Source organism: Haliotis asinina, chromosome 16 (genome assembly GCF_037392515.1).
Source record: "Haliotis asinina isolate JCU_RB_2024 chromosome 16, JCU_Hal_asi_v2, whole genome shotgun sequence".
NCBI lineage: Eukaryota > Metazoa > Mollusca > Gastropoda > Lepetellida > Haliotidae > Haliotis > Haliotis asinina.
Window position 1 is genome coordinate 44,839,353 of NC_090295.1, and position 288,358 is coordinate 45,127,710.

Here is a 288,358-nt window from a genome sequence, read left to right on the forward strand (position 1 = left end):
AGAGCTGAGGCACCTCGACACTAGTCCCACCTGCGTGCATATCAAGGTTCATACTCTAGTAACGAAACCCAACAAACATGGGGGATGTCACCGTGTTTGGCAATAAAAGCAACACAACCCTTTCCATGTTAAAAATGAATTGTGAGGTTCGATTGTTACTGAGGTCTTTTGAAGCTATCCGTTGTTTCTAAAATAATATCTTGAAATACTGGCTTAGTATCTTGAATCTTGAAAAAAATAACCTAAAGAAGTAGCCCATATATGCTTGTCGTAAAGGGCAACTAACGGTGGTCAGGCTCGCTGACGTCATTCGCACAGATCACCGTTTCCCACATTGCATAGATTGTTGCTTGTGTAGTTGATCACTGGATTGCCATGTACAGACTTGATCCTTCACTGACCTCCACTATATAGCTGGAATAGCATGAATAACTCACTCACCTACATAGCAAACGTATATGGCGGATCAGTCTTGACGACTTTGTTGATGCACGTAATATAGCAGGATTACTGCAACGCCTAACTCATACACCGCTGACGACATTGTCGACACAACCGCATGGCCATGCGTACATCATAGACGTACAACTAACAGTGCATTAAATTTGGTTTGATTCTGATGCAAATTCAGTTGTTTAGCTGATATCCATGATGTGTTTGGTAAAATTAACATTATATGTGAAGCTTTAATTTATGATTGGTTGCTTGTCCAAGTGAAGCTGAGTAAATATTTTTGTATGACATATTAGAAGTGATACACATACAAAACTGAAATTATGGATATCAGTGCATGTTATACCATAAACACATTTCTGAGTATATCTTATTCCTTCACCTGGTTTCGACTTAATTATGATTCCGTGTTAAAAGGAGAAGTTTAGACTTGCCTTTGCATGTGTTTTTGACGTATGCCAGTGGTGGGACGTACGCGCGATACACCAACCTGTTCCTCACTATTTGACATTTAGTAATAAATACATGCTAGAGATATAATCAGAATATTACAATGAATTCTGCTTACATTGAAGAATGGATATGTGTCTTTGGTGGGCGGGTCGGAATTATCCTTTTCAGTTCCAGGTTGATTTGCTATATTATGTTTGAATGTCTTATTTGGTTCAACATTATTATGGCAATCTAATTTTCAGTGTTTGTTTCATCACTCACACCGTATTTTCTATCTTGTTGATCTGCGTCAGCAAGATGTGGTTATATTTTATTGTTTTTTCTATCGAAAAAATCTCCAAAATTCTTCAACGTGTCACCACGCAAGATCACGCCTCCACAAGAGACACCCGACACCTCTTTCAGTTGTCCGCGACCCAGTAAAAAACTGTTGGTCTCATAGCTTTGTAATCCCAACAGGTTTTGTTGTCAAATACGGACGTTTCCTCCCAACGAGAGTCATCCGTGCATGGCATCGACCGCAAAGCATTGCTGTTGGGCGGATACTATTTCACAGGGAACATATGTATCGGCCACAATAGTTGTGTGTATCGCTGAGCACAAATAACAGTGGAATATCAACAGTACAGCTATGCCGCGGACAGGATACCTGTATGTCATGTGTACTCGCGATTTCTAATGGATTATATCATCCTTTGAAAGCATCTTGTAGGATTGTCAGTCATTAGGTAAGTGTCGGTGTTTGAAGTCAGTGTATTTGACAGGTGCGAGGGTTTATTGGGCTCATCATGGATGTAGAGAAGAGTGAGCGTTTGTACAAGCAGTGTACTGAAGGCACCACAGCTGAAGGGTAAATCGATGGATAGATTCCGGCATACCTGACTGTCTACGCAAAGACAGTTTGAAAACAGTTGTATCCACTCAAATTTGATATTTGATATTAGTGCATAGGTAGTTGGTAAACTGGCAGAAGGCCAGACTTTAGATATGAATGATGGTGGATCTATCTTCGGTCTAACATTTCGGTAACAGCACGCGAGAAATTCATTCAAACGACCTGCTGCAGGATTCATTAATACGCACCTGCCAGATAGCCACTGTCACACAAAACGCAGATGCATCAACTGGGAGCTGGGTCTGAAGGGAAACTCTCAAAGTCATAGAGGTGATGATCTCAATGGCTATTTGTTGGGCTCGGGAGCGATCAGAATTCCAGGATAAACTCTGTTGGCTATTCAGGGTCACACTTACTGGTAAATCTACTTGTCATTAATACAACAGTAGTGATCAACAGCCACAATATCCAGAAGACCATCAGAAAATTCAGATTCCTTGTACTTGGAAGGGGTTGCAATGCCTATTGAATCTTTTTAAGATAAACACACCTGACATATATCAACGTTCAAGTGCTTATATCATTGATGCAATTATGGGATGTAAATCTATGTGAAAATATCATCTGTAACCATTTTGGGAAAAAAAAAGATTTATTCTATTTTAAAATCTAATTTCTTTTTAAAGGGAAATATATGGATTGTTAGATGGGAGAACCAATTTGTGGTGATTCACCACTATGAATGTTTGTGACACATCGCATCAAATGACAGGAAGTGATGGCAGGTGTACGCGTGAAACACATTTTATCAGTTTCTGTTAATAACATCAGAAGAGTGTATAGATGATTGTAACTTCAATTTATTAGATTCTATCATAAATGATGTAATATTCAGATGATATATTGAATTTACATGTGTAATACTGCCAGAAAAAACCTCTATATCTGTAGGTAAACAAAACTGTGTCGTTACATGGAAATGAGTATGGCATGGTGTATTGCTGTAGAATGGGCTGATATGATCGCCAGTTGTATCTGTATTGCCGTGTTTCTCCATTACATTCATGAATAATAGGGCTACACATGAGAAATAGGCAGCCGGTCATATTATTTCAGGTATTTATAGACCCACTCTGTGGCTGATGTACAGGCTCAAATCTGCTGGAAAATTTTCTCATTTTGAACAAAAATTCCTGCTTCATGGTAATATAGTTGTAATAAATGTTGCAGTGTTTCTGAGGTGACTTTTTTCACTGATATCAAGGCCAGAAAAGAGAGTTTAGTTTTACACCGCTTTTAGTAATATTCCAGCTGTGTCACAACAGGGAACACAGAAATGGGCTTCACATGTTCTTCCCATGTGAGAATAGAACCTTGAAGAGCAAACTCCAATTACTAAACTATCCTACTGCTTTGGGGTAATGAAGAAAGACTCACTGTAATGCTTTGTTTTACATATATATAAACAATTATTGATCAGTGTCTAAATACAGTGAAAGATTCATTGGATTTATGAAAATAAAACACTTCTGGTGAAATTGCAATTTTGAAAAAGAGTTATTTTGTACAATTTGCCTGCAAAGAGCATTTATAGTTTAGAATCATAGTTGTTCTTTGTCATTGACAGAACTGGTTCTGAGTTAGTGGACTGAGTTCTCTCCCATACAATAAGTCGAGTATAATGTCCAAGTACCTCTCCATTCTTTAAAAATAATTGAGCTGAGACCCCAAGGCACTTTAATTTTCAGGAATGGAGAGTTATGCGGATATATTCAAAGTATTAGGAATATTTCTGTTTTCACAATTAACTGACAAAATGAATTCTTTAATTTGAAACTGGTACACATTGTTCCATTACTTTTCGGGAATGGAGCGATGTGTACCAGCAGACAATGGAATGATGTCACAAATGTAATTTAATCATATGTAACATCAAGCCAATCATGAATGAAATTGTGTTTAAATAGATTTAGTACATAAATGTTGTATTATGGAAGGCAGATAATTTCAATATAGGGTAGAATGTGGGCTGACATTGTGTTTAAATAGATTTAGTACATAAATGTTGTATTATGGAAGACAGATAATTTCAATATAGGGTGGAATGTGGGCTGAGTGGAAAGTGTGTGTTTTTTGAGTTTGCACCTTGACTTGTTATCAGCTGTCAGTTTGGTGATGGAACTGTTTCAGTTGATCAGACTTTTATTTCTTTTTAAACCTTTTTGTTAAGGTTGTTGAACACCTTTTCATTTTGAAAAGATGTTTCTGTAAACCCTTTGCTACTTTTAGACAGTAATTTGTTAATATTGGATTTCAGTAGGAAGGATGCTGTTCGTGTGTACAGGATTTCATGACCAACACCATATTCCGCACTAATGATTTAGAGTTGTGCGGAAGATTAACTCAAGGTCGCATGCTTATAAAGGTGCATCTCTCACAAGATCAACCACGACAGCAGGAAATGTTAAACATAGGTCCAGATAACTATAATTTAGTTAATGACAGGGGGCACTTGGTTGAAACAAATCGACCTGATGATTATCTGATTCTGACTGTAGCTCCACCACAGTGGATAATTTCATCACTTCTTGTCGTGACCCTGCATTTATTAGACTCTAAGAGCCTTGGCATTGATTGAAGGAAGTCAGTATCCTGCTTGGTGAAAACATGAAACCATTGTCATATGGGAAAATACAGACTTTGTCATACATATTTAATGAAACTGTTGTAATACAAACCCAGCAAAACTATTTTAACATAATCACTGGATTCTTTTAGTATATAGAATCTGTAAAATCATGGGCATTCAAAGCCTGAAACAGTGAAACCCTAAATGAAACAGTCATATTGATTAAATTAAACCATTGTCATACTGATTCACTGAAAAAATATTGTCATATATATAATCAGTAAAACCATTGTCATACAGATTCTGAAACAGTGAAACCATTGTCATTCCGATTCTTAAACATTCTCACCATTTAGTTTCAGAGAAGCCATTGACATACAGCTTCTGATCACTATGTCATTGACCCAGTAAGTTGATCATTTCATAGGTGACGGCTTGAGTTCTGATGAGCTCCATCAGGCCTTGCATAAATGGATATATCTTTCAATACTGTTAGTCAAGTATTGATAATTGTAATATACTGTGACAGTTTTATTGAAGTCCTTCCAGATGTGACCTAAAGTCACACCCTCCACCATCAATACTATTGATAATGCGATGGCAGTATGATACAAGTAATGAAGTGTTAATCAAGAATACATGATCCATCGTACTAACTAGTGTCACTACGAACAAGTATACGACTTAAATATATTGTAACATTCTTAATGAAAGAATAACAGGGATAAATGAGAGCTTTTAAATGCCATCATCGCATTGCTGACTATCTGTTTTGGATCAGAAAGCTAGGTAATAATTACGTCCCATCATTACAGTTGCTAAAGCCTACTACTTACTATCTTGGTTAATGGTTTGATATCTGTGTCAACCCGTGAAGGTCCCGGGGTAGAATAGGCCTTCAGCAACCCATGCTTCCCATAAAAGGCGACTGTGCTTGTCATAAGAGGCGACTAATGGGATCAGGCGGTCAGGCTTGCTGATTGATTGACAGATGTCATTGGTTCCCAATTGTACAGATCGATGCTCATGCTGTTGATCACTGGATAGTCTGGTACAGACTTGATTATTTATAGGCCGCTGCCATATAGCAGGAATATTGCTGGCGTGTTGCTTAAACTCACTCACTCACTCTCACTCACTCACTCACTCACTCACTCACTCACTCACTCACAATCAGGACACCTGGGTTACCGTTCCTAATGTTCCTTAGATAACTTTGGTGATGTGGTAGCCCAGTGGTTAGTCTGTTGGTTTGTCACGATGTGTAAGGTTCACTTCTTGTGTTTCACATCTTCATATTGCTGGACTATTGCTAAAAGAGGTGCCAAACCAAATTCACTCCATCCTTGATGATGATGATGATGATGATGATGATGCCGATGACGCGATGATGATGATGATTGTGATGATGATGATGATGATGATGATGATGATGATGATGATGATGGCCGCAAACTACATGAAGATGATACATAATACCACTGGAGTATTGCCAATATTGGTATTAAAACCCGTCACTTACTCATCCCTAGGGATCTGTGTGTTTTTAAGTTCATATTTGCTTTGACTAGTGTGAGTGTTTAATACCATCTGATGTGTCACTGTCAACATCCCTCACAATCTCATACATCTTATCTGTCAACCTGCAAGTAGTTAGCGAGATAACTGATAAAAATCACCAATATTGATTTCTGACATGTTGGCAGGGCTGTGTTGGCATGCGTATTCTATTTAATACAGAACAGTCTTTCAACCCTTAGTTATGATGTGTCAAGAACAAGGGTTCCCTTTCAGATAATTTTGTTTCTCAGAATAAATTGTGATGATATATGTTCGAGAAAACCAGCCTTCTTAATGTTTGTAGTTTAGTGTAGATTTATTAATATTCCTGGTGTTTGAGAAGAGTCTGTAAATTAATGAGTCTAGAGCAGATGAACTAGTGATTGATCTAAAGAATATGACAAGCTAATATGACTAGAACTGCGTGGTATTACCAATATACAAGCACATTTCACATTTGAAAATATGTTTATTGCAACGAATGCTCGATTTAAACCTTAGAAAACAGAGAAATGTAGAAGTGATTTTCCTCCGTGGTAACAATGGGGTGGCCTTGTTTTTAAAACGTTCACTAATCACTCTGAAGACCCAGGTTTGATTCCCACATGGGTACAATATGTGAAGCCCACTTTTGGTGTCCCCCAGTGGAATGTCGATAAAAGCTGCATAAAACAAAACTCACTCACCTGTGATAACCAAATGAAGGTGACTGACCTCATTCACTTCAATAAATAGGAAATACGTGTAGGCTCTCTATGTACTATCACCACTAATCTTACAGCTTCTCAAGGAGCATCATTCATTATACTGTGTGTACACTTATTGGCAATACATTTAGAAATGAGGCAAATAATAAATGGTCTTTCACAGAAATACAATAGACAAACTCGAATAGCCTCGATGCACAATGTACCCGCACGGATAATACCCACAAACCATTACCTTGGCCTGGGAATTCACATATGAATTATTATGTTAAGTGAGTTGGTGAGTGAGTATGATTTTACGCCACTTTTAACAATATTTCAACAATATCATGGTTGGGGACACCAGAAATAGGCTTCACACATTGTATCCATGTGGGGAATCAAACCTGGTCTTCAGTGTCACATAAACAGATTAGTCACCACACTCAACAACTCAACACCTATAGTGTCAATTGTTATTTGACCTCAAGATAGATTAGTGGCTGTCATAAAGAGCATTTACTGTCTTCCTTTTCACGTAGGTAGTATGATTATGAATACCATTCACTCACTCACTCACTCACTCACTCACTCACTCACTCACTCACTCACTCACTCACTCACTCACTCACTCACTCACTCACTCAATCACTCAATCACTCACTCAATCACTCACTCAATCACTGAGACTGAAGCGGAATCAATGGTGTATTTTTGTTGACAAACTGAACTTCCAAAGGAAACTTTAAATATCACAGTTTGATGCTCCTTATAAGACACACCTCCATTTTTATACCTGCAGTTAATTAGGGGAAATGTTTGCAATGAAGGTTATTGATGAAAACGGAACATCATTGTTCATGTGGCTTCTGCCAGGATTCAGTGCTGACATTCAGTGTGTGAGCTCATAAAATTCGAGAGCACTTTCCCTGTCAGCATCAGGTTATCACACATCCAGTGTGCTGCAGCCGGAATAGCTGTCATTAGGACTCATCAAGGATGTATGTAATAGCTGGTCTTTTCATTGATGCTGTTAATTGTGTTATTAATAACACATACAATAATGATGATAATACCTACAGAATATACCATAGACTGGAATGAATAAGTTATAGGTGTTGGAGAGAGATGACTGTGTCAGTGTTCTATACTTGCATATTCTGGTGTTCTGTTGGTATGGGAAGATTGTTTTGATGTGTAACATAGGTGTGTGCTGTAATGCAGGTGTGTGTGACAGGTGTGGGGTGTGTAACACAGATGTGTGTGTGTGTAACAGTGTGTGATATGTGCAATGCAGGTGTGTAGTGTGTAACACAAGTGTGTGGTTTGTGTAGCATAGGTGTGGTGTGTGTAACTGTTTAACACAGGTGTGGTGTATGTAACATAGGTGTATGGTGTGTGTAGCACAGGTGTATGGTCTGTGTAACATAGGTGTGTTGTGTGTGTAGCAGAGATGTGTGGTGTGTGTAGCATACGGGTCAGTGAAATAGATGGGCCAACAGTCTGTGTAACATAGGTGTCAGTGGTGTGTTTAGTATAGGAACTTGGTGGTGTGTTTAGCATAGTGGTCAGGGAACTGTGTAAGGACCAGTTACCTGTCATTTATATCAGATATGTTACAGTATTCTGATAAAAGCAAGTTGGGCAGGACAAACCAGAGGTTGACAGCATGAGCACCAACTCACATCGACATGAGTTCACACATATCCACCCAATACTTATCTTCATCAACATAAGACTGGTGGTGTGGGGACCTTTACTTGATCCAACCTGGAGTTTACTTAGCCTGTAAGCCAAAGTTAGTGTGTTAAAAGGCTAAAATCTGTTTGGATAGGAGTCCGTATGTTGTCAGTGTTTGTTCTGGCAATGTTTCCGGTTTTGTTTTGGCTCAGAGGGTTAGCCAAGTGGTTAAAGCGTTTACTTATCACACTGAAGACATGGGTTTAACTCCCCATAAGGGTAGTACGATGTGTGAAGTCCATTTCTGGTGTCCCCTGCCATGATATTATGGGAATACTGCTAACAGCAGCGAGTGAAACTGAACTTATTCACTCTGGTTTTTGTTTTCCTCTGTTTGATCTGGTTCAGAATCTTCGTAATGAACTATCACATATTATATACTTGTATTTGTCCATATGGCTAGAAAATAGGTCCTCTGTTGACAAAATTGCTTGACCTTGGTGACAGCAGCTTTTGTGCGTTGTGATATGTGCCATATATACTCCCACATTGATGCTATACAGATTGGTAATGAATTCAGCCATAACAGTACGCTTGGAACTGACAATTATGAGGTTGAAATGTGATATTGGAACACTTCACCTGTTCATGCTCATCAGAGCGAGGACACATTGTTCTGTCATTATAGAAAGATGTAGCATGTACTAGAGATCTTATTATTTAACAACATGTGAAAGAAGGATCAGCAAGCGAGTGAGTGAGTGAGTATGGTTTTACACCGCTTTTTCCGATATCCCAGCAATGTCACGGCTGTGGACACTAGAAACAGGCTCCAGACATTGTACACATATGAGAAATCGAATCCAGGTCTTTGGCATGAAGAACAGACACCTTAACGCTTAACCCAGGATTAGAAATTAATGCTTTAAGGAAACAAATTTCCTATTCTGAATCCTTTTTTGCTACCTCAAAAAACCCACAGTAGCAACAACTTACATGCTGGTGTTTTTAAGTGAAACCACTTACTTTCGTCAGTTAGCTGTCATTTTCAACGGAAAGATCTCCACTTGTGCAGTTTCCCTAGTAGCCTTACCAATACTGGTATTTTAATTTCCGAAAAAACGCTCATTGTAACCTTTCATGGTCACTTTCACATCACAGTACTGGCATAATTGTGACAGAGAAACAGTCCGCTTAGTGCGTATGTGAAGAACTACAACATTACTGCTTTACATTTTTGATAATGAACATTTATCATGTTCTGAAGTGTAAGGGCAATAACACATCGTCTGCTTATACAAGTAAAGGAATTACTTTTGCATAACTTGGGAAATACTTAAGATGCTATGAACTGATCATATGATACACAATATGAAAAATGCTGCTACCAGGTAAGAGACTGCTACCTATTTTAAGCCAGGTACCAACTACTCACTACTTTATTGCTGTCCCCCGTGGGGAGATGCAGTATAAACCATTCCTGGTATTCTGAAGACAATGATTCCATTTCCCAAAGGTTTTGTAAATCTGTAAATCCATGAATTAAATGTGAAACATCTTACAATATTGAGAGCTTTCCTTACAAAAGATTAGGAACAGGTTGTTTGGAACACACATTTTGCAATTATTAGCTTGAGAACTGCTAGGTTCAACTCAAGATATGTGTCAAGATAAATGATTGATGTGGTCACACACAAATTGGAACAATTTCTGCATTAATATTTTAGTTCATTGAATTTCCATAGCTTGTGCCATGCTTGAAAGTCTATATTGATCGGCTGTATCGACACTATTGCTCATTCAACTCACCGCTTGTCCCTATAGCAGGAGTACAGCAGTATAGCGTATAGCATGAAACGTATGGCTTGTATATTTGCCACAACTCACCCTTGCATCTCAGAGGAAGCTTACCAGTCTGTCACAATTGAAACTTAACTTTTACTTCCCAGAGACAGCTTGCCATTTTGTCACAGCCGAAAGTCCCCTTTACATCTCAGAGCTGACTCACCATTCTGTCATAGCTGAAAGTCCCCTTCACATCTCAGAGCTGACTCACCATTCTGTCGCAGCTGAAAGTTCACATCTCAGAGCTGACTCACCATTCTGTCGCAGCTGAAAGTCCCCTTCACATTTCAGAGCTGTCTCACCATTCTGTCACAGCTGAAAGTCCCCTTCACATCTCAGAGCTGACTCACCATTCTATCACAGCTGAACTCACTTTTACATCCCAAGGTAGACTCACCAGTCTATCACAGCTGAAACTCACCCATATATCCAAGAGTAATCTCATCATTCGATCACAGCTGAAACTCACCCTTATGTCCTTGACCCTTGACACCATTTCTATCACAGCAGAAACTCACTCGTACATCCCAGAGTCACAGAAGAAATTTAACTGTACATCATACGCTTGGATGCAAGAAGAAGTCACTCTCTCATGGAAGAAGTGTTTTCATTAACAGTGAATCCACAAATTGAGTTTGTGAATCAAAAAGTCAGTCTATTTTCTTAGATTACAGAGGTATTGCATACAGAGTTTCGCTGACTTGTCTTTCATCCCCAGATTGCTTTAAAAGAGTCACAGAAGGGACATCCTTTTAAATGTGTTTCTCTGAGTTCAAAAAATTGAAACTTACTTTTTTGTACAAAATCAGAGATGTTGGCAACTAAATAGGAAAGAAAAAGTTCTTCAACTAGTTTTGGCGTTGCTTTTATTAATGTTTTACTAAAATTAAACATGATTGCAAGAAACGTGCCAGAACCATATAACTAAGACTCTTTTTAAAACCGCATACAGTAATGTTTTCCATTAAGGTGAAAAAATCCCGGAGAGCACTGTCATTGATTAAAATGGATCTCCCTGTAGACTTTACTTCGTATCAATGTCAGTTTCTCAAAAGACTTTGGCTATTTACTAGTGGTGTGTACATTGACTATATACAACCTGACTGATCGTCATAGAGCCATGATTTGTTTAGGTCAGACATGTTTAATTCATTTGCTGAAAAAGATAAAAGCGGTAGCGCATCTTATTTAGTTTTTTCTTTTTTCTGTTGTTAAAGAATCATGGCATTTTAATGTTTGTTATTGGTTTTCATCCTTATGGTGCGTTGACATAGGTTGGTCTTGCCATAGTCCATTGTTTTTACTGGTATACATCAGTGCTCAGTATATCGACCTCTGGTTTACATTTCCCAGTTCCCATCCACCTCAAGAAGTTAGTGTAAACTGTTTGACACACTAGGTCTGTTCTCAATATACAGCAATGCTCTCGTCATCAACCACTGGTTTAGACATCTATGCTGTCCTCCACCTCAAGAGATTGTTGTATCCTGTGCACGTCATTATTGGTCTTTAGGTATGCTTGCATTATCAACCACTGGTTTAGATCTTAGCTCTCCTCTACTTCATTACATTATTGCAACCTGTACATTTGTTTTCTTGATATACAACTATGTCCATGATTTCGCAGTGTCAGGACTGTTGACCTGGACTCCTTTCACAAAGCAACCTTTGTTAAGGTTAACTTCAACTCATAGACCCACATAACATGCGTATTCAGGTGAAATATGCATTGAAAATGTCAATTACCTATTGTAAAAAATTGTTGTGTAGCAATTACACATTTAATATGTTTGCCATACAAATTCTGAAACATATGCATACGGAATATATTAATAAAAATCACTTGCATGATGGAAAAGAGGTCAATTGCTTTTATAGTTTTAAGCTGCACTGAGAGTATTGGATTGGTTCAGGATGAGCCATTTTTTTATGAAATAATTTCCATTATGTTTAAGTCGGTTTTGTGATAAGCTATGACATAGGACAGTACATACCTGCTTAGTAAACTTACATAGGCGAGTAAAATCACTAAAATGCCCACATATTTGAAAGTACTGGATACAGTACCCACATGAGCTAAAAGTTATCTGGAGCTCTGAGTTCTTAAGTCCTATGCTTTAACATAACACCTTAGTGACTTATGATCGACTTAGTGCTGTTCAACTACCAGCTTCTGAATGCCAATCAAAGATCAGATACCTGGTTTTGCTTTGCAAGTGTGATGACTAGATACTTGTTCTGTCATTTCATGTGTGGGAACTAGATGCTTGTTTCACCCAAGGATCTTAACAAAATTGAGATGTAATGAATTATATGTTATCGTAATTTTGTAATTTAATGGTTGTATTGCTTGAATCACAAGAAACCTCACTGAATTCTCATTTGCTGGAATGTATTACTTTGCCCTGCCTTACTCAAAGGTTCATTCCTGTTTGGTATTTGTACATTGCCACACATTCTAGAGAGATACTTGACTGTACCATGATGTATTGTGTAAATAGATGATACTAATATTACTATTCTTGCTTCCACATAATACCATTTTTGTTAAACAAGTTAATGATTTGGTATCAAATAAGCAAAAGCAAGTTTGATAATTAATCTTTCATGAGTTAATAAGTAATCTATTACATGGAATCAAGTGAAGTATTCTGTTTATTACTCTCCAGCATACAGGGTGATGACTTTCCGAGATTCAAGCAAGGTCTGATACCATTGTGACAGGAGTATTGACATTGTGATGACATAACTAAACCATTATGACATCATATGTTTAGAAGTATTACTGGAATGTAATATTGCTGTAACAATATTTTGCTGCAGTATTTTCCAATAATGAATAATAATTAGCAGTAAACACCATGGTTGATTAAAAAACTGCATAGTAAGGCTTAGTGATTAGGTTGATACGTCTTCTTATCCCCACTGCATAGGTTGATACCCATGAAGATCTGAGGTTGAATAGGTCTTCAGGAACCCATGCTTGTTTGAAGAGACGACTAACATGATTTTGTGGTCTGGTTGACGTGGTTCACATGTCATGTCTTCCCAGTTGCACAGACTGATGCTCATGCTGTTGCTCACTGGACTTTTTGGTCCAGACTCAATTATATAAAGACCGTCGCCATATAGATGGATTATTGATCAGTGCTGTGTAAAACTAAGCTCACTCACTCATGCATAGATTGATGATCATGATGTTGTCTCCTGGTTTTTCTCGTCCAGATTATTTACCAGTTGCCTTCAGATAGGTTGAATGATGTTGGGTGCAATAGAATGAGTGAGTGAGTGAGTTGGGTTTTACACCGCTTAAGCAATACTCCAACAATATCATCGTAATGGACACCTGGAATGGGCTTCACACATTGTACCCATGTTGTACATTGAATCTGGGCTTTCTTATACTACTAGGCTACCCTACTTCCCAAAAGTGCATTATACAATGTGAGCAATATTTTATAGATTTTCACATGTACAGCTGGGAACAGTAAAATAGTACTTACTGAATATTTCATTATACAATGATAAAAGATTATTTTTTTATCATATTTCATATTAATTATTGTTCACAATAGCATGTTTTGTAACCATTGCTCATAGTTTGTGTTTGCTCATAATTTCAATTCAGTTGTGTGTTTCCATTTTTTACATTTGTGTGAGTATATAGAAAGACTTTTTAAAATGTGTAATTACCAATTCAGGTATAGTCATGCCATTGGCACCGATGCGTGCGTGCGTGCGTGCGTGCGTGCGTGCGTGCGTGCGTGCGTGCGTGCGTGCGTGCGTGCGTGCGTGCGTGCGTGCGTGCGTGCGTGCGTGCGTGCGTGCGTGCGTGCGTGCGTGCGTGCGTGCGTGCGTGCGTGCGTGCGTGCGTGCGTGCGTGCGTGCGTGCGTGCGTGCGTGCGTGCGTGCGTGCGTGCGTGCGTGCGTGCGTGCGTGCGTGCGTGCGTGCGTGCGTGCGTGTGCGAGGGAGTGAGATTTTGAACCACTTGTAGCAATTTGAGATTCCAGCAATATCACGGCATGGACAACATAAATAGGCTTCACACATGGTACCCATGCCATGCCTCTGGGATGATGAACCGATGCCTTAACCCTTTGCCTACCCAAAAGTTCCTAGATGTATATTATTGGTTTTAATTACCTGCTTTTCCATGAACCCATGGCATGGTGACAGGCAGATATATAGATTGTTGCTGTGTGGGCAAGGACATGCTTGGTCATCATCTGTTGCTGGATATGAATAACCAACAGAGCAGAAAGCTTCAATGATCCGTGAGATATGGTATGTGTTCAATGTCAGTGATATGCCAGGTAGACTTCATGCACTGAATGGTAGTTGTTTAGTGCCGCTGGTAGTAAAGCTGTCACCATTCCCTGATGTAATCAGTGAAGCACAACATATCTCTTCATGAATTCAGTTCCTCTGGGGCAGACGGGAAAGTTTTGAAGGGATGATGTGTCCTGTGTCATGTGATCAGCAACAGACCAGCAAGAGATCAATGCACGTACAATACTGTTAAATAGATGCAGGGGAACCTGAATTTTCAATTTTGACAAGAAGTATAAGTGTTAACAAACTTTTCAGACATCTTTAAACCACCCTTTCTCTTTATCACCACCACTAAACACAATGCATGGGATGCACATGCACAATAGGGCGTCCTTCTTGGTTTTTAGGGTTTTGAAGAAAGTCGATAAATCATTGTAGAGCATTAATTTTGACAGTCATCTTACTGCTCACGGTTGTCAGTGTTTTTATTTATCCAGGTTTTTTCTTTTGAAAATAAAAATCGTACACATGCAAGTATAACATCATACACTAATCATCTTTCAAGAGTGATTACAGTATAAACAATTTATGGTCTTAAAGAAGTGCAAGCAGTGATGCACTCTCAAAACATTCAATATTTCCATATCAACATTGATTGACTCTGTTACGTCTGTATCGCCTTCTATTTTCAATTGATGATTGCGAAGGAAGTTCCCCTATATATTTTTTAGAGTATATTTTATGAACTGTTGATTTCAGATACTGGCACTTACTAATTAAAACATTGATGTGTTTGTACTCCAGACAAATACAATTTGTTCAAAATTTCTGCTTTCTTCTGAAACTCAGTGTTTGATGGGTATGTTGAAACCTTCATATGGACTTTTTTCTTGCATCTTTTCTCAAAATTATGTTTGCATAATTTTAGAAAATAAGTTTTAATTCCATTTTTTTAATTTGTTACCATACTTGATTCCAACTTTGGACTAATTATCATCTTCTGAGCAGGGTCCAGTTGATGTGATCTTAGTGCTAAGCTTATCTTAACTCTGGCTGTGTAATTTAGACTTATTATGATCACAGGACTAAGGTCCTTGTGCCAAGTCTAGACGAATCTCTAAGATGTCAGTGGGAACCAGTGTTGGGAGTTAGTCACAATTAACGATTTGTTCATTACAACCAATCAGTCATTAAAAAATCAGTCATTTATCAAATATTCCTCTTGCGTTTGTTAATGCACAAAATAATACGAAGAAAGTGTAGGGTTTATTTGCCAGTAAAGGAAGACTAGTATATTAGGAACATAAATTTCCTGGAGTCTTTAAGATAAATTCAGTCATGATTTGGAACAAGCTTGTATTGCTTATGTAGATTTTGTGACAGATACAAAACCGACTTTGTGAAAAATGTTGCTATTTTAAACAAGTGTTCCCAAATTGTTTGTGTTCAATTATGAAAACACATGGTGAATTGTGTGGTTGTTTAGTCACTGCAACCAATCTTTGATTATTCAACCAATTGCACCATAACTAGTATTAACTCCCTCTGAATTTGGTTGATCAACTACTGTGGAACATTAGTGTGAAAGAGAAGAAATGTTGCTGATGTTTGTTTAGGAAGATTGATTGTGGACTAGCTGGTCCTACCCTTGTTAGTCGTGTTTGATTGCATGAATATTGTGCCATCATGCATTAAGACCTTATGGCATAGAGTATACAGATCTCAGCCAGTCAGAGTACCCCTCTCCTACACATTCAGAGAGACATTACAATGTGGCAGCAGTCTGATGGTTGCATGGAAGCGCACAAGTGAAGTGTTTGTCCCACCACTAAACCCACTTAGCGTCTTCATCAGAGCATTTGATGTTTGCTGATTGCCTTTCATAAGAACCATGATGATATTCTGGGACGATGACATTTATTCTGGAACATGATAGAACTCTTTTGATCTTAATTGTTTTTTCTTTGGCATTTTTTAAAAAAAAATCTTACTGAAGGGTATGAACAGATTCTAGAAAGTTCAGATCATATCTTGATCTAAAGTAGTCGGTTGGTTAAATTCTTTGAACTAATTTAACACATCAAGCTTCAGAGTTGAGAACTGTAGAGCAGTTCTCCATTTCCTGTGTGAGTTATTCAATTCTATTAACTGCCTGCTTCCAACATGTCAAATGAGACTCAAAAAAAGAGTGTTTGGTGTTGTGGCAAATTTTCTGTTTTCCTCAAAGCCAATTGGTATGTTATATGTGCTGTGTATTGTTACAGTGTTCAACTTCCACAATGCTGTTGGTGGGTTGTCAATCTCATACAATCATGGTATTATTGGGGAGATGAGCCAAGTCATAATCATAACATCTTGGGATGGGCAGGCTCATACAATCATGATATCATTGGGAAACAATCACTTACAAATATGTATCTTGATGTACGCAATCCCGTACAATCACGACAGTCTCACTCAATCATGACATGAGGTGCACAATTTCTGACAATCATGACATAAAGTGCACAATCTCACATACATCAGGTTCACAATATAACACAATACAATCAAATCTCATTAATCTGACCTCCATTCATCCAACAATCGGCATAGTCTGACGCTTTTGTTTGTACCAAACTGAATAAATGTAACTTAGTCTCATCTATCTAGTCCAACATCCTCGTTAATCCAAAATTTGTGGTGCAACAGATGATGTCGGAGTAACGAGACTTGACTGTAAAATTAATTATATTAATTGTAACATTTGGAATACAAACCCTCGCAGTCATGACTGGCATTGTCGGCTTATGATTAAACGTGGACAGTGACACACAAATACTGAAGCTAACCATTAAATTTTCACCTGAATTAGAGATTGGTGTGCAAGTTGAACGTATTGAATTCTAGAGTTATTAACAGTTCATTATACAATACCACTCACCATGGTATGCCACTTTAATCATCTGCCCCTAAGTTAATTTGGACCATTGCATTTCGTGAATTAATTTGTAATTCAGCTGTTCGTTCGTTTGGAACATATTTTATTCATGAGAAGAGGATAGGGTACAAGTTAAACAATTTAGTATTTACATCATATTGTTCACATTCATTTCACAACATGGACAGACAAGAACAGACAGATGGAAAAGGGGAACAATTGCAATAAGCAAGGAAATCATTTGATTGACAAATATATGTGAATTTAGTTGACTAGGAGTCTTCAGTATTCTGAGGAAAAGGTGAGTTTTGATGGAGTGATTTCTCTTTCAGATGTAGGATAAAGGAAATACTTTAATGTGAAATACAGGAAACAGATAAATCTGTATACTTACTGAAGATGTTGTGATCAGTCTAACGACTGATGTGTTGTAACTGTCAGCAGTTGAGACGACACTACAGTGATAATGAATTTCAAGATCAATATCAGTGTCAAGTGGTGAAACTGAGCTTGGTTAATCTTTGCTAGTTTCAATAAATGTACATGAAAAAGTTATCGCATCTAGTGGATCTGTGTTGTTTGATAGGGATGATACAAAAGCATCTATTGCAATATGTATTGCAATATATTGCAAGAGTTTGTTTTTTTTAAGCAGACAACTTCTTAAATCAAGTTTATGCTTAATTTAAATAGCAAAATGCAAGAAAGTCACTATGATTGATTAAGCTTAAATGAAAACTTTTAATCATGACTCTTATCCATAGTTCCATTTATTGTAAACTTTTCAACCCCAAATGCTGACATACAGAAGCCTTTGCCCAAGTATTTGGCACTGCAGTAAATTGTTTGTTATTGGGGGACACCATTTTACAATATTCACATGACTTTTGGTGTGAAAAAAACACGAAAATATCTGACAACTTTTGGTGTGAAAAAAACCCGAAAATATCCGACAATTTCTGAATGTTATGAAATTTTCCAAATGAATGTCAAAATACTGTTTTTTGATGAGTGTATCGCAATGCACATCGTTTTCATATCTGAACCGGTAAATATCGGTAAACTGGTTATATTGCACAGCCCTATTGTTTGGCTTCCAGACTGTGTTGGTTTTCAGTGTATACTGGTACCATGTTGAAACATATTGTCGACTGTTGACTCAGGGTACCCATCTGCACAGAGGGTTTATTGGAATGTAAGATATATATCTTGCAGCAGTATTTGTCATTTACTATTGGAAAACAAAAGAAAATTGTTTTTAGATTCTTGAGAAGCATATAGAAGTTAGTATTCAAGTATATGACAAAATATGAATTAGGTCACCTAATGAAGGGGCAAGGATTAGCCCAGAAACATGGTGCATGCAATAAAGGAGAAGTTGACATCCATAATATTTTGTCTTATATGAAAATTGTTTTGTTTGTTGTTTACGTCTGCAGTAATACAGCTATGCCATGGCAGTCTCGAAACAAATCTGGACCAGACAATACAGTGATTGATATCATGAGGATTGGTGTAGCGATCCTGTTAGTTTTGTTAGGTAGTATTGTTTTGACCAAAATCTTCAAGGGTAAGTGGGAAACACAAGTAGAAAGGAGATTTAGGTTTGAAGTGTAGCCATATTGCATGGCAAGTTTTAGAGACAGTGTCTTTAGAATTGTGTTCATCTGAAGTGATCTGGAGTGAGTGAGTGAGTGACTGAGTGAGAGTATGCTATTATGCCACATTTAGCTGTATTCCATCAGTATCACAACCGGGACACCAGAAATGAACTGCACACGTGGGGAATCAAACCCGAGTCTTCGGTGTGATGGGTGGATGCTTTAACCAGTCAGCTACCCTAACACTATACTGAAATCAATGTGAGGAACATAACTTGAAGACCATGATACAAATTACCATGATTACAGAGTTTCCAGAAAGTGGCAAATGTCTGTTACCATGACAATAGGACACACGTTTTGCTTGTGAATGTTAGATTGTCAACAAAACATGTTCAGTTAAAAAGCAGTGCATTCATGTCAAACCGAAATCACCTGTTGTAATATTGATAAATGTATCAAGTTGTACATTTTGATCAGATGAATTTAATTATTTACAATCGATCGTTTTTGTGACAGCACCATTTGCTTATCAATTTTTGAAACTTGATCCAGCATGTGCCTGCATCATTAAATGAAAACCAGTTGACGATGGAAATGAATTAATGTAGTTGATAGCAGCTATTTCAGGGTTTACTGTTCACACATTTCAACATCTGCTTTTAGCTGACACGCCCGTAATGACTGCCCCGGGCGGTTTCCGATGTTCAGGCATAAACAACCTCCGGGGGCATGACTTACGACGCTCTTTTGCAGTGATGATCCTTTCCTTAAAAAATATTCTATAGCTCCGACAACACCTCATACCTAAATGCATTCAACACGGATGGTCAAAGATGGATAATTATAAAAATGAAAACAGTAGAAACTAAATACAATACTCACCAAGACGGTGGCTCCTTCCAGTGACGCCATGTTTTGATGTGGTGTGAGTTTCAGGACGCGACTGACAAATCATGGAATGGAGCCGAGAAATCTCCGTAGATGGTCGAGTGTGTTTCAAGTATTATTGTTTCCGAAAGGGTGTTGTGTTTATGTTATTATCGCTACACTACCGATATCACTGCAAAAGCGGGCTGCATTTGTTTACATTTGAGATGCGGTTCCTTCAAATTTGCCGTAAATCCTTCAATTACTTAGGGGGGCCTGCACTAGGCCTGTGTCGATTCGATTGTACATGTGAGTGGGTGTGTGTTGGTGTGTGGGGTACATGTTTATGTGCTGGAGTGTATTGGCATGAGTGTTACATAGTGTAACACATGGTGTAGGTGTGATCTGGATATGGGAGGGGTGTATGCCTATGGGTGCTGCCTTGATCTTTGACGTTTTGTGGGACATGGTGCTCCATTATAGGTGTGGCCTAGATGTGACATGGGATGGGTTGGTGTTGCCTTGAATGTGGTGTGGGATAGAGCTGTGATGATACATTGTAATATTGATAATCGTGATGCTTTATTGGATGATAAATATGTATTGATACTTTTTTCCGTATTGTGATACATATCATTGATGTTAAAATTGTTAATTTTCAATAGTAGCTGATAGTTATGTAAAAATTTACACTGGTACTTGATACCAAAATATATGTTTTTAAAGAAAATAACAAAAGATAGCATATTGTGATGTATTGTATCGTTCCAAGATATCATGATACATATCATATCAGGAATTTTCGGTATCGTCACACCTCTGTTGTGGGACATGGCTGTGGGGTGGGTAGCTGCATGATGGTGGACGTGACCTGGATATCGGGTATGGATGTATGTCACCAATATGGTGAATGAACAATATTACAATTTGAACATTACCATTTAGTGAAGCAGAAGAACCAAAAATAAGAATCAGAATCAAAATGGGATTCAAACTACAACTTTTCAATCCATGACAGGTTTGGTGTTGGTACAAGAGTTGGCTATGCTGTTAAGTAACAACAGGATGGAATACAAATTATCTGTGTTATTAGCTTCATTAACATAAACAACAAGTAAGTGTTGTGGTAACGCTTGCTTGCTCAGTTGGGCTATATACATTATACACTTAGGGTTATTTACATGTCAAGAATGCATATCGAGTGGGGAGTTACGAATATTATGACTCGCAATTGTTGATGTTTTAGATATGTAATATATTTTACTGTTGTGATCAGGGCTTGTTTTACTCACTACAAATGTTTGCATCTAGGATAATTATGAAAAAAATAGTCTGAATAATTTTTAATGACTTTCAGTTTTCCTGCATCATCTAAAGAGTTATTTTTACAAGATAAAGCACGACCTTTGCCTTACAGATACTTGACATTGCAGGCTAATGTCATCAGAACAATTTCAGTAAAAATATTTTCATGACAAGACTGAAAAAGAAGCTTGAGATACCTTGCTGGAATAAAAGATATTGATGAAAATATAAAATACATGTAAGCCGTATCAGTTTAGGCATTGGGGTTTTGATAGTGAAGTTTGAAAGCATTTTCTGTCAGCACATCCTGTTTATTATAGTAATCCCTGAAGGAGCAGCAAAGTCAATGAAGGGTAATTTCTTCTTTCAGTTTTGAAAATTGACTTTCCGTTCAAGAAGTGCTTGCCTTTCAGGGTGATATAATAGTTTTCCAATGTCGTAAACACATTCCAACATTGTTGACATTCTCACCAGTTGTGCTGGATCTGCTCAATACTTGGTGCAGCTGTATTGTTCTGTGATGTTGTGTATTGTAACACATTCCGCCTGATATTGATATTTGTGGAATACGGCTGTTACAAACCCAAGCCATCTTTTGTAGTAACCCAGTGAGCCGAGGGAGCATTTAGCTTAGTGCAGCAGTCTTTCATGTTGTTATAGTTCACTAGTTTCTTTTGTTTATTGGGGAGGGAATAAAATATGGCTTATATGCTTATTTGTTTCATTGAAATAGGCGTTGTTCAGTATTACAGCATAGTATTTTGTTCAAATTATTGTTGCTCAGGAATGATAAGTGTGGTAAACAAGCGTTTGTATAAGCTGATATACATACAGTAGTGAAGCCTATTTCTGGTCTCCCCTGTCATGATATTGCTGAAATACTGTAGTGTAAAACCCAACTCACTCGTCCATTTTGTTGCACCCAGCAATATGTAACTTCTTTGATGGCAAACGGTTAATAATCAAATCTGTAGGAGATAAACCAGTGATAGACATCATGAGCACCAATCTATGCAATAGGAATAAGGAAACATGAATGAACCAAGTCAGCAAGCGTTACCATGCTTTTTTTAATCACCATAGTGTTGATTGACATTTATTACTCACTCACTCACTCACTCACTCACTCACTCACTCACTCACTCACTCACAGAAACTACAATTTTAGTAGTTAATATATAGCAGATACTTGTCCTTATGGCACTATAGGACAGGCAGAGACAATATCACTATATCCTTTTGCTGTGTGGAAGAACAGACTTGAGAAATGCAGAATCAGCAGAAATTCTGCAAGCACTGGTCTGTTGTGTGTCTTGTGTTCGAGTCAGATGTTATTCAACTCGCCTGTTATGTCCAAGATAGTTTCCAGGCGATATTAAGCAAGTGTGGATATACTTTTTATGGTTTGTATAATGTGGTTTGTTTCTTGTTCAGTCTTGTTAACTACCAGACTTCTATGACAGTCTGACAACTGCTGATTGTGGTGTTAAGCAAAACTCACACTCATGTTCACAGCTTCTGTGCTTTATCATCATGTGGTTCCAAATCAAAAACAGCATTAATTCCCATGGTTTGGTGAGAATGGTTGTGCCAGTGGTTTTAATTAAGAACTGGCTTTCATTTATGTGAGTTCATTGGAGTGTGAACTTTCATTGAGTTAGGGCCCCAAAGTATTCACGTCAGAGCTTGCGTTAAATGTCAAATAGCAGACATATAAACATAATAGGAGAGATTTTGGAAGTTGTTTGTGAAACTCTGGTGTAGTCATGTGTCAGCCATCATTGATAAATCCTGAAGTCTTTGAAAAGTAATTCCACAGATGTGTCTGATAAATGAATATTATATGTACAATTTTGTAGACTCTTACTTTCTGTCTAGACCTGGATTAGGTCCAGTACAGATGTGGATTTCATTGTTTTGTTATGATGGGTTCTAGCGATATGAATCTTTGACAGGTCTTTAAGTCTAATGCTAAATGTCCTTATAAACTAAGGCACACATAAGTGTTTAAATGATCAAGAACAACAGTTGAGAACTGATTGCTATTCAGGGTTTCCCGGGAATGTTGAAGTAGATTCTGGCATTGCTATCATGGCATGTCGTTTACAAAAAAACGATGTGAAAAAACTTGTAAATATTTAATTGTGTTGATCATATAAATGTCAGTTTGACTGATGTAACCAATTCTTGCCCAGTGGTAAAACTGTATATCATGTTTTGTGAGTATGAAAAAAGTCTGGGTACTTAATACCCATGATTTTGCTCTAATTCCATAAGGACGATCCGGGTTACTCATCCAGTGACCCATGTTTGTTGCAAGAGTGACTAATGGGATTGGTTGTTGTTGCAAGAGTGACTAATGGGATTGGTTGTTGTTGCAAGAGTGACTAATGGGATTGGTTGATTGCTGATTTGATGACACATGTCATCACATCCCACTTGCGGAGATTGATGCTTATGATACTGATGACTGGATTTTCTGGTCCAGACTTGGTTATTTACTGAATTGGCCATATAGCTTAAATACTGCAGAGTCCTGTGTTGAATAAAAAGCCAACAAACCAATCAATCCTTTCTTACTTGAGCAACCCAAGGAAAGAAACCTTTCAAAATTTCTCACAAAGCCACAAAAGTGAAAATAAGACACCCTTTTGGCATTCTTCCATAGTGAAATACTGGTCTAAATGGCAGAAAATCAACTCACTCATTTTCATACTGGTTGAATCTTCAAAGCCCAAGAACTTTTGACAATTTATTCCCTTCTTCTGTCTAATGTGACAAATTGCACTTTCATGCCCTACTGCTAAATCAGTTTCCAGACCACATACTGGAGCAATTTTGTTACGAATATTGAAACATGTGAATAAACACTATGTTGTTACTTTATACTTTAACACATTTAGAAGTTGAAATAAAATCAGTATAAATTTGATGAGTTTTGAGCCATGTGACACCCTGCAGGTTATTCTGGAAACTTGCTGGTGCTTATTTCAGTGTAATTGTCCAGAAAGGATTGCAATGTAAAACTTGGTCTAAATTTGGTTGTTGACCAGACAGTTTCATTAGGTCCATATGAGACTCAGTTTGAGATTGGCAATATACGACAGCCAGACATCATTTGCTCCAGGTTCTTTGCAAGAAGCAATTTCAGACACTTTCCTTGGTCTTGTCTAACTTTGTTCACAGCACTGATACTGCCAGAGGCTTATGTTATCAGGACCCTGCCATGATTGGTGCAACTTTAGTCTGGATGTTTGCTGGGTGTCACAATTGGAAAGAATCTTAAAGATATTTTGGATGACAACCTGTAAATTTCTAAAGTTAATGAACTGATCACAATTCTTGAACATGGGTTCCGGTGCTGTACATCAAATGTTTTGGTGGTTTCATTTAGGGAAGTTGTTTTAGTATCTCAACTGAATATTCTGCTTTAGGACCTGAATTTAGTTATTTATATTACTGAAAGCAAGTAAATGAAGCTGTAAGATCAGCAACATTGTAACAATTGATGGCCATGTTCCTTAATACTCCTGAACAGAACTGTCACCAACCCCAGATGGGGATTCTGGGTATACTGGGTAGCCAGAGCTCTGCGACTTTGTTGTTCAGCATGGATGTCTGTATACATTTTACCTTTTTTCAGGTCTATTTGCAGCTAGACACTATGTAGAAATTATCAAACTTCTGTGTTAGCCATGAAACATTCACAGACCTTATCAAGTCGGTCCAAGTATTAAAAATATCTGTTTCCAGTATAAATATCTACATATAACAACATTTAATCATTTTAGTACCATATACAAACATAGGGAACTTGGAAGCAGACTCTCAAGTATCTGTCATTAGCATTATCAAACTTATGTCGAGTAATTAGATGTTTAGAGTGAACCCTTGTTGAAGTTACCATTATTATATACATGATACAAGTCAAGTTATACCAGGTTCGGCCCCACTAGAAAGTACACGAATAGGAGGGAAACCAAGACACCAGCTTTTGCCATGAGATAACCATAAGTTTGATGCATGACAGCTCATCACAGCAGTATTTATCAATAAGTATTGTCGTTGGTGTGTGTCTGGTACTGTCATGACAGTCTAAAAACAACCATTGCTATGGTTTTGATATTTCTGATATCAAAGTTTTTCTTGTCATGTTTCCAGTATTTATCCCGATGTTCTGTACCATGTGTTGTATATCTGAGTCTGTACCTGTGTCACGTCTTTTATTCAGTTTATCTACAGGAAGTTCAGTCATCATGGTCACGTTTTCAACAAATATGGTAGATGTACTGTGTGCACAATGCTAGGTTTACAAAGTTACTTCAAGAAATTTATTGAGAATTTCAAATTAAGTTCTCTGAGCAGTTTTTAGAAGTCAAGGTGATGAAGAATGATGATGCTTTTTATGGACATACAACTTTTTTATTCTAGGAAGAGATCATCAGTCTTCATTCTTTACCTAGCAGACTTGGGAAAAAATGTGATAGGAATCCTTTTTAGTTTTGACCAAATCTATTGTTTTTTAGCTCATTTTCATAAGTTTTTTAAGAAGTCTTAACTTTACATTCATTACAACATTGAGGCCTCTCTTGCTTTTTTGGTCGAAGTCATGTCTGTTGAGCCATAATACCTTAGTCTATTACCTATAACTTTGACAAAATAGATTTCAGGAATCTTAACTTGACATTTCCCTGTTGACATGGGGTTCAATTTCAACCTGAGTTGATTCAAGAATGCTCTTTGATTCAGGGTATTTTTCTATGTCATAATTGTCATCAGCCCATGACATGGCTTCACGGCAAAGGTCCAAACCTCCAATGAGTGATAGACATTGCTAACAGGAGGACAGAAAACCTGAACTTAATCAGCTAACTCAGGAATGTAATTATCTCCAGTGTCAGAAGCCTTCCCATCAAACTCCAGCGAGCATGTGATGGTGAAGGTTGATGAAAAACCAAGTGCTGCTCGACTTGAGTCAAAAATAGCTCTCACAGCGCTGGTGCTACCCTTTCCTTCTACTATTATTCACCTAGTATAATCTCCTAATTCCGCTGCCGAGCACTCTCGGATAACGTGGTATCGACACTTTGTGTGCTGCTTTTACCCTTCAATCATGGAAGGTGTGCATTATCAAATTTGAACAGGACTTAGAGCAAACAAAGGTTCAATACTGACATTGATTCAATTTGGTTCCCAATTGTGAAAGAGGTTAGTCAAGCGACCGCATCTGTAGGCAGAGACATTCCTGCAGTTTGTGTGCAAATGTTGGCCATTTCTTGCCAACTTAGAGTAGGATTTGATAGAACATGGAGAAGATGCTTCTTACTGTTTTTATCAATGGTCTCTGTGGCTGTAGTTTACCTGCTGGTAATGGACTAACTGTACAAGGAGATGGTAATCTCACTAGCATTCTATATATGGTTTCTTTCAATGTAAACTGAAAGAAGAAAATACTGAAATGAAAAGTGCTGGCAATGCGCTAACTGCACATAGATGGTCAAAAGCAGAATTATTCAGATGAAGAATTTTTATTTGCGAATGGTTTAATGAAACACATTTGTACAACTGGCTAGTTTATAAAATGGCAGACACTGACTATGAACTTGTGCCAAATAAAAAGGTGAAGGTCAATATATGGCAGAATTTTAGACTAAAAAGGAGATCTAATGGAAAAAATAGATGGTCATTAGTTCGTCATGATGTCCCGTGGTAAATACTGTGGTACTTGAACAAAAACCTTGGTTTACTGTGATACCCAACCCTTAGGGTATCTGGAAGCTTATTTTATTCATGCCACTTAAAAAATAGGGCCGACACCAGAATTCATATCGGAACCACATGATTTTATTTTTTTTTAGGCCTAACCAGTTCTCGTTTGTGGTCTCTCTTGTGTGTCTAAATGTGTGTTCGTGAAGACCAGCTTTTGGTGAAGACCAGCTTTTAGCTGGGTCCTCACAGGAACACGTATAATATTACATTGGTGAATGTGCTCTCACAAACATGGAGGAAAATAAACATGTGGACATATTAACACACAACATGATTTTGCAAACAAAATTAGGGATTCGATTGAAATGGTATTATGAAACTCCCAATGCACAGTGCCAAACTTTATAAATAGCTCTGGTTCCTGAGGGCAGCTGAAGATGGTATTTGCACACTTTATGTTTCAAATGCCACTGTGACACAGGGAGGGAAATTGACTCTGAAACCAAACAAGATCACAGAGGTAATCAGATATTTTTTAATACTAGCTGTGCAAATTATTACCAGGCCATAAAAAATAGTAACACGTTCAAATTTCAGTGTTTCATGTGCCATAAACCATATTCAATTAGAAAGATGTCAGAATGGGTGACTGTACTGTATTTGTGATATTTTTTTCTTGACAACATGTGCAATTGTAACTATATTAATCCAAGGTGATTTTATCTGCTTACTGGCAATAATTTCGTAAACATTTCATTTGTGCTGCAGGGTTACAGATAAGGGGTGTACAGACATAGTGTTCGCTGAAAAATCAAGAAAGTACGACAAAATATAAGATCAAGCTTATCATGTAGACACATAAATACCCGTTTACGTCTAACATTTATGGAGCTTAATAGCTGAAATGTTTGTTTAGCATCAGTAACAAACATTAAAATGGGGATGTGGGGTAGCCTAGTGGTTAAAGCATTGCTAATCATGTGTTAAATTCCCTTCATGGAATCTAATGTGTGAAGCCCATTTCTGGTGTCCCCATCATGATATTGTTTGAATAATGTTGAGACTGTGTGAAACTAACTCACTCTTTGAAAATGGAAAGTCAGCAGGGCTTATAGTCAATCATGGGTTGTTTTAAATGTGAAGAAATCAAAATCAAGTAAGCGTGGCTGAGACGTGTCTTAATTTGGAATAGAGGTAGTGGTTTAGTGGCAGAAATCATGAAATGTTTAGGATATCTTTGGCTGTGGATAAAATATACCGATCTGATCACAGGCTATGTTTACTGCTGGGCAGATGAAGGCCAAGGCGGTCTGTGAGTTATGAATGAGCAGGGTGCAGACCTGATTGAGATGAATATGTCAAGGCAGAGATTACTATCAGGTAAAATCTCTGATCCTTCTAGTACAGACTGTAAACGGAGTCTCAATCAGTAGAAGACCCGTGAAGGTCGCGGGTAGAAAAGGCCTTCAGCAACCCATGAATGCCATAAAATGCGACTATGTTGTAGTAAGAGGCAACTAATGGGATCGAGTGGTCGGGCTCGATGACTTGGTTGACACATATCATTGGTTACCAATTGTGCAGATCGCTGCTCATGCTGTTGATCACTGGATTGTCTGGTCCAGACTTGATTATGTACAGACCGCTGCCATATACCTGGAATATTGCTGGTCGTGGCGTAAAACTAAACTCACTCACTCACTCACTCAACCAGTAGAAATTGCAGTTTGATCCTCTGCTTGCAGAATGTCTGATCCAACTAGTAGAGATTGCAGGTGGAGATTCTACCAGCACTTGTTCCAGTTCAACTGGTAGAAACTCCAATTGATCTGTGGGCAAGCAAGAAAGACACTTTAGAGGCTTTACAATGATACGCATTTTGTTGAGGTATAACCCTAGACTGTTTAGCAGATACATTTGGAACTAGAATACAAGTACATGCATGCAATTTCATTCTGGTAGTTTGGGTTTGGGGTCAGGGGAAGAAAGGTAATGAGAGGTGTCATCAATTCACTGTTTTGTGTACATGATACCATAGAACAAAAACTTAGGTAAATTTGGGATTCATGCTTGAAATCATCATGGTCCTTATACACTTCCTTCCACTAGTTCCAAAAGCTTTGATTGTTTGTCATCACTGTCCTTCTTTGTAGCAGTGTCCTTTGACTTAAAATGTTATAAAGTTGTAAGGAGGGTTTTACAATCAGCATTTGTTGAATTCATCCTGTACCAAGCTTGGTATTGACCTCGTTACATCCCTTTCCTTTTGCATAGTGACAATATGTATCTTGATACTGCTTTTGGTTATTTAAAGTCCTTGTCCATCAAATTAACCCTTGGAAATGTATCAATACCAACAGGCTGTGTCTGACATAAATTTGGAAAAAGACCAGGAAGTTTGGCATGTCTTCCTGTTACAAGAGTTTTGGAACGGTGATGGATGAATGTTTGAGTTTTGAGCATGTTTGTAGGTGGACCAGTGGACAGGGATGACAATTCCCATGACCTCCAACTTATTTGCGCTACAGTTTGCCTGTGGTCCAGTGGACAGGGATGACAATTCCCATGACCTCCAACTTATTTGCGCTACAGTTTGCCTGTGGTCCAGTGGACAGGGATGACAATTCCCAAGACCTCCAACTTATTTGCGCTACAGTTTGCCTGTGGTCCAGTGGACAGGGATGACAATTCCCATGACCTCCAACTTATTTGCGCTACAGTTTGCCTGTGGTCCAGTGGACAGGGATGACAATTCCCATGACCTCCAACTTATTTGCGCTACAGTTTGCCTGTGGTCCAGTGGACAGGGATGACAATTCCCATGACCTCCAACTTATTTGCGCTACAGTTTGCCTGTGGTCCAGTGGACAGGGATGACAATTCCCATGACCTCCAACTTATTTGCGCTACAGTTTGCCTGTGGTCCAGTGGACAGGGATGACAATTCCCATGACCTCCAACTTATTTGCGCTACAGTTTGCCTGTGGTCCAGTGGACAGGGATGACAATTCCCATGACCTCCAACTTATTTGCGCTACAGTTTGCCTGTGGTCCAGTGGACAGGGATGACAATTCCCATGACCTCCAACTTATTTGCGCTACAGTTTGCTTGTGGTCCAGTGGACAGGGATGACAATTCCCAAGACCTCCAACTTATTTGCGCTACAGTTTGCCTGTGGTCCAGTGGACAGGGATGACAATTCCCAAGACCTCCAACTTATTTGCGCTACAGTTTGCCTGTGGTCCAGTGGACAGGGATGACAATTCCCATGACCTCCAACTTATTTGCGCTACAGTTTGCCTGTGGTCCAGTGGACAGGGATGACAATTCCCAAGACCTCCAACTTATTTGCGCTACAGTTTGCCTGTGGTCCAGTGGACAGGGATGACAATTCCCATGACCTCCAACTTATTTGCGCTACAGTTTGCCTGTGGTCCAGTGGACAGGGATGACAATTCCCAAGACCTCCAACTTATTTGCGCTACAGTTTGCCTGTGGTCCAGTGGACAGGGATGACAATTCCCATGACCTCCAACTTATTTGCGCTACAGTTTGCCTGTGGTCCAGTGGACAGGGATGACAATTCCCATGACCTCCAACTTATTTGCGCTACAGTTTGCCTGTGGTCCAGTGGACAGGGATGACAATTCCCATGACCTCCAACTTATTTGCGCTACAGTTTGCCTGTGGTCCAGTGGACAGGGATGACAATTCCCATGACCTCCAACTTATTTGCGCTACAGTTTGCCTGTGGTCCAGTGGACAGGGATGACAATTCCCATGACCTCCAACTTATTTGCGCTACAGTTTGCCTGTGGTCCAGTGGACAGGGATGACAATTCCCATGACCTCCAACTTATTTGCGCTACAGTTTGCTTGTGGTCCAGTGGACAGGGATGACAATTCCCATGACCTCCAACTTATTTGCGCTACAGTTTGCCTGTGGTCCAGTGGACAGGGATGACAATTCCCATGACCTCCAACTTATTTGCGCTACAGTTTGCCTGTGGTCCAGTGGACAGGGATGACAATTCCCATGACCTCCAACTTATTTGCGCTACAGTTTGCCTGTGGTCCAGTGGACAGGGATGACAATTCCCATGACCTCCAACTTATTTGCGCTACAGTTTGCCTGTGGTCCAGTGGACAGGGATGACAATTCCCATGACCTCCAACTTATTTGCGCTACAGTTTGCCTGTGGTCCAGTGGACAGGGATGACAATTCCCATGACCTCCAACTTATTTGCGCTACAGTTTGCCTGTGGTCCAGTGGACAGGGATGACAATTCCCATGACCTCCAACTTATTTGCGCTACAGTTTGCCTGTGGTCCAGTGGACAGGGATGACAATTCCCATGACCTCCAACTTATTTGCGCTACAGTTTGCCTGTGGTCCAGTGGACAGGGATGACAATTCCCATGACCTCCAACTTATTTGCGCTACAGTTTGCGTGTGGTCCAGTGGACAGGGATGACAATTCCCATGACCTCCAACTTATTTGCGCTACAGTTTGCCTGTGGTCCAGTGGACAGGGATGACAATTCCCATGACCTCCAACTTATTTGCGCTACAGTTTGCCTGTGGTCCAGTGGACAGGGATGACAATTCCCATGACCTCCAACTTATTTGCGCTACAGTTTGCCTGTGGTCCAGTGGACAGGGATGACAATTCCCATGACCTCCAACTTATTTGCGCTACAGTTTGCCTGTGGTCCAGTGGACAGGGATGACAATTCCCATGACCTCCAACTTATTTGCGCTACAGTTTGCCTGTGGTCCAGTGGACAGGGATGACAATTCCCATGACCTCCAACTTATTTGCGCTACAGTTTGCCTGTGGTCCAGTGGACAGGGATGACAATTCCCAAGACCTCCAACTTATTTGCGCTACAGTTTGCCTGTGGTCCAGTGGACAGGGATGACAATTCCCATGACCTCCAACTTATTTGCGCTACAGTTTGCCTGTGGTCCAGTGGACAGGGATGACAATTCCCATGACCTCCAACTTATTTGCGCTACAGTTTGCCTGTGGTCCAGTGGACAGGGATGACAATTCCCATGACCTCCAACTTATTTGCGCTACAGTTTGCTTGTGGTCCAGTGGACAGGGATGACAATTCCCAAGACCTCCAACTTATTTGCGCTACAGTTTGCCTGTGGTCCAGTGGACAGGGATGACAATTCCCATGACCTCCAACTTATTTGCGCTACAGTTTGCCTGTGGTCCAGTGGACAGGGATGACAATTCCCATGACCTCCAACTTATTTGCGCTACAGTTTGCTTGTGGTCCAGTGGACAGGGATGACAATTCCCAAGACCTCCAACTTATTTGCGCTACAGTTTGCCTGTGGTCCAGTGGACAGGGATGACAATTCCCATGACCTCCAACTTATTTGCGCTACAGTTTGCCTGTGGTCCAGTGGACAGGGATGACAATTCCCAAGACCTCCAACTTATTTGCGCTACAGTTTGCCTGTGGTCCAGTGGACAGGGATGACAATTCCCATGACCTCCAACTTATTTGCGCTACAGTTTGCTTGTGGTCCAGTGGACAGGGATGACAATTCCCAAGACCTCCAACTTATTTGCGCTACAGTTTGCCTGTGGTCCAGTGGACAGGGATGACAATTCCCATGACCTCCAACTTATTTGCGCTACAGTTTGCCTGTGGTCCAGTGGACAGGGATGACAATTCCCATGACCTCCAACTTATTTGCGCTACAGTTTGCTTGTGGTCCAGTGGACAGGGATGACAATTCCCAAGACCTCCAACTTATTTGCGCTACAGTTTGCTTGTGGTCCAGTGGACAGGGATGACAATTCCCAAGACCTCCAACTTATTTGCGCTACAGTTTGCTTGTGGTCCAGTGGACAGGGATGACAATTCTCCAAACCCGACTCAAATTTTCTTCTTTTTTCACTCATACCCATTCTCATCCTTGTGTGGATCGGGGTGATGATGGCTTAGCCTAGTGGTTACAGCATTCGCCCATCTTGTCAAAGCCCCAGGTTTAATTCTCCCATATGGGTACAGTATATGAAGCCCATTTGTAAAGTCCCCCATCATGATATTGCTGGAATATTGCTAAAGGCAGCATAAAACCCAACTCACTCACCCTGAGTGGATAGAGTGCTGCCAGAAAGTTTGGGTTCAGTTCCTGAAATCAATATTCCAAAAGTATCTAAGATATGGTACTTGTTGTTACCTTGCCTTGCACTAATTGTTAAGGTGGATGTAACGAAGACTGGATAGCTCAGAATCTGTATACTGTGTCTTTTTGGGAATTCATGTCAAAACTGCATGGTACTTTCGATGGCTAGCACTAGAAATATGACGTCATTACATTACATGGGGTGTTAAAGCGGGCCTATTTTTCCTCACGTCATATCTTTAGCTTGGGCTGTCATGTGCTTAATATCGTAATGTTTCCCATCAATATTTGACATGTTTCCTTTCAAGCTTGACTTGCATTGATCCAAATTTACGGTTTAAGAAGTAGAAAATCTCAGCTATAAAATTCCAGTGAATGGTTTTGCTCCGAGTTTGATTAGGTCAGTAGTGATTGATTTCGCAGGCAGATGAATGTGATGAAGGATATCACTGAGGCCGATGGATGGGATTGTGTTTCATACAGAGATATGAGAGGTGTCACCCAAGAAAGTATTTTTTAGCAACGGTATGAAATAAGGTTAACAGATTCATGAGCAGAATGACAAATTCTGACACTCGTCAATTTTCAAGATACTTCTGTTTTTTTTTTATTCACTGCCCACCTCAATTTAATACATTATACTAAGGACTGGAATCACTATTTTAAACCAAAGAATCCAGGGTCTGGTTTCAGCAGGGGGATACTTGTAAGTACTCATACCATGAGCTATCAGATTACTTCAGACTGACGGTAATGCTTTTCGCTTAACAACATGTGCAGCATAGACATCAGGCTGGCTGTTAAAAACTTGTCAAGCGCTGGTCGAGTGTCTATGATTCTAAACATGGATGAGGTTGATTTGAACCCTGCGAGGGATGATTTGAACTGTAAGAGTTGTAAACAGATTTATTTTGTAATACCATAGTCTTATGTAAACATTGACAATGCCAGCTAATGGTAGTGTTTCTCTCTGTCAAAACATTGATTGATTGAGTGAGTGAGTGAGTTTAGTTTTATGGCCCTTTTAGCAATATTTCAGCTATATCGCAAGGGGAGGCAGTAGAAATGGAGGGAATGAACCCATGTCTTTGACATGATGAGGGAACACGTTCACCAAAGACTCCTGTTGTCAGCCTCATCTTGATTATTTGTTAAATCCATTTGTCAGTGTTGTAATGTCTTAAGTCGAGGGTTACCTGATTCAGGTCCAAACCAAAAAGTATATAACCCCCATCACTCATGCTGGACCAATGATAGTTTTACTCGGTTGAATGCATCAGATTACCAGGATATGGCAGAATAGGCGCCAGTTTTCCAAGACGGTAAATGGAGGAACTACAGTTCTTCATGTTGGTACATTCATGGACGTCTGGGTGAGAATATATGCATTGATTGGGAAGTAGAAATTTGACAGTGGGCCATTTTCTGAATCTAGGATGCACCATTGCCCTTGTATTAATAGTAAGCTTCCAAATTTTAATGGGCCGTTCTTCAATCTTATGTGTATAATGGCCCTTGGCCCCTGCCTTTCCCAGTCCCTTTCTAAAACTTGTAAGAAGCTACTTTAAGTATCGAATGGTCAGACTTAGTGACATGCACTGGTGCTGTCATTGGATTGTCTGGTGCATGGTTTATTGTTTACATACTGTGGACATTGCTATAGATAAACAAATAAAACTGAAAAACATTTCCCAGATTTGAGGAAGAGACGATGAGGTTTTAATAATTCAGGCAGTTTGTGTTTGCTCATGCTGAAATAGCTGTTCCTGCCGTTGACTGGGAGAGTCTCCTTGTGTCTTGACATCCTGAATAGAGAGCAGTGGTATCACTCATGGTTGTTGACAGACTGGAAATGGGAACTAGATGAGAGTACTTATTGAAGCATCAGAAACACTGAGTGAGTGAATTTAGTTTTACGCCACACTCAGCAATATTCCAGCGATTTGGCGGCGGTCTGCAAATAATCAAGTCTGGACCAGACAATCCAGTGATCAACAGCAAGATCATTGATCTGCGCAACTGGGAAATGATGACGTGTCAAGCAAGTCAGCAATCCTGACCACCCGATCCCGTTAGTCGCCTCTTACGACAAGCAAAGTCACCTTTTATGGCAAGCATGGGTTGCTGAAGGCCTATTCTAACCCGGGTCCTTCACGGGTCATCAGAAACACTGACTAAAGTTGATAGGCAAAAACTCTGTTTCTTTAAGTCATCATGATCATTCTGATGTTTTTCAGTCACAACTGTGTGGGTAAAGCTCTGGATTTCCATGCACGCACAGTCCATGATGCGTATTGCGTAGTGTGTAATGCGTATAGAACACCTTATGCTAAAATAGTGATTGCGATTTCCATGCACACGTAGTGTATAGCGTGATACGTGGTGAATATACAGATGCTCTAATAGTGTCCAAATACTCATCACGCAGCTATGCAGTGGGCAGAAGCTAAGGGATTCCCAGTGTTTTTTTCTCAACATCACGTGGTGTTCATTGCATGCACAGGAAAAAGATGCATGATAGTGTTTATGCATGTACACATAATACACACTATGTATCACAGAATTGTGCATACAGTATGTTCACTTGTAATTTGAGGCTACGTACATGTAATATGCGCTACATATCATGCAATTACGCATACAATACATATACATGGAACTGGACACTGCACACACGTAAAATACGCACTTATAACGTATCATGCAATATATTACGCATACAATACATACACACTGACACCTGGCTTTACAGCAATAAAAGAGTGGTTGTGTCATAACGTGAGATATGAGGTAGTGCCATTTAGGAAATGTCAGTTTCTAAAATGGACATGCTGTCTCGTTATATTTGATGTTTCTGTGAAATATCTCTGAGCTATAGAGTGGTACTTGGGTTTTAGATTGTGGTATGACGGGGTTGGTTTCCAGCCATAGTCTCAATAGCCTAAGGTTATTCTGATGGAAAATGTGCAATCCACCGAACATCTTGTACTGACCATGGTCTCAATTTTTCAGGAAACCCCATGTCTTTTTTTAACGATGGTAGACCATGGATTTATTTTACTATGGTAAACTGGTGCCATTTACTGCCAGCATGATCTTTTGTTACCATGGTAGATCATGGTTTACCATGGTCTATTTTTGCCATGTTAAACAGTGATGCCATAAACTGTGATGCCATTGTTACTGTGGTACACCATGGTTTTATTTTATCATGGTTTACCATGGTACACCATGGTCTCTTTTAACCATGGTAGACCATGGCCTTATTTTACCTTGGTAAACTGTGGCTCCATTTACCAGATGTGTAAAAACCCAGGTTTGATTCCCCACATGGCATCCCCCACAGTGATATTGCTTGAATATGAATATTGCTTAAAGGAATTAAACCGAAACTAACTCACTTACTTATATTCAATAGCTCTCCACAGCTCTCTTCCAACACACAAACTCTCCACCCTTCTGAACCATTCAGTTTACAGCAGTACCTAATTAAGTGCAATGGAGGACAATTAACATCAACCAGGGTCAATTGTTTTATTGATCATTATTTCAAATTGGTCACTTATCTCCACAAGATGGAATCTGTGGAATGTAGTGTAAGGAGCTTATTGCAATAGCTCTGTATGCAAACTGACAAAATGATTAATGGTTATTGCACAATGTGTTAACTGGTTGTCAACAGAAAACTCATTTTCATGATTAATTCATGACTGTTGACAAGTTGAATTAATTCTAATCCAATCCCACTCATTCCGATAAATTGAAAATAATATAAGGTACTTGCAGCTTCAGTCAGCAAAATCAGAAGTTTGTTTTGGTTAATATTTCATGTTACATTCAGTAATCCATAATCCAGCTATATGATGACTAATTGCTCAGGCAAACTAGTGACAGATATTATGAACACTTTTCAAATCATAAGGGTATGTTGACATGCAGACACCAAGACCTCTCGATTCACTCTTATATAATGGGGCTGTGGGGCAGCCTAATGCAACGTTTGCTTATCACGCTGAAGACCCGGGTTTGATTCCCCACATGGGCACAATGTGTAAATTTCCCATTTCCATGATATTTAATGAATAGTACTAAAACCCACACTCACTCTCCATTTGTTGGGGACACTTTGTTAGATGGAACATTACTTGGAACATCCTTGGGTATATTTCTGTGTCATGGGAGTGAGCCCTTGATGTACTTTACGAAGAAATGGTATGATGGTAACATGGATATCAGAAGATGCTGTGGGGTTCTGAGAGATGAAATCCTTACCATGTTACAAAGGAATGTTGCTAAAAACAGCTTAAAACTTCACTGGAGTGAAACAATTCCTGGATGATGTTACTCACTCACTCACCCACTCACTCACTCACTCACTCACTCACTCACTCACTCACTCACTCACTCACCCACCCACCCACCCACCCCAGTGAAAGTGTTACTGGGAAATGGGTGTCCAGTGCTTCTGATTGTGATGACTCCATCCATTATTTCCCAAGGCATTCTTCTGTGACCTTATCCTCTCTGTCCTCCTGAAACCCAGAAAAATCGTCAAAACACACAAAAAATAACAACCCGCACAGACTCAGTAATAGGCCAGTCCCTCAGGCAGTCGGATGAGTCTTGTCACATCAGCATTTTTTCTGCTTACAGTTACATTGCGCTGCAGTTCGCTGAAGACACACACAAGACATATGGTGCAGACATTCTTCAGCCATGCTCAACAGTCTGCAGTAACCCATCAGCTGGAATGTTTTCCCAATTAGACAAGAAGCAAAACCTCAGAATATTCAATGTGTTTAAACTAACCCGATGTTTTTCATGCTCCCAAAAGGACCCTACTTTAATGGCTGTCAAGCCATTTTTATATTTTGGGTTTTGGTTGGTTTTTCCTGATATTTTTGCTGAGAAATTTCGAGAACCAGTGCTACTAGCACATGCTATTTGAGACCAACACTATTGAATATAAATATTTATCGTTGAAAATTCTACAAAAAAGCTCAGTCTATATTGTCTATACTGACTATATATGTTAGGTGTGTGTTACCTGGAACAAAATTGGACAAAGTTGGACATAAGGGGCAGTGCGTCTGGTTTCATACGTCATCAAATTCCAAATATTTCAAAATGCTGCGTAGAACTAATTTCAGTTACTCATTCACTCCAGTGGGGCAGTGTGTGTTGAAGCATCAAGGGGAAGATCCCTGTTTGATTCCCAAAGTGGTACAACTAGTGAATTAATGGTGTGCAGCCAGTGGATGAAATAAGGGCCTTCCGCAGTGGGCTAGATTTCTGGCAGATGGTCCATTTCAATTTACAGCTTGTCAGCCCGATGTTCTGGTAAATCGTTTTAGATGTTCTATACATCTGAGTATATTCACCATATCTTGGTGTCTGCTCTGGGACCAATAAATCCATTTTGGGCTCAGAACATTTTGAAGTTACCAGCCCTGATGTCTGGCTGGATTTTGGGCTTATTTCATTCACTGGTTCAGCCATTGTTTCTGTGCCAGGAATATTTCTAACTGTGATGTAAAGTCCACGGGGATTGCCTCAGTTTTCTATTAGAAGTCACATGAATCCATTTAACCACTCACACTGTTGGCAAAATGAAGAAAAATTCCAAATATTGCTACATCTGCAATATTTTAACTCAGTACATAGCAGTCAGCAGGTCTTGGCTGCAGAGACCTGAATCTCGATTACAGTCGAGTGATAGCAGGTTGATGTCATCGTGAGAAAGTAAAGAAAGCTTGTAAATGTCATTTGACAGATGAGATTGCCAGACATTCTCATTTATATTTTAGTAGTCATCTGAAGCAATGATCCTCTAATTTCTACACAATCAGCATTACCAGATGAAAATAGTCCAATCATTTGATTGGAAATGTATCTTGATGTTTTTTGAGTGTTTGAGATGATAACTAAGTTGTACGGTTTTGCATTGAATTGATCATATTTCTTAAAGGTAACTAAATTAAAATTATATATTTCTACATTTCTCTTTCAAAGATTGGAAAAAACCCAATAAACTGTGAGTCATCCTTGAGAACATGTTTTGTTGGTACGTTGGTGAGGTAGCCCAGTGATTGATGTGTTTGCTTGTCAAGTTGTAATGGTCCAGGTTCAAATCCCCACATGGGTACAATGTGTAAGGCCCATGCCCTCACTGATATTGCTGCAATATTGCTAAGAGAGATGTAGAACCCCACTCCCTCACTCACTCCAGAGTGGAATGATAGGGTAGCCTAGTGGTTGTTCGCTTGAAGACATGGGTTTGATTCCACTCATAGTTAAATGTGTGAAGTCCATTTCTGGTGTCCCCTGCCGTGATATTGCTGGAATACTGCTAAAAGGGGCATAAAACCCAACTCACTCACTCACTCATCGTGTCAACTCTCAGCAGGGCCATATCATTATCAGCTGTTGGAGGCACCATCCTGACAACTTTCAATAGTGACTTTTTACTTCTTCAAGAATAGGAAGAATAGGCCTTCAGCAACCCGTGCTTGCCATAAAAGGTGACTATGCTTGTCATAAGAAGTGGCTAACAGGATCTGGTGGTCAGCTGCAGGCTTGCTGACTTGGTTTGACACGTCCCAATTCCCAATTGTGCAGATTGATGCTCATGCTGTTAGTCACTGGATTGTTTTGTACAGACTTGATTATTTATAGACCATCACCAAATAGCTGGAATATTGTTGAGTGCGGCATGAAACTAAACTCACTCTCTCAACACTTTTTCATCTTGCAAGCTGACCCTGACTTTTAACTGAAACCCCTTTTCTTCACTAAACAGATCTCGTGGAACAGATCCTTCTGTCCAGCTTCCACTTACTGTTTACAAGCGTTCACAAGTGTTCACAACTGTTTACAAGTGTTCACAGTGGTTCTGTCTTGTGTCTTCAAATGTATACTAGTATCTCTTGATGAAGCGTAAGCTACACCTTGTTTGCATTCCATGCTGTTAATGCACACAAAGTCAATATGATCAAGTATCACGCTGCCACGTTAATTTTGACATAAATGTAACCGATTCCGTCAATGTTCATCATTAATTATGTGACCATTAATTATGTGACCAGGTCAGGCCCCTTGTGCTCTGAGTAAAACCACCAGTTAGCAGTGTGAGGTTCTTTGATCATCTTCCCAATATTTACAGTTACTTTGATTGTCCATGTAAAGAGACAATCACTAGTTATCCTTATGATGTTGCTAGAAAGGTCAGATGATACATGGTACGGGATATGAACATTAGGAAAGCTTGGCATTTGTCACACAATGCCCCTTCAGAGGGAATGATCCATAAATTTATGTCAATTAAACCTTCCTGTAATACTTATTTGGACTGATAGGTAGTGTTTTGTTCAGTGTCACACTAAGCAGTGTTCCAGCTTTTTTCATAACAGCCAGTGTGGGGATACGAAGACATGCAATCCATTCACCCTGACCACTTGTTCTGTTGAGCCACCTTGTTCTATAAGTACATGATGCTCTGATAGAATCTAAGCTGGGATTTCAATGAGGGTTGGAAACAGGTACAACAGTGAATTCTAAAATATTGTCTTTTGAACTTAATGTTCTCAAGTTGGTTATTTCACAGATTACTGACTTGGTTGTCATCAGTTTCCATTCGCGCAGATCGATGTTCATGCTGTTGATCACTTTATTGTCTGGTCCAGGCTCGATTATTTACAGACCGCCGTCACATAGCTGGAATATTGCTGAGTGCGGCATAAAACTAAACTAAACTCACTCATTCACTATGGTTACTTAGAACAACCCGGTCCCATTAAGGATAGTGTGCACTAAGTCAAGAAACGCATGACAAGGCCATACCTAGAATATTGCAGAGTGATGCATAATACTAAACTCACTTACTTACTGTATATGACTTTGCAATGAGAGAATTGTTGTGTCGCATGAAAGTTTACAATTTCTTTGGTTTTGGATGTATTTTTCAGGCAAAATAAGCATTAGCATGTGCTGACATGCAGATTGGCCGGTTCTACTATTCCCATAGTTTATAGTGGCACCCTGCTACTGCAGTGTTGTTTGTTTGTAATGCCAGTTATATCATGATTTATTTGTTTTGGGTTTAATGCCATATCTAGGCAATATTCCAACTATTTAGTGGCCCTCTGTACATAATAGGAGTCTTGACCAGTGAGTGCATCTACCCAGTTGGGATACGATGACTTGTATATCAAACAACTCTGTGATCCTGACCACCTGATCTTGTTTGTTACCTCTTACAACAAGCATGCTGAAGACCAACTCAAACCCGTACCTTCACATGTTCATTAAAGAAGAACCCAGGGCAACAAACCTAAGCTGTACTCTTTTTCTGTAGGTGCTAGGGGACCAAGTGATGTGAACTGGAATGTTATATAGTGATTTTTATTTTTTTTATTATTATTTACTATCTTTATTTCCACAATTTTACATAGTACATGTACAGTACATTCTTCGGAATGAGTGTAAATGTGTACATTTTATAGTGATCTAGGTTTCACGGAATCTACTAATGAATTCTCAGTGGTTTAATTGAGTTTCTGACTTTAATATTTTATCGAATTAATCATCAATTAATCCCTTTAAAATTGTTCGCTGATTTTCGTACTAATTTCATTTAAAAATTACTTAATCTAATTATTCCTCCTGCTAGTTATAGTGTAGTGTATACAGAATAAGACATGCCTACTTCAGAGATTCAATTCTCTCCCTCTTTCACACTCTGGACAAATGGCTGCGGTGTCTTTGCAAAGTTTAATTAGATGCTTGAGTGGTCACAATCTTGATTAGCGTGATAACAAGACCAATTTGTGTGAATGTCTAGATGCCTTGGTTAATGGAATGTCTGGCTATAGTCAATAACAGGAGAGACAGATCGCTGAGTTGGCGGTTCTTACACGAATAATTGCCTTCGTAATGAGGGCGTGTTGGCGAGGCTTACAGTGATCAGACTAATATTGATGGTTGCCAGAGTGAGAAATGCCTGGCTGATTATGATGATGGAAAGTGTATAAAGTGGTAAATTATGTAACTAAATATCACCTACCACTTTATGATACTGTAAATCTTTCAGATCATTTTTTTTCTCAACATATGCTTGATTTCATCAATGTGGACAGTAAAAACAGATTTTGTTAATATTTATCAATCTGTTGATATGTTTGTTCTAATATTTACAAACTAAATTTAAAACAGACTGTTGAGAAAAGTCTTTAGTTCTAATGAAACATCAAGCTGGGTGAGTCTGTCATTGATATCTGTATTCCCTCTTTACGACAGTCTGTTATTAGGTTGGTCACCCCAAAAGGTGGTTGATATCAGGAGCAATGATAATAACTCTTAATTATTTAGTGACAACTTTGGAGCTACCAAGTTTAAGCTTAACATGCTAGAAAATTGAAAACACAGGCTTATGTCCAGGAGCTAACTTTCTTATGTTTTTTTGACTTACTCTCAAACTTTGAATTCCTTTTCTTTGCTCCTACTCATAAGGCCTTATAGAGTGTTAGGAGTCATTTTGAGGTCAAATGTTTTCATGTGTTTAGCATGTTGAGGAACTCTATTTCTGACTAAACAAAAGCTGGGGTGGTGAGGTAGCCAAGTGGTTAAAGTGTTTTCCCATCATGTTGAAGACCTGGGTTTGATTCCCTTCATGGGTATAATGTGTGGAGCCTGTTTCTAGTCTCCCCATTGCTGGAATATTGCTAATAGCGACATAACACCATACTCACACATAACACAAGCTAGTGCTGGATAAACTGTTTTTGTAAAAACCAGCCATTTTGGAACAGTTAATATAGTCAGCAAGAAGAGAGTATGTCATTCTTGTTATCTACAATACATACTTGTTTATACAGTAATATATTACCCTTCATGCAATATATACATAAGTATATAGGTAAATATACCTTTGCAAATGCCCTCTAACTAATTTATCCATAAGCCTGTTTGTGGCCCAGCTCTCTGGATAAAGACCAAAGTTTAATCTATGTGATGGAGATATTAGTGATCATCAATCTCACCCCAGACAGTGAACCTCCTACTGTCCACCAATGCTGAGTTTACAGATGATATTATGCAGGATTAGTAACAGCTGAAAAATGGTGACTTGGTGTTTGCTTGAGGAAAGTTTTGAAGTTGACATGTATGTGGATTTGTGATCTCGGCTGAGCAGGGTTGATACTGAAGCCTACAGCAGTCATAGGACAATGATAATTATAACTCAAGCTATCAGACTGTGTGAGTAGAGTCATTCTTAGCATAAATGGTGCGCTGCTCATCGCACAGGATTCAAAATATGGTAGGCGGTGTGTGTATATTTCATTGATGGATTTTATTTCTGGTCTGATGTGAACCTCATTATGATGCTACAGATGTTCTGCTAAGTCATTTGAAATTTAATAAATATTGTTTAATATGTGTATTTACATCAAGCTGAATGCCAATATCAAGAACATTCAAATGATTAAAGACAGCTGTCAGTGCTTAAAATAAAAGAGTAGTGGAAGATTTATATTAGACTTTGTAGTATTTTATTAAACAGTATGTGTTTTAATCAGTGCTAGACTATCCATGCTAGACCATTCAGAATCAGGTTTAGGGAAGTGGTCAAGATTCCTGGCTAGAACAGGTCAAGATGATGATTTAGGTCAAGATTCTTGGCTGGAACAGGTCAAGATTAGGATTCAGGTCAAGATTCCAGGCTAGAACAGGTCAAGATTCCAGGCTAGAACAGGTCAAGATTAAGATTTAGGTCAAGGTTCTAGGCAAGAACAGATCAAGATTCCAGGCTAAAACAGGTCTGGATTAAATTCAGGTCAAGATTCAGACTAGAATGGGTCCAGATTTCATGCTTGAACAGGTCAGATTCCAAACCAGAACAGGTCCAGTTCCATATTAGAAAACTGAACTTGTTACCCCATGCAGAATTCAGGTTACAATTGTTCCTTGGAATATTGCTTCCCAGTCTGGGCTCTGGGTTGGAAAAAGTCCCGGAAAACATGTCTTTGTCTCCCATTTAGAATGTTTTGTGGATTCAATGTCTTGACTCAGTCTCTAACTTTGTTTCATGTTATTGTACCCACATGACACAGATACCTGTGCAGAACATCAATGACAATATCAACATTCATGCTCCAAAGACACATTTTACCAGCTGCTGTCATGCATCCTGAATATTGCTACAGCATTAAAGAAGAAACCAACTGTAACTGAGTGTGTCCTCTTTTGCAGGATACATGAGTGAGCTATGGAGAAGAACAGGATCAACGGCGCCAATCTGCAGCTGGAAGACTATGGCGCCACGTCCAAACGTCAGTCAGAGGACAAGGTGAAGATTGTTGAAGAAGATGTCCTGGTAAGTTTACAGTAACCATGGTAACTGTTGTCGCAGCCTTAGAGGTTCTGGTTCCTTGGGGATATCTGTTGTCAGAGTTCGTCTTGGAACCCCTCAGAACAGGACCCATCTTTCAGATTGATCATTTTGGTAATGTACCCTTGCAGGTTCATGTTTCAGAATATAAGTTTTAGAAACATTTTTGAAAGGATGAAGATTTTATGGATATCAACTTCTTTATATGAGAACACAACGTTTCGGAGTTAATGCTTACTCCTTCATCAGGAGTAAGCATTAACTCCGAAACGTTGTGTTCTCATATAAAGAAGTTGATATCCATAAAATCTTCATTCTTATGCATTTCACTTCTAAATGCCCTTCAAAGACTTGATTTTTGAAAGGCTTTGAATCAGATTTTCCTTTTGACTGACGTTCAGTGTTGGGACGATAACATTGATCAAGCATGTTACATGAAAGAGAGGATAAAATGGCATTAATTTCTGTTGAAAGACTACACAGTAATAGGTCTACAAAGAAAATTGGATACGTTAAATTCATTCTGTATCAAATGGGGTCTAGAGGTTAACTTGGATAAATCCAGCATTATTGTTTTCAGGAATGGTGGTTACCTCCGTAATAACGAAAAATGGTTTTATGACGGTACAAGCATGAATGTTTTACCTCATTATAAATATCTTGGCATTGTCTTGACATCGAAACTGTACTGGTCTAAAGCATGTGAAACATTTGCTTTACAAGCTAGGAAGGCTTCATTTCCTATCTTTTCTCTATTCAAGACATATCAAAGTATATCTTTGTCTGTGGCATCCACTATATTCGATAGCAAAATTGCACCAATTTTACTTTATGGTGCAGAAATATGGGGTTTTACTCATCGTGCAAAAATTGAAAAAATGCACAGCTATTATTTCGAAAGATACCTTCGTGTTAGCAAAAATGTATCGTCAAATATTGTACTCAGTGAAACGGGTAGAAGCAACCTTTGTGGGCAGTATTTCACCCGTTGTGTAAAATACTGGTGTAGACTCCAGAATATGGAAAGTTATCACATGCCAAAGGCATGCTATGAACTGCTAAAAAGATATGACGACAGTGGTGGTCACAATTGGGTATCCCATGTACGTTTACTTTTACTTCATTCTGGATTTTCTTTTGTGTGGCTATCGCAAGATTGTGGCGAGGTAACAAGTTTTATAAATGTTTTTAAACAGAGATGTAAAGAACTAAAGGTATAGATTTCCAGAATTGGTATGCAAAAATCACTTCTTCGTCATTCTTAAATCATTACTCATCATATAAATCTGTACTTGAACCTGAAAAATATATATCAGAGTTTTGTTACGAAAAAGATCTTTTACGTGTTTTATTTAAATTCAGATGCATGAGTCATAAACTTATAATTCAACACCGTCGCTATAATAGGATAAACTCCGATTCCGTTAAATGTGATAAATGTAATTGTAATTTAATACAACATGAGTATCATTTCTTGCTCGTATGTCCATTTTACTCACAGCAACATTCTATGTACATTCCTGATTTTTATATTATATCCCCTACCAGATCCAAGTTTACTCAGTTCCTTGCAACAAAGAACGTAAAACTACTAAAAAATATTGCAATTTACCTGAAACTATGTCTACCCGTATAAACTTGTTCACCTGCCCATGTGCTATATTATGCTCATTTAATTGTACTCTTGGTCATGTGGCCATAAATACCGAATAAAGCTCTTCCTTTTAGCTGTGGCATGTTTGTAGATCTACCATGTCTGTACATTTGTGATTGCCATTTGCACATGTGAACCCATACAAACATTTCCTGCAACATTATTTCACAGAGTGTGTTTTGGTTCTGATTGTCATGAGTGAATTTTTAACATAGGAATAATCACTTAGTAGCTAATCAGACAGGGTTTGAAGTGGCTCTATATCGAAAAAATCATCATGTTTATCAATGAAAAATGACTTCACCAGTTCATCAATTAAACCATGAGGAATTTTTACTAACATGACTAATTTAGAAGTTAGTTTTTTGTCTATGTGTCAGATAATGGTCAAACTACAGGATATTCTGGGTGGGGCCTGGTATCTTGCAGGAAAATTAGATGCTTCTTTGCTTACATCTGCAAAATCAGACATGGCTTTTGAATAGAAACTGTGAGCCTTACATGTTTTGGGTATTTTTAAATCATTTTGCTGCAGTGTATTTTTTTCACCATTAAGTGTTTGCTTATTCAACAGTCTGAAACAGAGCTATGATCGTCTTGGTCATGTGTCTCTTAGTTAGACTCTGATTACAGCCCCTGGAGCTGCATTTGAGTGAACTGGGTGGATGTTCCTGTGAACACTGCCATTACTGTGTGATGGCTGTTACCAATGTTTGATTGATCTACTTAACCACACAGGACCTGTGTAACTTCTGAGATATCTGCCGTGATTGCAGTACGGAATCACTGACATGGACAGTTGTGCAGAAAATGTGGTGATTATGTCCTGTTTTTATTTTAGGGAGAGACAGAACATTATGTTCTCTGATGTCAGCAGTAATCGATCTGCATGGAGTATCCGGAGTGATACACACCTTGTGTGACCTTCTCTCACAAAATGTAACAGTCTGTTAACCTTTTCACAACAGATTTTAACATCAGTTAACCTTGTCTTACAAAATGCAACAGTCCATTAACATAGACATAACAGATTTTAACATCAGTTAAACTTGTCTCACAAAATGTAAGTCTGTTAACCTTGACACAAGATACAAATAGCCATTAACATTGTCAAACAATATGCAATAGTCAGTAAACATTGTCACGAAAAATAAAACAGCCTGTGAACAGTGTAGACTTATTGTCATAAAATATAGAACAGGCAATGAATATTGTCAACCAGGGAACAGTAGACATTATCACAGTTACACAATAAGCATGCCAGTACATTACCGTTATCACACATAATGAAAAGAAAGCATAATGATGTCATGTTTTTTTCACAAAACATTACATTGTATGTTGTTTATACAGTACCGGAAATCAATTTTATCAGCGTATTTAGGTGAGGTTTGCCACTGTTGTAAGGATTCTAGGAACCTCCATGTAACTATGACAGTTCTCAAGAGGGTCCCTTGTCTTTCATCACTTGTTTTCAACACAGATGTATCACCATGGGTGAAACAATGAACTATCCAATATTGTATTAATTTTCATTCGAGTAGAGTGCTTATATTCAGCCATGTTGTGACAGATAATCCATGGGGATGTTTTTTAGCTTTTGCATTTTCAACTGATGGGTTTGGAAGTATCAGGCTGCATGGCACTGCTCTGTCAGAGAAGACTGGCATAAAACTGACATGTTTTTATTGATTTCTTTCAATGATGGCACACAAGGCTTGGTAGCCTGATGGTGAAGCCACCTGCTTGCATGTGTATATTTGCTTGTATGTGGAATTTTGTCTTTGTAAGCAATGGTAGACTGAATTTTGTCTTTGTAAGCAATGGTAGACTGAATTTTGTCTTTGTAAGCAATGGTAGACTGAATTTTGTCTTTGTAAGCAATGGTAGACTGAATTTTGTCTGGCATGGTTTTTGTAAACCGAAATGTCTCAAACAGTTACATGAAGTGGTCAAGGTAAGAGTTCCAGCAAGTTAGAATGTCAATTAGGGGTCTATTGGTTCAATGTTGTCTGTGTCCCAGCACATTGGTGACATAAGCTGTGGAGACATTCACTACCAGTGATACACTATTGTTGCCTCTAACAGATGAAAAGATAGATTTTTGCTATTTTAGTAGAAAATACAAGCTATTTGGAAAGAGATGTATTATTCAAAACAAGCATGGATGTTACAAGCAGTGTAAAGATGTGAATACATTACTACTTTGACAATATCTATTGAATGTGAAATATATTCTCCGAATCGAAACTGAACCTTGGATGTGATGAGCAAATGCTTTAACCACTAATCTACGCCATCGCATCTATTCCTGAAGTAAACAATTGGCAATTAAGCAGGGACCTTGTCACAACTCTAGTAATGTCATGGATTAAAACATATGTTTATCTGAAAAGCCTGAAACCTGGATAGGTGAACAAGCCTTGTATAATAACTCATAACAGTGTTGGTAGTGCTTTATGCATCAAGAGAAGAAATCCAGAGACCTCATGACCTTATACAGGTATATATGACCTCAAAGTCACAACCAGCTTTGTTTGCAGGCTAATAAATCTAGCATTCAATGATTGCCCGGATGCCATAATGGTAGGATCTCAGTTTCTTGGATAAGTTGGCAGGAAGAACAAAATGTGTCCTAAGTCTGGATATTGGCACATGAGAGTGGGGGACCATCCATCTTCAACCCAATAATTTGACTGAAACTTCACTGTGGTGACATTCTGTGATTTATAGTAGGCACCCACTGTGCCAACTACACGAAAGTTGTATGCTACTTGGGTCTGATAATGATGGCTTCCTTACAGAGAATACTCCTTGATTGTGTTGTATGTGGTGGACGTCTAGACTACATCCCGTAGATGTTCTGACTGAATTGGAAAACTGTCATTCATTCGCAAGGCAGCTGATTGCTGCCAATTTGAACAGTGTCATCAAACTACGTCTGTAGACATGAAACAATCTGTATAGGCACCAAAGTCAAGTGGAGTGAACGAGATACCATTTTTGGGTCTGTTTCATGGACACTGATTACTGAATGGTGGTTGTAGACATTCTCCCCTTGGGTTTACTGAGACCACATAGTTTGGTGTGATGAAACAAAGCTTCCATACACATGCTACCTTATGAAGGTCGTGAAGGTCCGGGGTAGAATATAGGCTTCAGCAACCCATGTTTGCCAGAAAAAGGCGACTTATTTTGCTTGTCGTAAGAGGTGACTAACGGGGATCGGGCGGTCAGACTTGCTGACTTGGTTGACCCATGTCATCGGTTCCCAGTTGCGCAGATTGATTCTCATGTTGTTAATCACTGGATTGTGTGGTCCAGACTCAATGTGCTGTCTAGCACAGAATACACACTCAGAAAAGGTACATTGACTTCAAGTCAAGTTAGGGCGATGGAGTAGCCTAGTGGTTAAAGCACTCTCTCATGGCATTGAAGACCAAGGTTTGATTCCTATCATGGGTATAATGTGTGAAGACTATCTCTTGTGTCCCACACTGTGATATTGCTGGAATACTGCTAATAGCAGCATAAAACAAAACTCACTCACTCATCCCATTAGTCATGTGGTCTTATAATTTCATCACCTACTGTGGCTACATGTCAAGCATCAGGGAGGGTGACAACAGCTTTCAGCATCTCTTGGTAGACCAAAGCCAAGGAATCAGGATAGTACAGCCATATTTTACATGTGCAGACTTCACATCAGTGATCAGTCCCTGGAAGATGCCCAAAGCCACTAAAAATTATTTAGCCAAGCAAGCTTCTCCAACATTAATGGATATTTAAGCTATGAAATCAGCAACAATTCTGGCCTTTGCACCACCAGTTGTTGTTGGAGACCTTTAGACTTTAGGATTTAATAAGAGCCATGTGTAAATTTTGACTTTCCCTTCACAATTTTATATCAATTTCTTCCAGTAGCTGTAGACAAGATGATGTTGATCTAATTAAATGTGCAAACTGTAAATTGGGTTTTACTGAAGATGAATTTCATGTTTGATTAGTTTGTGATAAATATAGAGATATGAGAGAGAAATATCTTCCACATATTAAACATGTCCATAAAAACAATATGTTAATGCTAAATTTATTAACTCATTGCAACATTGTTAAAACATTTTTATTGCCAGACAACTATTTCAGTTTGTGCTCATGTGACATTATGAGTACACTGGACAAAATGATATAGGGATATTTGTATTTTTATGATTGATATCTTATCAGATTGACAAAGAATAAATAGATCATTATTCATAATTTAAAAATTTACGCATATCCCTAACTACTTTTGTCCAGTGACTATATTACATATTAACAGTAAATGGGCCATAGGGTGGTATATTACAGAATACTGTCTGTCTGTATATTAGACGTGGGATTTAGGTGTGAGATGCCAACATGGTTAGAGATATTAGGTATGTGGTTTAGGTGAGACATACCAACACTGCACCTACTTGGCCACCTGCCATCAGGCAATGGGCAGATGGTTCACAGTGGTTCCATGTGTACTAATTAGCTTTTGCTTGTGTCAAATGAGATCTAAATTCTGGATCAAATGTTTATTTCAAAGGATCATGTACAGTACAAATTTGAGATCAAATAATTTATCAAGCATGTGAAAACAGGTTCCTGGAAAACAGAAGCGTTTCTAAAGCCAGCATCTGTTGCCCAAATGTTAAAAAAGTACAGCATTTCCGATGATATAGCTTTATTTTTTACGTCCAACACATCTTTTTTTATGCCAGTTATTCTTACATTGATTTTAAAACATGTATGTGGTTATTGTTATTATCCATGAATATTTAAATGAGATTGTTTTTATTCAAATTGATACACATATTATAGATACTAACAGTGCATGTGAAAGATTCTCAGTACTAGTTCCCCCCAATGTCAACAATGTGTTTATATGATGGAATGACCTTGTTGGTCTGTAAATGAATAATTCTGACACCAGCCTTACGGACAAACATCAGATCAGGAGGAGGCCTGTGTTAATGCCTGGGATTCTGTGTTAATTTGGTTGATGTTATTGATGTATATAATAATGGTCACAGCTCTTGTTATAACAGAATCTCTTGATGCTGATTTTTCTTTTGGTGTGGTTTGGTTGTTAACAGTATTGTTTAACAACATTGTAGCTATATGGCGGCAGTCTGTAAATAATCGAGTCTGGATACAGTGATCAACAACTTGAGCATTGATCTGTGCAGTTGGGATATGCTGACATGTGTCAACCAAGTCAGTGCACCTCACCACCCGATCCTGTTAACCATCTTTGTGAGAAGCATGAGTTACTCAAGGCTGGTCTAGTCTCTATATTCATGGGTGTGACGATCATTCCCATTTGATACTGATTCCTGAACAAACTCATGCTTGTCAGAACTTGACAATCACCACGTCTCCTTTTAGTAGATATTTATCATGAACATGGAAAAAGTTTTCTTTAGCTTTCTTCTTTTTAAAACCATTAATTGTGCTCTCATTTATTAATACACAATCATGCTTTCTTGTGATGTGTTTTTGTGTTCAGGTTTTGGAGTCACATCACAAGAGAGAAACAAAACAGTTTGTATATTGTAAATGAATATATTTATATGTAATTGTAGAACAAAGGAATAACTGATCATTTTAAAATATATCAATACATCATCTTGGTTTTCTCCACAAGTGATTACATTTGTGGTTGTATCAATAATTGTAATCAGTAATTACGAAGAGAACCTTCATGTCCTAATGGATTCTGCATACTCTGTTAGAGTGACGTAAAACTGTGGCATGTATGACACGGACAGGTTAGTCTTGTGATATTTTGCATTTTGAAAAAACAATATTCTTGGGTACATTTCATCTGTCATTCATACCCTGAAACAGTTATTTCCTTTCGTCATGTTCGATTCACAACACGGATATTTAAATGAAAGACAAAAGAAATATCTTAGATGTAGACAAAATTGTTGCTAAGAACGTGTGACATTCCCAGTCCTGTTTTTGCATTGATTATGTCTACCTATAGTCTCAATATGAGTACCGTTGTAATTGAGTTTTATAGCTTTTGTATGTTATCCCCTGATCAGTATTGAAAAATCATGTATTCTTATGACAGACAAGTCACTTGCATCTCTGTGTTTTTGATATAGATGAACTTTGTGGTAAGACATGGTATGACGTCACAATATCCTCAACAATCTTGACTAATGTGACCAATATATGACATGACCATGGAAACTCAGCCTGACCAAAAACTTGTATCCCTACTGTATGATAATATATAATGATATGCCTTTCTCCATGACTGCAGCTGAAATATTTGCAAGACGAGGGAAGCTTTTAGGTATCGTATATCATGTTTAAATTCTAAAGAGTTTTATTGATTGAACCAACTTGCTGATCTACAAATGAAAACTTCTATCTCATCTTATGAGACACATAATAACAATAGGATGTTATCAGCAAGATTTGTGTTGCTGGTGCCGTTGATGTAAGAGATAATGGTGATCTTTACTGATAGAACTGCTGCTGGTGCTGGTGCTGCTGCTCAGCTGCTGACTGATGGAGAAAAACATTTGATGATCTTTGAGTTTATGGAGCTCTAAGATAAGACATTAAAGGTTTAGTCAAGAAAGATTTCATATGAAAGGCCCCTGCAACCTCGGCCTTGTCCTCTGATAAGGAGGTCGTCTCCAAATTTCATGCTTCAGTGGGGAAAATGTCCAAAGCAATTCCTTATTTTTACTGGAATCATACCTTCCCATGGTCTTGTCGGCTGGTGAAGGAGCTTTTGCACGTGCTTATGGCGGATGATGAAGATGATGACGATGATGATGATGATGATGATGATGATGATGATGATGATGTCAGTTGCTTTATTGTGAATAACATAATGTTGCAGAGTGTATGCTCACTCCTTGTTCAGGTGATGTATCAATCACAATAAAGAATCTGGCATCCATAAATTTTGCTGTTCTTATATTTTCCACTTCTAAATGGCTTTATAAGACTTGAGCAACAAGGTAATTAACTTGTGTGAGTGTTATAATTGGTCCTAATCACATTGCCAGTAATAAATGTTCAGGATGCAAATGATTCACAGACTATGTTGTTCTTCCTTCCTACTGATCTGCTGAACAACCAGGTGGCATGAAATCTATTAAGAAGCAAGGCTAAGTGGACGTATGTGAAATGGAGTTTGTAGCAAAAACATTGATTCTTCTGATGTCTCAGGAGACAAGGCTATGGTTTATTAACACTGTCTTCTTGTCCTTGATTACCAAGGACGTGCATCAGCATGGTCAGCACATAATGGCCACAGTATGTTCTATGTCAGATATCGGAGCAACGCATGAGATGATATTATCTGCATCAAGTCGAGGCCCGGCATATATGAGGACATAAGTAGACAGTATGAAAGGCGATCAATAAAAAGGTTCACCCGGTCACTACATGGAGACTTTCATTGTCTTTTCATTATTAATTACTTCTGGTGGTTTTGTCTGAGTGGACAAACAAGCCGTCTGCTGTGATGGGGAAGAACGGATTCAGCAGTGTTTGGAACGGGCTTGTGCTGGCTTCTCAGGGCTAATGTGACTCTGGCGCTTGAAGATCAAATGGGCTTGTGTGGCTAACAGAGTCTTTACTTTTCTGGTATCTGTACCCAGTTGACTTATAGTGACAATTCCCAGATGCCTGTTGGGACAATGTAGTACGTTTCATTGTTAAAGAGGCTTCACAATATGAAGGTGGAAGGTCGGTCCACTACATACTGCATTTAAAGGGAAGCAGGTTTTAGCTGAGATTGTCAATATAATGAGTCAAGTCTTGCTTGCCTGAGTTTTAGTCTAAAGGTAGAATGGGGTGGTTATGTAGCCTAGTCATTAAAGGGTTTGCTTGTCAAGCCAAAGACATGTGTTCAATTCCCTACATGGGTACAAAGAGTGAATTTAAGCCCATTTCCGATGTGTTCGGTCATGATGTTGCTGGAATGTTGCTAAAATCGGCATCAAACTAAACTCACTCACTGAAGTTAGAACACTTTCTATTTCATTTTCAACCTTTCTTAATGCAGGTATTTTAGGCTAGTTTGTGTTTTTAATGTGTATGGTAAATATTTACATTTCTCCACATGGACACTGTGTGTGAAGCCCTGGTGGTGTCCCCAGCCGTGATATTGCTATAAAGCTAAACTCACATTTCTACCATTTATGTTTGAAAGCATGGAGTGTTTCAGCATTAAACCAGATGCTTAGATTGTCATAAAATATGTTTCTGTGAAAACTGAGCACCCTTATCATGCACCACAATTGTGTTTTTTGTAAGACTAATGTAGGTTACTGCAAGTTTAGCAGAGCAATGTCTTTGTTTATTTTGTACCAGGAGGGGAAGAGACAGTGAAAGTTCATTTGATTCTTTCTTCTGGCAATAAATGTACATCATTGTTCAAGAGTTCACTAAATTATTGGTGCAACCTGAAGATCTTGAAGCCCATTTCTGGTGGTATTGCTGGAATATTGCTAAGAGTGGCATTAAACCACATTCACTCACTCACTCACTCACTCACCCATAAAGATTTGTGGTAGAATAGGTCTTTACCAACCCATGCTTGCCATAAAAGGCCACTAAGCTTGTTGTAAGAGGCAACTAACGGGTTCAGGAGGTACCATCCTGTTTTAAGAAAATCTGTGTCTCTGTTTGATGTGGCATCTTCCCTTAAAGTCATCTTTTTCCTAAATGATTAAGTAATTAGACGCTATATTATTATGTAGTCAGAAGATAAGAAGTAAACTATAAAAAATAATAGGCAATCTATATGTAACGCATATGTCCATGTCAGTAACACGCTCAAAACGCCCAAACAAAGGAGTTCCGGAGTTACCTATATACACATAAGTCAAAAGAAATGAGATTATTGGGAGTCACAAGTGAAAAGCTAATTTTCACTGGAAGCCTTGTGTTGGCTCCTGAATGCTGAGCGATCAGTAAGCAGAGATGTACAGGAAGATTGTTCCATTACACAGCAGCAGAGTGGGAAAAAGTTTGACGTCCATGTACGTTTGATCATACTTTGGGGACATTGAAGAGGTTTTTACCCTGCGACAACAGAGATCGTGACGGCAAATATGGAATGAGGATACTGGAGACTCACATGGAAGACAATGCATAAAAATTGAAGAAAATATTCTGTTCAACTAGTTGCCAATGGAGTATTTGAAGAAAGGACTCATGTGTTGGTACTTCCCAGTTCGTGTGACAATGCACCCAGTGGTGTTGTGAACTCACTGCAAATGCTATAGCAGAGATTTTGTGGCACCAATCTATAGACAGTCTGTATTGATAGACTCTTCTACTTTGATGTTCTGTCATCCAAACTAATGACATATAGAGACAGCTAAAGCTGTTACTGTCTCAGTAAAGGCAGAAATGCTGTTAAAGAATCTTTTTAGTTCTTGAAATGTGTTCTTCAGAAAGCTCACATTTTTTTCCTGAAGAAAGATGTCTTTGAAAGGTTTGAAAAAATGTGCATTTTCTTCATTTATTCAACAATGACTTTATAATGGAATCAAAGATGGATTTTACCATTCAAAATACTTTCAAAAACTCATAGGAAATGCATTAAAAATTGTAGACTTGGAAAGATGCGTGTTAGTAAAATGGTTTATTCAGTGGTAGATCTTTAATCAGCAGGCATTAGCTGCTTGTTACTTTCTTCAGTATGAAACTGGAGATCACAGAATGCCTCAAGAATGAGCACATATCACAGACAGAGCAATGTGAATACACTGCCATCACAGCTGAGAGCACTGGGAAGGATGCCAAGCTACTGCAGCTTTGAAGTCTTCAGACATTACTATTTGATGCCATAGATTGTGTAAAGGAACAAGCCTTGCTGCATAGAACTCTACCACGTGTAGGTCAGGACTTGCCTTAATAACTCTTATTTGACACTTCTTCGTAGATAATTATTAAGCTTTCCTGTTGATTGAATGATTGATGAAAATGGTTGATGCATGATTATCATATGAGCTTCAAGGAAATGGAATTTACAGTCCAGGATCCCGATCCACGTAGCATTTGTTGTCCTACAAAATTCAGAACAGTGAGGTAGTCAAGTAGTAAAAGCGTTCACTTTCACCTTTGATTCCCAACATGGGTACAGTGTGTGAAGCCCCATTGTCATTCCCGTTGTGATATTGATGGAATATTCCTAAAAGTGGCGAAAAACTGAACTCCCTTGCTACAAAATTTGTAAGCCAATGTCATGTAATTTTACAAACTTGTTGTGGATTGGGACCAAGCTATGTTAATGGCACAATGGGTCTGTATGTATGTGACTACTTGTACTAACCTGAATAAACTTGTTTTTTAGTGTTTGTAGGGATCCACTTGACCTTTTGATTACTAATTTCTAGCGTCCTTACAGAAAATAGGAATGTCCTTAAAGCTAGTTAATGGTGTTACCTTCTGTTTTGTAAATTTTGATGATGGTTGGAATGTTTTCAGACACTTTACATTTCGTATCAAGAAGTTGGTACAGACACACAATAATGATTCTGAACCGACGAATCCTTACAGAGGTGAAGACCAGGCACTGAAACAAAAAATTGCATCTTTTTACGTCTCCTGGTATGGCGAGAAAAGTGATCAATCCAACAAGCGATTCCTACAGCAGGTGCTCTATCCATGTAAGCAGATGGAGGGTATATGTGCAGATTAATCTCCATTGCAGCTATGTAGGGAGCAGTTAAAAATTTTTACGTAGGATTAAAATCTACTTGGAAAGAAACTTAAGGCTCAAAAAATGTTTTTTTAAGTCTTTCAGTACCCACTGAATTTACAGAGAATTAGATTTGATTATTTACCAGCAATTGTTTTTTAGCCATAATTACAAAAAGGCTTGTCACTAATTGTTTGTGTTTAGATTGTGAAAATTGATATCAGACAACAGAGCATAATCACCCTGGAAGGTTTGAGACATGCCCCAACGCAGTCCTGAAAACTTAATTGTGAAAATATTGACGCCTTAGAGAGATTGTTTCTTAGTCATTCTGTGAATTCAGAACCTTAAGATGGAGTGCATCTTTCAAGTACATCAAAATGATTGCTTTTTCATGCGGCATGTTTTTTGAAGGACAATGAACATTTTTCATTTTGTGAATAAAATGGAAAAAACCCAGACAGCTGTTGTTTATTGAATTTACCGTGAATTCTTGTTAACCTTCACCCATATGCGTAATGAAATAAGATTTTTGTCCAACATATCAGTACTTTATCATGAATATTGGGAGCGGTTATTCCATTAAAACCAACATTTACTTACTCCCTCTTTTTACCATCTTTGACCCTCAAGTGATTAACAATGTGTAAAGCCCATGTCTGTTGTCCCCATGTTGTATCTTGGGATTTCATCGAAGATTTGATAACAAACTTTACCACTATATGGCCAACTACTTTTTGTTTAAAATCCTTAAACAGCATCTCGAGTAGATACCCATAAATGGTGAAAATTTATTTCTTATGAGGAACAAGATTACTGGGTAGATTCTTACTGCTTCATCAGGCCATTGAACAACTGTGAGTGAGTGAGTGAGTGAGTTTAGTTTTACTCTGCTCTTAGCAATATATGGGGACGGTCTGTAAATAAACGAGTCTGGACCAGACAATCCAGTGAACAACAATATGAGCATCAATCTGCACAATTGGGGGCCGATGACGTGTGTCAAGCAAGTCAGCAAACCTGACCACCCAATCCCGTTAGTTGCCTCTTACGACAAGCATAGTCGCCTTGTGAACAACTATGAACTGGCTATAAAAGTATGTGTGACACAACAACCATGATGGGGTGGCAATGGTGGACAGTTGATAAGCCAGTGGTTATATGAAATGGAATGCTAATGACAGTGAACGAACAGAAGTCAAAAGTTAACCCAAGGATGTAAATAGCCCTGTTACATTGTTAAGCCCAGATAGATAATGGACAAGGTGGCATAATAGCCGTGAATGGTGACAATGAAGACTTGGATGACAGCATAGATTAAATTATTGATTACACATTAATTAATTAACTTAATAAGTCCCAAGTGATAGGCAGATATGTTCCCTGGTCACAGCTGATTGCTGGTTGGGATCTCCTGGTTACTATGATTCCTGGCTGAAGCTTCTGTTGATACTGGTAGTTGTTTGTGCCGGACATTAGGCCATGGAGCATAATGGCCTAATCTTGCTGATGTGTTTGGAAATGGCAGCCTTTGGGTTGAGTTTGTTAAGTGCTCTTTGAGGTCCTGAGGGGTTCATCAATGTATGTGTTGCTACACTTTCAGGGAATCTGGTAAACACATCCTCCAGGGTTTGGTCTTGAGCTGCTAGTGCTCTGCCTGGGGTGGGAAATGTATAACAGGGCATAGATAGGCGATAGTGATGATGATGAGTGATGGGGTGGGAAATGTATAACAGGGCCTAGATAGGCAGTAGTGATGATGATGAGTGATGGGGTGGGATATGTATAACAGGGCCTAGATAGGCAGTAGTGATGATGATGAGTGATGGGGTGGGAAATGTATAACAGGGCCTAGATAGGCGATAGTGATGATGATGAGTGATGGGGTGGGAAATGTATAACAGGGCCTAGATAGGCAGTAGTGATGATGATGAGTGATGGGGTGGGAAATGTATAACAGGGCCTAGATAGGCAGTAGTGATGATGATGAGTGATGGGGTGGGAAATGTATAACAGGGCCTAGATAGGCAATAGTGATGATGATGAGCGATGGGGTGGGATATGTATAACAGGGCCTAGATAGGCGATAGTGATGATGATGAGTGATGGGGTGGGATATGTATAACAGGGCCTAGATAGGCAGTAGTGATGATGATGAGTGATGGGGTGGAAAATGTATAACAGGGCCTAGATAGGCGATAGTGATGATGATGAGTGATGGGGTGGGAAATGTATAACAGGGCCTAGATAGGCAGTAGTGATGATGATGAGTGATGGGGTGGGAAATGTATAACAGGGCCTAGATAGGCAGTAGTGATGATGATGAGTGATGGGGTGGGAAATGTATAACAGGGCCTAGATAGGCAATAGTGATGATGATGAGCGATGGGGTGGGAAATGTATAACAGGGCCTAGATAGGCGATAGTGATGATGATGAGTGATGGGGTGGGAAATGTATAACAGAGCCTAGATAGGCGATAGTGATGATGATGAGTGATGGGGTGGGAAATGTATAACAGGGCCTAGATTAGGCAGTAGTGATGATGATGAGTGATGGGGTGGGTTTGGAAGTCTTGGTTCAGGCAGTTTTAACGGTTTAGATTATAAGTTTTTATGTTGGCAGAGTATAGGTCTAATGAAGGTGTCCATGTAATGGTTCAGTTCAGGGGACAACAGGATGGCAAACTGCTTTGGCATGTTGGGTGAGGGTGGTGATGATAGCTAATTTTATCTGGTGTTGGTGGCAGGGGTTGGAATGGATGTTCAAGTCTGTGTGTGCTCTTATTCTATTGTTAGTGGTTTGGAGGGAAGGCATTGTACACACTTCTTGTTTTTAGAGGGAAAACTATGTTTTCTTGATAGTCAAGTTTTGATTTCAATTAAGAAGTTGACCATCCATAAGACTTAATTTTCTGTACAACTCCTAGACTACTCAACTTCTTAACAACTTGCTTATAGCATACACCTCCTGATGCAGATTCTTACACTGATATGAAGCTAAAAGAGGCCTCAGCCATTTGATGAGAGGTATATGTAAGTATGCTGTGATAAGATTAACATTAACTTGTATTTGACAACAAGTAGCACATAATTGGATTAGGCCAGATCAGGAGAGTAAGAATAACAAATACAACAAACCATGAAGCTAACATACAGGATGGCTTATAAACTGATAGGATGGCTGGTACAATGGCTGATCAACACGGATCAAAGGTATTACATACCATCAGTCTACAATAAGTTCATTAAAAGACAGACTCGATTGTCCATTGTGCGAGCACCGGATGTTGGAACCTTCATCATTGACTCACCAGCTTCATAATGCCTATCAAACAATTATCACAGAGCTAATTACTTATTTGCCTGGGGCAGAAATACTCACGCATATTGGCACATGTGTGGCACATTAGGAAGCAAATTGAGCTTAGACCAGCTTAGGCTTACTTGTTTGTTGTTAAATGCTGCACTCACCAGTATATCTGTTGTACAATGGCAGCCCATGAGTAATCAAGTCTGGATCTGATAATTGAGTGATTGACATCATGACCATCCAAACTCATTAATCCACCTCTTATAACAAGCAGGATTGATGGGTTGGCCATATTAGGCAAGCAAAACATACTTGTCAGACTACCATCCAGATTATTAAGAAATGTGAGGCTGGCGATTTTATTGTTCGACATATTGTTTTTAAATTTTGTTAAAGGCATTTTGCACATTCAGTGGCAGTGTATGTGGCAATATGTGTGGCAGTGTGTGTGGCAGTGTGTCGCTGTATGTGTGGCCATGTGTGTGGCAGTATGCATGGCAGTGTGTGTGGCAATGTGTGTTACAATGTGTGTGGCAATGTGTGTAAGAATGTGTGTGGCAATGTGTGTGGCCTGCAGCATGAATATGTGGCAGGAATTTGTCAGTGGTGAAAGATTTTCTTTACGTGTCGTGTGAGCATGAACCCACTTTTTGATATCCACAATACCCTCACAAGAGCACAACCAGAAAGGTCTTTAAATTTCAGTCTTTATATTCTATTACATTGTCTTTTATGTTTGAAATATACACAGAATATATTCATTTATTTATTCAGGGTGTGGAGAAGAGTTTAGGTAGGTTAATGGGTGCGGTGCTTGCTCGTCACCCTGGTTCGAGTCCCCACGTGGGTACACTGTGTGAAACCCATTTCTAGAGTACCCTGCCATGATATGGTATGGACTATAGTGGCATAAACCTATAAACCTAAACATACTCACATTTATGAATTCCTAAATATTGATTTAGTCAGGTGATTCTGTGAAAATTTCCCAGCCTGATATTTTGTGAAAGTGCCTGGCACCATGTGTGTTTAAATATGTACTGTATACATATTGAGAGCCAGGTTGGCGCCAGCTGGAATTGTCCGAGCCACGGCAATATGTTTGCAATTCAGCATGTAAACCCATTTATCATGGGCTGTATTTTCAAATGACAGGGTTAGCTACATGACGGATCTGATTTATTACCATGACATCCAGTTTATGACACAATGTGTTCACACCAGGAAGATACAGCATCACACATGGTGGCTGGGTTCCTGATAAATGGTTAATGGTATTAAGTGTGAGGTAACGGTCTTCAAACCAGCAGGATTCAGTGGGAACTCAGAATGTGATGAGTGAAGAAAGGAGGTGATTATTTAACAATTACAAGTCAGACCCATATGATGGACAAGACATGACTGTCGAACATGTGGTTGTTTCTTGGCTATACCATCAGCTTGATTCTGTCTTCATGCAAAAAGGACAAGGCAAAATTAACTTTGAACTGAGGTCCATTTCTTTAATCTGTTGTCAGTATTTTCTAAAACATACTCAGCTGCTGTTTACAGTGATGAGATTTTCAGTTTGATGAAACAAATGTGACTATTCATTTGACATGTTTTTTAACCAATAAAGAAGACATGTTAAGGAAGCGTGAATGAGTTTAGTTTTGCATGGCTTTTAGCAATATTCCAGCAATACAAAGGTGGGAACACCACAAATGGGCTTCACACATTGTACCCATGTGGGCAATCAAACCTGAGTCAAATGATGAATGAATACTTTAACCATGTTATCCTGTACCCAGTTTAAGCCTTCCACCAAAAATGTGACAAGAACTGAAATGTTCAAAATGGCATCCAATCTAAGTCAGTCATAAATGAACTGGGTGATTACAAACATAATGTCCAAAAATGACAAATTGCTGATAAAGCATAAAGTAGTATTATTTTTCTATATGTCAGAATACCACATTCGAAATATGATACCTTCACATTTGTTGGAATATATCATGAAGCTTTGCATAAAACGTTTATGAAGGATATGAATATGCCTCATCTGTCTCTCTATTTTGTTTCCAAAGCATAACTCAGAAACTGTTCAATATTTTTATGCCCAAATTAGTAGATATAATAAACTGAACCTATGGTTATGTCATTTGCTATTTCAGTTTTTTGGCATTTTTTTATTTTTTTTATTTTATTTCCATGGAAACGTTTTGGTCTTACTCTAATGGGAGGGTAACAAGGGCTTTGTTTCTGGAACATAACTCAAAATGTGCTCAATATTTTTCTGCAAAACATGGTAGATATACTTCAAGCAGAACCTAAAGTGGTGTCTTGCTATTTACAGGTTTTCGTGATAAAGGGACTGATGGACTTATATCTTTCAGCAAAACTTGGCAGATATGTGAGGCAGGTTCCAAAGTGGTGTCTCTAGCTACTTACAGATTTTTGTGGTTTATCATTTTCTGAGCTTCCATGGAAGTGAATTGGACTTGTCTGAAAATATAGAAATGGACATTTGATGTCTTTCAACAGGGTTGGCACATATATGAAACGGAACTTGAAGTGGTGCCTTTTACTGTTTACAGATATATAACATTTATATTTTTCATGATTTCCATGAAAGCGATTCAAACTTAGTCTAAAAAAAACATCAAGTAACCCCCCAATGACTCCTTTCAAATATGTGGAGACCGCCCTGGGGAAATATGTCATCTTCTTGTTGGATATAATCCCAGGCCTCAGTATGTACTGTTGTACATTCCACAAACAACTCTAAACAATTTCACATGGAACAATTTCAAGGATAACAATATATGGATGAAAAACTACTTTATTGTCCTTTGCAGCATGTTTGCTTAAAATACGTGGAAGTACTCTTTTCCGGAGCAGAATTCTGCTCTGCTCATTCACTATTTCTTCACCAGACTTGGCATATAGATTGGTCTAGTGATGTACTGGTGCCTTCTCACAGTTTTTGAATTCTGATTGAAAAACTTTTTTGCGTTTCCTTGGCAACAAGGTTGACTTTGTCTGAAATTGGTTATAGTGCTCTTTTCCAGAGCCAAACTCTAAAACTGTTCACTGTTTCTTCACCAAACTTGCCACATAGATTGGTCTGGTGGTATACTGGTGCCTTTTGGTAGTTTGTTCATTCTGAATAAAATATTTTTTTGTGTTTCCATGGCAACAGACTTGACTTTGACTGAAATTGGTGATGGCACTCTTTTCCAGTAAGTGGTACAGAACTTCAAAAAATTATAATGCTCTCCTTCCACTTGCCAACTACAACATAAACATTTGACATTATTGTAACTATTAGACATATTCATGAAGAGTATTTTGCCATTGAAGGGGATATTGATGACTTTGTCTCCTTGTTACAGTTAGAACAAGGGGTGTTCTAGCCTAGTCATGGTTCAAGCAGTTGTTTGTCATTCTTAAGACATGGCTTCAATGTGTGAAGCCCATTTTTTGGCTTGCCCTGCTGTGATATTGCTGGAATATTGCTAAAAGCGATGTAAAACTAAACTCACTCACTCACTACAGTTAGAACAACTTTTCAGTGTAGGTTGAAACATCAGCTTCACTGTAACAGTGAGTGAGTTTAATTTTACGTTGCACTCAGCTATATTTAGCTATTCTAGCTAAAGGCAGTTCTAAAGGCAGTGGTCTGTAAACAGTTGAAGCTCGACCAGACAATCCAATGATCAACAGCATGAGCATCAATATACGCAACTGGGATACGATGACATGTGTCAACCAAATCAGTGAGTCTGACCACCTAGTTTCATAAGTCACCTCTTACGACAAGCATGGGTTGCTGAAGATCAGTTCTAACCGGGATCTTATAGCAGGTGCTCACTGTAATAAGGAAGTTGGATATATTTTTATCCTCCCCTTAGCTGCTTCAACTTCTAAATACCTGTTAAAGCAGCAATAGTATTTAATTCATAGATGAATTCAAACCTTTCTCTGTTTTAATGTTGTGGCAATGTCCAGGTCATAAAGAAATACTCTGAAATGAATGTCCATGTATGTGTAGAGTATCTCAGTTAGCTACTTAATGGCCTGAATTATTGCCCGGAATCACTCTGAATCATTTAAGATAGTGCCAACTGAGATGGAGGAACAGTGTAATTCCATCCCAAGGGTCAGTTTCTTTGGGAGGAATCTGTAAGTGATGTCCATGACGTGAGACCTAGCTGCTCCCCGCCACCCTTCACACAACTAAGTTGTTGTGTGTGTCAGGACTGGGACCACTTATTTTGGCCTGCCTGCAGATGAATCAATAACTGACACTTTAATAAAGACTATTTTAGTTCGTTTCTTGGGAAAAAAATAGCCGGTATTGCTGGTGTTTTTTAAACAAGTGGATGTAGGATGTTATTACTGTTCTATGCAGTGTTCTGGGATTGTTTTGTACAACTGAAGAAGAAATACAACAATTATTAAAATACATATAAGACATAAAATTGATAATAAAACATTTATCATTCATGATGTCAATTTTTCGAAGGAGATTTCGAAGTCTGAAATTTTCATGTATTGATTGATGAATATACTGCTTGGGTTCTTATGGGAAAACATCAATTTAGGAAGTCATTTAACGCAGTGTTTTATGATTGTGTTTCCCTTGTGATAATTTCAAATTTGTGTTATGAAGATTCATGTTTGCCTGGATTAGTCCTTCATAACATGTCACTCATTTATTGTGTCCCCTGCTGTGATATTGCTGGAGTAATTCTAAAAGCATAAAACATTCTCATTCATATTATTCCGAGCATATTGAATAATGCATTGTGGTAGATCATACAATATCATGAAGCAGTGATGTCATGGAAGTATGTAATACACTGAAAGGTTTTCAGTTTTGGGCAAATTGTTTTAGTTCCCTCCCAGAAAATGAGCTGATGTAACTACATCGATACCATTATTCCAAGTGGCTGGTTAATGTTTCACCATTAGCAAACGAATATGAAGTAAATCATACTTTTGATTGAGCGTGATCACCTGATCATGGTAATGTTAATGAAATATATTGACAGTGCTGAGGAGGTGTGAGTGTAGTGGATGAATATGCAGGCAGTTGCTACAGACAATTTCGGACCAGGTGCTTTACAGTGTGTAAGTGATGGATACTATGGAGCAGGTACTAGTGTGTAAGTGATGTAGACTGTAGCAGGTGCTTGTGTATAAGTGATGTAGACTGTAGCAGGTGCTTGTGTTTAAGTGATGTAGAATGTGGAGCAGATGCTTTTGTGTAAGTGATGTAGACTGTGGAGCAGAGGCTTGTGTGTAAAGGATATAGACTATAACAGGTGCTTGTGTGTAAAGGATATGGACTATAGCAGGTGCTTGTGTGGAAGTGATGTAGGCTGTAGCAGGTGCTTGTGTGTAAAGAATATAGACTATAGCAGGTGCGTGTGTGTAAAAAATATAGACTATAGAAGGTGCTTGTGTGGAAGTGATGTAGACTATAGCAGGTGTTTGTGTGGACGTGATGTGGACTATAGCAGGTGCTTGTGTGGAAGTGATGTGGACTATAGCAGGTGCATGTGTGGAAATGATGTAGACTATAGCAGGTGTTTGTGTGGAATGTAGGAGATCCTACATTATGTCCAGTTCAGTTCATGCTGAATCAGCAGAATTTTCCTATCACTTTATAAGGTCATTACATAAAATGTCGCATGCCCTTGTCTAAGACTGTATTAATCATATTGAGGATGAGATTATGTCAAAACTTTTGATTTGAAGCTTGTGGTGGGGGTTGTGTCACACATGCAGACAACAGGATTTTGAGTAGGGCTTGGTCGCGTCACCCAGATACCTGAGACGGGTGGGTAATGAGTTGGACCCAGGGACCCTTCTCCATACCCCAGACCTGTTATGTTCTTGTGACGAATTGATTAAACAATGTGGTGTGTTAATGCTCTTTCATAATTAGGATGTTATATTGCCTTTGGAGAGTTAGACATAACTCACTTTTTTAATACAATATATGGTTAAGATCTTGAAAAACTCGAAATTTAAAGTCTGTGCTGAAGAATATATTGCTGTTTCTGGTAAATTTGATGTCAGTACTTAACATAATGGGCATCCAAGTAGGGTGGGGAGTGGGGTACCAGGGTAGAAAATTTCGATTAATTCTGAGTCAAAGTTTCCCCAGAATATTCTAGACTGGAAGATGTCAGTTTGAAACTAGGTTTTGAAAGATCCAGCTGATAGCCCATTGTGTGTGTCTTGTATATCAATTTCTATGAATAGACATAGCAGAAACCAGATCTGATTGTGAAAAGACTGGACTTGCATGTAGGTTGTTTATCATTGCTTTTAACATGACACTTCACACGATAAATGAAGGTCAAGGTTAATTGCTAAGATCTTTTGAATCTGTTTTATTTTTATTGGATTTTTTTCATATGTAAGAGTTAGTGTGTGTACAAGCTGATCTTTAACTAATTATACGGAAGATAATCCTTTAATCAAGGGTGTCAATGTTAGTGCAGATTGTTGGTGCAGATTGTTATATAAGGCCTTCAACAATCACACGTTTTATCTAACTTGGAAATACATGTACATAAGCTACAATATACTTGAATATACATGTGAGCATAATAATATTGTGCTGTATTGACCATTATACTCACGTGTATATTCAAGTATATCGTAGCTTATGTACATGTATTTCCAAGTTAGATAAAACGTGTCAAATCATTTTGAGTTGTTAATGATGGAAGGACATTTTTGTAATTTCCTATCAGATAGCGAACCATAGTTTGTGACAAATTGTCATGTTTAGTGTCATTGATAAGGTTTTGTGTGAAAAAGATCACTTCTTGATTGGAACTTGAATTACACTTGGATATTCCTTGACTTTTCGTCTAACCAAAATGTCAGATGACATCAAGATGGTACCAAGAAACATTTTCGTAGCTGTTAACGTGTCCCTGAAGATTTCCCAGGGCTGTATCGGCACCTCCCTGACTGACTCCTCTCAAACACGGAGCTGTGTAGCCAGGAGGGATTTCATTAATGATACCAGAAAAGTAATTGTCAATCTTGGCAGGTTATTAAATATTGCTGGAAGAACACAGATCAGCGTGTTGTGCAATGTGGTCATGAAGGTGAGCACTGTGATTATGAATTAACACACTTTGATAGTAAGGGTCACCAGAAAAGGGGAACTTTGTTGTGATGCAATACCCACTTGAAAGTAAGGACTAGATAATGTATGTTTTGGATCCATGTGAACCATAATACATTATACAGTCACTCTGTTTCCTGGAAGGTGTGGACCTGGTGTGGACCTTTCCTTTATTACACAGTAAATCTGTGATATGACCACGCCATATCAACTAATGGTTTTTTTTTCCTATATCATGCCTGGACCAGCCAGTATCAACTAGTCAGTAACATATCCAATCATAAGGGGACCACGCCATATCACCCAATCAATCTGCCCTATGTCATGAGTGGACCACGCCATATCACCCAATCAATCTGCCCTCTGTCATGAGCGGACCATGGCATATCACCCAATCAATCTGCCCCATGTCATGAGTGGACCACACTATATCACCCAATCAGTGTGCCTTATGTCATGAGTGAACCACACCATACCACACGGCCAGTCCTCATCATATCATGTGTGCACAGGGACGTTGGGGTAGCCTAGTGGTTATAGTGTTTACTTGTCAAGCCAAAGACCCAGGTTCGATCCCCACATGGATACAATGTGTGAAGCCCATTTCTGGTGTCCCTGACTGTGATATTGCTGGAATATTGCTAAAAGCAATGTAAAACCAAACACGCTCCACCACCCCCATATTACATTATCAGTCAGTGTCCTATCAGATGTGGTTCAAACATGTGTCACACATTCAGTTTGTTACCTTTGTGATAATGTAATGGTTTCAGATAATACAAGATCCCATTGTATAAACCATATTCCCCCGACAAAGACAGCAGTGCCCTAGAGACATCATGTTGATGGCACTTTCATGTATTCCATTGTTTCACATCCTGTGGGGGCTGAGTTATTTCCCGATGAAAATGAAGAACAGCCATTAAATTCAAACAACACTAAGATCAAAGACTGTCAGTGAAATTATTTTTGAATCTTTCTCCATGCATGCTTCCAAATTTCGATTTCAGTTTAGACATTTATTTCTTTAATGGTTTAGTCTTTCTTATTTTTTTCCAGTTCCCAAATGGGCATTTTTCAGGACATTTTTCATCCTCAAAACAGCAAAGAAAATGTTTGATGGGGACTATAGTAGCCCAACATTCTTAGCATCCCAGCACATTTTGTGTAAAACTGACGTATTTTCTGGAGTAGTAAAACTTAAAACATCATTATTTACACTTCGAGTACTCTGGGGTCCATCCATTTTGAATAGTGGCACTGAGTATTGGTCCCAGTCTATAATTTCCATTTGAATTGCCAGCATTGGTTTTCAAGTGAGATAATGGCTGGCTTGAAAGGATTCATGTGAAAATTGTTTTAAGCAAATCTCTGCACATGGATAAGCAAGTATAGAGGACACGTGTTTGCCAAGCAGTCAGATGGCACTTCTAATATTGAAAACAAGGTGATTGTTGAGTGAGTGTAACAGCAATCTGTATCTTGTCATTGGCAATGTTGTTGTAAACCTACTGTTTTAGGAAGAGTACATCTGATGGAATGTAAACATGTCAACAGATATGTGAAATTTTGTTTATGGATGGTGCACCTCTGGTAAACTCTTGGTCTTGACAGTTTGATTATGGAGATGTAGACATGTTCCATCTTTCAAATTTCCTTTAGAGATGTGGCCAAAGAGTGGTGACATTGAGGTTGTGTGTATTACATTGATGATGTACCAACATGATGCTTTTACTGCAACTAACGCCAGTTTTATACATTGACATGGACACCTCGCCTAGTATGCTGACTCCCAACCTCCAAGTCTCCACTCACTTTGTTTTACAAATTGTTGGTGGGGGAGTCTAGTGGTTAAAGTGTTCGCTCGTCATGCTGAAGCCGTCACCCAGGTTCATTTCCCCACATGTGTACAATGTGTGAAGCCCATTTCAGGTGTTCCTCCACCATGATATTGCTGGAATATTGCGAAAAGTGAAGAAATATCACTCTCACTCACTCACTCACTCACTCACTCACTCACTCACTCACTCACTCACTCACTCACTCACTCACTCACTCACTCACTCACTCTTTGCTCCTATTCTTCAAAGGATTTAAAGAGTGTTCGGGTCACTTTGAAATCACATTTTTTGAAGGGCTAGATCACTCACTCACTCACTCACTCACTCACACACATGTGGAGCATCATTTACTATCTGTGGTTTAAGGCCGATAGAAAGTTAACCTTTCTTCCGGCACGTATTTTTAACTACAACACACTGAGTGCTTCAGCACTATCTGAAGAGGTATTTTTAGCTGGTTTAGCACTTAGACATGTCTGATACCTGGATATACAGTATTTGCTGATGTCAAGCTTCTCACATGTGAAGCACATTAGGTTGGAGCACCAATGTTCTGGCCGATTCATTACATGTCGGACATGAGCTGAGGAAAGCTCACATTACTTTTAAATGTGATGTGATTAAATCATTGTTACTTGTGATAACATGTACTGAAAGAATTTACAGAATTGACACGAAGAGAATGTTCTCAAACAATGCTGTATTCCAGCTATGTGAAGACAACCTGTATAATGGTGGGGAATCAAACCATTTTGTATAATGAGCAAACACCGTAACCACAAGGCTAGCCCAATTCCACATGAAACTGATGAAACACAAGAGCTGGATTACCTGAAACAAGAAGCATTATCTTGCCTCACACGTGAATGTCGATGTTTTGCGATTAAAAATCGATTTAAGGGAGATAACTCAAAATCTGTTTACCTTGTGTCATCTGTATTCAGATTACCTGATACAAGAAGCAATTATTACGCTTAAGAATTTGCCGTGACAAACGATGTAAGAAATTCCCCGTGAACCAGCAAAACAGAACAAATACAAGTCATAAATGTTCAAATTCTGTATTATTTAGGCAAAGACAGCAAGTTATACAAGGTCACAAGTCAATTTCACAATACCGATTTCAGTACAATACAAATGAGACAAAATCTAAGGCAATGGGTCACAAGATATAATATAAAACAAACTCACCAAAGTCTGAGTACAAGGGAGAAACAGTTATATAGAATGTAACTCAGATGGCAAGTATGAAGATTCAGGTGTTGACAGATGCAGAAAGATATTACTCCAGTTAAACTCTGTGTCCCCCCTCAACACGGCAACTAGCCTATATATATATACTCAGTCGTTTCCCAAAAGTTCGGGCACATACAATCATTGCCAACACTGTAGAAATCTCTAGCAGTCACCCGGGAGTAGCAAATAGAAAACCAAGAGCAGATAATATCCTGAAAACCAGACTCCTAAAATTGTTGACCATCTATTCAATGAAATGTGACCCATCATAACTATTATTCAAAATACTAAACGTTGTGACCCAATAATAATTATTACTTAATTAACAACAAAATATACAGAAAATACACACTTGTAACACAATGGAGCTTTCCCTGACACTGAGGGAGGAACAGTCTTTCAGACAACAGTTATTAGCAGTCTTTTTACCCGGAAAACTTATATATCTGTTTGCTAATTAGGTTGTTTTTTATATTGTTAATTTCTTAATGAACATAATGAAGGAGTAAAAATTCCTCATAATGAAGAAATTGACATCTATAGATTCTCACCCTTTTGTATGTTTTGTGGACATCAGGTTGCTCAGCTATTACTTTAAACCATTTTCAGAACCAAAAGCAAAGCTGTGTCGTAACAATGTGTCTGGAGGACATTAGAGTAGGACAATCTGTAGGATCACTTGATATTTGAAACAAAATAAACACTTGTCCTTACCCCTTCCCTTTATGTCCAGTTGTCTTTGCCACATTTGACAGTTCATGTGATTATTAAACCAGTATAAGTCTCCAAATTTTGACAGAAACAAATCATTCCATTTAAATGGAAAAGGAGCCCTGATGGAATGAGCAATTCAGAGAATAATAAGGAATTGCTTTATTTCAGGCTTTTTCAGAGATGGTTGTGTGACAGGGAATATAATGTGGTTCTGGGATTGTGAGACAGACTAAACCAAGACTCACACTTCCCAGGCTGTTTGTCTTTCTCTGGTAATGTAGGTCAGATTCTCTGCTTCTGGGTTCATGAATGTGTGTCATGATCCACAAGGATTAATCTAAACCTGACAACATATCATCGTAAAATTCTTCGCCTTCAGATCTTGATTCACTCCCAAATTGCCCACCTAATTCCTGGCACATATATGTAAGTGGTAAATAATTGAATAGGTTGTATTTATGTTCAGTTTAACCATCAGAGACATTGAATATTGGCTTTATGGTGGATGGGATTGGTAAGAATGAAGTGAGTCTTCAGAAGAACTATAAACATCTCGTAAAATTCTGTGTGAATGGATAGCCAGTGCTATACTGCAGGAGCAAATTACTCAGGAACTTGAAGCTCTAAAACAGTGCAAGGCAGGCACAGCGGATGGTTGTTCTTGAAGACAGCCATGAAACCATTCCTGTCTGTTCTGTCTTCTGGGAAGAAGGAATTACGGGATTAATGTTGAGTTTTCATGCCAGGACAACAGCCATGGTCCGTCTCATTGCGTACAATTGATTCAGCTCAATCAGTCTTACGACGGAAGATGAATGCTAGTGAATCTCATGTATATCAACACAACTCGTTTACAACACGATTATTTTGGGTTGAACTATTACTCCAGTGTAATAGAAACTTTCTTTATGAAAATAAATTCTTTCAAAGAGATAATGAATTTTTGATGGTAGTTTTTACTCATCAGTACATGAGATATTTTCAACGACATTACAACAATTTCAGTGTCCTCTTGGGGTTATCAGAGTTGAATTTGCCAAAGAAAACATCGAATTTGATTAGGTTTAACTCAAGATTTGTTCAATACATGGATGTATTTTCATACAATTAGGGAGAAAGTTGCTTTACCTGCATTGTCAACAGAATAGACAAATAACTTCTTGTTAAGAGAATATTTAAGATATCTTTTTGGTTACGCAAAGATGATTGATAGAATTTCATGATTCCAGATTCCTAATGCATTGAATTTTGAAGGTATAGCAAAAATACAGTAATGACATTGTCTGTATGTGATCCTCTTGCATGCACAAAGTAACATGGTGTCTAACAACAATACTTTGTGACAGTTCAGTATTTTGCTTGTGCTTTAACCCACCTGAAATGAGCATGTAAAAGACCATGGTTTACCATGGTATATCATGGTTCACAGACCATGGTTTACCATGGTATATCATGGTTCATAGACCATGGTTGCCATGGTGTGGCATGGATTACCACATCCGGTAAATGGCACCATAGTTTACCATGATAAAATGAGACCATGGTTAAAAGAGACCATGGTGTACCATGGTCAACCATGGCAAAATTAGACCATGGTAAACCATGATCTACTATGGTAACAAAAGACCATGGTGGCGGTAAATGGCACCTCAGTTTACCATGGTAAAATAAAACCATGGTCTAATAGAACTATGGTCTACCATGATAAAAAGTAACTATGGTCTGTTCTAGTAAACCATGGTAGAAGAAAGACCCTGGTCTACCATGGTAAACCAAGGTAAAATGAGACCATAATGCTGTACATGCTGGTCAGTTAGTTACAGGTTTGAACATTCATCATCACACAGTGGTTCTCACTTGTCAAATGTTTTATTCATCTGATATGAGTTGTTACATCAATGAATGGTTGTACATACTGAGAGATCCTAATGGCGGTTGTCCAGAGCTTCCTGTCTGATGAGACCAGGGGTTTAGCAAATATCCCCATGCTCCATTGATTGTTGGCAAAACAAGATGTGTTGACAGACTGTTGATACTGTGGGGGCATCTGGGTAGTGTGCTGGCAGATGAATGGAGCTGGATGGAATTGTCATTGCTGGCTCCACAATCAGACAATTCCACAAGCAGCGAGTCACTGCCAGATGATGAAGTTGAATATTAATGACATTGTATTCAGGACCGTTTCCTCTGTTTTGTTCTGTCTGATTTCAAGTTGTCTCAGCAAAGGAAGTAACAAAGTATACAGAACAATGCAGTGTGATTATTGACATTATCATGGTTAATAACACAAGGTGGTACTTGTTGGTTGCTTAAAGTGTCTCTAATAAATGCCAGCTGTATGAACATGGTCTGTAAATAATCAAGCCAAGACCTGATAATCCAGTGGTTGCCATCATAAACTGATCTATGCAAATGGGATATGTTATGGCATGCATCTACCATGTCAGCAAATGTGACCTCACGGTCACCTCAGACAACAAACATTGGTTGGAGAAGCCCTATCAAGTTGAATTATTGCACTTGAAATATCCTTTTTTGGAGGACAGTGATTTGGTTTTTAGGATGATAGTTTAAGACATCACACCTCAAAGCTGCATGAGAAACATAAGTATAACTTGGATGGAGTTAATTTTTGTCTGGCTTGTAACATTGTTTATGGAAGAATTTATTTAAGGGCCGATGCTGAAGATGGACTGAGAGATGTAATATGTCATGGATAGCATGGTGGACAAATGGATTGATGGACAGATGGATTGTACGATGCACAGACAGATGGATTGGTGGACAGGTAGACTGACAATAGATGGTGGATAGATGGTTCGGAAAATACACAGGTGGATTGACAGATGGAATGGTAGATGGATTCACAGTGGACAGATGGACTGAAATATGCACAGACAGATAGATTCAGTGAAAATGACATCAGTGAGTGGTGGAATTAAAGAGAAATAAATAGGCAAGAAAACAAGGAAAGGATGGAATGAAGGAATGAATGAAAGAATGGATGAAGTAAGAGGAATTAAAGTGGAGAGAAGGGATACATTGCTTGCAGTCCTATGTTTAATATCACGAAGCTCTGTTTCTAAATGGTTTTGGAACTCACCTAGCTCAGACTAAATATATTCAGAAATTGTCCTGGTAGTAGGCGTGACCTGGAATTTCATGCCAGTAATCTGGGTCATGTCTCACTTAGTAGGTCCATCCTTGATCCCAGGGCAATTAGTAGGGTCATATATACATTGACATTTACTTAGGATAATGGTTAACTGCCAAGCAGGGAGTATCAATTATATGTGGTATTTATTAAATAAAACCAATTCCGTTTTTGTATCTGTTTTGACTTTAATTTACTTCCTCGGTCATGAACTCACTCACCTTCACATCAGTTAACTGAATGTCAGGTTAGTTTCATCGTCAGGTGATAATATGGTACTGGATGTGTATGACATCGCGCTAGCACTGCAATATAACCAGAGGATAACAGAGACTTTGTAATAGGTGCTCTTCAGTGTTTTCATTCTCACAATACCTTGTAGTCCATCAAACTCCCTCTTTCACACTTTCATTTTCACACTCTATTACAATCCCTATCTCACTGTCTCACATTTATATTTGTCACAAACACTAAAACAATCCCGTAATTCTCTCACTCTAATAATTAAATATTAACTCTCATTCTCATACTATAGCTGTGCTATCAAATTTTGATGCATCTAAAAACTGAAATACAAAGGTACTGATAAATGAAAACGAGGCTAGTACCAGCAATGTGTAGGCAGAAGGACCTGAGAGTCCAGACCTGTTTTGCTGAGAGTTCCTATGTAAAATGCTTGATTGACATTTTAGAGGATGTTGTGTGATGAACATCAAGATTTTCCTGGGTTACATCTTCTTATTTTATTCTGCCAATATAACATGAAGATGTAACCCAGAAACATCTCTATGTGCTTTCTATGCATAGTATATGCTATGCCCTGTGGCCATGCAGTGATTAAATTTCCTCACTGAGAAATTGTAACCATTTCAGTCATCAGAGAGCAGAGTCCAGTGTAAAGTAGGTCAATATCTCCAGATATAATTATGTCCATTAGTGTACAGGTAGAGTTATGAGGTCATACTCACCATCATAACAACATAATTATTATTGATTGTTTTCAAAACTAAATAAATGACTCAATTTCAAGGTTGCCTGTTCAATGATTATTAATATATGTAGAATACAACCGTACTCCATGACACTACCACCCCTATACCCAGTGATGAGAATATTTTATGGATTTGATGATGCTTGAGTCATTGGATCTGGCATTGGGACCTACATCCCAAAATATCCTCAACCCATTTTCCACTTTATTCATTCATACCAAATGTCATCCATGCTTGTTGCTGTATGGCAAAAACCCAGACTTTACAGAAAATCGTCAGTACATGAGGATGAAGGGGCAGTGTTCGAAATTACTGGGATCCTCAAGGTTTTCTGTTTTTGAATTTTAGCACTCTCAAAATTATTCTGATGTGACCAATGACAAAAGACCTTGACCTTTGAACTTAATTTCTGCCACTGTTTCTGTTTTAGAGTGATGTAACCTAATGTATTTGCTCTTTCGGCACCTTGCTTTGATTAACACCCTTGACTAACATATTGACCATATGAAAGTTTTGTCTTCATAAGTGCCTCTACAAAGACCAAAATGTGCATGACAGTGTCTATTTCAAATGTATGGATTACTGATTTTTACCGTTTTTGCAAGAACATGGTACCATCACTCATCAGTATTCCATCAATATGATATTTACTGCTCAGTTGATCTTATTTTCACAGCTGTTAGACCTTTTCTCTGAATGGAATCGATTTTTTAAAAAACAGTCAAAACGGGGGTTTTTTTTGCACTGACTTTACATTTACAAAGTCTAAATTAGACCCATGAAGATCTGGAAATGATTTCCAGTAACACAAACTTGTCGTACAAAGCAGCTAATTGGATGAGGTGGTCAGACTTACTGACTGTCATTGTTTTCCAGTTGCATATGTTGATGTTCATGCTGTTGATCCCAGGATTGTCTGGTCCAGATAAGATAATTTATGACCGCTGCCATATAGCTGGAATAATGTGTGTGTGTGGCGTAAAAGTAAACCCACTCAGAGTCTCAATAAAACTGCCAAGTAGGCATTTTCATAACAGTTCTGGTTTCATTCATACTCAACTCTGATCAATCTCTGATAACAATTTAGTTTTGTTTCAAAGCAACCAAGCCCCAAATTCCCCTTTACTCTGTGGAATAAAAGTGATCAGTCTCAATGTGCCCCATGTGGCCCAAGACACATTACCTCTGTGTGTTTCAGGTAGTCATAAACTGCTGAATCAATCTTCATTATAGGCAGACAAAGAAAGTCAGGTTTTCGCTTTTCACAACTTAAATCAAATTTGCTAGAACTGCCAACTGACTAGAGCTAAGTTCTCCCTTAAGCCAATACATCTCAATTGCTTTGGTGTTAGAGTGCTGAAAGCTCAGGTCACACAAAAATTCCGTCCTCATCATTCAAATTTTGAATTTCTTTATGGGAGTTGACTTAACAGAGGACCGATTCCTGCTTTGTCTTTGACAAGATAATCCTTCAGGCGAGTCCACAGAGACTATGTGAAGATTGCCCTCTGTTGACCATCATGAAGTACTGTAGACATTGATGGGAAACACTGCTCGGGGGAATAGCATTTACTTGTTTCTGTTCTTGCAAATGACCAGTTGACTGCAGAGATAATATGAGTATATCGTGTTGGTGCCTGAATCATGTTTTCAGTCAGTTCCAGTCGTTATCCTGATGTGGTGTGTCTCAGGTGTATAGTTTCCTGTCTATGTTACGTCCATTGGTAGGGATGCCAGGCCAAGAGAGATCCCTGTCCCTCAGAGTAAATAGACTACTGTACACCACCAGTCTGCTGGGCATTTCAGTATAAACCCTAGTATGCCATGCTTGTTTCATGAAGATGACAGAATACACCCCCAGAAGTCACCATGTTTGTAGCCCCTAAGGAAGTAAGAATACATTCCCAGTACATCATGCTTGTCACCTGGGATTTCAGGACACCCTAGTACACCATGCATGTAGCCCCTAAGGAAGCAAGAGTACATCCCCAATACACTATGCTTGTGACCTGGGGATTTCAGGACACCCTAGTACACCATGCATGTAGCCCCTAAGGAAGCAAGAGTACATCCCCAATACACTATGCTTGTGACCTGGGGATTTCAGGACACCCTAGTACACCATGCATGTAGCCCCTAAGGAAGCAAGAGTACATCCCCAATACACTATGCTTGTGACCTGGGGATTTCAGGACACCCTAGTACACCATGCATGTAGCCCCTAAGGAAGCAAGAGTACATCCCCAATGCACTATGCTTGTGACCTGGGATTTCAGGACACCCTAGTACACCATGCGTGTAGCCCCTAAGGAAGCAAGAATGCATCCCCAATATACTTTGCTTGTGACCTGGGGATTTCAGAACAAACCCCAGTACACCATTGCTATATCCCCTAAAGGAGCAAGAATACATCGCCAGTACACCATGCTTGTCACCTTGGGATTTCAAAACAGACCCTAGTACACCATGGAAGCAACAATACATCCCTAGTACATCTGATGCTAATTGTCTCTTGGGAATTTCAGAACAACCCTAGTACACCATGCTTGTAGCCCCTGAGAAAGCAAGAATACATCCCCAGAGCAACCCTAGTACACCATGTTTATCCATTGGGACACCATGCTAGTTAGCCCATTGTGGGATCTGTGGCAGGATGTATCCCAGCATTACTTACAGCCAAATATGGAGTATCAGATGGTAATATGATGCGTCACCCTAATGGTGGGGATTATTGTTTGTGCTGTCAGCCATTGCTTGACTGTATTCAGTGTTGATTTACATTCCAGCATACGTGTATCAGTCTTGTTGATTTAATTGTCTTGTCTTTTTCAGGCCTCCTTATCAGATACTCAAATCGAGCCCAAGTATCTTGGGAACCTGGGCTGCTACTTCAAAGATGAAAGGAGGAAAATAGGTGTGTAACAATCTAATTGCAATCAGTAAAAATAGGTGTGTAACAATCTAAATGCAGTCAGTGATATATTGGTGATGTAATAACATGATAATAACATGATGGATCGACGTGAAGAGTGAGTCCTGATTTACGCCTGTTTTAGTAATATTCCAAAAATATCATGGTGAGGGACACAAGAAATGGACTTCACACAGGTGTTGTTTATCCATGTGTTGAGTCGAACCCGGGTCTTTGGCATGATGAGTGAACGTTTTACCCACAAAGCTATCCTACAGCCCCTTTAAGCCATGATGAAGTCCTTACATGATGTGTTAATCATACAATGATAAAACATCTGTGGGTATGTTGTATGATGCAGTCAGGGATTCACTCCCAAATCTTCTTTGGTCAGGAACTCTATCCACATACTTGTCATAAAAGGCAACTATCAAAGATTGGGGGTCAGGCTTTCTGATTTGATTGAGAGATGTCCTTGTGTCCCAGTTGCAAATACTAGACAATAAAGGCAGGCTTTGTTCTGGAAGTGAAAAACCATCTCATCCTTTCTTATTATTTGTTTTAGAGATCCGGTACATTATAAATCAAGCAACTTGTTGATTTATTCATCACCAACATTTTATGTTATGATCATTTCAGATTTTGTGATAGTGTACGAGGACTCCCTTGACAAGAAACTTGGTGTGAAGCCTGCTGAGGAAAAACATGTACAATGGCGAGCGAAGTTCATGCGTAACATACGGAAAACTGGACTTGAAACAGAAGAGGTTAGTTCCACCTGACTAGTCTGATGTTGTGGCATTTGGTGCCTGCAATGAAGGTCTTCTCATATGCAGTAACACTTAATGTCTTGCCCAGCAGAAATCCATCACTCCCGGCCTCCAGTGTGATATTGCATTGAAACAGTTTTAGAGCTTCCTTCCATTTCATTTTTCTATACAGATGAACTTAACAGAACCCTGTATAGTCGACTCTTGCATTCTCCACCTCTGCACATACTGAACTTAACAAGACCACAACAAAGAATGCGTGTCAGTAAAGGAACGCCTTGTTTTCCTGAACGTTCCAGCTTAACACTTGTAGAATGTATGTTGACACAGTTGAATTAAAGTGAAGACACTGAGGTAGAGGGAAGGAACCCTGGGGGGCAGGGGGGATAACCCTGGGGGAGGCAGGGGGGATAACCCCAGGGAAGCAAGAGGGTAAAAACCCTGGGGAGGCAAGGAGAAGTGACCTCCAAGTGGAAGGGCTGAACTGTGAAGACCTTGTGTCTACAGCAGTGTAGGCGGAGATGACCCGCGGCTATTAGGAATGGTGCTGCAGAATGTCACTGCAGTTTGACATTTGCAAATGTGAGCAGGGAATGACTTGATTAGAAAAATGTCATGGCTCTATTAAGTCGTTGCTGCCTTGAGAACATTGCCGAGCTGCTGCATTGATGAGGCAGTATGTAGAAATACTGAGATTGAGTCCACTGTTGATTAGCGGTATTATTCAATTACACAAATGGCAAGTGTTTTAGCTATTGTCAGTTGTCAAGAAATCCTGGTGTACTGTTGAGACATCCATGCTGTCACTGGACTAGTATATGTAAGTCCAGTAATTGACCTTAAATTATGCAGTTATGTAGTGAAAGAATATGTCAAGACATGAATTAATATAAAAAAGTTGACAATGATTTACACCTTCCCAGCAGCCATGTTACCTACATTGAAATATGTAAATGGATGACAGTTAGTGGCTGACTATTAGGCTAATTGAAAAGGGTGAAATGTTTAGCGGGCATCGGCATAAGAATTTTTATTGCCAATTCAAAAAAAGAATTGAATTGGCTGCGTCCTGATTATGCATTTGCCCACTATAAGAATGAATGTCTGTAAGAATGAGTGTGACTGAATCTCCGACTCATTAACACATGCTAAACTTCCCAAGCTATTTTTCTGAGAGGAAATAATAAAATATGTTCCTCCCTCATCACTGTTTTTGTTATTAAATATAAAAAAGTCCTACCGTTATCACTTTGGAAAAAAATGTGCTTGAGAAACATATATTTTTTATAAAGAAGCCTTATGTTCTGTATGAATTGGTATGGAGATGGGTGCTAGCTGTTCTCACTGCTACTGTCAGGCAGGCAGAAACATACATACAACAATTAAGTAATGGCCATAAAAAGTAGCTAGTCAGTGTCCAGTTTACATCACGCAATCAATAACTTTGTTTCAAGGAAGAACAGTCTGATTTACGAAAGAAAGGTAAGGAGTGCAAGGGGCAAAGGAGACAGAGAAAAAAGGAGAAAGGGAGTTGAGGAAACATGAGAGAGACAGTGAAAGAAAATGGGAGTAAGAGGGAATCGAGGAAAGGAAGAGAGACAGAGATGAGGGGAGAGAGAGGGGATCGAGGGAAGGGAGAGAGAAGGTGGGAGAAAAAGGGGATTGAGGAAGGGGAGAGAGACAGAGAGAGAGAAGGTGGGAGATATGGGAACAAGGAAGGGGAGGGAGACAGAGAGGGTGGGAGAAAGAGGGGATCGAGGAAACGGAGAGAGACAGAGAGAAGGTGGGAGAAAGGGTATTGAGGAAGGGGAGAGAGACAGTGAGGGTGGGACAAAGAGCGGATGGAGGAAGGGGGAGAGAGACAGAGAAGGTGGGAGAAAGAGGGGATTGAGGAAGGGGGAAAGAGACAGAGGGTGGGTGAAAGAGGGGATTGAGGAAGGGGGAAAGAGACAGAGAGGGTGGGAGAAAGAGGGGATTGAGGAAGGGGGAGAGAGACAGAGAGGATGGGAGAAAGAGGGGATCGAGGAAAGGGAGAGAGACAGACAGAGAAGGTGGGAGAAAGAGGGGATTGAGGAAGGAGGAGGAGAGACAGTGGGTGGGAAAAAGAAGGGAATAGAGACAGAGAGCAGAGGGGAAGAGAGAGGGAAGGAACGGGAAAAGGGACAGTGGGTGGAAGGGAGAGGGGAAGAAGTGAGACAATGAATAAGAGAAGGAAGAAGAGAGAAAGAGAATTGGAGAGTCAAAGGAGGAGAAAGAGAGGGAGACTAAAAGAAAGAGAAAGGGTGGGAATTCTGAGGTGAGAGAGAGAGGAAAGAAGAATAGTGAAAGAGGAGGGAGAGTGAGAGAAAATGGGAGAGAAAGGGAGAGAAGACGTGAGAGAGACAGGCAGGGAGAACATATAATATCCATGCAATTCAAAAGAACCTCACTTCACCTCTGCCAATCCTCTGCAGGATATAGACCAAGAATCAAGGGAATACGTCTCTGTATCACTGGTTACAGACACCACACAATCTAGGATCAGTTAGATGTGGTAGTTATGTGACTGATTTCTGTCCTGTTTTTGACAAGCTCTTCACTGATTCAGTTCTGCAAGTCTCCATGGTGATTGTGTTACTGATCCACTTTGACAGACCAAAAGAGATCTTGCGTAGGTGAAATGTGGAACTGTTAGCAGAATATTGGTTAATCTGGTTTCACTGCTTACTGTCGTTTGACACAAAGGAATGCTAACATCTCTTGCTGTGGAGGTTTTTGTGTGAGAGTGGGTGTTCAAGGCAAGTAGTAACCTTACGTAACATAATATTGCACCACAAAATAAGAGGTTGCATTTTGTATCTCGATATACAATTATATATAGTGCTGGAGTTTTGATATTGACGACTGTTAACATTATAAGAAAATTATTTGGAGTCTGAAAAAATCATTTTATCATACTTAGTGAAACAAACACAACCACAGTCATTCAGTCACTGTCTGAGTGGGACATCAGAGTCATTTATCCTAAGCGAGTTCCTCATCATATTATATTTCCAGCTGTAGTGTACTTTAAACAGCAAAATACTGATATGAACTGGGTCATATAGTTATTAAGAGAAGATTACTTTTTGCAGTTTCAACCAGTTCTAGCTGTCAAGGGCTGAATAATCTTCATGAGTGCTGTTTGCAGGGATAATATATATCTGTATTCCTGTTCATTACATTTTGGAATTCATATGCCATTCTTAAATGAAATGCATATACAAGATGTAATTTTGGTTGATAAATTCTCTTTAGAAACTGTGAGTGAATACGATGTTTGAGTGAACAATGCCAGATGTGGCATATTGCCAAATGGGTTCTTGCCACGTTTATCTACAGAATAAGCCACAAATTGAAAAGCCCACTCTGAGAATGTTCTTCAGAAGTTACTCAATATTGAACAAGCAGACAATAATAATTTATGGAGATTGAATGTTGTGAACTCATTTGCATATTTATCTTATGGTGATACAAAGTTTATCAGGTTTGTTTCTTGCATCAGGACAACTATGTTTTGTGTTCTAAAAAGTATGTTTGTCTTGCTGAAGGCCATGTTTCTCCACATTATTACAATAGTGAACTCATTTGCATATTTATCTGATTGTGATACAAAGAATATTGGAGTTGTTTAATGCATCAATTATGCTCTTTTATATGCTAGAGGATGTGTTTGTCTTGTGGAAGGCTGGTTTTAATTTCTTCATCAGTACAATGTGTGAAGCCATTATCTGGTTTCCTCACACCACATCTGCAATATGTCTAACTTTTTGTGACTAGATAGTAATCTCGTTCAGTCTCAACTATTTACAAACCTACAGTCCACCAACATATAGCTGGAATATAGTGTGGCACGAAGCATAAACAATAAACAAAAAAGTATAAAAAATAGTATGTAATAGTGCACAAAATCATGACAGTGTTGGTCAGTTATACAACCAAATTGTGTCTATTCAGAACTAGTTTTGGAGCATAAACAATTACTAGATACTCTGAAATAGAAGGATCACCATGAGCCATATCTGGGATCATACCAGGATCACCATGAGCCATATCTGGGATCATACCAGGATCACCATTTGCCATTCCTGGGATCGTACCAGGATCACCATGAGCCATATCTGGGATCGTACCAGGATCACCATTAGCCATATCTGGGATCATACCAGGATCACCATTAGCCATATTTGGGATCATACCAGGATCACCATTAGCCATATCTGGGATCGTGCCAGGATCACCATTGGCCATATCTGGGATCATACCAGGATCACCATTGGCCATATCTGGGATCATACCAGGATCACCATGAGCCATATCTGGGATCATACCAGGATCACCATTGGCCATTCCTGGGATCGTACCAGGATCACCATGAGCCATGTCTGGGATCGTACCAGGATCACCATTAGCCATATCTGGGATCATACCAGGATCACCATTAGCCATATTTGGGATCATACCAGGATCACCATTAGCCATATCTGGGATCATGCCAGGATCACCATTGGCCATATCTGGGATCGTACCAGGATGACCATGAGTCATATCTGGGATCGTACTAGGATCACCATGAGCCATTAGCCATATCTGGGGTCATACCAGGATCATCATGAGCCATATCTGGGATCATACCAGGATCACCATTGGCCATATCTGGGATCATACCAGGGACCATAGGGTCTAAGAGATCTCTTTAACCTGTATTGTAATCCCGAGTGCTACCTGCATAGTACCACTAACCTGCATGGTACATCTGTGTACATCACCTGAGTGATACATCTGGTCCTAATGCAGGGTACCACTTTCCACCTGCATGGTATACCCCTTACCTTCATGGTCCCTCTGTTACCTGTAGGAAAAAGTAATATAAATGAGTCATAAGTAATTGCATTCACTGCCCCAAGCCCCACCATCTGCCATTAAGCTGATTCATCTTAATATGCAGGGCATGAAAATTCTCAGGGAAGCATTAAACAAATTCACATCCAAATCTGTCATGTTTTGCAGTATTTTAGTCACATTTCACTTTTAGTCTGCTGCATTGCTTTCCATGTAAAAAGGAACCAGTTTTGACTTATTATTCTTTTGTTTCAGGAGAGCCTAGAGAGCGACAGGAAAATTATCAACTTTGTGAAAATACATGCACCATGGGATGTCTGCTGCTGTTATGCAGAAGATCTCAGCATGAGGGCGCCACTGCAGGTATGTTGGGGAAGAGATACTGCTTGTGTTAAAACTATTTGTAAACTTATCCTAATGTATGTTTTGATTTTTTTCTTTCACTTTCAATTTACGCATAATTTTTTTATATTTACATTAAATGCTTGTATTATCTAAAAAGAGTTTTGTTGTATATTTCAATTTGTCATGTGAGGCCAAATTTATCTCTGTCTTGCTCTGCGCAACTGTAATGACTTGCTTGTATTGATGTATAAAAGATGAAGATGATTTTATTCACTCTTCTGTGTCAAGAATTAATTTGTCTTAATATTTTGTGTATTATTGATTGATTGAGTTTAGTTCTACGCCGGTTTTAGCAATATTTCAGCAATATCATGGCAGGGAACTCCAGAAATGGGCTTCACACATTGTGTCCATGAATTGGGAATCAAACCCACCCCTTCAGCACGATGAAGGAACGCTTTAACCGCTAGTCTACCCTACCCCACCTCCCCACTTCCTGCATTAACCCTTGAGGCTTATGCCAATAGCACAGTGATGTGAGCATCTGCAAATTGAAGATGATCTGATGACCCGTGAAGGTCTGGGTTAGAATATTGATCTTCAGTAACCCATGCTTGGTGGAGGAGGTGATTAAAGGGATGAGGTGGTCAGACTCACAGACCTGGTTGACACGTCATCAATTCCCAGTTGCAAAGATCAATGACAATGCTGTTGATCAATGGATTGTCTGGTCCAGACTCAGTTATTTACAGACCACCGCCATACAGCTGGAATATGGCTGAGCGTGGCGTAAAATTAAACTCACTCACTCACTCACCAAGATTTGGTGGTCAGGAGTTCAAATCCCAGATTCATCTCAGAGCTCCAGATAAGCTTTTAGCCATGCTTTTGGTATGATAACCATACTTGTGAAACAAAGCTGGTATTTCCATTTTCAAGTGGGTATCTATACTTTTTCTACCAACCATATTTTTAAAATTCGGGGATTTATTTTAAAAAACAAGTTTAAGAGGTGAAACATGTTTTTATTCAATACCTGAGAGATAACACAAGGTTCTCCAGGTTAAGAATGGATAACAAACAATGCTAAGTTATAACTAACAGCTAATACAGCTTTATCCACTCGTGCTGGAAGAAATAAAATGTGCCTTAAACTACATCTGTTTCGGCGTCACAAACAGCTAATGTTATATAAGTTCATAAGATATCACCTTGAATTGAATTTGATGGTGAAAGTCAGCACTAGCCTATTAAATTCATCTAGAAGTCCTCTAATTAAATAGTTTTCTGTAGCATAAAAATGGATATTTTATTTCGAGTGTGCTTTCGACCACGCTCTCTTGACATTATCAATTGTTTACATTACATGTAGAAAGACAACAGTTGTTTCATTGGTTGTTATTTATAGATGAACCAAACAGTGAAGGCTTACTAAACCATGAGTGGTTTTCTGTCTGTGTTACGCATCTTAAATACTTTAACAGGTATTTAGATTCCTTTTAATCATGAAAATTTTGAGATGGAAAGAATTGAGGTTTGTTTGATTGGTTTGAATTATACGATACGCAACATTTTGATGTATTGGGTAAATACATATTGTTATTTTGACATTACATAAACCTAAATATATAGGGCTTTTTCGTACGCCAGCATTTTTTTTTCTTAAGTGTTTCAACTTTTCTACAGTGTATTATCCGAATATATGCAGCTTATCTGGAGCTCTGTTCATTTGGATGCTGATTATTGGTTTGTCAGTATCTGCAGAGTAAGACACAGCACCCTTTAAATATGATGTCAGTATTAGCAGTAATTTTAACTCTCCTGAAATAATGTATGTATAAGTGTGAAATATCTTCAAATACAATCATAATATGTTTAAATTATGTAAACTTCCCTCATACTTTTGAATTATTTTCATTGCTTTCAATTAATTATTGCTTATGTTTTTCTTTAGACAGTTCAACCATTTGTGTTTGGGGTTGAGTATTATACAACTCTTCATGGAGTCTGTTTGTCCCCATGTGGTTGCATGCTGTGTATCATTAGTCATCCAGCAAATAGTATATATTGTTTCTGCTGTTCAAGGTAGAAGTCAGGAGTAGTTGTGTCACTTAGTGAATCAATATTTGGCTGGATTTTGATAAATTAACAAAATTGTGAAAAACATGTGAATTCATACTTGATTTAGTTTTTATTGTGAGTGTGAAGTGATTGTTTGTCTGTAGACATGTGCTACTTTCCTTCCAACTCGCAGTTGTAGACATCATTTTCATGTTTGTAAATTTATGTCATATGGGCCATAAGTTTTAGGTCTGAAAATTTTGAAAGAAAGTATTGTAAATTAAATGCAGTTTGAGAAATGAAAACATAGTTCACAGATGTATTTGAAGCATGCTGTCTTCTCAAAAAGAAAAGTTATCAGACGATGTAAGATTTGTCATATCCATACCTCATTTGGGGCATCTCTGTCTTGCACAGTTTGTCAATTTTTTGCAGAATCATTGAAAACTTGTTAATTGTTGAGATTTTCTAAAATAGTTGCCGGTCTTGGAAAATATCTTCTTCCTGTGCCCTAGCCCGGGTAACCATCTGATCTGTTACTGTGACTTGATACCTCTCTGTGTGATGATCCCTCCATTGAAAGTCATTGCTTGTAAATTGTGTTGACTAACCACAACAACATGAAAACAGTGGCTATATTACTGACGTTTTGAAAACGGTCAGTTAAGTTCTATTTTTGAAATACAGTGTGCAGATATGTTTCCTGAATCTGCTCGAAACTTAAACCTTAGTTAAACACAAATTCAGGTTAAGTTCAGTTCAACCTGATGATGGGGCTAGAACAAGCCCTGAAATGTCATGAGAAATAAATTCAAGAAGTTGTTATCTATAAGATTTGTCCAGTATTACTTAATTGAACAAACCAAACAATATATGTTTTAAATTCCACTGGCTCATTGGAAATATCATTTAACCTTCAAAAGTATCTTTCATCATACAATCACACAGGGAATTATTGTATCAGAGTAACAGGTCTGATTTCACTGTTATTATTCCCCAAAGAACCTCCAGCATGCGAACCACAAGAATCTTAAGCATGGCTTTAATGTCACATCTTCTCTATTTTACAAGGCACTGAGTTCAGGAGTAAGTAAAAACAGAGACAGTATACCCCACCTGACAGCTGATGTCAATACTGTGCTCATCTCTGCTTGGACTGCATGTCTGCATGATCTGAATGAGATTGTACAATATAGGCAGTGGTGATGTGGATAAAACTACAGCCCTGTTGGCCTCCATTTCACAGAGTGATCGTAGTGCTAAGACGATCGTCTCTTTGACTTACACTATAGTCTTAGCGTTAAGATGACTTGGTGGAATGCAGTTTCCATAACACTTGTGGTGATGTGAAGCCTTTCATGTCAGTTACTGGACGTATTGCACATGGTGATCTTAGTGCAACAACAGTTGTCGCTTCTGCTTGTACCAGCCAAAGCTCTAAGATCGCTCTGTGCAATATGGTTTCAGTATTATTAGTGGTTATATATGAAGCTTCAGATTTCAGGACAATGCCCTGTATCTGAAAGTGATCTTTGTGCTAAAATAAACGAGAATCAATCCTTCAGACAAGCTGAGTCTTCACTGTGGAATTGTAAACATTGTGAAATTGGGATTTCAGGAGTAGCAGTGAAATGAAAGTGACTCCTCCCTTCTCTTAATAATTCCCTTTCACCTTTATGTTTGATTCTGTTGACTGACCTCTACTTTCGACTCCTCCCTTTAACTTCCCTTTAATCTGAGTTTGACCCCTCTTTGGCCCAACATATGACATATGACATATGACTCCTGTCTGACTTTATCTCCGACTCCTCCCTCAGCTCAAATGCCCCCAATCAATCGCTTCAACCTTTAACCTCCCTCTGACCCCCTGTTTGACCTTCACCTTTGAAGATGCCGTGTGATGTCATATATATATATACCTCCCACAACAATATAACCATTCTTCCATTGTGTAAATCTTCAACAAAACATGCCGTAGTAATCGGTTGGTAGTATACATGTTAGTATGTATGGTTGTATATATGCTATGCATGCTGTGGTTTGTGGACAGATTAGCTGGATACAGGCTGACATAGACAATAGCAAGACCAACTCATATCTTTGTCAAAAATACTGGCCGGCTTGACTGGAAGTGGTCATTATTCTGTTAAAAAGCCTCTAATGGCAGGATGCAATTTTGAAAAAAGTGCTTCATTTTGTTTCTTCTCACCTTTATCCGTGTCAGAATTATACTACTTTTTGAATTAAAAAAACAGTGAAACCTTGAGTTAAATTATTATTTTGTTGGACAAAAGACTGACTTAAATAATGTGCTATATATGTTCATTGTTACTAAACTCTTCTTGTTGTTTTGTCTGTCTGCGTTTTACCCATATTAAGAGAAACATTAAGAAAATTATTTAGCGTGTGCTTGTTAAATCTCCTGTTGCTTTACAGGTCAGGTTAGTAAGAGGTAGAGAGCATTACGCACACTGTATAAGAGGCATGAAATCTTGGGTTGGATAATGATGTAAAAGTACATATGTTGAACATGTTTTCACTGTTTCTTGTTCATGTGTTAATGAGAGAGTAGGGTAGTCTTAGTGGTTGTATTGTTTGTTCATCACACAGAGTCCAGGGTCCTTATTCTCAAAATGTTCATATTCGTAAGACTTCTTAACTTTGATCGCAGTCAAGGTGTGAGAATAGCTAGTATGGATTTTATTCCCGACATGGTGACTATATATGCAGGTCATTTTCAATGTACCTGTTGGCATTTGGCTGGAATATTGGGGAACCCGGGTCTTCGGCGTGATGAGTGAACACTGTAACCATTAGGCTACCCCTCAACCCCTCTTGTTGTAATAGACAGCTAAGTGAATCAGGTGGTCAGGTTAGCTGGCTTGGTGGATTGCATGTCACCTTACCCTATAGGTGTTCATAATATCAACCTCAGGTTAAGGCTAGATTATTTACAGACTGTATCATATGTTGCTGTGTTACGATTAACTTGCCATAGCATAGCCAAATTACTTCTTTGAAACATTGATGTTATGTGTGCAGACAGAAACATAATATATTCCAATGGAAATCTTATATCTACAAATTGAAATCTTATATATGCCTATATACATGTTATATCTACAAATTAAAATCTTCCATATGCCCATTGAAATGTTATATATACTATGGAAATCTTATATTAATATTAATAATGATGGAAATTGTATACCTTAAAAATTTTAAATATACTCCTGATGGAAATTTTATGCATATGCCAATGGAAATTATATATACGCCAATGGAAATTATATATATGCCAAGGGAAATCTTACCTATGCCAAAGGAAGTCTTCGCTACCATGGAAATCTTATATATGCCAATAGAAATATTATATAAGCCTAGGGAAATCTTTGAAATCTTATATATGCCAATAGAAATATTATATAAGCCTAGGGAAATCTTTGAAATCTTATATATGCCAATGGAAATATTATATAAGCCTAGGGAAATCTTTGAAATCTTATATATGCCAATGGAACCCTTGTCTATAGTATGGAAATCTTATATATGGGTCATTTTCAAAATTCGTGTGAATTTCTGTCCCACATGTTGTACCTGACATTATCATTTAGTTTAAAGAAAAAGTTTTGATGTCATAGTTTTTCCTGAAGGGTCATGTATACTATTTTCAAACAATAACATCAAAATTGATAAACAAATTGAACAAATAAACAAGTCGTGTTGGATATGTCTAAAAATGTCTGTCACTGGCTGAAAATGGTAACTTGACGATGATTGTAACAATAATAAAAAACTGTATTTCTTAAAATCCTACATTATAATTATTAATCTACACATTTTTGTCTTTCTCCTCAACAAACATGCAAAATTATCATTCCATGCTTTTCTTGAAAAAAAGTGAAGAAAACGTGTATCACAAGGTTTGATTCCATAATTTTTACCATTAACCACTGTAAAATAATAACTTCTAATTGATTTGAAAGTGAGGTTAGTACCATGTGCAGGGCACTTCCTGTTCTTGAAAATAGTAGACACGAGCTGTAGCTTAACTGTATTTATGATTTAACGTTTCAGTCTATATTGTGCAGACTGTGAGGTTATAAGTACTTTTTAAGCTTTGTCTCCTGTTACTGGTCCTAAAATGACTTTGGGTGCCAGTGAAAAAAAAGTTTTGGTAACAGGTGTGAAAATTTACCATATATGCTTTAACAAGTACTTATCAAAACAGTATTTAGAGCAACACAGGTGATGAAAACCTCACTACTATTTTCTTACATATTATTTGATTTATATTAAAATTTAAAAAATCTGTCAATTCTTCTGCCCTCATCTTTCTGTGAAAATTGATATCAAGATAGAAACCAGTGTGGTAACAAGACAGAATCTCATTCAGATATCATTTAATTACTACTTATCACACAAATATATATGGTGACACAGATGATAGTGAATATAGGTATTTTCAAATATACATCTGTTTGTTTTTGTGCTGTCGTCTTTCTACAGAAATGGGAAACAGGAAAGAAATTTTGGTGTCAGGGCAGAAACTTATTCAGATATCATAAAATTATTGCTTATCACACAAATATATATATAAGGTAACATAGATGATAGTGAATCTTCCTTAACTCAGCTCTTGCATTTTATTTAAAGTATTTTCAAATAAACCTCTATGGACTTGATGGTGCAGTGAAGTGTGAGGTTGTTGGTGCAGAGAAGGATGGGCTTGATTGTGCAGAGAAGTGTGAGGCTATTGGTGCAGAGAAGTGTGAGGTTGTTGGTGGAGAGAAGTGTGAGGTGAGAAGGTCGGGGTTGGGGAGAGGTGTGAGAAAGGTGAGTTTGATCTCGACAACAAAAGAAGTAATCTAGATGGTTTGGTCAAGACACTGAGGACTCACAAAAACAAGGATGATCTACTGGACCAATATGTTGTGGTCATATATTAAGGGATGCCATGTACAGGCGTTGTTATCATAACTGAAGTGAATGCATGCACCAAGTTGGGTGAAAAAGCAATAGTTATTGATGCCAGAGGCTGCATTGATCCATACTGTTACCTTGTTTATTGTTTACCATTTTTCACAGTGTTTAAGTGTTTTTCATAGAATTTTTTTTCCTTTTGATGGGTGCCACATTTTATATAATGTGCAGTTTACGACTGAACAAAAGAAAAGGGCCATCTGTGAGTTATAGTATCTTCAAAGAAATTCCGTCCCGTTACTGCTATGGTATTTTCCATACTGTTACCAATGTTCCATACAGTTACCTTGTCTGTTGTTAAACATTTTTAAAAAGCATTTTAAGTGTTTTCCATAGCAACCTTTTCTTCATTTAACGGGAGCCTTATTCCATGTTAGGTGCAGTTCATTATCATGGAAAAAGTAAGGATCATCATTGAGTTATAGTCTCTTCAAAGATATTCCTTCCTGGTCTTTCCATCCTGTTACCAAGATTCCATACTGTTACTATCAGAACTGTGCATCACAAAATCTATTTTATATTTGAATATAAACAGAGCAATTTATTTCCTCATTTGTTAGTAAGTCACCTGTTCATATTACTTGCAGTTAATTACCACGAACAAGATTGTGAGTTACAATCTGTTAGGTTTACATAAATGTTTTTCTTTCTTGTTACCGTTTTGTTACCGTATATCCTGTTACCAACATTTCCATCCTGTTGCCATGGAATAAATGATTCAAAAGAAATAATATTTTTTCACTAAACTGAGTTATTGATTCATGATGACAATTGGTAATGTGTAAACTGTCTCTGCAGTGTGTTTAGGGTTTATTCTTGTCAAATTCTCTCTAAGTTGACAGTTTGTTCATTTGCCTTACATGCAATTTTCAAATTTTCTACAGCTGTGATATTTTATATCAAAGCTAGTAGACATTGTTAATTACAAACACAATGCAGAGACTTACTGAGAAAAGATATTATCTTGGGTTATTTCCCCTTAGTTTAATCTTCTTCCAGTAAATACAGTTTTTCACATGGTACCAGGATGAAAAATTTTCTTTGGACCTCAATTTTTAAATACTCATATTTGGCAAAAAATGACAAGTTAAGGTTGCATTTTATTGTAATGGTGTCTTTTGATTATCAGTGATATGAATAAGTTACTAAAATTTGTATTTCATTTATGACGTTTTTGTAATTTTTGTACCTCTGAAATTCAGATGAATTTTAAAAATGACCCATATACCTTGGAAATCTTATATATACCATGGAAATCATATATACACACCATTGAAAATCTTATATATGCCAATGTAAATCTTTTCTTTAACAGGGAAATCTTATATATGCCATTGAAAATCTTATATTTGCCAATGTTAATCTTATCTATGCTAGGGAAATCTTATATATGCCATTGAAAATCTTATATATGCCAATGTAAATCTTAAATATACCAGGGAATCTTATATATGCCATTTACTGGAACAATTGCTAATGGAAATCTTTATGTATGAGATGGAATTTCAAAATATTTTAATGGAAATGTTAAATTTCATTATGTAAATTTTAAATATTTTCATGGAAACCATATATTTTGATGGAAGTGATCACATTGAAATTACTTTTTAGCTGTTTTTTTTTACCTCACTTATTTATTTACATATAAGTTTATATATGTATATATACCTGGTATTACATATACAGTATGATGTGTTCAATCAGAAAGGAACAACTTTAGACAAGTAGACTGCCTAAGTTTATATATGTATATATACCTGGTATTACATATACAGTATGATGTGTTCAATCAGAAAAGAAACAACTTTAGTCAAGTAGACTGCCTAAAAGAGTTGAAAATGCTTTTTCAGTGAAGGACACAAGTTTCAACATGTCTCTCTGTCCATGTTTCAGGCCCATCCGAATCCCAGCGACAACTGGTCGGAGAAGATACTGCGTGCTCTCCACATCCCGAATATGATGAGCCAGGATGTCCCCAACAGGCCCCTTGACTACTACACATGTCAGTTCAAGCGATCCAAGCTCGACAAGTACGCAGCAGATGACATCTTTAAAATATCTAATTGACAAAGATATTATGTGTTCCTTGGGGCATTCATGAAGGTGTTTTAAAGGTGCCCTTTGGAACTTAAAGTGTGCCTACAAGATCAAACTAAAAATGCTTCTTTATTACACAAGGTCACAACGTTTCGAGACAGTCCCTAGTCTCTTCTTCAGGTGAAGTGACGGTAAAATTAAAGGGATCACTTCACCTGAAGAAGAGACTAGGAACTGTCTCGAAACGTTGTGACCTTGTATAATAAAGAAGTTGAACCACAAAGCATTTTTAGTTTGATTCCACCAACTTCTAAATGCCTTTGAAACAACTTATGTGCCTACAAGATGAATGCATTTTAATCGTTTAATGTCCTTTTAATTTAACGCATTTGGATAAAGGGCAGTTATTCAAATATTTGACCCATTCCCTTTATTGAGACTGATAACAAAATATGCATGTCTGTGTGTTTTGTGAATCACACTGTCTGTTCATGTGTTACTAGCACTGCTTTCAGGTGTCTCGTCACTTAGCTTGTGCAATAAATCCTGTGTCTGTGGATTCATAACCCCAATACTTTGTTTGAAACAATTATTATTTCTGTATTTAACTGTAAAAGACTGGTAGGGTAGGTGGCTTGATGTGACAACAGGTCTATAAACATGTGCCTCAGACAGTCATAGATCTGCATTGTCAAGGATCTTAAAAAAAGGTTGAAAAGGTAAGGGGTTTGGTATGAAGGAGTTTTGGGGAGGGGACTAAAGGGTGCACATACACAATCAGCCCTCTCAGTGGAAAAGTGGAATATATGACGGTATATAATTCTGATCAACCAATCTGTTAAATCTGTATAGAGCTTGAAAAGTATTTATAACTTTGTGGAAACAATGTGAAACCTGTTGTTTATCATATTATAAAAAAATAATATCGATCAAACATACATCTGAGAAATTGGACAATCCATAGAAGTCTATTTGAACAAATGTTCCCAGTTTCTGGATGAGGTCAATATTACATGATTATAGCAGAAGGAACAGATGGCACTTATTGCTTGCAGTGCCCTGCTCCTAGAGTGAAATATGACCATTTATACCCAGGTATACAATACATGTCTATTGCATGTCTAATTGCCACGTCTATTTCAGACATGACTGGCAGCATTATTGACTACAGGTGTCACCAAGAATGGCCCAAACAGCCATCAATACAAGTACAATACAAGTCATTTGGAGCTTTCAAATTACTCTCGGTTGTGTTTGACATTGCAGCACAGGAGATAAAAAAACAAAATTCTGTGTGGGAGACATAATGAATATGTATCAAGAATGTAATTGGATTTATATTGTTTAATGAGAGGCAAAAGTTATTTAGTGCATCAATATATATGAATGTGTGAGAGGCTTGTTTTGTAGTTCATACCCTAATGTATGGAGCTGAGAAATATGCTGTTTTTTCCTGAAACAGGCATTTTTCATATCATTCATCTTTATGCAGTATGCATGTAATGAATCTTGGTAGTGATGATAAAATTTGATTGTAATTCTGAGCAGTTTCTATATGTTTTGTTTTTGAATTATTTAACTCTAATTGGTGCTTGTAGCAAATTTGATTTCATTTTGTCTTTAAGCATGGGCAATATCACATTCCAGCTTCAAAACAGATACATGCTGGATGATAAAATTCCCACAAATTTAACTATTTTGCATCAGAGCAGGGACTGTAAAATATTTCTTTATGACGTCAAATCAGACGCTGCCAGAAAGTTGAGTAATTCAACCCTCTCATTCACCCACTCACTTACCCACCCACCTATCAACCCTCTCATTCACCCACTCACTTACCCACCCACCTATCAACCCTCTCATTCACCCACTCACTTACCCACCCACCTATCAACCCTCTCATTCACCCACTCACTTACCCACCCCACCTATCAACCATCTCATTCACCCACTCACTTACCCACCCACCTATCAACCCTCTCATTCACCCACTCACTTACCCACCCCACCTATCAACCCTCTCATTCACCCACTCACTTACCCACCCCACCTATCAACCCTCTCATTCACCAACTCACTTACCCACCCCACCTATCAACCCTCTCATTCACCAACTTACTTACCCACCCACATATCAACCCTCTCAAAAACCCACTCACTTACCCACCCCACCTATCAACCCTCTCATTCACCAACTTACTTACCCACCCACATATCAACCCTCTCAAAAACCCACTCACTTACCCACCCCACCTATCAACCCTCTCTTTCACCAACTCATTTACCCACCCACATATCAACCCTCTCAAAAACCCACTCACTTACCCACCCCACCTATCAACCCTCTCTTTCACCAACTCACCTACCCACCCACATCTCAATCCTCTCATTCACCCACTCACCCAAGTTGTCTCTCTCATCTCAGCTTGTGAATGCAAGGATTACACATGACTGCCTGAAACAAGGAGGATGTTTCGTTTTGTGATGCTAGAGCATTACAGTAAGGGGTGGCAGGGGAAGGTGGCTGAGTGGGTTAGATCGCTCACTTTATGTACTGGTGATAAGGTGCCTGAACCCTGAATGTAGATTCAAATCCCAGATGGGACTCAAGTCAGCTCATAAAGTTCTAGGATGGGTACTTTACTGAGAAAATATAATCCCAAACGTAACATGTTATATTTTACCACTTTCTAAGTGGCATTGTGTGTATTCATGTCCATTGTTCAATGTTTAACTCACACTACACTTATTTATTAAATCACCTGTTACGGAATGACAGACTGACTTTGTTCTTGCAGGTTCCTTGGCCATGAGGATAAGGACACTTTCTTTTCATCCACCCAGCGGAGTCAGATTGTGTGGGAAATTCTGTCCACTGCCACGTATGGAAAGAAGAAGAAGGCCGAGATAGGGGTGGAGAGAATGATTGAGGAGGAAACATTTGTGGCAGCATTTCCCCTACATGATGTGAGTGACCATCACAAATAACATTTGATGTTTGGAAAGGGATTTTTGCCTCATTCTTCCAACTTATCAGTCACAAAAGTGGATGATTACAGCATACATATCAATGTTCCTTCTCAAAATCGTCTTTAAATGTAAATTGCTAAGTCAGCATTTTTCAGGATGTTCCATACTTTCATCCCTGATTGCCTAGTTGTCAATCATTAAATATGTAGGGGAAGCTTCATATTTAGACAATATTTCAGCCAACACTCATAAAATACAAGTTTTTTTCTTTGACAAGAAGAGCCACATTAAATATGGGGAGAGGGCGAGTCAAAGTACATTGATTTCAGTGCATCCTCTTTGCCTTTTGAAGGTATTCTTTTAGGAGACAAAAAGACAATGATCATTAACAAGTTAACAGGAACAAATTTGTTACTTGCAGTCATATACCAGTCATGACTGTGTGTAAATTACCTGATATATTCTGAAAAGAATATGTCAGGATCCCACATGTCTATAATGTTATGTCCATATTCTCCATTTCTATTTTCCCAACAAGTATATTTCCAGTGCCTATTTTCACCATGCCTATATTCCCCACACCTATATTACCCACGTCTATATACCCTACACCTATATTCCCCACACCTATATTCTTACACGTATATTCCCTGCGTCTGTACTCCCCATGCCTACATTCCCACACCGGTATTCCCTACACCTATAGTCCCCATGCCTATGTTCCTACACCTTATATTCTCCATGCCTATATTCTCTACACCTATATTCCCCACACCTTTATTCCCCATGTCTATATATTACCACACCTACATTGCCTACACCTATATTCCCCACACCTATATTCCCTACACTTATATTCCCCATGCCTATGTATTATCACACCGATATTCCCTACACCCATATTCCCCATGCCTATATCCCTACACCAGGTATATTCCCCACACCTCTATTTCCTCGATGTATGTATCCCTGCAGGGTCCATGGGAGATGCCGAAGGACTATGTTGCCCCCGAGGAGTTGAACCAGAGACAGGTGCTGTCCCGGTACTGGGCACGGTGGGGTGTATGGTACAAGTACCAGCCACTTGACCACATCCGAGAATACTTTGGGGAGAAGATCGGTATATACTTTGCCTGGCTGGGTAGGTTATATTTTAAGTAATCCACTAGTACAAAGTAGCAGCACCATGAAATTGGACAGCTCAATGGCTTTTCTCAGATTTTGACTACAACTGATGACTTTTTGTATGTGTAGTTTGCAAGGTCTTTGACTTCAAATTAAATTCTTTGGGCACGTGTCATGAGAAGCTAAAATGTCAAGGACAATAGATAAAAAGTTTGTGGTTTTACTTCCTCTGAAAGATACTTCTTGGCTTGAGTAAAACTACTCGGTGATGTTTGAAGATGAGAACCTTAGTTTGCTCTTAGTCAATGGTGGAAAGTAATTATGATTTGTCAGATACTAAAACTTACTTACAGGCTTGAAACAAGCAAACAGAAGACTTTACCCTTTGCAGGTGTCAGACAGTTAAAATGTTGCTTAAAAATGACACTAGCCAATCAAGAGACAAAGCTCCTAACCCTGCTAACTGCAGTATCTTTTCCTTGTGACATGACATGAGAATATTATGAAGAATTTACACACAGCATCATAATGTTTCACACTGATCATTGATATATAAATTATGCTAAAAATAGAACAGAAACATTTCAAACATTATGAAAAATTGCACGTTAAGGAAGATAAGATTCTTTGGATAGCTTTGAATCAATGTTGACAAAGATGCCAGGCTGTAGAAGGAGTGTTTGGTCTCATGTCCTTGTAAAGTGTTTGTGTGTTTGTTACAGGTTTCTATACAGCATGGCTACTCCCGGCCTCAATTGTTGGAGTGATAGTCTTCCTCTATGGCTGCATAACCATGAACACAAACATACCAGCGTAAGTTTGAAGAAGTGTTCGGAAAGATATCTGAAGATTGAAAAGAGCATGAAACTGTTATGACCTATTAGCATATACCTGGAACATGATTTCTCAAATGAACTTGATGTTCCATCAGATGGTGCATTGTGTAGGTAGATGCCCTGTGTAAGCCTCCTGCATAGAATCCCTTCTGTAAGCCTCCTACGTAGAAACCCTTAAGAAAGCCTCCTGTGTAAGCTCCGTGTAGCTGTGTAGGACCCTGTGTAGGTGCCCTTTCCAGATGCCCTCTGTAGTGTCCTGTGTAGTGTCCTGTGTGGATGCCCTGTGCAGTGTCCTATGTAGTACCCTGTAAAGTGCTCTTTCTAGTTCTGTGTGTAGTGCCCTTTGTTGATGCCCTTTGTAGATACTTTCTGTAAGCCTACTGTGCAGACACCCTGTGTCGTGCCCTGTGTGGATGCCGTTTGTAGATACTCTCCGTAAGCCTCCTGTGTAGACACCTTTTATGGATGCTCTGTGTAAGCACCCAATGCCTTCTGTAAGCATCCTGTGTAATCTCCCTGTTGAGACTATGTATTTGTCACTTTGTGAGTTCCCAGAGCAGACTGTGGAGGAAACCAACTTTCGAGACATGTTACATGTATTTTCCTTTCCTGGCACATACTGATGCCCCTGCTATTGCCACCACCACCCATCCCCCTCCCCATGCCATGCTAATGTTGCCATCCCTGCCCCATTTTAATGATCACCTCCCTGGCCCTCTCGGTCCTATGCTAATGGTCCCTGTGAGTTCTCTTGTTCCCTTTGTTGTGCTAATGTTCCTTTCACTATTGCTAATGTGGCCCGGCCTAAAGCTAGTGTCTCCATTCACCAGTAGTGATATTCCTTTGTCTAGTGCTAATGTTCCCATATTTAGACCTAATGTTTCATTGTCCATTGGTAATGTTCTACTGTCCAGTGCTAATGTTCTCTTGCCAAGTCCTACATGTTCCTCCAAAGTGCCAGTATATCCTGATCACCAACTAGGTGCTAATGTTGTGTTGCTGTTCCAATGCGGGACAGTGAGGTAGACTAGTGGTTAAGGCACTTGCACGTCCTGAGGAAGACCCAGGTTTGATTTTCCACATGGGTACAATGTGTGAAGCCCTTCTCTGATGTCCCCCACTGTGAAATTGCTGTAATATTGCTAAAGGTTGTGTAAAACTAACCTCAGTCATGTGTTCACCATCCCCATATTACATTATCAGTCTGTGACCTTCTATGTGTGAAGCTGTTAATGCTGGAATATTGCGAAAAGCAGCATAAAACCCAACTTACTCATTGTTCTAGTGTGGAGGTATGTACAAGTGGGGAGAAGTACAAGATGTGTCCCCTGTGTGATGAGGACATTGGTTGTGAGTACTGGTACCTGTCTGATGTCTGCCTGTTTGTGAAGCTATCCTACCTATTTGATCATCCGGGGACCGTCTTCTATGCCGTCTTCGTCTCCTTCTGGGGTAAGATGCTGTAGCACTGCTGGACAATTTGATACAACAGAAATAGACACAATATGGCTGAAAAACTGACGATGTCACTGAAAATCTGACCTGGCTGATAGCTCCAGGGGTCGAAATTGCCCATTGCATGACATCCCAGGCCAATGTATTTTTCTGTTGGACAAGCATTTGTATATGTCACTGGTGTTCGGTTGACTTTCCAATGTTAATTATGTTGTTTCTTTAAAAAATCAACAAGAAAATTGGCCAGTATAGTGGAAACATTATCAGGACAAGTGATTTTACATGTGCCACTGTACTGGTATACTCTACTCAGGCATGTGAAGGTTATTTCCACTCCTGAACTTCAGGAAGTCATCAGATTGTTGGGTGTCGGGGGAGTGGTTAATATATGTTCACCTCAAACATATTCTGTTTGAATGATTGTTGAATTGATCTTTTTCCTCAGCTGTCACATTTCTAGAGTATTGGAAGAGAAAGAATGCCAGTTTAGCTCATCACTGGGACGTGCTGGACTTTGAGGAAGAAGGGGTAGGTCATGGTATTTTCTCTGAGAGGCATTTAGAAGTTGGGGCTGTAAGGAAGGATGACAATATATGGATGAACAACTTCTTTAGTGCTATGAGAGAGACGTTTCAGTGTAGGGTCATCACTTGCTTGACATCGGTGTAAGAACCAATACCAAAACGTCACTCTCATACCAGTAAAGAAGTTGTTCATCCATATGTTGTCATCCTTCCTTAGGTCTTGGTATTGTAGAAGGGGTAGGTCTTGGTATTGTAGAGGGGATAGGTCTTGGTATTGAAGAAGGGGTAGGTCTTGGTAGGGTAGGTCTTGGTATTGTAGAAGGGGTAGGTCTTGGTATTGAAGAAGGGGTAGGTCTTGGTAGGGTAGGTCTTGGTATTGTAGAAGGGATAGGTCTTGGTATTGTAGAGGGGATAGGTCTTGGTATTGAAGAAGGGGTAGGTCTTGGTAGGGTAGGTCTTGGTATTGTAGAAGGGGTAGGTCTTGGTATTGAAGAAGGGGTAGGTATTGAAGAAGGGGTAGGTCTGGTAGGGTAGGTCTGGGTATTGTAGAAGGGGTAGGTCTTGGTATTGAAGAATGGGTAGGTCATGATATTGAAGAAGGGGCCGGTCTTGATAATGTAAGAGGATGTAAGGAATGTAGGTCTTGACATTGAGGGAGGCTTGTAAGTTGAAGCTTATACTGTTTTACTTACACTATGCTTCAGGAGCGTCCCCGACCTGAGTATGCGGCCAAAGCCCCCGAGTTCAAAGAGAACCCGATCACTGGAGTGAGGGAGCCCTACTTTAACCCTAGGGACCGGATACCCAGGATACTTTCTGGCATGGCGGTCATTATTATAATGGTGAGTCACATAATGCAAAGGGACACATATACATAATAAAACGTTTCTTGTATGGAAACTTCCCAGCCAGACTGACACAACCATACTGGCAACTGCTGCATACCAGGACCTAAAAACACAAATCCTCCATGTACGAAGTAAATCTGAAAGCTGACCTTTCCGAAAATATTACCTGACAACAAGCTGTCTGTAATGTAGTCCACAATGACATTAGAGCAAGATTCATGCAGGTGTTGGACAACATTTCTTTGCAATAGCTGACTTCCCTTTCAGCTGCCTCTCAACACTTTTCAGTCTTACATAATCATTTCCTTGCGACTTGCTTCTTTGACTGATTGGTTTGTTGTTTGATGCCGCACTCAGCAATATTCCAGCTATGTGGCAGTGGTGTGTAAATAATCAGGTCTGAACCAGACAATGCAGTGATCAACATGAAGAGCATCAGTCTATGCAATTGGGATACGATGACGTGTGTCAACAAGTCAGCAAGTCTGACCATCCGATCCTGCTAGTTGCCTTTTATGTCAAGTATGGGTTGCTGAAGACTAAATTGGATCCTCTTGGGTATCTCACGAAGGAACATGACAGATATCATAGATGTTGCTCATGTGGGTTCTATCATGTACATTTATCTTACCTCACACATAAATGTCGCTGTCTGATAGGCTGAGCGCTCCTCTATTATTTTCAGTATACCACACTTACAAGTGAGGTACATTTCAATATCCCCCACCGTTCCTTGAAATTTATCACTCTGCAATAAATAGTCCAGTAAACATTAACATCAAACATTGTATCATAAAATCAGGGAAAGTGAAATATTATTCAGGACAAATTACTTTCATGAAGTCACTTCCCCTGTGGCAAGTCGCTTTTAAGAAAAAATTTGAACCCTTGATTTATTAAGACAATACTTGCAGGAAAAACAGCTAGATGCAAGATTCGAATTGTTTGATTCACACAGGTTGACAGAAGTGTATACTCCGATACCCGTGCTTCAAACAGTTCAAAATTAACATTGAGGTGTTCGGTAAGATAGATACGTTGTTCAGTGGTCCCTCAGGGCCCATGGGTTGATGTACCATCAATGTTTGTTTATGTTATGTTATCAACTCTCATGGCCAGTGAAAAACTGATAATGTCCAACTGATGCATCATATAGAAATTTGAATGTTTTTCAGGTGGTTATATATAGGAGTCAACTACAACCACGTGCTTGTGTTACAGATGGTGCTTGTGATTGTCTTCATCATTGCTGTGATCATGTATCGTGTGCTGGTCAGCATCCCGCTGTTTGAGAACAAGGCGCTCCGGTCTAAAGCCTCCATGATTGCCAGCTTGTCTGCTGCCGTAGTCAACTTGCTGATTATTATGGCGCTTGGAAGGGTGTATGAAAAACTGGCTTTAAAACTCACACAGTGGGGTAAGATGATAGACAAATGATATCACAAAGCTACTGACTGGGTACTGACTGCATCTGCTGCTGACTGAGCAGATTAATGCGTGTCTTGCACACACTTAAAGAGTGTATCCTCAGGCACCATGAGGTCATCACTTCTACATCCCAGTGTCTCCTAAAGAGCTCAGATCCGATCTGTGATAGCAGCTATTTGAGCAATCTCCTTGAGGCCATTAATATGCCTGTTTGGTTCAGACTGTAATGAAATTTGGTAAATGTTTAGTTAAAAGTAGTGGAAAATGAAACTCAGTCACTCATATAATTCCTCATATATTTGCTAAACCAAATATATTGTCAATTTTCTGTCAGCTATACTTGATATGTAAGTAGATACAATTCAATTGTGTATTTAGTGAATAATGCAGACCGAAGTTATCATTATTTTCTTATGGCCAGTTGTCTGTGGTCTGAGTTGACCGCGGTTAGGATTCTATGACAGGAGGCCGGCTTATGTACGAAACATACTGATTTTAAGGGTCAAGTTACAGGGTCGACTTAACTATGAGTTTGGCTTATCTTGATCATAGTCGTCAGTGTTCATGCAGAAACTATTTGAAACACAATTCTGACATCAACTTAGATTAAGTTTGACATTCTAAACAGTTGTTGACAGATTAAGGAGAGCTACATTTTCAAAGTTTCCAGGAAAATTTTTTTTAAACCTTGCGTGTTTCACCCCAGAATATTGAACATCTCTTACATTCTAGTCAAATTATCCAACATGTGTGCCTACCAAGTGTAAGATGGCTAATTAATGATCTCACATTGTTGACTTAGTCTCCGTTTGTCAAATAATTTAAATCTGTGTTGGCACCTCTATTATTAGTGCATCTAAAAAGATTGCATTTTCAAAGAGTTCCAAAGAAACTGGATGAAAAATTGACTATTAACACATCAATATCTTTCTTTGATGTTTGCAGAGATGCATCGAACCCAGAGTGAATTTGAAGACCAGCTGACATTTAAAGTGTTCATTTTCCAATTCGTCAATTTCTACTCCTCCATCATCTATATAGCATTCTTCAAAGGAAGGTAAGACGGTGTGTCTCGGGTCTCAGACAGTCCACTGTATTGGACATTGATTCCGTGTCATCCAACGTGTCCTGAACATTTTATTCAAATCTGCAAGTGATATCGAAGAACTTCCATGGAACGGTAAAAAAAATCATAAAAATGTCTCAGTATGATTTGTCTATAGCAAAATAGATAAGCTGGGTTGAAAGACTTTGTATTTATTAAAAATCAAGACTTTAAATACCTTGAAATGACTGTATTTATTGAAAATTAAGGCTTTAAAATACTTCAAAATGACTTTGACAGCCTCTGAATGTGTACTTATTTTAAGTATTTTTTTATATGTTGTTGACATCATGAAACAACAGATTACCCCAGATTCAGATTTTATATTATGAAGATGAGTCAAAATGTGCGTAAAAATAACAATGTGATTTCCAACCACTTCCGTTTGACCTTAGAGTCATGAACTGCCATAGTTATACATCCTTCAAATTGATAGTGGTCAAGCCAATGACCCGGTTTCAATTCCCCACGTGGGTACAATGTGTGAAGCCTATTTCTGGTGTCCCCTACCCTGATACCATACAAGTGATGTAAAACCATACTTACACACTCACTCAAATTGATAGGTCAAGCATGGACGAAATCAAATAGTGTAGTATGTGTAGACAACTAACAGTTGTCTGGCTGGTTAAAGATGTGTGATATGAACCAGATTACAAAGAAACAATTCATATGTTTGTCTGCTGACTATGTCTGGACCTCAGACAGCACATCGGGTTTGGAGCAGAGAGTACCTTTTAACATTTGGCTTGATTTCAGTTGTGACATTCCCTTCACCTGAATTAAACTTTGGTGATAAGTGATGGTAGTATCACCATGTATCCTCTTGGTTGTGAGAGGCAGAATGTTTGCTCAGATAAATACTTTTCATTTCTTTTTTCAGATTTGTTGGCTACCCTGGCCATTACAGCAGGTTGTTTGGCTTGAGAAGTGAAGAGGTAAAACTAGAGACTTCTGAAACATGTCCTTCTGTTGATTAGTACAAGCTTTTTAAAATCTGTTAATTTAATCAAGAAACTAATTACAGTTAATGGATTGGTATGATTATAGTTCAAGAAACTTATTGAAGTTTCAATGTCAGTTTCAAAAAAATGTTTTCATCTCAGTGAAGGTCATTAATGGCTTCCATGCTTTAACTGGTGTTCTGCCACCCATGGCTTGTATCTAAATGCGACTAACGGATCAGGTGGTCAGACTCACTTACTTGGTTGACACCTATCGTCGTATCCTAATTGATGCTCATGATAACAGGATTGTCTGTCCAGACTTGATTATTTACAAACCACAGCTAGAATATTGCTGAGAGTGGTGTCAAAGAACAAACAAACAAACAAATGATGGCTAAGTTGATAAAACAGTAATAAAACTATGAACTAGGAGTCCACAGATGGCATGATGGTATATGAGTGATCGCCATGTTACAGGTCGGTTGTTTCTGTTGCAGTGTAACAATGGAGGGTGTTTGATTGAGCTGGCCCAGCAGCTGGGTGTGATCATGATTGGTAAACAGATCATAAATAATGCACAGGAAGTTGTAGTGCCGTAAGTAGAATCATCCGTTTACAGATTAGTATTTGGGAGGGGATTTCTTGAAATTGTGCTGTCAGTCAGTGAGTTACAAGCATGATTTTGCAGAAGACATGAATATTATAGATTATAGATGCATGTATTTCTGCATATAAAGTAAATGACAGCATCTTCATATTGCTATGGTTTATATGTCAGATTAACTGTGGACTGATGTTATTAAATACAATTTGCACAATAAATAACAGTAATGGTCTCAAAGACAAAGTTTCACAGATCAAAGAGGTTTTAAATCAGCCAGGTTTACTCAACTACAAAGAGTTTCCTCTCATCCAAACCTTGATATTTTGTGGCAAGGGACTGCCCTCGTCCAATCCCTGGAATTCTGAGTTGTGTTTTCTATACATTATTGTATCTGCTGTCTCCAGGAAACTGAAAACATGCTGGCATCGGTTTAAGGCAAGCATAGACAGCACTGCCAAGCAGACTCGCTGGGAGGAGGATTATAAACTAATTGAGAATGAAGGATTGTTCCAGGAGTATCTAGAGATGGGTGAGTAGTATGTGGGTACAACAGTGAGGTAATGAGTGACTGAGTTTTAGCAATTTTACAGCAATGTCACTGCAAGGGACTCCAGAAATTTGTTTCACACATTGTAGCCATTTGGGGAAATGAACCCAGGTCTTCAGCATGATGAGCGAACACTTTAACCATTAGGCTACCCTGAGATAGAAGGATAACAGGAAGTAGAGAGAAATGAACACAACAAAAATGAAGGCCTGTGCCATGAGAATGTAGAAAGTGGTTAGATGTTCAGTTGAGAGATATGAACACAACAAAAATGAAGGCCTGTTCCATGAGAATGTTGACAGTAGTTAGATGTTCAGTGGAGAGATATGAACACAACAAAAATGAAGGCCTGTTCCATGAGAAAGTTGACAGTAGTTAGATGTTTAGTGGAGAGATATGAACACAACAAAAATGAAGGCCTGTTCCATGAGAAAGTTGACAGTAGTTAGATGTTTAGTGGAGAGATATGAACACAACAAAAATGAAGGCCTGTTCCATGAGAATGTTGACAGTAGTTAGATGTTCAGTGGAGAGATATGAACTCATCACAAATAAAAATCTTTTCCAGAGTTAATGGCAGAAGGTTTGTAGGGGGTAGAAAAAAGAAATGAACACCTCACACTAAGGGACAGGCATAAGAGTGCCTTGAAATGACTAAGATGTCATTATCAGCAAAGTGAGAATGACAAAGTTCTGGTATACTTATAGTCTGTTTGGCTCAAAGCTGAATTGCAATCAAACCAGGTGTGCGAGAAAGCATGGAGACGGCACGGCACAGGTTAATGAATCAAAAACTTTGTCGGCACTTGTGCACGTGCTTCTCGAACACCTGACTGTCCCTTTCTCTGCACTCATCCCTCGTAGCAAACAGTGAACTGTGTCAGTATATTTATGATAGTTTGTTTAACAACTTTTATATTTTTAGGAGAAGAAATCTGCAAAAACGTCACAGAGTTGGTATGATGTTTTAGTTATGATCAGCATTCTATTGAGTATTTTATGTTTATAATTTTCAAGCTAGACTGCAGTTCATTGGTCCACTTTTGAGTCAAACAGACTGTATTTTTTGTGTTTCTCTTGCAGTCCTCCAGTTCGGCTTCATTACCATCTTTGTTGCTGCCTTCCCATTGGCGCCACTGTTCGCCCTCCTCAATAACTGGGTCGAGATACGCCTCGATGCCAACAAGTTCGTGTGTGAGACTCGCCGCCCTGTAGCAGAGCGGGCGGAGGACATTGGGGTGTGGTTCCAGATTCTTGACGCCCTAGCACAGCTAGCAGTCATCAGCAATGTACGTAGTCCATCCTGTTCCCAGAGAACAAACATATGTAACAAGTATTATAATCTGCATCAGAAGCCATTATCATGAATGTATGACACCATGTGATCCTTGAAGTCTGATGATAAGAATAGACATGAGAATTTTCCATGGATCCTGTTTGAGTGGTATCAGTAGTGTACCTGGTTATCTACTTGTGTCTCTCTTGATACAGACAATATTGACGTAGTTTCATTGTTGTAGACATGGACAATATACATCATGTACCTTGTCAGATGAATGAGTTTTTCTGCCAGCTTTAATACTGCACTAGCCACGAATATATGACTCCAGGTGGAAAACTTGAATGATGATATACCTTGTATTTTACACAGTTTGATTTCAGCGATGATGTCTGGCACGAGTAGTGAGAGGACTTGTGACTAAGTACTTTTTGAAAAACTCCATTGATAAAAATATTTACTTTCTTTTTTAACATAATATGACACATACATCTTTTCAGAGGAAATATTGAAGAAATGATCAAATTATAAGTCTTCAGAGTAGTGCTAACATTTTCTGTATGGTAAATATCTGAATTAAGAATTTAGTCTTGTCAGAAAGACAATTAACAATTCTTGTACATGTACGCGTAATTGTCTTTATATTTCCAAAACAAATGGGAAAATATATCACTATCTGTTGTTTTAAGACAAGTTATCTCTTGCCGTAACACTGGTCTTGGGATTCATGGATGCCAGACCATGTTATGAGACGCCTGCGTTATACATCAGATGAACTAACGGCCACGTCAAATCATATTTTCCATGTGCATAGCACAACTGCTATTAAGCCCTGTCAAAACTCTGTTGTATTGTATGAGGTGAGCAAATAAACTTTGCAAATCATAATATGAAACCTTCAATCAAACATCACTAGACATGATAGTCAAATTGTCTCCATGTTATACTATTTGTTGTTTTTTAACAAAGATTGATGTATGTAATTTGTTCATTACTTACAGGCCTTCCTCATTTCTTTCACGTCCGAGTTCCTGCCGCGATTACTTTACCAGTACGAGTATAACTGGTCTCTACATGGCTACACCAATTTTACACTGTCCACTTCTCCAAATGGAACAATGCTTGAAACTTGCAGGTACAGGCAATACTGACCATCCCCTTGTCTTTTACAGGCGTTCCTAATCGCGTTCACGTCCGAGTTCCTACCGAAAGTCCTATATCGATATGAGTATAACTGGTCATTGAAAGGATACACAAATTTCACTTTGTCTGATGCACCACCAGGCACTCTCAAACACCAGTGCAGGTAGAACTCGTTAAGTTCGATGGTGGCAGATATTTTTTAATACATCTTTCGTCATAGTTTAGCTGAGCTGGGAAACAAACAAACAGAACCTTGCGTTCTGTCAGGAACTGTTCAGTCTTTCCATTCCAAAGTGGTGTTTCCATACCTTATAATCTTCATTGAGAAACTCAAGACGATATTAGTGCCATGGTGTCATTGTCAGTGACAGCCCTAGGCTCCTTTTCACAAAGTTCTCATAAGCCAGAGATCTCATAACTTTTTCTCGTAGCAATACTTATGACAGTCATAGCACTATGATACCTTTGTTGCAAGTCTATGCTACAACTTGGGAGGTGCAATTGCTACAAGAAAGGTTACAAGATCTTATCTTACAAGGCTTATGAGACCTTTGTGAAACATTCTTGATTTTTCAAATCTTAAACCTGTGGCCCCTTTCACAAACCTCTCGTAAGCCTAAGATCTCATATGTTTTCTCGTAACCATTGTACCTCCTATACTGTAACACAGGATCTACGGATGCTAAGAGAAAAGTTACGAGATCTTAGGCATGAGAGTTTTGTGAAACTGGACCCAGATTAGCTACTCATTTCCTGTATTTTGTGGTGGCCTGTTTGGGAACCTAACAAATCTATTGGGTGCCATTCTGCGTTCAAGGTCACTGATTCATTTTGAAATATCTCTCTGGCACGTTTTGTCAGTGTGCATATTACAGAGTTAATGATTTTAAATTTGCTCATCCTTATTTCGATTCCCTCATCATGTTTTTACAAATCCAATCATTTTGTTCATCCCTGTCAGTTCTTACTTGAGCTGCCTATTTTCTCCAGATTTATTAGGACATGGATTTTCTGTTTTTTTAACCATTTTACAGCTCATTCATTGAATCACAATTTCTCCTCTTCTTTCATTGCTTTATTAGCTAGTTAAGATGTTTTATTCTGCAATGATTCCGAGAGCTTATTAAAACAGTTCTCTGACGTGCAAACTCTCGTGTAATTTGGCTCATGTAACACATGTCGGGATCTTAAATTAAACTCATTACAGTAAAACTATTTTCAAAAATCTTTTAATTTTCATGACATTTTTACATTTTTTAGTTTATATTGTGATTCATCACCAATTATTCAAACGTTAGATATATTGTGAAGCCATATTGTATTAACGTAACATGTTTCTCATCTGAACAGTGCCTTTGTAATGGTCCTGTTTTATTTTTATTGGATAGCCCTTTTTGTGTAAATTTATTTGAACAGTTCTCTTCTTATTTAATAAGGCAAACTTATACACTTGCATTATAAAATTTAGATTGATTTGTTATACCAAATTCATTTCTCATTCACATAGTATTAAGGTAAGTAGTATTTTTTCTGAGTGAGAAGCGACATGTATGCACATTCTTTATACTGAATTTATAGAAATACTATTTCCATGTTGTCTAGTGAATTTAGGGACACAATCATCAAGTAAAACATGCAGTAATTTTATTTTTCTATCTTTCCGATGTCATCGGAATATTTTGATGGTTGGTACCTTATGTGGCAGGATGGCCCTGCATTAATGTACTGTATTTTACCTCTAGATACAAAGACTTCCGAGATCCCAATGGGGAGTATTCATTATTTTACTGGAGATTGCTGGCAGTGAAGCTGGGATTTGTCATCCTGTTTGAGGTAAGACACCATGTGAAATGGGACGAAACACCTTGAACAGTGTTTCTGTTTTAGATTGGGAAAATCAAAGTTGTTAAACCGTGCATGCAACAGACATGTTGTAGTTTGCACTGAGATGAACATTTATCCTTATGTTGAATATTTTATAATTACCCAATCAATTGTGTGTTATACTAAATTGTTGCACTCAGCAGACTGCTTTTTCCTATATACCGCAGTCTTTAGGTGTTATGCCGAAGTGGGAGGGGGGGGGTCGGGGGGTAACCTATTGGTTATAGCATTCTTTTGTTACACTGAAGACCTGGGTACAATGTGTCAAGCCCATTTCAGTGTCACGTGCTGTGATAGTGCTTGAATATTGCTAAAAGTGATGCAAAACCCAACTCACTCTCAAAGGTTACTGTCACTGGTGCCCTCGTAGTTTTGAATATTGGTAGACATACGTCTGTCTGTTTGCAGTGACAAATGTAGTGATGAATACTGGAATGAATGTTGATATGTCACCTTTGTTCCAGCATGTGGTGTTTGGTATTTGCCGGTTGATCGACATCCTGGTGCCAGACGTGCCTGAAGCTCTGGAACTGAAGATCAAGAGGGAGCGATACCTGGCTAAACAAGCCCTCGCTGACACTGCCACCACCTTGATGGTAGGCAGAGACACATAGCACAACATCATTAATTGTTTCATAACCCCTTGCATGGCTAATTCTCTTGTTTTATCTAATATCAGTCAGCAGATTGTCTTCAATATCATCAGTAGGCAGACACGCATAGCACAGGCAGTGTGAGAAATAGTTGCTATCCAAATTTTGCTGGCTAAATTACCAGCCCACAAAATAATTAAATGGTCTGAAATTTGAATGTATATAGATGGGATTCATCATTAAGCTGCTAATATGATCAACATTTTCATCAGGTCATAATCTTGCATGATTTAAAAGTGTGTTATAACTTATTAGGTTGGAGAGAGAGTGATGTATTAACAAAGTGACCCCTTGAAAATTCACCTGCAAGTCAGGTCAGTGACTTTGTAGTTACACTGGTTGGACTGGATTTTTACTAGCCACAGGCTAGTGGACCAGTGGCTATTTTGCACACTGTGTACAGGTCATTATTTGAAAACCTCTTGCATGACTCATCATCTTGTTTTAGTAAATATCAGTCATCTAACGGGCCCAAACCCCTCAGAAGGCGGGGAGACATAGCATGCCATGATTGTTTTCAAACCTCTTGCACGACCAGTTGTATCATATTTACTAATACAGTCATCAAATGGGTATCAATCCTGTTAGTCAACAAGCACACATAACACGGTATTATCAACTGTCATAGAGCCTGTACTCTGGATGAAAGTTTGCTATTTTTGATGAAATCATTCACAGCTTTGTCAATTACTACCGCATTGACACCGTGCCGATGAAGTGATGGGGTCAAATTATATACTTATGGTTACTGTCATTAAATTGATTTTACGCGCGCTTCAGTCATTGTTACGTAGCTACATAACAATGACTGAAGCGCGCATAAAATCCCTCCCCCTCCGGTTTTACATTGTCTACCCAAACCGAGGAGAAGTGTTTTCTCTAATACATAACACTCGAAGTGTGACTGCTGTGAGAAACGTTACAAGGTCTTAGGCTTATGGGAGCTTTGTGAAATAGGGTCCCAAGTTAGGGAAAAACATATTTATGTTAATAAAGAAATAGACAAATGAATACTTTTTATTATTCCCCCAGCATGTAATGCCGGGGGATATAGTCAATGCCTTGTCTGTCTGTCCATCCATCCGTTCGTATGTATGCCCACCTGTCCGTCCGTAATCATTTTGTTTCCGGAGCATAACTCAGAAACCATTCAATATTTTTAGACCAAACTTGATAGATATAAAAATCTGAACCTATGGTTGTGTCTCTTGCTATTTACAGATTTATGGCATTTTTATTTTTTTGTTTTTCCATGGAACATTTTCGTGTTAGTCTAATGGTGGGGTGGGCTTTGTTTCCGGAGCAGAACTCAAAAACCGTTCAATATTTTTCTGCAAAACTTAGTAAATGTATTGGTCAGAACCTGAAGTGGTGCCTTTTGCTATTTACAGGTTTTTGTGATATATTCTTTTCTTGGTTTCCATGGAAACGTTTCAGACTTAATCTCAAAATGGAGGGATAGGCTTCGTTTCTGGAGCACAACTCGAAAACCATTTCATATCTTTCAACAGATCAGATATATGAGACAAATCTTGCTATGGTGACTTTTGTTGATTAGAGATATATGACATTTATAGTTTTCATGATTCCATGGAAACAATTCAAACTTAGTCTAAATAAACAATAAGTAACTGTCAGATGATTTGTCCTTTCAAACCTGTGGGGGCCAGTGGGGATACATCATCTTCTGATGACTCTTGTCATTTATCATTTTCCCAGTTTCCATGGAAATGATTCTGACTTCGTATCAAAATAGAGGGATGGGCTTTGTTTCCAGAGCACAACTCGAAAACTATTTAATATCTTACAACAAAACTTGGCAGATATTTGAAGCAGACCCCAAAGTGGTGCCTTTTGCTATTTACAATGTTTTGGCATTTTTATTTTTCCCAGTTTCCATTGAAACAATTCTGACTTAGTCTCAAAATGGAGAGATAGGCTTCGTTTCCAGAGCACAACTCGAAAACCATTTTATATCTTTCCACAGATCTTGGCAGATATATGAGACAGATCTTGAAATGGTGCCTTTTGCTGTTTACAGATATATGGCATTTATATTTTTCATGACTTCCATGGAAACGATTCAAACTTAATCTAAGAAAACATCAAGTAACTGTCAGATGATTTGTCCTTTCAGATATAGGGGCGCGGGGGGATATGTCATCTTCTGATGACTCTTTTTTCTATTTCTGTGAGTACTTTAAGTCACTCTGATGCTGTGTGTTTGTAGATGGCTGCTGGAAAGGAAGAGGACGAAGCCGATGCAGCACCAGAGAATGTGGAAATAACTGTCCCCAAGAATCGAGTGTGATGCTCTAGCCAACACATCTTTACACATTAAGTTCTCATTTAAACAATCCACCTGAACCACTCATTTTTGTGTTGATTAAATATTGCTTTTTTCATATCCCTTTTATGAAAGGCACACACACTGTTATTGATTTTGTTCCTGAAGATATCTAACATTTATTACCTCGTAATGGAATGCATCTTGTGCATGACCTCCAGAAAATGGAGGTCAGACAGCCTCGTGGAGAAAGTGATCTCAGATATCTCCTAGTCATAAGTGAAAACTTAGGTCACTGTGCACTTCAGTAGAAAATTGAAAAAAAAAAGATTTTTCCTGTTCAAATTTTCCTTCTTTGCACTGTGCCTTTAATGACGGTTTCTTCGTTTTTTTTCCCTTTTAGTCCAGATATACTTAATTCTTTGAAGTTAAATTTTCTTTATGAAACCAAGAAATCCCACCCATGTTGTAAATGACAATGTGTCCAAGCCGATACTGTGATGACCCCCATACTGGCCCTGTTTGGTAAACTAAGGAATGGGTGCTTATTTTCACGGTTAGAACAACACTTTTTAAGTATTACAAAACATGTTTTCCATTGTCAGATTCCACAATTTTATACACTTTGGGAAAAAAAACAACCAAGAATATTTTCCAGGTTGGGAGTTGTTTGTTTTTCAGAAGTATTAACTTTTGTTCATGGAAGAAATGAATGAGTTTATGTATATTGAATTTTGTCTGTTATTTTTTTTTAATGTTTAAGAGCAAAAAATATACAGTGAAAGCTTATTACGTCCAAGTCCTTAATTGTTATTGTCTGAAACAATGTCAGCTTCTTGCTCCAGCTGAAGTCTGATCAGCACTGCATGTGACAACAAGACACTGTGTGTGATAACAGGACTCTCTTAAATTGTGAATTGATGATAATAAGCTTATTATTAGACATTCATCCCTCAACCAATAACTCTCTTGCTTCTGTTTGTCTCAAGCACTTACAGATGAAGAAGTTCACTTTGTGGGTTGTCTGTCTGCAAATGTTGACACTACCATGCTAATTCTGACTCACTCATGAAATGTGGTATGCACAGATGCCTCCAAGAGTTTGTTGAAAAATGTAGAAAATAAAATCATGTCTACTGACTACCATTTTTGACAAACTGGATGAAAATCTTTTAGTTATTTATTGTGGCTATTGCTGATTTTTTACCACGAGTTCCAAGGGCCCCCAGAGCTGCTAATATTTGCAGACATTCCAGTGTATGAATATGATATGTGAATGCTTATTTGCAGTCTCTGTTGTCCTTGTTCGACAGGATCTGATTCAAGACATCGAGACCTGCTGCCTAGCAGGCTTTAGTTTTGGACACTAATGCAAGAAGCAGTTTTACATATTTCTGTTGATTATCTCCCTTACATTAGCTTCACGTGTCACTAATGTCCAGAATACATGGTTGTGCCACAACAGAATGGACGTATACTGACAGGCAATAATGTACTGATAATTTGTTTTAAGGGAAACAGTAGCTGAATATTATAAATATATGTACAGTATATACAAAGGACAACAACTTATGGAAAGGTCATGATGTTGATTCATTCTCAAAAGTTATGTTCAATAGTGTCTCTCCTGTGAAATATGGGTGTTGGGGTACGGCCTTCGCTCAACATGCTGGAGACCCTGGGTTTGATTCCCCACATTGGCACAATGTGTGAAGTCCATTTTGGGTGTCACCTACCTTGATATTGCTGGAATGTTGTTAAAAGTAGCATCAAACAAAACTCACTCACTCCTGTGAAATATTAGGGGTATTTTGTATCATGTTGTACATCTGTATTGTTTTGAAAATATTGAAGCTTCCATCTGGCAACAATGTCATGAGAAGACTACTCATGATTATTTGAAGGTCCTAAAATTAAATTATCCCCAACAAACAAATATTGTGTAAAAGATACGGTTTTATTTACAAAAAACATGTAATCAGTTAGTTATTGCCCGGTCACTGAGTCATTTCTGATTGTACATATTGTGAAAATGAGAATGTAAATATTCACACCTATTTGCTCAATCTGTACAATTATATATTTAAAACAGGTGCAGTCTTTGTTATGTTTCTTACACTTTTATCACTGAATTGTCAACTTTATATGAAAGATTACGTGTTTGTATTTTTGCACTGGTAGATTGTATAACTGTTCATAATACACCACGATGATTTGCAATGTGAAGTTGGCTTTTTTGGATAAATTTCTTGTCAGTTGAGACAAACTGGAAATTTAGTTGAGTTTCTATTTAGCATTTGACAATTTCCTCTATATTCCAGTGTTAGTGCTTCATGAGTACAAGTTTAATCAAATCTGTGAAATGACAATTCAGTTCCATCTCCTCGCAGCCTTATCCTACAAGTAATGTCCCCTCTTCTCTGTCTATCTTGTCCTACATACCTCATTTTCTCCATCACCTCTCACTGTCTAAGCCCAATCTTACAAGTAATGTCCACTCTTCTGTCTGTCATGTTGTACATACCTTATTTTCTTCATCTCCTCTCAGCCCAGTCCTCCATGTCACATCCCTTCTCCCTCGTCTTGTCCTTCATACCTCATTTTCTCCATGTCCTCTCAGCCTGATCCTCCTTGTAATGTCCATTCTCCTCTGTCTGTCTTGTCCTACAAACCTCATTTTCTCCTCTCAGCCCAATCCTCCATGTCTCCTCCCTACTCCTTCGTCTTGTCCTTCATACCTCATTTTCTCCATGTCCTCTGTGTAACGTCCCCTCTCTATCCTTGCTCACTGTCACAGCTGTGTATCACTGCTACTGATGTGTCATATTCAGCAAGTCTGTTTCAAGTCCATTTCCTTCCTGCATTTTGTTCAAACATATCTTCATTTACTTTTGGTCTTTTTTTCCTTTCTTCTGCATTCAAATGCCTCCTTTCTTGCTCTCTGCATATCATTATCTATATTTTCTACTTATATTAAATGAATCTGTATCAAATCCACTTTCTTCCTAAAATTTGCTGATTTCTGCAACCTTATGCCCTTTTTTCTGTGCTTTTTTCCTTTGAACATCAAGAAATATATTCATCTTAAAGGGACAAAAGTTGTAGCAAGTGTGAATGGCCATACTACCAGTACTAGGCATCCACATCCAGGTACTGCCCTTGCCAACATTTAAGAAAATCAGGCCTAGTGGTCAAAGCATTCCGTTTGTCATGCTGAAGATCCAGGTTTAGTTCCACACATGGTATGCCCTGCTGCTATATTGCTAAAAGAGGCTTAAAGCTAAACTCACTTTTAACTAAGGTGTACATAATGTTTACAAGCAAACAGTCAAGACCAAAAATTCACTTGCAAGGCCATATTTTCATGTACATGTTTGAGACAGTTTACACAAAACACAATCACAGAAAGTATATGATTATGTACAGTTGCATGGGAGTTAGTTTTACGGTTTGAACCGAGTATTTTCACTGTCACTTGACTTCCACAACATTATCTTGTTATTTTGGGTTAACAAACACGCCATTTGTGAATTTGTCTGAGTACCTGGTGAATATGGTAGGATATTGCTACAGCCACTTGTTCATCTGACAACAGTAGTTCTGTTCTATATCTCAATCAGCAATTAAAACATTAGTCACCTCTCAGTTTCACACAAATATCGTGACCTTAGCTGAGCAGGCATTTCGTAATGCTACTTTCAGAATGAATTTTGAATCACAACATAATTTTGAAATACATGCGTGAATCAGAAATTTCTTTCATAACCTGCATTGTATTTATACAAAAATTCACAATAAATGAAGCTGACACTTCACTGACATGACATGTAAATTTCCCCTTGATTTGATCCATAAATACACACACCTTTCAATGTTGATTAGGGGTGGTGGGGTAGCCCACTGGTTACAGTGTTTGCTTGTCTTGCTGAAGACCCTGGTTTGATTCCCCACATGGGTACAGTGTGTGAAGCCCATTTCTTGTGTCCCCTGTCATGATAATGATGGAGTATTGCTCTAAGTGACATAAACCCATCCTCACTCTCTCACTCTATACACTTTGTTTACAATCCTACTTCTCGGTGTCAAGCCTCCAAAGCACTGTGATATCACTTCTTGGCAAGATATGTCTTGTGAAATACTTTATCATCTTGAGACAAATACCTCAAATATAATGTACAGCTGTTTTGAGCATGTCTCTCAATCACAATCTTTTAACTCACCATTTATTCAAACACGTCTTAATAGAACAGGGTTTAACTTGTAGAGACTTGAGACTTTTAAGGCATTTTTTGCTGAAGAAGAAGCTGTTTCATCAATAGCATACCCTTTTATTTCCTTGTCTGCTGTAACCATGGTAACACGCAATGTAACCAACACAGGTTCACTCGAGAGATTGGACGTACACATTGACAATGACATTGTTCAGATCTGAGAACATATGATAAATGGTCTCTGGTTCAGGTGGACTATCAACAGACAGAAACTGTAAGGCTTACATTTGATTGTATGTTAGTGCTCCAAATATCCATGATTCATTTGCAAGCATATGATCACTTAGACAAAAAAGCAGTCGATGATGTTCTCATTGAAATACTAACAGTCTTACAAATTGTTAGGACCAATCATTTTAACGTTTCAGATGAACTGTCATTTTTTGATAAATCTTGTCAATCAAGAAAACAAAATACAGAAGAGTAGCATAGCTCTTTCTCACGCTTTTCTTCCTTGATGTAATGACACACCTACTGACCATGGTATGATGCCATCGTTTAGGAAGCTATTGCTTCAGATTGGGGGCTTTTACTGGGACAGATTTTCCTTCATTGGTTGATAATTGTCAGAAACGGCTGCAGAATAGTTTGATCCAGTAGAGGTGCGTCTCCATTGTTAGTTGACGTATCCACTTTGTACATGGCTATCCCCGGGTGACAGGTTGTAGTGTTTGGTGTCCTGACACAGCATAATGCTCTTGTTTTTCCTCATAAACACTGTACACTTGTTCCTGCTCTTTTTTTAATTACACTTGCATTTTAAAATGGTTTGGGAACATTTGTAAAAATAACTTTTGTGTTCTGTAGTTGAAAGATGCATGATATGCTTGTAAGTAACATTTTAGCCACAATTCAAGGGAGAGCACCCATTTGAACAAGGGAGACAACTCCCCTGAAGCCATCTCTGACACACTCCATAGAAACGACCCATTGCAAAAGGAGACTACCCTTAGAATTAGATAGCAAGTTACAATCATTGGGAAGGGAGGTGAATGCTAGATTGTTGATTTTTTCTGGATTGAAAGTTAATTGCATGTTTACATGGACTTGCAGCCATGTGTTCAGAAATGTTCCTTCACCAGTTAACCTGCAATGTGTACTGTTTGTTTGTCAGTTATTGTACATTGCTCTGTATGACATGGCCTATCTTGTTTTGGCCTGATGATATATATATACATACTCTTGTTGGCACAATAAAGTGCAATATTTTCACTTCAAAATATGGTTTGTTATGTGCTCAAGATACTCTGATACACAACCCCAGCTACACTACTACACAGTTTGGAGTAGAGGTAGAGACCGAAAGGTATGTGTGTTAATTAAGATTACATTTAACCATATTCCAGCAATATGTGGGCAGTTAGTAAATATTCAAGTGTGGACCAGGCATTCCTATGATCAACATGAGCGTCAATCTATACAGTCGGGATACGATGTGCCAGTAAGCCATAACTACACACCAGGTGTTATGTTGATGATCAATTAACAGTGAGTAACCTTAGGAAATCCATCCTTGAACTATTAGGCAATAACCTTCCACCTGTATATGGAGTATCACTATCAGTAATGTAGGTCTCATGGAGTCAAACTGGGAATGGGGATGACGAGCACTGCCCCATACAATCAGTGTACAATGACATTCACAGGGATGCCAACCCTGAATTGAAAAACAGCAGTGATGCCTGACCTGACCCAAGTTGGGGGTGAGCGTGACAGGGGGCTCAGTTCCTTTTGATGGTGGGGGTCTGAACAGGTCTCCCTTATGAAAATCGATAGATTTAGCCTGAAATATTTCATTTCTGGACATACTTAACCAGACAATACTTAACTCAAATAAACACTTTTCAATGTGTTATTGAATAAAATTCTTTCAAACATTCTAAATTCATAAACATATAGTGTTCTTAAAAAAAGTTTTCTATAGACAAATCTGAGTGTGGATTGTGTAACTGAAAATGAGAATGACTCCTCCAAAATCGGTATGGTTGGCATCTCTGCATTCACCCAGTCTGACCATCTCATGTCTATACTTAACTTGTACAGGGACAGAAGTGGTTTTGATGTGTGTAAGTTTTCTCATCAAACAGAGCACCTCCCTGTACAAAATTATTGTGCTGTGAACAGTAAATATATTGATTTGTTCAGATAACATCAAAACACTGAAACTTCAACAAACTAAAACCCTGTGCCCTGTTGAAAGTGGCTTAAAAAAATTGCCCCCTCTGCATTACCTCATGTGGGGTACTGCATAGGTCCCAGAATATATACCTTCAATATGAGTGTGGAAACTTCCCCATGTTTACAATGTTTAGGCATTGTTTAAGACACATATGGAGAGTTAGAGCAACAGGACCAAGTTTAGAACAATATACAAAGGCCTGCAACACGAAAAAACAGACTGTATAATGCTATGCAGATTAAACCTGCCACTTAATCACTGAAATTACGATATGTGTTTTACTTCTTAATTGAGAGGTTTGCACAATTTCTATATTTAAGGCAATAAAGCAACACAGCTGAAAATATGGTGTAAAATGGCAAAATAAACGCATCATAATGAACACAAATGCAATATGATTTTATGATTATTTATTTAGCAAATTATAAGGCTGGGGTTCGTCCTTAAACAACGCACCGCACTTAAATATGCCCTCGCACATTACCTGAAAATAACACCTATAATTAGCAAGTCCACACCATTTTTAGATCAACGGTTCAGATTTTTAAAACTATTTTTCCAAGGTTTGTTGATACATCAGCATTGCAACAAACTTTACCTGATTAAATTCTGTCCATCCGTTCTTGATCAACAAGGTGATCAAGTCAACTACTGTCAACTCTGCGAAATGTCCACATTTCCATTTTTGTGAAAAAAACGTCACACCTATTTATTTCAAGTACCAAACTATTTTAAGTAAATGTTGTTGAACCACAAATATATTAATAGTCTTTTCTATCAGCACAGTGCTTTACAGAGGAAAAATGTTTCATCTGGAATTATACGTCTTCTTTGAACATCCTAGAACTTCGAATCAACATATGTTTCAGGTCTGCAGAAGAAGAAAGAAACGGTTCATTAAACATCATGACTGATGTACAATGTCAATGTTGGCACAATCAGTATCTTAACACTAAATTATTGAAACAGATTCAAGTTAGAGAGTCAAGATTATGAAGTGCTACCTTTGTTTTGCATCAATTAAGATGCACTTAAGATTGTAACATGTTTTCATATATTCTAATCTTAAACCTGTATCACCAGTGTTGAAGATTCAATTTAGACAGTGCTTTTAAAGACAGTGCTGAAGATACCATGTTTCAAACCTGAAGCAAATCTGATCCTGAATTGTATCAGTGTATGTTGCGCATATGTTGTGATGCTGTAATGTGCAAAAAATACTTACTCTCTACCCAAATCTACATCATGTGTTTATGTAAGTGCTATGACATCCACAAATGAATAATGCTGAATTCTGCTTAAATTAAAAGATCAGTAAAATATTGTCAGTTTTCAAATATTACTATTATTAGCCACAATTTTGTGTTCTATGGCTGTCACTTCTGGATACAGACAGAAAATACATGTAAATCTGAAAATAACATACATATTGCACAAGGTATTTGAAACATAAATAATGCTTTCCCACCTGTTTAATAATCAAAGTACACACATTTGAACACTTTAAAACATATTAAGCATGTTAAATAAAATTACTCAATGAATGAGTTAATGACACGATCATTGTTAGCTGGATTCACACATGGAGTTGTCTGCCCCTGGCAATACACCCCTCCCTCACACAAATCTATCTGAAATGTGCATCCCTGGTTACATTAAGTTAAAATTTGTTTTATAATGGAGAGGATTGATGTGTGCTTATGATAGAAATAATCTAAAGTGTGCCATCGATTGATAAAACAAATTTCAATGTTCAGCAATATTTTAAAGGGTTGGAAAACTATGAAAGAACAGAGCAGACCAACCTTTTTCGCCAATGGCGCCAACTCGGGAATATCTTCTGAAGGGACCAGTCGTTGTTTTTCACCCAAATACATCGTGGAAAAAGCCAGAACGCGTAAAACAAGGACCCCCAAAATTGGACCAGGTTTTCATGAGTACTACAGAGTTACGTCCCTTGGCAACTCACTTAGTGTGGACTTGCTACTATAATAAACCGACTTAACTAATCGGGACTATCCGGGACTACTCCCGATCGTCACTTAAAATTATATTTACTAACAGTAAGAAGTGAAAATGACAGTGATGAGTAAAACTCCCCGAGTAAAAGGCACAAGCGAAATATTTACATTATGATATGATAAGTATGGTCCCATCCAAGGAAGACATTTTCGGTGTCACAAATGTCATTTTACGACCGCTGCTACAGCGCATAATTGTCTACACAATCTTGTCGTAGACTTCGAACACGAAGTCTGTCCCGTTATCTGTGTGTACGCCTTCGGGAATGTTTTCAACACCCTCGGTCTTCTTGAAATTCAACTCCTCCAGAGAAGGCATGAAAGTATCACACTCAAACTCCGCCAATACTCTCGTGAGGTACACGCGCGTGCTCCAAGGGCCCTCAATGGCTTCCTTGTACACAGAACTGCCGCCAATCACAAACACGGAATCGATCTTGTCTTTCACTTCTTTCTCTGTGTACTCCAGTGCTTCCTCCAGACTCCTCGACAGTACGACGCTTTCTGGAGCTTGCTCCATCGTCCTGCTCAACACAATGTTAATCCTGTCTTTCAATGGCCGAAACTTGGCGGGAATTGAATCCCATGTCTTGCGACCCATGATAACCACATTATGTTTGTTGCTATAGGTCGAACTTGATGTAATGGACTTGAAAAACGCCATGTCCTTCTTAAGCCTCCACGGCAAGTGCCCATCTTTTCCAATACCACCGTTCTGACATACAGCAACAACGAGTTTGAGGCGAAAGTCTGCCATGTGTTTCGAATCGTCTATATACACGACGTCGTGTATATTGTGGTACAATATACACGACTGGATCATTTCCTTCCCCGCTTTGCAAGACGCGCTGTGATTGGTAGATCGCTTGTACACCGGTTACAAGCCCTTGTGCCGTCGGAGGACAAGCGCTACATTGAACTGGGCCCTGTCTCGTATTCTATTATTGCAATATTATATTTTTGGTTCTCGAATGTCTTTTTAAATAAATTATCAGTTATATATTATTCCCAATCAAGATATTCCGTCACATTGTCCAATAGTAGGGGCTACGGAACTGATCTCCACAATGTAATCAGGCAGAGAGAGAGAGAGAGAGAGAGAGAGAGAGAGACGCATATTACACGAATACATTTCTCAGTTGGAAAGTAGAACATGCCTCCACCTTAACAGCACTCACTATTAAATTTTGAAAGTGCTACTGTATTTTACGGGCGCTTCTAGACACTGTAAATATGGGTAAACGTTCAAACTCGTGATATTAATGATATTCGTCATGGAAATACGAAACAAATTGGCACAGATAATTTCTTCGAATGTTTATGAATTCGGTTTCTGGACCTCCATGACATATATTTTCCCCCTTTCGTGTACATTTCACACAGGTAACAACTGGACCGTTTACCTTTTTCAAAGGCACATATCTACTACTGTAGTGAGTAATTACTCAAATCTGCGCGTAAAATACGTTTTCAGCCCTGACAAAAACATTAATACATCGTATCTGATGCATGCATAGCTGTCTTTACATTTATTATCACGTCTTGAGAACGGCGTGTTATGTTTGCATTCGTGTCGTGAAAACAGAGACAAGGACGGGACAATAGTATACTCCACGTTACGATATTTTAACTTTGTTGTTTAGCGCCAGCTTTAGTTATAGTTGAATTTAGTACAACAAAAGCAAGTTACTGATATGACGAAAAACGTCTCTCTCGCATCTCACAGTGCCCAGTTTGTCTCACATCTCACAGTGCCTAGTCTGCATAATGGTGAAAACATTCGCTGGTCACCAGGGGTTCGATTCCCCGCATGGCTACAATGTGTGAAGCCATTTTTGGTGTCCGTTGTTGTGAGGTTGCTGGAATAATGCCAAAAGCGGCGTAAAACAATTCTCAGTCACAGCCCTTAGTCTCTCACACGGCCCTTTTCGGCCCCACGAAACCTTTTCTGGATCACGGGACCGGCTCCGCCACACGGACCGTAGTATGTCACACGGATCCTTGTCAGTCTCACGGGTCTCATGGCTCCTTGTCTGTCTCCCGGCCCCTTCGTCTGTCACTCGGCCCCTTGATCTGCCACTCGGTCCCTTGGTCTCTCAAAAGGCCCGTTGTCTGTCACACAGCCCCAGTCTGTCACACGGACCTTTGTCTGCCACACGGGTCTCACGGCCCCTTCTCTGTCACACGGACCTTGAACTACACTATGTTTTTTTGTACTGTTCTCCCTGCACTTTGGATGAATCAAGTCTAGACTTCCCTAGGTCTTGAAGCTCACTGGAACGTATTTCACATAAAAAGAGATTTAATTGCATGTATACAAATTATACATGTTCAGAGACAAAGCATTTTTGTTTACTTGAGTCCATTTTATGGCGTCAAAGTCAGTACTTTGTATGTACTGCCAGCAGTTACTGCTGGACACCGTCTCGGTACAGACTGGCTATGTCTACGAAGTCACTCTAGCGGAATTCTTCCCTACTCTTCCAGCTATGTGATGGCCAATTGTGGAAGTCTCCGAGGCGTGTTTTGACGTTGACGTACACGTCGATCGAGTTCTGATCGAGTTAGATGTCGCGATGGGGAAAGCCATGACAATACACAGACATTAGAGGCGAGTTTTATGAGAAGTAGCGTTGTCGTGAACAACCCCCTCTGTCGGGCCATTTTCACGTGACGTGAAAGGACTTCGTTGATGTACCGATTTGCTGTTCATTTTCTCAGAACCACCACTAAATCAGATCTTTGTGTGCTGGATATCGAATCTTACAACATAATACGGTCTCCACCGAATCTGTCGACCTGTCCAACACAATTTGAGTCAAAATGTTCATTTCTCCAGTGAAGAAGAAATCGTCACTCATCACTGTACTGGACTCGCCTCTAGTTTCTAACAGTTCCGCGCTCCGGTTCCGAAGCCATTGCACCGACAGAAGTCAGAGACGACAACTGACCACCCATCGGAACCCCACCCCACCCCAGGGATACGTTGTGCACACCTCAAGGCTGTGGCAGGCCAGCGACACAAGTGAGCAACCCTGTTGTAGCGGTCGTGGGCTAGACTAACATCTGGTCTCTGAAATGAACATATTTTACTGAAAATAAACGTTCATAGTGAAAAAAATAATATAATGAAATGGAGCTCTGAGACTTTCTTCATTTTCAGAAGCATTTCCTGAAGCTATGGAAATCTAGACTTGCCACATTTTCTAGACTTGTATGAGCTTTCTCGGATATGTATACTTCAGGGTCTGTACGACAGACTAGTCGTGGGCTTAAAGTGTTAACTGTAGAACGGACGCGATTTTGGGCGAAATTGGTATGCAGGAAACGACCCCAAAGGCGAGATAATACGGTGCTCTGATGAACGTTGAAATGCCAAGCAACTGCAGACAGTGACTCCCAGCTTCAAGGCGATGTTACGATTGGCAGTCGTGGCATGACGGATTCATCTTTTCCAGGCGAAAACGAATGACAAACTTAAACACAACGTTTGCCCTTTTTATGACGATCGATACCGCATGCTTTCCCGCTTACTTGCACATGCACTTTGCTCTAACTGTTTTCTTGACGTTTTGGCGAATATTTCTTCAAACGCTTCTTAAACGAGGTGGAAAGTTAAAACTGCCCCGTTTTGGTGCTGAAGCTGTTTACAAGATTCCGTTTTGGTAGTAAATAGTATGTTTCTATTGTTTTTGTCAGTCCAATATTCTCAAAATCACGTATGCGTTTCTTTTTTTATAAGTGTATAATTATGCTTTTTCTTTCCTAGCACGCCCTTCTCTTGGTGATTGTGGTTGGAGAAGAAATACACTTGAGCATATGGAGACCATCGTAATCACTTGTTATATTGTGCAGAAAAACCGAAAGAATAGATGGATGTATGTTTACGGACAACATGACCTGACATAATTTAATGACCGGTACTTTTCTCAAAGATGTATTTTAAGGATTAAAGTATCTCCACGACGTTTTCTGTTTTAACGAAATATTTCCAACGGTGAGAGCAACTCCGGTGATCTGTAAATCCGCCCCCTGTGATGTCGCACAGACGATGGTGACGTGGCCAGTCTGGGGCGTCTCATCCTCGTGACTCAGTGCATAATTTACAGAATTATTGTCATTGTCACGTGGTGTTTGCGAATTAAGGTGACAAAAATACCTTTCTACCAGAGACCAGTATGTAAAGATATTACCGGCTTTCAATTTATGAAATCTGGGATTATTTAATAAATATACTTTAAACCTGGAATCTTGGATCGGACAAAATGCAAGTGTTCATAGTGTCGGTGCTGGTTCTCATTGGTGAGTAGACGTATGAAACAGGATGAGAAGTAGTGGTTGTTAGGTTTTTCTTTGATTGGTTGTTTGTGGATTTGCTCTACTCACTGCAAGGCCAGTGATTCGTTTCATAATGCCATTGAGGCGCCTGGACTACAAAATTACAGTTTTGGCGTCGCTATCGTCTTGGCATTACGACCTGTTTGTGTAATGTAAGTACGTAATGTCGGAACACTGATAACTGGGACGTGTGCACGACGCTGCTGTTGTTCGACGTACAGGGACGTGCTTGTGTTGCTGAAAATAATACATCTTAGGTCCAACGCTTATTCACTATTAGCCATGTATATACTTATTTATATACATTGTATATGGCTTTCAATGAACATGTGTTGGACATAGGGCGTGTCACTTTCAGCAATACAAGTCCCTTGGGTGCCACGTTGAATTTCACCATTTTTCAGTATAATAATCATTTTACCTTTCTACATGTATCTTGAATTTATACCATGAGTGATTGTTGAATATATGTTTATATACTTGTCTGTTGGAGACTAATATCATGTTTTCATGCTATTTACAAGTATCAGTTTTTAGTAAAAACAATCACCATTTTTTATAATAGGTTTTAGTACAAATGGAAACAATTACAACATTACATGGTGATTACTATTGTTATTATTGCAGTAGTTGGCATATGATATGTACTATTTGGTGTGGCTAAATCATCATCTAACGCTATTTTAGCTATGTCTGTATATGACAAGCTGTCTCTGACATTCCGAGCGTGTTTGTTCGGCTGACGTAGCGTGAGGCCCGGTGATGTTTAGGCGGTAATTAAATAATGTCTGTGCTCGTATGCACTGATGACGATTACAAGACAGTGATGGTGCATCTTCAACGTAACCCTCACTCCGTATAGTGATGAATGTGTTAGCCCGTTACGCCGAAAACCCGGGTTCGATTCCCCCACCGTGGTACAATGAAGCACATTTCTCATGTCCCGGCTCATATTGCTGGAATATTGCTAAATGCGGCTTAGAAACATACGCACTAAAATATCAGTCTGGGCTACTTAAAACCAGTTCAAACGAACTTTAGAAATGTTCACAAAATAGAAGTGTTATTCCTGATGCATACTGTTTGTAACACGTAAGCATATGTGGTTAATAATCTTTGTTAATATGAGTTAATTATGGTAATAATCAAAGTTTAATCTCCATTTACACGGTAACTATGACAGCCTCATCCAGTTCATGACGTCCGATCTGAATATTTCAGAAAAACATGAAGTTCCAAAATATTTAGGATAATATTTTATAATCAACTGGTTCTGTTGCTGATGATGGTTCTGTTATCAGAGTTTCTACCAGATGATCTCATTTACATAAATATCAACGTTTTATGAACTTTAGCGCATAAATTTAACGCCTAAATAACACTGATGATTATGTGATAACAGAAATAATGGCAAGTGTTATCCGAATTATTCCGAGAGACAAAGCCTCAAGTCGAACGCTACTTAAAACTTCAAGTGCACCAAAAGACGACACTAGCTCCTTTAAGGGTCGAATGGCAGTTGTCAGAGGAGCTTTCAGGATAATGTTTAGTGAAATACAAGAGTTAGACGACTGATTGGGTGAAGTGGATTTTGTGTGCACAGTGACATCAACCCTTTAATCTCAAAACACGTCACACGCTCAAATGGAATTATTACTGAAAGGTAAAAGGTCATAATCAGAGTGGATGAGGGATTCTTCCGATAATATGTCTGATTCCAAATATTAGCCATTTCAATTCGTTTTAATAAGAATGTGTGTTTGTATCCCTCAGTGCTGGTTGGCCTGGTGACGCTGAGCACATCACGTGACAACGACACGTACCGGTCACGTCGGGTGAGATCACGCCGAAGACGTACGTACGAAGAACGATCCCGGGAATGGCGGAGCCGCACTCGTAGCAAAGCCCGGAAGTCGCGCCATGCCAACGGGAGAAGAGCCACAGCTTAGATGGCCTTGACCTTGATACGTGCTATGTTCGTCATTGGGAGCACACCAAACATGGTTGTGGAGAGATATACTACTTATATTCCAAGAAATGTCCGTGCGTTCTTTCTTGAAGCTCTTCAGTGATCATGCACACAAAGTACCGTTTGAACACTGAATGCTGGATATGGAGGTTTTGGTGACAATATTCGAACCCTGATTCTTTCCTATCCGCTCGTTTTCATTACAGAAGAATAAGAGGAAGATATCGAACAATGTCCAAAAGGATGACAGACCTTGGACAGCACGTGATCTCCAACAGTGAGGTGACGTCAATGCAATCCCATCAATTACTTACCAACCTTGATTCTATGTACATGTATGAAGGCGACGTGCTAAGAATGTACAAAGAGTTAAACCTGTTACCATTAAATAACCATTGAATTCAAACACAGTAATATACACACTTCAGACATAATATATATGATTTCCACTGCCAGGTTGCCACCGATTTGTGATTTGGCTGTATCAGCCTCATAACAACAATCACCGGATTTGTTGGTCCAGAGTCGATTGTTAACCGGCTGTCGCCACACAGCTGGACTATTGCTTGTTAAGTCACCGTGGTGCTGAAGCGTGGTTTACGGCGAAGTCTTGGGTTCGAATCTCCACATGGTCCGTTTATGGAGTCCATGTAATGTGAATAGACGCTAAAAGCGATGGAATTTAGGTACAGTTAGGCATTTTTCTACCTTCCTGACTTTCTGGTGTCCCCCGTTGTGATATGGCTGGAATATTTCTTGAAAAAGATTAAAAGTAAAGTCAGTCACACTTCCTAACCTTGTGAATTCGAAGAACGTACCGTCACTTGATTGTCCCTTACTAAAGCGGCATAAACTAAACTCATTCACTCCCCACTCTAAGCGTGAGAATCGGCACCACAAGTCAATCATAAAAAAAAGTTATACATTGATTTCTGCTGGCCGAATTGCCATTTGAAGAGACATGTGATATTGTGTAGGTATGATAATGAGATATATTGCGGAATGTATCGGACGTTGGGTGGCTGTCACATTGTTCTTCATATCGTAATATCAGGTTCTTCCAGTTGTGCTTTCTGAGACATTAAAGGGTATTATAACAATTCTATGGAACTTATTGTCTTTTACTGACTACAATGTAATGAAAACTAGTTTGGTGATATGCATATTAGCATGTTTAATTCATATAGTCTGTCCTGTCCTATCAACGGCGGCAGCACCTGTGATGATCGATTCAGATCACGGTTATTCCATGAAAAGTTGCAACATATATACAACTTCTCCTTCCTACATCCTTGTAACATCCTAGATATGACTGTACACTGTACGCACACATGCACATGCACATGCACATGCACAGATCGTTATCCAAACATGAATGCGTCTCTAGGATGGACAACATGACATCGTTTGGTCGTTGCTCGTGCCATCAACCACACGTTTGCCATGCACGGATCCGATAAGGTCCATGCAGTCGCCTACTGGTTATTTCGTTTGAATTTATTCGGTAGAAATTCGAGGTATCGACCTCTAAAATTGCTGGAATACTGCTGTTCAGATTGTATTGTCTTCAGTTGCCGATTGTGACAGTGTTCCTGGGGCTTGTTGACCTTGTCGTCACTCACTACATAACCAAGTGAAATGGTCACTCTAAAAGGTCAAGCTTTAGTTCAAGGGTTGTTCACAGCGATGTGCAGTTTCCCTGTTTACGCATGGATACTTTTGACTTAAGGAATATTTAAATATGCAAATAAGGCTAAAGTGTCCGAAAAAGTACGACCATTTGAAATTCCGTCCGTCCGTGGCTGCAGAAGTCATTTACCGAATGCTTGTTCTTGCTTAACCTACATCTCGGACTTGTTAAACCTACTTTATTGTATGGCGCTGAGATATGAGGATACGAAAAACACTATTCCATTAGAACGGATTTATTTAGATTTTTTAAAATAATACATTCTGACGATGAAAACAAACACAGATTTATGGTTTACATCTAATTCGGAAGACATCCACTTAGTATTTCTATAAATTGAGAATGTTATGATAAATTATTTTTATCTAATGGTAAAACTACGAAAAGCAGGAACTTTGCTCACAGGAACTTTCTCCATAGGAACTTTCCCCAGAGGAACTTTGTCCACAGGAACTTTGTCCACAAGGAATTTTGCTCACAGGAACTTTCTCTACAGGAACATTCCCCACAGGAACTTTCTCCACAGGAACTTTGTCCACAAGGAACTTTGCTCACAGGAACTATTTCCCACAGGAACTTTCTCCACAACAATATTTACACAATGTAAATTTTGATACGCATCCACCCTAACACTCTGCTCAGATCCACCCTAACACTCTGCTCAGGATGTGTTCAAACATTAACTGCACTTCACCCAGCCTTTTCTGCTTGTTTGTAATTCGTTTTCAAATTACAGTAAACATGTACCTTACTATCAACCAGTTCAATACCCGACTGACGAATATGTTGTTTTAAAAGAGATGAAACAACATTGCATTTCAACTGACAAAGACAAGACGTTTTTTGTGAGATGATAGATGCTCAAGCCTTTCTGAAGATGTGAAAAATGGGATGAGTGTTTTGCAGTCTCAGTGTCCTGATGAACTTAATACTTTGAAGCTTACTTAAACTCCACCTATGCATCAGGAAACTTTCGTAACATTCAGATTCCACGGGGCCATAGGCGAGTAACAGTCACTATTGAGATTAATACAAGCAGTACTCTGGATTTCAGCAGAACTTTGGAATGTTGTAGATCGCAATCGTACCAACAACGGCCGTGAGGCATAAAAACATGGCTTTCATGAAATGATTCATTCTCTTCTCACACAGGTTACTTGTCGTATCTTCCTTTCATGACCTCTGTTCTAACACGGCCATATTTCCAATCTACCCAATAAAAACACGTGTTACATCGACTTAGATCCAACTAGAATACAATGCAAGCAAACATAGGGGACGCAAATATCCCTCCTCTGTCGGAGACTGTTGATGTGACACACAAAGCAGATCGGACTGTGAAAGATAATGTTTAGTTTGTGATACCATGGGCACATGTGTCAGTTATATAAATATCTTTTCCAGGTGATCTGACATTAGTTGAAAAACTGTCATGACAAACGTCACATAGGTTTAATGAAATACGTGTTTGGATTTCGTACAAAAACGAGCAGGAAATAACATCATAGTTTTGCTAAACCAGTGAAAAATAGATAAAAAGTTTACTAATTCACAATGACTTAAAATTTTAAAATATTCAGCTGTAGTATATTACTCCTCAGAAGTCCTGTCATGCGCGACTGTAAACAAGCTCTTAACGTTAACACATAAACAGACAACAGTCGAACCAAACTTGAGCAGGCAAATGAAATAGAAATACACATAAGGGGCAGTGGGCATTTCCTGACAGGCCCTTACCGAGGATATGTTTGAGAATGATTCACAAGACGCGTTAACCGCTCGGGTTCTGTATATCCCTGCAGGGGGGCAGTGTTTAGGGATAGACACACCAGGGGTGTCCGTCATCGCACAGTGACCACTGCGGTCAAGCGTTTTGACGTCGTGACATGAACAAAAACCTCAACTCACGGGGCGTAGCTCAGTTGGAGGAAATGCAACGTTTGATCAGAGCAATAATGGGTGTATAGTTTGTATAAATGAGAAAAATATTTATCTGAAAATCATTCTACAGCAATCATGGATAAAAACATCGTGGTTTTCTTTGCTCTTCTGGGTAAGTGTATTTTTACAATTTTTTTAAGGCCATGTATTTATAACCATGACTCATACTTATACGCACTTAAAGTGACTTCATTCTACACGAAATTCAGCAGTTTGTGCTGATGTCAAGTTGACCTTATCGTCCAGTTGACCAGTCACGTTGACTTGGACTTGATGCATGTTTGGAATCTGTACGGCAGGATGGATCGTACTTGACTTAGACATAATTATCCTGATAGGCACTGTTCTATATGTCCTGAAAGGTAGGCGATATATTTATGTACTTGCGTTTACTGTACTGATAAACTAGGGTATACACACCATTAGTATCTCACTTGAAAGAAAGTAATATCACTTTTAGTCTACCACCTCCTTGTCAGACTCACAACTACGTAGATCAGTGATCATGGTGTTGATCAGACTCGAATTGTACCACTTCCATATAGCTATATTGGTTCTGAGAGCGGCGTTAAATACCTAACAGACAAATCGAAGACGCCGTGTTATTCAGAGATGTTGAAGATAATTAAGAAAATATTATTGAAAGGGGACAACTTATACATAGTTTTCAAACACAAAAAGGAAATGTGTCTTTCTTGTCACATAGCTTTTTCATGTCTTCCCGTCACCTGACCTGCAAATATGCTACTTTAGTAGGGAAGACAAGCGTTTCGTAATGTTTCCTGTAAGAAACGCGGTGACTTCTTCATAAAAAGACAAGCGTAGGAGATACACGTTTATTCGTACAACCCGCTATCACAAGGCCCCCAAAGCATGCTGGGATACATGTGATCATTTATTGTAGCTTATCGTAACAGCAAGGATCAGTTTCCAGTAATTTTACATATAACCCATGGATCGTCTACAGATACACAAGTGTCAAGGGAAACGTCCTCTATGTATGTCGAAAGTCAAAGTAACTTGGATCGCCATTTTGTTCGTAATCATGACTTGAACAAAATACCGTTTTGTTTAAATGTCATGATGTTTAATAGGACGGACTTAAAATAAATTATTAAAATATAATAATGTACTTACTTTATGCATAACAACCTCACTTATTTCCTGCTTGGCAACCGTACAATAATTTGTATTGAAACGTCACAATCGCGAAATAAAAGACTTTGTTACCCGCAAAGTGTGTATATTGTAATGTGTCAACTATCATGAAAAGTATCATTTTATTTTACCATCCTGATACTTTGTGTGTTTCTACGATGCTTTTCTAAAATCTTTGTCCTGTTTCGACCAAATGTGGTGTAAACAACAAAAGAAAACTAGTTGTTAATTTGTCCAATGACCAAAATTCATAATGTTAACTCAAACACAATAAGCATATGCGGGAAGCATGGACAATGGGCGATCTTTTTGAAATTATCTTCCCTTCACTAATTCGCCAGGTGCGCTGATCCGGACGGTCCAACCTTAAACTGACAGCGTATGTTGAACCGTCGCTTATACAGTATGGTTAAAAATTATTGAGAATAGCTAAAGCATTTCATATTATTAAACGAGAACAAATCAGATAAAATTGAATGTATTGTGAAAGTGAACTGACCTTTTCATGTTGTGTAGGTAACAATTTAATATTTTATCAAGTCTCCTTGAGCTTCACGGCACAGTCTAAGACGGGTAGGCATACTTCCTATCAGAGAGGTTAGTGTCTCGTGAGTTATGCTGTCCCAGTATCGGACCACTTCTCTCTTCATGTCTTCAATTTTTGTCAACCCCTTTTGATTCACACATTCCTTCAACATCCCCCAAATGTTCTCAATGGGATTTAAGTCAGGACTATATGCAGGAAATGGTAATGCAGTCACATTTTTCTCCTGAAATCACTGCTTGGCATGTTTTGCGGTGTGTTTAGGATCATTATCTTGCTGCAAAATCCAGTCATTTCCATAAAACACATGTGCACTTGGAAGGAGAAAATTATCTAATATGTTAGTGTAGCGTTGACTTGTCAGATTTCCCTCAAACACACACAGCAGGGTCGTTCCTAATAAGGATATCCCTCCCCATACATGAAACTTTGGGCTGTATTTAGGTCGTCGATACAACGGTGCTGACGCAGACTTTGTCCATATTTTCACATTATTGGGATATACCCATACTGAGCTTTCATCAGTAAAACTCACATTTTCCCAGTCAAAGTTTTCATGTGCCAAACACCACTCAACACGCCTGTCTTTATGTTCTTGTTTCATGAGGGGAGAAGGAATTCCAGTCTTTTTCTCCCATCCAAGATCAATCAAATTTCTTCTAACTGTAGATTTTGATACAACTGTTGATCCCCTTTCTATCATTTCATACCTGATGTTGGAGATGCTTGCCCTTTGCTTTTTAGACGCTAAAATTCCCAGCCGGACGCGATCTGAGAAGTCCAATTTTCTGGGTCTCCCTGCTCCTTTCTGGTGCCCAAAATCCTTTCCCTCTTTAGAATTCTTCCTAATCCTATACACAGTAGAAAGAGGAGTTCCTGTTCTCTCTGCCAATGTATTTACATCATCAATTCCTTGATTACACAACTCAAAAATCAACCTTCTTTTATCTTCAGCAGACATTGTTGACAGTGCTGAGGAAAATGATGTCTGCTACAAATTCAGGGGAGGTAACTCTAATTGTACTATACTCAGTAGGCCAAGATGAGTTACCTCCCTTATACCATTACTTAGTGTTAAGTATCAGTGAATCAGTTGGGGTGTTAGGATAGCTCAAAGTAAGAAGAAAAATTCTCAATAATTATGAACCAGACTATATCATTATAAAAGGAGATTTATCACCCCTTGCAACAAAAAGATCGCCCATTACTGCTAAGCTATTCCCTACCCAATCAGAGACATGACCCTCAATACTCTGTGACTGCAAGAAATCTAACGACATCTGAGTTTAATTCAGGAGTGTCAGATTATGGCTATATCTTTCATCTTTCTGAGTTAGTGAAATAAAGCCTCATACAAACTATGACAACTATTTGCGGGTTCATATTGTTAGACATGAGTGAACTGTCGCCCTCTTTGAAATCTACAACCCGTGCAGACCCGGGTTAGAATTAATCTTGAACAGTAACCCACGCTTGTAGTAAGAGGAGACTAATGGGATCGGGTGGTCAAACTCCTTGACTTGGTTGACACATGTCATCCTATCCCAGTTACCATCAATGTTCATAATGTTGATCACTGGATTGTCTAGTCAGACTAGAATATTTACAGACCGGCGCCATATAGCTATAAGATTGCTGAGTGCGACGTAAAACTCAACTCACTGAGTTGAATGTGCACAATTATTAAGACACACTTCGCTAACAAAGTACAATTCATCTTCAAATTCAATAATGAACCAAGAAATTAAAAATTATTTATACGTACCCAGAATACGTATTCAGTGACCCTTCTTCATGAAGCCGATGTACATGGTGACTTTACAGGGGCAGGTAATGTAAACAACACCCTGTATTGTGTCAAAGAGAAACAATATGACGATGATGATAATAATTTGTACATTAAAATCTAAACATGCCACTTAAGAGGCAGTTTTGATGTAAAGGTCTGTATAGTTTCTTGCGATTGTAACTCTTTATGCTTTCTTAACGGACAGTGTTGTTCCGAGTTGCTCCAATCTGTTTTCCAGCGTGTTTCTTGGTGGCCGAGTCCGCTTTTGATCCCCTCTCCATGAACAACCTCGGACTCGTTGGAAACGGTCGCGGGAACTTCAATAATGTTCGAGGTCGAGGCCAAGGTCAAGGCCGGGGAAACTGGAACAATAATTTCGGAAACGGCAGAAACACTGTCAGAGGAAGAGGAAGAGGAAGAGGAAGGGGGAGAAACACAGTGAGTTACGCGTGTGTGCGTGCGTCTGTGCATGAGATATGTGAGCGTCTAGGGGAACGTTTAGCGTCTTCACAATCCACAAGTAACACCAGTGTTCATCCGTCCACAGAAACTCTCCCAACCCACTAAAATGCTGACAACACACGGCCCCTATATTAGTCTGACACAAAGCTCGCAGTCTGTCTCACAGTCCCTGAACCACATCATTTTCCCTACTGCCAAGCCTTCTCTGCAGTGATGGAGCCTTTAATAAGCAAGTCTGGATTTCCTCAGGTTCAGGAATCTCGGGTCTCCCTTGGGCTCCTTTTCAATTAAAATAGGTTTGGTTGTTACAATCAAAATTACATCTATTCAGAGACTGAGCCTTAGTCTACAACCTAGCAACTCGTCAGACTTTCATTCTACACAAAAAGCAATTCGCACAACCACACGACATACAAAACAGCAGCCCAGCCACTCTTACTGTCATCCTCATGCAAAAACAACATCTTGCTCCCAGTCGCCATCCCTATTTAAGAATAGAAACAACACCTACCCCCAAACGTCCCCCTTCTACAAAACATGTAGAGGTGCTACAGCCGCGCATTCTATGGGATTCAACTCACATGTGATCACTTGTGATTGTGCATTTCAGGACTTGGACCTCAAGGAGCATCTGTCGCTGCTTCTTCCAGGGAGATAACTCCTCTACACTATCTGCATTTCAACTTATCATCTTAATAACTTGCTCGTGACATATATGACGTCACAGTCTCCTTTTCCTTCAGTTTATTGTTAAAGATATTTACGCGTGTTGACTCTGATGTGAACTCTATATTTGTTAAAAATAAAATAAATTATCATTAAAGTATATATTATTTCCTTTAGCAATAAAACAGTAAATGGAAATAGAGTTGTTCCTTTTTGGCCACTTTCAAATCTTGATGTTTTATAGTAATGAATCCATGTGTGTAAGAGGGTTAAGTAGTGTGTTCAGTGGACACAGAGTGATCCTGCCAGAAAGTCACTTCAAACAAAGGATGTTGCGTTTGGACTATCTCGGTCGAACATTTCATTGCATCTGAAGTGAAAAGAGTGGGGGAAAGTGATTCAGAAAAATATGTGCCCCGAAAACACTCACCCTGTTTCCCTTGTCAGTGTCGAACATCTCGAACAAGGTCGAAGTGGACTAGTTTGTCGTGTCTATTACGACTGCCACACCGCGAGAAGGGCGTAACGAATGTGTAACGTATTTTATAGTGACTCTACATTCCATTAAGAAACAAATACAAGATGAAAAGACGCTCATCTATACTGAACGAACACAACGCTTTCCTAGTTAATTGTCAACACAGTAGTCGCGGTAGATTTTGTACTAGTACGTGTAGAAAGAAAATTATAAATATGTAGTCCAAACCCTTTGCGCGTGAAATTTTCATTACAATCCTGAATCATTTCAAATTTAATGTTTTTTTTAAAACATGAATTGCAGTTTTAAGATGCTTTATGAAATTAAGTTGATCACAATCTATGCGTCCAAAACACGCATGCAAGGTATTCAATACGTGAATGTTTTTTCCTTTTACGTGAAAAACCCAGGTTTCTGCGTTAACACGAGCACAGAACATAACTTCAATTGACTGACCATGTTTTGACGTCTACTTCATGTCTAACTTAAGGAGCAAGGGCATGCGCCGAAACGTTGTGTTCCTCGCAATAGATAGTGAATGAATGAGTGAGTGTTTAACGTCGCATTTAGCGATATTCCAACATTATCACGGCGTCTCCGGCTTGAGGAGGGAACGTTTAAACCTCTAGGCTAACCCAGCGCCCTTTACAATACCGAACCTGACATCCACAAACTCTGGTCTTTATGTGCATCACTTCTAAATGCCATTCCAGGACCTAACAATGCTGAAGCTTGAGAAATATTCCAAACATTTTCACTGAAAACACGTTGCATTTTTTGTTTCCTGAATTAGATAAATGTAAATTGAGCATGTGACATGGTATACCGTATCTCGTGCATGCCGTTAGTTCTAGTGCCCAGTCATGCATTATGCATTATGCATTGGTTCGCATAACTAGACGCGAAATGTATTACCAATTCAAAACGAAATGAGTTTTCGCTTCAGATAACTACAAATGAATTATATTTTTCATGAACGAGTTATGTCGGTATTTTAACATTTTGTTTGGCGTGATGCACCAAATAAAATATTGGCTTTACATTTTGACGAAAAGATACATGTTATCTGAGATCGTCAAAGTATAGTCATCTCATTATTCGTATTTTATAAAACGAAAAGAAACAAAATGCTAAAACACTCATGTCTGGCGTAAGGTTATGAGATCTGACAAACAAAGCTGATTTCAGTGCAAGCATGTACGGTACGCAGCATTTAGTATAGTGATCATGAGTGAGTGAGTGAGTTTAGTTTCACGCCGCACCCAGTAATATTCAAGATAAATGGCGGTGGTTCGTGAATAATTGAGTCAGACCAAACAATCCAGTGATCAACAGCATGAGCATCAGTCCATACAATTGGGATACTTTGACATGTGTCTGTTTCAGCGGACACTATTCCATGATTTTCTTAAGAAGGGAAAAGGTTTGATCATTGATAAAAATTGCGATATGCTACGGTTTAGTGAGATACAAGACGTATGAGTCCCCTTTAAACCAGCAAAATACAATAACACAAGTCTACCATATTCAATGCTATACTGAAACAAAGTTACAGTGAATGACAGTACAGATTGCCAGTACTGTACATTTAAGTCGCAAATCTAAATCTAAACTCTGAAAGCGCCACAGTTCTGAAATCCCAGTAAACAGATGCACTGACTGAATGAAGATTGTTGACAGCTGTTGTAAGTTCAGTGTAGACGAGGCCGAAGGGTAGGTCTTGAACCGCCAATGTTGGCAAACAGGTGAGCGTAAATCCAAAGCATTAGTAGTTCCGTCATACATCTCAACAGCCAACCTCAAACCTACTATACAGTTCTAGACTTTTCTGACAGAAACCACTCCACGCCACAATCACGCAGAAATTACTCGCAGTTTCCTCAATCCGACCGGAAGCAAAGCAAGCAAAGGGCAGGTAATTCTCAACAGGTTAAAAACAAAGTCTATGTTCAAGGTGTGAGTTCAAATTCACACTCGGCACTATAAACTTTTGTGACCAATAACAACTAAAAGTTAGTTGATGTGAGATTTTGATAAACAAAAACACACCCCCATGACAAATAGGCTAGGCGCTACGGATGGTTGCTTGGCAACTTGGTAGACCGCGCATAATTCTTTCTTGACTGCGTGGAACACTGATTTTACAATCACTGGCTTGTCCCATCCGGCCTCGCTTATGTACAGGGCGGCGTTTTACAGCTGGAATATTGACAGAAGGAGTTTTAAGTAACAACAAATATACAGGCAACGGTTTCATTGTCACAAAGACAGGAATAAATCCACAATGACATTTAGTCGATAAGACAACAGGTGAGATTATTTCCCCAGAAACCTATACTATTCGTATTAGAAGACTTGATCAGGTTAGGTAACCATGGTGATTTTTTGTATTCTTAGTTTATTTTCGTGCACATATGTTCAACACACCTGTCACCCGATTGCCTTACCTGGTTTTTCAGTTCGTCGTTATATACTCTTCAAAAATAGTAGGGGATAATGAACTTTCAATTTGGATAGGAAGTGTAAACGTTAACAAACGTTTCAAGGGCAGACATCTTATAAACGCACCAACACTTAATTCTATTACTACCCCTAAACACAACGCACGATATGCACGTGCACAACGCAGTAGCCCCATACACGTGCATGGGGTCCCATTCTTGATTTTTTTCAAGAAGGTCGAGAAATCACTTAGAACATTAACTGTCACACTCATCTTGCATCACACATTTGTTAGTGTTTGTTTCTAGTTGTTTGTTTTAAAATGAAAATCGTGTACATGCAAATTTCATGCCATACACCAATAATCTTTCAAAAGCGACGACATTCCAAATAGCTATGATTGTAAGGAAGTGTAAATGGTGGTGCACTCTCAAAACATTCAATAATATCATGATATCAACATTGATTGACTCCGATAAATTTCCTAAATATTTTTAATCGTAAATAATGAAAATGAAGATCACTACCTTTTTTAAAGAGTATATGTGAAATGTGGCTGAGTGTGGCTGTATAGAACATACACTTGTTGTGAATGTACGAAGACGCCACAAAGCTTTCTGGACACAACACATCTTTCACTGTGTGTTTTCAATATGACAATATTTAGCCGAAGCAGGAAACAAAACATTAGATCACATGACGGGGTCGGTTGGTCAGACTCGCTGGCTTGGGTGACACATGTCATCGGTTCCCAATTGCGTAGATGTATGCTCATCTTGTTACTGAATTGTCTGATCCAGACTCGATAATTCACAGACCGCATATAACTGGTATATTGCTGAGTTCGGTGTCAGCAACAACCAACCAACCAACACAATAACCGAACTGGAACACAAACAAAGCACCAGCAACCAAATGACACATTGGTTATTTCCATCATAAAACAGTATTGCTTTTTATGACAAGCAAAATATTTATATCCACAACCTCCATAGACCCGGTGTTCATTATCCAGTATTTATTCAGATCTGTATTTCACTTTTCATTTCACATTCGCATATTATCTTGCTCTGAATAACATACCATGGTAATAAACAATTGAGCAATCGATATTGCAAAACACAGAACATCATCAGTTAACATCCATTGAATATTCAGTGTTGACAGAGCATGCAGATATGGCGGTGAACATTATGTGTTGCGTTTAAGACAGATTGTTACTACTGAAATTGCTTACAGACATTCCAGATGTGTTTGTGAAACCTGGACACATAAATTTTACGCTGAAATTTCGAGAACATACAGACAAACTTTCACAACTCTCCCCGCCTCTACCCAGGCTTCCGAATGGACCGCCCGACATTGGAATGAATCAGCCATCCCTATTGTTCAGAACCAGACAGTCTGTGCTTGTTCTGCTTGCCTGGTTTTATCCTGGTAGGTGAATGATTCTATCATGGTCTCACAGCTGGTAATCTCAACCTCAATCTTCGTTCCGTGAAAAGGGGGAGAGACACATTTGTGGACTGTCGCGATGTTGGAAAGGGATGTGATCCACTGTCAGACAGACTTAGGCTCGTACTGAACATAGCACCTGCTTGCAAGTTTCAAGGAATACTTTCTGTCTGGGGATTTGTTGACCAGAAAAACTTGGGAACGTCCTCAACATGACGCCTGACGTCACGGACCGTGTGTATCTGGGTGTGACTTTGATGGCGAATCTTCTCCCAGTCGTGATCTCCAAGATCCAACAACCTCATATTGTTCTCATCGTCGCAGACGACCTCGGTAAGTTATGCATTAGGAAGGTTAACAATATAGATAACAGTTTGAAATAACTTCTTTCTTAAAGTGAGGGCGCCGTTTCGGTGAAGAATTTACCACCGTCATCATCACTTGCTTGATAACGATGTTACAACCTGCACCAAAACGTAGTTGTCGCTATTAAAGAAGTTCTTCATCCATATATTGTTATCCTACCCTACATCCTCTCTTCCAAATGCTTCTAAAACAAGGTAAGTCATTCCAGTGTGAGATGTATGCTTTCTGTCGTGTACTCATAATATTTTCCCAATATTCGGAAAGGAACTTCTTTATAATCACATTTCCTTTGTTTAAAATAGACCTGCAGTGACGTTCATCTGAATAAGGACGGGTTTTGTTTTTCACGTGTCGAGATAGATTTGTGGTTTCTCCTTCTGTTACATGCGTGACTTATTTCGATTCAACATGAACCCAAAATTGGTATTCCTAAGCATTCGACCACTGCAGTATCTAAAGTCAATAGTCACCTGGCGTAATCTTTGCGATTTTAGGCTGGAACGACGTCGGTTACCACAATCCCGACGTGCTGACTCCGAACATCGACAAGCTGGCTAGTGAGGGGGTAGTGATGAACAACGCCTACACACAGCCACTGTGCAGCCCGTGAGTCGGGGTGGGAGGTGCTGGTAGTAGCTAGTGAGGGTGTGGTGATGAACAACGCCTACACACAGCCACTGTGCAGCCCGTGAGTCGGGGTGGGAGGTGGGGGTAGTAGCTAGTGAGGGTGTGGTGATGGACAACGCCTACACACAGCCACTGTGCAGCCCGTGAATCGGGATGGGGGTTTGGGGTAGTAGCTAGTGAGGGGATGGTGATAGACATGGCCTACACACAGTCTCTGTGCAGCCCGTGAGTCGGGGTGGGGGGTGGAGTAGGGGCTAGTGAGGGGGTGGTGATTGACAACGCGTACACACAGTCTCTGTGCAGCCCGTGAGTCGGGGTGGGGGTGGGGCTAGTGAGGGGGTGGTGATTGACAACGCCTACACACAGTCACTGTGCAGCCCGTGACTCGATGTGGGGGTAGGGGTAGCTGGCCTGACTGCAGAGAACGGTTCTTGCCAGATGAGCTTGGGAAACCCTACACTGGACATACCGATTGCGCTGTCTCGTTGCGCTTGCGTCTTGGCATATTCGTGGTGTCTTTCGTTTTGGTTACTGAATGCTTGCACTATATAGTATCGGTTATGCCACAATCACACAAGTGCTCACAGTGTAGATTTGTAAAATACTGGTTAAAATTTGTATCAGTGGGTCATTATTGAATTGAAGGGGAATTGAAGGTGAGTATCATTTTATCCTTGTTTGTAAACACTACAGTAATTTAAGACAGCGTTAGCTACCATGTACGTAACACCACAATGTAAATATTACAAAATTCAGACTGCTAATTCAAAGTATAGTCATGTATTAAATACTTTCTGTGCAAATGGGAACTGATGACATGTGTCAACCAAGTCAGCGAGCCTGACCACCCGATCCCGTTAGTCCACGCTTACGACAAGTATAGCCACCTTTTATGGCAAACATGGATTGCTGAAGGTCTGTGGAGATACTGAAAGGCTTCTAACAAATGGTTCAATATCTAAGGTCAACAACTTAATGAGTTCGAATAGTGGTCTGAGCAGTAGTGCCTAAATATATGCCAGCAAAATACATTCGTTAGTTAGTTAGTTTCACAAGAATGGTGAACACAGATTCATTACCAGATTTTATTTGACATCCGCTGTGATACTACTGTCAAATTCTTGTCTAAGCGGCCTTGAAAAGTCCAATCGTCTAGTATGTAGCTGTACTGAGTGGGAGACCTATATCGCTATACACTTACAGGATGAGGGAGTGAGTTTAGTTTTAGGCTACTTTAGCAATATTCCAGCAATATCGAGCCGGCGACACCAGCAATGGGCTTCACACGCTGCACCCTTGTGAAGAATCGAACCCGGGTCTTCAGTGTTAAACCACAAGGCTACCTGACCGCCCAAATCACAATATGAAGTCTGATTCATGGCATATTAACTATTGCATATGAGAGAAACCTCTGAATGTGATCTGAATCATGACAAAAAATATATTTGCAGAACCAGGGTTGCGCTGATGGCAGGGGTCTTCCCATACAAAGTGGGACTTCAGGTAATGCTTGTTTTGTTTTCCGACCGCATGACATGTAGCGTGAGTGAATGTTGTCTTAGGCCGAATGTAAAGATATTCCAAAGCATAATTCAGACATTACATCTCTGTCTATATAACGCAGACGTCAGCAGGTGACGTCATTGTAGGTGACGTCACTGCAGACTGATTGCTAACTGGAACGAAGTTTGACGAGTGGAGAGAACAAGCCGTGAGCGAATGTTCCCAATCGGAGCTGCTCCAGCTGTCTTGAAGCTGGAGAGTCAATGGGCTTCACACATTGTACTTTTGTGGGGAATCGAACCCAGTTCCTCGTCGTGACGAAACGAAATGTCCGAACTTGTGCCTGTCTTTATAGCATCTGGTGATTAAGAACCGTGCTGCCGTCTGCGCTCCACACACCTATAGTCTGCTGCCCGAGGAACTGAAAAAGTTGGGCTATGCTACACACATGGTGGGCAAGTAAGTCGACTGATCTACAAGGCTTCGGATCACTGTTTGGACAACTATATTTAGAAGTAAATCTCTAAACTTTGGCAATTTATGTATTGAATTTATGTGATGTAATTCTAGCTGCAGAATTTTCTAAAACTTCTATTTCTTCGCCGATTTCGTTCAAATTTGAAATAAATTTTAATCATAACATATAAAAATGTATATTGTTGCAAAAGCTTTGGAAATGGGGAAAGGGAAATGTTTTCGTAAGTTCAATTGTGGAAGCCTTTGTAAATACTGCCAAATATATTTGTAATAAATTCTTCATTCCTTCTTTCTTAAGATGGCACCTCGGGTTCTGTAACATGACATGTACGCCGACGTATCGAGGGTTCGACTCATTCTTTGGGTATCTTGGCTCGGATGAGGATCATTTCACACACACCAACGGTAGACTGACTTCTGATTTGTTTATAAACCAAATGAATCATTTTTATGAGTAGCATATTAAAAGTTGGGATGTACACTGCTGAACAAACTGGATGGATAACAACGTCTTTATTTCATGCGTGCAACAAATTCTTGTATGGAAATAGCTCAACACTCTGTATCGAAGCATCAAGCAGGACAATACCCTGTATCGAAGCACCAAGCAAGACAACACTCTGTATCGAAGCATCAAGCAGGACAATAATCTGTATTGAAGCATCATGCAAGACAGTACTCTTTACCGAAGCATCAAGCAGGACAATACTCTGTATCGAAGCATCAAGAAAGACAATACTCTGTATCGAAGCATCAAGTAGACAATACTCTGTATTGAAGCATCAAGTAGACAATACTCTGTATCGAAGCATCAAGAAAGACAATACTCTGTATCGAAGCATCAAGAAAGACAATACTCTGTATCGAAGCATCAAGAAAGACAATACTCTGTATCGAAGCATCAAGTAGGACAATACTCTGTATCGAAGCATCAAGAAGGACAATACTCTGTATCGAAGCATCAAGTAGACAATACTCTGTATCGAAGCATCAAGTAGGACAATACTCTGTATCGAAGCATCAAGAAAGACAATACTCTGTATCGAAGCATCAAGAAAGACAATACTCTGTATCGAAGCATCAAGTAGGACAATACTCTGTATCGAAGCATCAAGAAAGACAATACTCTGTATTGAAGCATCAAGTAGACAATACTCTGTATCGAAGCATCAAGTAGGACAATACTCTGTATGGAAGCATCAAGTAGACAATACTCTGTATCGAAGCATCAAGTAGGACAATACTCTGTATCGAAGCATCAAGTAGACAATACTCTGTATTGAAGCATCAAGTAGACAATACTCTGTATCGAAGCATCAAGTAGACAATACTCTGTATCGAAGCATCAAGTAGACAATACTCTGTATCGAAGCATCAAGTAGACAATACTCTGTATCAAAGCATCAAGTAGACAATACTCTGTATCGAAGCATCAAGTAGACAATACTCTGTATCGAAGCATCAAGTAGACAATACTCTGTATCGAAGCATCAAGTAGACAATACTCTGTATCGAAGCATCAAGAAAGACAATACTCTGTATCGAAGCATCAAGTAGGACAATACTCTGTATCGAAGCATCAAGAAAGACAATACTCTGTATCGAAGCATCAAGTAGGACAATACTCTGTATCGAAGCATCAAGAAAGACAATACTCTGTATCGAAGCATCAAGTAGACAATACTCTGTATCGAAGCATCAAGTAGGACAATACTCTGTATCGAAGCATCAAGAAAGACAATACTCTGTATCGAAGCATCAAGAAAGACAATACTCTGTATCGAAGCATCAAGTAGGACAATACTGTGTATCGAAGCATCAAGAAAGACAATACTCTGTATTGAAGCATCAAGTAGACAATACTCTGTATGGAAGCATCAAGTAGGACAATACTCTGTATGGAAGCATCAAGTAGACAATACTCTGTATGGAAGCATCAAGTAGACAATACTCTGTATGGAAGCATCAAGTAGACAATACTCTGTATCGAAGCATCAAGTAGACAATACTCTGTATCGAAGCATCAAGTAGACAATACTCTGTATCGAAGCATCAAGTAGACAATACTCTGTATCGAAGCATCAAGTAGACAATACTCTGTATCGAAGCATCAAGTAGACAATACTCTGTATCGAAGCATCAAGTAGACAATACTCTGTATCGAAGCATCAAGTAGACAATACTCTGTATCGAAGCATCAAGTAGACAATACTCTGTATCGAAGCATCAAGTAAACAATACTCTGTATCGAAGCATCAAGTAGACAATACTCTGTATCGAAGCATCAAGTAAACAATACTCTGTATCGAAGCATCAAGTAGGACAATACTCTGTATCGAAGCATCAAGTAAACAATACTCTGTGTTGAAGCATCAAGTAGGACAATACTCTGTATCGAAGCATCAAGCAGGACAATACTCTCTATTGAAGCATCAAGTAGGACAATACTCTGTATTGAAGCACCGAGAAGGACAATGATACAAGAATGTCTATCGAAACGTCGCACTTACGAAATGAAAGTTTTTGCGATACTGAATGTGTCCCGAATATCTGAACTGTTTTGTTAAATTGGCAGGGTGGGTGTGTTATGCCCATGGGATCGGTATTAGACAATGAACGTGTCAAATGACCATTCTTTAAAAAGAATATTCTTCTTCTTCTTCATCATCATCATCATCATCATCATCATCATCAAGAACTGACACGGACCATTAGTCCACACCTTAAGATACTTTGAAGGAAAGCCATGACGTTAAGGAGTTTGAATTATACGTTATCGCTATTGTTTCTTAATTGCATAAAATACTAACATTGTCAGATGTTTTAACAGTTTTAAAATGTGTACAGCGAGTAGGTCAACATTTTCAGTACGCCAAAATTATCAATATCACCAGTCATTATTAGATGTACAAATAATTTTAAACATATTGAGGTATGAATTAAACACATTTAGGTGGGAATGTCATTGTGATGAATGTCTTCAGAGAAAATCTGAAGAATTTTGTAAGATCAGTAGCAGCCACCTTGAAAAATGGCGGCCATCTTAGATTTTAGCGGCCAGCGCTATAGATTTTCAACATTAATCCTTGTTGAGTAAACTAATTAGTTTTTGTCCTTTGACATCTAAAAATTTATTTTCTGAACAGGGCGGTTATGGTGACCAATTATGCCTATTAATGTGCTTGTTGTATCACAAAGGGAACGATTTGGCCTATTTTGGCCTGATATCTGTTCTATTACGGCTTAAGGTGTTAAAACACCTCACTCACTTTACTTCAGTCTTATGGTTTCATTTCATATCACAAATTTATGACGAACTCGCGATTCTTCGAAACCTGCGTAAACCTTTATTTCGTGGCTGATGCTCTTTCACTTTCGATGGCCACCAGATTACAACTTTAATTGACAAACGGATCTTAAATATAACAAACTTATGAATTCCATCATTTGTTTTATTTAGAGGGTTACCTTGACTACCGTGACAACACAGATCCTGCGACAGAGTACAATGACGTCTATTCTGCGGTAAGTGGAAGGTGGATGAGGAAACAGTGATGTCAATGTGGGGACTGGGGATAACACAAATGCTGTCAGTCATAGCGTTTTAATAACTGAATTAGAGGAATTATGGTATTACTACTATTGACAATAATGGTCTTGATGATGTTCATATTGGCAAGTATGGTGATGTAGATGTTCGTGCTTAAGAACACCAAATATTGCTTCAGCAAATCTAGCATGATGTGGCCATTCAAAGATGGCCACAATGGGCATAAATTACCTCAGGGGTGGGGGTTAGTTTGGGGTGGGTGTGTGTGTGTGTGTGTGGGGGGGGGGGGGTACTGTTGTGGCGCTGTCCGTCACCTTCCTAAGGATGTAACATCCTGCTGTGACATGACTCTCCACTTTCACAAATAGAAGAGCATGATCTCAGACGATGGCGCTCTGGTTAAGTACGTCATTCAGTCTATCTTGTACCATTGATAAGTTGTGTTCACCAATGCACTGTTTAGGCATCACACTCTTCCTGGAATCCCGTAGACTACTGCACAACCATGAGAGCTGTCGAGGATGACATCTGTTTTTATCATGAACAGACAGTTCTAGTCTTGACAACAAGCGAGGAGTGCAAATGCAGGGCGTGTCGCTTGGGTGTGGGCGTCCATCAGCCGGTTACTTACAGGTCTACCTCTAACTGCCCTCAACCTATGATATTGTCCGAAGTATTACTGTGGCAGTTCCTTATCTAGTCCGTACATGCATTAACTGAATATGGTTGGCTTGTTTACCTGTACACGCATGGGCAGCCGACCAGTAGCATGTTCTGATGTAGATACAGTGTGCAATGAGATGGTTTTATGTTAATCGAGTGACTCTGTTGTGGATAAGATGCACTTAATGTATTTAATTTCAGAATATATTTGTTTTTTATTTCGTTTTGTATCAAGCATACATGTCTGTGCATACATGTATGTCGCTGGAAATACTCCGAACTCATGTGGTTCAAGGGTCTCTCTCAATATGTATCTAATTGAAATATGTATCTGATTAAAATACCGTATACAGTGAATATACACTCCGTCATTATCCACGCTGATTTCTCATTGCTCTTAACCTTCTCGCTGTAATGCATAGATGGACCAGCAAAGATCCGTCCGGGTTAGAACTGGTCTTCAGAAGCTCATGCTTGTCGTAAGAGGCGTCTGAAGGGATCGGTGGGGTAGTATTCCTGAATTGGATGACACGACATCGTATCGATTAGCTAGATCGATGCTCATGATGTCAATCACTGGACTAAGTGCATATTCCAAATAGCTGGATTGTTGCCATGGTGTTAAACAATTAAACAAAGCATACGCGACTATCCTGACAAAACGCCAACAAAGTTTCTGTGTATCGCATGATTTTACGGCGCTTCTAACACTGTTCCAACAAATGGCGGTAGGGGAGACCAGGAATTGGTTTCACATGTTGTATCAATTATCGATGGGGGAAATCGGTCGCTTGACGATATGTTTGACACTTGGATTGACTGATTGCGATCGTTCCACTTCAGTACACGTTTGTGGACAAGGCCAAGGAGGTTATCCAGACACATGATGTCAACCAGCCTCTATTCCTCTATGTCGCCATGCAAAACGTGCACGAACCGCTGCAGGTAACATCCACCTTCATTAGGATCTGGGTCACCGCAAGGGATTAATCACACTCGAATATCTGCCGAGACAAGTATTAGCGTAAACTGCATAATAGTTCATAACTTTATTCGAATGGTTCAATAAGAAGGAACTCATTGATGGCGCGAGGTTTTTTTTCCTAAGACCCTTGAACATATGTGTTATAGCTGATTTTAAGCAACCCGAGTTGGTCGTGAAAGGCGACAAGCGGGATCGCTTGGTCAGACTCGTTGACACGTCATCGTACCCCAAGGGCGTAGATTGATGCTGTTCATCACTGTGATTACACGATGTCATTTTAGAAAGTGGTCAAATGCAACATATGCCATATTTGGGATTTCACTTTCTCAGTAAAGTACAAATTCTAGTACTTTTTGGGTTGAGGGTGCGGGTTCGAATCCCGGATGGGGCTCAACCCAAAAAGTACTAGAAAAGGTACTTAACTGAGAAAGTGAAATCCCAAATATGACATATGTTGTTTATCACTGGATGGTCTGGTCCATATAGCTGGAATATTGCTGGATGCGGCGTTAAGCAACAAACCAGCAGGCTTTTGTCAAAAGGTAATTCTCATTTCTACCTGACGAGCATCACGAGGATGAAGTGACACGATCACGTGACATCCATTTCAAACTGGAGTGGAGAGGCGAGACAGTCCTGTGTCAAACGGTTCAATTTTTAGTTTGAATTATAGAGTAATAACATTTGCACTGCATCTGGAGTATTTTCTGTCGCTCTGATTATGACTGTCAATGACATTACGTGTTAGTGGGTTTCAACAATGATGACATCCTAATACAGAACTCTATATCCCTCTTGAACTCTCATGTACGTCTCACCCATCCGCTGCAGGCGCCATCCAAGTATTACGATATGTATCCCCACGTGGAGAACGAAGGACGGCGTTTCATCTCAGGTACTGCTCTAACTGCCTCTTCACAACAACCTACCACGGAGGGTCCGGAGTGGAATAGGTCTTCAGCAACCCGTATTTGCCATAAAAGGCGACTATGCTTGTCGTAAGAGGCGACTAACGGGATCGAGTGGTCAGGCTCCCTGACTTGGTTAACACATGTGATCGGTTCCCATTTGCGGAGATCGATGCTCATGCTGTTGATCACTAGATTGTCTGAGTGTCACAGTAACCCGTGATGGTTCATGTTGGTCACCAGCAAAACACGCATGTCCTAAGAAGCGACTAACGGGATCGGGTTGTCAGGCTCGCTGACTTGGTTGACATATGTCATTGAATGCCAGATGCGTGGGTTGGTGCTCATGGCGCTAATCACTGGATTTTCTGGTCCGGACGGTCCGGATTATTTATTTACAGACCGGCGTCATATAGATGTAATACTGCTGAACTCGGCGTTAAACCAGAAACCAGCACGTCAAGATAGCAGTGATATCAGTACATAGATCATCGATTATGTAAGTCGTTGAGGACTGTGAAACATGATCGGCCAATTCTTTTGAAAAAAGAACAGGCCTCAGGTGTGACTTGCAACCAGAATAAGCTGGGGCTAAAATTAATTATCTGAAAGAGTCACATTTTGGCTAGGAAAGTGGTAGTATTGTCAGTTTGCGGTGAAACCGTACCACTGAATTTTACTTTAAACAAGGTAAATCGAATATAGTAGCAGCCCAACAGTGATGATAATAGTGGTGATAGTAATAGTAGTAGTAGTAGTAGGAGGAGGAGGAGGAGGAGGGGCAGCAGCAGAAGCAGCAGCTGTAGTAGTAGTAAATTATTTTTCCTCCTGTAGCCATGGCCTCAGCTCTGGACGACGCCGTTGGAAAGGTAACCCAGGCACTGAAAGACAAAGGCATAGCTGAAGATACTCTTATTCTGTTTCTGTCAGACGTAAGTACGTGTCAGTTGTATGGGGAATATGTCACCCCCGAGCTTTATATATATCTAACCAACTCTTGATCATCTGATGTAACAATTTGGGCGTCAAAGGAATAATGTATAATTTTTATATATTGCACGATGGAAAATCAGTGACATCAGTTGTCTCGATGACGCTCATTCTAACGTTGGATTGGAGAAAATACTTTTCATTTCAACCCAACATTTTCATTTTTCAGAATGGCGGCGATCTGGAGAACTACGGTAATAACTATCCTCTCCGGGGAGGGAAGTTCACCATATGGGAGGGTGGGACAAGGACCATCTGTTTCATGAATGGAGCGGGACTGAAGAAGACGGGGTACACCTTCAGTGGGTAGGTTACATGTTGGTACACCATGTGGAAACATACTTTCACTTGGTAGGTAGTGCCTTTATACACAACAAAATGAAATGCCTTGTGTGGTCAGGTAGTATTTTTAAAGACTAATGGGACACAACCTCTGTGGCTAGAAGGCTACCTGACCAGAGAAGGTTGACCCTTCTTAGTGTATAAAGATGATACCTCACACACCTTTTGTAGCCAGGTACCCACAGCAAGAGGGGATGGATGATGTGTACCGGGAACCTGTTTGAATGGTATAACTGACTAGTTTTCTTGATTTATCAGCACATCCATGGGTTTCACAAAGAGGTCAAAGTTTAACACAATCATCACTTTTAGACTTTTTGTGAACTGAAATAATCAATTACACGAACGAATCAACTCAAATGACGGATTTGCACGTGCAGTCAAATATACAAGATTTTAACAGCAGCGTTTAATGGCGACAGGCTGATCCATGCTGTTGACTGGAAGGCGACTCTGGTCAGCGCTGCTGGAGGGACATTAGGTCAGTGTACTCACCATACACCATGCTACAGCACTGTAGTTGGTTATACACCATGGTACAACACTGTAGTCCATTATACACCATGTTACAACACTGTAGCACTATACACCCTGCTACAACACTGTAGTCCACTATGCACCATGTTACAACACTGTAGTTCACTATACACCATGTTACACCACTGTAGTACACTGTACACCATCCATGTTACAACACTGTAGTCCACTATACACCATGCTACACCACTGTAGTCCACTATACACCATGTTACAACACTGTAGTCCACTATACACCATGTTACAACACTGTAGTACACTATACACCATGTTACAACACTGTAGTAAACTATACACCATGTTACCCCACAGTAGTCCACTATACACCACGTTACAGTATTGTAGTCCACTACAAAAAATGCTAGAAATCTGTGGTCCACTATATACCATGTTAAAACATGTTATTATCCATACAGTGAAAGATAATCGAGTACATAAAAATCATATGTTGCACACGTGTAATAAACCCCTAAAACGAATTTCATTGGTCAGTTATCCGACCATGACCTCCATGACCCCATCGGAAGGTGGAACTACTTTTTTCATTCATAACTTTTACTACTACGAGAACAATGAAATGCTATCAAATACAAAATGTCACAAACAAACAATCGTTCATACATTGTGTTTAGTGATATGAGATTTCAAGAAAAGGTAAAAATAAACTGGCCTCGAAAACGGCAAGTGGATCACACGTCATTGGCGACAAACGGCTAACTAATCACAGTGCCCGCAAACATTTGATTCAGAAGTTGCAAGACAATAACGTAGCCCCCACACAAATTATGCAAGTGTCTGGACAATGTACAGAGTGCGAACAATTATTCAAGCCTTTCTAATGCACAACATTAGAAATCTGTTGTCTTCGACCGGAAATCAGCTTGCCGTGTTTCCATGCTCGCGTCGAGCGTCTTCAATCGTTCCGTCATCGGCAGTTTGTCCGAAATAAATCTAACATCCCAATGCATGTCGTACACAAACACAAGCAAAGCCTTGGCTAGTAATGTTTTTCACACTATCGTCGGCGGTCCAATATACGGAGGGACATTCCACATCAAAACTGACAAGTCTTCTATGGCAGTGAGAGAGACCGAACCGTTACAAACAGTCGCCGTGTTGCTCGCTCTCCTCTCATTGACTCTTCTGACGACGAATCACTTTCCCATTAACAATGTTTCCAGTTATACAATTCTTACAGCTACTTAAGTTGATAAAGAATAAATTGCAATTCAAAATGTGCTTGTATTTTTTGTCTTCGTGCAAGAGTATCTAGTCAATATGTCGCGCTCTTTACTTAGTAGCATTACACAGGGAGTTTACGTCCGTAGTGTCGTGTCACTGTATTCTTGACCTTTACGTCAACCGACAACAACTGATTTCATTTCACGTGGAGTTCTGAAATAAAATTTATTTAGAAAAAAAAGTTAGATACAAATGAATAGTAAAGAAATTAACACGCTCGTGTATTAATCTCCATGTAGTCCACTGTACACCATGTTACAGCATTGCAGTCCACTATACACCATATTAAAACAGTGTAGATCATTATACACCATGTTATAAAGCACTATAGCCCAATAGACACCAGGTTACAGCACTATAGTCCACTGTACACCATGTTACATAACTGTAGTCCACTATATGCCAGGGCCTCCTTTCACAAAGCACTAAGGTGATCGTAAGTCACTAAGGTAACCTTAGTGCAATGTTAAATAATATGAGTTAAGGTTAACCTTAGTAAAGGTTGCTTCGTGAAAGGAGACCCATATCTCCAAAATATACCATGTTACAATGCCGTAATTATTTTATACCAAGTCTCTGCTATACACCATGTTACAAAACCATAGTCCACTATAATATTATACCATATCTCCTCTATACACCATGTTAAAACACTGTTGTCCACTATACACCATGTCACAGCACTGTAGTACATACATGTTAAAACACCACAGTCTTCTAGATACCATGTTATGAAAATCTGTAATCTACACCTGCGTATGCTGATGAACAACGCGTGCTGTGTACACTTCAGTTATGACATAAAACTGTAATCCTGGCTTGCATCACATATACATGAGAATGCCCACAGACTGAAGATTAGATTAGCTTAATTTCACCTCTCGAAAGCTCACTTGTTACAATACCATCTAATCTGAATAATAATTCAAGATGTTTATATTATGGGATTAACGAGCGGCAAACATTACCGAGGATCATGGTCATGTGAGTATTAGCAGTGAAAATATTGATTCACCATGTATTACTGTGTAAATGAATGTGTGTCTGGTTTTGAACATTGTTGAACAGAAGACGCCAGTGACAGCATGGATCACTGGCAGGATATAGTGGAGAATGTTGCCACAAGGAGGACGGAGTTCATCTACAATTTGGACGATGTAAAGGCGGGTGTGGACGACGGACATGCCGCTATCAGGTTGGTGGTGCTGCTATTAGCTTGTTGTTTGTTGGTATGTTGTTGTGGGACGATGGACATGTAGCTATCAGGTTGGTGGTGCTGCTGTTAGCTTGTTGTTTGTTGGTATTGCTGTCGTGGGACGACGGACATGCCGCTATCAGGTTGGTGGTGCTGCTGTTAGCTTGTTGTTTGTTGGTATTGCTGTCGTGGGACGACGGACATGCCGCTATCAGGTTGGTGGTGCTGTGTTGTTTGTTGGTATGTTGTAAACCGTCGTCCTAAACGTGCTATTTCACGAGCAAGGTTACACCCTTACAGTGATACCATCCACCATTATGTAAGGCAGGGGAAAAAGTGTTTAAAATAAAAAATAACCTTATGAAACAGGCGTCACCGTAAATATCGCCAGTTTTGGAACGATACGAAATCACCATTCACAGCGTTAATTGCATGTTTTGAAATGTGAAAATCGCACAATTACTGGAAGTAGCATATTGATGATCACTGGTGTCAGTATTTCATGACATCACGAATGATCACATTAACGTTAACAGGATGATGTTTCTGTTCAGGTATGGTGACTACAAGCTGATCCATGGAGCCCCCGGTCGATTCGACGGCTGGTACAGCCCAGACAACTTTACAAACAGAACGCAGCTGAACTACTCACAGCCACTAGATCCTGAAACACCATCTAACTCATACTGGCTGTTTAACCTGAAAGGTAAGTATCCTGTAAGGAGAGTTTAGAGTGACCATCTGGTCAAAGCGTTTACTCCTAAGTAATGGTTCATGGCAGAAGATACACCCTTATCTCACACATGAATGTCGTTTTTTGAATGGCTATGCCCGCGTCTATTACTTACAGTTCACTCCACCTACAAGGGAGGTACATTTCACTGTATCCTGCTAATAGTAATTCTTTATCTCGAATAACAATGAATCACGCACGATGCACGGACATTACCCATGTTTTGCGAATGCAACTCCATGGAAGGGAGATAACTCTAAATTTGTTTTTCTTGTGTCGTCTGCAAAATCAAGCGATGGCTGCGAAAAGATTTGTCTCGCATTCCCAAAAAAGTAAATTTTGACGAAACGTTTTAATGTTATCTCTGTGAATATTCAGATGGGGAATTTCACATCGGCGACTGTACTTAAACGATACCTGCGGAAAGATGCAAGATTCGAATCGTTTGATTCACACAATTTGGCTGAAGTGTACGATCCGATACCCATGCTTCAAACAGTTCAAAATTAACATGGAGGTGTTCGGTAAGGTAAATATGTTGTTCAATGGCCCCTCGGGGTCCATGGGTTGATGTGCCTACGATGATTTTTTTTTTGTTTTCCTCGCTCTTCGAGGTCATGGAACAAACATCGAGGGTACATCAACCCATGTCCCTCCACGTAACCGGTGAACAACTTATTTTGGCTCTCTTCCTTGCGGCATCATACTGATGCATCATTTAGTTCTTCTTACCAACCCAGCTCTTGATATCCAGGGGATTAAACAGGGAGAAATGAGTTAGTATGATATCACGAAATGGGTCACTGACGTTCAAATCGGTTTGCAATATTGAATTGGCATCCACCCAACTAGAAAAAAACTACAGGCCCTATAAAACCACATGCTCTTCCTCTTTCAAAGAGTAACATCGAGTATGTAGAGAATGGGTACTTTTGAAATCTAAATTGTTTTTAGTAAACAAATTCATAGACACACAATACTCGGATATATTAATACGTCCTTCTACTGCATGTTTCTGAAATATTCAAGCCTCAAAGAAGCACGGGTGAACAAGTTTGAGTGAGTGGTTATGATTTACTCTGCGTTTAACATCATTCCAGCAATATCATGGCAGGGGACACCAGCCATGATATTCACATGTTGTACCTATCAGGGACGGGTACTTTGGAATCGAGTCCTATAGTAGTTATAGTAACAGCAGGAACGAAAAGTTTTGTGTTTCAAAGAGAAATGTCAACAATGGTATCAGTTAAACAGACGTAAATTAAGTAGCCTGAGATCAGTTCCAGTTGTCTATAATAATCTCGGTCAAATCGTTACTGAATATTTAAAACGTTCACCGAAACGCTGTATTCCTTACATTTCCGGGCACTCGATTCCGATTTGGGTAAGTACATGTGGGTACTCGAGTCCATTTTTTTCCTTCCCGCCCCAGTCCTAGTACCAATGTTGGAATCCCGGTTCTTCGGCGTGGCGAGGAATGCTTTAACCACTAGGCTACCCCACCACCCCTGATCATGTTTGAAGTGACGAAATGTCCTGATAGAGTTGAGTCCCTTAGGTGTGAAAGGAGCCTATTCCGCACTGCCCCTCCTGTCACAAAAGACAGAATATTGCTAAAAGGGTTCAAATTACTGCATTGTAGCAAAAGATCCACACCCACATACTGCCATGCACTTGAAACGCGCGCGCGCGCACGCACACGCACACGCACGCTCACACACTCACAAGCTGCCATTCATCTGACACTCAATAAAGTCTTCCGACTGATACAGATGATCTCAGTGAAAGGAAGAACCACGTCTTCAGGGAGTAAAGCTCGCTCGCTCTCACTCACTCACTCACTCACTCACACACCCCTCCACCCTCCCACCCATCCACTCACTCACTCACTGAAATGTTTCTGTTGGTGCAGACGATCCTTGCGAGAGGGAGAACCTTATCAACAGACGACCTGGCATCGAGGAGAAGCTGAAGAAGAAGCTTGAGGAGTACCACCATGATATGATTCCTGCAAACTTTCCAGACGATTCTGATGAAGCTGACCCGGAACTGTTTGATGGCGTCTGGTCTCCTGGCTGGTGTTAAATACCCGGCGTATCCTGACTCAATTACGGGTGGTTTGGTGGGTAACACAGTGGCTAACGAGTGCTAACTCGTTCCGACGAAGGGATGGGCTTGATTTTGACATGCCTACAGTGTGTAAAGACAGTTTCTGAACCAAAATGAAAATGTTCAAGCTTCAAATTTGTATTGTGAGCCACGTAGTTGAGTCGTATGCTCGTTCTTTCCAAACTTGGAAGTATGTGTTAAGCTCGTTCCTGGTATCCACCATCATATAATACTGAAAGAATTCTGAAAACGGTTTCAAACAATACAGACTGAATCATCGGTATTTAAGTGAAGCGAGAAACATTATCATTAATGAGCAATCTCAAAATGTGCAACAGAACTAGGCTATTACCACTAAATCCCTTAAAATCAAAACGTCGAGCTTCCGACAAGAGTGTTTGAGGTAGGTGGCACGTCGAAGATGAATCGTTACATGAAATAGGTTAGCATATATCAGATATCGACCTATCTGTTTTAAATTTGTTCATCTATAAAATAGTACTAAATTGCTAATTAACTATTAAATTCCAGTTTATCATGTTACTGCCAATCGTATATAAAGCGCATACGTTGGTAAAAGCTCGAATCTCTATACTCTCAAGATAGTGTCTGTCACAGTTACAGATTCCGACTTGGTTCGGTCTTTTAAATCATTTAAAGGGGCACTTATCTAGAACAATTCCCATGGTCTGTATTTGCTTTTGTATTTACGCCGTCGATACCCTGATCATATTTAAACTTGTGACAGGTAGGGAACCGCAAGAGCAAATGGGCGCATGTTCACATTGATAAAAAATAGTGAAACAGTTTCTTTATGCGATTAATTGAGAAGGTTATCTTTGTGATCCGTTACTTTCTCTGTTATTTTACAATCCGACTGCAAAGCATATCCATCTAGTCTATAATGATAACAAATCAAAGCTTTGGAAGTTTTTATTCCGTGTCCATATGACTGAAAATGCCATTACTGACATAAAATGGACGTCAGTGTATGTTTGGCTTATAATCATTGCGTGATTAATTCATTATTTTATTTTATGGACTTTTAACTTTGAGAGAGTCTAACGGTTAGTGACTTTGTACAATGCCTCTGATGTGTATACTTCACTAATTGTCTGTATGACTCATACTTACGTATACATGCCTTCATGACTTGTGAAAACGACTAAGTGATATTGTATCAGAAATATCATCCTAATCAGATGAACCATTACTTACTTATGTATACATGCCTTCATGACTTGTGAAAACGACTAAGTGATATTGTATCAGAAATATCATCCTAATCAGATGAACCATTACTTACTTACGTATACATGCCTTCATGACTTGTGAAAACGACTAAGTGATATTGTATCAGAAATATCATCCTAATCAGATGAACCATTACTTACTTACGTATACATGCCTTCATGACTTGTGAAAACGACTAAGTGATATTGTATCAGAAATATCATCCTAATCAGATGAACCATTACTTACTTATGTATACATGCCTTCATGACTTGTGAAAACGACTAAGTGATATTGTATCAGAAATATCATCCTAATCAGATGAACCAATACTTACTTACGTATACATGCCTTCATGACTTGTGAAAACGACTAAGTGATATTGTATCAGAAATATCATCCTAATCAGATGAACCATTACTTACTTATGTATACATGCCTTCATGACTTGTGAAAACGACTAAGTGATATTGTATCAGAAATATCATCCTAATCAGATGAACCATTACACCATCCACGCTACAGAAATCCCAAAGTGCTTGCACTGACAGGATAACTTATAAATGTCATCAAGCATCTTATGGATATCGTTCTTTGTTCCTTCAGCGTCTGGAGTAGGTTAGTGGTTAAAGCATTCGACCGTTACGGCGAAGACCCGGGTTCGATTCCCCGCATGTGTACAATGTGTGAAGCCCGTTTCTGGTATCCCCCGCCGTGATATTGCTGGATCCCTTCGTCGTCTTTTTATGTTAAAGAAAATTAATTAACACGAAATAATGTATACATGTATGTGCGTAGATCCTTGGGTTATAGTAGTCATATGTGGGATAATTGTACGATAGGTCAGAGCCAGTTATTAGAAGGAAATTTACCTCGATCCTTCAGAGAAATTTGTGGGGTTCTCGCGGTATTTGTCATGAAAACATATATAAAGAAACTGAATTTCAATGTCTCGAGCAAAGGCGAAGCGATTCCCAAATGATATGCTATTAGAAATGGTACACAAGTTAACTCCATACTAGCGTGTTGTGTATAATATTCCAGCGCATCCGGGGCACAGTGCCAGTCTATCTGCTAGAGGTTCTTAAACCACACCTTCCATCCAGATCATTGCAGATAAAGAACTCGCTGCAAGTTCCTAGAACAACAAAGACCTACGGCGAACGGCCTTTCCCCCCACACAGCAGCAGTCCAATGGAACCAACTGCCAGAAAAACTTAAATCATCTGACAATTTCTCAAGTTTCAGAATTGTACTCAAGACCCGTCTCCTTCGGGTGGCGTACCGTTAAAACGTTTCCTAACTATTTCAAACCGCTTAGAGCATGGCATTGAAGGTGGATATAGCGTTATAGAAACTAGCTATGTTATCAAGTTTTAATGATACATACGTTTAAACTACCTCCGAATAATTTAGCAAATATCTATTCATCTACCGATCACGTTTATAGCTCATACCCGTCAGTTCAACAACTGTTTTAATAAAGAGGACACAATGTAGCATCTGTAGGTTTTGAAAAAGAAATTTGACTTAATAAATTCTACCTTTGCATCACAAAGGTTGGCCCAAGTAGTGTGTTGTTTTGTTTGTTTTAATGGCCTGCGCCAGGGTTGTATTCTCAGCCCGATTCTCTTCTACTTTATCAAGGATTGTGAAAAGAAAACTACAAAAATGGTAAACATGGCGTACAAATGTTCACTAATATCAAACACAATTGAAAATTTATGAAAATACAGCAATGAATGGAAACTATCAGTTGGTTTCGATAACCAACATTGTAGTAGAGTCGACATAAACCAACAAAAAAATTCAAGGAAAAACAATGTTGTTACTTCGAACACTCTTAACTTTGTTCTCAAACAATGAAATCACCTTGTTCCAAACTTGTTCCTGCAAGCACTCACTCGGTAATGATGTAATACCACTAAATGCTCAGTTGTAGTTGATTCTTAAACGCAAAAGTAAACCCACAAGACAGATCCGTACTCCGTTGTACAATCGGTATCACACGATGAAAGAAGAAAGATTAGTCTACTGTCAATAAAGGGCAACTCAGTAACTCAACATTGTTGAATCAAAATTACAATCTACTTTGCAATTGGTGGGAATATAGCAAACAATTGTGTGTCTTTTTTATAAATCTGAGTCACATTTGGATAACAGTGTTAGCAAAAGTTGAATAGACACATGATTAAGAATAGAGTATGGTCGGGAGAAGACACCAACGAAACGGTTGGGCAAATTTTGGATACATAATGTCCCAAGCTTGTACCTCAGTTCTAATATTGAAGCGTCTGAGTCAAGTTTCCTTTTAAATGTGCGTTAACTGATTAAGGCACCGAAATTGACCACCATGCACAAGAACATGCTTGAAATAATGTGGAAGCAATTGAATTGTTTTATGTGCAGTAGACAAAATATTCCATACTATTTTCAGCGTTCCACCTTAAAACACACCAACAATTTTTTATTCATGATTACTGATACATAGGTACACAAATAGAGGAGAAATATTTAATCTTAAATTTAACATCCCAAAACTATAAATGCTTCGTATGTTCGAAATGAACAGGTAGACATCAAGTTTTAAAATGCAGCTGCATGACGCAAGGTATGTACGTTTCGTTTCATCTGATAAATATCAAAATAAAAGTGATTATTCCTCAACTTTGTGACAGAGCCAGTGTGGTAGATAACCTAGTCAGACGAGTCTGGGTCAGGTCATAATGGCGACTGGCCTTCCAGGCCTTTGACCATCCTTTACTGCACCTGTGGATATACGTTTCCATAAAAGTGGGTTAATAAATCTACATGTTAATACAAATGAAGCGACTGGCCATCTGTGCAATGTCATTGTAGTAGCGGACGAGGTTCCAGTTGTAGAAATAACACGGAACAGCTACTTGATGGTGAGCTGACAGTATGCACTTTATTAAACAAGCCCAGACTTTCCAGTCAGTGTTTTCCAGCTCTGTGAATATTATATAAATATACTATTACCATACATGGGATAAATTGCTTGTACCAGCCATATCACACAATATCACAAATTATGCCTGAATAACATAGAAATGGAATAGTCACTACAGTTAAACTGCAAAAGATTATTTTCTTGAGAATAAACAATATGTCTACAAGGCTGACACATTACAATCAAACTTTAAGATCTGCAGCCAATATATATACAATATGTACAGCTAACTTACCACTGTGTGGCAATGAGCGGGCAGTTCATAACGTTGCCAGTGTCCAATCAGGATATCCTATAAATGTTACACAACTATGAACTATGAGGAAATATGGCAATAAATCTATAGATCATAAGTTCATGGATTAGAAGTGAAACTATAACCTTAAAAGCCGTTCTAATATCCGCACATATAAATATACTTACACACTAAATATGAATTTCAATAACACACCATAAATTGCAAGTTAATTTGTTGGTTCAGCAGAGAAATATATCCTATCAATGCATTAGCTTAATGCATTTAATTCTTATATAGCTATACACCGGCATATCTATATATACATAAATATGAGAACAAAACACAAACTGACCTTATATATATAAGCAGAGGTGAAGTCCTCAGCCACTCGGTCCACAAAAAGCCAAACTATTTGCTGAGCAAAGTATTGGACCTCTGACTTGTAACACTCTTATCTTACCACTGCTTGATCAGAAAAAGTTGAACTGTGGGCAACATGACTTACATAATGGAGAGATAGGAAAAAAGGCAGACAATGCAGTGCGCTTGGCATTAGATTGAAGCTGGCTGTTGAAGAGTTAATAGTTATGTAAGTGCTGGGTTGAACCTATTGTCAAAGTATTCTAACTATGCTACTTGTGTTATCTAGCTTGTACATGTACTTGATGAAAGAGAAACAAAATAGATTAAAACACGTTTCTAAAACATTTATACAGAAGTAATAAAATCATCCCGGCCACATCATTATACTGCCATCGTGCCATTTCTCAAAGTCTACATCTTGCCATTTTAAGATATGTTACTTTTTAAAACTTTTGTCTTTTAAGTCAGTTCAGAAACCGTAGTGCACATACTACAATTTCGAAATTTACTCTCTAATTTCGAAATGTACACACCACTTCGCTCGGCACCTTAGTAGCATGCAAACATGTGACCAACTGGAAGGGAGTAATACCAATAAAAAGGAACATTTTGGACAGAACATCAACAGCACATTCACAGTGTTTTTACCCAATAATTCACCTTTGACCGGTAAATCAAACTGAGTAAAGAAGAAGTGAAAACAACGAAGAGTGGCATGGAACACTCATCCACTCTTTAGAAACTTATGATGATATTTTCCGACATGAAAATCTGACAATGGCGGCACCGGTACACAAAGCTGATGCATATACAGAAGATGTTGTTACAACAGCATCAGAAGGGCCATCTGTTCCCAGTTTGATTAAGGACGGAGAAACCTGGTACTGTCAAAACATTTCAGAAATATGATAATGAGATTGTCATGCGACACATCGAGGCACAACTATGAGTGACAGTATGAGTTGGGTTTTACGCCGCTTTTAGCAATATTCCAGCAATACCACGGTGAGGGATAGCAGAAATGAGCTTCAAACATCATATCCATGCGGAGAATCGAACCCAGGTCTTCGGCGTGACGAGCGAACGCTTTAACCACTAGGCTACCTCACCGCCCCGTCACCGATTTCAAACATCACACATTTGGGTATGATTTGAACCAGATACAGTCCGGGTCCACCGGAGCACACATAGAGAGACTATGCTTTCTTTGTGTAGGGGCTCTTCTACAGCCTGTCCAGAAGCAGGACAAAGAAGGCATTATCACAGGATAACATGTATTTTGTGATCTAAAACATTATGATCTACCTTCCCGTGTCCCTTTCAACCATCAAGGAACCCATAGTTAACTATCGCTTCTTATCTTACTTCACACATAAATGTCGTTGTTTGACTGGCTGAGCGCTCTTCCAATATCTTCAATGCACCTCGTGTACAGGCGAGGTGTATTGCGATACGCTCCGCTGTCAAAAGCAACACATTCTTACTTCGCGGTAGTTATCTCCAATAACATTGCAGCACGCATGATGCACGGAAGTTAACGATGTTTTACGAATGCAGGTCGAAAGAAGGGAGATAACGTCTTTTCTTGTGTCGTCGCATTCCAATAAATATATGACAAAACGTTCAAATATAGTCCCTGTGAATATTAAGAAGGGAATTACATCGCGGAGACTTTACTAAAAATACCTACGGCAAAAACAGCAAGTCACAAGATTCGAATCGTTTGATTCACTCAGGTTGGCTGAAGTGTACGGTCCGGTACACGTTTCAAACAGTACAAAATTAACATTGAGGCGTTCATTTTGCTACTGTTGAGAATTTGCCGTGACAAAAAAATGTAAGAAATCCCCTGTGAACCAGCAAAACATAATAAAGACAAGTCTATAAAGATTCTGTATTATTTAGGCAAAGATGGCAAGTTATACAAGGTCACAAATCAATTTCACAATACCGACTTTAATGCAAATGAGACAAAATCTAAGGCAATGGGTCACATGATATAATATGGGAAACTCCCCAAAGTCTTCGTGCGAGAGAGAACTATGCAGACTGTAAACACAGAGATCGGTCTGACAACAGATAATGTTGACGGAATACGTTGACGATTCTATAAACTCCAGAAATGTCCGTGTCGCAACACGGCGACCAGCCTGTTTATATATACTGACTCATTTCCCGAAAGTTCGGGCACATACGACAATCGTCAACACTGTAGAATGCCGTCGAATAATTCTCCCGGAAGTAAACATACCGAAAACTAAGAACAGATAAATTCCGGAAAAATAGAATCCTAAAAGTGTTGACCATCTATTAAACGAAATGTGACCCACCATAATTATTATTCAAAACACTAAATGTTGTGACCCAATAATAATTATGACTTAATTAATAACAAAAATATACCGAAAATACGCACTCGTAACACTCTCCCCCTTGAGGAAGAGAAGGTTTCACAGAAACTTTCTGTTACAATCATACCAATTATAACATATTAACATGACATGTAATAATATGAGCTATATGAAAAACCTTTTGCAGGATTACATACATACATCATCATACATTGCATCAGCACAAACATTGTCTTTGCCTTTAATGTGTTTGATCACAAGATTGAACCCTTGTAAGGTCAAACTCCGCCTCATAAGTCTCTGATTCTTGTTCTTCATTTTGTGAAGAAAAGTCAAGGGATTGTAAAAACTTCAATTGGCAAAGTGGTGGTACCAAGGTACACTTCAAAATGCTGTAAAGCTAACAAAAGACCTAAAGTCTCTTTCTCAATGGTAGAATAATTTCTTTGGTGCTTGTCAAATTCCTTTGAAAAATAACAAACTGGATGTTCAATCCCTGAATCATCCTCTTGAATAAGAACAGCACCTGCGCCAACATCACTTGAATCTATTTGCAACTTGAATGCTTTCTCAAAATTTGGTGCCTGTAATACTGGAGAATTCATGAGTATGGGTGGCTTTGACTTTTTCAAATGCAGTCTGACAACTGCTGTCCCACTGAAATTTTACCTTTTTCCCCAAAAGGTTGGTAAGTGGAAATACAACATCTGAGAAGTTTTGACGAAACTTTCTGTAACAGCAAGCCATACCCAGGAATCTCATGAGTTCTCTCTTAGATTGAGGTACTGGAAAATGTACAATTGCCTCAACTTTAGCGTGAACTGGTTGTACCTGGCCGTGCCCTACAACATGCCCTAAAAATTCCACCTGTGCCTTCCCAAATTCACACTTGGCGAGATTCACAGTTAATTTCGCCTCAGACAGTCTTTCAAAGAAAGCACGAATCCTTTTCAGATGGTTATCCCACTCCATGTCGTAATCGATGACATCATCCATGTACGCCTCGACACGATCATTGTTGACAGTGTTGATGAGTCTCTGGAACGTGGCATCACTTTGTATTGATACAGTCCATTTGGCGAAGCGAATGCCGATATTTTCTTTGCACGGTCTGTAAGTGGAATCTGCCCTTCAGTAAGTGAAACTTACTTATATATTTAGCTTGACCAATGCGATCAATGCAATCGTCCACTCTCGGAATGGGATACGAGTCAGTTCGTGAGAGTGCATTGACAGCTTTCATGTCAGCACAGCAGCGCCAACCTCCACTCTTCGGCACAAGAACACATGGTGAACTCCACGGATTGTCACTGGGTTCATGAATGTCATTGTCCAGCGTGTATTTCACCTCTTTCCGCAGAATTTCACGCTTCACTGGATTCATCCGATATGGGTGTTGTTTTACAGGCACAGCATCACCTACATCTATATCATGGCTAACAACATCAGTTCGAACAGGCACATCAGGAAATAAGTGAAAGAACTCATAAATCAAATCTGATATCTGAACTTTCTGTTCAGGGGTTAAATGTGATAGTTTCTCATCAAGGTGAGCTAATATATCAGAATTTCTCAACTTTGGTGAAACGTCACTAAGATCATCAAACTTCACATTGCTAACACAATCATCAATATTGTCAACATTTCACAATTGTCTCTAGTACAATCAATAACTGGGGAGAGTGGGGCAATACAATTGACATGTTTGGTTTCTAACCTGTCATGATATTTCACCAGCGTTGACACCAGGCGTCTCGCTAAAAGGTGAGCTTATACTACCCTACCTTAGCAGATTGGCAGACAGAAATTTTGTTCCTCCTCCTCTCTTTTCCGAAACCATTACATTACCATCGGTGCTACAGCATACAAATACCAATTTGTATGCTACTGTTCGTGGGCACCATGCGCATGAAGTAGTGGTGGTATCATGTCTTGGTAAATCATGTTATCGACATCCCCAGTTGGGTGAGTGACTGCCCACAATAGACACTTATTTTTTATTCAGATTATTCATATGCTGTCTCTGTCATGTTTACATATATGTACATACACACAATCACTCATACATATCATGTACACACAGCCCCGTGAAGATCTGGGTTAGGATTGGTCCATGCCTATTGCAAGAGGCGACTAACGACATCGGGTGTTCAGGCTCGCTGACTCATGCAGCTGGTCACTGGATTGTCTGGTCCAGACTCGATCATTTACAAACTGCCGCCATATAGCTGGAATATTTCTGGATGCTTCAACAGACCAGAAACAAATAAGACGAGTTCAGATACAACCTAAATCCCTGGGGAAAAGTACAATTGTTTTTCTAAAGTTGATCTTTTCTCTGGAACCTGTGGACTGACATCTCTACCTGCGTATGTTATTCTTCCAACGTCGTATGCAACCTGTGAAACGACATCATTAGTGAGCATTATCGTGGACATCAGTAATACAATCAGACAAAACAGACTGTTCAAAACAGTAATATCGACAGGGAGGCAGACAGACAGACAGACAAACATGTATTTTGACAAACACAGAGTGTCCGAACACTAAGCGCTTGTCATGATGATCCACTATGGCCAGAGTGCGCGCCACACGTCCATCATTATCAAATCTTCAGATCAACCACATAAGGTGGAGATTGTTTGTGATCAGACCAGTAGAAATAAGTTAGGCAGTGTTGGTATCTGTACAGATATACAGATCAGTGTTGTACTTACTTTGTCCATTAATCGTCCCAAATCGTATTCACGGGCATACTTTGCGAATACATCCACAAGACATTTAATGAAATACGATCCATCATCTTCGTCTCTCCCTGCTGGGTAACCTACATCAGAAGCATATTACGTATATCTTTAATTATATGCACATATACGGGTGTGACAATCACGCTTTACCTTTACCTTTACATCAATGCTTTACTTCAGCTTCATATGAAGGTATGACACTAACGCTTTACCTACATGGACATATGCAGGTGTGACAACCACGCTCTACTTTCATGTACAAACGCAGGTGTGACAATACCGCTTTACTGTCAAGTCCATATACAGGTGTGACAATCATGCGTTACTTTCACGTACATCTGCAGGTGTCACAAGCATATGTCAACGAACGGGGTCACCTTCGCTGATCTGGTTGACGCACTACACGCCATCATTACAGTTATGCATGCAGTTGAGTTCGATGGCAATCACTGGATTGTCTGATCTGATTATTTACTGGCATGACTATATTAAATATATATGGTGTGCGCGTGGTGGTTGTCGTTGTGCGTGAGGGTGGGGTGGGGATGTGGGGGATGAACTTACCAGGCACAGTTGCAACGGCCCAGTAAAAGTGCGCTTCTAGGGCAAATGGGCCAGGTGTAACAGTAGGCTCTTCCTTCGAAGTTGCACCTGGGGGGATAAAAATTAGATTTTCAAACGATTCTTTGCTTTTATGTGCCTAGTAGAACTATATGTTTATATTGGATGATAGCGTTAATATCAGTGCATGCAAGCATTAGATATTATATATCTGTATCTCACTCACCTTCCTGACAAGCTTGAATAAAGAACAGCTTTGGTTTGTCACTGTGGGGTATCCAGAGATCACCAAGAAAAATATCCTTGATTTCTGTGAAAGACACAAAGATGCCATCTGTGCCCAGTACGCCACCGTTTTTGCCATGTGATAAAATGGCAGCAGCAGAGCAGCAATAATCCTTCTGATCAAATGCCTTGGAATATTGGAGAAATTTGTCCCTTATGTCCTGGAAAAAGACAGAAATTTTGCTATCACTTTATGAAATATTTACACAGATAATAGTTTTGCTAACTGGCAAACCAAATATGAAAAAGTGTTATCTCACCGATAAATATGAAACGCTCAGGACCAGTTTATCTTGGTTACCGATTTGTTACAGCCACGGACTCTGCAGGACAGGTGTCTGGTCTTCAAACCATCAGAAACTGGTTGGTCAGGGAGAAGTGGGAAATCAAACATATCGACAAAAAGTGGGACCAATCCTGACACGACCACACCGAGAGCGACGTGATCAATATTGCAACAGGGAACAGGCATGGAACATAGGGAAAGCTTGGAACGCCTTTGGTTTCGTAGATGGGATGGGGGATCGACGTCAAACATGAACAGATTTGGTGTAGAAAGGAGGGCATCGGGTGAAGGTGGGGTGTCATGTCCTACACGGGTAGACCAGAGCTAGTGGTTCAAGGAAATTTTACAGCGAACCACTACATCGACCAAAGCCCACAACTCACACCCCCCTACTTGTTAATCGCCAGAGGGAGTTGTTTAAACACCACAATGCTCGAACCCACACAGTTCACGTAAAAGGTCCAAATCTCGTAAATGCCAACGTAAATTTTGACGAACATTTATCGTAAACGTCACTATCATCCTGCGCTTGTAGAATTTGCCAACGCAAAGCTCCGAGGACTTGTGCAATCCCTTCCAAGGCGGTGTCGAACAGTGACGATTGGAAGGGGCGGTGTCCCCAGATACTGATATGAAATACCCCTTGTGTCCATATATGTACACTACGTTAAAATTCGTGAACAACTCGTCTTCTTTCGGGACAAGCCGAATAGCGACTTGTGCTCCTCTGGAAGGATTTTCATATTGGCGCATGAATATTGGAACTATTTTACACAACAACGATAGCTCTATTCATTTCAGTGGTACTCATATCACCGAAGTACTCATGCATTGTATTACTGTTTTTGTTTTTGCCTATCTATTTTAAAGAATAAAACCTCCTCGCTACAACTATAAGGAGGAGAAAACACTTGTAAAGACTGACGTAACTATAACCAGGTGTTCCTGGTTCCAATTATATTTATGAAAAGAGTTTAATAAGCACAAACGGTATTTGTTTTATTGAATAAAATGTATATTAATATCAGCTACGTTAAATCCCAAAGCAGAAACTCAAAAAATATTTTTAAATATTTCTCAAACTGAGCATTCATGTAACATTGCTGTTATATCTCAAGTGGAATTTTAAATGGATTGGCTGAAAAATATTTTAATACCGCTGAAAAGTCAGAGTAAAATATTCCTAGAGATGTGACATATATGCCTATTGTTAAATATTAAAGTTGAATAGTTACGTAGAGATATACTATAATTATTTAAAAACATTTCCTAAAACTGTTGGAAGCGTACGTACAATCGCCACAAGCTCGCCAGAAATACGCTCACACCAGAGAGAGAGGTTTTGTCAACAAACGAACGTTCCTACATTTGAATCTCTGACATTAGGCAGCACAATTCTGTTATCTATGTTCTTAGTACTTTCAGTATAACGATTTACCTTTTTAATTATTTTTTTTTTAACAACAGAGCGCCATTATAAACGATTTATGTAGTCGGGATTGTTTTTATCAAAGAACCTCATTCATTAGGCGCGTTCCGATTGGTTTGTCTTATTTTCGCATAAGGGGTAAAGTCTTCTAGGAGCTTACGGAAAGGGCCGAGTGGTGCCGAATGGGTGAGTGACCTGAAATGATATTGACAATGACAACAATACGTATGTTCTTCGGTATGCCGAATATCCTTCATCTGTGTTCAAGCTTAATGAACATGGGCTTTGTGAATGCATACAAGGTTTGGAAATAAAACATTGTGCATCAGGTATAAGAATACCCACTGTTATCAAGGGAGAGTTGTCAACGGTCACTGAATTTTTTATGCATACCTTAGCAGTGAGATTAGTTTCGGTCTGAACCTCGAACCCAAACTTAGTAAACAAAGTGTAGAGTGACTCGGCATCTTTACAACTGCTATCTCTCCTCGGGTACTTTTGTGAATCCTTAAAGACGTAGTTGTTGATGATGATCATCAGACCCTTGCGACTGCCGTTCATCTTATAAACCTGGAATTAAAAACATAATAATTGGAATCATGGTGTATTTTCATGAGAGAAGTATTGGCTGGTTAAGAAATGTGGTGTTTATTGCTAAATACGAGGAACATGCTCGTACGTTTCTGTCGCAGAAATACATTAAACATTTGTCATTTGTTACTGTTGTGCATTCAAGATATGTCACACTTAAAGGATGTACGTGGGGATGGTCTAGTGGTTAAAGCGTTTGCTCGTCACGCCGACGATCCGGGTTCGATTCTCCACATGTGTACAATGTGAGAAGCCCACTACTGGTGACCCCTGTCGTGATATTGTAGGAATATTGCTAAAATGGCATAACGGTACACTCACTTACTCACTCTGTATTTTCCGCTGTTAACAAGGCTACACAAAGCCAAACACTTTTGGACAGACACCGATTGTCATGCTGTATGTACTATGACCTGGATGTTCTAAGACATTACATGTACATATTATATGCCCAGTGTGGCCTTTGACATGCAATATAAACAATCTGGACAAGGTTAACCCATTCCGTTTCCAAGTTCAGGAGGAGGACCACCAACCCCACCAAGTAAACGTGGGCTCCGTTTCCAAGTTCAGGAGGAGGACCACCAACCCCAACAAGTAAACGTCGGCTCCGTTTCCAAGTTCAGGAGGAGGACCACCAACCCCAACAAGTAAACGTCGGCTCCGTTTCCAAGTTCAGGAGGAGGACCACCAACCCCACCAAGTAAACGTCGGCTCCGTTTCCAAGTTCAGGAGGAGGACCACCAACCCCAACTCTAAGTAAACGTCGGCTCCGTACTATTCGTTACACTGCTATACTGAGTTTAACAAACCATAGTAGAAGGTTGGGAAGTTCACCCAATCGCGAAAATTGACATTCGCACATACTGTTTGAACTTTTCCCTCGTAAAGTTTGTATCCGAACTATTCAGAATGCTTTTTCCGTACGATCGCTTCCGAGTGTTGCACATGGAACGCCACAACAGTCTGTAAACAGTCAATGTTCAAGGAAGTTAGCATGTGGGAATATTAGCTAACGGTAACTGTGTCATCAGGAAGTCATAAGCGTATATATTGCAAGTAAAACTTATGTATTTTATGTGGATTTTTGTTTGTTCAGCCATCAGTGTCAGTGACAGGGGAGTTTAGTAAGTGGCCGTTGTCTAATTGATTAAATCGCCAGGTCGCTCAAAGTTTAGCTGACGCGACCTTCTACTAGGTTTTGTCACACTCAGTAGCTCAGTATAACATATAATACGGAACTTAAGTTTACTTACACTGTACCAACCCCAAGTCCGCACCAAATGTCACCTACCTGAAAAAGCCATTGTGTTAAAAGGAGATACATCTAAGTGATATAAGATAATAAATACCGTGATCAGTTTAATTGTTGGATGGATGTACATTTGAAAAGAAAATATCCTACACAATATAACCTAGTTACAGCTATCACAGATCTCCATCAGAACTGTCTCTGATGGCCTAAGTTCGGATCCCGGATCGGACCAAGTCCAACAAAAATCTCAGAATCTATCTTTTACTGGGAAAGTGTAATAATCCTCACTAAACGTTGAAGATGTAGAAAATCAGGGAGAGTTCAGACACGACAGGAAAACCATAGTGAGTGATGTACACCAGAAGCGCTACAGGACTGTAGCATTAACCGAGTACTTACACTGTCATTAGAAAACTGGCGCTTGAATTTCTCGTCACAGTACTTCACCGGAGCTTAAAAAATACAACATGTGATGCATATTAGTTAAAAAAGTAATACACACGGATGATATATACTAGCCATCCGAAGTTTAGACTTACCAGTGTAAATGTAGCCATTTACTTCAATTAAGTGTTCTAAACTAGATTTTGCAAACTATTCTAAGCTGTTTGAAGGTACTGTTCACACATGCACTGGTGTACTGTAAAACAAATTTGTAACATTGAAAAGATTGGTGTCAAGAGTTCTGTAAATGATGAAACTCCGTAAAAGACAAATCAATAACAAAAGTTTACATCAAAAGGCAGCTGGTCATATGAACGATATTTGCCCATGCTTTTCTTCAGTTTGATACTGGTTCCCAGTCGGTTCTCCAAGGTTAATGGAGAAATTCATGTTCGATGTAACCACATATATATATACATAGCATATAGTGAGTGTGAACGTTTCATGGTCAGTATATGATATCAGGTCAAACTGTACCGAACAGGCTGAATAGTTTGGTCTATGAACCAGGAAACCAGGCGTCGGGTTTGTGCTACGTCGTCACCATCGCGCTCCACGTCTCCATTATATAAAAGTATTCACTTGGTTGTATAGACATTACCTTATTCTAAACTGGCGTAAAACTTCATGCACTAAAGTCTATTTGTGTGCGAGTTATACATGGTTTCTACATTTTCGCAACAGATTTCTCGTCCATGGGTTTCTTTTTTTGGATAGTATATACAAAGCTGTATAAAGCCATGCTCCTTACGTACTCACTCATCCACTCACTCATCCACTCACTCATCCACTCACTCATCCACTCACCCATTCACTCACTTACTTACTCTTGTCAAAAAAGGTTATTTTATGTGTGTATCAGCCAAAATAATGGACTTTTGTGTGTCATTGTGATAATGCTAAGCACATTTTGCTATTTTGATGAAAAGAATGCATGAAAAGACCAAAAACAAACACGGGTCTCTGATTGGACGACTATTTATTTCTCTACCCCTAAAGTATCACAGAAATGTTCATATTTCATGTCACAAAAACCTAGTTTATAGGAGAATCTAAATCGACCGATATGTAGTGTTGATTATTCTAGGTGTACGTAATGCAGAATGCCACGGTATATTCAATGACCACGTTCCAAAATGGAATGTTAATGCAAAATTTCAGCCATGGATGAGTGCTTCTTTACATAAGGTGCGCTCGAAAACCATGTGCCTCTTTTGTGGCATAACATATTGTTTAAGAGTATTTTACTCGTTATTTTAAATATAATATATCTTAAAAAGATATAAAGTAGTCGAAACAAGGACAAAAACTTCGGAGATTTTAAATTGAAATGAATAACAACAATAATCGAAAGTAGAAAAATGCGATCGAAATAATGGAAAATCTCAACCACATAAACACTTAACTGAAATGGTAAATAATATTCTCTGCGTCGAAAGGTGTGTTGTTGTAATACGTCATCTGAACTACCAGTTGCAGAGGTTAGCTGACTTTGTTGGCAATTTGGGGCCTCATACTGAGAGTGCAGAATACACCCCTAAATTCTTGGAATCTCTACTTTCTAGAAATCCCCTTTGTAACGCATCGTAGAGCAGGGCACTTTCTAAAATGGCATTGTGTGTTCATGGTTTCGATGTAACGCTGTCCTAATGACTAACGTCAAATATACATTTCCTCATATAGGGTGAAGGGCATTCAGAAGCGGGGGATTCGGGGCGCCTTACCTTTAATTTTCAAATTTTCGACTTTGCGTGTTCGATCCTTTTCCTTTTGGTATTCAATAATCTTTTGTATCCTTTCCATTGTTCTTGTTCTCGTTCCCTCGCATTGGGAATCCCAAGACAAAGATTCGATGGCCGCCAGACCCGATAAAGGCGGAAGTCCTGGATCAGTACTAAGAGGACGAATATAATCATCACACTGTTCGAGACGAATAAGGCCAATGAGGTCGTCCTTGATAAAACTTGTAATCATGCAATCGGTAGTATGATGTGTATGAACCACCAACACAAGCCAGCATTTTGAAGCAATCTCAGCAGGTATCTCAACTATGTTTGCGCCAAAACATTTCTCGTCTGTCTGTAGACGTACATCAAGACCTGTCCCTTCACTCATCTCCTCCATAATCCTGAAAGCTTCGTCATCGTCCTCCTTTGCGTATATTAAGGCAACGTCATGCATTCTTTGCAAACGCCAGTCCAAATCAGGCATAGCAGAAGGTTCAGGACTGCTAGGACTGCTTGGTTCAGATTCTGGCAACGATGGAAACTTTAAATCTTCCAAAGTTTCTTCCATCCTTTTCTTTCACTGCGAAAACAAATAAAAATGCTTTCAAACGTCTACTAACTGCATATATACCTACCCACGTATTTCTACCGATGCTAAGTGAGTGGATGAGTTTAGTTTTACGTCCCTTTTTTTTCCAGCAATGTCACAACGGGAGACACCAGAAATGGGCTTCACACATTGTACCCATGTGGGGAATCGAACCCGGGGTTTTAGAGTGACGAGCGAACGCTTTAACCACTAACCTACCCAACCGCCCGTAAACTACACTGTAACTGTACTGTATATAACACTTATAAATCAACACCTACAATTTCTCGCGCTGGAAGTTAAAAATAGCCCGCCACATGATCCAAGTCATGTGATCAAGTCCGGAAGTTTCTGCCGACACAGCATAAGTAGACGCGATGTCATATGTTTTCAGGACACTTAGAATTAAAAAAAGGATTTGCAATTTTTAAAATAGAGACTTTTTTTAATTCTAAGTGTCCTGAAAACACAATCCATTTACGTTTTTCATCCAACGTACCATCTGAAGCTTCACACGCAACATGATTACGTCCGAGACAAACTGACAACTTGTAACCTGCGTTCCGAATTCCATGTATTATCGGTACACGTATATATGGTATGATGATTCCGGGTACACGTGGTTCGACTATATATGAATATTAAGCGATTGAATTTCAAACATATTTTAATAGCAATGCGACAGATGCGATACTGTATTGAATAATAGTAGAAGTAGAATCGCTTACTGAATCCACGAATCAACCAGCTAGTGGGCACTGTGGTTGTAATATGTAGGACAGGCCCCCGTTGTGATATGATTCATCGGAAGACCGAGCGTGGGAATGCAGACTTCCGGGTGCTGTTTGTGCAGCGTGCACTGACGAATGCTAGACACGATGTAGTCTTGTAACGTTCATCGATATATGTCCACCAACCCTCACAAGCAACACGTGTTTTGGCGCTAGCTGATATAACTGGCCTCAGTAGCCATTTCCACCAGCAATTTACAAAGCATAGTAAGCAGATATACCTCATCACACACAGTAACAGGCATGTGGTGTCAAGGGAGCTAACTCAAGGGTAGCCTATGATTGCCAGATGTCATTTAGAAAGACGTCAACTGTAACATGTGCTATTTCGGGGTTTTAGAAAGTATAATACCAAATATTACACATGTTACAACCTGTAAAACCTATCCATGTTGTTGAGATGTTTAATACCAAAAGCTGCCTCACTTGTCAAGAGCCGCACACACAAGCTTTTCACTAAGTGCAATATACAAATCTACCACTTTCTACATAGGATAAGGTTTGCCATGGCGAGTTTTGTCAAGCTGCTACCCCAAGAGAAATGAAAGAGCTTTTAATGAAAAGGAATATTTGCCTTTACATATGAAACATAAAATGTAAAGAACACCGTCATTCTACATGCCCGGATACAACTGTGCATGGGTTCATTCAAAACAAAAGCTGCCGAGGATTGACCTTTTTTTCACCTTATTGGGAGCCTAAATATAGAAAGGCAATAAGGTCATTGGTTTGGTACCACTGGGTAAGGGCTGGATGATCCAGTGATCAACAACATGAGCATCCATCTACGCAAATGAAATACAATACAGAGAATACACACATATTGAAGCCCGGTAGGGACCATCCTGACCCCACCCCTCCACCCCCACCCCCCATCTCTCATATTACCGCCCTATTTCAACAATCGATTAATCTGGTACTTTCAACAAAGTCCTTCGTGACATACAGTGTGGTTTTCGGAAGAGCCAAGGACCATCTGCCATATGGTGCCTCTAGAATCATTTATCAAAAAGCCCATTTAAAAAAAATGTATGTATCCTCTTCGAAAAAACACATGCTACAACATGGAAACATGGTATCTTAAAGATTTAAATGAATTTGGGTTGAGGGGCAAGTTACTTCAATCCTTATACCACTTTTAATACAACGGACAATTTCAAGTAAGAGTGGGTCACTGTTTGATTGTTTCCTCCAAGACCAGGGCGTCCCCCAAGACATCCTGCTCTCTGCCACACTTTTTACCATCAAAATTAAAAGGCTCACTAATGTTTTGAACAGTTGTGTTGATGGGTACTTTTTCATTACTCCATGCCCAGGTAAGAATATGCACTCAACAGAAAGGCAACTTTGTCTTAACAAATTTTAAAAAATGGACCAATGAAACTGGTTTTGAAGTTTCAAAATCCAAAACATGATTATATTCACTTTTGCCGAAAATACTGAATAAGAGTCCAGACTTAGATAGTACCCCAATGAAGGTAGTGGGAGAGGGCAAGTTCATGGGTCTCACATTTGACGTTACTAGACATTTCTATCACACATAAAATATTTGAAAAGCAAGCTGTTGATTTACTAACAGTCGTTTCAAATACTGGATGGGGAGGGGATCAGGATACAGATCACAGGTTCGCTCTAAGCTAGATTACTGCTCCATTGTCTATGGTGGGTCTTGTAAAAGCAATTAAGAAACATTAGATTTACCAAGGCAATAGGCTCTGTCTCGGAGTCTTTAGGAATTCTGTGTGACTGACAGTCTACATGCGGAGGGCAACGACCCCCCTCCCCTCTAGAACAATGTCGCGTGATATCACTGTCCTGCAGTCTTGCATACATTTTTTCCAACCTTTTCTATGTTTCCGAACCTGCCAAACCTTGTTCTACCACTTGGAATCAGAATTCAACAATTAGCAGCTAAATTTGATCTCAATATCATAGAATCTTATCGACTTGTGTCTTTTCACCCTGGCAGATGGTGAAACCACAGATGGCTGTTACTCTCACCCAATAAAAAACGTCCGAAACAAATGCTTTCGTTTTCCAAGAGGAGTACAACCAGTTACGTTCCAAGTATAACCCCCATACATCCATTTTTACAGACGGATCCAAGAATGATGGCCAAGTTGTCAGTGCTACAGTCATTGGATCCAAGGCTATCTCCTCCTGAATTTGACAAAAATGTATGTGAAAATTCATCTTGACCTCGTCACTATATGGAACCGGATGTGGCGTACAACCCAATTCAACTCAAATGAAGACAAAATACATGCATGCACACATGCAGCGTCGTATCTGCATATAATGCATGCGTGCCTAAGTCGTGCTTGATCCGCATCCATGTCCATGCTGCAATATTTCAGTGGCATGTGTTATTGAGTTCGTCCATTTAGACCTACACCTGTCACTCACGTCAGATGATGCACGCCCTCTGTACGACTTCCACATACTATTCTCCACACAAACATTCTGTATATAGGCCACGCCCCAATGGCACTGGCGATATGTGAACGCACCAGACTTTTAACAAGTATAGATATTTGCTATTTATTATCCTCACGTACAGGTTTTCCTTAAGGCTCCTCAACTTCAACACCAGTGGCCCAACGGTTGGTAAGTGGTGAATGAGTGCGTTAAAACTTAAAGACGTGTCGGGAATATATAACAGCCATAGTGTGACTGTAACAGAATTTCAGAGTGGAAGAAACGTGTTCTATACAACTGTGAAAAGGCGTTTTGTCGTTTAGATCCACGCGTCTTAAACGAACAGTTGTATGGTGGTGTTCTCTTGTTTAAATATGGTATTCTATAGAAAGGAGGATGTTCCTCTCCATCCATACAAATATCTTATTCCAGGACGCGATGGTTATCTGCAGAGGGAGGCGGCGTGCGTTGTGGCTGACAACGGTAATGTCATGCATCGTCGTGTTCAGCATCTACTTTGCAACAGAACTGTTACCTTTCCCAGGTCAGCACTCTGCATTACCCGCAGCCACAAGCGAGAACCCGTCATCGTCTGGAGTGACACAGATACGTAGGGCAATCACAATCCTATCAAAATCTCTCGAGACACAGACATGGGGTTCAACGGTACAAACGACTGCCAGCAACATGCTTCAGCCGTCTTCTGGCACACAAACAAAGGGTTTAACTCTACCAACAAGAGCTAGCCGCATTGTAGAAACAAATAAAATGAGGAGGTTCATAGAACATTTTCATGTCAAAATAACTGAAAAGGAGAGATATTCATTTAAGACTCTTCTTGAAATCTTTATGAAAACCGTGCCATCGGACATCAGGTATTTTTTGTATTCCGGGTCGCTGCTTGGTTCGTATCGTCATCACGGCATGATTCCCTGGGATGACGACCTTGACCTTGTAGTGCAAGGTACGGATGCACGGCGATTGGTTACCTCACTGTCCAAACTTGGACCACATTTCATTGTCAGTCAAGATGGAACTTACCGATGGAAGTTTTACCATCGGAAAGCTTCTAAGATACGTTGGTATTCGTGGAAATGGCCGTCGATAGACATAAGCTTTTATAGAGAAAATAGGACTCATGTTCGGGATTCTGATCCAGCTTTCCCTCGTTATGCGTTTAAACGGAGTGACGTATTTCCCCTCGGCAAGCGGCCTTTCATGGGCCTCCTCGTGCCCACACCGAGGAATACAGAGGCCGTCATACTTCAGAACTACAACATCAGCGTCTGTGTCAACACTCATTATGATCACAGATTGGAAAAATTTGTCCCTAGAGACAAATGGACAACTCTACCGTGTGACCTGCTGAAGGCAATGTACCCGTTTGTTCGGCGGGAATACAGCCCTAATGGTACCCTTGAGGTACTTGAGAGGAACAATACGCGCATTGGAGAGTACTTCATTAAACAAAGGGATTAAATTACTACAGCCTATTTTAAGAAATATGATAAGGACTCAAGGCCGCACCACACTACAAGACACTACTAAATCTGTTCCTGTTTATGAACTCTATATCAATACCGCCAGGAGCCTATGGAGGTGTTAAAAACATGTTTTCGTGTTTGTTTGTTAGTTTGTTTAAACAATCCAGTGATCAACAGCACAAGCATCGGTATATGCTGTTGGGATGACATGTCATCCCGACACTCCCCTTTTACCTGCATGTGTTGTTGAAGGCCAATGTTAACCCGGATCTTCACAGGTCCAAGTCTTGTTGGGTTGTTTATCCTGTAACGCAACAGTCAGCAATATTCCGGCTGTAGGACGGTGGTCTGTAAATAATCGAGCACCTGTTGGTGGAATGGCAAGTACTGAGCTTGACTGTCAGCACTAGAACATCTGTAGCCACTTATCGTAACATAATCTTGTCATGCTGTTCAGCATCAGTAACCTGAAACGTTAAGGGACTATGAGGTTTTGGTTGTTGCAGGAGATACGCGAAGAAGGGACGGAAAAAAACTGAAAAAAACCGTCAACGAAGGATTGTAAACTAACTAGATTACCACAGATAGAGAATTAAAACTAGCATGTAACTGTAAAACTAACCACATATTATGAGCAATACAATATTTTAAAACGGGATAGAGATCAAGAGCAACTGAACTGACGGTAGGCCATACTAGGGACCGTCGGGAATTAAAATACCTTTGCTACCTGTATGGACCCTAGTTGGATTTACACAGTCCCCTCAATGGCCGTGAAGATGTAGTCACTAACAACAAAGGCTGATAATTTCAACTACCTATAATAAAATATGCATTAGTGTTTAGTGAGTCACTATACATCCTTCTCTTTACGTGTAAATCTATATCATTATCTATGAATGTATTGGTGTGTGGTGGCTATACATGCTTCTCTTTACCTGTTTCTCTATATCATCATCTATGAATGTATTGGTGTGCAGTGACTATACATGCTTCTCGTTACGTGTACCTCTATATCATTATATCATTAATTATGAATGTATTGGTGTGTAGTGAGTCACTATACATGCTTCTGTTTACGTGTACCTCTGTATCGTTTTATATCAATGCATTGGTGTGTAGTGACGATACATTCTTCTCTTTATGTACAGATCTGTACATGGAAAAAGTATGTGCCTCCTTGTGCATAACGTTCTTTTGTATGATAACCAAGTTTGGTGCCTTTATCATTAAATGCACATTTCAAAACTGAACCTTAGAGACTTCACTGTTAGAACTGAGGTGCGACCACCTATGGACATAAGTATCCCAACTTTGCCCAACCTGTCTGTTGATGTCTCCTCCCGACCAGACTTTATTTTCAATCATTGGTCTATTAAACAGCTGATAGCATTGTCATACCTAAAGGTTTCAGTTTCAAGAAAAAAGACGCCCAATAGTTCGTGATATTCCCACCTGTTCCAAAGTAGACTGTAATCTTCATGCAGCGTGCTTGAGTCTGTGTGCTTCTAATGAACATTGGCCTAGTCCTGTGTTTTACCAGTGCGTGTTCATTTCTAATTGATCTTCTCTTAGCGAGCTTACAACTGATCTTTATTGTGGACTGACCTTCGCGTTCGGGAATTAACACCTAAAACGTGAGCTTTATTGATGGTAGTAACAGAGTGTGTGGTGTGTCAAGAACAAGGTTGAAACCATCATCAAAGTTATTCGTTTCGAATTAATGACATATTTTAATATTCCTTGAAAAGATCATTTTATCTCGCTACAAAGTTAGAATTAGATAGTTTCTATTCATGACTACTTTTTTTCATTTATGTTTGTTAGCCAAAGATAACAAGTTTGATACTATTACAATCAACTATTACGTATGGCATGTTTTTTATGTGTTCACGAGAAGTCACCCACAACAATCACCCACAAACTCAATCGGGAGAAATGATGTTGTGGTTTATGCAACAGAAAGTAGTGACTTTTGATTCACATTAAGAGGTTGATTTTTTGTACATCATTGATCAACTGAATAGGACTAAGAATACATCCCTATCGCAGTCCATTACGATATGCGAAACAACACATCACTTTTGTGATGCAAAGCCTGGATTGTATTAACAGCCCAAGCCCTTTACAAAATTTAATGCTACATTTAATTATGTCCTCTTTATGAAAGGCATTAGGATTGATTACTGTGAGGTAGAAATAAAGATGTCTTGCGACTTACATAAATTTCACTCTGTTAAAACATGAATCACAGACGACAAATAGTATAGTCAAGGCAGAATACAGAGTAGAAATATAGTATAGTCAAGTCAGAGTACAAATATAGCATAGTTAAGGCAGAGTACAGAGTAGAAATATAGTATAGTTAAGGCAGAGTATAGAGTAGAAATATAGTATAGTCAAGGCAGGGTACAGAGTAGAAATATAGTATAGTCATTGCAGAGTACAGAGTAGAAATATAGTATAGTTTAGGCAGGGTATAGGGTAGAAATATAGCATAGTCAAGGCAGAGCACAGAGTAGAAATATATACCCGTAAATATGATGGGAACATATCATTCTTGGGGAATAGGCTACATATTCATTTATACAAGTGATCAATTTTCAATCTTTTTGTCTGTGTAAAGCCATTATAAATGGTTGCCAAATTGTTTGAATATCAGTTTACTGTTTATTAGTCCAGAAATTTTAATTTAAATCCCATGTTACAGAATTATGAAATTGTTCTTCTGGTGCTACAAGTTGGTGACAAGAGGACATAGGGAGCAGTACATCCTCCTATCGAAATGCAGGTACACGAAGGTTCTCCAGAGATTGTGTATTCCACTCAAAAGCAACCCAGTACCAGAGAGTGAAAAATATCCTACCTAATCTCTATCCGTACTCCACATCCAAATGCTGTGTGTGATAAGTTATTGATACGTTATATTTAAAAGATCCTTTTGAACCGCATTCGTCAAATCTGATGACATGCTGTTCCATAAGATTGTAGGAGAGGGGATAGATGAATCTGCAGAGCTTTCAGTTCTGCATTTAATAACGTGTGAGTCTGAACTACTTGTGTGCCATTTTCCAATAGAACATCAGTTTGGAATTTTTGCGCCTTTTCTCCTGAGAGATTGAAATTCAGGTTCTTTACACATGTTTTCATGACTAGTGCTGCTGGAAACCCCATAAATTGTTCTTAAGGCATCCAAGTGCATTTCTAATACCTGACTCTGATCGTGCAGTTATCACATGTATGACTGCAATTATGCCCTATATGACCACAATAATCAAAGGTTCGTCTTTAACCTAAAACAAGAAGAGTGAATGAGTGAGTTTTACGTCACACTTACAATATATTCCATCTATATGAACCAGACAATTCACTGATCAGTTAAATGATTGCCTGATATAAGCAAGTGGGAACCGATGGCATGTGTCAACCAAGTCAGCGAGCCTGATCACCCTATCCCGTTAGTCGCCTCCTACGACATGCATATGCTATTGAATACGGATCGATGCTCATGTTGTTGATCACTGGATTCTCGATTATTTACAGACCGCCGACATATAGCTGGAACATTGCTGAGTGTGGCGTAAAACAACTCACTCAATCTGTGTTTCTGTACGCTTACTGACTCAGCAAAGACGTTCTTATCCATAAAACGCGTCATGTATTCATGTTCGTTCAGCTTCTAACTACCTTTCAAACACTGACGACCAATTCGAACCTGGGTCTTCAAGGGCCCACACTGGATGAAACTAAAACTTAACCCATAGCAAACGCAAGTTTACAACGAAAGCGCGACATGTGAAACTGGAACTTATCCAGTTGGAAGCACCACAGTTCACATTGCAAGAAGAGAATGTGAAACTATAACTTATCCAAAAGAAAACACTGTTCCACTGCTGACAGTACAGAAAAACATGGAACTAGAATCAACAGAAAAATACATTGTCCAGAAGTTTGCCTTGTTTGTCAACACATACCATGAAGACGACATAACAGACATGAACACATGTCAGAAACGTGTAAGCTACCAATGTGTAACTTGTGAAAGAAACGTCGGATCTATGTACTTATGGTGGGTCTTGTCCTTAAGAGTCTAAGTAAAAACCTGTCTCCATATTATGGCTATTGTACTAGTAGTTAAAGAAACGACAGTATAACTAGTGCTACTAAGTGCTCAGAATAATCAGTAAGTGTATCTTTCCAGATCTTTGCTTGGTTCATTTAAGCGTGTTCGCACCTTGTTACTAGACACTAGCATTGCCATTTAAGAAAATGGTGTGGTTCAGCCGGCAATGGTGTGTTTGAGTGATCGTGTGGCTCTTCCGGCAATGGTGTGTTTGAGTGATCGTGTGGCTCTTCCGGCAATGCACAATCAGCTAATCCGCGTAACCGTAAATAATGTGAAATATTCATTACTTTGTAAAATTGAGAAATCCAGTTGAATTGTTCGTGGAGAAAAGTGCAGATCGTGCAATCTAGCTGCCTCGTGTAAGTGCTCAAACACCTTGTACTAACTGTTTATGATCATCATCATTACTAACAACATCTTTCGTCATCTTTATTTCCTCCTCTGTCGGAAATTGAATGTCAGCAAGACGGCATGAATATATAAATTGAGAAGAGAGTTAATTTACTGACAGAGAAATATGATGTTATGGCACAGATAAGGTGGAGATTGTTGTGGCAGCACACTTGACGTGCATGTAATAGAAAAAGTAAGGTAGGTTTGCTGTGTTTGTGTGCGAGATAATGCATCAACATGAACAGTTATGTGGCGCTGATAAGTGGGCATGACCGACATCATGAAGAAAGCTGGGGAGGGTGAAAGTCGAGAAGAACGTCAGGATCAGTTCATGTGTCCAGGGGACATCCCATGATGTATTGCAGGAGAATTTCTTCATCACTGTTGTCCAGATGCACATAGAGACTCAAGGAATGCTACAACGCCACTAGTATTGTAGTGATCATAAATGTCTTGGAGTTCTTCGAGAACAGATTTATATGATTCAGTTCCATAGCTGGACGGAGGCACATACAGTCGAACCCCGTTTACTCGGACCCCACATATCCGGAAACCCCGCCTTCTGGGCGATTTGCATGTGAAACTAAAATTACGTTCATTAATTGTACTCGCTTAACCGGACCCCGAGCTTCCGCTGTACACCGAGAAGATATCGAGTGGTCATATGACACGTTTGCTTTATATACTAGGTCAGATGCGTTCTGCTTGAAATAGCTACAACCCCTTTCCCGCAACGTATAGATAAGTGTCTCGTGACAACACGGATGTACTACGTGCTGTATAATCCAGATGAAAAGTTGAGAGGACGAATGTTCCAACAGTTTGTGTTGGTTCATAAAGGCAAGATCTATGCCATGTATAGACAGATACAAACACTTACTCCTTTGAAGCATTTAAACTTATGGGGAGGGAGGGGGTCAGTTCAATATTTTATCTTTTTCTGGTAACTGTTTGAAACAGGAGTTTTGTTGCCTCAGTTGCTATGTTCACATCCATCCTGAAAACTCTACAAACAGAAGACTGACCATTTATTGCACAAATAGACATATGTGACGTCTGACGTCTTCCATTTCACAGCTGTTGTTCAGCATGGTTTCTTACTAGATTTCCCTAAATCAGTATTTTGCCACCATTGCGGCAATGACATTTAGATTTAAATTTGAAACGTCACAATGAATTTGATGAACAATTCATTCTTGTCCAACCTCTCTGGTCTGCTGCCACAAATAACAATTTTTTCTTAAGAGCAATAGCTCAAATTACATTTTGTCATAGAATGGCCCATTAGCAGATGTTGTCATATGACAAGTGGGGCAGGTTCTATCAGCATATCACACAAGAGAGTATCCAGTTCAGTTTTGTGTATTCTGTGAGTTTCGGCATTATGAAACACATGGATCAGCCTCACAGTGTAGCTTCCCTCTCTCTGTGTGCTCACACAGACACTCTTTCTCCGTGCTCATACCCACACACTCTCTCTCTCTCTGTATTAAACTCTCACGCTCGCTCCCTCTCTCTTATCAGTTGATCTTTCACTCTGGACCAATGCTGGAGCGACCTGTGTCCTGAGTGCCTTAATACGACAAGTCTTTGTAGCTTTATCCCCAAACACTAGCCCATGTGTCTTAAAGGAATCTCCCCATTACCTTAAGCATATGGGGAAAGATCACCCTGTCACAAAAACATCACCAGTCAAAGTACTATTCCTTTCAAATACTCAAAGTACTTAACTTTTGGCAATTTATGAAGCCTGTATGGGACGAAACATAAAAATAATACTTTGGGGTTGGGTTGGGATCTGGTTGGGGTGAGGGTGTTAAGTGTATGCTTTTGACCAATAAAACATTAGGATTTTATTATTTTAGTGGTGAAAATCAATTTTTACTTTGTTCCTATTCTTTAAAAAAAATACGACCAGCGTGATCCGTAAAAGAAGACATAAATTTGATCTGGCCTAGCACCAGTAAACTTTAGATCTACTCTAATATACCAAACTTAACTTTTCTCCAAAGAAAAGAATATTCACTAACTACAATATACCGTTCTCTCTTAAGTCCTCCACCTTCTGGTTATTAGATTACAATCACAACAAGAAAATATACTGGTCAATTAGACTGTATCAAGCTACTCTACAGTTGTGGTTTTAAGCCTATAGTTCTTCTGGGAGAGCTGATGGGTGCTTCCACTCAGATAATTAATTCCAAATTAATCAAGGTAGTTCATATTACGCGTTTGACCAATAAAATATTAGGATTTTATTATTTTAGTTGAGAAAATCAACTTTTATTTTGTTCTTATTCATGTGGTGTAGTTCTTATAAGAGCATCCATGGTTTCATGGAGATTTATGGGAACATATACCCAAGAGATATCAAGGATGAAAATCCTGCAAATATGTCGATTAACGTGAATGTGAAAAGAAGGGGAAAACGGAGAATAAACATCGATTAGAGTAAGTTATCTCTTTTATTCTTCAGCTTTAGGTCTCCTTTTTGACGTCTTCGATGATGCCCAGCACCCTATTTATCTCATCCTCATCCGTGTGACCATATTAGTTCAGCTCCTTCCTCTAAGTTTCATAAACATCCTTCCATTAATTTTCTTCTCTTCAGATATGTCAACAGTGTTGGCATCACACTCTTCTTCGATAAGAAGTTTAATAACATCTTTAGATGTAGCCTTCGTTAAATCTGTTGAAAAATATCTCTTTTGTCATGCACTGTAATCATGTTTCATATGAAACGTTATATAATGCTGAATTGATCTTAGGTTTCGATGTCACGAATAGATCTGTATTTGCATTTGAACTGAGTATATTACACTATGTGCCTGCTGCATTTATAAAATCAATAGAAAATTACCCAAAGCCTATTGTTCACCAACATTAGCTGTCACTGAGCCTGTATGGTTGCCGCCAAAGGTCACAGCTCCACCAGTTCCAATCGTGCCTCTCTGGTCTGTTTAACAAACATGTCCATATATATATATGTATTTTCAACGAATAATATGCACCTAGGCATACATTTGCAAAAGAGATGAATAGTAATTTGGTGTGCACTTTGAGAACCGTACATGGAGGATATTTTCTATACAAATTACGAACATCATCTAAATATCCAGGTTCTCACTAGAGGTTTTACGGTATATACATGTGTTAAGTTAGTATGAACAACTTTCATTTCTCGCTACTTTATAGATACACAACTGTGTTTCACCAGTGATATAAGGAATGATTATTCTTCAACAATCCTGTATGTATTTAAGGTAGCTGTTATTGATACGCTTTCTTTACACAGAAGTGTCAGTGGCCCTCTAAGGTAGGCACCCGTGGCGAGCCACCTCCTCGTGGTGGGTGCTGGGTAACGCTAAGTGCTCGCCAACCCCCCGTTGTGGACCCGGGGGCATATTTGGTCCACCAACCTGTTGGCCGTGGGTTGCGGCCCTGTGTCGGTGGAGGAGGGGATCCTGGTGGTTGAGGGCAATAGGGGCCTGCAACCGTGTTCCTGTTGCTCAACACACCACTTTGGCCCTGACTTCACCTAGACGGGTGGTTGAATGGGCCCGGTTCAATCAATCGGCTGGTCACGCCAGGCCCTGTGCATAGTTAGTATTATTGCACACATCTATTTTTCTGGTCTTGGCTATTCTAAATTCAAATTATTCATGATATTGTTTTGCCTAGAGCACTGTGCCAGAAGGCGGTGGCTCATGGGCCAATCTGGCATTACTGACCTCCAGGTTCTAATTGTCTTTAGAAATTGTCATGGATGGAACCAACCTGACATTTATTCTTTTTGACAGTATTGGCTACCTGTGTCTGTATTGCTTGAGTATAACATCCCTGTAACCCTGGTGTTTCATCGTTGGTTTCCACTTTAACGCCGTCCTTGTTGACAATCCATGGTGGGTGGGGAGCAGGGATGTCGAATCTACGTCCATTCATTATGGCTTCCCAACAACTCTCTGGTTCTCGATCTAAATCCAAGAGAAAACATGTAGACCTAGAAACTGTCTCGTCTTCTGATGATGAATCAGAAACAACAAATTTAGATTCTTGGCCCCGTTTCCTGGTTGTCCAGGGAATTGAAGGACAACCATTAAAACTGAACCCTTTTGCAATATCAAAAGCAATTGCAGGAATATGCGGCGAAGTGAAAAACGTTACTCGGATTAGAACAGGTTCCTTGCTGGTGGAATGTGCCAGAAAACAACAGGCTGTTAATTTGCTTAAAGCTCGTCAGTTTGCAAATACAAGGATTGATGTGTCACCACACAGAACGTTGAATTCGTGTAGAGGCATTGTTCGTGATCGGGCAAAATGTTTCTCTGACATGTCGGAAGTTGATATCGCAGCAGAACTTAAGTCTCAAGGTGTCACCTCTGTGAAAAGATTTACAAGAAAAGATGGCGATAACACTGTCAAAACAAACACGTATCTGTTGACGTTTTGTCTTGCTACAGTACCAAAATCAATTAAAGCTGGGTACTTTAATATTGAGGTAGAAGTCTACATCCCTAATCCACTCCGGTGCTTTAAATGTCAGTTGTTCGGACACGGTGCTAACACGTGCAAAAACTCCCCAAAATGTTCTCGTTGTGGTGAGAAACATGAGAATGCCGACTGCACAAATGCCATCAAATGTGCAAACTGTCATGGAGATCACATGTCCTCATCACGATCCTGTCCAGTCTTTGAACAACAAGCTCAAATTCTCAAACTTAAACATACCAATAATATATCTTTTGCTGAGGCAAAGAAACTGTTACCAGTCACTGATAGAATCTCCACACAAAAAACTTACTCTGCTGTTGTATCTACCTCCCGTCCAAAAGTTGATCACGAGTGCCAGACCTCCATTTCCTGGGTCTCAGAAAAACAGAACATTCTGTATGCAATTTCTGATGAGGATACAGGAACATCCACCCAGACAGACATGATGCCTGAACCAAAAAATCACCATGAACCTGAAAGGAAAACAACAATGTCCAGAAAAGAACAGAAACAACTAAGACGAAAGGAAGCCAGGGCCCTTAAACATATTGAGGTGCCTTTACCATTACAAGTGCCTGTAGAGGTTCATAACACCTATGAACCACTAGATATGGAGACAAGCCCTTCACAGTCATCCCAGCATAAAGGGACTTCGTCTCGTTCACGCTCTCCTATTGAGCCCCCATGAGTTGCTCTCATAATGTTATCCAGTGGAATTGCAGAGGCCTTAGAAACAATTTTAATGATCTTCAACTATTATCACAAGATTTGAAACCATCAGCTTTTAGTTTACAAGAGACGTACCTGAAAAGTACAGATAGATTTGACTTGCGCCAGTATAACTCATTTCATTCATTTTCACCTCCAGGTGATAAAGCCACTGGTGGTGCTTCTATTTTGGTGAGGCAAGATGTTCTTCATAGCCCTGTTCCACTTAAAAGCAATCTTCAGGCTGTTGCTATACGGCTTTCTTTACAAATAACGTTCACGCTTTGTTCCCTGTACATTTCACCATCTTCAACTGTTCAGCCGTCTGATCTTCAGGAGCTATACGACCAACTTCCCAAACCCTGTATTATCATGGGTGATGTTAATGGACATAACCCTTTATGGGGAAGTACTAATACTAACAATAAAGGGAAAATACTTGAAGACTTCATATCTAATAACAACGTATGCATATTTAATGATGGATCAGCTACTTATTTACATCCTGGTACAGGAACGTATTCTGCACTTGATTTGTCACTCTCAGATCCCGATATATACAATGAGTTTGAATGGTCAGTCAATGATGACCTTTGTGGAAGTGACCATTTTCCAACAATTCTCACAGCTATAAATCCTACTGATAACCCACCTGCAACTAGGTGGAATTTTAGTAAGGCCAACTGGCCATTATTTCGGACACGCTGCACTGAAAACTTGAATAATGATGTTTTTGTCAATAGTCTGGATCCGATTCAGGTATTCTCTGATAAACTGAAGAATATAGCTAATGAAACTATACCTAAGTCCTCTGCAACCCCACACGTTCGTAAACCATGGTTTAATGATGAATGTAAACAGGCCAGAAAGAACAGGAAGAAGGCCGAGAAGTATTTTCGGCGACATCCTACAGTCCATAATTTAGACAAAGTTAAAATTCTAAATGCTAAGGCTCGACGCGCCTTCAAGCAGAATAAGCGTCAATCTTGGCGAAATTATGTTTCCAAGATAAATTCCCGCACACCAATTTCAAAAGTGTGGAATATGATTCAACGAATAAAGGGTAAAGGTTGCAAATCAACTGTCCACCATCTGAAGGATGGTGACGATGTATTGACAGACAGGGGTGATATTGCCAATAAGATTGGTGTAACTCTCGCCAAACATTCGTCTTCATCAAATTACGTCCCTGAGTTTCAGAAATACCAGAAACAGCAGGAGAAGAAAAGATCAATTTTAACTCAGACAATGGTGAAGACTATAATGAACTATTTTCATTACATGAACTATATACAGCCCTTGAGCAAGCTCATGATACAGCAACAGGTTCTGATGGTATTCATTATCAACTTCTGAAACATTTACCTGAATCATGCCTGGAAACACTGCTAAATATATTTGACACGATATGGACAACAGGGACCTTCCCAGATTCATGGCGTAATGCCATTGTAGTTCCCATACCAAAACCTGGCAGGGATCATACTGATCCTTCGAATTACAGGCCAATCTCTTTAACGAGTTGTGTCTGTAAAACCATGGAACGAATGGTGAACAATAGATTGACTTGGTATCTTGAAACCAATAATTTTATAACAAATATTCAATGTGGTTTCAGGAAAAATCGTAGTACCATTGACCATTTGGTACGTCTTGAATCCTTTGTCAAAAACGCTTTAGTCAATAAACAACATGCAGTATCGATATTCTTTGATTTGGAGAAAGCATACGATACCACTTGGAAGCATGGTATTTTAAAGGATTTACATGACTTCGGTTTAAGGGGTCGTTTGCCTCTTTTTATCTCACAATTTTTAAAAGACAGGCAGTTTCAAGTCCGAGTGGGATCAACCCTGTCTGACCATTATAATCAGGATCAGGGTGTTCCACAAGGCAGCATTTTGTCTGTAACACTTTTTAGCATCAAGATAAACAGTTTATCCAAGGTTTTAAATGATTCAATTGATGGATCATTATTTGTGGATGATTTTAATATTTCTTGTCGTGGTAAAAATATGCATACTATCGAACGGCAATTGCAATTGTGTTTAAACAAAATAAATAAATGGTGTCTAGAAAATGGCTTTAAATTTTCTAAATCAAAAACTAATTGTATACACTTTTGTAGAGAATATAAGCCTCATAAGGACCCAGAACTATTTTTAAATGGTTCTCCCATCAAAGTTGTAAAGGAGGCCAAGTTCTTGGGTCTAATTTTCGATTCCCACTTAACCTTTTTGCCGCATATCAAATCACTAAAAACAAAATGCTTGAAGGCACTCGATGTATTAAAAGTGGTATCCAACTCAAAGTGGGGAGGGGATCAAGCAACTCTCCTACATTTATACAGATCACTTGTCCGTTCAAAACTCGATTATGGCTCCATCGTATATGGTGGAGCTTGCAAAAGCAACCTTAAACTTCTTAATTCTGTCCATCACCAGGGTCTAAGACTTTGTCTTGGGTCTTTTAGAACATCGCCTATCGACAGTCTCTACGCTGAGGCTGATGAACCATCTCTTGAGCAGCGCCGTATAAAATTAACTTTACAGTACATTACCAAATTATACTCTAATGAATCTAACCCTGCATTTAATTCTGTCTTCAATCCCCTTTATGAAGATTTATACAACAAGAAATCTTCTCTGGTTCCACCTCTAGGGCATAGAGTGAAACCCTTTCTTTCTTCAGCTGGCATTCAGCTGGAAAACATAGCCCCCTCCCGTCTTCTTTCTTCTCCTCCTTGGCAGTTGGTTAGGCCACAAGTTGACCTAACATTAACGACTTTTAAAAAATCAGAAACGAATGAATTACAATATAAACAGGAATATAATCAAATGAAGCATAAATATAGCAATTATACATCCTTATTTACAGATGGGTCCAAGGACGGTGGCGCAGTAGCTTGTGCCACTGTCATTGGATCCAGAACAATATCTTCTAGATTACCAGATAATAGTTCTATTTTTACAGCTGAAGCTAACGCCATATTAACAGCTCTTAAATATATTCGAAGACACCCTAAACATAAACAATATATAATCTACTCAGACTCCCTTTCTTGTCTTCAGGCGATTAAAACTATTTCTTGTAAACATCCACTTTTAATTGAAATTATTGAATTGTATAATGATCTTGCTACTGGCCAATACGACATCGTCTTCTGTTGGTTACCCAGCCACGTGGGCATTTCTGGCAACACAATGGCCGATCTTGCTGCCAAGGCAGCACTCAACAAATCTGTGATGCCACTCCATATTCCATACTCTGATTATAAAGCTGCAATTAGAGCGTATATCCGTGATCTGATGCAGAGGAAGTGGGACACCCAAGTGGGTATCAATAAATTACATGCAATAAAACCCTATATTGGTTATACCTACTTGGGTTGTCAGTCCAGGTTTGAAGAGGTCATCTTGCGACGATGTCGTATTGGCCATACGAGATATACTCATGAATACTTATTGAAAGGTGAGGATCCTCCGTTCTGCATCCCTTGTGATGAAATAATCACGGTCAAGCATGTTTTGCTTGACTGTGTTGAATATTCCATCACAAGGGATAACTATTTTAAATCCCGAACTATGAAGGATCTTTTTAACAATAACAGTGGTCATTTAATTATTGCATTTTTAAAAGAATTAGATTTGTTAAAAGAATTGTAAATATATAAATATTTTATGATTGGAATTTTGAATTAGTAACTAAGATTGTTCGTGGCTGTATCCTCGAAGGGGGTTAAAGTACTGTAAAATTATTGTCCTCCTGAGAGGGTACGTAAGTCCACAAACGTTCAAAGTAAATTCAAACACTCCGCTCTTTTAATCGTAGTATATGTGTTCTTTTAAATCTATGGCTATATGTGCCTAAATTGCTAGCGACTGAGGGGATGGTGTAAATCCAGCTCGGGTCCATGCAGGTAGCAAAAGTAATGTAAGTCCCCATGGTCCCTTGTATGGTGATCTACCTTCAGTTGTTAGCAATCCATAGCCCATTTTTATATTGTCTTGTTCACTATAGTTAAACTGTTTTAGATCTAATCACTAGTCTTAAATGTATATCTGTGATATATACTAGTGTTTTTACTGTTCGTTGTCAACAGGGTTTTATTTTCTTATATTCATTCATTCTACAATGTCAGTATTACTTGTTCTCGTCACGATATGGCTGCAAGATTGCCGATGTGACGATAAATATTAACTCACTCACTCACCCTCTAAGGTGTGTGTAGCCTTATCTACAGATTGAAATTCAGAAAACACATTTAAATTTAGGAAATTAACAACTGTTCAAATGGCTTTTTTTCACATGATGATTTCGGAATGTGAGGTTTTAGTTTTTTGTGTAAGAGACAAATGATCACCTCTGTGAACTTGATGAGGTCCCTGCTGCTGTCCTACTATAGTAGAACCGATCACGTTTCCTCCAGACATGCCAGATGCTCCGTTCTGCCATATCTAACAGTAACATAGAATTATTATACCGTGGAAAGAGTTTGCAATAACTTGCAAAATCAGAAGCGACGCATTTTCCCCTTAACACTAGCTTGACACAGCTTGAGGCATTTCACGTTCTATATCGCCAGTTTGTTGCAAACCACGTGTACTGTAGCCATCGTCTGCTTATTGATGTGAAATTACATTACATCAATGTATATGACAGTTTATGTCTGGGGAAGCTTCGACCTCGTTTGGTTGAATTAACTCATTTACGCTAATAAGCGCCGTGTTAACGGAGTTACTAACAATAACGGTACTTATATGAGCACAAGCACGGGACCTCTAAGCCCGCGCGCTTTTTAGAGGAAATACGGTAGGTATATCACTTTCAGTAGGGAAGAATAAGGTCAGTCAGCTATTCCCCCAATGTATTTCTGAGTATTTGGTGGATGACACGTTTCCCGAGAAATGAACACGGTGAACAGGAAACAACATGCGTGCTGCTTCGACAACTGCATTGAAGTGTAACGAATGCAACAGCATAATAGACAAACAAGTGTCACTATAGAGAGTACTTTTTCCGGCACGTCAGACTAATCTCAAGTAATGCTCAATAACTCCGGGAAATGATCCGGGTTAGAATCCATCTTCAATAACCAGTGCTTATCGTAAGAGACTAATGCTGGTCAGGCTTGCGGACATGGGTGATACGTGTCATCGTATACCAGTTGCGTAGCGAGATGCTCATTCTGTTGATCACTAGATTGTCTGGTCCAATCCCGATTATTTACACACCGCCTCCATATTGCTGGAATACTGCCGAGTTCGGCGTTAATATCTTTATGTTTACTCCTGTCAAAAGGAAGTAACCATTGTCAGTTTGATGTTGCCCTGCATTTTGCTGCCCAGCAGTGTTCGAACCCAGGATCAAATTATTCCAGTCATAGTGGTTGCCTTGTGCCAACAGAGTGATATCAAAATGGTTTGGAAGTAATTGTACACCAGAAGCATTTCTACTCCTCGTCCATGCATACTACCACAAAGGTTCAGTTCCTTCAGCTTCATTATTGGTATATGCATGTATTGAAGTACTGCAGTCTTTCATTGGTATATGCATGTGTTGAAGAACTGCAGTCTTTTATTGGTATATGCATGCATTGAAGTACTGCAGTCTTTCATTGGTATATGCACGTATTGAAGTACTGCAGTCTTTCATTGGTATATGCACGTATTGAAGTACTGCAGTCTTTCATTGGTATATGCATGCATTGAAGTACTGCAGTCTTTCATTGGTATATGCATGTATTGAAGTACTGCAGTCTTTCATTGGTATATGCATGCATTGAAGTACTGCAGTCTTTCATTGGTATATGCATGTATTGAAGTACTGCAGTCCTTCATTGGTATATGCATGCATTGAAGTACTGCAGTCTTTCATTGGTATATGCATGTATTGAAGTACTGCAGTCTTTCATTGGTATATGCATGTATTGAAGTACTGCAGTCTTTCATTGGTATATGCATGCATTGAAGTACTGCAGTCTTTCATTGGTATATGCATGCATTGAAGTACTGCAGTCTTTCATTGGTATATGCATGTATTGAAGTACTGCAGTCTTTCATTGGTATATGCATGTATTAAATACTGCAGTCTTTCATTGGTATATGCATGCATTGAAGTACTGCAGTCTTTCATTGGTATATGCATGCATTGAAGTACTGCAGTCTTTCATTGGTATATGCATGCATTGAAGTACTGCAGTCTTTCATTGGTATATGCATGTATTGAAGTACTGCAGTCTTTCATTGGTATATGCATGCATTGAAGTACTGCAGTCTTTCATTGGTATATGCATGTATTAAAGTACTGCAGGCACCCGTGGCGAGCCACCTCCTCGTGGTGGGTGCTGGGTAACGCCAAGAGCTCGCCGACACCCCCGTTGTGGACCCGGGGGGATATTTGGTCCACCAACCCGTTTGCCGTGGGTTGCGGCCCGTGTCGGTGGAGGAAGGGATCCTGGTGGTTGAGGGCAATAGGTCCCTGCAACTGTGTTCCTGTTGCCTAATACACCACTTTGGCCCTGACTTCACCTAGACGGGAGGTTGAATAGGCCCGGTTCAACCAATCGGCTGGTCATGCCAAGCCCTGAGCATTGTCATTGTTTTTGCTCAAATTTGACTTTTTCAAATCTTTGTAAATGGGCCTTTGTCATATAGCTTGTAGACCAGTAATATCTATTGATATATTGATGCCACATTAACCAAACCGTTATTACCTAGAGTCTAATGCCCAGAAGGCGATGGCTCATGGGTCAGTCTGGTGGATTTATTGATCTTGAATTGATACTTCTGCTGGAGTATATCATCCCAGTATCCTTGGTGCTGTCAGTAGGAAACCCACTGGCATATAGCATTATCTTTATGATACTCCGTGGTGGGTGGGGAGCTGGGATGATGAAGTTCTATGACTTTACCATGATACCCCCAAAACAACTCAAACGTACTTTAGAGGATAGTTCATCTTCTGATGATGACACAGTCTCCAAAGGCAAATCTGACCATTGGTCTCGTTATTTAGTGATTTCTTCTTCAGATGATGGTCCGTTGAAACTGAATCCGTTTGCCCTGTCAAAAGCGATTTATGGCATTGCTGGTGACGTTGTGTCAATGAAAAAGATGCGATCTGGTCTTATATTACTTGAATGCAAATCAGCGTTTCAGTCATCTACACTCTTAGCTGTTAAGCATCTCGTGTCCGTACCTGTTACTGTGTCTCCACACAAAACTCTCAACAGTTCTAAAGGCATTGTCAGAGACCGAGAACGTTGTCTGCTAGACATGTCTGAAGATGAGATAGCGTTTGAACTAAAAGAGCAGGGTGTAACAGGTGTAAAACGTTTTACAAGTCGGCAAAATGGTCAGATTGTAAACTTAAACACGTATCTGCTCAACTTTTCTGTTCCTGTTCCACCGTCATCCATCAAAGCAGGGTACTGCAATATCAATGTTGAAATAATAGAAGATTTTATTTCTGACAACAGTCTCTGCATATTTAATGATGGTACACACACATATTTACACCCTGCTACAGGTAGCTACTCTGCCTTGGACGTTACACTCACAGATGCAGATCTTCTGAATGAATTTTCATGGTCAGTTCATGATGATTTATGTGGAAGTGACCATTTCCCAACACTTCTCTCAGTCAATAACCCGTCTGATGTTCCACCCTCATCAAGGTGGAATTTTTCAAAGGCTAACTGGTCTAAATTCACATCATTGTGTACTGAGAAACTCAAACATGAAACGTTCCAAAATATTGCTGACCCCATTCAATTGTTTTCAGATACACTGCATACTATAGCTACCGAAACAATTCCTAAGTCCTCTGTGCATCCACATATTCGTAAGCCATGGTTTGATGGCGATTGCAAACAGGTTAGGAAAAACAGGAAGAAGGCGGAAAAATATTTTCGCAAACATCCAACTGTACATAATTTGAACAATGTTAAAGTAACCAGAGCTAAAGCTCGACGTACATTCAAGCAAAATAAACGGAAGTCATGGAGAGCCCATGTCTCCAAGATTAACTCCCGCACACCTATATCAAAGGTGTGGAATATGGTACAAAGGATCAAGGGCAAGGGTTCCAAAACAAGCGTTAAACACCTTAAAGACGGAGATCACATTTTGGAAGATGCTTCAGATATTGCAAACAAACTTGGTGAAACATTAGCTACACATTCGTCTTCATCAAACTATCTTCCTGAATTCCAGAGGTACCAGAAGTTAGAAGAAAAGAAAATCATTAATTTCACCTCTGACAATGGTGAAGACTACAACGAAGTATTTTCCTTACATGAACTACAAACTGCTCTAGTGCAAGCTCATGATACAGCAACAGGGGCTGATAATATTCACTATCAGCTCTTGAAGCATTTGCCTGATTCATGTCTTGAGGTACTTTTAGACATATTTGATGAAATTTGGACTTCAGGAACATTCCCTCCCTCTTGGCGGAATGCTATTGTGGTTCCTATACCTAAGCCTGGTAAAGACCATTCAGATGCATCTAATTATCGACCTATATCATTAACTAGCTGCGTTTGCAAGACTATGGAACGAATGGTAAATAATCGTTTAGTGTGGTATTTGGAGACCAATAATCTGATTTCTAACATTCAGTGTGGTTTCCGTAAAAACAGAAGCACTATTGACCATTTGGTTCGATTGGAATCTTTCATTAAGAATTCTATTGTTAATAACCAGCATGCTGTATCTATATTTTTCGACCTTGAAAAGGCTTATGATACTACATGGAAACATGGTATTTTAAAAGATTTACATGAATTTGGTTTACGAGGTCGTTTGCCTCATTTCATATCACAGTTTTTAACGGACAGACAGTTTCAAGTCCGAGTGGGATCTACCCTCTCTGATCATTACCAACAGGACCAGGGTGTTCCACAAGGCAGTATTTTGTCTGTGACTTTATTTAGTATTAAAATAAATAGTCTTTCAAAGGTTTTAACAGATTCAATCAATGGTTCTCTTTTCGTGGATGACTTTAATATTTCTTGTCGTGGCAAAAACATGCGAACCATTGAGAGACAGTTACAAATCTGTCTCAACAAAATTCATAAATGGTGCCTTGAGAACGGGTTTAAATTTTCTCAATCTAAAACAAACTGCATTCACTTCTGCAGAAAATACAAACCTCATAAAGACCCTGATTTATTTTTAAATGGTGCACCCATCAAAGTTGTCAAGGAAGCTAAGTTCCTTGGTCTCATCTTTGACTCACACTTAACCTTTCTGCCACATATTAAATACCTAAAAACCAAATGCCTGAAGGCGCTCGATTTGTTGAAAGTCGTTTCAAATACAAAGTGGGGAGGAGACCAAACAACCCTCCTACATTTATACAGGTCACTCATCAGATCTAAACTGGATTACGGCTCCATTGTCTATGGTGGAGCCTGTAAAAGTAACCTCAAAATACTTGATTCTATCCATCACCAAGGTCTAAGACTTTGTCTTGGATCATTCCGAACTTCTCCTGTTGACAGTCTATACGTTGAAGCAGACGAACCTTCTCTTGGCCACCGTCGTATTAAATTATCTTTACAGTATCTCACTAAACTGTATTCCAATAAGTCCAATCCTGCATATAACTGTGTCTTCAATCCCCCGTATGGGGATTTGTACAATAAGATGTCTTCCCTTGTTCCGACTCTTGGACTGAGAGTTAAACCTTTTCTTTCTGCTGTTGGCATTGAGCTGGATAATACAGCTCCTTCTCGCTTGTTTTCCTCTCCCCCTTGGCAACTGGTTAGACCGCAAGTTGACCTTACATTAAGTAAATATAAAAAATCAGAAACTAATGACTTACAATACAAACAGGAATATAATCAATTAAAAAGTAAGTATAGTACATATAAATCCTTATTTACAGATGGGTCCAAGGATGGTGGCGCAGTTGCTTGTGCTACTGTCATTGGATCCAGAACAATATCTTCTAGATTACCAAATAGCAGTTCCATTTTTACAGCAGAAGCACATGCCATATTAACAGCCCTAAACTATATTAAAAAACACTCTAAATATAAACAATATATTATTTATTCAGACTCTCTTTCATGCCTCCAGGCTATTAAAAATGTATCTTCTCAGCATCCACTTTTAGCTGACATTGTTGAATTGTATAATGAACTTGCCACTGGCCAATATGACATCGTCTTCTGTTGGTTACCCAGCCATGTTGGAATCTCTGGTAACACAATGGCCGATCGTGCTGCCAAGGTAGCACTCAACAAATCTGTGACACCACTTCTCATACCCTATTCTGATTATAAGGCTGTCATAAGATCATATATCCGTGATCTAATGCAAAAGAAGTGGGACACCCAAGTAGGTATCAATAAATTACATGGAATAAAGCCCTATATCGGTTATACCCACTTGGGTTGTCAGTCCAGATTTGAAGAGGTTGTTATACGACGATGTCGCATTGGGCATACGCGATATACTCACGAACACTTGTTAAAAGGTGAGGATCCTCCGTTTTGTATCCCTTGTGATGAGAGAATCACTGTTAAGCATTTCCTGCTTGATTGTGTTGATTTTGCCATCACAAGGGATAAATATTTCAATGAGAAAACTGTAAAGGATCTTTTTTATAACGTTAATCCTCATTTAATACTTGAATTTTTAAAGGAAATACAATTGCTACATAAATTCTGAATATGTTTTGTACATAGATAATATATCTTTTATGCATGGTATTGTAAATTAGCAACTGCGATCGTTAGTGGCTGTGCCCTCGAGGGAGGTTGAAGTAGCGTAAAATTATTGTCCTCCCAAGAGGGTACGTAAGTCCCCAAAACTTTCAAAGTCGATTTTGCTCAACCATACTTTTTAGTCGTAGTGTGTTTGTTGTTTTAATTTCTGGCTAAATCGTCCTATCATCGCCAGTGTCTGAAGCGATGGTGTAAATCCAGCCAGGGTCCATGCAGGTAGCAAAGGTACTGTAAGTCCCCATGGACCCTCGCATGGTGATCTACCTTCAGCTGCTGGTGATGTGTATAGCCCGTGTTTTATCTTGTCTTGTCCAAGTAGTTCTATCAGTTTTACCGTTCCACACTAGTTTTATCCGTAGCTGTGATATTCTAGTTGTTTTACTGTCCTTTGACGACAGTTTTTTTTTATAGTATGCACATTTCCCATTTCAATTTCCAATCTGTTCTCGTCACGATATGGCTGAAATATTGCCGATGTGACGTTAAATATTAACTCACTCACTCACTAAAGTACTGCAGTCTTTCATTGGTATATGCATGTATTGAAGTACTGCAGTCTTTCATTGGTATATGCATGTATTGAAGTACTGCAGTCTTTCATTGGTATATGCATGTATTGAAGTACTGCAGTCTTTCATTGGTATATGCATGTATTGAAGTACTGCAGTCTTTCATTGGTATATGCATGCATTGGAGTACTGCAGTCTTTCATTGGTATATGCATATATCGGAGTACTGCAGTCTTTCACTGGTATATGCACGTATTGAAGTACAGCAGTCTTTCACTGGTATATGCATGCATTGAAGTACTGCAGTCTTTCATTGGTGTATGCATGTATTGAAATACTACAGTCTTTCATAGTGGGTGCATGTATTGGAGTACTGCAGTCTTTTATTGGTGTATGAATGTCTTGAAGTACTGCAGTCTTTCATTGGTATATGCATGCATTGGAGTACAGCAGTCTTTCACTGGTATATGCATGCATTGAAGTACTGCAGTCTTTCATTGGTGTATGCATGTATTGAAATACTACAGTCTTTCATTGGTGTGTGCATGTATTGGAGTACTGCAGTCTTTCATTGGCATATGCATGTATTGAAGTACTGCAGTCTTTCACTGGTATATGCATGTATTAGAGTACCGATGATGCACGATTTACAAGTATGTCTGTCTGTCTACAAGTCGTAGGAAGTTTCGACTTTTTTGGGATAAACGAGATCACTTCCGTTTGATCACTACACATGTAATATATAGTGCGGCTCTGAACCAGAAAGGTTCATACTTTTAATGACTTTTAATTAAACAATACGTACGTTCTGATGGCGCTATGAGGAGTACATATCTAATCAGGTCTAGTTTAAAACAAACTACAGTGACGTGCCAACAGTATTGCAACAGACTTGATTGCTTTGTATCTCCAGGAAACATATATAATTACTGTACACACGTGACTGTAAGTAAGTCTCTTTCGTAATTAGCCCAACAGTTACTGAAAGTAGGTATGATCATAGAATCTCCTTCTGCACGTTTACGGAACCGTTTATGGTGCCATTGCTTGTGTTTACATCTGCCACGTGTCTTGCTGACGACACGGCTCGCACTGTGAAGAATTTGAAGAAACAGAAGAGCAAACAGAAATAACTATTGCACTGCATCAAAATGGTTTGAAAAATAGTAACATTGTTAGCAGTTCACAGATCTACTGCTGGGCGCATTTTGAAGACGCTTGGTGACAGTGAAATCACAGAAAACAGACAGACCGATGTGGTCGGCCTCATGTGATAGGTTTGAGGGGAATAGTCAACTTTCCTGTGTTGGTCGCCAAATGAGGCGACGTTCTCTTACTTAAGTAACTAACAGTTCTTATCAAAGTTCTGTTCGAGTTTCTAGCAGGACAATTCAGCAACATCTCTATCGGATTGGAACAGAAAAGATTGGTAAGAAAGGATACCGACATTTCACAAGTCAACCGTCTGTTGTATAGATGGCGAAATAGTCCCATTTTTATGACGTCATCAAACACCTGCGTGACCTCATTTCGCGGAAGTCAGTGACCTTGGAAAACACAAACCTCGACGCATAGCAACCATACAGACAGATCAACCGGTTTCATCCGGTTTCATGTTTTACCTATATATAAAAACCCCTTTTATTTTGGATCATACGTCAGTTTCATTCCTGAATACACATTACATCTAGGTCTCTCTCTCCCTCTTGAAGATGGAAGCTACTCACCACGATACCCTAAGGAAGAATTATTCTGATACCCTAAGGAAGAATTATTATTCTACAGAGAGTAGAAGAGGTGGTTGACAAACTGGTGGAGTTTAAAGTCCTGACCATCTTCATGAAAGCTGAGATTATTGAGAAACCACAGACGTCTTTTCGTCGGGTCAGAGAACTCCTGTCCATGTTACCTAGACGAGGCCCCCAAGCATACACCCTGTTCTGCAAAGCCCTGGAGGAATGTGGAGAGATACAGGCCATGGCATTGTTGGGACTAGAGACAGACAAGACCGAATATGATGATGGGTACCTATGTATGGACAGTATTCCCCTCAAACCTCAAACACAGTTTCAAGAACGATTGAATGCCTTTCAGTCTTGGCCTGTGCAGATGAAACAAAGTCCTAGTCAAATGGCACGGGAGGGATTTGTGTACTTGCTCAGAGGAGATGCTTGCAAGTGTGGTGAGTGTGGTGTCATTCTCAAGAACTGGGACGTCGAGGATAATCCATGGAGTAAACATGAAAAGTGGTCTCCAAACTGTCCGTACTTGGCCCTGGTGGGAGTACCTCAGAAAGAGATGGCCCCTTTTACATGTTAAAGAGATGGACTGAATGTATTTGTGACTATTTGGTTGTCATTGGTTGATATAAATGTCCTAACACAAGGTAGATGAAAGTAGAGCAGAGTGGCGCAGTGGAAGCGCACTGGGCTCCTAACCCAGAGGACCATGGATCGAACCACGCTCTGCTCCTTTTAAACACGAGGGGAGTTCTATATAAAGGGCTATGAGGGCAATCTAGCTTCATTTAGCTGTGGACCCGTGATTGTGACACTTCATCTGAAACTGCAACAAGAAAATGGACAGGAGATACTGGAGACCTTATCTGGATGACCCTAAGAAATGGACCAAATATTACTACTTGCAGGCCAAGGGCTATCGCAATCCCTTTACGAATGTAGATGATTATGTGATGTATTACGAGAAACAAGGGTTCAAGATGGACTTACCCACGTCTACAGACACGTTTGCTCTCACGTCTCCCACCCAACAGGTCAATCAACAGGCGAAAGCCAAATTGAAGGAAAAAAGTGTCATCCATAGGGAAAACACCATGGAAGCAGTGTCCACAAAACGAATAAAAACCGGTTTTTAAATAGAGACAAAAGGCTAAATGTGTCATTTGTAGTAAGACTGTCGCCGTGGGAACATGTATTCCTCTCCCGTGTGCTCCAAACAATATGTTTGGGCTCATATTCGAACAAAACATTCTGGAGATCATCTCAAGCAGCAGCAGCAGCAGCAGCAGCGGCAGCAAAAGCAGCAGCTACATGTGGGTGATGAATTTTGGTTGCAACACCCATTTACCATGATTGTCTCTGGGCTGACCTCCTGTGGAAAAACCTACTTAGTGAAGCAGCTTCTAGAACGGATGAACGTTAAACCTTATCCTGAACGCATTCTATGGCTCTACAAACGATGGCAACCATTGTATAGCGCCATTCAAACCTGTGTTTATCCCTACGTTGAATTCCATCAAGGCATTCCTTCTGACCTGGAAAAGGATGCGTTTCTGGACCCCCAGGTGGTGAATGTCGTTGTGCTTGATGACTTAATGTCCACAGTCAGCAAAGATCCACGCATTAAAGATCTGTTTACGGAAGGAAGTCATCATCGGAATCTCTCAGTAGTTGCCTTGAACCAAAACTTATATTACAGTAAGGATCCCACACAACGAAGGAACTGTCATTATCTCCTTCTGTTCAATAATCCTATTAATCAACAACCCATCATGACTTTGGCGAGACAGATGTATCCAGGAAACACAGACCATTTCATGGACCAGTTTCAAAGGGCAGCTCAGAACCCGTATGGACACTTGCTAGTTGATCTAAAACCCCAAACAGCTCCCCATTTGCGACTTTGTCCTAATGCGTTCAGTTTAAGAGGAAACCTCCAAGCTAGGACGATTCAGTCAGAGTTTGACGTTCATCGTGAGCAGACGTGTGAAGAACAGCTCTCAGCCATGCCATCTTGTGATGACTGCGGACTCATGTTTCAAGATCCTTCTGATTTGCAAAAACACAGGCGAAACTGGTTTCCCGAAAAGTTCAATGGGGGCCCTCCTGGAATACCCCAAGTTAAAAGGAAATGGGAGGAAGACAACTCTTATGAGAAGAGACCACGTCCTCTGTCAGAATGTGACTATTGTGGTCAAGTGTTTAGCAGTAACCATAACTTACAACGACATTTACACGACAAGCAATGTCCTGAAATGGAACAGGATGATTATGATGATGATGAATCATTAAGCAATGTCAACAACAGGAAAAGTAAGATGACAGATCTCGAAGAGCAAGGTATCCTGCAAATGCATTCACGTACATGTGAACTGAATAGAGATGTACTGGATGAGAAACGCCAGCTGTACACGAAGAGAGGTTTTTAACCTGGATCACGTTTAAGGAGACGTATGATCACTTTATTACTTATCTGTATCATATGCAGTGGGGCCCAAAGACACAAGGATTATTAACAGAAGTAAAAGATAGCAATAATATATATGATGATGTGTTTTCCAAATTGTACAAATACAAGGCTTGGGTGGAAGGGTTGACTGATGATGATGATGATACAGACACCCTATCTGAGACAGAGAGCGAAGGACAGGAGGAGGATGAAGAACAATGACATGTACAGTAGACTGTTGGGCGTGCTCCTATCCCATAGTTTTACTCACTCATTTGAAAACGGAGTTAATAAACCATGAAATCTATATATTTTTTGTGTTTCTTAATGTGTGGTACCCACCTTTAGTCACAAGGTGTGTGCCTCCCCAGGGAGTTGTCCACTGAGCATGGGAACATGCAACTATTTACACCAATGCGTTATCTGACATTTTAAAACTTCTCTGATGTAAGTCTTAGGAAGCCCACGTACACGGCAGCTATAGGACAGAGCAAAGTTAGAACAAAAGTTATACATCACTATATGAGTATATTCAAATGATTCATTTATGTTTGTTTTAAAATCATGAGGCATTCATTCAATCCTATTTAACCAGAGCAAATTCATAATTCCATCCACTGCGAGCGGCCTCGTACACATACACTCAATGCTGTCTGTCGCCAGTGTAACAGTCGACAGAAACATGATAGCCGATCCTCACTAGAGCAATGTGGGTCACCACGTTTACATGCAGCCTAGCATTGCTTTAAGCCGACCCTAAAGGTTAAACTCGTTGAAACTCATTATTGTATGGCAATTCTGTATGCTGTCTGGTTAGTCTAGCGCGGGGCAGTGCATGAACGGTTTCTGATAAAACGTATTAGAGACTTATGCAAGTCTTACCAAAACTTGTTGGCGCTAATTTGTGGCGGTGAGTGAGAGATACACAGATGTGTATTTTCATCTCATGTGCGTTGGTGGTTGATTCATTCCATACAATCACAAACATATGAGGTTTGTGTTTTACATGTCAATATCATCCTTGCATTCGCACCTTCCACTTGGTTTAGTATGAAACAAACATGTTGGCATTCCCCGTCAGGATACCTTAAGGATACGGAAAGTAACCATGACATAACGGTAAGTCATTTTGATTCGTATGTAGTACGGCAAATGTGTCCTTAAGTCGGCGAGCTATTTACATCTATGTATGCTTCATCTCTGAATATGTATGGATCCAAACAAACCACAGCAGGCAGAAAATATAACATGGGGGAGAACAGTTTGAGGAGATATTATATGACCACTTGGCTGAGTGAGCTCTCTCGGCTGCAGGCTGAGAGTGAAAAAGGTGATTGAGTATGGAAACATGTAAACATGTAAACATGGTGTAAAGACAAGTCAAGTGATTATTGTCAGCGGAGTTCAAATGAAAACCGGATGAAACTGGTTTGTAGACCAGTAAGTATTGATACTTGCTGATTGGTCCAAATCAATGGGGTGATGAGATTGGCATGATGTGTCATACCGGTTCCCACGGCGGAGTGTGAGCTAGGTGTTTAATTAGGTCATTGGAGCGCCTGAGGGTGTTCGATACTGTACGGTGATTGGTCCAAATGAACGGCGTGATGTGATGGCGTGATGTGTCATGCCGATTCCCACGGGAGGTACGCGGTGTTTGACTTCCGTGAAATGAGGTCACGCAGGTGTTTGATGACGTCATAAAAATGGGAGTATTTCGCTATCTATACAACAACCGTCAGTAGTGTGTAGGGTTAGGTTTAGGGTTAGGAATAAAATAAAAACATTTCTTGTTGGAGAATGTCTGAACGTACTGAAGCATCCTGTCAGGGCGAAAGTAATGTTTTGGGGTGGTGGTGTTAGTTCCAATGGTTTACTGTTTCCAGTTAAACGTAAACATTCAGCAAAGTACGTTGATGTTCTTCATACCAATTTGTGCAGCCAAGGAATTTGGGAACACCCCCGGCTATTTCAGGGTGACAAAGCGCCTGTACATCGGTCTTGTGAGACCACAAGAAAACCAATAATATTATTCCATGAATGGACTGGCCGCACAATACCCAGACATGATGATTGACGTCGTTGAAAAAGTGTGTAAAGAAAGACTATGAAAATCTGGGCCACTCTCCCTGAATACAAGTCTGTATTCGAAGTTTATATGAAACAGTCACTAAAAGAATCCCAAATGTCATAGTGAGTGAGTGAGTTTGGTTTTACGCCAGCTATATTCCAGCTATATAACGACGGGGGACACCAGAAAATGGGCTTCACACATTGTACCCATGTGGGGAATCGAACCCGGGACTTCGGCGTCACGAGCGAACGCTTTAACCACTAGGCTACTCCACCGCCCCCCAAATGTCATAAGCTAGAAGCATTATATTAATAAATATTTACAAGTTGATAAGTCAATACATGATTAGTCGTCCTGTTTAACGTTATTTTATTTAATAAATTGTCTCATTTTCCCTTTATCAGTCTTCATCATCCGTTTCCTCCTCGACTTCATCATTTGCTTTTCATCAATCTGGTAAATCCAATATCCCCACTTTTTAATGGATTACTGTGAGATAAGGTAACGGCCTTATCTGTTGATGATATTACCACAGGCGCACACCGCGGGTCCGAAAGATCGATAAACTAAGTCCCGGTTTACTATCCAACCCCCATACTATATAAACTATAAAGCGTGTATCACCAAATCACGGCGACGTGATCGAAAACAGAACAATTTCGAACTCGTCATTGAATACATCGTATTTTAAAAGTCTCAAGAGTAGCAGGAGCTTCTGTCGACATTTCTGATGTGTGTGGGAGGCATGTACACAGACCTTCCGAAGGGATGCACTTGTTTTTTTATTAAATCGCCGAGTTGCTGTGCCGGAAGTATACAAAACCAGGTCGTCAAAAAACTAGGCCCGGAGATCTGATTGGCTAACACTATTGTGTAGCCACACACCCACGTGAAGTTGCAGTTTGCATTATAAACCAATCAGATTCCCGGAGGTCATAAAGCATGCCGCTGAGGATCTAGTTTTCGATCACGTCGCCGTGATTTGGTGATGCACCTTTATAATTTATATAGTAAGGGGGTTGGATAGTAAACCGGGACTTTGTTTATCGATCTTTCGAACCCGCGGTGGGCGCCTGTGGATATTACCTCGGTATTTATGTCCCAGGTGACGAGAATGTTCGTTGAGTCTTGGCAGACAACAGCCAAGTGACACGCCCGTCATAACCGTGGAGCTATTTATAACGCCGCCTCACTTCTTCAAGGAAACTTAGATTTCCGAGTATTACGTGTGCATGCTAATAGTCACGTATTCTTAAACGGGGACTGTAACGTTAGAACCTGCATTTGAATACTGATTGTAATCTTTTAATGTTACAGTTATGAATAGTAATGGTGTTTGCTGCAAAGTGTGAGCCTGTGTCTGTTATTTAGGCACATGAACTGAACAGAACTGAAATCAAAGGGGCCACATCACATCTCATTGGTGCAGTTCCCGTTGTCAGCCAGTTCGTTTCCAATCTAGTTCATGCGTCCTTGTCGACACACAGCAGTCCCGGGGAGACATCAAGTTGGACAGTTACCCTCAGATCAGCCATGTCGGGGAATTTTCATAGCAAGACCCAAGGTAAAATCGTCCAGTTTTGAAGTTTCCTTTTCCTTTACGTCACGTAGAAATTACAATACGTGTTTCATAAGCCGTTTTAAGATCCCACCGAAAACAGTAATAGACTGATCCAGTCCGGGCAGATAAGCCCCGCCCACTTCTTTTTTTTTTTTTTTTTTTTTTGACGTTTTGCGGGGACAACCTCTGACTAATAAACAATGGCGTCAGTGACTGAGAACGCTGTTGATGAATTCTGCTTGTGGTACATTGGTATAGGTCGTTTGTGAATGATATTTAAAGAGGAAGTTATTCGTATTTTATATATCTTAGTTGACCAACTGTAATTAGCGAATGAAAATGAGTTACATGTCCGATGAAAAATCGTCTCGGCCAGCGGCTTCGTGTAGGAAGCGTATTTTCCTTCAAAATAATTATTTGAATTCGAAATCTATTTGTCAATTCTCGTGCGTCTGCGATACTAGCAGGAAAGTGAAACTAAAGTATGTTGGGGTTTTTTCTCCTCTAAATTCCCAAATCCTAGAGGGACATAACATGAAATTTGAGCTATTTCCTTTTCTGGAATACTTCCTCTTCAAATCTGTACACTATCCTAAAATGACACTGAATGTATGGACATATATTTTTTAATCATCCTTTCCAATTTCTTTTTCTGTATGTACTTTGATATGGAATCCTAATTTACAAACTTCCACAATACTGGACTTCATGAATTGCCAGCGTTTATGTTCAACTATGTAACACCACCATAACACAAAGAAGATCCAAGATACACTGCACCTGTACACTGACCCATCTTCCAGAAACAGGAAAATCTGTACGGGGGATCCACAGTTACCAAAACGATTAACTAGGTTTCTTCAGTGATACTCATCAATGTGCATAAGGTGCAAAGAATACATCCTAAGTCCAAAACATTTTGTCAATAAAATTACATAAGGATATCATACAATGATACTAGTAATCTTTGGGATATTTGTAGTTACTGTCCGTGATTTTAACACTTGCGAAGTATTAAACTGCTATCTGTTGTCATCTAATTGGTAATGATTTTGTAAATGTGAGAAATTCATGCAAATTCTCAACTTCGTGTACACGTAGGTTTCGAGAACTATGGTGCCGACAATCAACTGATCGTGAAGCCTATCGCCTTCATTGACCCACCTCCAATTTTTTGTCTTCACCCAGATGGTTTTGGTGAAGGTATTCATCAAATCGCAGCAATGTGTAATATATATAGCGAGTGTGAATGGCATAATTCGAAGCACATCGTTGCGGGGGGCATCGTTTGACCCCGGAAATAAGTCTGACAAATCATGCTCCACTTTTGATTGACAGACTGGATCAGTCTATTGTTTGGTCAAGCGAATTCATACAAAGAAACTTGAGTTATATTGAGTTAAAATGAGTCTCAGTATTATTCTCAAATATTGTGTCTGAATAGGTTCATGTAATACTAGCAATTTAATATCTCTTGTGAAACATTTTTAAAAAGAATAATTATGCATTAAGAGTGAGTGAGTTGGGTTTTACGCCGCTTTTTGCAATATTCCAGCAATACGAGTTGGGACACCAGCATGGACTTCACACACTTGATATAAATATGTGTGGGAGGGTTGGATTAGACAACTGTCATTATTCAGGAACAGATGTAGCAAAGCAATATCCATTCTGAAACAGTCTCAACCGTAAATATCATGTTACAGAAGTTTCTGTATCTCTGCAAAAGACTGAAAATCCTAACCATTAATTCAAGATTTCTAAGTATGACTATCCAAATATGATGCCCGTAGAATGATTTCGTTTTAGTCTCTTGAAATACGAATACCCTTAAGTATGGAGGTTGACACATGTTTCTGTTGCTGAAACAGATAAGACAGTGAACATCACTGGCCATGAAGGAGAAGGGCATGTCGAAAAACTGACTGCCGTTGGTGCTGAGTTTGGTAAGTCACAGAAATACCTCTATGAGATAAGCTTATGGTAATATCTCATAACTAGTTCTTACATGTACACTCACGACTGTTAAAGTGTGTACTGCAATATAAGTGTCTGAAGACGTCATATCGGATTTCACGTTAATGTTAATCAACTACTTAACAAGCGTAAAAGAGATATAAAACCACATTATGTGTATTTCCGATGAAACCTTGGATATTGTTAGTTGACACAGTTGCCAGTATATTTTACGGTTATATTTTGCAGGCAAAGGTCGCACCCTGAAAGACGTTGGGGACCGACAGCTCAACGTAACTGGCAAAAAAGGTGGAACAGCTGGCGAAATTTCCGCAGTTGGACTAAAGTTCAATTAATATGCTGTAACAGTTATGAAACATAAACCCGTCTAACAGATACAGACTATTTGTTAGCTTTGTGGGAATCGTTCGATTCTAATATATGATAATGTTTCATAAAACCTGAAATATATCGCCATTGACTAATTTGACAAGACGTTTTTCCACGATTGATGTCCAAGCGTTACAAGAGGAAATATGATGGTCAGATTTACAGCTGAGAAAATGAAATTTGATAAAAAAAAGAATAACTGCTACACGCCTGTAGCTACAAACGACATGACGCTTTACAGCTATTAATCGTTATAACTTATGGTATAAATTATCCTACTTAGGTATCAGAGGTAAATTAATGTCTGTTATTTATTCCTTGTATTCAAATGTTAGAACATGCGTAAGTCTTCATGGCTGTAAAAGTAGCTTTTTCAGAAATGTTCTTGGTCTCATGCAGTGTGAGGTATTGTACCCAATATTGTATTCTCATTATGTCTTTGGAATGAATTTTCTAAAAGATGGTTGCGTTCCGTTTGAATGTAAATCCCTAAGCTTGCTTTACTCATGTATGCTGCTATTAGTGCTATTTGCAGAGACAGTGGACGGTCTTCCAGGATTATTAAATTCTCTTCATTTATATTCTATAAAGCCTGGATGTTAACATCCAGAAAACTAAAATAGTGGAGTTTAGAAAAGGTGGTCGTGTAAAGAGCTCAGAGAGATGGTTTTAAAATGGTATGTCTGTTGATGTTATTGATAATTTCACGTATTCAGGTATTATCTTCAATTTTAACAATAAGTTTAATGTTGCTGAAAAACAATTATCTGATCAGGGAAGGAAGGCAGCGTTTAGTGTAAACTCTAACAAAAGATCGCTCCATTTGAATTCTGAAGGCACCCGTGGCGAGCCACCTCCTCGTGGTGGGTGCTGGGTAACGCCAAGAGCTCGCCGACACCCCCGTTGTGGACCCGGGGGGATATTTGGTCCACCAACCCGTTTGCCGTGGGTTGCGGCCCTGTGTCGGCGGAGGAAGGGATCCTGGTGGTTGAGAGCAATAGGAGCCTGCAACCGTGTTACTGTTGCTCAACACACCACTTTGGCCCTGACTTCGCCTAGACGGGTGGTCGAATGGGCCCGGTTCGACCAATCGGCTGGTCATGCCAAGCCCTGTGCATGGATTACATTTATATATGTCATAGCACAAATTTATTTTGGAACTGTGTTATTTTGAGTCTTGGCCTAATTGTTCATTTCAAACTTTTTGATTTCGATTTATGATGTTCCGAACTTGCCTAGAGTCTTATGCCCAGAAGGCGATGGCTCATGGGCCAATCTGGTAGGACGTATCTTTTCAAGATATTCTCCTGCTTGAGTATACCCTCCTGGTATCCCTGGTGCCGTCTGTTGGAGGTCCATGGACATAAGGCATCGTCCTTGTTGACACTCCATGGTGGGTGGAGAGCTAGGAGGGCGAACTATATTTAATACAACCATGGCACCCCCACTCAAAAAAAGATCGTATGAATCTGATGATTCATTATCCTCTGAAGATGAGACTCCTATTGCCGTTGGTAATTCTGAAAATTGGTCTCGTTTCTTAGTCATGTCTTCACCAAATGATGGTCCACTGAAACTGAATCCGTTTGCTATCGCAAAAGGTATTGAAGGTCTGGCAGGTGACGTGAAAGAAATTAAAAAGCTCCGTTCTGGCTGTCCACTGATTGAATGCAAAAAGCAGATTCAATCACAAATCCTACTATCAACAAGGTCTTTGGCGAATGTTCCTGTAACGGTTTCCCCTCACAGGACTCTCAACAGCAGTAAAGGTATTGTCCGAGATGTAAGTCGGTGTCTTTCAGACATGGATGAAGATGACATTCTTTCGGAATTAAGCTCACAAGGAGTTACAGCTGTTAAACGTTTTACATCAAAACGAAACAAAGAAATTATTAAGACCAACACGTATTTATTTACATTCGGTCTTCCTAAACGCCCAGAATCACTAAAAGCTGGATACTGTCATTTAAGGGTGGATTCTTACATCCCAAATCCCCTTAGGTGCTACAGGTGTCAAAAGTATGGTCATGGCTCAAAATCATGCCATAACCCAGCTGCCTGTCATCGCTGTGGTGGCAAATGTGAAGACAGTAAACTCTGTGATAAACCTCCTTCATGTGTTAACTGCTCAGGGAATCACCCCTCATCTTCCAGAGACTGTCCTGCGTGGGCATTTCAAAACAAAATTTCAAAACTGAAACATGACCGCAATATCACCTTTTCAGAAGCGAAGGCGTATGTTCTTGCTCTTGAAAAACCAGGGCCATCTTATGCGGCTACTGCTTCTGCCTCAGTCCAAAATGTTTCCAGACCTGTTTCATGTCATTCGGTAGCTTGCCAGACCGAATACACGTGGCTAGAGTCCTCGACTCCTGTTCAGACTAAACGTCTTCAACAATCATCATGTTCTTCTTCATCACAAACTGAAGATCAATCTACAATGATACCAACGTCGCCATTGGCCCCTACATCGGTATCACAACCATCTCCTGTTGTGAAGACGACCAACACAAAGCAAGATAAATCAGATCGTGTACCGAAGGGTCAGCGTGATCCTATACGGATACATAATAGGTTTCACTCTTTGGAGGACATGGATGTCTCTCCTCTCCCCCCTCGGCGCAATAGAAGTAAGTCGCCTAGAAAAGGGAAAAATAGATCTCCCGTGCAACCTCCTGTCACATGAGCGTTTCCAGTTCGTTAATTCAGTGGAATTGCAGATCGCCATCCTCTGGTCCACAATTTGAATAAATTTAAAATTCTAAATGCTAAAGCACGACGTACCTTCAAGCAAAGTAAACGCCATTCTTGGCGAATGTATGTATCAAAGATCAATGCACGTACGCCGATATCAAAGGTATGGAACATGATTCAGAAAATCAAAGGTAAGGGCACTAAATCTAGCATTCACCACCTCCAAGATGGGGACCAACTACTGACAAATAAATCAGATATTGCAAATAAACTTGGAGAAACCCTGGCCAAACACTCATCTTCTTCAAATTATGTACCTGAATTTCAAAAATATAAAAATCAACATGAAAAGAAAGCTATAAATTTCAATTCTGATAATGGAGAAGATTATAATGAACTATTCTCTATTCACGAGCTCCATACTGCTCTTGAGCAGGCTCATGATACTGCTACAGGAGCTGATGATATACATTATCAACTCCTGAAGCACTTACCAGAATCCTGTTTAGAAACCCTTTTAAATATTTTTGATGACATTTGGACATCAGGAAAATTTCCATCATCATGGCGTGAAGCTATAGTAGTCCCAATACCTAAACCCGGACGTGATCATACCGATCCTTCAAATTACCGACCAATTTCTCTCACAAGCTGCGTTTGCAAAACCATGGAACGCATGATAAATAATCGACTTTTATGGTACTTGGAAACCAATAACCTTATAACCGATATCCAGTGTGGTTTCCGTAAAAACAGAAGTACCGTTGATCACCTGGTGCGTTTAGAGTCATTTGTGAAGAACGCTCTAATCAATAAACAACATGCAGTGTCTATCTTTTTTGATCTGGAAAAGGCGTACGACACCACATGGAAACATGGTATCTTAAGAGATTTACATGATTTCGGTTTACGGGGACGTTTGCCTCATTTTATATCTAACTTTTTAAACGACAAACACTTTCAAGTCCGAGTGGGTTCTACCCTGTCTGATCATTACAACCAAGATCAGGGTGTCCCACAAGGCAGTATTTTATCTGTGACATTATTTAGTATTAAAATAAACAGCCTTTCAAGGGTTTTAAGTCATTCAGTTGATGGATCACTTTTCGTAGACGATTTTAATGTTTCTTGTCGTGGTAAAAATATGCATACAATAGAGAGGCAACTACAATTATGTCTCAATAAAATCCATAAATGGTGTCTTGAAAACGGCTTTAAATTTTCTAATTCCAAAACAAATTGTATACATTTCTGTAGGAAATATAAACCACACAAAGACCCAGAACTATTTTTAAATGGCACTCCCATCAAGGTTGTAAAGGAGGCCAAATTCTTGGGACTTATTTTTGACTCTCATCTGACTTTCTTACCACATATTAAATACCTGAAGCATAAATGCCTGAAGGCGCTTGACTTGTTGAAAGTCGTGTCTGGTTCAAAGTGGGGAGGAGATCAAGCTACCCTGCTACATCTGTATCAATCACTCATCAGATCCAAACTTGATTATGGCTCCATCGTATATGGTGGAGCCTGCAAAAGCAATCTAAAACTATTGGATTCTGTCCACCACCAAGGTCTGAGACTTTGTCTTGGGTCTTTCAGAACTTCTCCTGTTGACAGTCTCTATGTTGAAGCCGATGAGCCATCTCTTTCCCATCGGCGTGTAAAATTAGCTTTACAATATGTTACAAAACTCTACGCTAACGAATCAAATCCTGCATATAAATGTGTTTTTACTCCTCTCTATGCAGATTTGTACACCAAGAAACCTTCTCTTGTTCCGCCTCTTGGCATAAGAGTCAAACCTTTCCTTTCTGCTGCAGGCATTCGACTAGATAATATAGCCCCTTTCCGCCTGCTTTCTTCTCCTCCTTGGCAATTTGTTAGGCCACAAGTTGACCTGACACTGACAGCATTAAAAAAATCTGAAACTAATGAATTACAATATAAACAAGAATTTAATCAGCTAAAAAGTAAATATAATACATACAAATCCTTATTTACAGATGGATCCAAGGATGGTGGCACCGTAGCTTGTGCCACTGTCATTGAATCCAGAACAATATCTTCTCGCTTACCAGATAATAGCTCTATCTTTACTGCAGAAGCAAACGCAATACTGACGGCTCTTAAGTACATTTATAGACACCCCAAATGTAAACGATACATAATCTTTTCTGACTCTCTTTCGTGCCTTCAGGCTATTAAGAATCTGTCTTGCAAGCATCCACTTTTATTAGACATTATTGAATTGTATAATGCTCTTGCTACTGGCCAATGTGACATCGTCCTCTGTTGGTTACCCAGCCATGTTGGAATCTCTGGTAACGCGATGGCTGATCTTGCTGCTAAGGCAGCGCTGAAAAAATCTGTAACACCACTTTTAATTCCATACTCTGACTATAAAGCTGTTATTAGATCTTATATCCGTCATCTTATGCAAAAGAAGTGGGATACTCAAGTAGGTATAAATAAATTACACCAAATCAAGCCAACTATCGGTTATACTTACTTGGGTTGCCTGTCCAGATTCGAAGAGGTCATTATGCGACGATGTCGCATTGGTCATACAAGATACACTCATGAGTATTTGTTAAAAGGCGAAGATCCTCCGTTTTGTATCCCTTGTGATGAGAGAATCACGGTCAAGCATGTCTTGCTTGACTGCATTGATTTTTCTATCACAAGGGATAAATATTTCAGTGCCAAAACAATTAAGAATCTTTTTAATAAAGTAAATTATCATCTAATAATTGGTTTCTTAAAAGAAATAGAATTGTTGGATAAATTTTGCACAATATGTTTTGTAAATAGATAAATGTTATTTTATTACTGGTAGTGTAAATTGGCAAACTGAGATCGTTAGTGGCTGTGCCTTCAAAGGGGGTTAAAGTATTGTAAAATTATTGTCCCCCTGAGAAGGTACGTAAGTCCCAGAACTTTCAAAGTAACATTTTCACGTACCAAGGTTTTAAACGTAGTATATTTGTTATTTTAAATTTTGGCTAAATTTTCTCACAGTCGCTGGCAGCTGAGGAGATGATGTAAATCCAGCTAGGATCCATGCAGGTAGCAAAGGTAATGTAAGTCCCCATGGTCCCTAGTATGGTGATCTACCCTTGGTTGTTGGTGACCTATAGCCCGTGTTTTATGTTGTATTGTCTTCCCTGATTACAGTATTTTAGTTTTCCATGCTAGTTTTATGTTCATATCTGTGATAGTCTAGTATTTTACTGTCCTTCGATGGCAGGTTTTTATGTTCTAAATTTATTTATTCTAATCTTGATATAAATTAAAATTGTTCTCGTCACGATATGGCTGCAATATTGCCGATGTGACGCTAAATATTAACTCACTCACTCACTTTGAATTCTGAAAGTTTATTGTCAGTATTTGATAGCTATTTTGGTAGTGTAGTGTGTTATGATTCTGTTGTATGGGGTTTTCAAAAGGGAAACAACTGTGAGCGATTACATCTAGATTAGTGTGAACGTTTTTCAGGTGTTTAGAAAAGTACGTGCAGTGTTATGGTTAACACAGAATTGGATTGTGTCCCTTTAAAATATAGCAGAATGTTTATTATCATAAAGTATTGGAGTAAATTGTTAGTAACTGATAACTGTATTTTACAAAGCTGTTACAGTTATGATAACGTTTCAATGTGTAATGTTTCAAATTGGGCCTATCATGTTCAATGTATATTGACAAATATCGGTTTGGGAGGTGTCTGGCATGCTCAGGAACTTCCCTCTAGTTTTCTGCCAGATATTAAGCAGCGAATCTATGATCAGGCCGCTCAAGTTGTTAGAAGTCAGTTATCTGTATCATACAAATGTACTTTATATGTTAATCTTATTGATACTTATAGCCTACTGTTCTACCGCCTCAAATGTATACCTGCCTTCTATAAGCGTTACATCACTAAATTTAGATTATCTTCACACAATTTAGCAACAGAATCAGGTAGATATCAAAATGTAAGTGTTAAAGATAAGTCATGTATTCCTTATATTACATATATTGAAGATGAGTTGCATTTTGTCATTAAATGTTATAAATATAATGAAATAAGACATAGATATATAAAAGAATGTTACTGAAAATATCCCTCTGTTTACAAACTTGTACAATTATTTACTATTCAGAATACCACGGGAAAATATCTTGTAAACGCTTCTAGAATAAGAAATATGTAACCACAGATTGTGTACATTCTCCTATCTTATCATCTTGCCATTGCATGTTTTGTCTGTTTCCATTGGCGTATGAATACCACGTCGCTGTCAAGTGTCGTGTACCCACATGTATTATATATTGTTATATCCGATGGAATAAAAAAGTCCGAGAAATCAAAGTACAAACGTTTCACTAATTTCAATCCAGCGCTGTGTTGAAAAGTGGCTTCAAAAGCTGTTCTGCGCTGCGCCCCTAGCGCATGCGCAGAGATTAGGTTCGCGCGACTTCAAAAGGACAGGCGACTTGTAAAAACACAGCAAGTGATGCGTCAAAGGATTATCGGTGGTGTCTAATTTGGAGAACAAGGGATGTTTCTTGTGATTACAAGCATCTTGGGCCTGCAGTATTAAAAATACACTGGTCCCATACTTGGTTACAGATTTGCAAACCAACCAAAAGGTGTAGCATTAAAATATTATTTTTATTGTTTCAGATTTGATTCAGCTACATTGTAATAGAACCTCTGTTGTGAATCATTGTATCTTGCTCTTTGGTCGGGTTAGAATTGGTGCTCATGCTTGTGACAACCCATGCTTGTCACAATAGGTACCAAATTACATCGGGTGGTCGGGCTTGCTGACTTTGTTGACACATCGCAACTGCATAGATTGATGCTCATGCTCTTAATCACTGGATTGTCTGTTCCAGACAAGATTATTAACAAAACACCTCCATAGAGCTGGAATATGAAGCTGCGTGTGCGTGTGTGTGCGCGAGTGTGTATACGTGCGTGCGTGTGTGTGTAGTTGGATGGATCGGTGGTGGATGAAGAGAGGGACGGGGTGGCAGGCAGGTCGGTAGGTAGGTGGGTGGGTTCCTCAGCTTCTCTAATGTGGAAACTAATGGGTCTGTACGGCGTCCTACTACATTCCGGAAGCTGACATCAATAGCACCTTTGAAAAAATAGGAATTTTTGTCATTAGATTTAGCATCGTGTCTGTAGCGATATGAACCTTTATTATTTACCTTCGAATGACCTGTTCAGTTTTCAGTTGAAGCGAGGCTATTACACCTGTGCAATACACATACTTTGGCAAAGTGCCAGTATTTACCTCTGTGGACAAACTTCATTATCTCTCTCACGTAAACACTTTGGCAGACTACCAGTTTTTGACATCAAATCACTTCTGGGTATATTCCTGAACTGGGTCAAGTCCTGAAAAAGTTTCTCCTCTGCGTCCAAACTAATACGGCGGATATGGATGCTAAGAGGTATGTTTGTAGGGAGGCAAAACAATAAACAAGAACGTCATACTATACTTTGGCATGGAATGCACGTGGACCCGGGTTTTTTTGTAAATATCTCTTCATCCAATGATCCAATCGATCTCAAACTTTGCAAGTGGATGTTTTGTCAGACGACCTAATCGCATTGTAAATCACCGATTTTATGCATTTGTATGAAAGAATCTGTCTATCTTATTGTCAACAAAATGAACAGCAGAATCCACTCTGCTGGCACAGGGAGCCAATGACCTGTAACTGCGGCGGTGTGGTGGTGGTGGTGGTGGTGGTGGTGGTGTGTGTGTGTGTGTGTGTGTGTGTGTGCGTGCGTGCGTGCGTGCGTGCGTGTGTGTGTGTGTGTGTGTGTGTGGCGTTTTGTGGTGTGGTGTGATGTGGTGTTGTTGATGATGATGATGGTGATGATGATGATGGTGGCGTGTGTTTGTGTGTTTGGTATGGTGAGGTGTGGAGTGGTGTGGTTTGGTTTGGTATGTGTGTGTGGTGTTGTGTGGTCGTGTGTGTGTGTAGTGTGGTGGTAGTGGTGGTGGTGGTGGTGGTGGTGGTGTGTGTGTGTGTGCGTGTACACAGTTTGGTGTGTGTGTAGTGTGGTGGTGGTGGTGGCGGGTGTGTGTGTGTGTGTGAGAGTGTGTGTGTGCAGTGTGGTGTGTGCAGTGGTGTGTGTGCAGTATGGTGTGTGTACGGTGTGGTGTGCGTGTGACTGTATCAAACTAATCTACAGTTGTGGTTTTAAGCTTATAGTTTTTCTGGGAGAGCTGATGGGTGCTTCCACTCAGGTAATTAATTCCGAATTAATCCCGGTAGTTCATATTATACTTTTGACCAATAAAACATTACGATTTTATTATTTTAGTTGGGAAAATCAACTTTTATTTTGTTCTTATTCTTGTGATGTAGTTCATATAAGAGTAAAATGGCGCATCCACGGTTTCATGGAGATTTATGGGAACTTATACTCAAGAGATATCGAGGATGAAAATCCTGCAAATATGTCAAATAATGTGAATGTGAAAAGAAGGGAAAAACGGAGAGAAAAACATCGATTAGAGTAAGTTATCTCTTTTATTCTCAGCAGTGTTGAACAAGTCAGAAATGCTTAGCCCAGAAAGAAATAACTAGCATGTGACAATACGACAGCAGGCAAAGCAGGATATTTGAATCGGTCAAAGGTAGGCCCAGGATGTGTTGTTTTCCCTGGCGGCTTCACTTCAGTTTTAATTCTCCTGTTTTGACGTCTTCGATGATGGCCAGCACCCGATTTATCTCATCCTCATCCCTGTTGACCATATTGGTTCAGTTCCTCCCATTTCCATTAATTATCTTCTTTTCAAAGATGACAACAGTTTTGCCATCACATTCTTCTTCGATAAGAAGTTTAATAACATCTTTAGATGTGGCCTTCGTTGAATCTGTTGAAAAATATCTCTTTTGTCATGCACTGTAATCATGTTTCATATGAAACGTTTATACTGTTAAATTGATCTTAGGTTTCGATATCATAAATAGATCTGTATTTGCATTTGAACTGAGTATATTACACTATGTGCCTGCTGCATTTACAAAAGCCTTTTGTTGACCAACATTAGCTGTCACTAAGCCTGTATTGTTGTCGCCAGAGACCACAGCTCCTACAGTTTCAGCCTCACTTCTCTGGTCTGTTACCAAACATGCACATATAAACATACGACTTATTTTCAACGAAAATCAGGCACCTAGACATGCAGTTGCAAAAGCGATGAATAGTAATTTGGTGTGCACTTTGAGAACCGTACATGGAAGATATTTTCTATACAAATTACGAACATCATCTAAATATCCAGGTTCTCACTAGATGTTTTACGATATATACTTGTGTTAAGTTAGTATGAAGGTACACGTGTTTCACCAGTGATTCATAAGAAATGATTATTCTTCAACAATTCTGTATGTATTTAAGGTAGCTGTTATTGATACGCTTTGTTTACACAGAAGTGTCAGCGGCCCTCTAAGGTATGTGTAGCCTTGTCTACAGATTGAAATTCGGAAAACACATTTAAATTTAGGAAATTAACAACTATTCAAATGGCTTTTCTTCACAGGATGATTTCGGAATGTGAAGTTTTAGCGTGTCGTGTAAGAGACAATTGATCACCTCTGTGAACTTGATGAGGTCCCTGCTGCTGTCCTACTATAGTAGAACCGATCGCGTTTCCTCCAGACATGCCAGATGCTCCGTTCTGCCATATCTAACAGTAACATAGAATTATATTATACCGTGGAAAGAGTTTGCAATAACTTACAAACTCAGAAGCGATGCATTTACCCTTAACACTAGTTTACACAGTTTGAGGCATTTCAAGTTCTATTACCGCCAGTTTGTTGCAAACCACGTGTACTGTAGCCGTCGTCTGCTTATTGATGTGAAATTACATCAATGTATATGACAGTTTATATCTGGGGAAGCTCCGACCTCTTCTGGTTGAATTACCTCATTTACGCTAATAAGCGCCGTGTTGAAGGAGTTACTAACAATAACTGTACTTTTACGAGAAAAAGCACGGGGCCTCTAAGCCCGCGCGCTTTTTAGAGGAAATACGGTATATCACTTTCAGTAGGGAAGAAAAAAGTCAGTCTGGTATGCCTGCGATATGTATTTCTGAGTATTAGGTGCATGACACGTTTCCCGAGAAATGAACGCGTAGAACAGGAAACAACATGCGTGCTGCTTCGACAACAACATTGAGGTATGACGACTGCAACAGCATAATAGACAAACAAGTGTCTTGCGGGCAAGAGTGACACGTGTCATCGTATACCAGTGAGTCTGGTTCAGACCCGATTATTTACACACCGCCTCCATATTGCTGGAAGACTGCCGAGTTCGAAGTTAACATCTTTATGTTTACTCCTGTCAAAGGGAAGTAACCATTGTCAGCTTGATGTTGCCCTGCATTTTGCTGCCCAGCAGTGTTCGAACCCAGGATCAAATTATTCCAGTGATAGTGGGTGCCTTGCCCCAACAGAGTGATATCATACCTGGAAATGGTTTGGAAGTAATTGTACACCAGAAGCATTTCTACTCCTCATCCATACATACTACCACAAAGGTTCAGTTCCTTCAGCTTCATTATTGATATATACATGTACTGAAGTACTGCAGTCTTTCATTGGTATGTGCATGTATTGAATTACAGCAGTCTTTCTTTGGTATATGCATGTATTGGAATAATGCAGTCTTTCCTTGGCATATGCATATATCGGAGTACTGCAGTCTTTCTTTGGTATATGCATGTATTGGTATAATGCAATCTTTCATTGGTATATGCATGTATTGAAGTACTGCGGTCTTTCATTGGCATATGCATGTATTGAAGTACCGATGGATAAACGAGATCACTTCCGCTTGATCACTAACATGTAATATATAGTGCGCCTCTGAACCAGAAAGGTTCATACTTTTAATGACTTTTAATTAAACAATACGTACGTTCTGATGGCGCTATGAGGAGTACATATCTAAATCAGGTCTAGTTTAAAACAAACTACAGTGACGTGCCAACAGTATTGCAACAAACTTGAGTGCTTTGTATCTCCAGGAAACATATATAATTACTGTACACTACGTGATTGTAAGTTATTCTCTTTCGAAATTAGCCCAACAGTTACTGAAAGTAGGTATGATCATAGAATCTCCTTCTGCACGTTTACGGAACCGTTTATGGCGCCATTGCTTGTGTTTACATCTGCCACGTGTCTTGCTGACGACACGGCTCGCAATGTGAAGAATTTGAAGAAACAGAAGAGCAAACAGAAATAACTATTGCACTGCATCAAAATGGTTTGAAAAATAGTAACATTGCATAATTGTTAGCAGTTCACAGATCTACTGCTGGGCGCATTTTGAAGACGTTTGGTGACAGTGAAATCACAGAAAACAGACAGACCGATGTGGTTTTCCTCATGTGATAGGTTTGAGGGGAATAGTCAACTTTCCTGTGTTGTTCGCCAAATCAGGCGACGTTCTCTTACTTAAGTAACTAACAGTTCTTATCAAAGTTTCTAGCAGGACAATTCAGCAACATCTCTATCGGATTGGACCAGAAAAGATTGGTAAGAAAGGATACCGACATTTCACAAGTCAACCGTCTGTTGTATAGATGGCGAAATAGTCCCATTTTTATGACGTCATCAAACACCTGCGTGACCTCATTTCGCGGAAGTCAGTGACCTTGGAAAACACAAACCTCACTTTCACCACGACCTTGATTTACAGTCATTGGTGTATTTTTAGGTTCGACGCATAGCAACCATACAGACAGATCAACCGGTTTCATCCGGTTTCATGTTTTACCTATATATAAAAACCCCTTTTATTTTGGATCATACGTCAGTTTCATTCCTGAATACACATTACATCTAGGTCTCTCTCTCCCTCTTGAAGATGGAAGCTACTCACCACGATACCCTAAGGACGAATTATACTGATACCCTAAGGAAGAATTATTATTCTACAGAGAGTAGAAGAGGTGGTTGACAAACTGGTGGAGTTTAAAGTCCTGACCATCTTCATGAAAGCATGATCTTCATGAGATTATTGAGAAAACACAGACGTCTTTTCGTCGGGTCAGAGAACTCCTGTCCATGTTACCTAGACGAGGCCCCCAAGCATACACCCTGTTCTGCAAAGCCCTGGAGGAATGTGGAGAGACGGAGGCCATGGCATTGTTGGGACTAGAGACAGACAAGACCGAATATAATGATGGGTACCTATGTATGGACAGTATTCCCCTCAAACCTCAAACACAGTTTCAAGAACGATTGAATGCCTTTCAGTCTTGGCCTGTGCAGATGAAACAAAGTCCTAGTCAAATGGCACGGGCGGGATTTGTGTACTTGCTCAGAGGAGATGCTTGCAAGTGTGTTCAGTGTGGTGTCATTCTCAAGAACTGGGACGTCGAGGAAAATCCTTGGAGTGAACATGAAAAGTGGTCTCCAAACTGTCCGTACTTGGCCCTGGTGGGAGTACCTCAGAAAGAGATGGTCCGTTGGGGGTAGTCATATGGTTTTACATGTTAAAGAGATGGGCTGAATGTATTTGTGACTATTTGGTTGTCATTGGTTGATATAAATGTCCTAACACAAGGTAGATGCAAGTACAGCAGAGTGGCACAGTGGAAGCGCACTGGGTTCCTAACCCAGAGGACCATGGATCGAACCACGCCCTGCTCCTTTTAAACACGAGGGGAGTTCTATTTAAAGGGCTATGAGGTCAATCTAGCTTCATTTAGCTGTGGACCCGTGATTGTGACACTTCATCTGAAACTGCAACAAGAAAATGGACAGGAGATACTGGAGACCTTATCTGGATGACCCTAAGAAATGGATCAAATATTACTACTTGCATGCCAAGGGCTATCGCAATCCCTTTACGAATGTAGATGATTATGTGATCTATTACGAGAAACAAGGGCTCAAGATGGACGTACCCACGTCTACAGACACGTTTGCTCTCACGTCTCCCACCCAACAGGTCGTTCAACAGGCGAAAGCCAAGTTGAAGGAAAAAAGAGTCATCCATAGGGAAAACACCATGGAAGCAGTGCCCAAAAAACGAATAAAAAGAGACAAAAGCCTAAATGTGTCATTTGTAGTAAGACTGTCGCCGTGGGAACATGTATTCCTCTCCCGTGTGCTCCAAACAATATGTTTGGGCTCATATTCGAACAAAACATTCTGGAGATCATCTCAAGCAGCAGCAGCGGCAGCAAAAGCAGCAGCTACATGTGGGTGATGAATTTTGGTTGCAACACCCATTTACCATGATTGTCTCTGGGCTGACCTCCTGTGGAAAAACCTACTTAGTGAAGCAGCTTCTAGAACGGATGAACGTTAAACCTTATCCTGAACGCATTCTATGGCTCTACAAACGATGGCAACCCTTGTATAGCGCCATTCAAACCTGTGTTTATCCCTACGTTGAATTCCATCAAGGCATTCCTTCTGACCTGGAAAAGGATGCGTTTCTGGACCCCCAGGTGGTGAATGTCGTTGTGCTTGGTGACTTAATGTCAACAGCGAGCAAAGATCCACGCATTACCGATCTGTTTACTGAAGGAAGTCATCATCGGAATCTCTCAGTAGTTGCCTTGAACCAAAACTTATATTACAGTAAGGATCCCACACAACGAAGGAACTGTCATTATCTCCTTCTGTTCAATAATCCTATTAATCAACAACCCATCATGACTTTGGCGAGACAGATGTATCCAGGAAACACAGACCATTTCATGGACCAGTTTCAAAGGGCAGCTCAGAACCCGTATGGACACTTGCTAGTTGATCTAAAACCCCAAACAGCTCCCCATTTGCGACTTTGTCCTAATGCGTTCAGTTTAAGAGGAAACCTCCAAGCTAGGACGATTCAGTCAGAGTTTGACGTTCATCGTGAGCAGACGTGTGAAGAACAGCTCTCAGCCATGCCATCTTGTGATGACTGCGGACTCATGTTTCAAGATCCTTCTGATTTGCAAAAACACAGGCGAAACTGGTTTCCCGAAAAGTTCAATGGGGGCCCTCCCGGAATACCCCAAGTTAAAAGGAAATGGGAGGAAGACAACTCTTATTAGAAGAGACCACGTCCTCTGTCAGAATGTGACTATTGTGGTCAAGTGTTTAGCAGTAACCATAACTTACAACGACATCTACACGACAAGCAATGTCCTGAAATGGAACAGGATGATTATGATGATGATGAATCATTAAGCAATGTCAACAACAGGAAAAGTAAGATGACCGATCTCGAAGAGCAAGGTATCCTGCAAATGCATTCACGTACATGTGAACTGAATAGAGATGTACTGGATGAGAAACGCCAGCTGTACACGAAGAGAGGTTTTTAACCTGGATCGCGTTTAAGGAGACGTATGATCACTTTATTACTTATCTGTATCATATGCAGTGGGGCCCAAAGACACAAGGATTATTAACAGAAGTAAAAGATAGCAATAATATGTATGATGATGTGTTTTCCAAATTGTACAAATACAAGGCTTGGGTGGAAGGGTTGACTGATGATGATGAGGATGATGATACAGACACCCTATCTGGGACAGAGAGCGAAGGACAGGAGGAGGATGAAGAACAATGACATGTACAGTAGACTGTTGGGCGTGCTCCTATCCCATAGTTTTACTCACTCATTTGAAAACGGAGTTAATAAACCATGAAATCTAAATATTTTTTGTGTTTCTTAATGTGTGGTACCCACCTTTAGTCACAAGGTCTGTGCCAAGTGGATCCTCCCCATGGAGTTGTCCACTGAGCATGGGAACATGCACCTATCTACACCAATGCGTTATCTGACATTTTAAAACTTTTCTGATGGAAGTCTGAGGAAGCCCACGTACACGGCAGCTATAGGACAGAGCAAAGTTAGAACAAAAGTTATACATCACTATATGAGTATATTCAAATGATTCATTTATGTTAGTTTTAAAATCATGAGGCATTCATTCAATCCTATTTAGCCAGAGCAAATTCATATATAATTCCATCCACTGCGAGCGGCCTCGTACACATACACTCAATGCTGTCTGTCGCCAGTGTAACAGTCTACAGAAACATGATAGCCGATCCTCACTAGAGCAATGTGGGTCACCACATGTTTACATGCAGCCTAGCATTGCTTTAAGCCGACCCTAAAGGTTAAACTCGTTGAAACTCATTATTGTATGGCAATTCTGTATTCTGTCTGGTTAGTCTAGCGCGGGGCAGTGCATGAGCGGTTTCTGATAAAACGTATTAGAGACTTATGCAAGTCTCACCAAGACTTGTTGGCGCTAATATGTGGCGGTGACTGAGAGATACACAGATGTGTATTTTCATCTCATGTGCGTTGGTGGTTGATTCATTCCATACAATCACAAACATATGAGGTTTGGGTTTTACATGTCAATATCATCCTTGCATTCGCACCTCCCACTTGGTTTAGTATGAAACAAACATGTTGACATTCCCCGTCAGGATACCTTAAGGATACGGAAAGTAACCATGACATAACGGTAAGTCATTTTGATTCGTATGTAGTATGGCAAATGTGTCCTTAAGCCGGCGAGCTATTTACATCTATGTATGCTTCATCTCTGAATATGTATGGATCCAAACAAACCACAGCAGGCAGAACATAACATGGGGGAGAACAATTTGAGGAGATATTATATGACCACTTGGCTGAGTGAGCTCTCTCGGCTGCAGGCTGAGAGTGCACCTTGCCTCAACGTCGCACACTTTGAGATATGCGACAGAAAAGGTGATTGAGTATGTAAACATGTAAACATGGTGTAAAGACAAGTCAAGTGATTATTGTCAGCGGAGTTCAAATGAAAACCGGATGAAACTGGTTTGTAGACCAGTAAGTATTGATACTTGCTGATTGGTCCAAATCAATGGGGTGATGAGATTGGCATGATGTGTCATACCGGTTCCCACGGCGGAGTGTGAGCTAGGTGTTTAATCGGGTCATTGGAGCGCCTGAGGGTGTTCGATACTGCACGGTGATTGGTCCAAATGAACGGCGTGATGTGATGGCGTGATGTGTCATGCCGATTCCCACGGGAGGTACGCGGTGTTTGACTTCCGTGAAATGAGGTCACGCAGGTGTTTGATGACGTCATAAAAATGGGAGTATTTCGCCATCTATACAACAACCGTCAGAAGCGTGTTATGCTTAGGTTTGGGGTTAGGAATAAAATAAAAACATTTCTTGTTGGAGAATGTCTGAACGTACTGAAGCATCCTGTCAGGGCGAAAGTAATGTTTTGGAGATGTGTTAGTTCCAATGGTTTACTGTTTCCAGTTAAACGTAAACATTCAGCAAAGTACGTTGATGTTCTTCATACCAATTTGTGCAGCCAAGGAATTTGGGAACACCCCCGGCTATTTCAGGATGACAAAGCGCCTGTACATCGGTCTTGTGAGACCACAAGAAAACCAATAATATTATTCCATGAATGGACTTGCCGCACAATACCCAGACATGATGATTGACGTCGTTGAAAAAGTGTGTAAATCAAACTCCAGAAAGACTATGAAAATCTGGGCCACTCTCCCTGAATACAAGTCTGTATTCGAAGTTTATACGAAACAGTCCCTAAAAGAATCCCAAATGTCATAGTGAGTGAGTGAGTTTGGTTTTACGCCGCTTTTAGCAATATTCCAGCTATATCACGGCGGGGGACACCAGAAAATGGGCTTCACACATTGTACCCATGTGGGGAATCGAACCCGGGACTTCGGCGTCACGAGCGAACGCTTTAACCACTAGGCTACTCCACCGCCCCCCAAATGTCATAAGCTAGAAGCATTATATTAATAAATATTTACAAGTTGATAAGTCAATACATGATTAGTCGTCCTGTTTAACGTTATTTTATTTAATAAATTGTCTCATTTTCCCTTTATCAGTCTTCATCATCCGTTTCCTCCTCGACTTCATCATTTGCTTTTCATCAATCTGGTAAATCCAATATCCCCACTTTTTAATGGATTACTGTGAGATAAGGTAACGGCCTTATCTGTTGATGATATTACCACAGGCGCACACCGCGGGTCCGAAAGATCGATAAACTAAGTCCCGGTTTACTATCCAACCCCCATACTATATAAACTATAAAGCGTGTATCACCAAATCACGGCGACGTGATCGAAAACAGAACAATTTCGAACTCGTCATTGAATACATCGTATTTTAAAAGTCTCAAGAGTAGCAGGAGCTTCTGATGTGTGTGGGAGGCATGTACACAGACCTTCCGAAGGGATGCACTTGTTTTTTATTAAATCGCCGAGTTGCTGTGCCGGAAGTATACAAAACCAGGTCGTCAAAAAACTAGGCCCGGAGATCTGATTGGCTAACACTATTGTGTAGCCACACACCCACGTGAAGTTGCAGTTTGCATTATAAACCAATCAGATTCCCGGAGGTCATAAAGCATGCCGCTGAGGATCTAGTTTTCGATCACGTCGCCGTGATTTGGTGATGCACCTTTATAGTTTATATAGTAAGGGGGTTGGATAGTAAACCGGGACTTTGTTTATCGATCTTTCGAACCCGCGGTGGGCGCCTGTGGATATTACCTCGGTATTTATGTCCCAGGTGACGAGAATGTTCGTTTAGTCTTGCCAGACGACAGCCAAGTGACACGCCCGTCATAACCGTGGAGCTATTTATAACGCCGTCTCACTTCTTCAAGGAAACTTAGATTTCCGAGTATTACATGTGCATGCTAATAGTCACGTATTCTTAAACGGGGACTGTAACGTTAGAACCTGCATTTGAATACTGATTGTAATCTTTTAATGTTACAGTTATGAATAGTGTTTTCTACAAAGTGTGAGCCTGTGTCTGTTATTTAGGCACATGAACTGAATAGAACTGAAATCAAGGGGGCCACATCACATCTCATTGGTGCAGTTCCAGTTGTCAGCCAATTCGTTTCCAATCTAGTTCATGCGTCCTTCTCGACACACAGCAGTCCCGGGGAGACATCAAGTTGGACAGTTACCCTCAGATCAGCCATGTCGGGGAATTTTCTTAGCAAGACCCAAAGTAAAATCGTCCAGTTTTGAAGTTTCCTTTTCCTTTACGTCACGTAGAAATTACAATACGTGTTTCATAAGCCGTTTTAAGATCCCAGTTCATCACCGAAAACAGTAATAGACTGATCCAGTCCGGGCCGATAAACCCCGCCCACTTCTTTTTTTTGTGTGTTTTTTTTTTGACGTTTTGCGGGGACAACCTCTGACTAATAAACAATGGCGTCAGTGACTGAGAACGCTGTTGATGAATTCTGCTTGTGGTACTTTGGTATAGGTCGTTTGTGAATGATATTTAAAGAGGAAGTTATTCGTATTTTATATATCTTAGTTGACCAACTGTAATTAGCGAATGAAAATGAGTTACATGTCCTATGAAAAATCGTCTCGGCCAGCGGCTTCGTGTAGGAAGCGTATTTTCCTTCAAAATAATTATTTGAATTCGAAATCTATTTGTCAATTCTCGTGCGTCTGCAATACTAGCAGGAAAGTGAAACTAAAGTATGTTGGGTTTTTTTCTCCTCTAAATTCCCAAATCCTAGAGGGACATAACATGAAATCTGAGCTATTTCCTTTTCTGGAATACTTCCTCTTCAAATCTGTACACTATCCTAAAATGACACTGAATGTATGGACATATATTTTTTAATCATCCTTTCCAATTTCTTTTTCTGTATGTACTTTGATATGGAATCCTAATTTACAAACTTCCACAATACTGGACTTCATGAATTGCCAGCGTTTATGTTCAACTATGTAACACCACCATAACACAAAGAAGATCCAAGATACACTGCACCTGTACACTGACCCATCTTCCAGAAACAGGAAAATCTGTACAGAGGATCCAGTTACCAAAACAATTAACTAGGTTTCTTCAGTGATACTCATCAATGTGCATAAGGTGCAAAGAATATATCCTAAGTCCAAAACATTTTGTCAATAAAATTACATAAGGATATCATACAATGATACTAGTAATCTTTGGGATATTTGTAGTTACTGTCCGTGATTTTAACACTTGCGAAGTATTAAACTGCTATCTGTTGTCATCTAATTGGTAATGATTTTGTAAATGTGAGAAATTCATGCAAATTCTCAACTTCGTGTACACGTAGGTTTCGAGAACTATGGTGCCGACAATCAACTGATCGTGAAGCCTATCGCCTTCATTGACCCACCTCCAATTTTTTTTCTTCACCCAAATGGTTTTAGTGAAGGTATTCATCAAATCGCAGCAATGTGTAATATATATAGCGAGTTTGAATGGCATAATTCGAAGCACATCGTTGCGGGTGGCATCGTTTGACCCCGGAAATAAGTCTGACAAATCATGCTCCACTTTTGATTGACAGACTGGATCGGTCTATTGTTTGGTCAAACGAATTCATACAAAGAAACTTGAGCTATATTGAGTTAAAATGAGTCTCAGTATTATTCTCAAATATTGTGTCTGAATAGGTTCATGTAATACTAGCAATTTAAAATCTCTTGTGAAACATTTTTAAAAAGAATAATTATGCATTAAGAGTGAGTGAGTTGGGTTTTACGCCGCCTTTTGCAATATTCCAGCAATATGAGTTGGGACACCAGAAATGGACTTCACACACTTGATATAAATATGTGTGGGAGGGTTGGATTAGACAACTGTCATTATTCAGGAACAGATGTAGCAAAGCAATATCCATTCTGACACAGTCTGAACCGTAAATATCCTGTTACAGAAGTTTCTGTATCTCTGCAAAAGACTGAAAATCCTAACCATTAATTCAAGATTTCTAAGTATGAATATCCAAATATGATGCCTGTAGAATGATTTCGTTTTAGTCTCTTGAAATACGAATATCCATAAGCATGGAGGTTGACACATGTTTCTGTTGCTGAAACAGATAAGACAGTGAACATCACTGGCCATGAAGGAGAAGGGCATGTCGAGAAACTGACTGCCGTTGGTGCTGAGTTTGGTAAGTCACAGAAATACCTCTATGAGATAAGCTTATAGTAATATCTCATAACTAGTTCTTACATGTACACTCACGACTGTTAAAGTGTGTACTGCAATATAAGTGTCTGAAGACGTCATATCGGATTTCACGTTAATGTTAATCAACTACTTAACAAGCGTAAAAGAGATATAAAACTACATTATGTGTATTTCCGATGAAACCTTGGATATTGTTAGTTGACACAGTTGCCAGTATATTTTACGGTTATATTTTGCAGGCAAAGGTCGCACCCTGAAAGCCGTTGGGGACCGACAGCTCAACGTAACTGGCAAAAAAGGTGGAACAGCTGGCGAAATTTCCGCAGTTGGACTAAAGTTCAATTAATATGCTGAAACAGTTATGAAACATAAACCCGTCTAATAGATACAGACTATTTGTTTGCTTTGTGGGAATCGTTCGATTCTAATATATGATAATGTTTCATGAAACCTGAAATATATCGCCACTGAGTAAATTGACAAAACATGTTTCCACGATTGATGTCCAAGCATTACAAAAGGAAATATGATGGTCAAATTTACAGCTGAGAAAATGAAATTTGATAAAAAAAGAATAACTGCTACACGCCTGTAGCTACAAACAACATGACGCTTTACAGCTATTAATCGTTATAACTTATGGTATAAATTATCCTACTTAGGTATCAGAGGTAAATTAATGCCTGTTATTTATTCCTTGTATTCAAATGTTAGAACATGCGTAAGTCTTCATGGCTGTAAATGTAGCTTTTTCAGAAATGTTCTTGGTCTCATGCAGGGTGAGGTATTGTACCCAATATTGTATTCTCATTATGTAAATGACTTCGGAATGAATTTTCTAAAAGATGGTTTCGTTCCGTTAGAATGTAAATCCCTAAGCTTATTTTACTCATGTGCTATTAGTGCTATTTTCAGAGACAGTTGACGGTCTTCAAGGATTATTAAATTCTCTTCATTTATATTCTATAAAGCCTGGATGTTAACATACAGAAAACTAAAATTGTGGTGTTTAGAAAAGGTGGTCGTGTAAAGAGCTCAGAGAGATGGTTTTAAAATGGTATGTCTGTTGATGTTATTGATAATTTCACGTATTTAGGTATTATCTTCAATTTTAGCAATAAGTTTAATGTTGCTGAAAAACAATTATCTGATTAGGGAAGGAAGGCAGCGTTTAGTGTAAACTCTAACAAAAGATCGCTTTATTTGAATTCTGAAAGTTTATTGTCAGTATTTGATAGCTATATTGGTAGTGTAGTGTGTTATGATTCTGTTGTATTTGGTTTTCTAAAGGGAAACAACTGTGAGCGATTACATCTAGATTATTGTAAACGTCTTTCAGGTGTTTAGAAAAGTACGTGCAGTGTTATGGTTCACACAGAATTGGGTTGTGTCCCTTTATAACATAGTAGAATGTTTAATATCATAAAGTATTAGAGTAAATTGTTAGTAACTGATAACTGTATTTTACAAAGCTGTAACAGTTATTTTATGATAACGTTTCAGTGTGTAATGTTTCAAATTGGGCCTGTCATGTTCAATGTATATTGACAAATATCGGTTTGGGAGGTGTCTGGCATGCTCAGAAACTTCCCTCTAGTTTTCTGCCAGATATTAAGCAGCGAATCTATTATCAGGGCTCTCAGGTTGTTAGAAGTCAGTTATCTGTATCATCCAAATGTACTTTATATGTTAATCTTATTGATACTTATAGCCTGCTGTTCTACCGCCTCAAATGTATACCTGCCTTCTATAAGCGTTACATCACTAAATTTAGATTATCTTCACACAATTTAGCAACAGAATCAGGTAGATATCAAAATGTAAGTGTTAAAGATAAGTCATGTATTCCTTATATTACAGATATTGAAGATGAGTTGCATTTTGTCATTAAATGTTATAAATATAATGAAATAAGACATAGATATATAAAAGAATGTTACTGAAAATATCCCTCTGTTTACAAACTTGTACAATTATTTACTATTCAGAATACCACGGGCAAATATCTTGTAAACGCTTCTAGAATAAGAAATATGTAACCACAGATTGTGTACATTCTCCTATCTTATCATCTTGCCATTGCATGTTTTGTCTGTTTCCATTGGCGTATGAATACCACGTCGCTGTCAAGTGTCGTGTACCCACATGTATTATATATTGTTATATCCGATGGAATAAAAAAGTCCGAGAAATCAAAGTACAAACGTTTCACTAATTTCAATCCAGCGCTGTGTTGAAAAGTGGCTTCAAAAGCTGTTCTGCGCTGCGCCCCTAGCGCATGCGCAGAGATTAGGTTCGCGCGACTTCAAAAGGACAGGCGACTTGTAAAAACACAGCAAGTGATGCGTCAAAGGATTATCGGTGGTGTCTAATTTGGAGAACAAGGGATGTTTCTTGTGATTACAAGCATCTTGGGCCTGCAGTATTAAAAATACACTGGTCCCATACTTGGTTACAGATTTGCAAACCAACCAAAAGGTGTAGCATTAAAATATTATTTTTATTGTTTCAGATTTGATTCAGCTACATTGTAATAGAACCTCTGTTGTGAATCATTGTATCTTGCTCTTTGGTCGGGTTAGAATTGGTGCTCATGCTTGTGACAACCCATGCTTGTCACAATAGGTACCAAATTACATCGGGTGGTCGGGCTTGCTGACTTTGTTGACACATCGCAACTGCATAGATTGATGCTCATGCTCTTAATCACTGGATTGTCTGTTCCAGACAAGATTATTAACAAAACACCTCCATAGAGCTGGAATATGAAGCTGCGTGTGCGTGTGTGTGCGCGAGTGTGTATACGTGCGTGCGTGTGTGTGTAGTTGGATGGATCGGTGGTGGATGAAGAGAGGGACGGGGTAGCAGGCAGGTCGGTAGGTAGGTGGGTGGGTTCCTCAGCTTCTCTAATGTGGAAACTAATGGGTCTGTACGGCGTCCTACTACATTCCGGAAGCTGACATCAATAGCACCTTTGAAAAAATAGGAATTTTTGTCATTAGATTTAGCATCGTGTCTGTAGCGATATGAACCTTTATTATTTACCTTCGAATGACCTGTTCAGTTTTCAGTTGAAGCGAGGCTATTACACCTGTGCAATACACATACTTTGGCAAAGTGCCAGTATTTACCTCTGTGGACAAACTTCATTATCTCTCTCACGTAAACACTTTGGCAGACTACCAGTTTTTGACATCAAATCACTTCTGGGTATATTCCTGAACTGGGTCAAGTCCTGAAAAAGTTTCTCCTCTGCGTCCAAACTAATACGGCGGATATGGATGCTAAGAGGTACGTTTGTAGGTAGGCAAAACAATAAACAAGAACGTCATACTATACTTTGGCATGGAATGCACGTGGACCCGGGTTTTTTTTGTAAATATCTCTTCATCCAATGATCCAATCGATCTCAAACTTTGCAAGTGGATGTTTTGTCAGACGACCTAATCGCATTGTGTGGTGGTGGTGGTGGTGTGTGTGTGTGTGTGTGTGTGTGTGTGTGTGTGTGTGTGTGTGTGTGTGTGTGTGTGTGTGTGTGTGTGTGTGTGTGTGTGTGTGTGTGTGTGTGTGTGTGTGTGTGTGTGTGTGGAGTTTTGTGGTGTGGTGTGATGTGGTGTTGTTGTTGATGATGATGATGATGATGATGATGGTGGCGTGTGTTTGTGTGTTTGGTATGGTGAGGTGTGGAGTGGTGTGGTTTTGGTATGTGTGTGTGGTGTTGTGTGGTCGTGTGTGTGTGTAGTGTGGTGGTAGTGGTGGTGGTGGTGGTGGTGTGTGTGTGTGTGCGTGTACACAGTTTGGTGGGTGTGTAGTGTGGTGGTGGTGGTGGTTTGTGAGAGTGTGTGTGTGTGCAGTGTGGTGTGTGCAGTGGTGTGTGTGCAGTATGGTGTGTGTGCGGTGTGGTGTGCGTGTGACTGTATCAAGCTACTCTACAGTTGTGGTTTTAAGCTTATAGTTCTTCTGGGAGAGCTGATGGGTGCTTCCACTCAGGTAATTAATTCCGAATTAATCCCGGTAGTTCATATTATACTTTTGACCAATAAAACATTAGGATTTTATTATTTTAGTTGGGAAAATCAACTTTTATTTTGTTCTTATTCTTGTGATGTAGTTCATATAAGAGTAAACTGGCGCATCCACGGTTTCATGGAGATTTATGGGAACTTATACTCAAGAGATATCGAGGATGAAAATCCTGCAAATATGTCAAATAATGTGAATGTGAAAAGAAGGGAAAAACGGAGAAAAAACATCGATTAGAGTAAGTTATCTCTTTTATTCTCAGCAGTGTTGAACAAGTCACAAATGCATAGCCCAGAAAGAAATAACTAGCATGTGATAATACGACAGCAGGCAAAGCAGGATATTTGAATCGGTCAAAGGTAGGCCCAGGATGTGTTGTTTTCCCTGACGGCTTCACTTCAGTTTTAATTCTCCTGTTTTGACGTCTTCGATGATGGCCAGCACCCGATTTATCTCATCCTCATCCATGTTGACCATATTGGTTCAGTTCCTCCCGTTTGAATTCCATTAATTATCTTCTTTTCAAAGATGACAACAGTTTTGCCATCACATTCTTCTTCGATAAGAAGTTTAATAACATCTTTAGATGTGGCCTTCGTTGAATCTGTTGAAAAATATCTCTTTTGTCATGCACCGCAATGATGTTTCATATGAAACGTTTAATATGTTAAATTGATCTTAGGTTTCGATATCACGAATAGATCTGTATTTGCATTTGAACTGAGTATATGTGCCTGCTGCATTTAAAAAATCAGTAGAAAATTACCCAAAGCCTTTTGTTGACCAACATTAGCTGTCACTGAGCCTGTATTGTTGTCGCCAGAGGCCACAGCTCCGATAGTCTCAGCCTCGTTTTCTGGTCTGTTACCAAACATGCACATATAAATATGTGTATTTTCAACGAAAATTAGGCACCTAGACATGCAGTTGCAAAAGCTGAATAGTAATTTGATAGGCACTTTGAGAACCGTACATGGAGGATATTTTCTATACAAATTACGAACATCATCTAAATATCCACGTTCTCACTAGAGGTTTTACGGTATATACTTGTGTTAACTTAGTATGAAGGTGCACCACAGCATTCATTTCTCGCTACTTTATAGATACACAACTGTATTTCACCAGTGATATAAGAAATGATTATTCTTCAACAATTCTGTATGTATTTAAGGTAGCTGTTATTGATACGCTTTGTTTACACAGAAGTGTCAGTTTCCCTCTAAGGTATGTCTAGTCTTATCTACAGATTGAAATTCAGAAAACACATTTAAATTTAGGAAATTAACAAATATTCAAATGTTTGTTTTTTTCACATGATGATTTCGGAATGTGAGGTTTTAGTATGTTGTGTAGGCGGCAAAAGATGACCTCTGTGAACTTGATCATGAGGTTCCTGCAGATGTCCTGCTGTAGTAGAACCGATCGCATTTCCTCCAGACATGCCGGTGGTGCTTCGTTCTGAGAATTATTATACCGTGGAAAGAGTTTGCAATAACTTGCAAAATCAGAAGCGACGTAACACTAGCTTACACAGCTTAAGGCATTTCTAGTTCTATACCGCCAGTTTGTTGCAACCACGTGTACTGTAGCCATCGACTGCTTATTGATGTGAAATTACATTACATCAATGTATATGACAGTTTATATCTGGGGAAGCTCCGACCTCTTCTGGTTGCGCCGTGGTAACGGAGTTACTAACAATAACGGTACTTATATGAGCAAAAGCACGGGACCTCTAAGCCCGCGCGCTTTTCAGAGGAAATACGGTAGGTATATCACTTTCAGTAGGGAAAATAAGGTTAGTCTGTTATGCCTACAATATGTATTTCTGAGTATTAGGTGCATGACACGTTTCCCGAGAAATGAACGCGGTGAACAGGAAACAACATGCGTGCTGCTTCGACAACTGCATTGAAGTGTAACGAATGCAACAGCATAATAGACAAACAAGTGTCACTATAGAGAGTACTTTTTTCCGGCACGTCAGACTAATCTCAAGTCATGCTCAATAACTCCGGGAAAAGATCCGGGTTAGAATTGATCTTCAATAACCAGTGCTTATTGTAAGAGACTAATGGTGGTCAGGCTTGCGGACATGGGTGACACGTGTTATCGTATCCCAGTCGTATAGTGAGATGCTCATGCTGTTGATCACTAGATTGTCTGGTCCAGACTCGATTATTTACAGACCGCCGCTATGTTGCTGGAATACTGCAGAGTTCGGCGTTAATATCTTTATGTTTACTCATGTCAAAAGGAAGTAACCATTGTCAGCTTGATGCTTGCCCAGCAGTGTTCGAGCCCTGCATAAAGTCATTCCAGTGATAGTGGTTGCCTTGTCCCAACCCAATGATATCACACCTGGAAATGGTTTGGAAGTAATTGTACACCAGAAGCATTTCTAGTTCTCGTCCATACACAAATTTTCAGTTCCTTTACCTTCAGTATTGGTGTATGCATGTATTGGAGTACTGCAGTCTTTCATTGGTACATGCATTTATTGGAGTACTGCAATCATTCATTGGTATGCGCATGTATTGAAGTACTGCAGTCTTTCATTGGTATGTGCATGTATTGGAGCACTGCAGTCTTTCATTGGTATGCGCATGTATTGAAGTACTGCAGTCTTTCATTGGTATGCGCATTTATTGAAGCACTGCAGTCTTTCATTGGTATGCACATGTATTGAAGTACTGCAGTCTTTCATTGGTATGCGCATTTATTGAAGTACTGCAGTCTTTCATTGGTATGTGCATGTATTGTAGCACTGCAGTCTTTCATTGGTACGTGTATGTATTGGAGTACTGCAGTCTTTCATTGGTACGTGTATGTATTGGAGTACTGCAGTTTTTCATTGGTATGCGCATGTATTGAAGCACTGCAGTCTTTCATTGGTATGCGCATGTATTGAAGTACTGCAGTCTTTCATTGGTATGCGCATGTATTGAAGTACTGCAGTCTTTCATTCGTATGCGCATGTATTGAAGTACTGCAGTCTTTCATTGGTATGCGCATGTATTGGAGTATTGCAGTCTTTCATTGGTATGTGCATGTATTGGAGTATTGCAGTCTTTCATTGGTACGTGTATGTATTGGAGTACTGCAGTTTTTCATTGGTATGTGCATGTTTTGAAGCACTGCAGTCTTTCATTGGTATGCGCATGTATTGAAGTACTGCAGTCTTTCATTGGTATGTGCATTTATTGGAGTACTGCAGTCTTTCATTGGTATATGCATGTATTGAAGTACTGCAGTCTTTCATTGGTGTGCGCATGTATTGAAGTACTGCAGTCTTTCATTGGTATGCGCATGTATTGGAGTACTGCAGTCTTTCTTTGGTATATGCATGTATTGAAGTACTGCAGTTTTTCATTGGTATGTGCATGTATTGGAGCACTGCAGTCTTTCATTGGTATGCGCATGTATTGAAGTACTGCAGTCTTTCATTGGTATGCGCATTTATTGGAGTACTGCAGTTTTTCATTGGTATGTGCATGTATTGGAGTACTGCAGTCTTTCATTGGTACGTGTATGTATTGGAGTACTGCAGTTTTTCATTGGTATGTGCATGTATTGAAGCACTGCAGTCTTTCATTGGTATGCGCATGTATTGAAGTACTGCAGTCTTTCATTGGTTTCTGATGGTTCCCGGCATTGTAGGTTCGGGAAGCACGACAGGGACGAAGCACGATTTACAAGTATGTCGTGTAGGTCTGTCTAAAACTCTGTCTGCAACCACTTTGGAATAAACGAGATCACTTCCGTTTGTTCACTACACATGTAATATGTAGTGAGTCTCTGAACCAGGACGGTTCATACTTTTAAAAACCGTTGAAACAATACGCACTTTGACGCCATGAAGAGTACATATCTAATACAGGTGTAGTTAAAACGAACCACTGTGACGTGCCAATGGTGTTGCAACAAACCTGGTTTAACATATCTTACATTTGGGATTACACGCACTTGGTAAAGTACATATTCTAGAACTTTTTGAGTTGAGTCCCATCCGGGATTCGAACCCATACCCTCAGAGTCAGGCGCCTAATCGCCAGCACACAAAGCCAGCCGCCTAACCCCTCAGCCACAACGGCTTCAACAATCTTGGCTGCTTAATCAGTAAACGATTGATAAGAAGGGATACCAACATTTCACAAGTCAGCCGTCAGAAACGTGTTAGGGTTAGGGTTAGGAAAAAACATTTCTGTTTGGAGAATGTCTGAACGTACTGAAACATGCCGTCAGTGTAATGTTTTGTCGATGTGTTAGCTGCAGTGGTGTACTGGTTCCAGTTAAAGGTAAACATTCAGCAATGTACATTGAAGTTCTTCATACCAATTTGTGTAGCCAAGGAATTTGGGAACAAGCCCTGGCTATTTCAGGATGACAAAGCGCCTGTACATCGGTCTGGTGAGACCACAAGAAAACAAATAATATTATCCCAGGAATGGACTGGCCGCACAATTAACGTCATAGAAAATGTGTGTAAATCAAACTCCAGACATACAATGAAACTCTGGGCCACTCTCCCACAAGTCTGTATTCGAAGTTTATACCAATCAGTCCCTATAAAAATCCCAATTGTCATAAGCCAGAAGGGTTATATTATTATATATGATATATATTAACAAGTTGGTAAGGCAGTACATTATTCTTCTTGTTTAACGTTATTTCAAACAGCGCTAGTGACACAACACCTGTGACATCAGATATGTTTGTTGCAATACTATGGCACGTCTGTGTTTTATTCTGCTTCTTGCCTAATAGGAAAGGTTTTCAGTACCACATTTATGTCTAGAGTATACATAGAAGTACGAATCTCAAGGAGATGACTCCGTCGGCGTCAGTATTCTGTGTTTGAGAATGACATCCATCTCAAACTACTCAGTGGAGTCCCAGTGGAGTAAAGGGACAAAACCTGTTTTAGTTATACATATACCAACAGGCACAAACACTCGCACACGCACACACGCTGGCACACGTATTACTGGTATACTGCTATATTAGTGAACGCAACGTTAAATCAAATTTACAAAATGGTAACCGTTAATATAAGGGTATCTTTGTTAATGTCTGAACACAGTGACATTATGTCTTTCCTAATACCTTAACACAGAATGTGTGTTTGCTATAGCAGGTCTTCTCGCATTATCACAGTAAATATATACCATTAAAACAGTATTCCACTTTGTGAGCATATCACTCGTCATTATATATCACTACAGATTAAACATTTCCAAAGGAATTTAATAAATTGTCACATTTTCCCTTTATCAGTCTTTATCTTCCGTTTCCTCATTGACTTCATCATTTGTTTTTTATCAATCTGGTAAATTCAATATCCCCACTTTTTTAATGGATTACTGTGAGATAAGGTAACGGCCTTATCTGTTGATGATTCAACCTCGGTATTTATGTCCCAGGTGACGAGGATGTTCGCTGAGTCTTGCTATTTATAATTTTCTTGGAAACTTAGATTTCCCAGGAAAACAGGGTGACCACTTCATTACGTGTGCATGCTAATAGTCACGCGTTCTTACCGCAGGACTTTTACGGCCTTATCTGTTGATGATTCAACCTCGGTCTTTATGACATGAAATGTACATCATCAAAAATGTGTCCATCCAGATTAGATTACGGCATATTTCTGGACAATGTAAGTTTTGTATTGAGGTCAGCTGTGCTCTATGTATTGCTGTAATAGTTGATTGATCGTTATTGTTGCTTGTTAACTGGGCAGATACCCTCAGATCAGGGCACCCGTGAACGGCCACCTCCTCGTGGTGGGTGCTGGGTAACGCAAAGAGCCGTTCAAACCCCCGTGTGGACCCGGGTCAACTAGGTCCATAGCACCCCATTGCTGGTTGCAAGGAGCAACCGAATTGGGCAACCTGTTTGCCGTGGGTTGCGTCCCGTGTCGGTGGAGGACGGTAGTCTGGTGGTTGAGGGCAGTAGGAGCCTGAACCGTGTTCCTGTTGCTCAACACACCACTTCGACCCTTACTTCACCTAGACGGGTGGTAGAATCGGCCCGATTCTATCAATCGGCTGGTCACGCCAAGCCCTGTGTATGGACTTGTACGTCACTCATGTACGTTAAACATGTACGTTTAATTTGAAAATGTTTTACATTTGGACTCGGTACATTTATACATATCAGATGTCAATGATTTGCAATGTGATGTTTTGCTCTTTGCCTAGAGTCTTATGCCAGAAGGCGGTGGCTCATGGGCCAATCTGGTGGATTAGCTATTTATAACTTTTCTGCTGGAGTATATCATCCGAGTATCCTTGGTGCTGCAAGTTGGAGACCCACTTGTTTTTAGCATTGTCCTTGTGATACTCCGTGGTGGGTGGGGAGCTCGGATGATGAACCTTAAAACACTAACTATGGCTTCCGAAACCCCTATGACCAAGAAAAAACGTCCTCTTGACATGGATCCTGATGTTAATGATCAAAGACCGTCCACATCTATTGACTATTGGCCACGTTTTATAGTACTTGAGACTGTTGACAAGACTCCCTTGAAGCTGAACCCTTTTGCTGTTTCAAAAGGCGTACAAGGCATAGCAGGAGATGTTAAAAATGTTAGACGTTTGCGTACAGGTTCACTTCTTATTGAATGTAGTAAGAGACAACAGGCAAATAACCTCCTGTCAACTAAATCTTTTGTTGGCATTCCCGTATCAGTCTCTGCCCACCGAACGCTTAACACCAGCAAAGGCATAGTGAGAGACCGAGACCGCCTTTTTGCTGATATGCTGGAAATTGATATTGCCTCAGAGATGAAGGAACAAGGTGTGTTGTATGTGAAACGTTTCACTACCCGTAAACACAATGAGATCCAACAAACAAACACCTATTTGTTCTCTTTTTCTTCTCCGACTGCTCCCACATCAATAAAGGCTGGTTACTGTCAACTCAAAGTGGAAACGTACATTCCAAATCCATTGAGATGCTTCAAGTGCCAAAAGTATGGGCATGGCGTAAATACCTGTACATTGTCTGTTGTGTGCGCTCACTGTGGTGAGAAAACACACACAACAGAAGATTGTGACAGTGATTTTAAGAAATGTACCAACTGCTCAGGTGACCATTCATCTTCATCGAAACAGTGTCCAATCTGGAGAGAGCAAATGGAAATAAACAGAATAAAGTATACCCAAAACATCTCTTTTTCTGAAGCAAAAAAACTGGTGAAGAGATCTGATCTTCCAGAAAGTTATGCTACAGTAGCAAACGCATCATCTGTGCGCAGCTCTAAAATAACAAAGTCATCTACAAGCTGCCAAACTACCTTGACTTGGGTCAACAGTGACTCTCCACAACTTCTATACCCAGCTATGTCATCACAGACTGAAGAATCACTTCCTGGAACATCAAAGTCTTCTTCTGATCATAAATCATCTTCGCAGTCACGCACTGAGTCTCAATCTACAACTGATAGACAACAAACTGCTAAAGGTAAATCTAAGCCTAAGCCTGATGTTTCAAAACAACAAAGTGGCAGAGCTCCTAAGGGGTCACAAAATAAAGTTCAATTGTTTAATAAATACGGGTCTCTTGAAGACATGGACGTTTCTGAAAACGTCCATTCTAGGGCACATAGCTTGTCGCCCTCCAAAAGAGTGCGGGGTAGATCCCCAATAAATCCCCCCAAAAGATAGTTTATTCCACTAATATTGTACAGTGGAACTGCAGAGGATTGAGGACTAATTTACATGAATTACAGCTATTAGTCCAAGATTTCACACCTTCAGCGATATGTCTCCAAGAGACATATTTAAAGCAAACAGATACATTTGACCTTCGTCATTTTAATGCATATCATTCTTTTTCACCTCCGGGTGATAGAGCTACTGGCGGATCATCCGTTTTAGTCAAACAAAACGTTATTCAAAGCCCTGTTTCACTTAATACTAATATGCAGGCTGTTGCAGTGAGAATTACCTTACACGTAGCGTTTACGCTATGCTCTCTTTATATTTCGCCGTCTTCGACGTTCACTAAAACTGATCTCCAAGCTCTATATGACCAACTCCCGAAGCCCTGTATTATAATGGGAGATTTAAATGGGCACAACCCACTCTGGGGTAGTGTAAATACAAACACTAGAGGTAAATTTTTGGAGGACTTTTGTTCTGACAATGACTTATGTATTTATAATGATGGTTCCAACACATATTTACACCCTGGCACAGGGACGTATTCTGCTCTCGACTTGTCATTGACAAATTCCGAACTATTAAATGAATTCGAATGGTCAGTCCACGATGACCTGTGTGGAAGTGACCATTTTCCTACTATATTAAAAGCTGTAACTCCATCTGATGTTCCTCCATCATCAAGGCGGAATTTTAAAAAGGCTAACTGGGCTTTGTATGAAACACTGTGTGCTGAAAAATTTAAACCTGAACGTTTTATTGACGTTTCTGATACTATCAAATCTTTTTCTGATGAACTGAATTCCATAGCTGATGAGTGTATACCAAAGTCCTCTGCAGTTCCACACATAAGAAAACCATGGTTCAACGATGAGTGCAAACAAGCTAGGAAGGCAAGGAAAAAAGCTGAACATTATTTCCGTCGCCATCCTATGGTGCATAATTTAAATAAATTTAAGATTTTAAATGCTAAAGCACGGCGTACTTTTAAACAGAACAAACGCCAATCTTGGCAAAATTATGTATCCAAAATAAATTCTCGGACACCCATGTCCAAGGTATGGAACATGGTCCAGAAAATCAAAGGTAAAGGTACTAAATCTACTGTCCATCATCTTAAACATGGAGATCAATTGCTTACTGATAAATCAGATATTGCTAATAAACTGGGTGAAACCCTTGCTAAACACTCTTCCTCTTCAAATTATGTACCTAAATTTCAGCAATATCAAAAACAACAAGAAAAGAAAACTGTTAATTTCAATTCTGATAATGGGGAAGATTATAATGAAACGTTTTCTATTCATGAACTCCATACTGCTCTTGATCAAGCTCATGACACTGCTACAGGAGCTGATAACATACATTATCAACTCCTGAAGCACTTACCAGAATCCTGCCTAGAAACGCTTCTCAATATTTTTGATGATATTTGGACATCGGGTAACTTTCCTCCGTCATGGCGTGACGCCATAGTAATACCAATGCCTAAACCTGGACGTGATCATACGGATCCGTCCAATTATCGACCTATTTCACTAACTAGTTGTGTTTGCAAGACCATGGAACGCATGATAAATAATCGACTTGTTTGGTACTTGGAAACAAATAATCTTATCACAGATATACAGTGTGGTTTCCGTAAAAACAGAAGTACTGTCGATCACTTAGTGCGACTGGAGTCATTTGTTAAAAACGCACTGATTAATAAACAACATGCTGTGTCTATCTTTTTCGATCTTGAAAAAGCATATGACACAACCTGGAAACATGGTATTTTGAGGGATTTACATGACTTTGGTTTGCGAGGTCGTTTGCCTCAATTTATTGCCAACTTTTTAAATGACAGACAATTCCAGGTCCGTGTGGGTTCTACCCTGTCTGATCATTACAATCAGGATCAGGGTGTTCCACAAGGCAGTATTTTATCTGTCACTCTTTTTAGCATCAAGATCAACAGTTTGTCAAAAGTTTTAAACGATTCAATTGATGGATCGCTTTTCGTGGATGATTTTAATATTTCTTGCCGAGGTAAAAATATGCATACTATTGAACGGCAACTGCAGTTGTGTTTAAACAAAATAAATAAATGGTGTCTTGAAAACGGCTTTAAATTTTCTAAATCGAAAACTAATTGTATACATTTTTGCAGAACATATAAGCCACATAAGGACCCTGAACTGTCTCTAGATGGCACTCCCATCAAAGTTGTAAAGGAGGCCAAGTTCTTGGGATTAATTTTTGACTCGCATTTAACGTTCCTACCACATATCAAATCCCTCAAAACTAAATGCCGGAAGGCACTTGACTTGTTGAAAGTCGTTTCAAATTCTAAATGGGGAGGGGACCAAACTACCCTCCTGCAACTTTATCGATCACTGATCCGGTCAAAACTTGATTATGGCTCCATTGTATATGGTGGAGCCTGTAAAGGGAACCTGAAACTTTTAGATTCTGTTCACCATCAAGGTCTAAGACTTTGTCTTGGCTCCTTTCGAACTTCACCTGTTGACAGCATGTACGTTGAGGCCGATGAGCCATCTCTTGAACAGCGACGTATCAAATTAGCTTTACAGTATGTAACAAAATTATATTCCAGTGAGTCAAACCCTGCATATAACTGTGTTTTCAGTCTTCTGTGTGAGGACTTATACAATAAAAAATCTTCGCTTGTACCGCCTCTTGGTTTAAGAATTAAACCATTTCTTGCTGCTGCCGGCATTGAGCTGGAAAATATAGCTCCTTCCCGTCTTCTTTCTTCTCCTCCTTGGCAGTTGGTTAGGCCCCAAGTGGACCTAACATTGACCGCATTTAAAAAATCGGAATCTAATGAATTACAGTATAAACAAGAATATAATCAATTGAAACATAAATATAGCAGTTATAAATCCTTATTTACAGATGGGTCCAAGGACGGTGGCGCAGTAGCTTGTGCCACTGTCATTGGATCCAGAACAATATCTTCTAGATTACCAGACAACAGTTCTATTTTTACCGCTGAGGCTAACGCCATATTAACAGCTCTTAAATATATTCAAAGACGCCATAAACATAAACAATATATAATCTATTCCGACTCTCTTTCTTGCCTTCAGGCGATTAAAAATCTTTCTTGTAAACATCCACTTTTAATTGAAATTATTGAATTATATAATGATCTTGCTACTGGCCAATACGACATCGTCTTCTGTTGGTTACCCAGCCATGTAGGCATTTCAGGGAACACAATGGCCGATTTTGTTGCCAAGGCAGCACTCAACAAATCTGTGACACCACTTCTTCTTCCATACTCAGATTACAAAGCGAATATTAGAACTTATATACGTGATCTGATGCAAAGGAAGTGGGACACCCAAGTAGGTATAAATAAATTACATGAAATAAAACCGTATATTGGTTACACCTACTTGAGCTGTCAGTCCAGATTTGAAGAGGTCGTTATGCGACGATGTCGTATTGGTCACACCAGATATACGCATAAATACCTTTTGAAAGGTGAGGATCCTCCGTTTTGTATCCCTTGTGATGAAAGAATCACGGTCAAGCATGTCTTGCTTGACTGCGTGGAGTATTCCATCACAAGGGATACCTATTTTAAATCACGTAGTATGAAGGACCTTTTTACTAATATCAGTTCTCATTTAATTATTGGATTTTTAAAAGAATTAGATTTATTAAATGAATTGTAAATAGATAATTTTTATTATCGGAAGTTTAAATTGGTAACTGTGCTTGTTGGTGGCTGTATCCTCAAAGGGGGTTGAAGTATTGTAAAACTATTGTCCTCCTGAGAGGGTACGTAAGTCCACAAACATTTAAAGTAAATTCAAACTTTCCATGTTTTTAATCGTAGAATAAATGTCTTTTTACTGAATGGCTAGATTTCCCGAACTGCTGACTCCTGAGGGGATGGTGTAAATCCAGCTAGGGTCCATGCAGGTAGCCAAGGTACTGTAAGTCCCCATGGTCCCTAGTATGGTGATCTACCTTCAGTTGTTAGCAATCTATAGCCCATTTTTATCTTGTATTGTCCTCTATAGATAAATTGTTTTAGGTATAGTTACTAGTTTTATACTCTACTCTGTGATATTCTAGTTGTTTTACTGTCCTTCGTTGACAGGTTTTATAATAGGCATATAGTTCATTTCAGAATTAAATGTTCTCTTCACGATATGGCTGAGATACTGCCGATGTGACGTTAAATGTTAACTCACTCACTCCCTCAGATCAGCCATGTCGGGGAATGGTGCTAGCAAGACCCAAGATAAAACAGGTCAGTTTTAAAGTTGCCTTTTCATCAAGTAGAGGGCGTATTTATCTCTTTAATACATGCCAACATTTTTTATTCTCCATATCCAACAGGCAATGCTTCATTACATGATTACAAGTACTTTAAATTACATTTCGTGTTGCATTACTCGTTTTAAAATCCCAACTCATCACCGAAAACAGTAATGTAGACTGATCCAGTCCGGGCCGATAAGCCCCACCCACTTCTTTATTGACGTTATTGGGGACAACCTCTGACTAATAACAATGGCGAAACGTATATGACTGAGAACGGTGTTGATGAATGCTGCTTGTGGTACTTTGGTATCCGTCGTTTGCGAATGCTTTTTAAGGAGTAAGTTATACGTATTTCATATATCTTAGTTGAAAATCTGTACACTATCCTAAAATGACACTGAATGTATGGAAATATATATTTTTAATCACCCTTTCCATTTCTTTTTCTGTGTGTACTTTGATATGGAATCCTAATTTACAAACTTCCACAATACTGGACTTCATGAACTGCCAGTGTTTAAGTTCAGGTATATAAAACCACCATAACAGAAAGAAGATCCAAGATGCACCTGTACACTGACCCATCTTCCAGAAACAGGAAAATCTGTACAGAGGATCCAGTTACCAAAACAATTAACTAGGTTTCTTCAGTGATACTCATCAATGTGCATAAGGTGCAAAGAATATATCCTAAGTCCAAAGCATTTGGTCAGTAAAATTACATATCAACATCATAACTTCTTAAACAATGTAATCTTTGGGTTTTTTTATATCTGAGATCATATCCGTAGAGGACATCGAAATCTGATCAATTTCCTTTTCTGGAATACTTACTAGTGGCATGAAAATATATTAAAGTGGTTTCAAAATGTGATAAAAGTCATAACAAAACTGTACACATGAAAATATGCCCTACAGCATTCACATCCTGCAAACCAGTGTGCAATTTAATATGAAGCTAATTTTCCAAATAATCGTCAATAAACCTTCAACAATTTGCCCAAAACAACATCTTAATACACAACACTTTGGTTCAGTTGTAACAGAAATTAAAAACAAAAAATATTCTCTTAGTTAAGAAATACGATTATATTTAATCCCTCCAATATCCCAGAAAGTCACTATTCTCCTCGCATAGTTTTCATCTCGATCCACATCTCTTTACAGAAATTCCGAACTATTTAAGTCATGGTACCAGTCTTATTATTGGGTTTTACGCCACTTTTTGCAATATTCCAGCAATACGAGTTGGGACACCAGAAATGGGCTTCACACATTGTACCCGGTCGGGGAATCGAATCCTGGTCTTCGGCGTGACATGCGAACGCTTTAACCACTGGGCTACCCCACCGACCAATACAGAGACTGAGACTGATAACAAAATACGTTTTCTTCGACAACAGTGAGGCGCAGGGTTCACATAAACACCCGTTGTCGTATAACGAGCTAAATCTTTAAACCTAAGTCGAGAAAAAGTTGCTCTGAATTTAGTCAAAATACAATGTGTTTAACGTGAACCGACGTGTTGGAATTTAGGGTTTTTCAATAGAAGTATTGAATATGCGCTATCGTTAGATGTTGATGTATAATACATCCCCGCTACTCTCGGACACACTCAAACTAATTCCTAGAGAATGAGCAGAACAGTTTATGCAGTTACACGGTCCTTGCTCTTTATTGTACATTTAATAAAGTAAGCCATGTCTTCGGTGTGGCGAGCAAGGCCTTAGCCACTAGGCCACCTCATCCTCCTCATGTTTTCATGAAGGACCGACCACTTGATATTAATGTGTGTGCGAGGGCCGGATTAGACAACAGTCATTATTCAGGAACAGATGTAGCAAAGCAGTATCCATTTTAAAACAGTCTGAACCGTAAATATCCTGTTACAGAATTTTCTGCATCTCTGCTAAAGACTGAAAGTCCTATCCATTAATTCAAGATTTCTAAGTATGACTATCCAACCCATGTCTTCGGTGTGGCGAGCAAGGCCTTAGCCACTAGGCCACCTCATCCTCCTCATGTTTTTATGAAGGACCGACCACTTGATACAAATGTGTGTGGGAGGGTCGGATTAGACAACAGTCATTATTCAGCAACAAATGTAGCAAAGCAATGTCCATTTTAAAACAGTCTGAACCGTAAATATCCTGTTACAGAATTTTCTGTATTTCTGCAAAAGACAAAAAACATCCTTGCCATTAATTTAAGATTTCTAAGTATGAATATCCAAAAATGATGCCCGTAGAATAATTTCGTTTTAGTCTCTTGAAATACGAATACCCTTAAGCACTGAGGTTGACATTTGTTTCTGTTGTTTGAACAGATAAGACAGTGAACATCACTGGCCATGAAGGAGAAGGTCATGTCAAAAAGGTGACCACTACTGGTGCTGAGCTTGGTAAGTCAGAAGTCACAGAAATAACTCCATGAGATAAGCTTACAGCAATATCTCATAACTAGTTGTTGCATGTACACTCACGACTGTTATAATAGTGTGTACTGCAATATAAATGGCATATCGACGTCATATCGGATTTCACGTTAATGTTATCAACAACGAAACAAAGCGTAAAAGAAATATGAAACTACATTACGTGTATTTCCGATGAAAACCGATATGTTGTTGGTTAGTTAATGCAGTTGCCAGTATATTTTTCGGTTATATTTTGCAGGCAAAGATCGCACCCTGAAAGACGTTGGGGACCGACAGATCAACGTAACTGGCAAAAAAGGTGGAACAGCTGACGAAGTTACCGCAGTTGGATTAAAGCTCAATTAAAAAGTTGTAACAGTCATGACACATAAACCCGTCTAACAGATACAGACTTTTCGTTGACTTTGTGGTAATCGTTCGATTCTAATATATGATAGCCTTTCACAAAACCTGAAATATATCGCCATTGACTAATTTGGCAAAAAGTTTTCTCCACAATTGATGTTCATGCATTACAAGAGGAATTATGATGGTCAAATTTACAGCTGAGAAAATTAAATTTGATGAAAAAAGAATAACTGCTACACGCCTGTAGCTACAAACAACATGACGCTTTACAGATGTGGAGGCCCGTGGTCATGCGCAGCTCAGGTCACAGTTCAGGTGAACGTACGCAAAATTGGGTGCGGAGAGTCTTTGGATAGGTAAGCGTGTTTGGCAGCTTGACTAGGACTTCGGTCCTGCCCCATAACGAAGCACGTGTGACACATGTGGTGTCACCTTTGGCAAGTGAGTTTGTTCAAGGTTCGACAAGCAGAAAATGGATACTTGGTGGGATGTCATGGTGACTATAACCTTCTAGTGCCTGAGAGGCAGCCTTGGTTATTCCGGGTAAAAATGAACAGGAGGCTTGTGCGGTTTGAGCATGAAATGTGCAATGCGCATGTTTATGTACTAATAATTTATTAATATATAATGATAATTACAAGCACTACGCAAAAAATTGCGTCGATCGATGCTAATGATTTGATCATTGGATTGTCTGGTCCAGACAACTTCTACTGGAGAATTGCGACGTTAAACAACAAACAAGCTAGTCCTATACACAACCGAGCCCACTTTCTTACATATGGTCAATACGAAGACGTTTTGAAAATTCCGCTGAAACAGTACCTTAACATGCAATGCATAACACAACGTTGCAGATTCTGATACCTTATGGACTTACAGTAACAAATTATCAAAAATGCGAATTCAAATGTAGAAAGTTGAAAAATAACGCGATGAAAAAAAATCCGAGAAACTTTTCACTAATTTTAATCCAGCGTCGGGGTGAGAAGTGGCTTCAAAAGCTGTGCTGCGCTGCTCCCTAAGTGCATGCGCAGAGATTATTAAAAACACACTGGTCCCATGCTTGGTTACAGATTTGCAAACGAAGCTTTCAAGAAAGTGCAGTATTGGAAATATTACTTTCATTGTTACAAACTGCTCAATTTGAAAACTGAAATGTTTGAATACGTATCTATGGAAACATAGAAAAACATGTTGATTGTATTCAGCAGTCTTTTGTCAGACAAAACTGTTTTACTGACACCTATGTGCCTGCCTGTCTGTCTGCTAATGGCAGTATGCAATACACAACTTCAATCATTGACCACGTGCAATTGGAGCTTAACACCCATCGGTCTATACTATATGTTTGTGGGTAGCAAACTTTTTTCTCGGATGACCGGATGGGACTGAAACCGGTTCTGTTTTGCACGTGGACGGAAGACACACAGTAGTTCACATCACAGTATTTGTCGGTTGGATCGAACGCAAATGCAGAGGTGACGTATTTACAAAACCCAGTATCCCTAAATACATTCCTTATGGCTAACAACTTCTTCTATTGTATATGATAGGGCATATACCGTTATCAAGTAAGAATGAAAAACGGTATGAGAATCCATACAGAAGCCAGGTATACAATAAAAGAAGCTATTATCCATTAAGAATCTTACTTTTCTTACTCACCATGCTTCTAAAATGTCAGTGAAATAGACTATCTCTATACACACAGAATAAGCAATTGTATAGGCAAATGAAGCAGCCAAGCAAAGACTTCGTTACACTTCAGTGCACACCCACCCTCTCTGACTGCGTCCGGTCTCCTGGGTGCTTTATTTCGAGGGAACTAAACCCAAGTACTAAATATTGCAATTGTGATTCGCAATTGAACGCATATCATTTTCTTTTTTTGATGCCACAGTCAGCAATGTATAGTATGTTATGTGTCATGAATTTGTGATAATTGTGCTTTAATTCTGGTTGTTTTTTTTTCGGTTGTATATGACCTTTAACATATTCTGACTTAAAGAAAACTTTAGACAAAACTAGAATTGAATTTTGGAAAACAGTGTTCTTGCAGTCTGAGAAGAACATATAGAGAACTGAACTGAACTGAACTTTATTTACACGGTGTTCCTCATTCGGCCTATCTACACCTGCCTGCCTCTTCGTCTGATTGTCAACATCGACCTACATCCAAGAGTGACCGCTTAGCATGTAACATTCAGTATAACCTTTAAACCATTATTCTGGTGAGTTGTTATAATATTTGTGACCCATTACTTTAGATTTGATTCAGCTACATTGTAATAGAAACCTCTGTTGTGAATCAGTGTATCAGATATATGGCGGCGGTCTGTATATAATCGAGTCTGGACCAGACAATCCAGTGATCAACAACATGAGCATCGATCTGCGTAATTGGGAACCGATGACATGTGTCAACGGAGTCAGCGAACCTGACCACCCGATCCCGTTAGTCGCCTCTTACGACAAGCAGAGTCACCTTTTATGGCAAGCATGGGTTGCTGAAGGCCTGTTCTACCTCGGGACCTTCACGGGTCTCATCAGAAAAAGGAAAATCGTCCGTTCTCTCGTTAGTGCCTGCACACTCCTCATTCCGAATGATTTCGGCAGTTGGCACTCATCATAACTTTGTGTATGTTGTATATGAAACAACATTATGTTATAGCCTATTTATTCTCCAGCACTAGTTTTTCTGTCTCACGACATTTATGCCCCACCTGCTGTTTTTGACGCTATGGATTTTGTAACGAGGATTGTTTTTATTCCCAAGAATTTCCCTGAAATGTATTTTCCCATCACGTCAGATTCAGATTCAGACTATTCCGTAATTCTGGCCTTAAGGGCTGTATTACAGTTGTTGTGGTGAAAAACTATTCCACAAGTAACGTGAACATATGGTTGCATTTATGGCAACGCACGGTGAAAACATGTTTGACATAAATTGCTGCAGACCTACAGACAAAATCAAAATATTCTTAGATTTTAACAAATGAGACAGAGAATGTTTGTCTGTTATATTGTGTGAAAGAATTGGCATATACTTTTTCGCAAACGTAGATACTTGGTGCATCCAAACATGACATGGAACTCATCCTTTATAGCACCTGTAGTACAATTTGAAGAGATCAAATCAGTTTCATAGTGTGTAGAAATGCCTAAGTGCCCTATTTATACAGAAATCGTGAAAGCCAATTCTTAATTTACATAAAGCTCTAATCAAAGATTTTAAAATAAAATTTTAAATATACACTTCTAGTTAAAGACTTATGATATTGTAAATATCTAGAAGTACTGATTTACATAAACCACTCTTGCATAAAACTATCACAAAGGCGATGTCTTCATTTCCAACCCCTTGGGCAAGTCATACATAGAAATATCAAGACAATCTTGTGATTTCATAAAAAAATATAACATTGTTTAGGATACCTTAACTAAAGCATTTTTAGCAACTTTATCCAATATTTAACTGCCCTTATTCTGCTGAACACAAACATACTACATCTAGAAATGTAGTTTGTACCTTTTCTGTGCAATAAACATTATTCACACCCCAAATGTCTGAGCCATATCATATAAGAGAATAGGCATTATTTTACAGTCAAAGATGGTACAAACATTTTGGAAACAATTAGTTTTGATTAAATTATAAACAAGGTAGGCGGCCTTAGATGCTTATGTTGCCAAATTCTTACACGCTGTTGACCAATTTAAACTTGGGGAAAATATGAAACCAAGGTATACATAATATGAAATACATGTAAGTTTTACATTTCCATATATAGTACCATTTTCTTCCTTTTTTAAAACACCGCCATTTCTAAAACAAGAACATTTGTTTCTTCTCTAAATTCACGCTTAAACCCCATCTAGTGCAAAATTGAAGGAGAACATTTAGCTGTTGCTGAAGACGTTTATCTGGGACGGATGTGAACATTTTTCCTGATTTAAAAGAAATATGTCCCTATAATTGTTGGGATCAGCAGCAGCTCCTGATTTAAATAATGGCATAATTAATGCAGAATTCCAGGATTCAGGAAATATTCCTGTATTCAACATTGTGTTAAACAATAGATTTAGAAAACACAACAACGATGAATGTTCCATCTTGAAGAATTCGTGAGCAAGAATTCATGTGTAATCCCATCATCCTCTGTAATTTCTGAGAGACAGGATCAGAAAGTAACTGATCTATGCCTCCTGTAAAATTATTAACGTGAGAATCAAAAGCTTATCCTCTTTAGGATTTTTAGGATTTAATAGGGATTTAATATAGTAAAAGCATCAGCTGATAATGGAGAATGTTCGTTTTTTTTCTTCGGAGAGGGCGTTGTAAAATTGCTTGCAGTCACAAGATCTAGACTAGACTTACACCAGTCACAAGATACAAGCAACTGGAACCAGCATCATCAAGCTACAACGAACGTTTGAGATCTCCCAGTGTCCTGGATAATTTTCTTACAGTCAGATATCAATGCAGTGCTGTTAATAAACTTAACAATATTCTTATCTCATCTGAGTGTACAGCAGGAGGGTTACCAGTATTTACCTAGGTGACATGAAAACACTTCGGCAGACTGCCAGTTTTGACGTCAGATCAGTTCTGGGCATGTGCATTCATGAAGTAGATGAAACACTGCAATAGATTTTACTGAGTTCAAGCTGATTCGGTAGATATGGACACTAACAGGTACGTATATTAATACATACTTTAGTATATACAGACAAACCTTCGAGCACTTACGACCATCGCCAATAACGTAGAATTCTCTCGGTCAGCCTCGTGTTTACCTTTTTCAAAGGGAGGTAATATGTAAATATGGTAATGTTATACTTAAATCCTTGAAGTTCATTAAAATCCGACCACGTAGTATAAGGTTATGAATAATGGAGACTGTCAATTTGCACAGATCAGATTTTCAAACACAGCACATCTGTCTCCCTTCAACCACTCCCTGATGTTAAGGCAACTCCCCTAGCCCAATCTCAAAAGGTGAAAATAAACAGTCTAAGTCTAAGTTCAAGAAAACATGAAGACACTTTGGCAGACTGCCAGTTTTGACGTCAGATCAATTTTATCCAGTCTGCCTAGCTGGACAGATGATGATGGTGTCAGCACTCCAAGATGACCAAGGTCGATATGATGAAGCTCTAAGCTGTCAGAACGCTGACAAGTGTTACAAGACACTATTTTCTGTAAATTGTATTATCGTTTATTAAGTGATAGTTATTACTGGTTCACAATGTTTAGAGTTGTGAGTGATAGTTGTGGGTCACATTTCGTATCAAAACTTTTTCGTGAAGGAAGTAAACAATAGACTGCCAGGGGCAGTTTTTTAGCGACAGGCCTCTTTTTGATAGTGTTCCAGAGTTACCTGCCCCTGACAGTCTATTGTTTACTTCCTTCACGAAAAAGTTTTAAGTGAATGGCAAGGGAGAGACATGTTGCTAGAGTTTTCTCTGCTGTTTTTGTGTGTCGTATAAATAAAGGCTGGTTGTTGTGTTGTTGGACACGGAAAATCACACGTGGACTAACACAGACCTATTCGTAATACACTGGAATTGTGCACATCTGCCTATAGTCGTCTGTCCGCCTTTGTCTAAATCAGCGCCACTCTATCATTTGACACAGCTTACCTGAACACTGACTTTGTAATCAAGCTCCCATTGTAAATGTCAACGCTCAGGTGAGTAAATAATTGATATTTGTGGTCCATTATCTGACATTTGTGACTCGACTGTATTGTACTAGAAATCTGTTTTGTGATTCATTGAAACTTGTTCACTGTATGCTCAAGATGTTATTGAATGTTTTAGACTTGTCTCTGTAGTGAATTTGCTGTGTCAGTGGACCCATTGCACCAGCAATCTATGTATGGTTTGCATGACTTTGTCTAACCTTTTGCAGTTCACGATTGCTATAAGGGGTCCATCCGATGCTTCTTTGGTGCGTTGCAGTACGTCTCGCAAACTGTCTCAATCTAACTCAGTCCATTCAGTTTGTGGTGCTTTGGTGGTCTTTGTGGAAAGTCATTTGTAATTTAATTCATCTTGGATGAAGTTGACGCAATGAAGGCAAGACAGTGACCACAAAGTCTCAGTCGCAGTTTGCCTTCACCATCATAAACTCGGTGTAGTCACGTGTGGGTTTGATGTAACTTTTTATCCTGCGTTAATGTATTGTAATATTCGTTCACAGTGATCTTCAAGATCTCGCTGCTTATGACATCATCAATAAAAGAGGTGTCCACCTCTGCACAGTCAAGCAGAGAATGGATGGCATCACTAAAATCGCCAATTACAAATTGTTGCTGCCTTTGGCTATTATTTTAATATATTAAACACACACTTATACATGTATATAACAATTGTTACGGTTAAAAATTTGCTGTAACAAAAGGTGTAAGAAATCCCCTCAGAACCAGCAAAATATAACACTGACAAGTTTGATAGTTTCAATGATACTTTATATTGAGCAAACAAAGGTAAAAATATACAGATTCACAAGAGAGGTTTCATGTACAATACAACTGAGTCAATTCTAAAGTAATGGGTCACAAATATAATGTCAACTCACCGAAGTCCTGATATGAGAGTGAGAAACAGTTGTGCAGAATGCAACACAGTAAGTGGTCAGGCAGCGGTTATGTAGGTTAAGCGTTGATGGAGACTGATGATGTGTACTCCAGTAAATCTGTGTGTATCCATGTCGACATCACGGCAACTAGCCTTTGTATATACCGTCAACATTTCCTGAAAGTTCGCGCACATACGACCATCGCTATCAACGTAGATTGCTCTAGAACTGTAGAAGTCTCCTGGAAGTAAAGAATTTATCAAGGGAGGCAACTCTAGATCAGTTCCTTAAAGCCTGCTGCCAAAATACGAAAAGTACTGAACATTTATGATACGGAATGGGACCCATAATAATTATCATTCAAAACACTAAACGGTGTGATCCAATGATAACAAAAAGACACAGTCATAAATATCCACCGCATTACCTCCAATTTCAGTCGAAGTCAAACTTGTTGACGTGGAAATATTTTATTCAGAATTCCAAAACTATGAAAAGGCACAAGTACACCACTAGACCAATCTATGTATCAAGTTTGGTGAAGAAATATTGAACAGTTTTAGAGTTCTGCTCCGGGAAAGATAAATGTGCACATACGGGGTGCATTTTAATACCCCCCGCAAATGCGTTGCGGGGGATAATTATTACTTAATTAATAATACAATTTACAGAAAATACACTCTCGTAACACAATGTCGCAATGCAGAAGAACTCTAGATCCTTTTAGAAAAGCTATGCATTAGTCATTGATCATCACCAACAATCCGAGCACGATCAATCAAAGCCAAATGCTGCTTGATTTCACAACTTGGGCGCAAGCAACACCATCAACCCCGGCATGGCTTGACTGGAGCTTAAAATCACTTTCACTTCCAACAACGATAAACGCAAACTCGTGTGTGTCATCGTCATTACAACCACCATCAAAATCAGTGACAATGAGGTGATGAGCAAAGATAACAGATTGCTGATAGATGGACATCTAAAGCGAGGGAGCAACGGCAATAACATGGCCTATCAAGGCATCTGTTAACTGTAAAGCAGCTCGGCTGTATATCCTGGATGAGTCATGCTGCACCAGACGATTGTCATGAATGAGAGTGACTCACTGTGGAAAATCGACCTGCACCTGCCGGCACAATCGATGAATGGCATCTTGAACATACCTGTGGCAGAATACGATCACAAAAATGGAAGTGACCATCGAGGACATGCCCAACCAGCTGTTCAGCCATGACATGAAGGCTCACCAGCCGTTGGATGGAATGACAAAAAAGTACCGGTCATCAAGTGAAATGTGAAAGAACTGGATCTATCTACGATTGAGGAATATGTGACCACTAAGCACGCGCTGTGTCTGGACATGTGATCCATGGACGACGACAGACTGTAGTGGATGCCACATCAACAAAAGCAGCATGGGGATCGCCATCCAAATCACAAAAAAGCTGATGACCCAGCCTGCCAATTAAATTTATATTTGTACGTGATTATGGACGTGCAACTCAATATAGACAATGGAAGTTTTGTACAAGCCATCAAGGAAATTGTTAAGAAGGGAGATACATTACCTTCTTAACTCATCCTCACGCTTCAATTCTAAGAATTGTTTACTGGAGTCTCTGAAATGTATGCTGGACATAGCAAGCAGTCACTAGTGTAGTAGAGACCACAAATAGGTATCGTCTTTGTGTTATTATTTGATTGTACATCATTCATTGAGTAGAAAAATGGCTGGCGAGCTTCTCGACCAGGTTATTTTTAGGACCGTGGGAACAAAGCTACGAACCTTAGGTGCAAAACGAACATAGATGAGTTTAAATAGAGCTCACACCTGATTGGCTGATGAAATCCGACGAACATCAGTTATGCCAAACCATTACTACCTGATGGGTTCATCATCGGAAATTCATCATTCAAAATAAGCATTGACAAAATCAGGTAGAAAAATTGAACTCTTTCCTATCGGGCCCCCAGTTGCTAGACGGGTGATGGCTTGTTTTATAGTGAAGGTGCATCACTGTATTTTGAGTTTGAATTAACTTGTCAACTTAATCCAATGGCAAACTGCTTCTGAGATACCTTGAAAACTTTCGCTAAGGTGTCTAAAAAAAGGGGCAGAGTGCAGTCGACAACAATCCACTAGAGGGAAACAAAATGTAAAAATGTATTTCTCCCTAGTGGATTCATCTACCGGGTAATTTTGCAGTGGGAAGCTCTCAAGAAAGATCGGTTATTCGAACATGCTTTGAGAGCCATCAGCTGCATGCTGTACCACAGATATGGCATGTTTTTGTCTCCAGTAACTGCGGCAATCATCACGACAAAGCATTGTCAGTTTGAAGAGGAAAAAAAATTATAATGATGATATACAACATGGATGCTGCCATGCAACAAGGGGAAACGGTAACACCACAGAGGAGGCAACACCACCAGTACTAGTCACCAAGAATCCTTAAAAAGTTGCCGCCAGTAGAAAAGGTGGTTAAGCCAAGCATTATAAAAATAATGTGCATTTTTTACCCTGTGGACTGCTGCAACTGCTATGGCAAAAGTATTGGTCGCTGCTACGTAATATAATATTAAAAATCAGCCAAAACCAACACAGTAGACAACCACAATTAGCAGTAAATACAAACATGATATTATGAATAAAAAGAAATTATTTATATGCTGAATGTTCCAATGAAAAGCATTTGTTAACAATGCATATCACACAGCCGTGGCCACTGGTCTTAACAAAACAATGACTTTGAAACAACCAATAATCAAACTCACTTTCGACATGCAGGACATGGACATGCTCCTCATGAAATAAGGGATGGTGATGCCCACCAGGGATGTTCTCATGAAACACGGAATTATACCGAACATTGTTTGAAAGTAATATAAACATGTATACAATAATAAGACAATGGCCACATTTTAGTCAGTGGCCTCGTCTTTTCCAGCAGCAATTATCTCATCTCAAAATTACAAACATCGAATATGGCTGAAGTGGAAGCAGAACGAAAACATCATATTTTCCCCGTGGAGAAAATTGCAGGCAGCAGGAGCCAAGTAAGCCAAAAAACGTTAGTCATGCACAAAAACCAGGCTGTGAGGAATATGCAAGAATTTTGACGACACCATGAAAGAATGCTAACTCTTCAGCAGAAGACTCGAACCTCTATGCGAGAAAGCCACACATCCTCAGTGTTACACAGCCTTCCTGGGAAAAAAAATTGTGAGCTGAGTTTTGTCGCACTGGGTCCAGGGATGACCATGTAAATTGCCAAACAATTAGATTAAAAAATATTTATATGTATAAAAAAGATGAAAAATGTGCACAATGTAATTGCAAGTATGTGCCTCTGGGGAAAAAGGAAACCTGCCACAGGAAACGTGCCACCAAATATTGAGGCATAATCATCAGAAAAGGTTTAGTGAATTACACATATGAAATATGAGGTGTACATGTAGGCGTGAAATGTCACTATTGTCATTGCAAAGCCCATGCAGCAGATGTATTCTGATGTCATCTCATGTACTTAATGAAAAGAAATTATCTCTGAGTGTTCCGTGCTCACAATAAAACACATCTTCTTTGCGCACATGAATTTATTTCTCTTCTTGGTTACTGTACAGTCATGACAGAGCATTTAACTGACGAATTCCCAACTGAACATGCTGAGGTGAAATTGTACGGGTTGCAGAGAAGGGGACGCACAGACAAACTCTGCATGCGCAAAAAAAGGTCCAAGAGAGACAACTCCCCACGCTACCGGCTACACCTGCCCCCTCCCTCCCCAAATCAGGACTCTCTAATTTTACTGGTTTCACAGTCATTTTACTCGTCCCTATCCACCAACAAAACCAATTTTTTAATTGGTCTCTCCAAGTAAGACATAGGTCCAAGTCTTTTACAACTAGCTGTCAGGTCTCTGTTTCCAACAACCACCTTCACTCTACGCACAGGATTATCCTTACCAGTGTAAGTTTCGCAAACACGTGCGATCTTCCACGGATTACGAGGTAGATTATCATCCATTATAAAAACAGGGCAGTCATCCAATCTGAGGGTGATCCCAAACTGCTGTTCTCGAAACTTAATGGCTTTTTAGGTAGATAACAAGATGTCATATTACCTAAAAAGATGTGACCTTACCACTCTTGCAAACAGTTTCCCATCCTTCTTTGCTAGTTTACGTGCAAAATTTGGCTCATTCCGTGATAACCTGTCTCACAGTGAATATAAAGGTGAACATTTCAGTAACTTTCATGAAGTGACTGTTAATGAACTGCGCAAGATCATCAAGGACACAAAACCAACCTGGTGTAGCTTAGATTGTTTTCCAACCAAGTTACTTCTTCAAATCATTGATTGTGAGCTACCCATTATAACCAAAATTGTCAACTTGAGCTTGTCAGCCGGCGTGGTTCCAGTTAGCTTCAAGAAAGCTGTCATTAAGCCTACAATCAAGAAGCCTTCCCTTGATCCAGACATCCTAAAAAGTTACACGCCAGTATCTAACTTATCTTTTTGTATCCAAAGTCCTGGAGAGAGTTGTAAAAATCCAACTTTTGGAACACATGGTGACCTTTTCCCTAACTGATAAATATCAATCTGGGTACAAGTCTAACTGTGTCCTTCACCAGATTAAGATGACTGTTGACTCTGGTTCAGTGGCTATGATGGTGTGTTTGGACCTCTCTGCTGCATTTGATACGGTTGACCATCAAGGACTACTGGATCGCATTCACCGGGAGTATGGCGTGAGCAGCACAGCACTGTCATGGTTCAAATCTTACCTGTCGGACAGAGTTCAAGCAGTCCAAATTGGCAACGTGCGATCCGACGATATGTCTCTGACCTGCGGTGTGCCACAAGGCTCTGTCTTACCACCAGTATTATATACAATGTATGTGAGACCACTGGGACATATCATTTCCCAACAGCAGGTTGCCCAACACTTTTTTGCTGATAATTCACAGCTAGTAGACCATTTTGATATAAAGGAAGAAAAAACAGTTATTTCCAAGATCGAGAGCTGATGATCGGATATCATCGAACATGTTGATGTTGAATGATGACAAGACAGAAGCACTGTTGGTAGGACCACCTTCAAGACTAAAGAAATGTGGCACTAAGCAGCTTCACATTGGCCAATCTGCTGTGGTTATAAGATCTTCACTAAAGAACTTAGGTGTTCATATTGACTGCAATCTTTCTATGGAAACTCAAGTTTCACACTTATGCAAATGCTGCTACTTCCGTTTGAGAAACATTGGATCCATTCGCCATCTGATGACACAAGATGCTACAGCATGTCTCATGAGAACTTTAGTCCTCTCTCGCCTAGATTACTGTAACAGTTTATTGTTTGGAGTTTCAGATGAATTGATCAATAAGTTACAAAAGTTTCAGAACATTGCTGCCCGTATTATAACAAGAAGCAAGCCATCGTGTCATATATCACCCAATCTACGATCTCTCCATTGGCCTCATATTCGTGAACGAATCAAATTGAAAACACTGATTCTCACTTCCCAATTCACAACATGGGACCACTCTACCTTCAAGACCTCACGACGCTGTACACTCCTTCCAGAACTCTACGCTCCAACGATCAGTTTCTCCTGTGCGCACCTTCTTATAAACTCAAATCAGTTGATGCAAAGTCCTTTCAGTATGCAACTCCTACCCTCTGGAACACTGTGCCCCTTCATCTAAAACTAGTGCCAACTCTGCCGCCCTTCGAAAAGAGACTCAAAACATACCGGTTTCAAAAATATGTTTCATAAATCCGTGGATTATCTTGTGCATATTAACTGTGACTTGTCAGCGCTTTTAGCATTGCCTTTGTGTGGTAGAAGTCAGCACTATGCAGATACTCTTATTATGTGTTACAGATTAGAATTGAAATGCAGCAGAGAGGGTTCATGTGATCCTGGCACAGTCAGACTGGTCAAGCTCATCATCAGCGCAGGGCCCTCACCCCCTCTACACGCAGCCCAGACAGCGAATGGGACTTCTCCCAGGAAACACTGCCTAGTCGAACCTACCAAGAACTTTTCGGAGAATATGAAGGCTCCCCAACACTGCAGCCTTCTGCATTACCCAGATTGTCAGAAGGGCTGTGCTCCCGGTGGAGAACCCGGGCACTCTCCTCATCTGCGCCAAGAGATCAGGAGGTACCACACCAAGGGCACCGAGAACAATGGGGAGCCTGACGACAGTGTACTTGGGATGCAAGCGAGACATTTCAAAGGCGAGGTCCGCATTTTTATCATGCTTTTCCTGAATCTTGCCAATCACATTGCTGTCAAAAGGGACAGAAAATTCAATGATATAAATAATTTCATTTGGTTTTATTGGTTATTATGTTTTACAGATTAAAAACATTGAAATGCAGCAGAGAGGGTTCGGGTGATCCTGGCACAGTCAGGCTGGTCAAGCTCATCATCAGCTCAGGGCCCTCACCTCCTCTACACGCAGCCCAGACAGCGAATGGGACTTCTCCCAGGAAACACTGCCTAGTGGAACCCACCAAGAACTTTTCGGAGAATATGAAGGCTCCCCAACACTGCAGCCTTCTGCATTACCCAGATTGTCAGAACGGCTGTGCTCCCGGTGGAGAACCCGGGCACTCTCCTCATCTGCGCCAAGAGATCAGGAGGTACCAAACCAAGGGCACCGAGAACAATGGGGAGCCTGACGATTATTATTATTTTCATTATTATCACCAGCTCTCAGAGTTTTACGTGGTCGTAACCACTTCTGGCGTTCTTGTAGATTCTGTACAAACTCTCTTCTTTACCTGTGCCAAAATTCATTGACAGAGTGATGGACACGTCTCCACTGCTTACGACAACACATATCCTCCTTTTGAAAATTGCCGGGAGGCGGTAAGACAATGTTTGATTTAGTGGCGAGAAGATGGTTTGGAGATAAGGGTACAGATGAGTTTGGATCAAACAAGGTGTCCACTGTTAATGGCCGACTGTTCACTCTCGCCATTACTTCAGACATTAAGGTCTGTAGACCTTCGTCATCCAGTTGCTTTCTGACTTGTGACATGAGGTTACAGAGTACACTTCTGATCGAACGAATCTGTATTTCCGATGCTCCCCCCATGTGACTAGCACTGGGCGGATTCACAGCAAAATCACGATCACACAGTTCTCCTTGAGCTCCCACAAAGTTCATACCCTGATCACATCTTAACTGGCGAACAGGTCCTCTCACAGCGATGAACCTCCTCAGCGCACTTATGAATAAATCCATGGACAGTGTGTGAGTGACCTGAATGTGTACTGCCCTACACACTAAACAGCGCCATAGCACTTTTGTTCCTTTCTTCCCTCTTTCACATAAAACGGACCTAACATGTCCATTCCGCAATAGGTAAGGTTTTATTTCAGGTTGTAATTCTAAAGTCGAGTAATTCCTTAAAATTGTGGATGTACAAATCTGGGAATATATATCACGGATTCTTCATGCGAAAGTGTTGTTACACATTTGTAATTGTATTTGTATTTGTTCTTATTAATCTGTTTGAACAGATGACTTACATAAATGATGGTATTACAGTTCAAACACACAGATGTTTTCAGTGTACTTTAATATAGTGTGACTGTGATGAGGGCATTCCGATATCAACTGGTGTTGAAAGTAAGGGCTCCTGACTCGGAATGAACGGACTATTTCTCTTGCCTAAATCTGTCGTTATACTTGAAAAACGGATACAATGGTTTCATTGTCCGATCATTCCATGCATCCCCAGGCAACTGAATAAACTATCGTACTATTTGCTGAAACGACGGAAACAACACGACTTGCATTACTGGAACGCGTGGTCTTTGACGTCACGAGCGGAAAGGTCGCGTGACTTCCAGCGGAATATGCATAATGGCCGAAGCTGAGATAACAGAAACTGTTTTTGCGATTAAGACGTCAATATTCCTGATTTGTACTTGAAACTTTGGGTATGTGTTTTTGATAACTTCATCTTTCACAGCAAATTATTTCAATTTTCTCATATTCCCCTTTAAGGAGAGAGTTTATGTACACTTCAATAAGTCAGCATGAAGGCTGATGGAGTTACCTGTCTTTAATTTCACAATGAAAATTTCCCGAATTCAGAGAATTAGAGATGTGACTTTGCATGTGGTTACAGTCAAATTGGACTTCTTGTCTGACTATAAATCAGTCTGTTAGAGATTTGACTTTGCGCTAGAATATAATTATATATTTTTCAGTTAGAGAAATGTTTTCATACACTGATATATATAACAACAATAAGAACTGAAAACAACTGCAAAACGTGATATGATTGGTAACTCCAGCCTGAGGATTACTCGACATGGAACATGTCAAACTTCCCAGGGAGAAACAACTCCATGTGAGGGAATGTGGACTGGGAGGTTATTTCAGCAAGAATTCATCATTGTCGTTCAATCCCTGGATAAACACAAAACACAAGAACATGAATCCATGGTGTATAGAGGTCCCACCATACCTGAAATAATTTCTCACATGCACATCAAAATGACTGGTGAGCTCAAAACTACAACACACACTGCCATGATTGTGACGAACCGCGGTGCAGCGATTCTGAGATTATTGCCATGTCACCAATAAGTACAGAGATGAAACACCCAAGATGTGAAACTTGAAGCTCAAAATCAACCCAAAGACAATCAAAATCCCTGTCCCGTTTCACAATCTTGAAAGGGCGATGGCAACATCCCTGGTATTGCGTATCGCGTCTGGTCTCAAAAGATTTCCTGAAATGTTAGTAAGGATATTCTTTCTCCCCTGTTGAGATTGTGACCACAGCGGACATTTTGCTAAGAGTTGTCGGTGAATATCAAACTGGAAGCTTTGATTAACCTAATTAAGGCTTTATGGAAGGACCTGAACCCGTACCACTATTGCGTATACTCCCGGTACAATTTCGCCATTCCATCTTTTTCATAAATGATAAACACAATCTGACATGCATCATAATGCGAGGACACATTTGTCAACTAACCCAAGTTTGACAAATGATATGAGTCTTTCATGGCTTAACTCCAACACATTTTCTGTTGAACAAACGTATCCAGGGTAACGGAATTAACTAAGAATAACTACGAAACATGACCAAGTTATTCCGTTTTATATGATCGTTTTTATAAAGAAAACCTAAATGTCTTTCCCAGTCCCAAGTATTATACCCAACACTTCTTGAAATTTGAACATCGTGTTTGGCTTGTTATTCTATGATGATACAACATTGTTACGTTATTTTCTATGCAATATACACAGAATGTCTTTTGACCTGTTCAAAATAAAGGTTTATTTTGCAGGGGTGATTCTTACTACAGTCCAGCAGAAGATGAGAACACTGCCATACAGAGAAGTATCATGAACCTCAGAGATATTGAGGCGAGATGTATGAGAGCAGCTCCTATGTGCTACGCCTCATCGAGTGAATGTGAGGAAACAGGTTTCAAAATCAGATGTGCTGGAACAGCAGTGTCTGGTGGGATATCACTGATTGCCGCTTTTGTAGGTAGTGAAGTATTGGAGAAAGTTGTTGAGAACTACTTCAAGGTCATTTCGCAGTCCGAGTATTTCCCATATTTAATTGGAACTGGAATTTTCCTGGTTGCCTTCCTTGGTATGGTGAAAGCCATAGACAGTGTTATTGGAGCATGGTACGACGAGAAGACTCAGAAGTACAACGAAGCTGCGGCCGAGTGGCAAGAACTAGAATTACGGATCAAAGCTTTCCTTGCTGCTGCTGTCAAAGGCACAATTACAGCTGAAGACTGCAAACTTTTCACAGAGGAGTGCGCAGAGAAACGCAAGCAAATATGTCTCATTGCTCGTCCAGATCAAAAGGCCTACAAGAAGTACGAATCTGATATTGAGCTTCTTCTTAATCGACTGAAAAAAATCCAAGAATTTCATCAGAAAAGGAGAGAAAATCATCTGTTCTCTCGTTAGTGCCTGCATATTCCTCATTCCGAATTATTTATTTCGGCAGTTGGCACTCATCATAACTTTGAGTATGTTGTATATGAAACAACATTATGTTATAGCCTGTTTTTTCACTTTTCCAGCACTATTTTTGTTTCTGCCTGCAGTGACATTCACGACATTTATGCCTCACATGCTGTTTTCAACGCTGTGTATTTTGTAACAAGGAATGTTTTTATTCCCAAAAATTTCCCTGACATGTATTTTCCCATCAAGTCAGATTCAGATACAGACTATTCCGTAATTCTGGCCTTAAGGACTGTATTAAAATTGTTCTGGTGACAAACTATTCTGCAAGTCACGTGAACATATGGTTACATTTATGGCAACGCACAGTGAAAAATAGTTGAGATAAATTGCTACTGACCTACAGACTTAGCAATCAAAATATTCTTAAGAGTTTACCCAATCTGACAGAGAATGTTAGTCTGTCATATTGTTTGAAAGAATTGGCATATACTGTTTTTCGCAAACGTAGATACTTGGTGCATCCAAATATGACATCGAACTCATCCTTTATAGCGCCTGTAGTACAATTTGAACAGATCAAGTTTTAAATCCTGTAGAAATTGTTACGTGCCCTATTTATACAGAAATCGTGAAAAGTCAATTCTTAATTTACATAAAGCTCTAATCAAAGATTTTAAATGGAAATTTGAAATATACACTTCTGGTTCAAGCAAAGACTTATGACAGGCATAATATTGTAAATATCTAGAAGTACTGATGGATATAAACCACTGTTGCGTGAAAATATCACAAAGGCGCTGCTTGAAAAAGTGCTATAAAACAGTCTTCATTGCAAACCCCTTGGGCAAGCCATACATAGGAAAATCCAATAGAAAAGATAAATAGTCTAACATTAGACACCCAGTTAACTTTACCAATCTCATCTTGTTTTTCATAAAAAATATAACATGATTTAGGATACCTTAAATAACGCATTTTTACCAGCTTTAACCGATATTTAACTGCCCTTATTCTGCTGAACACAAACATACTACATCTACCAGTTTCTCCATATACTGCCTTATTAGAAGCAAATTTACTAAGATTTACAAATCATTTTAGAAGTTTAGTTTGTACCTTTTCTAAGCAAAGTAAATAAGTCATGCCCCACATATCTGAGCCATATCCTACAAAAGAATAGATATTATTTTACAATCAAAGATGGTACAAGCATTTTCTAAAGAATTAGTTTTGAATAAATTATAAACAAGGTAGGCTGCCTTAGATGCTTTTGTTGCCAAACTTTTACACGCTGTTGACCAGTTTAAACTTGAGGAAAATATCAAACCAAAGTATATAGAATATGAAATACATTTAAGTTTTTACATTTCTATAGTACATTTTCTTTCTTTTTTCATAGACATTTCTAAAAGTAAGAACATTTGTGTCTTCTCTAAATCCCATCTTGTGCAAAATTGATGGAGAAATTTAACTGAAGACCAGTGAAGTGAACATATTAACACCATTTGCAAATAATAAAATTTCTTGCAGTCAACAGATCTAGCAGCCTGGCACAAGTCTTCTGACAACTGTTTTCCTAGATTTTCCTTTTTCTTGTTGATTTTAATTTGTTTCTAGCTTCCACATACTTTTACCAATTTTCCTCGCAATTATATCAACTTTATGAGTTCAACTTTCTGAATTTATCCAGTTTAGGTTCTCACATTCCCTGTTAAACCAAGCTGGTCTTCTAATTGTTATTATTACTTCTTGTAGACGCACAGAAAGCTCCCGCTGTACAGTCAGATGAGATAAGAATATTAAGTTTATTAACAGCTGCATTGACTGTCAGAAAATCTTCCAGGACTTTGGGAGATCTTGATAGCTTGATGAAGCTGGTTCCTGTAGCTTTTATCTTGTGACTGGTGTAAGTCTAGTCTCATTCTTAAACATTGGAGCATTACTGAATATTGACCCTACTGTACATACAGCTGGCATGACATCCGATTCTGTGCGGTCGCATATTTCTAGATCCAAAACTTTATGGATGAGTTGACTCGAAACAAGAAAATAATCGACAATACTTATTCCCACGTGGTACAGAAAAGTAAGTGTACCAGTTGTACCATTAACTATATTTACATTGAAGAGCTTTCAACGATCTAGAAGCTGCCTTATACAGGAATTTACGAGTGTATCACATGCAGGTCTGGTCCGTATGACGGAATCCGACTTATAATCATCAGGAAGAGGTAGATATTCTGTATCATCATCAATAATGAAATCGTCTTGGTTTCTAGTTCTAGAGTGAAATGTTCAGCCACTCGGTATATCATTTTACCTTTCAGTAACTTCTTACCAGTCATGAAAACTTTACTCTTGTCCTTAAAACAAGTAAATTTCCTGTCACGTCGGATGGTTTCATAAATCGGTCGTTATTTTCTTCCATACTGAAAGGCCACAGGCCCATAGTACAGATACTGCACTGTGTAAGAAGAAAGGCTGAACACCAGTTGCGTTCTCACTGATGTGTCATGAAAAATACACACAAGTTACCACTCGATTTTATTGATTTACTTGCTGTTTACATCAATAAACACGCATATTATATCTGGATGAACAAACAACGGTTTTATATTCTTAGAGTCATTACATTTAGTATATACTAATTAACAGTGACATTCATCATGCACAATCTCTCACAAAGGTTTCTTCTAGTGATAATGAAAACACCTTTTGACTGTTTGTATCATTTGATTAGTTGAAAACAGTACCTTCTTTACGCGAATCACGGAATTGCTATTATTTTGTTTCCCTGTTGGTTCTTCACTGTATCTTGCACTGTACCACTTTAATCATATTCAATAAATTATGTGCTTCACTAATCCTGATGGGGTCTTTCATCCTCCCAAGAGGACGTTTGAGCAGTACAGCCCACGTCAGCTGGAGTTCGGCAATCTTTAGATGTCTTTATAACGAATTCAGTTTATTACAAAATGCTTTCCACAAACGTCACCTCGTAGACCCGGATTCGATTCTACATATGGGCATAATGCGTGAAGCCTATTTCTGGTGCCAAATCAATCAAAGAATCAAGAAAATCATGGAAAAATCAAAATCAAATCAAGACACGTAATACTTTATAACAGACCGGTAGGTCGTAATGTTATTGCAAACAAGTGTTTGGCTGTGTTTCTCAACCAGTTTATCACACTGTTTCCATGGCTGAAATCCGAAAAAACGTTCACAATACTGCCAATGAAAACAATCCATGAAGCCTTGGCTCTGAGTATAACTGATGAGGCAATGACACTATATGCGTTACGTGCTTCTATTATGCTCTACACTCTTTCCACATGTTGTAGAGATGAGGTTGCATGGACGATGCCCGTTACGTTTGTCATGAAAAATCTGAAAATCAATGAACATTTTGATTCATGTTACTCAGCTTTCCAATCGTATGACTGAGGTTTTTTAAGGTATCCAGCAGTTTGACGAACATGAATACATGACACGTCTTCAAGAATATAAATAAAAACACCATTGTTCAAAACTTTAAACAGTTGTAAAACGTACCGGCCTGACAGGTAACTTGTTTCTGCACCATCAATATACATGTGCACAATTCTAGCTTTACCTTTATATTTGTATTTAAAGTATATCTAGTCACTTGCGCGATTTCTAACTGTCCAACAGACTTTGGACAGCATATAAGTTACACCGATTTCTCAAATGATTTCACTGATCTTTCAAATTATCTGTTATTAAGTGCAAAAGAATATTTGTGAAAAAAATCCCTTTATCGGATATATTGATACTTGCTTTGCACAACACACGGATCCCAGATTGGGATAGTCAAGTCTACACTTGTGTCGCACATTTCCATTTAACCTTTCAAGATAACGTTATGACAAAAGATGGCGTGTGACTTTATACATCAGTTTGTTCGACAGCAAGTGGAATGAGTGAGTTAAGGTTTGCGCCACTTTTAGCAACATTCCAGCAATGTCATGACGGGGAACAGAAATGGGCTTCACACATTGTGCCCATGTGGGGGATTCGAACCCGGGTTCTCGACGTGACGAGCGAACGTTTTAACCACAAGGCTACCTCACCGCTCCAGCAAATCTGTGCGCCATACGTCGTCAAATCGTTTTACACAACGTCGTTATTCATAACATCAACCGACGTAACAACACGTTATCTGCATGCAGTTATAGTTTATAATCATCAAAGTGTAGGAGGCGACTAACGGGTTCAGGTGGTCGCTGACTGGGTTGACACATGTCTTCGGTTTCCAGTTGCGCAGATCGATGCTCATGCCGTTGGTCACTGTATTGTCTGGTCCAGACTCGATTATTTACAGACCGCCGTAAAGCTGAAATATTCCTGAGTGCAACGTAAAACTAAACTCACCCACTCACTAATCACGAAAGTATACCAAATACAGCAAGACACTAATAAACATAAACATGCAGAGAGCAGACAAAAACACACTCATCAAAACCAACATACCCTTGTCACAACTCGCCAACGCATTCATGACTAATGAACAATCAAAATATGAATGTCCAGTGATCACAAAAAGAAGTCTGTTTATTCATAAAGTATCGATTCACTTCAGCTGAGCAGGATGCCACCAAATCAATGATCTGTTCAACCGATCTTACCGAGGTTTAGCTCTGGGGAAATCAGCAGTATCAAACTGTGGACGTATTCTAGGAGAGAAATAATCACAGCAGAGTTGAAGTCATAGAATCGGTCTTTATGGCGCCGAGGAGACTCCACTTAGGATGCTGGTATCGATGACGCTTTCAAGAAAAAATAACAGTTTCTTTGTTTCGGTTAAGAATTACTGAGATGAAGGTTTGTAAGTCCCCTTTTACCAGCAAAACAACACACAAACCAGTTAATAATACAGGTATTCAATCATATGAGGAACATACAAAGTCACAATGAATGACTATAGATTTCCATTACAATACCATTTTAATCACAAATCTAAAATATTCACCCACCAAAATCTTGGTGTTTCATGTAAACAGATTTGCTGAATGAATTGCTGAGTGAATTGATTGCTGTTGAGTGTTTAGTCTTGATGAACGTGGATGAATCTTGAAATGCTTATGTTAGCAGACAGATCAGCGTACATCCAAAGTGGTCTCTCCATACATTTCAACAACAATCCCTCATACACCTATTATAGAGTTCTGGGGGGATTCCAGCAAAAAACACGCCACATCACTGTCATCTCATACCTAACAACGTCCTGTCGGTTCCACTACACTATATCAACATCACATGCCCAAACGGACAGAGGCCTGTGACAGCTGTAATTGGATGAAATAGTGTAAGATGTTTATGTGTTTCAAAGGCACATCCACCCTGTTATTAAAACTGACCACAATTTTAAGCGTTTGGTGATGTCATTTTTATCACCATGGGTTATGCTTATGTGTGTGCATATATTTTGAAGTAGGTGGCATTTGGTACGGAGATGGGGATTGATACGTTCCGCTTCCTGTGCTTGGAAAATACGGCGGTCAAGTTTTATTGTAGCTTAGAGGCCAGACTGTGCCCATGTGTACATGGAATGACTGTTGATAGCCTGTATGATTTTTAAGAAAATATAACGTTACTATAGAAGTCTATGTGAAAACATTTGGTGTCGTGTAACCTATCGGACACACCCGAAGCAAGACAAAGGGACGCAACACCCCTCGCCCACTCTCAACAGGTGAAAATAAAATAGTCTAAGTTCAAGGTTTGAGTTCCAATCCAAACTCAGCGCTTAACATTTTTGCGACCGATAGCAACCAAAAGTTAATTAATGTGACATTATAACCAGCTAAAATATCCTTATAACACAGTGAACAAGGATTTAGTGAGAACACACACATTTATTGTATAATTCACCCAGTTTAGCACAATTTCTATAGCCCTCTGTAAAGACGAACTTGTATTTTAATCCTTTGAATGATCCGTGCAGTGTTCAGTTGAAACGAGCTACCGCACCTATACAGTGTATATATTGGCCAGTATTTGGCTTTGTGTACATGTGATGGATCACACCGTGTCGTAATACAGCCGAGCTACTATTGATTCTTGTGTTGGTGCGATTGACGCAGTTGCATACCGTTAGCAGACAAGGGAACACTTTGGCAGACTGCCAGGTTTGACGTCAGATCAATTCTGGGCATACCAAGCACTGCAATAGATTTCCACTGAATTCAAACGGAATCGGCAGATATGGACGCTAACAGGTATGTATCCCGTATGTATGGATGATATGTGTGTTTGTGTGTGCGTGCGTGCATGCATGCGTGATGTTTGTTTTCGAGCACATGATTGGTCACTAGATTGTCTGGTTCAGGCTCGATTACCTATAGATGATGTTCACATAGCAACAATGAAACAAACCGGGCTTCATCTGTAAATATCTGAGAGCTGATGTGGTGTTGAACAATTTACTTTCATTCTAGTATTTGTATTTTGTTTCCAGCATACCACAAGCCTCACTACACACTTGAGCTGGTGCATTGACGCTAAATATAACTCATCCTCGCGCTTCGATGCTAAAATTGCTTTCTGCAGCCTCTGATGTGTATGCCAGACATAGCAGTCAGTTTACCACTCGCGCAGCTGAGACCACTTATAGGGATCATCTTTGTGTCATTATTCGGTTGTATATCTGAGTGGGTTAAAGACTGGCGAGCTTCTCGACTAGGTTATCCTCAGGAACGTGGGAACAAAGCTATGAACCTCAGGTGCAAAACGAACATAGCCGAGTTTAGATAGAGCTCGCACCTGATTGGTTGGTGAAATCCTACTAACATCAGTTATGCCAAACCAGCAGCACCTGACGGGCTCACGAAATCATACGGAAATTAATCATTCCAAATATTTTCTATAGGGCCCCAGCTGCTGGAATGGTGAAGGATTATTGCTGCTCTTTTCGGTAACTACGACAATCATCAAGGCAAAACGTTGTCAAATAAAAGCGGAAAAACATAATTGTGATAATATACATCATGAATGCTGCCACGCAGCGAGAGGAAACGACAACACCGCAGAGGAGGCAACGCGGCCAATACAAGTCACCAAGAGTCCTTAAAAGGTTGCTGCCGGTAGGAAAGGTGTTTAAGCCAATCACCACACAAATAATATGCAGTTTTATACTCTGTGGATTGCTGCAGCCGCTGTATTAGTTTCTAATCGCCCACATCTCTATTCGCCTACATCTCCAATCGACAACAAAAATAAGCTGACTAATTACTATGATTACACCCCTACTCCTATAATGAAACCACCTGACCAGGAGTATAGTGATCTTGACTGACTGTTGTTATAAGCACAGGGACTTGTATCGCTTACAAACGACATTCGAAAGACATATAGACATATACAGACTGGGTTGGAAATAAAATGTACAGTGGAAATGGCCAATCGGATGGCCCGAGTCTGTTTGTGCGGATCTGCTCTGTTCAGTTGAATGTCAAGGTCATTTATGGTCGACAAGTGAGTAGGACTGCCGGCAATTTTGGTGAAAATGCTTGCTTACTGTCGACAAAATGACACGTAGACATGTTGCAATGAGTTTTCCGACCCTCGGAATGCCGCAGCCGATCGAATCCAGCCCAACGCTGGTGCTGTCAACGTGGCTGGAATTAATAAACGAATTTAAAAGGTGAGTTTTCGTCGTATTTGGCGATGCATGATTTTGGCGTGAAATTGCGGAGGTAGCTGTTTTCGATGATTCGTAGCGTATCTCTCTTGAAATAATTATCCGATTGTGACAATTTATAGCTCATTTTGTAGGGAAATCATCTAGGTTTCGATCCGTTGGCCTCGACGGGGCCTTAAAATATTTTACGCGGTAACATGTAACTTTAATCGAAGAGGGGGTGGTTTCTTCGTTACACCCCTTTCCTTTTATATAGGGTCTGTACACTATATGTCTTTCGAATGTCGTTTGTAAGCGATCAAGTCCCTGTGGTTATAAAAATATTTGTTGGAGTAGGATAAAAAGTATAGCCAATATGAATTTCATTATTTATTTATGTGAAAGGTATTGGCGAATGATTATTTTTATAAATGTCCTAACATGTCAAAATACAAGCAACTTTTTTTAACTTTTTTTTTATTTCCAAGGTATGCATGTTAGGGTGGTCGCCATGATTTGTAGGTTTTGTTAATCTCACTTTTGATCTGGTGAAAGTTTGGTTTGACTTCCTATATGCTTATAGAGTAAATATTTGTCTTTACTACTAGGCAGATAATGATTACAGGGTTGTTACTTTTTCCTTTAAAACCAAATAATATATTTTCTAATGTTCAATTTGTCCTTCGCGCGAGCCATGAGGGCAAATCAGTCCACACTCCCTGTACAAAACTAGACTCAAACAGTAGATGAAATACAAACCCCTGTTTGTAAAATGTACATAATGGTGATTCGCTAATACCAATCTTGTGTTAATAAGTGTTAGTTGTGAAAGTATTCTAAGTAAACTTCTATTGAAATTATTTGAAATTGACACTCTGTGTAGATCTATTGGGCATTAGATGTATATATCCCAGTCATTCGTCTTCCTAATATTTCTTCCCTTCAAGACATTAAATATCTTTTAATATAAAAAATAAAGTCATTCTATACCTCTGTATACCCCTTTTTCTTCTTTCAAATAGAAGAGTCCAGTTTCAGACCATAGGGGCGGCGCTCATTTATCATTGTATAATGTGTGGTCAACAGTCGACAAAGTGTTTTAAGAATGTAGGCGAACAGAGATGTAAGTGAATAAAAAGCAACCCGTGGTAACAGTATTGGTCGCAAACATTATATTATGCATAAAAAATTATTTATATGGACAATGTTGAAATGAAAACATTTGTTAACAATGCATATCACACAGCAGTGGTCACTGGTCTCAACTCAATCCATGGTTCTCAACTCAAACAACCTAGAATCTCACTCACTCACTCACTCTCGGCATGCAGGACATTGGCATGGTCATCATAAATTTAGGGATGGCGATGGCCATCAAGGTTGTTCTCATGAAACAAGAAATTATACCGAAAATTATTTTAAAGTACTATAAATACATGTATACAATCATAAGAAATGGCTATGTCGTGTTGGTCAGTGGGGTTTTAGTCAACGGCCTCTTTTCAAGCAGCAGTTGTCTCATCTTGAAATTACGAACGTCGAATGTGGTCAAAGTGGAAGCAAAATGAAAACGTCATGCTTTGCCCCTGGAGAAACTGCAGGCTGCAGAAATCGAGTGAGCAAAAAAAGACATTTGCAAAGAATAGATTGGTGACCACGTCATGCACAAAAACCATCAAAGAACTTCCAAGAATGTTGACGACTCCATGAAAGAATACATACTACCTGCTCAGTGGAAGACTCGAACCTCTAGGCGACAAACCCACACTCTCTCAGTGCTGAAAGCATTTCCGTGGTAAAGAAAGATTGGGAGCTGATTTTGTCGCACTGGATCTAGCCATGACTGTGGCTACAATCAGATTAAATAAATATTTATATCTATGAAAAAAATGAAACGTGCACCATATAATTGCAAGTACATGCTTCTGGAAAACAAGGATACCTTCCACAGGAAATGCACCAGCAAATATTGCGGCATAAGCATGAAGTCCATCAGAAATGATTTAGTGAATTACACATGTGATGGATGCGGTGTAGGCGTGAAATGCCATTACCGTCCTTGCAGATGTGTTCTGAGGTCATCTCATCTACTTAATGATAAAAGATTATCTTAAAGAATGTAATGGAAATTGAACGAGATTGTATGTGGGCGTTAGTAACTCGTCACAGAGGCTGACGGAATTACCTGCCTGTAATTGCAGAATGAAAATTTACCAAAATCAGAGAATTAGAGATGTGACTTTGCATGTGGTTATAGCCAGATTTGATTTTGTATCTGAATATGTAGCACAATCAATCTATTAGAGATTTGACTTTGCACCTGAATATAGATATTTCCTTTTCACTTTTAAAAAAGTTTTATACACTGATGTAGCAACGATTACTGTTCAGAGAACTGAGAACAGTTGTGAAGGAGCGAGGCAATATCGGTTACTCTAGCCTGAGGATTACTCGACCTGAAACATGTCAAACTTCCCAGAGTGAAACAACTCCAAACGAGGGAATGTGGGCTAAGGTTATTCCTGCAGGAGGAAAATGATTGCAGAGACATGATCGGTTACTCAAGCTCGAAGAAACCCTCAGCTGTTGAGATTACTAGACATAGAACAGGTAAAACCTCCCAGGGTGAAACAACTCCAAATGAGGGAATGTTGGCTCAGAGGTTATTCCCAGCATGATGCAAGCTGACCTCCTCGAACTACTGGAGGAACAGAGACTCGTCAAACTAGGTCTTTGAGGCTGAAAGATGAGCATCAGCAAAAACATGGATGTCCACGATATTAAACTCTGACAGCAGACAAAGTCAATGAGGAACTGAACAACCTGGAAGCCTCAAATTTCAGTTCACAGTGAAACTGTCTGTGGACAAACAGCAGATGGAAGGCACCACCGAACATGTCCAGTCTTGCCCGATGAAAATGACATCTTGAAGTTTGTCAACGCTGCTCGTAACGTGTGAAACTTGTAGATCAAGATCAATCCCAAGACCCGTCCCGTTTCACAGTCTTCACAGAGCAACGGTAACATCTCCTGCATACATAACAAAAGGAAAAATACATTTCATTCAGAGACAGCATTCAGTTCCTGCTGTCATCTCTCGACAGTCTACTGAGACTCGATCACTCCTGCTAAGGATTGCAGAGTGTCTACACCTGTAAATACATGGGCGGCTGGTCCATTGTTGACAGGACGTGATTACCTTCCATCAACCATTTATACAGCAACTTCACTGACTCGACCATCACCCTGGACGATTACGAGCAGGCTCTCAATATGTGGGACAAACTGATCTGCAAGAATTTGGGTCATTATCATGACCCGTACTTGAAAACTGATGTTTTCGAGATATTCAGATAAACGTGCTTGAAACCGTGCGCCATAGACCCACATGCTAGTTCTCCTACCCCGGTCTCTCTTGGGACGTCTTGTTGAACAAGACCAGTGTGGAACTGAAACTGCTGACGACTTACGACATGCACCTGTTCATAGAGAAAGGCCTGTGAGGGGGGATTCCCCGGACCACATTTGAGCACATATACAAGCACAGTCCACTGACCTGACCCGTCAAACTGCAAGTCGATGCTGGATACGAGTTCATGGGCACTGTGTCATAACTGCTGGCCAAGCATATCGTCCACAGCCAGAGCTCATCACAGCCAAGCCATCATCAAGAGATTCAACAGGACTTTAACCGAGACTTAACATCAGTTTGCACAGGCAATGAGTCGGAATAATACCTATACCAATTGGGTCATACGAGTATCTCAAGCGGTGTCGCCAATCATGAAATCACTCATCACACCAACAAAAGCCCAGCTGATGAAATTACAATGCAATCAGTGACCACCGAATCAGCCACGCCACCATGTAATGGAAAAAGGAAAACAAAATCCTGCCAGGGTCATCGTGAGGTAGCTGGGAATGAGGGAGGCACTTGGGAATGAGCCACTGATCTGACATGGTTGATCAAAACCTCCTACATAGAGATCAATGACAACGAACTGAACTTGTACTACATGAAAGACAGATCACCAAGAGGTTTCATGAGAGAATTGTTGAACGACTTTCACGACATTTGTTACCGCCAGTCAGATAAACAGATCATAGCCAGCCTGGCAGCCAGCCGACCAGCTCAGCGACCATAGCTGAACAGCCAGCTGAGAAAGTCCTCCACTCTGCAGGCAGGGACACACCCAGCGCTCTCCCACTTTAGATTGCTGACCTGTGAACAAGACCAAAAAAAAACTTATTTCGCTTTCAGACATAGCCTCAGTCCGCTAAACTGCTGGGGGAAAATGCCACACTTCATCCCGTCAGGTCTCTAAAGATTTCCTGAAAGGAAAGTAAGGATAGTCTACATTTCCACTGTTGAGATTGTGACCACAGCAGATATTTTGCTAAAAGTTTTAAGTGAATATCAACCTCGAAGCTTTAATTAACCAAATTATGGCTTATTGGCTTATTTACCTATTTTCTATACTAATACTCCCGGTATAATGTCACCATTTCATCTTTTTCATAAATGTTATAGACAATCTGATTGAGTATTGACAAGCACCTTGATGTGAGGACATATTTGTAGACGAGTGAAATATTGAACAAACGTAACCAGAGTGACTATGTTATTAACTAACAATAACTACGAAACATGACTAAGTTATTCAGTTTTAAATTATCATTTTTATAAAGAAGACCTAAATGTCTTTCCCAATCTCAAGTATTAATGCCAACACTTATTGAAATTGAGACCTCATGTTTGACTTTTCATTTCAAAAGCCTTACAACATTGTTACGTTATTTGGCATGCAATATGTAAAACAGTTTTTGATCTGTTCAGAATAAAGGTTTATTTTGCAGTGATGACTCTTATAACAGTCCAGCAGAAGATGAGAACACTGCTATAGAGAGAAGTATGATGAACCTCAGAGATATTGAGGCGAGATGTATGAGAACAGCTCCTATGTGCTACGCCTCATCGAGTGAATGTGAGGAAACAGGTTTCAAAATCAGATGTGCTGGAACAGCAGTGTCTGGTGGGATATCACTGATTGCCGCTTTTGTAGGTAGTGAAGTAATGGAGAAAGTTGTTGAGAACTACTTCAAGGTCATTTCGCAGTCCGATTATTTCCCATATTTAATTGGAACTGGAATTTTCTTCGTTGCCTTCCTTGGTATGGTGAAAGCGATAGACAGTGTTATTGGAGCATGGTACGACGAGAAGGCTCAGAAGTACAACGAAGCTGCGGCCGAATGGCAAGAACTAGAATTACGGATCAAAGCTTTCCTTGCTGCTGCTGTCAAAGGTACAATTACCGTTGAAAACTGCAAAACGTTCACAGAAGAGTGCGCAGAGAAACGCAAGCAAATATGTCTCATTGCTCGTCCTGATCAAAAGGTCTACAAAAAGTACGAATCGGATAATGAGCTACATATCAGACGCCTGAAAAATCTCCGGGAATTCCATCAGAAAAGGAGAGAAAAAGGTCTGTTCTCTCGTTAGTGCCTGCATACTCTGAATGGTTAATTTCGGCAGTTGGCACTAACCATCACTTTGGGCATGTTGTTTTATGAAACAACATTGTGCAATATTATACTTATTCTCTTTCACTATTCTTTTCTACCTGCAGTGAAGCAGTGACGACATATATGCCTCACTTGCTGCTTCGACGCTATGTATTTTGTAATTTATTTATTTATTTATTTATTTTCGATTGATTTAATGTTTTCATTTACTGGCTGATTTTATTCAGTTAACAAATATATTTACAGACTGGACTGAAAACGGTGCTACATTCTTCAAGTCATTATATTTAGTAAATGGTATTAACAATGATATTCATCATGCTTAATCTCTTACAAAGGTTTACTTCAGTGATTCTGAAAACACTCTTTGACGGTTTGTACAATTTGGGTGATTGTTTGACAACAGTACCTACCTACTGAATCGCGGAATTACTTTCGTGCTGTTTCCTTGGTAGTTTTTCAACGCATCTGGTACTGTACTACTTCAATCATTTTCAATAAATTATGTTCTTCAGTAATGCTGATGGTGTCTTTCATTTTCCCAACAGGAAGGTTTGGTGGTACAGTTCAAGTCAGTTTGGAAATCTTTAGATATCTTTATAATGTATTACAATGAAGTACAAAATCCTTTCCACAAACGTCGAAGACCCGTGGTCGATTCTATATATGGGCATAATGCGCGAAGCCCATTTCTGGTGTCTGCCGTAATATTGCTGGTATATTGCTGAAAGCAACATGAAACTAAACTCGCGCACTCGCGCTTTCCACAAAACGGAGCTCCTAGCAAGTTTTCAGCAATCTTATGGCTATGTGTCTATGATTCACAATTTTATGACCATGCGTTTGTCAATCACGAGCGAATATTCAAGGTACAAAGTGTTCGTGAAAAGACGGGCTTTTTGAGTACAGCTGGTGGAACCCTTCATAAATCCATGAAATGGAGCGGGAATGGGAAATATAAGTCAGAAAAGCGATTTGCTTCGATCTTCAGTTTGGTCAGTGGTGCTTCGAATTTGGAATTGTATACAGCAATTATAACTTGGTTAAGGAACAATTGAGCAGAAGTCCAATAAAATCACTTTTTAGTCAAAAGAATCCAGAAACATATTGAAAAATCAAGATTTGAATTGCATTTATCTAGATTTTCAAGCAAATGTTTCTAAGAAATAGCAGATAAACGTAATATGTTTCGAAAAGCAGAGTATCTTTATACCTAAATCTCTGAAGCTCAATAAAATCCGATCGCGTAGTGTGAGGTTATAAATAATCAATTTACCTTCTACCATTTCGTACGCATTCACTTTTGAATGGAGACTGTCAATTTGGCCTATCAAATTTTCAAACAAATTTGTCTCCCTTCAACCAGAACTGATGTTAAGTCGAACCATTGCTTCTCTTCCTTCATAACGCAGCCCCCACGCGGAGCTGTCAGGAGCTGTCAGTGTCTTGGTTGTTGATAATCTCTCTCTATCACACACAGACACAGACACACACACAGACACACAGACACACACACACACACACTCACACACACACACACATACTGTGATATCAGACAGTGTGATTCGGTCCTGAAGCAATGTTCTATCTGTCGTTCGCTGTTCCTGTAGTTCAGTAATGGACACTCGTGTAGTATATTTAGACTGATATCGGATACCTTACTAGGCAGAAACTATTGACTGGTTGCGCTTCTTCGGCCAGTTTCCTACACTTTTTCTCTGGCTGACATAAAAAAATCAATTCATTTTGTGACGCATTATCTTTCCACCATTTACAAGACTTGCGTTTGTATGCGGTTATATGAACGGTGCCCGATACATATCTTTGTTATTGAAACATCTAAGACTCAGTTTCCGAACAGTTCATTTGGTCATCTTTACAATCGAACGACAAAATATTGATTGCTAAATATCACAAAACATTTTTTAAATAATAAAATAAAAAAAGCATCATAAAAGTCACCTTCCTTCATTGAAATTTCATTACAGTTTGTAAAATCGCATTGGAAACGTGAAAAACGCCCTTGGATTTCCGGCTATTACGGAAACACCAGACAGTTATTGAGCAGAGACATGTCGTCAAATGTGCCTATTGCCGGTGGCTTTGGTTATATTTCACAAGTTGAGTGTGACTATGGATTCTGAAGCAATAATAGATGTTCCCGATGGCATTTTTGCCTGGATGTTAGATCAACGCCGATTGTAAGTCAGGCAAGAGAAACTTCCTGAGAAAATGTAAAAAGAAGAATAAGTAACTGTGAAGGAAACATGCTTATTCTTACGAAAAAAAACTTTATTATCTTTGAGGGAGATAGTTTCACATGTTTCTGACGATTCAGTGATGGTGAGAACACCAAAAGTATCTATACGGAACAGCAAAAGAAACGCAAGTTTTGAAAAACTGAAATCTCATGAAAGTAAGTGTTCATGTCATGGCGTTCAGCGTTATGGAACGTTCATAGTAAAGTGACGTAATGACCCCAGATGAGATCTCATGCAATTTGACATCCATACGAAACATTCGCACAAACACAACTGTGCAGCAAAATCATAATTTAAACACGAACATCGACGGTTATGAATGGAAAGCATGCATTTCACTCTGAGGTACCTTTTGTAAAGGTTTGTGTCAAAAAACAGTTCAGTATTGACGCTAGGAGGCGTACACGACACACAAACGACGCCAAGACAAAGGACTGAGCAGAGCGGAACGGCCATTGGAATGTTGCGCGGAGGTAGCCCTGCAACCGCTGTAGCTAGACAATTGGACTGTCATCGTGCCACCATTATATGACTTGCTCAACGTCATCAGCAGACCAGGGTTGTTGTTCAGCGTATCGAACGGCCACGAGTGACAACTCATGCCCAAGATCGCTTCTTCCGGGCTACTCATCTAAGGAACCGAACGCCAGCAATAACTCAAAGCAGACTTTGTTCGTGGGTCAAGGGGAGCAGTGTCCAGTGATCAGCTGGAATCCACCACCGACGGCCATATGTGGAACCAATTTTAACAGACCTCCAAGGGTGTCGATGGATTATCTGAACAACATTAACGTTCTTCCATGGTCGACTCTTTCCCTGGACATGCCTCCCACTAAACATTCTTGGACGACATTAGACGTAGGATTGCTGCAGGTAGACAGCCACTCAGAGGTAGGTGTTCGAATGGAACCACTAGCCTCAGCCACTCTTTCAGGTTCTTGTGTACTCTATGAGGCGACGTTGAATGGCTTGTGTGCAAGCCCAAGGGGGCCATAGGGGATCCAATGGGACCATGCGCGCTATTATTTTGGCGTTCAAGAGTATCTCTCATATATTACAAATGTCGAATAATCGGTTGTGTCGGTTCAGTTGTATTGTTGATGTGCCAAATCATTTTAGATGTTTTCAATATACTTTATTATACATCTTAAATGTCATTGTGCTGTGTTCATCCCGATGCCACCTGGTCTTGAAAGCAAGTGTTGCAATACTGTAGCGCTTGGTCTTTGGCAATATGGCGTACTCTGAGCACATTTGACGTCACGGGCGGCAGGGCCACGTGAATTCCAGCGGAAAATACATAATGGCCGAAACTCAGATAACTCCGCGATTAAGACATAAGTATGCATATTTTTCAGAGCGTCGTCGTCATGACTACAATAGTCTCTCACATTGTCATATAATCCTTCCAGAAAACATTTTACATAAAATGCGACGCTTGATTTGGACTACACTACTGAGTTTATTGAGTTTTACACAGGGTTACCATTCATAATGTCAGACGAAGCAACATAATCTACATGCATTTACAGTTTAATCATACAAACACATGATAATAGTGATAATATCTGTGAATATCTTGGTCCAACGGGTCATTACATCAAACACACTGACATCAGATCGGCAGAAAAGAAAACACTAATGAACAATCAAGAAAAGAATGCTAAGTGATTACAAACACAAGTTTGACATTTCACTCTCCACAATCTGTACACATAAGCACTTAGACAACTGAATGTGTTTAAAATTGGACAGAATGAGCAATGAAAAAAACAAATTAAAGTCTATTCATTATTTTTCCACAATCTGTACTAGTAAGCAGAGTTTAATTTGTTGAAAAATAAAGGAAATAAGCAAAACCAAAAACTCATTTGGGTATCTGACGTCACATAGCCAAGAGTACAATCTATAAGATCTCGTTTGTGCATAGGAACATACGGTACAAATGCCTTACTATTGTAATACAATATTGAACATACATCCCATTATCACTTAGCTACACTCCTGATTAAATTGCCCGATAGCTACATTGGGTACCTTTGGCTTTATAGTATTTAACCTTAATTATAAAAGGTACAAGCTAAGGAAAACGGTACCCATCTCCAATATAGTGATTGAATTAAGGTTTTTGCGTTATCAGTGAATGAAACTGCGGATTTCTCAGATATTGGAATTTACATAATAGTCGGACTGTGCCATAATTGTCAGACACGGCCTGATTTGGACATAAAACCAGTATTTATTTCTGTGGATAATGTACTCATATGTGGTTCGAAATAGTGAAATAACTGTATGTATTTTTCGTCAGTATGAAAAATATGTGGGCGCAATATTGTGCAATCGAAACCTGTTCTTATCCAGTTTCTAGTAGCAAGACATGACCATTTTTATTCACAAAAGCTTTTCAAAGAGAGAACTTTTTTTGTTTTTCAATATTTGCTAAAAGTCACGTTGACACGCATGTCATGCTCTACCTGTAGCCAGATCCGTAATTTATCCGTAACTTATGATATTTTACCTAAGAAAAAACACTGTAATTATTTAGATAATACACATACCGACTTTCCAACTCTCGAGGGGAACATCCTGTAGTATAGGGTTAAAAGATAGTATACTATCATACGGAGAGCAATCTTCATCATAATGTGTGGTGTATTCATAGACGTTCGTATTCATAGTATCACCCCATCTCCCCTCCTCATTCCTTGAATGATGCGACATTCAGTCTAGCGATACACTACTCATTCTTCTCTTTTCTATTCTGCAGTTGTGTTTATATGCTCAGCCAAAGGAAGCAATCGCCATTGGCATCTGCACTACGAATCTTCTCATTGCTGAAATGTTTGCACTTTTCAAAGAAGTATCTCCTCAAAGTATCCTTTCCTCGCGATCGACCTCCAAGGAATAGATTTAAGCGACAAAATCTCCTTCTCTATGCAGCCTGCATTCCTCATCAAACCATTTAGTGTGTTCACGTTTAAAAGCCCGTCTACTGTGCCAGTTAACTGGAATATGATTCTCTGTGTCATTGGTATTGGAATGTACTAACAGTTGACATTCCTTCAGGATTTTATTCCATAGTACAGGAATGCGTGGTGAGCACAAGCTCATATATATGTGTTGTTCAACTCTTATGGACACTTGAAGGTTCGGGGTAGAACAGGCCTTCAGCAACTCATGCTTGCCATAAAAGATGACTATGCTTGTCGTAAGAGGTGACTAACGGGATGGGGTGGTCAGGCTTGCTGACTTGATTGACACATGTCATCGGTTTCCCAATTGCGCAGATCGATGTTCATGCTGTTGATCACTGGATTGTCTGCTCCAGGCGGAAAACCCAACTCACTCACTCATATCTTACGTTAAGCACCGATGGTTGGTTATTGTTTAACGCCACACTCAGCAATATTCCCGCTACATGGAGACGGCATGTAAATAATCGCGTATAATAATAATGACCAACAACATGACCATTGATCAACGCATTCGGGATACGATGAAATTTGTCAACTGTCAACGAGTCTGACTTACCCGATCCCGTCAGTCGTCTCTTTCTCGAACATGGGACCAATTCTAACCAAGATCTTCAGGGGTGAATGTGAATGTGAATTTTATTTAGGAGTGTATGATTCTGTGAAACTAAGACCGGTAACCAGTGAGTGTTGTTAACTTATTTGCTTGGGTGTCTCTCACAGATCCAGCCACCTGTCTCATTGTATGGAACGGCTGCCCATTTATAGCCAGTAGCCTTCTTCAAAGCAGCATGGGTCAACAGTCTTGGCTCTCCATCTTCCCAGTTGGTGTACACAAGGATGGTCGTATCTGTATACTTCCATTCAGATGACGGGGGGAAAAACGTGTGGTGGTGAAAGACTCCAATGTGAACCAATTCTTGCCCTACGGAGATAAAACCGACTGAACAAGAATAAGAAGATTTAGAGACTGACAGTTCCCAAAAATGTATTGAAATGGTAGCAATGGTATCATTTGTACTGGAATCAAAGGCAGTGAATGGAGCTTTTGATAATGGTTTTATGCCAAAATATAGCTTATCTCCTCGTGTTTCATGCTGATATAATGGACAGATTGACTGGTCCAAAACATGATTGGTACATGGGACAGCTCCTAATCTCTGGCTGTACCTAAATACGAGCGACAAGACTGATTTCAAGTGGTTTTCGTGTGACTAAAACTAAATACGAGCGACAAGAGGGATTTCAAGTCCATTTCTCACATTTGAACACTGCTTGTAAATAATTCATTGCCATTACCCACTTTTCTTCCCTGTGTTCTGTATGTATGGCTATCCGAGCTGACCTCTGTGTTTCGGTTTGACTATCACTGTGTTCTATAGTACTATTGTTCTGTTGTAAGTAAATGAGTAAGTGAGTTTAGAAAGACTATGACTGACATACTGACTATGAGTTTGACTTTACTCCGCTTATAGGAATATTCCCGAAAATCTGCAAAAAAAATCTGCAAAACAGCTCACAGAGAAATGTTTTGATTATGGTCAGCGAATCATTGAAGTGTTTTATGTTTCTTAGTTTTCGAGTTAAAGTGCAGTTCCTCGGTCCGCTTTTGAGGGATACGGACTATGGATATACATAATATAACATGAAATAAGGCTTAAGTGAAACATAAGGGGAGGGGAGGTAAATAAAATTAACAAATCTGTACCCGAGTTTTCCACGAGTTTCTGAGCATTGTCCTGTTGCTGCTGGTTCAGGATGTGTATCAGTGAACCACCTGGATGTATCTCACAAGCCCGCTTTGCTTCTTTCCATGTCTTTTGCCCTTTGTAATATTCGTAGTCGCCTTTGGTTTCATTAATCTGCAATTATAAATTAACGTAGCATTCATAATCCTTCAAAATTACTACAGTGATAGAGATCTAACAAATGTTATATTTTGGATTTCCAATTTCTCAGTAAAGGTTCTAGTCTTTCATTGGTTTGAGTAACATCTGGGATCTAATCTGCGGATGAGTCAAGCGTGTAACCAACTCAGGCACCGCGGCTTTGACGGATGTTGGCTTGACTTAAATATGTTGAAATCATGTCGACAAGCATGTAAAAGCATGAAATCTTCACCGCTCTGAGACAAGGCTTTATAGCAACATGTGTGTAGTGTTGTGAAGTGATACCGTGCCTCACGATAATAGTATATGAATTCCATTCATATACCAGAATGAAATGCCGGGATCAGATGGTTTATAGGCACAATGATGTTAAAACCGTGAAGGATCTTCTTAAAACTGTTCATTTTCATTTAATTCTTCTCTTTTTAAATGAAATTGTTTTATTTGATGAAATCTGACTAATACGTTTTGTAAATAGATATATTTTAAAGATTGGTACTTTAGATAAGTAACTTAGATTTACAATGGCTGTACCCTCAATGGGAGTTAACGTACTGTAAAATCATTGTCTTCCTGTGAGGGTACGTAAGTCCCAAAACTTTCAAAGTCAAATATATAATTACCACATTTTAATCGTAGTATTTTTTGTTGTTTTAACTGTCGGCTATATGTTCCTACTTGCATTCCAGCTAGGGTCCATTCAAGTAGCAAACGTAATGTGTAACTCCCCATTGTCCCTGTTATGGTGATCTGCCTTCAGGTGTTGGCTATCTACAGCCCGTGTTTTTTACTGCATTGTCTGCTTTGATATTAAAATGTTTCGGTCTTCAATGCTAGTTTTATATTCTAGTTTGTGATAATCTAGTATTTTTACTCTGGATCAGCGCCCCTGTCGAAAAGCTAAACTGATACTTTCAGATTCTCTTTCTTGCCTTTGGACCATTGAACATGTATACTCGTGGAAACGTATAAGGGAATACGGTCGCTTTGAACGGGACCCTGAACGAGATATTCTTCGTATGGAAAGTAAGAATCGGACATAAACGAACAGGGTGGCGCTAATAGATTAACTTTAATTTGGTGTGGCGTAATAAGTAAATAAAATAGGCAAAACATAGTCATAAACAGCTGAGCAGAATGAAGCCGTTTGGGTAAAACTCGTTGCAATGTTGCAATGATGACAATTGCAAGCGACATATTTTGTTTGAAGTCTCCTACGGCTGCTTGTTTAAGAAAACGTCTTTTGCACATATAACATGGCCGCCAGAAACAGTGTGTGATCATATTTATTTCGCATAACCTCAAGGACGGTGGGGTAGCCTAGTGGTTAAAGCGCTGTACGTATGTGCAGATAAAACAGATTCTAAGGAGAATAATCTCAATGAGAGTTTTGGACGGCGCCCTACGTCCCCTCCGTCAATCAGTATGACCTGTTGGATCTACCTGTAAACAGCGTGGGGTGGTGGTGTAGCCTAGTCGTTAAAGCGTTCGCTTGTATCACCGACCATCCGCGTTCGATTCCCCACATCCGTACAATGTTTGAAGCTCATTCTGGTGTCCGCTGCGATATTGCTGGAGTATTGCTAAAAGTGGCGTAAAAACTCTGAACAGTGTTGGTGCTGCGCAGTGGAGCAGTACTGCTAACATTCAGTGCCTTTCTCCCTGTAGTGAATACTTCCACAACAGATCCCCACAGACCGCAGATTGCTGGTTTAGTCTGTGAACAGCATAGGGCGGTGCTGTAGCCTAGATGCTAAATAGCTCTCCTGTCACACCGAAGTCCTGTTTTCACCCCCTCATGGTTACAATGTATGAAGCCGTGACATTGCTGATTTATTGCTAAAACCATACTCACTCACTCACACACCTCATTAGGAGACCGATAAGCAATGTACTTACACCTCTCAAGACGAAGTGATGCCCTTTTGTCTTGGTAGTCTCCCTTTGACGTGGTTTCTGGTGAGCCGTTTTCAGCTGACATTGCCTGCCCTCCCTCCAGTAGTCTCCTGACAAACACTTACCATTTCCAATGCAGGTAATTACACAACATATTAAAGATACGTGTCTGAAGGAAGCTTCTGAAAATGGCACATCAACCAGGTGCTTGGTCATCACAATGTTGTGGACATTCACACCTTTCAATTGTAAAGACTTATGTATTGAGGAAAGCTGCACAAAGACTGATATGCAGAGAGAATATTTCATCGCTGAAGTGTATCAGATCAGCGTGAAACAGTCTGGACAACCTCGTTGCTATTGTCAGAATATGTGGGTGTAATGCTTGAAACTGAGAGAACTCAATGCAGAGCAAATATCTGCCTTTCAAATAGGACGTCTCCAAATGGAAACTGTTTATTTATTGAGGTAGGGGAACTGCATTGTTAATGAGACCCCTTTTCACATTGAAACGTCAAAACACAGATACATCTTTGACTGAAAACTGTAAATCATCTTTGCGTTTATAGCTTCAGTAATTCCAGCCAGTATTAGATCATCAATATTTGAATATTCTCCATCTTGGTAGCATTTAGTTACGCCTTTTAAGTGGAGAGAAGCATACAAGACAGATAACACAGTGATGTGATAGGACAAAAGATATATGCTCTTCAAGAAAAGGAACGCATGAGCCATTTTAAAAAGGAAATTATTGCGTTAGAGTAATTATTACATGGAATTTCAATGGCAAGTAGATGAAAGTTCACTTCTGTATGATTATGCAATGTCATTTAGACAGTGGTCTAATGTAGTGGAGGTGGAAGTTGCGGTGGCTGAGCG

General features: G+C 39.5%; 9 protein-coding genes and 1 long non-coding RNA gene across 15 annotated transcripts; 8 read left to right on the forward strand and 2 right to left on the reverse strand.

Moving 5' to 3' along the window:
- The first annotated feature begins 1,471 nt into the window (after window positions 1–1,471).
- On the forward strand, window positions 1,472–118,205 carry LOC137268375 (anoctamin-7-like). 2 transcript variants are annotated; one of them, XM_067802935.1, is made up of 23 exons: window positions 1,472–1,634; window positions 44,223–44,346; window positions 77,945–78,026; window positions 78,663–78,790; window positions 83,909–84,016; window positions 87,131–87,145; window positions 92,936–93,072; window positions 95,878–96,046; window positions 97,025–97,190; window positions 97,897–97,987; window positions 99,296–99,462; window positions 99,911–99,993; window positions 100,694–100,831; window positions 102,059–102,254; window positions 103,211–103,322; window positions 104,254–104,308; window positions 104,815–104,912; window positions 105,326–105,450; window positions 106,552–106,757; window positions 107,749–107,882; window positions 109,633–109,723; window positions 110,239–110,370; window positions 112,658–118,205. In XM_067802935.1, the coding sequence occupies exons 2-23, from the start codon at window positions 44,239–44,241 to the stop codon at window positions 112,736–112,738; spliced, it is 2,622 nt and encodes an 873-aa protein (XP_067659036.1). In that variant the 5' UTR covers window positions 1,472–1,634; window positions 44,223–44,238; the 3' UTR covers window positions 112,739–118,205. The 2 variants fall into 2 exon arrangements, with proteins under 2 accessions (XP_067659036.1, XP_067659037.1); XM_067802936.1 differs by lacking the exon at window positions 87,131–87,145.
- A 1,354-nt stretch (window positions 118,206–119,559) lies between these two features.
- On the reverse strand, window positions 119,560–121,968 carry LOC137268139 (dihydrofolate reductase-like). Its single transcript, XM_067802665.1, has 2 exons — window positions 120,970–121,968; window positions 119,560–120,035 (listed from the first exon to the last, which is right to left on the reverse strand). Exon 1 carries the CDS (start codon window positions 121,940–121,942, stop codon window positions 121,385–121,387), a length of 558 nt encoding a protein of 185 aa, XP_067658766.1. The 5' UTR covers window positions 121,943–121,968; the 3' UTR covers window positions 119,560–120,035; window positions 120,970–121,384.
- A 9,230-nt stretch (window positions 121,969–131,198) lies between these two features.
- Window positions 131,199–135,734, forward strand: LOC137268070 (uncharacterized). Its single transcript, XM_067802573.1, has 3 exons — window positions 131,199–131,235; window positions 134,853–135,052; window positions 135,687–135,734. Exons 1-3 carry the CDS (start codon window positions 131,199–131,201, stop codon window positions 135,732–135,734), a joined length of 285 nt encoding a protein of 94 aa, XP_067658674.1.
- Window positions 135,735–140,060: 4,326 nt separating this feature from the next.
- Window positions 140,061–159,149, forward strand: LOC137268385 (arylsulfatase B-like). Of its 2 annotated transcripts, XM_067802952.1 has the most exons (15): window positions 140,061–140,450; window positions 140,978–141,089; window positions 142,562–142,613; window positions 142,969–143,072; window positions 143,389–143,495; window positions 146,551–146,615; window positions 148,147–148,248; window positions 149,120–149,183; window positions 150,031–150,128; window positions 150,356–150,492; window positions 150,951–151,009; window positions 153,376–153,502; window positions 154,057–154,208; window positions 156,151–156,360; window positions 158,187–159,149. In XM_067802952.1, exons 1-14 carry the CDS (start codon window positions 140,330–140,332, stop codon window positions 156,321–156,323), a joined length of 1,473 nt encoding a protein of 490 aa, XP_067659053.1. In that variant the 5' UTR covers window positions 140,061–140,329; the 3' UTR covers window positions 156,324–156,360; window positions 158,187–159,149. The 2 variants fall into 2 exon arrangements, with proteins under 2 accessions (XP_067659053.1, XP_067659052.1); XM_067802951.1 differs by having other exon boundaries at window positions 156,151–159,149.
- A 1,343-nt stretch (window positions 159,150–160,492) lies between these two features.
- Window positions 160,493–174,468, reverse strand: LOC137268682 (caspase-3-like). The gene is made up of 8 exons (XM_067803283.1): window positions 174,146–174,468; window positions 172,826–173,408; window positions 171,057–171,109; window positions 169,205–169,381; window positions 167,038–167,257; window positions 166,815–166,901; window positions 166,221–166,330; window positions 160,493–165,902 (listed from the first exon to the last, which is right to left on the reverse strand). Exons 2-8 carry the CDS (start codon window positions 173,394–173,396, stop codon window positions 165,792–165,794), a joined length of 1,329 nt encoding a protein of 442 aa, XP_067659384.1. The 5' UTR covers window positions 173,397–173,408; window positions 174,146–174,468; the 3' UTR covers window positions 160,493–165,791.
- A 2,644-nt stretch (window positions 174,469–177,112) lies between these two features.
- LOC137267816 (uncharacterized protein RT0683-like) lies at window positions 177,113–178,105 on the forward strand. Its single transcript, XM_067802250.1, has one exon. It carries the CDS (start codon window positions 177,113–177,115, stop codon window positions 178,103–178,105), a length of 993 nt encoding a protein of 330 aa, XP_067658351.1.
- Window positions 178,106–204,136: 26,031 nt separating this feature from the next.
- On the forward strand, window positions 204,137–216,292 carry LOC137268032 (uncharacterized). The gene is made up of 5 exons (XM_067802531.1): window positions 204,137–204,382; window positions 206,709–206,901; window positions 208,770–208,844; window positions 209,104–210,080; window positions 215,318–216,292. The coding sequence occupies exons 1-4, from the start codon at window positions 204,314–204,316 to the stop codon at window positions 209,208–209,210; spliced, it is 444 nt and encodes a 147-aa protein (XP_067658632.1). The 5' UTR covers window positions 204,137–204,313; the 3' UTR covers window positions 209,211–210,080; window positions 215,318–216,292.
- A 29,586-nt stretch (window positions 216,293–245,878) lies between these two features.
- Window positions 245,879–248,770, forward strand: LOC137268578 (uncharacterized). The gene is made up of 3 exons (XR_010955042.1): window positions 245,879–245,932; window positions 248,273–248,347; window positions 248,622–248,770. It is a non-coding gene; the product is annotated as an uncharacterized lncRNA (long non-coding RNA).
- Window positions 248,771–253,341: 4,571 nt separating this feature from the next.
- Window positions 253,342–265,974, forward strand: LOC137268521 (uncharacterized). The gene is made up of 2 exons (XM_067803091.1): window positions 253,342–253,430; window positions 264,651–265,974. Exons 1-2 carry the CDS (start codon window positions 253,417–253,419, stop codon window positions 265,291–265,293), a joined length of 657 nt encoding a protein of 218 aa, XP_067659192.1. The 5' UTR covers window positions 253,342–253,416; the 3' UTR covers window positions 265,294–265,974.
- A 5,441-nt stretch (window positions 265,975–271,415) lies between these two features.
- On the forward strand, window positions 271,416–278,979 carry LOC137268392 (uncharacterized). Of its 4 annotated transcripts, none has more exons than XR_010955032.1 (3): window positions 271,464–271,538; window positions 277,796–278,518; window positions 278,566–278,979. XR_010955032.1 is itself a non-coding variant. In XM_067802959.1 (3 exons), the coding sequence occupies exons 2-3, from the start codon at window positions 272,311–272,313 to the stop codon at window positions 278,436–278,438; spliced, it is 735 nt and encodes a 244-aa protein (XP_067659060.1). In that variant the 5' UTR covers window positions 271,470–271,538; window positions 272,189–272,310; the 3' UTR covers window positions 278,439–278,979. The 4 variants fall into 4 exon arrangements, 3 of the variants coding, with proteins under 3 accessions (XP_067659062.1, XP_067659060.1, XP_067659061.1); XM_067802959.1 differs by adding an exon at window positions 272,189–272,402 and having other exon boundaries at window positions 271,470–271,538; window positions 277,796–278,979; XM_067802960.1 differs by adding an exon at window positions 272,189–272,392 and having other exon boundaries at window positions 271,470–271,538; window positions 277,796–278,979.
- The last annotated feature ends 9,379 nt before the right edge of the window (window positions 278,980–288,358 follow it).

Coding starts and splice junctions, on each gene's coding strand:
- LOC137268375 (XM_067802935.1), top strand. CDS start 44,239: ATGGAGAAGAACAGGATCAACGGCGCCAATCTGCAGCTGGAAGACTAT. Junction 44,347..77,944: donor TTGTTGAAGAAGATGTCCTG/GTAAGTTTACAG, acceptor TGTCTTTTTCAG/GCCTCCTTATCAGATACTCA. Junction 102,255..103,210: donor TTTAAAACTCACACAGTGGG/GTAAGATGATAG, acceptor TGATGTTTGCAG/AGATGCATCGAACCCAGAGT.
- LOC137267816 (XM_067802250.1), top strand. CDS start 177,113: ATGTCATGCATCGTCGTGTTCAGCATCTACTTTGCAACAGAACTGTTA.
- LOC137268032 (XM_067802531.1), top strand. CDS start 204,314: ATGAAACAAACATGTTGGCATTCCCCGTCAGGATACCTTAAGGATACG. Junction 206,902..208,769: donor TTTTCATAGCAAGACCCAAG/GTAAAATCGTCC, acceptor TTGCTGAAACAG/ATAAGACAGTGAACATCACT. Junction 208,845..209,103: donor TGCCGTTGGTGCTGAGTTTG/GTAAGTCACAGA, acceptor TATATTTTGCAG/GCAAAGGTCGCACCCTGAAA.
- LOC137268385 (XM_067802951.1), top strand. CDS start 140,330: ATGACGCCTGACGTCACGGACCGTGTGTATCTGGGTGTGACTTTGATG. Junction 141,090..142,561: donor ACACAGCCACTGTGCAGCCC/GTGAGTCGGGGT, acceptor ATATATTTGCAG/AACCAGGGTTGCGCTGATGG. Junction 143,496..146,550: donor TCATTTCACACACACCAACG/GTAGACTGACTT, acceptor TGTTTTATTTAG/AGGGTTACCTTGACTACCGT.
- LOC137268392 (XM_067802959.1), top strand. CDS start 272,311: ATGCTGCCACGCAGCGAGAGGAAACGACAACACCGCAGAGGAGGCAAC. Junction 272,403..277,795: donor TCCTTAAAAGGTTGCTGCCG/GTAGGAAAGGTG, acceptor TTTATTTTGCAG/TGATGACTCTTATAACAGTC.
- LOC137268070 (XM_067802573.1), top strand. CDS start 131,199: ATGGATAAAAACATCGTGGTTTTCTTTGCTCTTCTGG. Junction 131,236..134,852: donor GGTTTTCTTTGCTCTTCTGG/GTAAGTGTATTT, acceptor TCTGTTTTCCAG/CGTGTTTCTTGGTGGCCGAG. Junction 135,053..135,686: donor GAGGAAGGGGGAGAAACACA/GTGAGTTACGCG, acceptor TGTGCATTTCAG/GACTTGGACCTCAAGGAGCA.
- LOC137268682 (XM_067803283.1), bottom strand. CDS start 173,396: ATGGAAGAAACTTTGGAAGATTTAAAGTTTCCATCGTTGCCAGAATCT. Junction 171,110..172,825: donor CGAAAATTTGAAAATTAAAG/GTAAGGCGCCCC, acceptor GTATTTTTTAAG/CTCCGGTGAAGTACTGTGAC. Junction 165,903..166,220: donor TGGGACGATTAATGGACAAA/GTAAGTACAACA, acceptor GTCGTTTCACAG/GTTGCATACGACGTTGGAAG.
- LOC137268139 (XM_067802665.1), bottom strand. CDS start 121,942: ATGGCAGACTTTCGCCTCAAACTCGTTGTTGCTGTATGTCAGAACGGT.